The sequence below is a fragment of the Macrotis lagotis genome, chromosome 3, assembly GCF_037893015.1.
Source record: "Macrotis lagotis isolate mMagLag1 chromosome 3, bilby.v1.9.chrom.fasta, whole genome shotgun sequence".
Classification (NCBI taxonomy): Eukaryota; Metazoa; Chordata; class Mammalia; order Peramelemorphia; family Peramelidae; genus Macrotis; species Macrotis lagotis.
In genome coordinates this window covers 286,417,749-286,695,276 of record NC_133660.1, presented here as the reverse complement: position 1 = coordinate 286,695,276, position 277,528 = coordinate 286,417,749, and the positions used below count along the sequence as shown (strand labels likewise).

The following is a 277,528-nucleotide window of genomic DNA, read 5'->3' as shown; positions in this document are numbered from 1 at the left end:
GAAGATATTTGTCTGAGTCAGCCCTTCATAGGTTCTTGGATCTAGAGTTGGGCAAAGTCTCATATGATCTGATGCCCTCCCCCTTTTTTTGTTACAAAAGAAGAAACAGAGACTCAGAGAGGTTCAGACACTTACCTAAGGGTCACTGGTTCCTCCCAACTTGAACTTTCTACTTCGTCATTGCTGCCATGTTTAATGTGTCTATTCCTCTTGCCCCTCCCAAGAATAATAGGTTCTTGAATGGGGCTTATGAGGCATGCCCCCTGTGGACATGTGACAGACGCCCCCCACCCTCCCCACCCCCACCCCCACTCCCAACCACACAAGGAGCCCCATAGCTCGGAAACATCTGCCTGAGGTCAGGAAATTCCATCTCAAGTTGATTCCAGTCTGAGATTTGCCCTGCAGTTCTGGCCTGATTCTCAGATGGAATCTGAACACGATTTTTTTTTTTTAAATATGACGCAGCTTCTGCTGACGGACTCTCCAACTTACTGGAATGAATCCGTGGAATCTGACCACATGACCTATGAATGGAAGTGTTTTTCTTTAAACAAAATTCTTCTAAGAGTCCTTTTGCCCTTCTCTCTTCTGTTTCTTCTTTCTGTCCCCAGCTCATACCAAATTATTGGTACATAGCAGGTACTTAATGCTTGGTGACTTGACTGAATGCGGTGGTTATGGATGAGCCACGTCATCCACTCTTGTTGGTGATCCCATGGGCCAAGGCCGACAGTTTCAACTCAGTAGGGCCAGAAGCTACATGTGTGATCTCTCAGATTGAAGGGGCTCTCTGCAACCACATGGGGGTCGTTCTCTACTACCAATAGAACATATCATTTAATCCATCTCTGTAGGGAAATAAGGCACTGGTTTCTACTAAGTAAAGCACCCAATTCTCCATATCAAAATAACTCAAAAGCCAGATTTCTTGGTGAGGATAGACCTAGAGTCAAAGGAAATGAAAGGTCTCATGAAAATAGTTATTCAGATTATAGGCCAAGCTGATGATGTATTCCTGTTTCCCTACAGAGCACAATGGGGTTTTTTTGTTTGTTTTTTTTAGGTTTTTGCAAGGCAAATGGGGTTAAGTGGCTCGCCCAGGGTCACACAGCTAGGCAATTACTAAGTGTCTGAGACCAGATTTGAACCCAGGTACTCCTGACTCCAAGGCCGGTGCTTTATCCACTATGCCACCTAGCCGCCCCACACAATGGGTTTTGAAGTCTTCCTCAAAGAACAGGGAGCCCCTCAGAGCTCTACTCTCAGGCAAGGGAAGTGGGGACCAGGTTTCCCCAGTATCAGTTTTTTGAAAATCTTTTTGAATCAGGCCACATGGTCCATTGACATTGTCCACATGGAAACAGAGCCACAGAGTGAGAACACACTCTGTTAAGAGATAGCACTCCTTAATAACTCAGCCTTCTTGGTTGCTCTCCCAGCCTCTAGTCTCTGTAGTCTCTCTATAGTCTGTCTCTGTCTCTCTGTCTGTCTCTCTGTCTGTCTCTCTCTCTCTCTCTCTCTCTCTCTCTCTCACACACACACACACACACACACACACACACAAACACATTCTTTCCCCTCTCTCTTCTTTCTATTTCTTTCTTCCCCTACTCCAATCCATCCTCCATTCAGTCAGCAAAGTGATCTTTCTAAAGTATTGCTCTGAACTGTTATCTTCCTATCTGATCAACTCCTGTGACTCCCTATCACCTCTGGGATTGAAGAGGAAACTCTCTATTTGACCTTTAAAGATCCTGCTAGTCTGACCCAACTACCTTTCTCCATCTTCTTCTACCTTCGTCCCATTCACAAAAGAGGGCCCTCCCTCTCCCAAGGCTGGGCAATTCCATTGGCTGTCACCATGCCTAGAAGGCTCCTTCTTCTCTCCTCCTGGCTTCTCTAATTTTCTTCCAGGTCAATGCCCACCTTCTTCCAGGAGGCTTTCCTGGGCCTCTTTGGATTGGTGGTGCCAGCTGGGGTCCCTGTTCTTTGAGGAAGACCTCAGAACCCCCTTGCTCTGTAGGGGGCTTCATTTCTTGGGAGTGGTGATATCTCTTTTCGGTTACCCAGTTTCCATGGAGGATGTTTCTCTTGTTGATGCAGTCATTGGCCCCATTAGACTGTGAACACCATAAGAACATGGACTTTTTTCCTTTTCTTGCTGTCCTCATTGCTTATCACTGTTTATGGTGCATAGTAGGTGATTAATAAATAATTTTAGACCGAAAAATAATTTTGACACCAACAGGAGCTGAATTATGGGAGAAAGGGAAGAAGTGAAGGGATTCTCATACCCCCAGAGGCCTTAGAGTCATTAGTGAGTAACAGAGCCAGAAGGATATTGCAACATGACTGATCTCGATCCAACATGGAGATCTCCAAATGAATTTCCCCATAGGAGGAAGGAGTCAGCAGGGCAGTGATACTGCAGAAGAGAAAGGCAGGAGAACTGAGGCAAGAAGACCCCTGAGCCATGGAGGTGAAGTCTTGAGAGTGAGAGAAATGAGCCTAGAAGTCAGCCTGGGTCCATCTCCCCGAAGCACCCCATAAGGCCAATTAGAGCAACCCAAGACGCTTATTATGACTGGTTATTCATAAAATAAGAGTCAGCTCAGCGTGAGTTCATACCCTGGGGTCAGATATTTCTTAACCGTGTGTCCTTGGCAAATCACATCTACTTGTTTCCTCCTTTTTAAAATAAGAATAATAGTAACATCTATGTCCCAGAGTTGTGAGGAAAAATTAAGAGAATATCTAGAAAGTTCTTTGTAAACCTTAAAGACTTACACAAATGCAAGCCTTTGTTATTGTTTGTATATCCAGGCAGTGGGCTTGGATTTATTAAGAGCCGGCCGCATATCACACACTGTGTTAAAAACCAGAGACACAAGGAAAGACAAAAACAACAGACCCTGTCCTCACTGGGTTTACAATCTAACAGAGGAGATCTTAGGAGTAACTAGCTACACACAAGATTTACTTAGAATGAATGAAGAAAGGCTTTAGCAGTTAGGAGACTGGGAAAGACAGACCTGTGGAAGGTGAGGTTGAAGGGGAGTCTCAAAGGAAATGGGGGAAATTAGCAAGGGACAAGAGATGAGGGAAAGAATTCCAGAGATGGAGATCTGCTGAGACAAAGGGTCAGAGATGGGAGATCAAATGTTGTCTTCTAGAAATGCCAAGTAATGGGATTATTAATTATGTGAAAGGGAATGAAGACTGTAAGCATAGGGAGGGTCCAGGTAATGAATTGCTTTAAATGAAAAGTAGAACCATTCATATTGGGTTCTGGAAATCACAGGGCCCCATTGGAGCTAATTGGAAAGAGGCCTTCAGGGTCAGAATTACACTTTAGGATGGGTTGGAGTCCTTGGGAATGGAGGGTTGACTGACTGGAGAGACTGAAGCAGAGACCAAGGAGAAGGTTGCTGTACTAGTCCAGGTAAGGAGAGATAAAGACCTGAACCAAGAAGGTGAGTTGATTGATGAGGAGAGGTACGAGAGAGATTGTGAAACTAGAAAAGATAAGGTGCCATTGTGGGGCAAGGATGAAGGAAGAATCGACGATGGCATCAAGGTTGTGTAGTAATATACTCAAAAGTTGCAGTAAAGTCCAGAGGAGGGGAGGGTTTAGAGGAAAAGATAATGGACATACTAAGTTAGAGATGTCTGTGGGAATTCAGCTTAAAATGTCTATTGAGCAGGGGGTGAAGTGTTGCTCAAAAGAGAGTGTAGGGTTGGATAGAGAACTACAGATCTCACAATCATCCTTACAGAGATGATACATTTGGAGTTTTTCCATCCATGGGTTCTAAACATTTCAATCCATTTCCTATTACTTTGCAGTCAATACCATGAGATTACAATTGACTAGTTTCAAACATCCACCCATTTCTTGGGGAGAAGGGGATTGATTGTACCTTTACATAGAATATGTTTTTAAGCTGGCACCTTAATCTCATTTGTATCCTAATAGCATTGCACCCATTTATAAGAACCTGCTGTGGCACCTTCATAGGTATGAAGGGTTCAGAACTTGGTGGTGATGGCTGGGCATAATTGTAGTTTAGTTTATATTTATAGAAGGCAGGATGTTAAAGCTAGAAGGGATCTCAGAACAATAAGAGATGCAGAAGAAAGTGTTCAAAAAATCCCAAGTGCAAATTATATATTAATTATCTGACCTTGGATAGATTCAATTACTGGAACTGCCTCAGTTTCCTTATTTGTCAATTTAGATTAATAAGAGAACTAGCCTCCCAGAGTTGCTGTGAGGCTAGAATGAGATGATATTTGTAAAATACTTTACAGACCTTAAAATGCTATAACTGCTAGTTATTATTATAATTACAATAATTATTATTATTTTATTAAGCAACTGTGTTGCTCAGTGGTTATAGTACCTGGAGTCAGGAGGACCTGAATTCAAACATTTCCTCAGACACTTCTTAGTTGTGTGACCTTAGGTACATCACTTACCTTGTATGCTTCATTTTTCCCCATCTGTAAAATGAACTGGAAAAGGAAACCACTTCAATGGCTTTGCTAAGGAAACATCAAATGGGGTCACAAAGAGTCAGACATGAATGAACAAAAGCAATTATTATTACCTTGGGAGCACAGTTCTCAACAAGTGGTCTGCAGACCCCTGGGAGTTCCTCAGACCCTTTCAGGGGACTGCAAGGTCAAAATTATTTTCATCATAATACTATTATTTGCCTCTTAAAATGCTTTTCTCTTTTCAAGCTACATATCTGTCAGAGGTTAAATTTTCTTCATTTCAAGCAACATAACCTATTCCAACAGATTGAATGTTGAAGAGAAAGGAGAATCCAGCTGTCCTCTGTAGGAAGTGCTATATATTAGTTATAATAATGGTAACAATTATTATTATTCTCTTAAACCAGCCATTATATTTGGTTTTTTAAATTTTTATCTTATTTTTTTAGGTTTCTTTTCTGCAAGGCAATGGGGTTAAGTGGCTTACCCAAGGCCACACAGCTGGCTCATTATTAAGTGTCTGAGCCTGGTTTTGAACTCAGGTCCTCCTCACTCCAGGGCCAGTGCTCGATCCACTGTGCCACCTAGCCACCCTGCCAGCCATTATATTTGGAAAAATGTATAAAACATTCTTCTCATAAACTTTTTTGCTTTAGAAAATATAGTCATCTCATAAAATGTTATCATGCAATAGACTTATTATTTCAACTGAGTTACTAAATAAGCATTTTTAAAACTTATTTGCTTTCATTTCTAATGTAGTAAACATCAATAGCTATAATTCTCCATGAATAAAAGCTCCTTAGAGGCCGCAATAATTTTTAAGAGTGAAAAGAGGTCCAGAAACCAAAAGGTTAAAGAACCCCACTATCTTAGGACATAGAATGTCAGCCAGGGATGGGAAAAGCCTTTGCTAGCCCTTGGTGTCTAAGGCTAATCCAGCCAGGTCTGTCCCAGACCTAATTTTCTCACATCTCAGTCTGTGACACCAAGGGTCCCACATATGGAATTGTGACCAGGACAAATCAGGCAAATGGGAGACAGACACCAGAAGATAAGATGTCTGACCTGTTATAAGGATTACTGATTGACCCAAAACTCTTCTTATGCTAAAGGACACACTAAACTACCTGTGGGGGGCAGCATAAGTGAGAAAGAAGCTTTGAGACTCTGGAGTCAGGGATTCAGCCATTTACCTTGAGAAAGTGCTCTCTTTTCTCTTGGGCCTCAGTCTCCTCATCTGTAAAAAGGGGAGAAGGTTGGGCTGGATGGCCTCCAAGGTCCCTTCCAGCTTAGTATCTGACCCATGACTCAGGAAAATGGAGCCACTCATGCACTAGCGTGGAGAAACCTAGTTGCTCTCTTACCCCAGGGATTCCATTTCCAACTCCCAGTCATTCTCCCAGAGTTCTTCCTCACTGAGGTTTGACTTTGCATCATTAAAGATTGGAGGTCTGCCCTCCAAGGGGAACTCTGGAAGCCTGAGTCTGTTTTTGAAGACCTTGAGCATAAGTAAACCCAGGCCCCTCTTATAGAATCCCCCAGGGGTGCCATTGTGAGACTTCTCAGTCTTGACTTACATGCCCCTTCCGGGGCATCACAAGTCCAACCCAACCAGCCCATCTCTGGTCTCTAGGCTTTAGTGTTGGCCGTCTGACCATCACGTAGACTCATTCCCTTCCAAACTCAGCAGAGGCACCACTTCTTCTCTACACACACAGAGGTGGTCATTCTTTTGGTCCAGTCAACACCCATTCACGCACCACTTCCACATTCAAAAATATTGAAATTCCCTGTTCTGATCTCCTGTTACCTCCTTATGTTCTATATTAAGACCCTCAATTCCTTGGACCACTCAATTCTCTCCCAGGCAACCCCCTGCACAAATCACAGATTCTTCCTTTCCCCATCTTGTCCCAATATGACTGTCCTCTCTTGAATCCCTTGCCCTCTTATGACACCACCGGTTGTTCCCTGTTAGCCTCAGTCTGGGATCTCTCCCACATACATCCACACATCCACATATACTGGTGAGTAAAGGTTGAGAAAAAAAACACATTCTGAGTCCACACCAGAGTTATGCTATACAACCCAACTGGACCCTTACTAGGGTCCTTCTGCCTTCTGCCATTATCTTTTCCTTCACCCACTCTCTCACATGAGGTAGTGGCCTTATTCCTTCCAAGGCTAACCCTTCCACCTAGTCAATATTTTCTCTAAGAAATTGCCTCTTCTAACATCTCTGTCCCTCACTTATCTTCAGTTCCCTCCTGTCTACCAGCTGCTTCCCCCCACCTACAAAAATCATCCACATCTCCACTACCCTCAGGCAACCCTCACTTGATCCTTCCATACCCTTGCACCCACTATCTCTCCAGCTTTCTGGAGAAGGCTTCTATATTAGTTGCTAATGCTTCCTCTCCTCTCATTCTTTTCTTAATCTTCTACCATCTGGCTATAACCTTATCATTCAACCAAAACTTCTCCAAAGTTCCCAGTGATCTCTTAACTAGCAAGTTGAATGTCTTTTTCTTCTTCCTCATCCTTCCTGATCCTTCTCCTCCTCTCCTAGCATTCCCTTCTCTCTGTGTTTTGGGGATACTCCTCTCTCTCTCCTGATCTTAGTTTTCTTTGTTAGATCTTAATCTAAATCATGATTGCTCACTATGGATTCTGTCCTGGGACCTCTTCTCTCTCTATTCTACTTCATTTGATCATCTCTAAAGCTCCCATGGATTCAAAGGTCATCTCTATGCTGATCACCCTCAAATCTCCTTGTCTCCACATCTCTGTTGGCCTCCACTCTTGGATTTCCAACTGCCCATTAGACATTTTAAACTGGATATCCTCTAGACATCATAAATTCAATATGTCCCCAGCTGAACTCATCTTTCCCTCCAAATCCTTCCCACTTCCATCCCCTTTATTACTGTTGGAGCACCACCATTCTCCAAGACCTCCAGGCTCATAACTTAGGCATCATTCTTGACTCTCTCTCTCTCTCTCTCTCTCTCTCTCTGTCACACACACACACACACACACACACACACACACACACACACACACACACACACACACACACATCTCTCCCCAAATCCAATCTGTTGCTAAGGCTTATCAATTTTACCTTCAATACAATTTCTCTTTATTCTTATTTCACTACCACCTTGGTGCTGGTCCTCACTTCATGCCGCTAGTGACTCTCCCAGTCTCTAGTCTCTCTCCATTTCAGTCCGTCAAGTACCTTAGTGATCTTCCTAAGGCATAGATCAGACCATGTCACCCCCTTATTCAAGGGGTTCCCTAGTACTGTTTGACCTTCAAATTCTGGCAGAATCTGCACCACTGCCCTCTTTTCCACCTTTCCCCTGACCCTTTCCAAATCATCTTACCTGTTATAACCCTCTGAGTTTTCTGATTCAGTAACTCCTTGCTGTTCCTCTAGTAACAGGTCAGGTTCCCAGAGGTTGGCTATTTCTCCACATTAGGGGAGAAATGTATTATTATTATTATTATTATTATTATGATTATTAGATGTTGTCTTCTGTGACTTAATGTAAGCTTCTTGAGAACAGGGACTATTTCCTCATCACCTAGCCTTGGTTCCAAGGAAAACCCTAAGGGGGTTGAAGGGTCCCCTCACTCACAAACTCCCATCTGGCATATTGTCATCTTTCTCCACCCCACCCTCCATATCAACACCAGTTAATATTTGTATCATCGAACCACTAATTAGCAACCCACTATCATTTTAATGGCTGATATTTTCATGATATCATTGATAACCAGTTGCTATCAATTAACTTTTGCAAAGAGATGAAAAGCCAGAACAAGAAACAAGAAACAAAAATGTTCCCCATCTCCCACCCCAGCCAAAGCATCCTTCCCTGTACCCTCAGGCTATAGGGAGAGTGGGCTCAACCTCAAAGTGCAACTCCATAGCATTCCTCCCACCAAGCTCACCTGGTGGGGTGATGGGGTTGGGTCTCCGTCACTTACAGGATCTAATGCTTTGGTTACCAGATAAATTGAAGGCTGGACTCATGACTCAGGGATGTTCAGGCTTAGTGGGCTCAGCGACTTTGGCCAGGGCAAGCTCTGGGCTCTTGTTACTGGACCTGTGGTGGCTCTTCACCTTTGGAAGCTCCAAAAGTTATTTCATGTTTGATACTCATTCACTTAGGATCAGCTGACAATAAATACAATAGAGATGGAAGTGCAGAGTGTACAAGAATCCTAGGCGGGGCGGGGTGGGCATCACCACCTAGAGGCTTCCATTTTTCTTCTTCCTTACTGGGAAGCTGGGGATAGGAGGAATGGGGTGGGAAATGGAGGAAGAAGAGAAGAGGTAAAGAGGGGGAGAGAGAGACAGACAGACAGACAGACAGAGAGATGATAGAGATAGAGAGAAACAGACATTTAGAAAGAGAAAGATGACAAACAGAAATGAGAGAGGAGAGACATACAGGAAACAGACACAGGGAGAGTCAGAGATAGACAGAGCATAGAGGGAGAGAGAGAAACAGAGAAGAGAAAGGAGATAAGGAGGGGGAAAGGGAAGGAGGAGGGGAAGGAGGGAAGAAAGATTGAGTTCCTTCTAGAATCTATGTGTACACTCTCCTTTCTGACTCAGTAGACAAGTACAATGCTTTCATTGTTATACAGAGAACAATAGCAAAATTTGGAGCATTGAAGTGAGAAGATGGTAAGAAGGTCCTTTCATTTTGTATTTTCTTGCATTTCTGGATTCTAACCCTAAACCTAAACTGTATATGAAAAAGAAACCTTGGGCCTTTTCCAAGGACCAGACCACCCCATTGGACAGTACCCTCCTCCTTATAATAATTCGATGTGTTTTTGTTAACTCCATTTCATATTTGGATAAATTGAACCTGGTGAGGGGGATGGGAATTGCTGATGTGTCTAATCTGATGTAAGAAAACAGTGAGTCTTCTTGGGCAGGAGTCCAGGCCTCCTGACCACAGGGTACGGCTATTGCCTGGGGATGAACAGAAGAAAAGGACCTCCAAGTCAGAGCATTCCTGGATTTAAGAGATGATAGGGACCTTAGAAAACAGCTGGTTCAAAATTTTCATTTTACTAAGGAGGAAACAGACCCAAATAGGGGAGAGAATTGCCCCAAATCATTCAAATGGTCCCCCATCCCAGTCCTGGTCAGTTCTCCTGACCTATATAGTACATGAAGCATTTGAGATTTGAAGGGGACAATGTTTAACAACTTCCCACCCCATTCCTTTGAAGATTGATTCTTTACCTGGGTAAGAGCATATCCTATGACCTTAACCTAAATGAGAAAAGTCTTTGGGATCCTTTCAATGAAATGAAACAAGGAGTGAAGATGGTGCCATCCTTTCATGGGTGAGAACATTGAAAGCACATGAAATGAAGGTCCCATTTATAGTGGTATTGGGACTAAGATCTTTTGGGTAAAATGAGAAGCTTGAGAAGACCCTTTTTAGAAGTCTTAACCCTTTTACTCTTATATTGTGGTTATTTTTAGATAAAACTCTCCCCACCCAGCTCCACTTCACCTAAATCTTCCATTTTTAAAAATAGAATCAGCTCTGAACATCTAAGATGGAAATATTCTACCACCTGGTAAGCAAAGGGAGAGGGCACATTAGGTCAAGGTCAGCCATTAGAATTCTAAGGTGTTGGGTGGTGACTTTCATTTCTATTGTTGAGGTCACTGTATACCCAGGTCTCTTGGCTCTGCTTCCTTCACTCTGCATCAGTCCATACAAGTCCTCTCGGTTTTCTCTTGGAGTCTTCATATTGAGCCATTTTCATGGCTTCATAATAGCTCATTGCATTCCCATGCCACCATTTTGGGAGGCCATTCCCCAGCTGATCAGAATCCATTTGGTTTCTAGATTTTTGCTGCTACAAATGGTGCTGCCAACAACTGGCACTGATTTCCTTGGGGTCCAACCTCCTGTAGGAGATCAAAGGGTCTTTTTGCCTCTGCTTACAAATTGTTTGGAATGAAGTGGACCAATTCACAGCTCTTGTAACAAGACAAAATGGACTCACCTCATGGCTGCTGACCTCCAACACAGTCCCAGTGCCCTTATTATCCAAGGCTTCAAGGTCAGCTACTGCTGATGGCAAATTCTTCAACTTGAAAAGGTTACAAGCCAAGACCAAAGTGTTGGTGCATGATCCTCTGTTTGCAGATGACTGTGCCTTCAATGCAACCTCTGAAGCTAAGATACCACTAAGCAGATTCTCTGCTGCTTGTGCTCATTTTGGTCTAACAATGAACAAGAAAACTCAGGTGCTCCATCAGCCAGCATCACATCATCCATATGTGGAACCATCGATTCCAGCAAATGGAGAAGTTTTGAGCACTGTGGACAAGTTCACTTCCCTTGGCAGTGTCCTTTCCAGGGAGATTCATATTGACAATGAGGCTGACACTCGCATTGCCAGAGTTAGTTCAGTATTTGAGAGACTCCATTAGAAAGTGTGGGAGAAAAGAGGTATTAGAGGTTTAGACTGAAGGTCTACAGAGCTGTTGTGTTGACTTCATTGCTATATACCTGTGAAACCTGGACAGTCTACCAGTGCCAGGTCAGGAAACTGACTCACTTCCAGTTAAATTGTCTCAGAAAGATCCCAAAGATCACCTGGAAGGAGAAGATCCCAGACTCCAAGGTCCTTTCTTGGACTAAACTGTCTAGCATTTCAGTATTGCTACAGAGAGTACAACAATGGTGAGCTGGACGTGTTGTAAGAATGCCAGGTGTACGCTTACCAATAAAAGTATTTAATGGAGAACTCACACAGGGCAAATGCTCACAAAGTCAGAAGTGATTTTGAGACATCCTGAAGTTTTCTTTTAAGAACTTTGGAATTGATTGTACAGCATGGGAGACAGTGACACAGGACCGCCCAGCCTGGTGTGCCCTCATCAGTGAGGGTGCTGCCTTCTATGAGGAAGGCAGAATTGAAGCAGCTCAGAAAGGCAATATGTGCAAGTTTAACATAACTGCCCCTGGTGTTCACATGGACTATTTGTACCCAACTTGTGGTAGAGTATTCTGAACTTGTATTGGGCTGATCAACCACAATTGGACACACTGGTCTTGAACATAGTGATATTATTTTGGTCTTCTGTAATAATGAAGGACAAGAACCAACCAACTAAGTGGCCTTTGCCCCATGGCAAGGCTTCTGGACATGGGTGAGTTCTTTTCTGGAACCTCCATTGTGGAGGTGCCCACCCATGCCAACCAGGCTTACTTTAAGCCTGCTCTATTTTGTGTTTTATCTTCCTTCATTAGGATGGAAGATTTTTGAGGACAAAAATCTGTCTTTTCTCTAGTGCCAACACTTAGAGCAGGGCCTGGCTCAAGTAAGTGATTATTAAAGCCTTATCATTTTAGTATTAATGTGTCAGCTTCATCAGGCCAGGAGGCTTCATTTTTAGGGATGTATGAAATAGCATTGGATTCAGAGACCTTGGAAAGAGCTCCAGTTCTTTCACTGACACTGCAGGAGCCATGGAGAACAGATGGGTGGGTGGGACGGAGGTTCAGAGTCAGGAACTCTACTTGCCCAACTGTTTCATGCAACCCAGACCTGGCTCCCCAGACAAGCCTCTTCGGGAAAACAAATTCCTGTCCTCGGAGCAGAGGGCAAGCCCTTCTAGATTAGCCACCCATTCCTCCCTTGAAAGCCAAGGACTTTGAGATCCCCAAGGAACAAATCAGCAGGTTTCTCTAGACGTGTGAGCCCTGCTCCCCAGAGCATGATTGTGGTACCACCAAAGCTAGCAAATCAGACTGGGAAGGACAGAGGCAAGCAGTGAGTGTAATCAGCTAGAGATAGCCGACTCAGCCTTGAGGGCCAGGAAGGCTTGGCTCTTTATGACCTGGACCATTCCAGCTGTCCGCAACTGCCCCCTACCCCCAACCCTGCCCCAGCCAGAACAGGGGGTTAGCTCAATCTCTTAGATAGAAGCCTTGAGCTAGGTTGTATCTCAAGGGCCCCTCCAGACCTCGGGGCCCTCTGGGATGCTTATCACTGTAAACAGAATAAAGCTGGGGAGACTAGCTCATAAGCTCAAGGTTTTCCTCTGGGCAGGGCCTGAATTCACTTCATTAGGAAAAAAGCAAAGTATCACACCTGGATTAGGGAATCAGCTCCATGAGTTGGGGAAGAGTGAGGCCAGACAGCAGTTTGTCTGAAAAAGATCAGAGGGTTTAGTGGGTAGTAGGCTTAAAATAATCCTTGCTGTAATGTGGAGGCTACCCCAAATGAGACTTTAGGTCAGAACAAGAGAGACATAGCTGCTAGGAATCATGGGATAAGAGTAATTCTGTACTCTGTCCTGATCTATCAAGAAGGGAGGAAGGCAGGATGGGAGGGAGGAAGGAAGGGAGGGAAGGAAGGGAGGGAGGAAGGAGGGAAGGAAGGGAGGAAGGAAGGGAGGGAGGAAGGAGGGAAGGAAGGGAGGAAGGAAGGGAAGGAGGAAGGAAGGAAGGGAGGGAAGGAGGAAGGAAGGAAGGAAAGAAGGGAAGGAGGAGAGGGAAGAAGGGAGAAAGGACAGAAAGAGAAGGAAGGGAAGAAAGGAGGGGGAGGAAATTAGGAAAGAAGGCAGGCAGGAAGGAAAAAATGGAGGGAAGAAGGAGGGCAAGCATTGAAGTATTATTTTGTTTATTGAATGCTTTGATTCTAGCTCATAACCGAACCCTGAACTGATTAACTAGCTCCCAAGTGCTGTGGAATCTCTTGCTACCTGTTGATCAGTCCAAACCTAAGAATCTTGTTTAATCTTGGGTTTCACTTTGAGGGCCCCAGATCTGGGAGGGTCAGGAAAGTCGGGCAGTGTTCACAGGAGGCAACAATGATGGTGAAGAGCCTCAAGATCGGTGTCCTAGAAAGATCTGTTGGCTGAGCCAGGGTTGTGTAGATGGAAGAGAAGCTGGGGAGGGAAGAACTGAGTCTGAGTATCCCAAGGTGAAAGAAGAGTTGGCCACAGAATCAGGGCAGAGGCTACAGCCATTGATGAGGAGGTTTTTACAAAGAGGTCTATCGAGGCTTGATATCAGGAAGTCCAACTACTAAGCACTGCTCCCAAATGAGATGGAGAGTGCCCCCCTGCCCTGGAAGCTCACTTGTTATGGACTTTGGGGGATTGTTGGCCTAGATCTGGGCAGCTGATGTCCCTGCCAACTCTCAAATTCAGAGATTCTGAGCCTGATTCCATGAAGCAGAGCCATGACTAGTCTCCAGATTTCCAGGTTTCTTGTCCAATGGTCTTTGAAAAAAAAGCCATCCATCCATCAACTGATGTGGGGTGTCATTTGTTTTGCTAGGTTATAGGGATGCAAAGACCCAAGTGAAGGTCCTGCCCTCAAAGAACTTATATTCTTCTGGGGGAGACAAGATGCAACTCTGTGTAGCACCCCTCCCCAATAGCCCAACTCCCAACTGGGCCAGAGCCAAGACCCTCCAGATTGAGAGGCCACCCCAACATCTGGCCCCACCTCCAAAGCAAGGAGACAATTTTTGATTTGGTCAGTAAAGGAACTTGTTTGACCTGCCTCTGTTCATTTGTTACAGGACTTGGTTTGGTTTCCCAGTATATTTACTGGAGGGAGCAGGGAGAGAACTAATAAATGCTCGATAATTTCAAAGAAATTAATTTCTAATATGACAAGGAGATAGACGGGGCTAGGAATAAGGGGGAAGATGTGATCAAAGGCGAGGGAGTCTACCAGGAACCAGTAGTAACAGGCAACAGAAGGGACAGGGAAGGGGAGCAGTTGTCTCTCCAGTTCTGGTCTGGACATTTTGATTTACTTCTGGGCTGTACATCTGGGGGCTTGGGCAGGATGGGTTGAAAACCTTCCTCTATTTCTCTAGCCTAGGAACCACTGATTTCTCTACTGGAGTGTGCTCACTCCAAGGAGAAGTCTCCAGGAGCCCAAGATTTCTAGTGCTAGAATGTAGCTGGTGTGCCAAGCTGGTGGTGGTGGTGGCTTTTGTTGTTTGGGGTGGGGGACTGTTTTTATTTATTTGCATCCCATGAAGATCTACAATAAAGTTGGGATATATCTCTGTTATTCTCAGCTAAAATACTCTCTACTTTCCTCCTCCCAGGCCCCTGTCCCTGGCTATCCCCTCTATCCCATAAGGCTCTTTGCCCAAAACAAACCACAACAGTGGAAAGGTTACAGACTTGGGCCTTAGACAAGGACACAAGTTACTATCAGAGCTTTGCTTTGCCAGGCAGTGAGTTGGAAGTGTTACACAATGATGGGATGATTACTTACCATCAGGGATATTGTTGATTCTTCAGGTAGGTATCAGTGGGATTAGTCGACCCCAAAGAGGTCCCAGCTCTGAGATTCTGTTTTTCTGTCCTTGGCCCTGGAACTAAAAACAATGGGTGGAGACTAGAAGTTGGACAGTCTGGTGCAAGAGGGATTGGCTTTGCTTTGTTTGATCCTAAAGAGAGGAATTCAAAGCAATGAAGAAATGAGATTTGCGTCTGAGGGTAGTGAGCTCTCTGTCACCAAGGGGCAACAAAGAGAAGCCATCACTCTCTGTTTGAGAACCTGAGTCCTCTGCCTTCAGGTCTAGGGCTGTCCATTGCAGCTGAAGGCCCAAAGCCCCAATCTCTCTGAGCCGTCACTGCTTCTACTATTAAATAAGGATCCTTCCAGTGAGGACCATTGCCTCTCAGTCATCCTGGACTTTTCCTTCTCCTTTGGGTCATTAATTTCCAGTTAGTGGCTAAGTCTTATTAAGTCTCCCACCACGATATCATCCACTTGCACAGCCCTGAGCGGGATTGTCCCAACAGCTGCCCACTCAGTGGGCTCTCTGGACTGAGTTTCTGCCCTCTCCAATTCATTCTCTGCTCTGCTGCCAAATGGTGCTGATTCCAAAGCACGGGCATGACCTGTCTTCCCTCCCCCCCACTCAGAAGCTCCCCGGGGCCCTGCTGCCTCTAGGATCCAATTCAAAGCCCTCTGGCATATAACACTTCCTTTTCCTCTTTATTTTGTATCACTCCCCTTCATGGGTGTTGGGTGCCCACACACATCCCCAAGCACCAGACTTTTGCACAATCACAGCTGCCCTCTTTTCTCACATCAGGACTCAGCATCCCTTCCTTTCTTCAAAGCTCACTTCATGTACCACCTTCTATAGACTCATTTATTTATAGAATCCATCTTGATCTATACAGCATTTTTTTAAATTCTCCTGCAGCTTTTAAGCACTGTGCTTACAAAGATAACTGCTTTATAAATAGACACTATGATTATCCCCATTTTAAAGGTGAGGAAATTGAGGCAGACAGAAGGGAATGACTAGCTCAGGATCACACAACTAGAATCTGAGGCTGGATTTGAACTTGGCCCTTTCTCCTCCACGTGCAACACTCTCTCCATCAGCATCTTGCTGTTACACCTTTTCCGCTTTGCCCAATCCTGCCCCTCACTAAATGATCTTGTAGGTGGTGCAGTGGATAAAGCACCACGCTCAGGAAGATCTGAGCTCACACCCAGCCTCAGAAATGATGAGTTGTAAATGACTTCATCCTGTTTCCTCCTCTGTAAAATGGACTGGAGAAGGCAATAACAAATCCCTCTAGTATCTTTGCCAAGAAAACCCCAATGGGGTCATGGAGAACCAGACAAGACCAAACAAAATATTTTGCATCTAGTTCAATGGGCATACGTTGTTTTTCCTGACGGAATGTAAGATCCTTGAGGGTAGGGTCATTTTGTTTGTTATCGTAACCCCAAAGTCTGACAGCCAGTACTTAGTGGCTAGTTACCGGATGGATTGATTGTTTTTATACTTGGACTCTGCATCATACAAGTTTACACAGGTCTAACCCTCAATTCTTTAAATACTTTTTATGGTTCAGCAACATTTCATTACTTCACATACCACAATTTGTCCATCTATTTCCTAATAGATGGATATTCATCTAAAAAACTAATCTTCTGCTGTTTTGAAAACTACTATTAGGAATATTTTGGTACATGTGGGACCCAGACATGGTGTCCCTGCTTCTGGGGAGGTTGCCACTCTAGGAGCTCACCATATTGGTGCCAGACCTAATGTGGACACCTAAGATTGGCTTAGTGCCAATACATGAGATCAATATTTAGGAACAGGACAAAAGGAGAGAGAAGTTTAAGAGCAGAGGCAGCCTGGAAGGAAATGGCCCCCAGTACAATAAATGTTAACTGCTTTGGCTAAACAAGAAAAAACAAAGACAGCTGCAACTATTCTTCAATAACCATTTTGATTTGGTTTCGGTGAGGAGAAGGGATGAATATAGATCTCCCTACATTGAAAATTTCATTAAAGAAGTATGGTCAGCCAAAGCAAGAGTGCAGAATGACAGAAAAGAGTGACACTTTGGTCCCAAAGGGAGGCCTTGGAAAGTGCCCCTTGCAGGCTGGGCTGTCTTAGAAAACTTTTCTCCACATTAGAGCTGCATCAGATCAGAATGGGTTGTCTTGAGAAAAAGATGGTGGACTCCTCTCTGGGGGAGAGCAGAAGCTGCGCAGATACTCAGATTGATTCCAAGATCCCTTTCCACTCTGACCTCAAGGGATTCTGAGTCCTGCCCAGTGCCTGGGTCTGGTTCATACCAGAGGGTACTTATGAAGAGAGGAGGGGAAAGATGACTAAAATAGGCAGAGACATGTTTTCATCCCTAAAGATGTCAGCATGGCCGAGAGAGAGATAGCCCTTCTGTGGCTCTACACCAGCCCCTGTGCCCAAGTCAGAGAGACTATGACTAGAGTAGCAGCTTGAATGGAAGCAAGAGTAGGGAATGCCAAGACCTGACGTGACAGAGAGGAGGACCCAACCTGACCTGGCCTGGCAAGGTCTTTACCCTAGAGCACTTGAGTTCAGGGGTTGCTAGCCCCCTGTCTTTTATAATCATTAATCTTTAGAAGGGCATGTTTTCCATTTTGTAATGTATTTGTATGTGGTTCTCAAAAGCTGAATGAGTTCTAAGAGTAGACTGGTGCCCATGATGCCAAATCACAAAGCAGTTTCCAAAAACTGAAAGATCATCAGCTCATGTCTAATTCTCCACTTGGAAGGTTGAACTCTGAGATCAGGGTGTGTGTGTGTGTGTGTGTGTGTGTGTGACTGTGTCTGTGTGTATGTCTATGTGTAGGTATGTGAGTGTCTGTATCTGTATGTATATGTCTCTGTGTGTGTGTGTGTGTGTGTGTGTCTGTGTGCATAATTATTTGTGTTGAAATAGGGGGACAAACACATAAAAATAACTTCCTCTCTCTAGCTCTTGGCTTTTGTGTAGATACAATAAGAAAGCAGAAGGGGCAGCTATGTGGTGCAGTGGATAGAGCACTGGCCCTGCAGTCAGGGAGACCTGAGTTCAAATGCCGCCCCAGACACTTAACAATTACCTAGCTGTGTGACCTTGGACAAGTGACTTGGACAAGTCACTTAACCCCATTGCCTTACCAAAGAAAAGCAAAAAAAAAAAAAAGAAAGTGGAGCCAGGTCATCTTTTTTATTATTATTTTTAATTTTTTTTTAGTTTTTTTGCAAGGCAAATGGGGTTAAGTGCCCAACAGGTTATCTTTTTAAAAAATAATTTATTTTATTTTATTTTCCCCTGATTACATGGAAAAACAAGTTTCAACATTGATTTATGAATTCTCTCCCTTCTTCCCTCCCCAATTCCCCTCATTGAAAAAGCAAGTTATTTAATAAAGGTTAAAAAATGTGTATTCATAGGGGTGGCTAGGTGGTGCAGTAGATAGAGCACCGGCCCTGGAGTCAGGAGTACCTGAGTTCAAATCTGACCCAAGACACTAAATAATGACCTAGCTGTGTGGCCTTGGGCAAGCCACTTAACTCCATTTGCCTTGCAAAAACTGAAAAAAAAATGTGTATTCATGAAAAATATTTCTACAATAATCATGTTGTGAAAGAACTCCCCTCCCAAAAAAAAGAAACCTCAAGAAAAATAAAGTAAAAAAGAATATGTTTTAATCTGTAGTCAGACACTCTTGGCTCTGTCTTTGGGGTGGATAGTTTTCTTAACATCAGACCTTCATTGTTGTCTTTGGGTCATAGCCTTGCAGAGAAAAGGTAGGTCGTTTCCATCTGATCATTCTAAACAATGCTGGTACTTTGTATCTATTACATTTCCCATTGTATCCACTCAGGCAAGTTTTTTTTACGGAGAACATCCTGTTCATCATTTCTTATAACAGAATCTAATTTCATCTCATTCATACCCCATAAATTGTTCAACCACTCCCCAATTTCTGGGCATTTCTTCGGCCTCCACTTCCCTGCCACCAGAAAAGAATTGTTATAAAGATATATATATATATATATATATATATATATACATATATATATATATATATATATATATATATAAATTCTTTTCCTTCCCATATTTCATCTCACCTGGTAGGGCACTGCTAGGTCAAAGAGAAGGCATAGTTTATGAGTCATAACTTTTGGGCATAGTTCTAAATTGCTACAGAATTGTTGAATCCTTTCACAACTCCTTCAACAATGCATTAATGTCTCATTTTTCCCACATCCCCTGCAACATTTGTCATGTTCTCTTTCTGTTCTATTAGTCCAATAAGTATAAGACAGTACCCCAGAACTGTTCCAATCTGAATATCTCCCGTCTATAGTGACTTAGGACATTTTTTTAAAAATGAGCAAAATAGCATTGATGTCTTTTGGGGAATGGCTTTTTGATGTCAATTGGGGAATGGCTTTTATTTTTTATAAATTTAACTCAGAAATGACCTCAGAAATGAGGGTTTTTTTTAGGTTTTTGCCTTACCAAAGAAAAGCAAAAAAAAAAAAAAGAAAGTGGAGCCAGGTCATCTTTTTTATTATTATTTTTAATTTTTTTTTAGTTTTTTTGCAAGGCAAATGGGGTTAAGTGCCCAACAGGTTATCTTTTTAAAAAATAATTTATTTTATTTTATTTTCCCCTGATTACATGGAAAAACAAGTTTCAACATTGATTTATGAATTCTCTCCCTTCTTCCCTCCCCAATTCCCCTCATTGAAAAAGCAAGTTATTTAATAAAGGTTAAAAAATGTGTATTCATAGGGGTGGCTAGGTGGTGCAGTAGATAGAGCACCGGCCCTGGAGTCAGGAGTACCTGAGTTCAAATCTGACCCAAGACACTAAATAATGACCTAGCTGTGTGGCCTTGGGCAAGCCACTTAACTCCATTTGCCTTGCAAAAACTGAAAAAAAAAATGTGTATTCATGAAAAATATTTCTACAATAATCATGTTGTGAAAGAACTCCCCTCCCAAAAAAAAGAAACCTCAAGAAAAATAAAGTAAAAAAGAATATGTTTTAATCTGTAGTCAGACACTCTTGGCTCTGTCTTTGGGGTGGATAGTTTTCTTAACATCAGACCTTCATTGTTGTCTTTGGGTCATAGCCTTGCAGAGAAAAGGTAGGTCGTTTCCATCTGATCATTCTAAACAATGCTGGTACTTTGTATCTATTACATTTCCCATTGTATCCACTCAGGCAAGTTTTTTTTACGGAGAACATCCTGTTCATCATTTCTTATAACAGAATCTAATTTCATCTCATTCATACCCCATAAATTGTTCAACCACTCCCCAATTTCTGGGCATTTCTTCGGCCTCCACTTCCCTGCCACCAGAAAAGAATTGTTATAAAGATATATATATATATATATATATATATATATATATATATATATATATATATATATAATTCTTTTCCTTCCCATATTTCATCTCACCTGGTAGGGCACTGCTAGGTCAAAGAGAAGGCATAGTTTATGAGTCATAACTTTTGGGCATAGTTCTAAATTGCTACAGAATTGTTGAATCCTTTCACAACTCCTTCAACAATGCATTAATGTCTCATTTTTCCCACATCCCCTGCAACATTTGTCATGTTCTCTTTCTGTTCTATTAGTCCAATAAGTATAAGACAGTACCCCAGAACTGTTCCAATCTGAATATCTCCCGTCTATAGTGACTTAGGACATTTTTTTAAAAATGAGCAAAATAGCATTGATGTCTTTTGGGGAATGGCTTTTTGATGTCAATTGGGGAATGGCTTTTATTTTTTATAAATTTAACTCAGAAATGACCTCAGAAATGAGGGTTTTTTTTAGGTTTTTGCCTTACCAAAGAAAAGCAAAAAAAAAAAAAAGAAAGTGGAGCCAGGTCATCTTTTTTATTATTATTTTTAATTTTTTTTTAGTTTTTTTGCAAGGCAAATGGGGTTAAGTGCCCAACAGGTTATCTTTTTAAAAAATAATTTATTTTATTTTATTTTCCCCTGATTACATGGAAAAACAAGTTTCAACATTGATTTATGAATTCTCTCCCTTCTTCCCTCCCCAATTCCCCTCATTGAAAAAGCAAGTTATTTAATAAAGGTTAAAAAATGTGTATTCATAGGGGTGGCTAGGTGGTGCAGTAGATAGAGCACCGGCCCTGGAGTCAGGAGTACCTGAGTTCAAATCTGACCCAAGACACTAAATAATGACCTAGCTGTGTGGCCTTGGGCAAGCCACTTAACTCCATTTGCCTTGCAAAAACTGAAAAAAAAATGTGTATTCATGAAAAATATTTCTACAATAATCATGTTGTGAAAGAACTCCCCTCCCAAAAAAAAGAAACCTCAAGAAAAATAAAGTAAAAAAGAATATGTTTTAATCTGTAGTCAGACACTCTTGGCTCTGTCTTTGGGGTGGATAGTTTTCTTAACATCAGACCTTCATTGTTGTCTTTGGGTCATAGCCTTGCAGAGAAAAGGTAGGTCGTTTCCATCTGATCATTCTAAACAATGCTGGTACTTTGTATCTATTACATTTCCCATTGTATCCACTCAGGCAAGTTTTTTTTACGGAGAACATCCTGTTCATCATTTCTTATAACAGAATCTAATTTCATCTCATTCATACCCCATAAATTGTTCAACCACTCCCCAATTTCTGGGCATTTCTTCGGCCTCCACTTCCCTGCCACCAGAAAAGAATTGTTATAAAGATATATATATATATATATATATATATATATATATATATATATATATATATATATATAAATTCTTTTCCTTCCCATATTTCATCTCACCTGGTAGGGCACTGCTAGGTCAAAGAGAAGGCATAGTTTATGAGTCATAACTTTTGGGCATAGTTCTAAATTGCTACAGAATTGTTGAATCCTTTCACAACTCCTTCAACAATGCATTAATGTCTCATTTTTCCCACATCCCCTGCAACATTTGTCATGTTCTCTTTCTGTTCTATTAGTCCAATAAGTATAAGACAGTACCCCAGAACTGTTCCAATCTGAATATCTCCCGTCTATAGTGACTTAGGACATTTTTTTAAAAATGAGCAAAATAGCATTGATGTCTTTTGGGGAATGGCTTTTTGATGTCAATTGGGGAATGGCTTTTATTTTTTATAAATTTAACTCAGAAATGACCTCAGAAATGAGGGTTTTTTTTAGGTTTTTGCCTTACCAAAGAAAAGCAAAAAAAAAAAAAAAGAAAGTGGAGCCAGGTCATCTTTTTTATTATTATTTTTAATTTTTTTTTAGTTTTTTTGCAAGGCAAATGGGGTTAAGTGCCCAACAGGTTATCTTTTTAAAAAATAATTTATTTTATTTTATTTTCCCCTGATTACATGGAAAAACAAGTTTCAACATTGATTTATGAATTCTCTCCCTTCTTCCCTCCCCAATTCCCCTCATTGAAAAAGCAAGTTATTTAATAAAGGTTAAAAAATGTGTATTCATAGGGGTGGCTAGGTGGTGCAGTAGATAGAGCACCGGCCCTGGAGTCAGGAGTACCTGAGTTCAAATCTGACCCAAGACACTAAATAATGACCTAGCTGTGTGGCCTTGGACAAGCCACTTAACTCCATTTGCCTTGCAAAAACTGAAAAAAAAATGTGTATTCATGAAAAATATTTCTACAATAATCATGTTGTGAAAGAACTCCCCTCCCAAAAAAAAGAAACCTCAAGAAAAATAAAGTAAAAAAGAATATGTTTTAATCTGTAGTCAGACACTCTTGGCTCTGTCTTTGGGGTGGATAGTTTTCTTAACATCAGACCTTCATTGTTGTCTTTGGGTCATAGCCTTGCAGAGAAAAGGTAGGTCGTTTCCATCTGATCATTCTAAACAATGCTGGTACTTTGTATCTATTACATTTCCCATTGTATCCACTCAGGCAAGTTTTTTTTACGGAGAACATCCTGTTCATCATTTCTTATAACAGAATCTAATTTCATCTCATTCATACCCCATAAATTGTTCAACCACTCCCCAATTTCTGGGCATTTCTTCGGCCTCCACTTCCCTGCCACCAGAAAAGAATTGTTATAAAGATATATATATATATATATATATATATATATATATATATATATATATATATATATATATAAATTCTTTTCCTTCCCATATTTCATCTCACCTGGTAGGGCACTGCTAGGTCAAAGAGAAGGCATAGTTTATGAGTCATAACTTTTGGGCATAGTTCTAAATTGCTACAGAATTGTTGAATCCTTTCACAACTCCTTCAACAATGCATTAATGTCTCATTTTTCCCACATCCCCTGCAACATTTGTCATGTTCTCTTTCTGTTCTATTAGTCCAATAAGTATAAGACAGTACCCCAGAACTGTTCCAATCTGAATATCTCCCGTCTATAGTGACTTAGGACATTTTTTTAAAAATGAGCAAAATAGCATTGATGTCTTTTGGGGAATGGCTTTTTGATGTCAATTGGGGAATGGCTTTTATTTTTTATAAATTTAACTCAGAAATGACCTCAGAAATGAGGGTTTTTTTTAGGTTTTTGCAAGGCAAATGGGGTTAAGTGGCTTGCCCAAGGCCACACAGCTAGGTAATTATTAAGTATCTGAGACCGGATTTGAACCCAGGTACTCCTGACTCCAGGGCCGGTGCTCTATCCATTGCATTGCCTAGCTGCCCCCCATCTTTTAAAAAAAAGCTCAATTTCAAATGCCATGAGTATGCACGTATAACCTATATCAGATTATTTGCTATCTTAGGGAGAAGGGAGGGAAGATGGGTGGGGATAATTTTACAAAAATGATTAAAACTGCATATAATTGTATAAATAAAATTAAAATCAATTTTTATTTTATTTTTAGATCTATAGTCTCTCCTCCAATTATCCTTCCTTCTCCTCTACCTCCCCCACCCCTGTCCCCAATGAAAAGCAAGAAAAGCAAAATTCCAGTTACAAACACAGTCATGCAAAAAAAAAAAACATTCCCCATTGACCAAATCCAAAAATCCTCCCTTATCCCCTTACTTAAATCCAACTCACTTGCATGGCACAGCATCACCTTCCTTAGGTTATGCTCTCCTTTGAGAATGAAAGACAAACAGCAACATAGGTGGGCAGCATATTTTCTCCTGAATCTTCTGCAATTGTAATTAGTCATTGTGCTCATGGATATTCTGAAGTCTTTTATACCTGTTAGTCTTCCAAATCCGGTTGTTTCTATATAAGTTGTTTACTCCTGGTTCTGCTCACTTTCCTGGCATCACTTCATATAAGTTCCTAAATTTCCAAACTCTAGAAGGTAAAGACAGCTCAGATTTGTTTTTTAATAGTACTTTATTATATCCAATGACATATATAGATTTCACAATTCATTTCTGTAAGATTTTGAGTTCCAAATTTTTCTCCCTCTCTTTCTTCCCTTCCCCAGACAGCCAGCAATATGATATAGGCTTTACATATACAATCATGTTAAACACATTTCCACCTTAGTTAAGTTGTGAAAGAAGAATCAAAGCAAAGGGGGGAAAACCCATGAGAAAGAAAAAACAAATTTAAAAAAGGGGGAAAAAAAGTCTGCATTCAGACTCCATAGTTCTTTCTCTGGATGTGGATGGTATTTTCCATTATGAGACCAGTTAAGGTTTGTTGTGATTAAGAGAGGTCCCTGAGCAGTGACTCAATCTTGATGTGAGAGAGAGAGAGAGGGAGAGAGAGAGAGAGAGAGAGAGAGAGAGAGAGAGAGAGAGAGACAGACAGACAGACAGACAGACAGACAGACACAGACACAGACACAGAGACACAAAGAGACAAAGACTGAGAGACAGGCAGGGGCTAGGAATTGGGAGTGGGAATAGGATATGAGGGGGTCAGGGTTTGTATCCCATCTAGAATTTTCTCTCTTATCCTGGATACTCCAGGTGAAGATGATTTAACGATATGATGACAGTTCTTTGTACTCCCAATGTTCTCTGGTTCTCTGCCCCTTTCAAATGTCCACTTAATAGACATCAAGCTAGAAAGGAGGGTGCATTCCTTTCTTTCACCACTCCCTTAAGAGCCTTGTTCCAAACTTATTTCTCCAGAGAATTGGGGGGGGGGGGGGGGGCGTTGCTGCTCTTTGGAATTCCCAGCAGCGTGACTTCCTGAGGCTAAGAACAGCCTTTATATTTTGTAGAGGTTGGAATGGCCAGGAAATTTGCAAAGTAAGGGGTGATCAGTTACTACTAAGACTTACCTTGTGCCCCAGACTCTGCCAGATGCTGAAAATGAAGCAGCCTCTGACTTTCAGGTACTTTCATTCTACCTAGAGGAGGAGGGAAAGGAAGGGGCACAGCATGTATACAGATAATTAAACACAAGCCATATTTGTAGAACCATGGTCTGTAGAGCTGTGGCACCTTCTCCCACCATCTGGGCTCAGGTGAACCCAGTCAAGTCCTGAAAGAGCCTGGTCACCAAAGAAAGAGGTGGTGTAAAAAATGATGGAGATGGTTTCAGAGAAACATCAAAAGACTTTTAGGAACTGATGCAGAATGAAGTGTGCAGAGCCAGGAGAACAATTATAGCAACAATGCTAATTTTGATCAGCACAATGATCTACAATAGTTCTGAAGGATTCTTTTTTTTTTAGCTTTTTTTTTTTTTTGCAAGGCAAACTGGGTTAAGTGGCTTGCCCAAGGCCACACGGCTAGGTGTCTGAGACAGGATTTGAACCCAGGTACTCCTGACTCCAGGGCCAGTGCTTTATCCACTATGCCACCTAGCTGCCCTTTTTTTTTAACAAGGAAGGGGGTTAAGTGACTTGCCCAAGGTCACACAGCAAGGTAATTATAATGTGTCTGAGATTACATTTGAACTCAGGTCCTCCTGACTCCAGGATTGGTGCTCTATCAACTATGCCACCTAGCTGCCCCTGTGATGGATTCTTGATGAACCCTTCTATCTACCTCCAGAAAGAGAGCTAATGAACTGTGTGTGTATACACACACACATACACACACACACACACACACACACACACACACACACACACTTATACATACATATATTCAGAAAGAGAAACAGAGACAGAGAATATATATTTTCATATTTGTAATTTGTTTGATTTTTCTTGCCTTCTCAATAGATGGGGGAGGAGTATGGAGGGAGTGAATTTACAACTGAAAACAAAATTGAATTTAAGAAGGGAAAAAAACCTCTTGTAAAGGCCTGGCAGCAGGGGTATCAGGTCTGTCCCAAAGTCAGGCAAGAATTTTTTGTTTGTCTGTTTTTTAGATTTTTTACAAGGCAATGGGGTTAAGTGGCTTGCCCAAGGCCACACATTTAGGAAATTACTAAGTATCCAAGGCCAGATTTGAACTCAGGTACTCCTGACTCTAGTGCCCGTGCTCTATCCACTTCACCACCTAGCTGCCCCAAGACAAGAGTTTTTGAGAGGACTGAAGCTTAGGTGAATGAGAATGGTAGCACCTTTCAGAGAATCACTAATGTCAGTATAAGAAACTGGTTTGGAAGGGAAGAAGAAAATGTCTGTTATTGAATTCAGATTTATGCCCAGGTTAAACTGTTTCTGGCTTTCTTCAGAACCTATGGTCACAAATCCATGATCATTGGAGGCTGGAAAACATATTATTTGGTAACAAGAAGGCTGGAAGTAGTTTGACTTCTTTGAAGAGCCCACATATTAACAACTTTTCCTTAATGCCCATATTTCATCTAAAAAAGATACGGTCAATTTATTGTTTCCTTGTTGAACTTAGAAATATAATTTATCCTAGAAAAAAATGTTTTGAGATTAAAAAAATTTACCTGATATGGTATATATAGACATAAATATAAACATGTGCATATATATGTATAGATATTTACTTATCTATGTAGCTATATCTAGAGTAGGGTGATTGGGGCCAAAGACAGTAACATTTAGAGGAGAGTAGCAGCACTTGTAATCCTTTAGGAGGCCGAAATGATTGATAGGTTGGGTGGTAAGGCAAGCTTCCTCCCCACCATGCCAAAGAAACTGGGCCTTGATCTTCTCTGGTAGCTCACAAACAAAGTTTACCAAGCCTTCAATGTTTTCATTACTTTCTCCAGGACCTCAGGGTCGAGGGGCGGCTAGGTGACACAGCGGATAGAGCACTGGCCTTGGAGTCAGGAGGACCTGAGTTCAAATATAACCTCACACACCTAGCTGTAAGCCCTTAGGCAAGCCACTTAACCCCATTGCCTTGCCAAAAAAGAAAAAAGAAAAAAAGGACCTCAGGGTCCACTTGCTGCTACCTTCTACTGGCATGATCTCCCTGCAACCTAACTTCAAATATAGACATGGGACAGTAGGGGAAAAATGCTTCTCTATATGTCAATTCCAGACTAGGGTCATATAGATAGCCAATTGAATTGAGCAAGGCTTAAAAGATGGGAATATTTTTCATTTAAGAGGACGTGTCATTCTGGGGAAATCAAGTCAAGATAATATTACCTCAGCACATGCCCAGAGACATTCTCCCAGCCTTCTTCATGAGAATGCCCAATGGAATTCATGCATGTCAAGCCCATAAGGTTACTGGAGTCATGAACCATTGGTCTGCTAGGATTTCTTGTTCCCAGTAGATGGTCCCCAGTGGATCCAACTTGAAAGGCAAACTGATTAAAAGCTACGCAAATTGGGAAAGTGGCTCATTTGGCAGGTGCCAGCGGAGTGATGATGTCTGTATTAACCTACTCCTGCTTAATTAAATATATTATCTTTTGTGTGCCATACTGTTCCCCCACCCCCACCCCCTTATGAAACAAAAGATATACCTGGGGAGGAGTGGCTTATCTATCTCAGTCACCCAGCCTTCTTCACCACAAGTTCATACACAGTTCAAAATGATAACATGAAAACATACATCAGTTTACATGTCTCCAAATAATTCCAATTCAAATGTTTCATTTCTCCACTTTGAATTCAAGAGTCCAGAATTCCTTAGAGGGGTCATATTGCAGACTTTTACCATGTCCTGTCAGTGGGGCTCATCCCAAGGAGTCTTACAGAGAGAGATCTTCTAACAGAATTTTACCATGCTTTTCTACCAACTGTAAATCATTTACTATTAGTACATTATTAGAATTTTTATTATTCTTATAATTACTGTTTTCTAGTTTTCTTAAACAAAACATACTCTAATAATCTTTTTTTAATTGAGGTAATTTTTTATTTGAGTTTTACAATTTTTCCACCAATCTTACTCCCCTCCCCCCATGGAAAGCAATCTCAGTCTTTACTTTGTTTCCATGTTGTACATTGATCCAAATTGATACTCTAATAATCTTAACAGACATATTCACAAGGAAGAGTATTTAGGTTGAAAAGAGGAAGGAACTTGCTTTAATAGTTTCTCTTAACCTTCTTATATTCAAAACACCGCAAATTAGATGCCAATAATTTAGTTAAATATCTTTCAAGCATATCTCTTCAAAGAAAATTATTTATCTTATTACCCCTAGCATTTCCATACTAATCATAGTAGTTTATTTAGTGCTTACCACATGCCAGGCCTTTTCTGTGTTTTGAAAGTTGCTTACGTTTGTTTTTAGACATACTTTAAAATGTTTCATCTATAATTTCCCAATAGAATGCTTTTAAAATTGAGAAATTAAAGATGAAACATTTTAAAGTATGTCAAAAAACAAACGCAAGCAGCTTTCAACACACCGAGCACATTGTAAAACATTGTAAACAAACATTGTAAAAATCTGCACTCCCTCTATAATGGGGCAGCTAGGTGGCACAGTGGATAAAACACCAACTCTGGAGTCAGGAGGACCTGAGTTCAAAATGGATAGCATTTTGTTCAGTTATAGTCCTAGAAGGCTGAATATTACAGTACTCAAATTTTATGTAAGCCAGATACTGTGTTAAAGCACTCCACAACTATGTCTATGTTCCTACAACCAGGCCTAAATATTTATTATCCCTTTTGTATATACAAGGACCGATTAGATTCTCCAATTTACTACCATTACAATATTTTCAACCCAATCGATTTCGATTTCTTATGTCTAATGGCAATAACTTAACTTCATTTTGCACAAGGTTCCATTGTTTTCAGTTGGCTTATATTTAAAAAAAAATTCATGGTGATGCTTCCAACTATTCATTGCTATGTCATTGTTTCTTTTAGTTACTCAAAGAACCAACCAATTCTTTTAAATTTTCTAAATTGTCAAGATTTTAGCATAACTAAACCAGAACAAACAATTAATTCTTTCTCTATCAATCAATTAATTAACATGTAATTTATGACTACAGAATATGGCCATACTGTTTGGATAAGGAAGACATGCAGCAACTGTCAAAGGACATTGCTTTTTTAAAAAAAATTCCTAAATCTTTTTTTTATTTCAATGGAATTAAGACCCTCTCTGAAATCTCCTTTTCCAAATTTCGGATCCCTTTACTTTCAAACCCTCAGTGGTTATAAATGCATAGTTCACGCCACTTTGTTTTTTTAAATTTATTTTTATTAAAGATATTATTTGAGATTTACAATTTTCCCCCCAGTCTTACTTCTCTCCCCCCACCCCCCCACGGAAAGCAACCTGTCAGTCTTTACTTTGTTTCCATGTTGTACCTTGATCTTGGGTGTGATGAGAGAGAAATCAGATCCTTAAAGAAGAGACAAGAAGTCTAAGAAGTAACAAGATCAGACAATAAGATATCTGGTTTTTTTCTGAATTAAAGGGAATAGTCCTTGAACTTTGTTCAAACTCCACATCTCCTTATCTGGACACAGATGGCACTCTCCTTTGCAGACAGCCCAAAATTGTTCCTGCTTGTTGCACTGATGGAATGAATGAGTCCTTCAAGGTTGATCACCACTCCCACGCCACTTTCTTTATGGGCTTTTGGGCAATAGACACAAGTTCCCCTTTTTTAGGATGTCCCAGGTTTCAGGAAGCAGGATGACTGGAAAAAAATCATCTAGCTCCTTCTCAAAGTTGACCTTTTGGATACTGAAAAAAAGCATTTCTCCAGTTATTTTGACAATGGTCAAGGGGATCAGAAAAGCCCAACAAAGACATAGAAATGTCAGAGATATTGGTAAGGAATTTGCAAGTTCTGCTATGTTGCTCTCAAAATTTCATTATTTTATACTTTTATAAGCTATTTGCTTATTTTAATTTGATTGTGATCTGAGCATCCTCTATTAGCTGTGGATGCACTTAATTATTAATTATCCCAATATCTATCTTTTAAAAGATATTCCTGGGGGCGGTTAGGTGGCACAGTGGATAGAGCACCGGCCCTGGAGTCAGGAGGACCTGAGTTCAAATCCGACCTCAGACACTTAATAATGACCTAGCTGTGTGGCCTTGGGCAAGCCACTTAACCCCATTTGCCTTGCAAAGAAAACCTAAAAAAAAAAAAGATATTTTTGTTAAATTCTATTTTCAATAATTCCTTCTTAAGTTACCATGGCCTTATTTATACAATTTGAGCTTATTTTCACTAACTAATTGATTTTCAACACATGTTTTAACTGTATTTTAGTTTACCTAAGCAATTGATTTAAACAACAGTAGTATTAGATTTCACTTACCTTCAGTTACTTTCTGGTTTTTTTTTTTTTAGATTTTTGCAAGGCAATGGGTTTAAGTGGCTTGCCCAAGGCCACACAGCTAGGTCATTATTAAGTGTCTGAGGCCGGATTACTTTCTGATTTCAAAACTAAATTTCCTTTTTTTTCTAGGAGCATTTTGGGATTCCTGGTTTAATCAGGACATGTCTGATACCCTCAGATAAACAGCTGAAGGGTAAATGAACTCCAATTCTATTTACTTTTATTGTTTTTCTGAAAATGGACTAAAATATCCTTATTCTAGGGCGGCTAGGTGGCACAGTGGATAGAGCACCGGCCCTGGAGTCAGGAGGACCTGGGTTCAAATTCGACCTCAGACACTTAATAATGACCTAGCTGTGTGGCCTTGGGCAAGCCACTTAACCCCATTTGCCTTGCAAAAACCTGAAGAAAAAATTCAGATTTAGAGACTGGTTAACAGAAACTTCTTTCAGGTTTAGCAAAATTTAAAAAATTTTTAAAATTCTGAGTTGTGAAATTATTTAAGCTCCCAAGATATTTAATCTAATTTCTCCTATACCATTTCCTAGGTTTTTCTCATTTTATTACTTCTCTGAATTCTTATTTCATGGAATCTCTCCTGAACATATCTCATGACTAATAAGATAATTCTTAAAATTCAATCTACTGTTTTAAATAAATCTCTAGTCATTTTAAAGGTCTGATTTGAGAATATTTTGTTTTCATTAATCTCTACAGAGTTTAGTAGAACCCCATAAGCTCATCAAAATACAAATTATATTTAGAAATGGAAGAAACAATTCTTTTTTTTCACAAATTTGGTTTTCAATCATTTTTTCCTGGTTTTCAATTAATTCTTTCCTCTCAGCAATCTCCAACATGGTCAGTGTTGGAAACAGAGGGGAAAAAAAGAGAGATTTATCCTCCTCTAAGGTAGTTCCACTTTTGAAAACTCACTTTTTTCAGCCCTGGTTCTTTTGGTTGATCACCCCAAAAGAAAAGACATAGTTAAAACATCTGTTAGCAATGAGTTAGCACAAAGCAAACAAAATGGACAACTTATTTCTTATTCTCTTAAAGATTTTCTTGATTGTATACCGTCTCTTTCTATCCAAAGTAAGGAACCCACTATTCCTAAATTTATATTCATTGTTTTCAAAATGCGAATAAACACAAATACAGAGAACATATAACAAGATAGAAGATTAAATCAGATCTGAGCTTCTCTTACATTTTTCTCTAGATTTTGAAATCAAGGTCTGGTGTTTATTAAGGATAGGACTTAGACTCATCTTGTTGCTGGGATTCTGCTGTCAGCCTAAAATAATTCTTCTCTTTCCTAATTATGTTAATGCTTTAGAATCAAATCAATAAAATGCAATTTAGTAAAAAAAATGCAAAATTGCTTTAACCTAATTTGCCAATTTGGTTCATTCATTTGAAGCTCACTTTGCATTCAGAACAAGCCCCTGCTTGACAAAAAGGCCGGTTAAAGTTCCATTTCCCTAGACATTTTGCCAAAGTATAATCACAAGGAGAAAAGCTGAGAATAATGAAGAATTTGGCAATGTCAGTAGTCACGTGTTCTAAACTGATTTGGGTAGATTGTTCAATAAAATTGTGTGACTTTCTCATGCCAGGCTTTGATCGGAACAATCTCCTCCAAACTCTGTATTTCCAAGTCAATAGCTCCTCCTTTGGCCATCCTTAGACAGAGAGTCCACTCTTGTCCCAATGGGGATCCTGCATTAACCTCCTATGCCTGACCCCGTCTCTCCTAAGGGTGATCCCAACCAGGGAGGGCACTCCTTAGAGCAATTATTTTTTTTAAGTCAGGCAACGGAGATGAATGATTTGCCCAAGGTCACACAACCTTAGAGGAATTTCTGAGAGAATTGGACTAGATTCGTACATACCCAACTTTCGGTTTATTCCATCTGAGAAGTTTCCCATTGAAGACACTAGAGATGGCTCCCTTCAGTTATGGATCATGGGAGGCAATCTTCTCTCCCTCTGAGTTTTGCCTGTATGGAAGAACTTTTCCTATAGCTAACACTGCAATACTCAGGAATTTGGCAGATTAGTCTCTAATAGTTCCACTTCTTAATTTCAGGACTTAATCTTAACTAGGACCTTTGTAAGTAAATATTCAGTAAAATTTGTACCTACTTTCCTTTAAAACTTTCTAAAATTTAGCTCAGTGATTGACATAATCCTAATAATAATAATAATAATAATAATGTTTGTCCTTCATTTTTGAATAAGACCACAACATCAGGGAGGTGATGCCATGACAAAGCACATGAATTGAATATGAGTGAGGGGGTGCTGTGCTAAGTCATCAGCCTCACTTTATACTCGAGTCATCTCGGTTCAACAGCCAATATGAATGAGAATGACTGGAGATGGCCTGGATGTGGGGCAATCAGTGTTAAGTGACTTGCCCAAGTTCACACAACTACTAAGAGTTAAGTGTCTGAGGACAAATTGGAACTCCGGTCCTCCTGACTTCACTGCCAGTCCTCTATCCACTGTGCCACCTGGCTGCCCAATCCTAAGCAAATATAAGTGAAAATAACCTTTTCCTTCCTCATCTTGGTAAAACTAAAATGAACCTTCTTCTCAGGTTAGAAGAGGGTGGGTTGTAGGTCACATGCCTCAAAGGCTATCATGGTAAGGGGGTAACTTCTCCCCTAAGGCTATCAGAGCTGGCACTCAGTCAAACACTCAAGGTGTTGTGGGAGGGCTCCAGTGAGGAGTCCCTCCCCATCCCAGGACTGGCCACAGGGGCCTCTGATGGGTTCCTCAGAGCCACTGGAAGTTCCCTCTCAACCCTTTGAGAGATTTTTCTACTGATGACAAACATGATTCAATTACTCATTGCTAAAATAATTTAAAGGTTAAAAAATCTATTTTAAACTCTGCCAACAGGAAGTTTTAAAATTAACGAGGTGATTATGGGACATATGAGATCATGTAAAGACTTTGCCAACCTTAGTGTCTCTATAAACCATTAGTCTGTGCCCTTAAGGGTTTTGTAGAATAGTAAAAAGATTAGATATGCCATGGATGCCATTACTATAAGACCATTATACTTATCAAGGGAGATAATGTAGAGCTTGCATCTTATAAATTTTAAAGCCCAGATACTCCCCATTCCAGGTCTTCCATCTGGGTTTCTCTTATTAGACCCTGAGTTCCTTCAGGGGAGAATCTACCTTTTTGACTTTCTCTTAGCACAGTGCCTAATAGAAAGTTAATAAAAACATCTTGACTTGACCATAGACAAGGGAGTTCTTAACCTCCTATCTTTCCATGAGCCCTAATACTTTGGGGTTGAAGATACAATGGCAGGAAACTCAGTAGTAGAAAAGTGAAAGTGATAGGTGCACGGTCATATCTGAAGTCTGAACCCAGGTCTCTACTCCAGTTTTACTATTTCGACATCCTGCTTCTCTGGACCCTCATTCTGCCATGTTCTCTTTTCCACACAGAGAGGAAAATACCTATTTTTTTGTGTCCAGGGTGGAGATGATGGCAGTCCTTCATTCTTGAAGAAGACTAGGATAGCATGGATGCCAGGACAAGCACGTGAAGTGGATTTGAGAGAGGTGGGACTGTTTTACGTCCTCGGCCTCACTTTCTTCTCCGGAGCCATCTGGGTCCAGTGGTCAGATATGAATCAGGATGACTAGAGATGGTCCTGGATGCGAGGTAATCAGGATCAAGTGACTTGCCTAAGATTACACAGCTAGTAACATCAAGTGGCTGAGGCTGGATTCGAACTCCTATCCTCCTGACTCCCAGGCCAGAGTGATCTATCCATTGTTGTACCTGATTCCCTTTGAACAGATGAATAAATGTGGGGCTTTACTGTTTGTTTTGGGGTTTGTAATGTCTTTAGACTTGGGGAAAATATCCCTCTATGCAGATTAAGAACTCCCTGGAAACTTAAAATCTTAGGAAATTTATTAGCTGCCTCCCACGTGTCTTTCCTGACTTCAACCCATGTTTCCATACGCCAGTCTAGATTCTGTATCCAAAGGTCCCTAGCCTCTCCCAGTTCTAGGAATTGACTCTGAATTCACTTTCTTATCTGAGGCATTTCTTTCTTTCTTTCTCAAGGTCACAAGGGAAGAGCTAAACTATGAGGGCCAATGGGTCCCCTTGCCAAATTCTTCCCTGAGCTGAGAAAGGAATGTTCAGATTATGGTCTTACTAATGAATCTGGGAAACAATAAGGGTGATACAGATTTGAAAGAAAAATGCTATTTGGTACAGCACCTTCTGGAAACAAGGAGCAGATTTTGGGGGGAATTGGTTATAGCTTGTTGTCTAGAAGCAGCAAACTCTCCCAAAGGAATCCAACTTTCTATAATTCCTTAGGGTAGAAATATGTAGTTTACCCATAGTCCTTTGAAGTAAGGTCAAACTCTCTAGACATGCCATCAAATAAGATGATCCTATTTGAAACAGATGGGTGACACAGGGGATAGAGCATTGAGCCTGGAGTCAGGAAGACTTGAGTTCAAATCCAGACTCAGACACTTCTCACTTGTGTGGCCCTGAGTACATCACTTAACCCTGCTTGCCTCAGTTTCTTCTTCTGTAAAAAGAGATGAGTTGGAGAAAGAAATGACCAAGCCTATAAAATGGGGTCACAAATACCATTAAACAATAAAACTTATGTTTCCATAGGTTCTTTTCAGCTCTGATGTGTTGGATTTAAAGTCCTATCCTACCCTCCCCAACCCATCCATTTCACATTCTGTTTTCTGAGCTTTCAGCTCTAGAATTATGCAATTTTATCTCATTTGTAACCCCAGCATTCCATTTCTGTTTCCAGCTGCCCTCCAGAAGTGGCCCCACTTTCTGTCCCATTCTTTTTTTTCAGTCCTCAGACTTCCTGTGATCTACTCTGACCTCTGTCTGTCTGTCTCTCTCTGTCTCTGTCTCTGCCTCTCCTGTGTGTCTCTGTCTCTGCTGTCCCTCTCCCTCCCTCCTCCCCTTCCCCTTCCTTCTCTCCTTTTCTCTGTCTCTGCCTCTCTCTTCCCCTCTCCCCCCTCTCCCCCACTTCCTTTTTCTCACTCCCCCTTCCCCCCCTCTATGTCTGTCTGTCTGTCTGTTGGTCTGTCTCTCTCTGTCTCCATCTGTCTCTCTGTCTCTGTCTCTCTGTCTCTGTCTCTGTCTGTCTCTCTCTCCTCGCTAGCTTCTGCCCCAGTTCCAACTTCCTCTTCATATCGAAGCTCCCGGACAAGACCAACAAGACATGGGAGGTGCTTCAGGGACCACTGAGTCCAGAAGTTCTTAACCTTGTCTGCAGTGTGGACCCCCTGAACCACCTGGTCCGCCCTTTCTGGAAACAATGTTTTTAAACGCATAAAATGAAATACTAGATAGAAATACAAAGGAAAGCAAAAGTTAGTGAAAATGAGGATTTCCTCCCCTGAAATGCATCCAGCAGCCTTGGGTGAAGAGCCCCTACTTTATTTTACAGATCGGGCAGTAGAGACTTGGATTTGGATTGCCATGTTGGCTTTCTTTCCACTTTGTACGCCACCTCCTCCAACAAAGCTTCCCACCCATTTGCTATCTGGCCAACACAACCCTCCGGCTCCCAGGGGTGCGTAGGCTTTAATGATGATAGCAGAAGTCTGTCTGTGGCTCTCCCCTGTTAAATGAAGAGTTGACTTGAGGACACAGACCTGAAGTGATCCAGACTTCCCTAATTTTCCCAACCAGAGTCATATGCAAGCCGAGCAAGTGTCCATAGAGAAGCGGCAACACTGGACCCGTTCTGTTGCTGCTCATCTCCCTTCTCCTGATTGTGTGTTTTCCTTCCTGTTCTTGCCACAAGTTGGGGGTAGGAGTGGGGGGAAGAGGAAGATGTGGTAGGAATGGTGGGGAGGTGGTCAGAGTTGGGAAAGTCAGCTCCCCTCCTCAGGGACCTCTCCAAAGCTGGTCATTATGGAGTAGATTGGCATGGGAGTGGTGAGCTGGGGACTGGCATGGGGGGCACCCACTCTGGACCTGAGGACAGACGGGGTTCAAATTGTTTGCTTTTGTGAGTCGCCCATACCTTCTGTGGAGCAGATCTTGAAAAGGGAGCAAGCTCAGCATGCAGTGCCAGTTCTGGTTAATGCCCATTCTAAAGACCCCTCACCTTCCCGCTACTTTCTTGGATGCCCAAGAGAGCCATCCTAGACCAGACTGTTCCCTGGCTGCTACTAGGTCAGAGGCCTGACCTGAGGCTCAGAAGGTCTGGCTTTAATGCTCATTTGTCTCTATAAAACGAGGAGGTTCAATCTTGGAGGCCTATTCTAGTTCACTGGTCTTGGTACCTTAGATTTCTGACATCCCCTGTTCTGAGGCCACCCCCACCCCCCAGCCCTGCCATTCCCTGTTCTAAGACTTCTCCCAGCTCTGACAGACATCCCCTGTTCTGAGATCTCTCCCAGCTCTGAAGTCCCCCCTTCTAAGGTTCTGACATTGTATGAAGGCCCAGTACACACACCTTCAGATCCTAAGCCAGCCCAGAGGTCTTCCTAGTCAATGCATCTCTCTAGGGCTTCTTCACCAAAGAGGAGGAGGCGGCCTCAGCCAGCTCTCTTGTGTTCTGTTGCCTTCTCTTGGACGTGGGGCCCAGCAAGGCCGTGCTCACCATATGTCCATAGGATGGCCTTTGAAATGGAAATGACTTTGACAAACTTCATGAGTCTGGGCCCTAATAAAGAATGAATCTACAAATGCTAACCTCCAGTTAGGAACATCCGGTAGTGAATCAACTTGTGTTAGCTCCCAGAGGTCGGTCTTAAGAAAGAGCAACAAATTTGTTAAGATCCACATTTAATAATTCAAAGCTCTGCAGCCAAATGCATGTGGGATGATTAGGAACTGGTCCCCACCTCCCCCTAGAATGAGATCTTGGGACACATATTCATAGGAAGTAGACAAAGGACCATGGAATGATCAGAAGCAGCCAGTGACAACACAGGATATGTCCCTGATTTCAGGATGTCCACCTTAAGTCACATCATCGGGGTTCCCACCAAAGAGACAGGCCTTATCCTATCCTGTCACCAAGGATCCCTTCGAAGGAGGGAAGCTTCTATCTTAACTCAGGATGTCTGGACCTTAGCAGCCACAGACTTCCATAAAACATGAGATTCTCCTTTCCAGAAGGTCTGAATCCCCCTGTCACAATAGGGGATTTACAGTTGCTTCCAGAAGACTCATCTTCCAAGGGGGGGGGGGGGGGGGGCTGACATCTTTACACTCAGATCTATAATTGTGAAAGAGAGAGAGAAGTAGATAAAAATCTATACTTTTTAGCTTCACATCCCACCTTGGTAGCCCCCGGGAGGCTGTGGGGAAGTCCATTCATTGGAGCAGGTCAAGGGTCCTGTGACTCCTTTCTGGTGGGAAGGACCCCTCCACTTCTCCTCTTACCCTGGGACCCTTCCTTTCTCTCTGAATTCTTGTTTCAGAAGACAGGCCATGAAAGTGTGCCCTGGTCAGCAACCCTTTGGTTCAACCCATACCTGAAAGAAGCACCCCTTAAAGAGGGGAAGGGGAACTGCCCTCCTCCCAATCTCCCATCTCAAGGACTATCCTTGTTGGGAAGTTTTTTTCTCTGACTTAAGAAGTCTAGATGGATGGGCCCATCTGCCATCTCAAGGAACACTTCTAGTTTTGTAGGTCAGCCAATCAATCCTCAACAAGCATCTATTAAGGACCTACTGTGTGCAAATCTGATGTTTCTTCAGTGTGATAGCTCTTCAAATACTTGGATCCACCTGTAGTCCCCCCCTCCCCCCAGTCTTGTCTTCTTTTCCCTATAGATGGTCCCAGTTCCTTCATCCTCTCATTCCTTGTGTTGAATTCAAGGCCCTTGTTCATCCTTCTTCCTCACGCTCCTTAGATGATTGAGATCCTTTGAAAACAATGGTCCTGTTGTCCAGATGAGACCTGACTGAGGCAGAGTTGCATCTCTCTGTGATCTCCTTATTCCAGGAAGCAGCCCACAATTCCAGTCTCTTTATTGGACACATCCCAGGCTGCTGCCTCCTTTTGGGCTGAAAATTTCCCAAATTTCCCCTCCCACCATCCTGTACTTGGGAAGCTAATTTTAATTTGTTCCCACCTTCACAGCTGGCTTTGGATTGACCTCTCTTAATGGATGGGCATCTGGTGGACAGAGGGTTGCAAGGTTGAGGGGAGGGAGGCAGGGACTTACCCCAGGTCTTCAGGAGTATGATTGGGAGAGGTCCAGGAGAGTTGCAGCAATGTCCTTTCTGGGGTGAGTGCAGACCAGAGAGACCTGAGGGTGGGTTGGCATGGGGAAGGTGCTATAGGTGAGATTAAAGACAAAGGAGAGTTGATTTTCTTAAATGAGCCCTGCAGACCAACTCCTGATTCGCAATCTGAAGTCAAGCTGTAGAATCAAGGACCCATGTTGCCCTTGGGTGACTCAGGGAAAATCTTTTTCTGTCTTTAGACCTCAGTTTCCTCATCTGTAAAATGGAGCTCCCTTCCAGTTCTGAATCAGTGGGCTAGGCCACAGAGAGCACCAACTGGAGTAACTTGCTAATAAATATCTGGGTTAGGATTTGACCCCAGATCTTCCTGACTAAATCTAGTGCTGTTTCCACTATCACTCAGCCCCTGGATTGGGTTCCAGGCCTTTCTGATGTCCTGGTCTCCTTGGGGCAGGCTAGAGAAGCCTAGGATTCCCTTGTCAGAATGTTTTTAAAGGCTAAATCTATTATATGAAGACAAAGATGCTATTTTTTCTCATTCAAGCTCCTGGATCCCAGGAAATCTCTCTGTAGACCCCTGGGGGGGGGGGTACATGGAGCCCCACTCTAGAGGCATGAAAGAGAAAAACTGAAGGCCTGGTAGGAGAAGGCTAGCTCCTTCTTTGGCTGCAACTGGAGAGGAACAGAGACCAGGTGTTTTTCCTCTGAGTGATTCTGAAATGAGAGCCTTTGTCCAGAGGCCTACTCAGCCTTTCACCCACTTGGCCCGAGGAAGAAGGAAGGTATGGGGCAGCTAGGCCTGTTTCTTCTGTTTTCCAAAAAAGTCCAAAGACCAAGTCAAGGCCCCTGGTGTGATCCCACAGAGCAAACTGGTTCATGAGCTCTAGGGGTATGGTGGCCTCACTGCTGGCTCTGCCTGCTCTCTGCAGGGGGAGGGGACAAGTGGAGGCTCTTCAGCCTCCCTGGGTCTCTCCATTCATGTTAGCTCCAACAACATGAAGGAATGATCACATTAGAACAAGAAGGTCAGTGGTGGGTTACTCCCTCCTGAGGAAGAAGCAGGGGCATGAGCTGGGGGAAGGGGTGCTGACTTGGGCAGGAGTGGAAGTCACTAGACCACTGAAGACCTCAGCATTAGGCCAGACCAAATGAGGAAGACTTGAAGGAACCGGACACCCTTAGCCTGGATAAGAGAAGGCAGATGACAGAGATCATTGGTATCTGACTTTACATCTTTGGGGGCTGTCCAAAGCCGGATTAAAGGTGGATTAAAGCCTAAGATAAAGAAATATTTCTTCATAATTAGATTTATCCAAAATAGAATGTGCTGCCTCATGAACTCTGCCTCACTCAGAGAGAAGTCTTCAAGGGGAGTCAATAAACCAAGCAATGAGCATTTATTAAGCACCTACTGAATGCTATATTGTGCTAAATCCTGAGGTACAAAGCAAGGCCAAAAATAGCCCCCCCCCCCAAAGAGTTCATAGGAAAATGGAAGCAACAACTTTCCACTCAGAAAATATATAAAGAATCACAGAGGGAAATCATGAACATTAAGAATTCAAGGATTTTTCTGATGTTGCTGACCCCAAAGGATGCCAGGAGACAGAATGCTACAGGTAGGAAGATGCCTGATTTCAGGAAGAGCCAGGAGGACAGTACCTGGGCCTAGGGAGTCTTGGGAAACTCAACCAAAAAGGCAGGAAGAGGTCAAGTGAGGAAGAATGTGTGATCTGAACTTCCTTCCCAAACCATCTGCTTCTGTCCAGTTGGTTTTCCTCTTCCCCTGAGCAGCTAATACTCTTGTTTTTGACTTTTTCCCATTCAATCTTATGCCTTTCTTTTGCAGAAGAAAAAAAACCTGAGGCACCAAGTATCCATCTGAAAGCATTAAGGAATTTGCTTTGGGTTGTGTGTGTGTGTGTGTGTGTGTGTGTGTGTGTGTGTGTGTGTGTGTGTGTGTGTTAATGGCCTAAGATGCAAAGAAAAGCTAAACAAGACTCTGACCTGCCCAAGATCACAATCAGTGTGTCTGGGGTAGAATTCAAACCCAGGTCTTCCATCCCTAAGTCCAGTAGTTTATGGTGCTATTATAGATTTAGAGCCCAAAGGCTTTGATGATCATTGGGTCAGACCATCAAAAAACCCACTAGATATCATTGAGTCAAACCCCTTCATTTTACAGAAGAAAAAACTGAGGCACCAAGTATCCATCTGAAAGTATTAATGAATTACTGGTTTGGTTTTTGTGTGTGTGTGCTAATGACCTGAGATGCAAAGAAAAGCTAAACAAGGCTCTGACTTGCCCAAGATCACAAATGGTGTGTCTGAGGTAGAATTCAAACCCAGGTCTTCCATCCCTAAGTCCAGTAGTTTATTGTGGTATTATAGATTTAGAGCCCAAAGACTTTAATGATCATTGGGTCAAGCCATCAAAAAAACCCACTAGATGTCATTGAGTCAAACCCCTTCATTTTACAGAAGAGAAAACTGAGGCATAGAGAGGGAAAACAATACTTGAAAAATGCTATTAACTTAAATGACTTTTGAATTCTCTAAAGATTCTCTTTGCCCTAAGTCCAGTGTTCTTTTCACTATAATGAAGCTTTCACTATATATTTATATATATATATGTATATATATATATATTTCACTACATATTTATATAAGTACATTTATACTAATGATACAATTATTAATATGTAAATAACATAATATGTAATAATATGTAAATAACAAATATTAATATGTAAAATAGTTTGCAAACTTTACTACGTCAGTCATTAGAATTAAATACTTCAAAATCCCATTTAATTCACTAAACATTTAGGTTAACATCATTTAAAACTTAGAAGCTCATGTGATAATTGACAAGCCAATGAATATGTATTAAGCATCTCAAGTACTGTGCTAAATGCTGGAACACAAATGAGGACACTGAGTCACCAGAAGGTTAGCTGATGTCCTCAAGGTCACACAGCTGGTTAAGTAGCAGAGGAAAAACTCCAACTTTCCATGCTACACAAATTAACTGGGCTAAGCCAATTCAATCTATAATACACCTTTCAACTTTTTATATCTTACAAAAAGCTTTTAATATACAGATTGTTCTCTTTTTGATTCAAACACAAGCTTGTTTGTTTTTTACATGATTTGGCATTGAATCCAGAAGGTTTTGACATTCTAAAAGTTCATCATGAAACCAGACTAATCACATTGGATCTGAATAGTCCAGTTTCCCAAGTTTAACCATAATTTTGCAAGATAGATTTTTTCTTTTTTTAATTTTCATTTTATTTTTGCCAATTACCCATAAAGAGAGTTTTTCACGTTCATTTTCTGTAAGATTTTTGAATTACATACTTTTTGACCTCCCTCATTTCCCTCTCCCCTTCCTATAACTGCAAGTAATCTGATGGAGGTTCTACATATTCAATTATCATAGTAGGTTTTCAATGGAATTTAAACCAGTTGAGCTTCCCCCCCCATTACTTGTAAAGCTAATTTTCAACATTCATTTCTTTTTTTTTTAAAAAGATTTTATTTGAGGGCAGCTAGGTGGCACAGTGAATAGAGCACTGGCCTTGGAGTCAGGAGTACCTGAGTTCAAATTCGACCTCAGACACTTAATAATTACCTAGCTGTGTGGCCTTGGGCAAGCCATTTAACCCCATTTGCTTTGCAAAAACTAAAAAAAAATATTTTATTTGTTTTGAGTTTTACAATTTCCCCCCCAATCTTACTTCTCTCCCCCCACCCCCCACAGAAGGTAATTTGCTAGTCTTTACATTTCAACATTCATTTCTTGTGAGATTTTGAGTTTCACATTTTTTCTATCACCCTCCCTCCCCATGACAGCAAATAATGTGATATAGGTTATGCATTTACAATTAAGTTAAACATATTTCCAGATGAGTCATGTTGTTGAAGAAATCTCAAAACAAAAGGGAAAAAACCCATGAGAAGGACAAAGACATAAAACAAATTAAAAAAAAAATCAAAGTCTGCATTTGTACTCCATAGTTCTTTCTCTGGATGGGGTTGGCATTGTCCATCACAAGTCTCTTAGGATTGTCCTTGGTCACTGAACTGCTGAGAGGAGCCAAGTCTATACTAGTTGAGCATTACACAATGCTGCTGTTAATGTGTACATTGGTCTTCTAATTCTGCCCACTTCTCTCAGCATCAGTTCATACAGCTCTGTTTAGGTTGGATAAGCTATTAACCTTTTGTGACAGGGGCAGCTAGGTGGTATAGACAGGGGCAGCTAGGTGGTATAGACAGGGGCAGCTAGGTGGCATAGTGGATAAAGCACTGGCCTTGGAGTGAGGAGTACCTGGGTTCAAATCCAGTCTCAGACACTTAATAATTACCTAGCTGTGTGGCCTTGGGCAAGCCACTTAACCCCATTGCCTTGCAAAAAAAAAACAACTAAAAAAAAAACCAAACCTTTTGTGACATATAGCATAGGGGCAAGGTGTTTCAATATTGCATCTACATTTGGCAATTTCTATAAATTTTGGTGTATCGATATATTTATAAAGCTTATTCTCTCAGTGCAGATGAGACTTCCAGGCCCACTGAAACATAAAAAAAATCCCCAAATAGTTTTTTAAATTAAGATGCCCTGGACTTACAAGTTTCTGACAATGCTTTTGGCTTCACTCGAAATGGAAAAAATCAATTTCATCTATAAAAATTCTCTTTTTCTACTCTTTATTACTCCAGTCTTTTTATTGTCTCTGCATTTTGTTCTTTGTAGCTACAATCAGCAGCTGCTTTTGGTTTTGTTTTTATTTTATTTTGTTTTTTACTGGTCTTAATCTTCTAATTTCAAGATGGCTATGTCATTCTGGAGAGAAATCAGTAATAGCTTCCATTTGTCGGGTCCCTCTGAAGGTCTTTGCTCATTCTCTGAGGACTGATTTGATTTTTGTTGCAATAGGTTGGTCAATTCTTGGCAATGATTTTCATTTTCAACTGCCCTTTCCATTACCCTTTATTGAATCTGTTTTTATGATGGACTTGAATAAACTTTGAAATTCATGATTTCCCTGCAATCTCTAATGCTGCAATCTGTCACTGAAGTGTATTCTTAAAATCACAGTTCACATATTTGCTCATTTCCTTGGAATAACATTCATTCTTTTTTTATTCGAATAGCACTCAGACTTTTTTTAAATCTCTTTTTTAACTCTTTTTTTTTGTTTTTGGCAAGGCAATGGGGTTAAGTTGAAAAGTCCTTTGACTTTTCCTTTTGGGCATCTGGGTCATACCTTTCCAAGGTCTTCAGGGTGCCACCAGACACGACCAGCATGTTCAATAATGAGAGTTCAAACCTGGAGAGATGAGTAACAGCTTTTATTAACAGGCCACTACATCTCTGCCTTTGCAAGCAGACAGTCCTTTTTTATACATGTAAGACCACTCCTTCAGCCTCTTTTAGGTATGCAAAACAGTATAACTCAAGGATTGTTCCCAGGCTTCCTCTTTCACACTATAGATGTTCTCTTTTCTATCAATTTCAAAGGTGTAAGATAATGGTTAAGTAAAGAAGGACCAGAGCTCCTTCCTGAGTACAGAGCGCACTCAGCTATTTGCTGTTATCAGAGCATTCTGACCTTGTGCAAACATCTGGGTCTCATGTTTTCTCAAGAGAACTTCATGGCCAACATTCTTAACTTTAACCCTTTACATTAAGTGACTTGCCCAAGGTCATGCAGCTAGGTAACTATTAAGTGTTTGAGGCTGGACTTGAACTCAGGTCCTCCTGACTCCAGGACCAGTGCTCTATCTACTGCCTCACCTAGCTGCTCCAATACTCGTCTTGAAAGCCACAGAATTAAATGCACAAAAGGAGAAAGCAACAAAATCCATGGGTACTGCACAAAATCCACTAACTAAAGGTGTTCTAACTAAGTCAGTAAGTAATGGTTAAATCCAGTTTCATCTTGTTAAGGTCATATTTCTGAGTCACTATAAACAAACAAGCATGTCCATCATGGTCACCAAATGAAAATCCAGAGAGGGATTGCATAATCAGAATAAGCTGCTCTCCAATAAAGAACCCCCTCCTGTCAACATAGGTAAGTCAATACCTTCTCTGCAATTTTAGTCTTAGAGATGTTCCTCTGGGTACCAAGAAGTTAACTCATCTGAGCCCAGAATGTGTCAGAAGTGGGATTTGAATCTGGGTCTCCTGGTTTCCAAGCTGACCCTCTAACCTCTTGTGTTGCATTCCACCCCAGAACTGACAAGTCAAAACTAGGGAACTGCTGTCACTTGATTTAAAGAATTAATCAAAGAGAAAGATCTTGCTATGCCTGTTTATAAGCAACTCAATCCCTAAGATGAGAAGGAAAGTGATTAATGTACAAAATATTTTTTATCAGATTTATCTGATAAGGGTTTGGCATCCAAGTGTATATAGACAATTAACAGCAAGAGATAAGACCAAAAGCTACTCCCCAATAGATAGGTGAATAAAGGATATGTATGTATCATCTGTATCTCTTAGTTGTCTAATGAATCAATGAAATTTGATACAAAGAATTTTGCCCCCATTCAACTGTTTTCCTTCTTGTCCTAGGTGCATTATTTTTGTTTGTGGAAAAGCTGTTTCAGTTTCTATAAAGTACTCTCAAGTCCAAGGTTTGAACTGCTTGCCAATCTGGTCATGTGCAGGTGGTTGTCTTTATTTATATGTTGCTTATTTTTAGTGATTTGGAGCATTCTTTCATGTGGTTGTTAGCAGTTAGCAATTCCTTTTTTTTGAGAACTCTTTGTTTTTATCCTCTGATCCCACCTAGCTATTTTGGATGCTTTTCACAACCCCTCACACACATACATACACACACACACACACACACACACACACATACACATACACACGCACACATATGCATACATATGTGTCATTTATATATACACACATTTGTTAATTGCTTATAAATATAAATATATACACATTTATATTATGTAAGATACCAATCCTTTATCAGAGAAATTTGATACAAAGATGTTTTTCCCGTTCAACTCCTTCCCTTCTAACACTTTTGTTTGTATAGACATTTTTTAGTTTCCTGTGATCAATAGTATCTATTCTATCTTTTGTAATTACTTCAGTCTATTGTTGGTTAAGAATCTATGTCCTATTCACAGATGTAAGACAAGGGCTTGGGGATGGTGACAATAAGGGATCGAGTCTTAGGAGTTCTCTGATAAAATTCATCAACTAAGGACTCTAACTAAACTTTCGAGAGACAGAAGCCACAAAGGGACCCAGTGAGGCAGTTCTCCTACTCAAGGTAACCTGGAAAAGAGCAGAAAGGCTCTGCTCCCCGGGGTTGGAGAGGAGGCACACTAGAGGGGTGGCCCACCGGAGCCAAAGAACCTCAGTCTCCCGGAGGCAGCCCCAGGGCTCTGGGAGTCTCAGCTCACAGCAACGGGGGAGTCTCCTGAGTTGCACCCCGATGAGCACCGGGCACAAAATGGGGGAACAGCAGGGGACCTCTGCCAGAGTGAGCACGTGGAGCCCAGCCCTCAGGGAACACAGCCAGCAGCTTGGTCTTTCGGCAGCCCAAATCCAGGAAACAGAAGCAGGTGGAGTGGGTAAGCAGGAGCCCCCAGGGCATGAGCCCATGGAGCTGAGGGAGGAGAGTGAAGAGAGACTGCAGAGCTCTGTCCTCTGCCTCTGGAACAGGACTCTGACCACATTCAGATCCTGATCACAGTCTAGGCCCCCCCATAGAACAGCAGGGCCCCCCCCCCCCCACCTCGGCCCTGTGGCAGAGGGGAGCACTTATGGTCATTCACAGACCAGGAGGGAGGACAGAGCCACACACACTGAGACCCTTGTGGGAGTGTCCCAAAAGCTCAAGAAACACCCCAAACCAGGCCCAGGCTGGGAAAATGAGCAAGCAGAGAAACAAAGACTATTGAGAAATATTTTGCAAATGAGCCCAAGAAGGACCAAAATACTCAGTCTGAAGATGAGGAAGCACAAGCTCCTGTATCTAAAGACTCCAAGAAAAACAGAAATTGGGCTCAGGCTATGACAGAGCTCAAAAAAGACTTTGAAAATCAAATGAGGGAGTTGGAAGAAAAGCTGGGAAAAGAAAGGAGAGAGATGCAGGAAAAACATGAAAATGAAGTCAGCAGCTTAGTCAAGGAAATCCAAAAAAAGGCTGAAGAAAATAGCATGCTAAAAACCAGCTTAGGTCAAATGGATAGAACACTTCAAAAAGTTATTGAGGAGAAGAATGCTTTAAAAAGCAAAATTGGCCAGATGGAAAAAGAGATAAGAAAACTCTCTGAGGAGAACAAATCCTTCAGACAAAGAATAGAATTCAGGGAGATTGATGAATTTAACAGAAATCAGTAATCAATACTTCAAAACCAAAAAAATGAAAAATTAGAAGAAAATGTGAAACATCTCATTGAAAAAACAACTGATATGGAAAACAGACTTAGGAAAGATAATTTAAAAATTATTGGAATACCTGAAAGTCATGATCAGGAAAAGAGCCTTGACATCATTTTCAAAGAATTACTACAGGAAAATTGCCCTGATATTCTAGAAGCAGAGGGCAAAATAGAAATGGAGAGAATCCACTGATCCCCCTGAGAAAGAGATGCCAGAAAACCAACCCCTAGGAATATTATAGCCAAGTTCCAGAACTCCCAAGTCAAAGAGAAAATATTACAAGCAGCCAGAAGGACACAGTTCAAATATCGTGGAGCTGCAGTAAGGATCACACAGGACTTAGCAGCAACTACACTGGAAGCTCGTAGGGCTTGGAATATAATATACCAGAAGGCAAAAGAGCTTAGAATGCAGCCAAGAATGAACTACCCAGCAAGGCTGAATGTCCTCTTCCAGGGAAAAAGATGGACTTTCAATGAACCAGGGGAATTTCAAAGGTTCCTTTTGGAATGGCCAGAGCTGAACAGAAGGTTTGATCTTCAGATACAGGACTCAGGTGAAGCATGGAGAGTGGAGGAGAGGGGGGAAATATGAGGGACTTAATGAGGATGAACTGCATGTATTCCTGCATAGAAAAATGACACTGATAATACTCATATGAACCTTCTCAGTTAATAGAGCAGGTAGAGAGAGCTTTTATAGTTGAAGCACAGGAGAAAGCTGAATTCGAAGATAAAATATGGTGTAAAAATGGAGTCAATAGAAAAAAAGGGAAATGGAATGGGAGAAAGAAAAAGGAGAGGGGGGAATAGTCCAAGATATTTCACATAAGATTTTTTTATTACAATGAGCTATTGCAATGATATGGAAGGGGGAGGCAAGGGGGAATGAGGGAAACTTTGCTCTCATCGGAGATGGCTAGGAGAGGAAACAGCAAATATACTCAATGGGGTATAGACATCTGGAGTAAGAAGGAACGGGGAGCAGGGGGAAGGGGTGGGGATGTGAATAAAGGAGGACAGGATGGACCATGGGGGGAGAGTGGCCAGCTATAACACATTTTCTTTCTTACTTCTTGCAAGGGGCTGGGAATGGAAGGCCTGCCCAGGACCACAGGGCCAGGTGGATTCTGGGCCTAAGGGGTGGTATGGGGGCTCAGGGCTTCTTGGCCCCAGGACCAGGGATCTGTCTGCTGTGCCACTCAGCGACCCTACAGCAGAGTCAGAGTGAAAGGAGAGAGAAAAATAGAGTACATGGTAGTGGAGAAATAAGAAAGGAGGGAGTTGCGATCAGCAATGGCAACGGTGGAAAAATATGGAAATAACTTTTGTGATGGACTTATCATAAAGAATGAGATCCACCCATGACAGAGTTGTTGGTGTTGGAACAAAGACTCAAGCACATTTTTTGTTATGATTATTTGGGTGAGGGTGCAGGGCAAATAGGGCTGGATGGCCAGCCTGGGGCCACATAGCAGGGTGATCTTTGGGTGTCTGGGGCCAGATTTGGACCCAGGTGCTCCTGGCTCAAGGGCCAAAGCTCTGTCTGCCACCCAGCCACCCCTACTATTATTACTATTTTATTTTATTTGGGGTCTTTTTTTTCTTTCTTTCTTTCTTTCTTTTTTTTGCAGGGCAGTGGGGATCGGGTGGCTTGCATGTCACACGGCTGGGTGATTGTTGGGTTTACGAGGCTGGATATGGACTCGGGTGCTTGTGGCTCCAGGGCTGGTGCTTCGTCCATTGCGCCACCTGGCCATACCTACAGTTATTACTGTTGTTTTTTTTATTTTAATTTTTTCTCTCTCCTTTACTGTTTTCGCCCAACCAAGTCTATCTATATTCATGGGGGAGGAGGGGTATTTTGTTTACTTGTAAACAAGAATATTTTATTAATGTAAAAAAACATTTGTACAAAATGAGAATAAAAAAATAAATTTAAAAGACAAGGGCTTGGAATCCGAGATATATAAACTATAATTTTACATAAGATATCACCATTCCCCAAAAGATAAGTGACCAAAACATGAACTTTGCATTCTCTTAAGGACTTCATGAAAGAATGCTTCAAATAAACAATAACAAGAGAAATGTGAATAAAAACAAGTCTGAGATGTCACCTCACGCTCTGCAAATTGGCAAAAATGATAAAATATGGGAATAGTTTGGGCAGTCTGGTGGTATGGTGGATTGAATACCAGATCTGAGTTCAAATGTGAACTCAGACACTTCTTAGCTGTGTGATTCTGGGGTAATTATTTAGGCTGATTTGCCTCAATTCTTTAACTGTAAAATGGGGACACACTAGAGAAGGAAATGGCAATTCACACAAGTATCTGCCAAAAAGCCCCAAGGGCTTTGTCTTTGGGACCATGTAGATTTGAACATGACAACATCTGAACAACAATAGCATTGTTGGGAATGGAGGAAGGTAGACACACTTAATGAACTGTTAGAGCTGTGAATCAGTAGAACCATTTTGGAAAATGACTTGGAATTGCTTTATTTTTGCAAATAAAGAAACCAAGATGTTCACACCCTTTGACCCAGAGATTCCACTACTAGACTTATACTTATACCTCAAGACTTATGCCCTGATAATAAGAAAGCCCGGATACACAATTTTTGTGATAGTAAAGAATTGGAGACAAAGTAGATGGTTATAAATTGGGTAACCATTCAATAAATCATGTCACCTGAATGTAATGGAATATGACTGTAATGGGTAAAATAAAGAATATGATGAATACAGGAGCAGTCTGGGAAGACTTGGGTTAAGTGATGCAGTGAAGTCAGCAGGCCACAGGAAAATTGTATTATAACAAACAATGACAACAGCAATGCAGACCGAAAGAACAACCAAAACAAACAGAAGTGGATGTTCTGAAATTACAAAGACCCAACAAGGTTCCAAATTAGAGATATATGAAGAAATCCCTACCAGCCTCCTTAGCAGTTTTGCTGATTTGCTTTTTTTCTTTAAAAAAATATTATTTATTATATTGGATAGCTCTCTGGGAGGGGCAGGGAGAAGGAAATGGGAAATATTTGATGATTTCAATAAAAACTTATTTGAAAAAATACTAAGAATACAAAAACCAAACACTACTTTTCAGTTTTCTGCTTGATTTACTTGATTTGTCCATCCCTGCTCACTATCTTCCTATACCTTTCCTACCTTTCTTGGAGACATTCTGTTGTCTGAATTACATCCCATCATTCAACTGAACTACCTTCTTCAGTTACCAGGGGTTTCTTAATCATCAACTCTGATGATGTCTTATTAATCCTCATTCTTCTCTCTGAATCCTTTGATCGCCCTCTTCTCTCTAGGTTTTTCTGACCCAGATTTCTTTTCATTCTCCTTCTACCTGGTTCACCCTTCTTTCTCATTTTCCTCTGCTTCTTTTGTCTTCCTCCAGGTCAACCAAGTAACCTTGAGTGTCCCCAAGGTTCTGTACTTCTCTCTCTCTCTAGACCAGTTAGCTAAATGTGGTCTGGGACCTTTTCAAGGTGTCTGCAACTATTTTCAAAATAATAAATTTTTCCTATTTCTAATACGGTACATCTTTATAAGTATAACTCACATAAATAAAAGTTCTTGGAGATGGGATCTCAAACAGTTGGGGAGGGGGCAGGTCAATAGGTTAAGTGACTTGCCCAAGGTCACACAACTAGGTAATTATTAAGCACTGCACCACTTAGCTGTCCCTCAAACAATTTTTCAGAGCATAAAGAGATCCTGAGTCCAAAAAGCTTTGAAAGTTGCTATTATCATATGTAATGGACTCAATTATCCTCTCCATGAAGATAGTTTTCAGATCTATTTAATTCCTGTTTCTAAGCTCCAGTCTTTTATCATCAGCTGCTCATTGGAATGGCAGAATATAGATATCTCAAATCCATCATGTCCAGAGTTTGACTCCTCATCTTCCCCCCATCCCTGGCACATACAAGCTTTACTGTGGAGTATACCATCATCCTTTCAGTCATGTTGCCTCACAATGTAGGTATCATCCTCAATTCTTCACTCATATTCACCTTACATATCCAACCTGCTTCCAAATTGTGGTATTTCTGCTTTCACAGAATCTCCTCTCTCTACTATCTTCTCTCCAGTCTCCACACAGCAAACAGCCGGGTCATGCCTGCACTACTCCAAGTTTCTTCCTATCCCTGTTCATCCTTCACTCCACTGTCAAAGTGTTTTTTCTTGATCTCAAGTCTAACTGTGCCAGCCCCCTACTTAGTGAACTCCAGTGGCTCCCTATTACCTCTAGAACCAAACAGAAAATCCTCTGTTTGGTGTTCAAAACCCTTCAAAGCTTGGCTCCACCCCTCCCTCTGAATATTCTGTGATCCTGTGACCTTGACTTTCTTTTCTCTCCTCTCACACAGTGCTCCATCTTTCCCAATTCCACACTCATGGAACCTTCTTCCTCTTCATCTCCAACTCCTGGCTTCCCTGGCTTCCTTCAAGTTCCAAGATTTCCTTACAGGAAGTCTTTCTCAATCCCTCTGAATTCTAATTATTAAGTGCCTAATGCATCCTGGGCTATATACACTTTATAAATATCTCATTGAATCCTCACAACAACCTGGGGATGGTGGTGCTCTTGTTGAAATGTTGTGTTACAAGCTCTCTTCTTCATAATGGTACTTACCAAATCTTGTGCAATCTTGATTAGGGCTCCTTGGGATTAGAACTCTTTTTTTGGTGGCATCTTGCAATGTTTTTCTTGTACCCAAGAGCTTTGGATTTTTGCTAAAACTGAACATTTCCAGGAATGTTTACTATGTGGGTTCTTTCAGGAAGTGATTGGTGAATTCATTCTATTTTTACCTTTTCCTAAATTCTAATCAGTCCAGGCAGCTTTCATGGCATGATCCCATTTGGGGATTTCTTGTCAAAGATACTGGAGTGGTTTGCCATTTCCTTTCCAAGTTCAATTTACAAATGAGGAAACTGAGTCAGAATTAAGCAATTTGCCCAGGGGTTTCTTAATCATCGACTTTCATGATGTCTTATTAATCCTCATTCTTTTCTCTTAATCCTTTGATCACCTTCTTCTCTTTAGGTTTTTCTGACCCAGATTTCTTTTCATCCTCCTTCTACCTGGTTCACCCTTCTTTCTGGTGATGCCCAGCATCACCAACTAGCAAGTGTATGAGGCCAGATTTGAACTCAGGAAGATAGAGTCCAGGCCCTGCCATCTAAGCATTATGCTACTGGTAGTTGCCATGAAACCAAGTACCCAAACTCTCTTTTTTTGATCATGGTTTTCAGGTAGTCAAATGATTCTTAGATGTTTTTTGTCCTTGAACTGTTTTCCAAATCAATTCTTTTTTGATATGAAATATTTTATGTTTTATTTAAATTTTTCAGTATTTTGACTTTAATATTTCTTGATTTGAGGAGTCATTCACTTCTCTTTAGTCCATTCTAATTATTAGGAAGATGGTAACTTGGTGAAGTTTCATACCTCTTATACTAGGCTGTCCATTCTCTAGCCAAGTTTTTCCCCTAAGATTTCATTTCTTTTCCAGTTCTTTTTTCTAGATATCTCATTTCATTTAAAATATGATTTTTTTAACTCGATTCATTTCTTCCAGCAATTCTATTTTACCTTGTGCCTACATTATGTTATTCTTTGAGCCTTTCTTGTAAATTTTATGAGTATTTTCTTCTGAGTTTATGTCTTGGATATCCCTGCCTTCATAGTAGCTCATTATGGTGAGTATCTTTTCCCCCCTTTATTCTTTCAGTCTTACTTCTAAAATTTGGATATTTTTGTTATGGTTACACTTTGTATAATTCTAAATGGAAGGCTACAGCTTTGTTTGATCTTGACATATATTCTCAGGAGTTCTATTTTATCTAAGTTTTGTGTTCTTTAAGGTTAGCTCAAAGACCCATAAATCTTTAGAGTTTTCTTTCTAAGTAATCTAATCTAGAACAAAGTCTAATAACTGTCTTTCTTGTCTGAACTTGGCAAACTCCTAGCCCTGGTTTGGCTCTGGGACATACTAATGCAGACTTTCCCATGGTTAGAATTCCAGGATACTACACTATTTGTTCCAAATCTCTGGGTAGAAGGCCCTACCAGCTGAAAATGACAGAAATCCAGGCTTGTCCTGGTCTAAAGTCCCTGCCCTGGTTACTTAGCTGTAGGTCTCAGAAATGTCTATGGGCTGAATGTGAGACCTCCTCCAGAGTGACATAGCTACTACTTGTTCCTGTCTGCCCAGTACCCAGCCTTAGGTCTCAACCTCAGTCTAGTCTGTAGCCACTACTGTCACTCCTTGCCCTGTTTCACAGAAAAGACCTCAGATCTGCCCCTTCTGAAGGCTCTGGGAAGGTTTTCTTGGCTGGACTCCCTTCTCATTGGCGACAGACTTCCATCTGTCTCCTTTTGCTGACTTGAGCTGGAAAATTTTCCAACTGTGGTTTCTTCTTGAACTCCTTGGTCTATAGCTCTTTCTTGGGCTTTGCTGAAGTTGATATAGAAGAGAGTTGAGCTGTACTCCCTCCTCCATCTTGATCAGTTAATTATCTATTTTAAAAGAAAAGCAAGTTTCATATAATGAAGACCAACAGTTTCTTGGTGTAACTTTATTAATTATTTATTCAATTTCCAATGGAATTTTAGGTTTAATTTTTTAATTTATTAAGTTCATAGTAAATTTTTTCAAAAGTTCTTGGCAACTTGCAAAACCACAAGCACCATATTATATATTACATTCCTTTTTTCTAGTCTCCTTATAAATTAATCATATGAAGAGAAACTGACTCTATCTCAACGGACAGGAATTAACTCGCTAACCCAACGTTATCCATTGGTCAGATCTGAAACTCTGAGCAAAAAGATGGGGTGGGGGGGAGCTGTGAATTGCATTGCCTCATCACTTAACGAAAAAGGAAAACAGGAGGAAATGAGTTTACAGAAATTTTGGCAAGAGACCTATTTAAGGCAAACCACGCCAAGAGCATTTAAAGATGATTGGCAAACAAAGAAATGACATTCTATCAACACTTCCACAGCAAAATATTTCATTAACAATAATAATAGTTGATGAGCAAATGCCATTTTGAAGTTTACAGCATTATAAAACAGACCATAGAACACCAGAACTAGAAAGGCCCTTAAGATGGCCAGAACTGAGAAGACCAATGAAGCATAGGATGTAAGCCTTAAATATGTTAAATTTGTAACATAGACATCCTTACGTATGCATATGTAAAAATTATTATTGTTATCATTCCCATTTTTCAGATGAGGAAAACAAATACAGAATTGTTAAGTGGCTCATCCATTGGATTCCCCCAAAGTATCTAATCTATGATGGGGGGGTTACCTCATGTGGAGGCTAATGTCTCATTTCTCCATGTGTTACAAGAAGAAGCAGACAGGATACCAAGAAAAGCAAAGCTTGGTAGAGCAGTTGGACCCGATCAAATATGCAGAGGAGACAACATGGACAATAAAAGAAAATTCCTCTTTCTAGGATCCCCTCCACCTCCCATTCTTTTGTCCAGATTCACTTGGTAAACTTCAAAGGGTTCAAAAATGAAAGCTATCATTAAACCCACTGTTTTCCCACAGCACCTTTAGAGTTGAAGGTCAACTATGTAACTCTCACGGGATAGTTCTGGCCCCGTTGTTCTCCCTCCTCTTCTGACCCACAGCTTTGGTGGCTTATGGAAAGAAGCAGGCTATCCAATGAGAAGATACCTGCAATTTATCAATCCTTGAGCACTGATTTAATGTCTACCACAAACCAGGTAAGAGGTAGTCTGCTACACTAACCCGGAACCCTAGACTTGGACTCAGGAAGACTTGAATTCAAGATCCCTATAGGATATATCGTGGCTGTGTGATCGTGGCTAAGTCATTCACCTCTCAGTGGACTCCTTCCCTTCCTTCACCCCCAACTTCCTAACTATGAGAGAGATTAATGGGAGAAGGGATTCGCCATTGGGAATACTCTACGTTGATGAAACCCCAAACTCAGAAACTTTACAGGCCCTGAATTAGTCCTGAGAAGACAAAGAGACACATGAAACATGTTCTTAATAATTTAGTCCAATTCCCTTATTCTGTTACAAATAGTGAAACCAAGGCCAAGCAGGTTCACCCTCAGGATGACAAGTAGTAGGTGGATAAGTAGTAGGTAGGAAAACAAGCATTGCATTCTAATGTGGTTGGCACAAGATGAATTCATCCCTTGGCTCATCTTGGAGCTGACTGCCAGTGGCTGCCTGCCTCAACAGGTTCTGCAGCCTACCCTTTGCCAGGCCCAGGACTACTATTCAGGAGCTCAACTGTGCCAAGACCTGCCAGGGAAAAGCATTTCCAGCTGACTCACCAGGATCTTGGCCCATTTACAAAGACTTCAAGCTTGGAAAGCTCTTCATATGTTTGTTCAGTTGTAGGATTGAATGGATCTGTGAGGGGAGGGGACTCCCTCCCTCTAGTAATTCAAGTAAAAAACCCCTCTCTGGCTTGTCCAAAGTAGCTCCGATCTAGGACACTATTAAATGCTCCACCAGAATGTGTGTGTGTGTGTGTGTGTGTGTGTGTGTGTGTGTGTGTGTGTGTGTGCTGATGGTGGGGGTAGCACAGCAAGAGGGTGGGCAGCCCACCCAGTACACTAGGGATTTTTTTTCTCTATGCCTCTTAAAGTATCCTGAAGGCCTCCCAAGGACCATCCCTTGCTCCCAACTCATGACCAACCCCTTTTCCTGTCAATTCTCTCCATTGAAATCTTTTAGGTTACTTTTGTGCACATTTCAACTTTGATAATAGGACTACCAAACATCTCTGTTAGCATCTCTTTGGTTGAGCACTTACTTTCTCAAGATAGCTGTTTCTTCAGCTGAAAAAATAAGGAGGGTAGACCAGTTACCCTCTGAGGTTCCTTCCCCTCATGGGAGCATGGTCTTGTGAGTCTTTCAAGGTTTTTGGATCCTAGGTCTCCCTGACTCACCCCCCCCCCCACTTTTCTCCCTCTCCCTTCTTCCCTGGCCCTCTCCCTTTCCTAGTTACAGCTAAAGTCTATGGATATCATCTGTTGCAATGTGTCCTTTTCTCTCTTTGGATACTGCACTGCCGAGATATAGGCTCTTAGCTCCTCGCGCCTACTCTTGGCCACATGTCTCTCTTCACTCCAGTCCATCATCCTCCATTCAGCTGCCAGACTGATTGTGCAAAAGCTCAGGTCTGACCACTTCAAACCCCTACTCTGTAAACTTCAGTGACTCTTTAACACCTCAGGATTAAATAAAAGCCCTCTACTAGGTGTTCAAGGCCCTTGCTAGCCTGTCCCCTGCCTTCCTGGTCTTCTTATATCATCCACCCCCTGCAAAGACCAATCTGGCGTTCTTCAACAAGATTGTTCTAATCCCTCTTAATCCTAGGGCCTTGTATCTGTTGATTATTTCCTATTTACCCTGGGTTTGCATATTGTTCCTCTACTTCCCCAGTAGATTATGAATCCCTCTAGGACAAGGACTGTCAAAGGCACAGACTTTCCCTTATCTCTAGTTCCAACAGTGCCAGGCTCTTAATGAATGACAAACAGGTATATGGAGATTCAGGGAGCTCTAGCACCTCTGGTGTGAGGGCCTGCTAAGCCCTTTTCCGGGCTGCTTTTCCACCTTTGGTGTCCATTTTCACCCAACTGTGGTTTCAAGAAGTAAAGCATGTGCTATGGCCACATTTGGCAAGGTCATCGTGGCAGGCTGGCAGGCAGGCAGGCTAAACCAGGTTGGGAGGAATGCCTACCTCAAACTTGTGAAGATTTCCCCTCAGCAGAATGGATGGAGGAGAACAATTGGTTCCAATGGCCAGAGCACAAAGGTGTTGAAGCAGGCATGGTGGAACACTTAAAGCTTGGTTAGATATCAAAGATACAGAAGTCACCCAATGCATGCCAGACATCCTGAAATGTGTCTCACCACTGGAAGTTGATGACTCGAGAACAGGGAGTGAAGCTGAACATTTTGGGCAGCTCTGCTTCGCCTCAATCCCCTTCATTTCATTGGAAAGTCAACACTAATGTCTTCATGTCATTGGTTCTCTTCCAAGACAAAAGATGAACAAAAACAAGAAGACATATGACATCTTCATCCTGATTACCTTCCTCAAGATGCCCTCCAACTTGCCAATGATATTCCTAAGATATGGCAATACAGGAGTTGAGTGAGCCATGGAGTGAAACTGAGAGATTGCAGATGGACCAGATAAGGAGATGAGAATGAATTATAAAATGTTATCTCTTGTTTGATCACTAACTCTTTCCTTAGCCATGGACTTGATAAATAATTTTTTCTCATACCTTTAATGTTTCATATCATCTTTTATGTCCATCAGGTACCCTTTGAAGTTTATTTTTGAATATTGTGTGAGATGTTGTCTATACCTAATTTCTCTTGACTACCTTCCCATTTCCCAATAGTCTTATGAATAGTCATTTTTTTTTTTTACCTCAGTGACTGCAATCTTGGAAATTTATCACCCGCTATTGTGTTTATTTGCTTCTGTATATTATATACCTAATCTTCTTCACTGATTAACCTCTCTATTGCTTTTAACCATTACCAAACTATTTAGATGATACTTCTTTCTGATATAATTTAAGATCCAGTATTTATTCAGTATTTATAGATGATTACTTCTTTCTAATATGTATAAGATTCAGTATTTATATTTTCTTCCCATCAAAGAAAAAAACCCTTGGCATTTGTTATGAATTAAGGTGATTGTTTTTTCCTGGCTTTATGAAATAATCCTTTAGTAATTTGCTTAGTATGGTATCAAATAAATTAATCTAGGTCACATTATCATTTATGTTATATATTTGATATTATAAAATATATTCAACACTATGTATTTGATGATATATTATATTGTTATATATTAAATATTTTATTATATGTCTACCCACAAATAATGATTATGCCTACATTCATTTATATCAGTCTTTATGTAAAAAATATTTTGCAATTATATTCAAGGTTCCCATCTGTATCTTGACAAGCAGAATCACAAACTAGTTTATGCTCTCTGATTTACTTTAAATGAAATTGCCTTTTTTATGTTTTCCTGCTGGATTTTAATAATAATATGATTTAGAAATGCTGATGATATGTGTAGGTTTATTTTATATTCTAATATTTGCTGACTTTTCATTATTTCAATTCATGTTTTAGTTGACTTTCTAGGGTTCTTTAAGTATATCATCAAATCATGTGCAAAAAGGGATCGTGTTGTTTCCTCTTTGCCTATGCTTATTCTCTCAGTTTATCTTTCTGGTCTTATCATGATAGTTAGAATTTTTAGCACTATATTGAATAGCAACAGACAGCCTTGATTTACTTTTAATATTATTGGAAAGACCTCTAGTTTAATCCAAATTAAGAGTCAATACTGGCACTTATTTCTAGATAAGTATTACTTTCCTTATGATGGAAAGATATACTTATTTTTGTGTTTCCTAGTGTTAACAAATCTAGGTGTTGTATCTTATAAAATCATTTTCTGCATATGTTGAAATAATCATATGGTTTTTGTTCTTGTTATTAATATTGTCAATTATGTTTACAATTTTCTTAACATTGAACTGACCCTTCATTTACGATATAAATTCAACCTGGTCAGAGTGTATAAACTTTGTGATATGTGTCTGGAGTCTCGTTACTAAGATTTCATTAATTTTTTGCATCGATATTCATTAGTGATATTGGTGGATAGCAGGAGTGCCCAATCTTTAGCTTTTCTGGGTTTTTTTTTAAATTTATTTATTTAAGGCAATGGCTTAAGTGACTTGCCCAGGCAATTATTAAGTGTTGTATTTGAACTCAGTTTCTCCTGACTGCAGGGCCAGTGCTCTATCTACTATGCCACCTAACTGCCCCCTCTTCTGGGCTTTTAAAAAAATTATTCTATTCTAAACTTAAATACAAAATAAAAAAAGAAAAAAAATGACATTACCATGTACTCAGCAGAACATAGGAGAAAAGTCAATGTATAACAATATATTTCCATTCAAACAAAGCCTGTAGAGTAAATACTAATCGTTGTATTCAAAGCTGTCCAGTTTTTCTTTGCTTCCGTGTAGGTTTTTCTTTTGTTCTCTACTGTGTAATTTTTACTTTATTTGTTCCTCTTCCCCCCAAAAAGGCTAAAACTAAGGGCAGATATGTGTACACACACACACACACACACAAACACATTTAATATATATATATATATATATATATACACACATATATATATATATACAGAGAGAGAGAGAGGTATAATATATATTCACATATACACATGGATACTTATAATCACATAAACATTTATATTCATACATATTTGTAAGTTCATATCTTGCTTATTTCCACCTGTCATCTGTTTCTCTGAAGGTAAACAGCATCCTCCTTCATAAATCCAAGTCTTTTCATACTTTTCTATATCAACCAACTCATCATTTCCTTAAACTTATTTTTAAAAATGTTTGCTAGAATTCCCATGTAAATCCATCTGGTTCTGAGCTGTTTTTTCCTCTGGAAACTCATTTATGACTTCTTCAATTTATCCTTCCTAAGATCATGTTATTTAAACTCTTTGTTTCTTGTTCTATTAATCTGGACATTTTACAATTTTAAAATGCTCAATTTATTCCTGGTAATTTTGTTTTCTTCTTTTTTAAAAATATCAAATTTCATAATAATTTATTTTATTTTAAAAATATTCATAGATTTATTCATTCAGTGGGTTCTTGGGGGCTCTCAATTTTGGGTTAAGTGGAGTTAAGTGGCTTGCCCAAGGCCACACAGCTAGATAATTATTAAGTGTCTGACAGGATTTGAACTCAGGTACTCCTGACTCCAGGACCAGTGCTCTATCCACTGGGCCACCTAGACCCCCAAGGCCTCTCAATTTTGTCAATCTCATCTTTGATTTTAGGTTTTCCAGTTTGCTGTTTAATGAGTTTTTTAAAAAATTGTTAATTTTTCTAAGGTTTTTTTTGTTATTGTTCATTTCACTAATATGTTTGTTTGTTCTCTTTTATTGATGAAAGATTTTTGAGATAGAAAATTTCCCTTAAGGATTGTTTTGCTTGCAGCCTCAAAACCTCTGGATGTTGTCTCATTGTTCTCATTATCTTTAATTAAATTAACGTTTTAAAAAAATGATTTGTTCATTGACCAAATCATTTGGTAGGATTAAATTATTTAATCTCCAATCAATTCTTTTTGTTTTAGGGGGTTTTTTTTGGTAAGGCAATGGGGTTAAGTGACTTGCCCAAGGTCACACAGCTAGATAATTATTAAGTGTCTGACAGGATTTGAACTCAGGTACTCCTGACTCCAGGGCTGGTGCTCTATCCACTATGTCACCTAGCAGCCCCCCTCTAATCAATTCTTAATAATTTCTTCAGTGAATCTTTTTTTTCTTTTTTTAGGTTTTTGCAAGGCAAATGGGGTTAAGCGGCTTGCCCAAGGCCATACAGCTAGGTAATTATTAAGTGTCTAAGACTGGATTTAAACCCAGGTACTCCCGACTCCAAGGCCGGGTGCTTTATCCACTGTGCCACCTAGCCACCCCAAGAATGTGAACCTTTTTTTTATTGCATGGTAGTCTATAAAATATGTGCTTAATATTTCTACTCTTCTACATCTGCATTTATTTATTCATTAGGCTTTTGCGCCTTAATACAGTCATATTTTGTAAAGATAACTTGCATATCTAAAAATTATGTATACTCCTTTCTATTCCCATTTAATAATCTTATAACTAACTTTTCTAAAATTCTATTCAGGTCCTTAGCTTCTTTATTTTTGTTTTTGTTTTGGGGGGATTGATTTGTTTAAATTTAAAGAAAGTAAGTTGAGTTCCCCTCCACTATTATTGTTTTGCTATATATCCTGTAGCTCATTTAACTTTTCCTTGAAATATTTAGATGCTGTGCCATTTGGCACATGTTATGTTTCATGCTTCCAGCAGTTCATTGTCTATGGTTCATTTCAGCAAAATGTAATTTTACTGTTTATATCTTTTAATTAAATCTCCCTTTGCTGTGACTTGTCTGAAACCATAATTACTACCCCTCCTCCTTTTACTTCAACTGAAACACAATAAATTTTACCACAATACCTCATTTCAATTAAGTATTCATCTTTAATTTTCAAGTGTGTTTCCTGTAAGCGACATATTATAGGATTTAGAATTTTAATTAATTTTGTTATCCTGTTCCAGTTTATGGGTAAGTCCATTCCATTCATATTTATGATAATTGTGTATTTTCCTTTGTCCTGTTTTCTTGTTCTTTGTCATCTCCCTCTATTTGTCACTTTCCTCTTAATAAAGAAGAAAAGGTTATTGAAAGAGGATTGTGCTCCTCTTATCCCTTCTTTCTCCTATCAAGAGTTCAATCACATTTCTAATTCTTTCTTTCTATTCTTTGAAACCCCATCTTGAGATTTATACTCTGGGCGGCTAGGTGGGTCAGTGGATAAAACACCCGCCCTGGAGTCAGGAGTACCTGAGTGCAAATCCGGCCTCAAACACTTAATAATTACCTAGCTGTGTGGCCTTGGGCAAGCTGCTTAACTACATTGCCTTGCAAAAACCTAAAAAAAAAAAAAAAGATTCATACTCCTTAGTAAGAATTTCTTTTGCTTAGGACTTCCTTTAAACCACCTTCATATTTTCCCCACTCTGGCTTCTCCCCTTTTCCTTCTATTTCCCTGTTGAATGAAATAGGTTGGGGGGTTTTAACTCAACTCTAGGTGTGTGTATGCTTTTTTCCTTTGCCTGTTCATATGAAAGTGAGGTTCAAATGTCTGCAAAGTCTTCTCTTTAAGAATATTTTTTCTCACTCTTCCTCTCCCTTTCTCTTGCTCTTTCCATTATTCTTTTAAGTTCATCAAAATATAACAAAATTACTCCTAGGTCCTCTGTCTTCTTATTAGATTCATTCTCTGACAGTAGGGTTCTGAGAGGACTCATGTAGCATTTCCCCATATTAGATCATGAATAATGTTTTCCTTGTTTAATGTCTTGTAAGTTTTTGCTCTTTTTTGTCTTTTTTTTATATTTCTCTTCACTCTCATGTTATTATTTCAAAGTTTCTATGTAGCTCTGATATTTTCATCAAGAAATCTTGGAAAATCCTTATTTCATTAAAGTTCCATTTTTTTCTCCTGTAGGATTATGCTCAGTTCTTCTGGACAAATTATTCTCATCTGTAATCCTAGATCCTTTGCCCTCTGGAATATTATATCCCAAGTTCTTAGCTCCTTTATAGTGGTGGTAAACAAGTCTTGTTCCTAACTGCATTTTCCTGATAGTTAGATTCTTTTATTTTCTGGTTGTTAAAAGTGCTTTTGCTTTGACCTGGAAACTTTGGATTTAGTCTATAATGTTCCTGGGAGTTTGTATAGTTAGTTTTTTTTTTTTCCAGAGGGGAAAAGTAGATTCTGGAGGGACCAATAGATTCTATTTTTTTCTTTGCCTTCTGGTTCTTTAATAATTTCTTGAAATATAATGTATAGATTGGCTCTCTGTCTCTTTCTTTTTCTGTTTCTCTGTCTCTGACTCTGGTTCTGTCTTTCCCTCCCCTTCTCCCACTCTCCCCCCCCCCACTCTCTCCCCCACTCTCAGAGCTATTACCTTCTCTTTGGTTCATTCTAATTTTCAGGGAATTTGTGACTTAGGCAAGGTTTTATTCATCTTATGTCAAGTTTCAAATTCTCTTTTCAATTCTTTCTTCCATAGCTCTCATATCTTTTTCCAATTTTTTCTCTAGCATTTTCATTTGATTTTAAAACTCGTTTTAAATACTTAAAATTATCTCTTGCTTTATCTCTTCCAGGAATTCTGATATGATTTGTACCCAAACTTTTTTTGAGGTTTTTGCATGTATTTTGGAGTAATTCTCTTCTTTTGAGTTTGTGTCTTTAACTTCCCTGTCACTAAAACAGTTATTTTTAGAGAGTTTGTTTGCCCAGTCCTCTAAGCTACATCTAGATTTCAGATTTTAGATTAGATCTGGGTTCTGAGTCCTTCTGGGGGGGGGGGGGTGATATCTGAGCTGAGGAAGTGATAGAACTGCAGGCTTACCTTAAATCTGGGATTCTTGACCTGGTTATTCCTCTGAAGGCTTTAGATTGGTCTAAGGGGCTCTAAAGGAAGTTGGAATTAAGTCTCTACTTAATTCTCAGATTCAAAAGCTTCTTACTTCATCAATCAGAACTCATAACTGCTTCTTACTCCTTGCTGTAGGACCCCACTCCATGAATAACAGCACTGACAGATGGCACCCATTCCTGCATCTCTGTGTGGGTCTGGGATCCTGAGGTACAGTGCAGGTCCTCTCTCAGTTCATCCCTTAGAATACTCTGTTATATTTCCTGGCAATTCTCTATCCCTACTGACTGCAAATCTCTCTGTCTTTTTTCATTCTACCAACATGTACTGGACAAATGACTCACTGTGATTTTTTTCTTTTGAATCTCCTAATTAGAACTCATTTGGTCTGATGAATTTCCAATGTGGAGGAGTTGTAAGGAAGAATTCAGCTGGTCTTCTTTCTGCTCTTATGACAGCTTGATCCTATCTCTAACTTTTACTTCAAAGACCTTTTAACTGGTTATAATTTTTATTACAATATGGTCAGTAAAGGATGTGTCCACTTTTATGCGCTTGTGAGGAATATATGCCACAATACATGATCAATTTTGGTAAAGTTCCTCTGAAGTGCTGAGAAATATATAAATTAATTATTCCCATTCAGCAATCACTAGAGACCTATCATCCCTCCTTTTTCTAAAGTTCTATTTATTTCCAAAGTTTCTTTCTTGCACTGATCACTTTGTTGTTTAATTCTGAAAACAGTACTTTGAGATTCCCTCACCATCTCCTTAGAGTTTAATTTACTTTTCCTGTAAGTATTAGATGCTATTATTTTGTGCATGTATATTAAGAATTCATATGGATTTTCTCTAATGTACTTTTTTTTAAGGTTTTTGCAAGGCAAATGGGGTTAAGTGGCTTGCCCAAGGCCACACAGCTAGGTAATTATTAAGTGTCTGAGACCGGATTTGAACCCAGGTACTCCTGACTCCAAGGCCGGTGCTTTATCCACTACGCCACCTAGCCGCCCTTTAATGTACTTTTAATCATGAGATTTCTGTACTTACCTCTTTTTATCATATCTATTTTGACTGTAACCTTGTCTGAAATTATCATTGCTATTCCTGCTTTTTCAGTTCGCCTGAAGCAAAATAGATTCTGCTTCAGCCCCATATGCTAATTCTATGTGAGTCTTCATGTTTAAATATTTCTTCTCTGGGGGCAGCTAGGTGGCACAGAGGATAGAGCACCAGCCCTGGAGTCAGGAGTACCTGGATTCAAATCCGGTCTCAGACATTTAATAATTACCTAGCTGTGTGGCCTTGGGCAAGCCACTTAACCCCATTTGCCTTGCAAAAACATAAAAAAAAAAATGTCCTACAATAAATATTTCTCTCTCAACATGAACTTTTTTTTTTGTAAAAAAAGCAGTGGGGGAAGGATAAGGTGGAAGAAGTTCACAATTAACAATCAAATTTCTGAGCATAACAAAGAATGCAACTGTATAGACTAATTTTATAAAATTGTATAGAGAACAGCTAGGTAATACAATGGATAGAATACTGGGCCTGGAATCAGGAAGTTCTGAATTCTATTGTTGTCAGACACTTGCTGGACAAGTCAATTAACCTCTGTCTGCCTCAGTTTCCTCAGCTATAAACTTGAGATAATAAACAGTTGTGAAGATCAAATGAGATAATAATAATAAAGCATAGTGCCTTGCATATACTAGGCACTTAATAAATGCTTATTTTCTTCCTTCTTTTCTAAAGATGAGGAAATAGGCAAATGGGTGGATAGCTATTAACCCATCAGTCACCTTTTGTGGCTAGTAATGGCCTCTCTAATTTTTTCCTTGCTTTTTGAATTTTCCTCCCTTTGAGATACTTTGAAGATCAGTCTCTGAGTGCCTTTAAAATTGTGTTGGCCTGAAGTATGGATTGCTACTGTATGCAGGTTCAGGAGCTCTCTCTCTCTCTGGCTCCAAATTTTGAAGATCATTCTCCGTTCCCTTATACAACATGGTTGGAACCAACATGAGCTCTGTTATCAGCATTAGTGAAATAAGATCATTATAGAAATAGTGGCAGAAATGTTCCTTTGGCGGGATGGTGGCACGGAGGGAGGAATTCAGAAATTCTCTTCTAATAATATTGCTTTACTTTAAAATTATGACTCTAACCAAATTCTAGAGTGGCAGAACCCAAGAAAGTCAGAGTGAAACAATTTTCCAGCTCACCAGAGTCAGAAGGGACTGCAACACAGCTTGGGCCTCACCACTGGAGTGAATGAGCCAACCCACAGGGAGCCTGGTTCCCTAGGGGCACCAGGGTTCAAGGCAGCAGGAGTGGTTTCCAGACTACCTAACCAAGAAATAATCAAGGACAACTTGAAAAGTTTACCAGAGTGAGTGCTGAGCCCAGGCCACAGTACAGACCCAACCCGGGAGAAAGAATGCCTGTGGAGCCACCCAGCAGGGAGCAACCTAGCAGCTGCTTCCAGAACACTCAACCCACAATGGTAAGGGGGTGGGAAGAGATTTTCAGGGTTTCTCCGCTATCCCTTTGACAGGACTCTGTTGCTTTGTCTATATTCAGAACCTGGTAGCAGTCTGGGGTTCCCTATTACCATGGTGGAGCAGGGACCGTCCTCACAGTTCCAAGGCAGAGGGGAGTGCTTGGGGTCATCCACAGACTAGAGCATAAGCCAGGAGAGCAGTGAAAGCCTCTAAGAAGACTTTGAAGGAATTGAGATCCTTGGGGAGGGGTGTCCCCAAAACAATCAAAAGTTGGGATGTATGTTAAAACCAGGTCATAGGCTAGGGAAATGAGTAAACAGAAACAAAAGAATCTGACTATAGATAATTTCTTTGGTCCCATGGAGGATCAAAATACACACTCAGAAGTTGAACTTCTCCAAGAAAAGTAAGAATTGGTCTCAGGCTATGGAAGAGCTCAAAAAAAGATTTTGAAAATCAAGTAAGGGAGGTAGAGGAAAAATTGGGAAGAGAAATGAGAGTGATGGTGGTTGGTTGGTTCTTGTCCTTCATTATCAAAGAAGACCAAAAGGACATCACAATTTTTGAGACAAATTACAATGTGTCCAACTGTGTTTGATTAGACCAATTCGAGCTCGGAATGTTCTACCACAGATCAGGCGCAAATAGTCCTTGTGAACACCTGGGGTGGGTACTCTAAACTCATGACTGTCATGTTTCCTTTGAGTTGCTTCAATTCTGCCCTCCTTATGAAGCAGAGCACCCTCACTGATGAGAGCACACCAGGCTGGGTGGTCCTGTGCCAGTGTCTCCCAAGATGCACAATCAATTCTAAAGTTCTTCAATGAGACCTTCAGGGTGTCTCAGTATTGCTTCTTCTGATCTCCTTGTGAGCACTTTCTCTGTGTGAGTTCTCAATAAAATAGTCTTTTTGGCAAGCATATGCTTGGCATTCTAACAACACATCCAGCCCATCATAGCTGCACTTTCTTAGTAATGTTGGAATGCTTAGCAGTTTAGCTCAGGAAAGGACCTCAGTGTCTGATATCCTCTCCTGCCAGGTGATCTTCGGAATCTTCCTAAGACATTTTAAATGGAAGTGACTCAGTTTCCTGACATGGGACTGGTAGACTGTCCAGGTTTCACAGGCATATAGCAATGAAGTCAGCACAATGGCTGTGTAGCCCTTCAGTCTGGTGGCCAGTCTAATGCCTCTTCTCTCCCACACTTTCTTTTGGAGCCTCCCAAATACCGAGCTAGCTCTAGCAACCTCATTGTCAATGTGTATACCTCTCTGGAAAGGACACTACCAAGGAAAGTGAACTTGTCCACAGTTTTCAAAATTCTCCATTTGCTGTAATCGATGGTCCCACATATAGCTGGTGTGCTTTGGCTGATGGAGCAGCCAAGTATTTCTTGGTGTTCATTGTTAGACCAAAACTAGCACAAGCATCAGAGAATCGATCCATCCTTTGTTGCCTCTCAGCTTCAGAGGTCGCATGGAGGACACCATCATCTGCAAACACAAGAACCTGCATCAGCACTCCCTCCACTTTAGTCTTGGTTTGTAGTCTTTTCAAGTTGAAGAATTTGCCATCAGTTCAATAGCTAACCTTGAGGCCATGTTCATCCTCAGCAAAGGCTTTTGATACTATGGCTGAAAACACGTAGGAAACATGAAAACCAAGTCAGCAGCTTGATGAAGGAGATACAAAAAAATACCAAAGAAAACATGTTAAAAACCAGTTTAGGTCAAATGGGAAAAAAGCAGTCCAAAAGGCCAATGAGTAGAAGAATACCTTAAAAAGCAGAGTAGGCCAGTTGGAAAAGGAGATATAAAAGCCCTCTGAAGAAAACAACTATTTCAAATGTAGAATGAACCTAAGGGAAATTGATGACTTTGTGAGAAGTCAAGAAATGATAAAAAAAACAAATCCGAAAGAATATAAAACTATTAGAAAATGTGTAATATCTCATTGGAAAAATGACTGACCTGGAAAATAGCTCCAGAAGAGATAATTTAAAAATTATTGGGCTACCTGAAAGTCATGACCAAGGAAAGAGCCTAGACTTCATTTTTAAAGAATTTCTCCAAGAAAATTGCCCTGATATCCTAGAAGAAGAGGGTAAAATAGAAATTGAGGCAATCCACCAATCACCTCCTGAAAGAGATCCCCGCCTCAAAAAATTCCAGGAATAATATAACTAAATTCCAGAACTCTCAAGTCAAAGAGAAAATATTACAAGCATGAATTCAAATATTGTGGCACTGCAGTCAGAATCACATAGGACTTAGCAGCATCTACATTAAGGACTCTTAGGGCTTAGAATATGATATTCCAGAAGGCAAAAGAGCTTGGAATTCAACTGAGAATCAACTACCCAGAAAAACTGAGCATCCTCTTCCAGAGGAAAAGATGGACATTCAATGAAATAGAGGAATTTGAAAATTTCCTGATGAAATGACCAGAACTGAACACAAAGTTTGATCTCCAAGTTCAGGATTCAGGTGAAGCATAGAGAGGGTGGACAAGAAGGGTAAATTATTAGAGACTTAGTGATGTTGAGTTTCTTGTCTTCCTGCATGGGAAGAAGATACTGATAGCTCATTTGAATCTTTTCATTTATTAGAGCAGTTAGAAGGAGCATATTTAGACAAGGCATAGGAGGGGGATGAATATGAAGATATGATATATTATAAAGACAGTCAAAAGGAATGTGCTGGGAGAAAGGGAAAGGAGAGATAGAATGGGATAAGATATGTTATGTAAAAGAGTCAAGAAAATGGCAATGGATTAGAAGGGAGGAAGAAGAGGGGGGATAAGTGAGACTACAGTTCATCAGAAATGACTCAGAGAAAACAACATACACACTCAATAGGGTATAGAAATCTATCTTACCCTAGAGGGAAAAGGAGAGGAAGGGTATGGGAGAAAGGGAACAGGGGAAGAGGAAGGGGCTGTGGGTGATAGAGGAGAGGGAGATCATGGGAGAGGATAGTCAGATACAACACCCTTTTTTCCCCCAAGGCTGCAAGCCCAGGGTCATGTGACTGGATGGTTCTTGGGTGTCTGAGACTGAATTTGTGCTTGGATCCTCCTGGCTCCAGGGCTGGTGCTCTTGTCCCTTGTACCACTTGGCTGCTCCACAACACATTTTTGAGAAAGCACAAAGTCAACGGAGAGAGAATAGAATAAATGGGAGTGGGGAAGAATAGATGTAGGGAAATACAGTTAGCAATAGCAATTGTAGGAAAAATAATGAAGCAACTTTTCTGATGGACTTATGATAAAGAATGTGATGCATCCAGAGACAGCTGATGGTATCTGAACCCAGACTGAAGTACATTTTTTTTTTCTTTTTCTCTCATTTTATTTTTCATGAGGTTTCTCTATCTTTGTCAGGGGAGGTGGGATTATATTTACTTTTACAAGAAGACTATTGTAGAAATGTGTAAATAAAAAAATAAATACATGAAATGATTCCTTTCACATCAACTTCTTGTCCTACTTCCAGTTTCATCTGGAATATATAAGGTAAACACCGGTGTATCTTCAGCATGTAGCATAGTACCTGCCACATGGTAGGTGCTAAATAAATGTGCGTGGAGTAGAGCTGAATGAAATCTAAAAATACTCTTGGAATGATTTGGTTCCATTGGATCTTGCTCCAATCTTCTTTGAAGATTCATTTTTCACTTTCAATGTTTTCCAGTGTTTTGGAAGCAAAATTCCTCAAAATCTATCATCCTCCTCATCTATAAGATTTTGCTTATGAGCATTATTATAAACTAGGGTTGCTCTTGTCTGACTTCCATTTCATTTTGCAAAGAGATAAAATGTTTGCTGATTAAAATAAGTTCTGTCCTATCTAGGTGTCTCTGTTGTTTCATCTGCTTTATATGGAATGGTGGTAACCAGTATCAGTGTATTTACTGGTACCCATGTCCCACATTTCAACTGGTTTGGTTGGAGATATCATAATTGCATTCAATATCTTCTCACCTTTGGCTCCTTTGAACTTGGAATGATTTTGACCCATACTCTAACCATTCGTTGATTAGATTATACCAGATGGCTTATCCAAAAACGATTCTGACATCAAAGACCAGCCAACTCTTATCTGAGTTAATAGCCCATTTTATTGTTTAATGATGTAGTTTGGTGTTTGCCTTGTTTCTAGTTTTCCAACTCTTTTTTTTGAAGGTTTTTGCCAGACAACGGGGGTTAAGTGGCTTGCCCAAGGCCACACAGCTAGGTCATTATTAAGCGTCTGAGGCTGGATTTGAACTCAGGTCCTCCTGACTCCAGGGCCAGTGCTTTATCCACTGCGCCACCTAACCACCCCCAGTTTTCCAACTCTTCTTAAAGAACCTATTCTGATATAAAAATATGTCTAAAAGGAGGGGTAAGCTGGTAAACATTTAACCGCCAACTAACAGGCGGGGGGAAAATATAGTCATGAAATACTTTTAATTTCAGTCTGCAGTATTAATATTTTTCCATCACTTTCTAGACAGCCAACAAAACAATAAGTCACACCTTGGTATTTAATCATTGCCAGTTTCAGAAGTGTAAATGTTCCCACTGGACATTTAACAACCAGCCCTCGAGTCAACTCTAATATGCTTCTGATTATAGAAGCTTTGATCTCCTTCATTTATCTCTGAACCGTCTTTTTCACGACTATTTTCTATGATAACATGTTTTCTAAGACCAAGATTCATGATTATAATTGTATGTTATAACTATATAACCATACAATATGGTTAAATCACTCAACTGCCTTGGGTCTATGGATGTCGTCTGTTGTTTACTCTGCTTTGAGATAATTTCTTCCAAGGTCTGATTCTACTCATGGAGGACTTTGGTCTAGTTCAGGTTTATCAAACAGCTTTTTGACAGTCATAGTGGTGGCAGTGGTGGGGGTTTCCATGAAATAAAAAGTGCTTCTTCCTGTAAGTCAAAAAACATTTAAGTTCTATCATTTGACAAACAATGAACTAACTGGTCACAGTTTTATCACCAGGTGCTCCATCAGCCAGTACCACACCATCCATATATGGGACCATTGATTACAGCAAATGGATTGAAATACTGAATGCTGTGGATAAGGATTGCCTTGGAAATTCATTGTCTAGGGATGTGCATATAGATGATGAGGTTGACACACACATAGCTACAGCTAACTCAGTGTTTGGGAGACTCCAAAGGAAAGTATGGGAGAGATGTTAGACTGTCTATCAAACTGAAGGTCTACAGTCATTGTATCGACCCCATTGCTCTATGTGTGTGCAGCCTAGATAATCTACCAACACCATGCCAAGAAACGAAATCACTTTTATTTGACTTGCCTTAGGGAGATGCTGAAGATCACTGGCAAGATAAGATATTGAACACTAAGATCCTTTCTAAAGTTGAACTGCCACCTTTTCTGTAGAGAGCTCAACTCACATGGACTAGCCACGTTTTTTGAATCTCAAATGTTCATTTGCCTTAAAAAGACTATTTTATAGAGAAAGCATACAAGGTAAGTGTTCATACAAAGGACAGAAGAAGGATCTCTCTGAAGAACTTTGGAACTGATTATGTGACTTGGGAGACACTGGCACAGCAGTGCCCAGCATGGCATGCCTTCATCAGAGAAGGTTCTTTGCTTGATAAGCCAAGCAGAATTATAGTAGCTCATAATAAAGATGAAATGCATAAATTTAGAATCATCTCTACTCCAAATTTTCATATGGACTATTTGTGCCTGACCTGTGGTAGAACCTTCCAAGCTCAGATTAATCTGATCAACCACAATTGGATACACTGGACCTTGACCTCAACATAGTGATGCCATTTTGATTCTCTCTGAACATAAAGGACAATAACCCACAGGCACCTTAGAAATCCTTAATGTTCCAGGATGGATTCAATAGGAACAGTAAGGTTAACAAGACTATTGTTTCCTATTTTACACAGGAGGAAACTGAGGTCAATGGTTATTATGACTAATATGAACGTTCTTAATACTCTGATTTTCAGATCTCTTCTTCATGAAGCCTTCCCAGATGTTCTTAGAAGGATTTGAGCCCTTTATTCTCTAAATAACAATAACAATAGCATGAATTTCTACTGTATTTCATGACTTCAAAATTTTGTATGTGTCTTTCATTTTATACCACACAATTCAGTTCCACAGTATTTGTTTAGTAACTATCATGTGTCTGCCCACGGGTCAACTGCCTTCCCTCAAGGAACTTACATTTTAGTTTCATTTTATCCTTACAACAGCCTGGTGAGGTAGGGAGTTACCCTCAACTTCAGAGACACTGTGTTGAATCATTTTTCAATGGGGTTTTCTTGGCAAAAATACTGGAGTGGTTTGTCATTTCCTTCTCCAGCTCATTTTTATTTATTTATTTGGGGGGGGGGGGTGTTTCAAGGCCACAGGGTTAAATGACTTACCCAAGGTCACACAGCTAGTTAAGTATTATGTGTCTGAGATCAGATTTGAACTCAGGTCCTCCTGACTCCAGGGCTGGAGCTCTAGCCATTGTGCCACCTAGCTGCCCCTCTAGATCATTTTACAGATGAAGAAACTGGGATAAACAGGGTTAAGTAACTTGGCCAGGGTCATCCAACTAGTAAGACCAGATCTGAACTCCAGTTTTCCTGACTTGGGCCGGGTGCTCTATTACTGTATAGCTAATAAATGTTCCAGTCAGAACTAGAACTCAGGGACTCTTGCTTCACCTTATTGTTCTGCCCACTCTGCTACAGGATGACCGTGCCTTTCTCACATAGTCTATTCTATTCATCTCTATCATAGCTAGGAAGGATAGTACCCATGGAAAGAGTGAGAGATCTGACAAGACCAGTATTGGAATACTAGCTCCTCTCCTCCCCTCTCCTCCCCTCCCCTCCTCCTCTCCTCCTCTCCTCTCTTTTTCTACCCCTCCCCCTCTCTCTATGGTCTCTCTGTCTCTGTCTATCTCTGTCTCTTCTTCTCTCTCTCTTTCATCTAAATTTTCTCATCTATCAAACAGGAATAATAATCATAGCAACACAATTATCTAAGAGGATTGTTGTGATGAAAGAAACAGAAAGAATGTGCTATGTATTCAAACAGAGAGCTGTAGGAAGAGTGGGACTTTCCGAACCCCAGCACCATGGCAACGAGAGAGAGCAGATGTGCATAATCAAGATCAGCCTTTGGACAGGTCAGTGGAGAAGGTCGGACCACGCAGATCTCACTGAAAAGGAAGCTGCCGTTGCTTCTCTTGTGTTCTGTGTACGTCTCTGGGACCCATTGGCCTCCCAACAGGGACAATCATTGCATTCCTTCAGCTCATATTGTGGAATGCCCTGATGAACCTCACCATGGGCATGACCCCGCCCCTCTGCTCCATTCTATGGATTAGCCTATGCTATTGGTTTTTTTTTTTAATAAATAAATAAATAAATAAATATTTATGAATACTTTTTTCATATTTCTGTCACTTCCTAATGACTCTCTCACCTCCTACTCACCCAGAAAACTCTTTTCTAAGAGAGTTAAGCAAAACAAACCCATACATTGGCTCTGTCTGATGACATGCTTTATTTTATTTACTCATCCCTCTTATTATAGCTGTGTAGATTTTGTTCTTGCAAAAGATATTTAATTTTGTGCAACTAAAATCATCTACTTTATATTCTCTGAACCTCTATTTCTTACTTTATTGAGAATGTTCCCTTTGCCTTAGTTCTTCCAGATTGGGGGCCGGGTGAAGGGGAGCTCCTGGTGTGAATCCCTTTGCTAAAATAGAAGGAGCCCTTCTCAAAACACTTTTAAATGGGGGTGGCTAGGTGGTGCAGTGGATAAAGCACCAGCCCTGGAGTCCAGAGTACCTGGGTTCAAATCTGGTCTCAAACACTTAATAATTACCTAGCTGTGTGGCCTTGGGCAAGCCACTTAACCCCATTTGCCTTGCAAAAACCTAAAAAAGAAATGTTTTGAAATGCATCAATTTATGCATTGGGATTACAAAAAGAATTATGAGATTACCAAATCAATTTGATTGAAATATAATCAGATAAATATTTTAAATGATAATAGAAAATTCCCCTGAGGATCAAGGGGACCACAGGCCCCTGTCTTGACTAGAGATGGAATGACTCCTCACTCTAATTTCTAGAAAAGTCTCTGTTTCCAGTTAACTTTCAAACCTAGATATTTTATCCATTATTTTGAATGAAATTTTTCCCCATCTCTGTTTGCTGAATATATAATGTAAATATGTCTATATAAATACCTATTTACATATATAGATATGCAGAGAGAGAGAGAGAGAAAGAGAGAGAATCAAGTGGCATAGTACATACAGTACAGGATCAGAAGTCAGAAAAACTTCAGTTCAAATCTGGCCTCAGATATTCACTACTGTGTGATCCCAGGCAAATCACTTAGCAGTGTTTGCCTCAGTTTTCTGCTCTGTAAAACAAATGGGAGAAGGAAATGGCAGAACTTATCCAATATCTTTGCCAAGAAAACCCCCAAATGGGGTCACAAAGAGTCAGATTCGATTGAAAAACAGCTGAAATAAACAGAAAATCTACAAAAAGTCTACTGATTTTTATTAATTTTTAAAAGACAGTTTATTACTTTTAATGATATCTAATTGCTTTAATTTTTTCTTGATTTTCTAGGATTCTCTAAGCCAACCCTCTTTACCTGTGTTTATTCTCCCCACTTCTTTTCATCTTACTCCTTAGCTAGGTTTTCCAGACCTATGTCAAATAATAATGGCCTTTATAATCATTGTCAATCTACCCAGATCTTATTAGGAAAAGCCTTGGGAATAGGAGAGCCCCGCAAACCACCTGCCCTGCTTCCTACTTCCTTCTCCTTCCCTGAACCATCAAACATTTCCTTTGTGGAAATTTGACCTTGTAACTTCCTCTGCAGGTGTGTCAGTCCCTGCCTCTCTAACAGGGGCTGTTACAGCCTCAGAAGGTCCAAGTGCTCTCACCACCAAATGTGGTCCCATTCAATAGATGGGGTTTGGTCAATGGTAGAGAAGTTCCAGGTGACATGGCACAGTCTGCTTGGCTGCTGCACCCTAAGAACCACTAGACCTTCCCATCTGACTTGCAGGGGATAACTCTGTACATGTGGTCTCTCTTGAAGACAAGAGAGTATCTGACTTTTCTAGCACAATAAGAAGAGTCTAATAAATGAATTTTTCATTCATTCATCCTTTCATTCTAGTGGTGTTTTTTTTTGTTACAAAGCTAACTAGCACTTGGTTTTAGGTAACTATTTTTTATTATGTTATAGAAGGATCAATTTATTCCTTTGCTTTTTAGTGTTTTTAACAAGAATAAATGTATTTTTCTTAGTTATTTTCTTTTATTTTAAAAAATGTATTCAGTATTTTTTAACCTTCAAAGAGACCCATGTAATCTCCTTCTGAGCTGTTATTTGATCTCCTTAACCTTCTGTGGAATGAGAGCTCTGGAAGCAGCTGCTGCTGTTGATTCCGTATCTCCCAAGATCTGTTCCTGGTTGGTTGGGGTTGCTTCTGTGTTAGAATTTAGACCTGGGGGCAGCTAGGTGGCGCAGTGGATAAAGCACCGGCCCTGGAGTCAGGAGTACCTGGGTTCAAATCTGATCTCAGACACTTAATAATTACACATCTGTGTGGCCTTGGGCAAGCTACTTAACCCTGTTTGCCTTGCAAAAACCTAAAAAAAAAAAAAAAAGAATTTAGACCTGCACTGGACTTTGCTCCACTCTCATCCAGGTGAGACAGACCTTTTCTGCCAACCTTCTTAGTTATCTTTGGCTGAAAAATTATTTCACCAAATCATTTTGTGAGTTATCCTGCTCCAGGAATTGTTTTATGGTACTATTTAAGGGTGTTCAAAGAGATTTGGGGGAGAGTTGCTGCCTTTTCTGTGACATCTTGGTTCTGCCCCAACTGGTTTATTTTTTCAAAACTTATTTTGTATTCTATCGGGTCAATTCAGATTAGCTGAAGCAGCAAGATGCTCCAAGAAGAGACTGTTAGGCAAGTCTATCACCACCATCATCTTGACCTCTGTGTTCCCTCACACTTTGATAGAGACAACCTAGGATGTTAAGACCCAGAGCATTGGGAATAGCAGGTTTACACCAAACATTATACCAGCTTCCAGCCCCGCACCCATAGCCATCATTAAGGAAAGAAATTACTGCAGAGAGAGATTCCACATCACCACCAACAACAAATTCTGACTGACTGCAGCTAAGTCTAGGGAAGTGGCAGCAAGTCCTGCTTCTAGGCCAAGGACCAATTCCTATGGACAGAGTTTAGCATGGTACTATCCTATAATAAGCTCTATATAATATATATTAATATAGGCTTTATTATTTTTAATATTATTTATTTTTAAATTCAATTTTATTTAATTTTCAGTTCCAGATTCTCTTCTCCCTCCTATGCCCATTGAGAATACAAGAAAAATAAAAACCATCACAAATGTATAAAATGCAAAACAAATTTCTACATCAACTGTGTTCTAAGTGGGGGAAAGCAAGGAAGAGAATGTTTTAGTCTGTACTCTGATCTGTATATCACTTCTTGATTTGGAGATGGATAGCAGGTTTCACCATGCATCCTTTCAAATTATGGTAGATCATTGTATTGATCAAAGTCGCTAAATCTTTCACAAGTGATTATTGTTACAATATTCCTTTAACTGTGTACAATGGTCTCCTTGTTCTACTCCTTTCAGGTCGAATCTGCTCACATAATTCTTCCCATGTTGTTTTTTTTTTTTGCAAGGCAATGGGTTTAAGTGACTTGCCCAAGGTCACACAGCTAGGTTAATTATTAAGTGTCTGAGGCTGGATTTGAACTCAGGTCCTCCTGACTCCAGGGCTGGTGCTCTATCCACTGCCCCACCTAGCTGTCCCTTCCCAGGTTTTTAATCCATGCTTCAAATGCCCTTTATTTAGTGAATTTTTTATTGCTTTATAGTCAGAGAAAGATGAATATTATGCTTTTCTGCATGTGTTTGTGAGATTTTCATGTCCTAATATAGGGTCAGTTTTTATGAAATTCCTCGCATGCTGAGAAATAGGTATATTTCTTTTATTTCCATTCAATATTCCCCAGTCTATTGCATCTAAATTTTCTAAAATTCTATTTATCTCCTTAACTTCTTTCTTCCTTAGATTTTCCTAATTTAGAGTAAATTAAGGTCCCTGAGTGCTATAGTTTTACTATTTCCTTCTGTATCTCATTTAACTTTTTCTTTAAGATTTCAGATGCTATGCCATCTATGCTATCTAATGCATTTATGTTTAATATTGATATTAATTCCTTATCTGTTACCTTTTAATAAAATTAGTTTCCCTATTTATCTCTTTTAATTATGTCTATTTCTGCTTTGATTTCTCTATGATTATGACTTCACACCCATCTTTTTTTTACTTCAGCTGAAACATAATAGAAATAAATCTATACTTACTTTTGAGAGCACATTTAAAATATATCTAAATATGTATATATGTTCAATTTACTTAATATATATATTTCAAATAAGGTCAAACTGTTGACATAATTATATGGGGTAGCAGGTGACGGAGCTGCCCAGATTGTCCCTGTCCTTGCTTCCAGGGTAGTTCAAGGATCTTCTGGGATCTCTTTCTGTTCTGGTGCATCCTGTCCTAGCATTCTCCGTTTCCTTTCTAGTGCAGAGTGCTGTGATGCTCCCACCATCACTGCCTTGAGTTCCTGGCCAGATCCCACCCCAGTATTCTCAGACCTCTCTATCTTCTTAAGCTGTCCTAGGCTGGAAACATGACTCACTTTGACTTTTTCTTAGTTCTCCCGATAAGAATTTAGTCTGGTGTATTTTTCAGGTTCTTGTGAAAGAGAGACAAAAATGTTGAATCCCATTCCCCACTTTGACTCAATCCCCTTAACTTTCATTCATTTGTCCATATATTTAGAGATTATGTTTTCATTATTAACTTGCTTTGTGATATTCATGAGGCATAGCATGGTATCATGGAAAGGCTATGTGGGTTCCCACTTCTGATGCATTCTGGCAAGTGATACCTTCACTCTTGGTATGCTAAACAGGTCTCCAAGACTATAGAAAGTTACAATTCTGATACAGGGAAGTTTCTCACCTGGGAGTCCCTATGTCAGTGAAATCACCACTCCCTAAAACCTTTCCTAAATCCTACATTTTTGTTATAAGTCCAACCCAATATAATAGTTTGAATACAGCTAATCTGCATCAGTGGGAATGATGAATCCTCTGGAGATGCATGTATTCAGATTCTCACTACTCAAAATTGTATCACATATGAGAATTGTCTCCAATACAATGAAAATAGGCAATGAAAATTAGATCAACATAACCACTTCGTGAGAAGAATGATTAGTACTAATAGTAACTGACCCATTTATCATTATAGTTATTTGCTAATATTTTATTCAATATTTTTCCAATAATATTTATCACTGTTATTTCTGTTTTATTTCTCTCTGGTTTGAGAACTGGGAATATATTTGTCTCACAGGAGTTTGATAAGATATTTTTATTGAAGTGTTTGGCAGAAATTTATGTTTTATAGAAATTAGTTTTTCCTTAAATATTTGGACAGGGGGGTGGCTAGGTGGCACAAAGAATAGAGCACCAGCCCTGGAGTCAGGAGTACCTGAGTTCAAATCCGGCCTCAGACACTTAAGAATTACCCAGCTGTGTGGCCTTGACCAAGTCACTTAACCCCATTGCCTTGAAAAAAAAAACCCTAAAAAAAAAAAAACCTAAAAGAAATATTTGGACAGCTAGGTGGCAGTGGATAGAGCTTTGGGTCCATAGTTAGGCAAACACAAAATCTGGCTTCAGACACTTAATACCCATGAGACCCTGAGCAAGTCGCTTCACCTTGTTTGCCTTACCTTTCTCATCTATAAAATGAACTGGACTAAGGAAATGGCCACCTACTCAAGGATCTTTTTTTTTTTTAGGTTTTTTTAAGGCAAATGGGGTTAAGTGGCTTGCCCAAGGCCACACAGCTGGGTAATTCTTAAGTGTCTGAGACCAGATTTGAACCCAGGTACTCCTGACTCCAGGGCTGGTGCTTTATCCACTACACCACCTAGCTGCCCCTCAAGGATCTTTTGCCAAGAAAATCCCAAAATGAGTCACAAAGGGACCTTGAAGACTGAAATATAACAACTACAAATATTTGGTGGAATTCACTTACAAGATTATCCAAGCCTTAGAATTTTTCCCTTTTGGAAGTTTATTTAGCTTTTAAACCTTTTTTTTTTTTTTTTTGAGAATTGGCTTATTTTGTCTTTTGTATTATGTCTTAAATATTCCTAATATTTATAAATCTTAAAAGTATTTTGTAATTTTTTTATATTTTTATACTCATCCATTTCATCTTTCTGTAGGCTACAATTGGATTAATGATTTTTAATAATAAAAAAATCATTTGCTGTGAATTCTTTTTTGTTTTTTAGTAATGAGATTTTCGTCTGAGTGAATGAAACTATTGATTTCTTTTTTGTTCCTTTTTTAAGCTCCTGGTTTTATCAACTCAGTTTGTTTTCAATTTTCTTTCTTTCATTTTCAGAATTCTTAATTTCCTAGTTTTCTCAGTTTTTTTAGTTGCATATTCTCTTCATTGACCCTATCTTTATTCTGTTTTGTTGTTGAAAGTATTTAGAAATAATTTTTCCCTCTAAAGACTCTTTTGACTGCATCATAATTTTATCTTTTTGTAATTATTCTCTTTGATGAGAAAATTTGTTTCTGTGGTTTTAAAAAAACCTCCTTTTTTTAAAGAAAGATTTTGTTTTGAGTTTTACAATTTTCCCCCCCATTCTTGTTTCCCTCCCCTCACCCCCACAGAAGGCATTCTGTTAGTGTTTACATTGGTTCCATGTTATACATTGATCTCAGTTAAATGTGATGACAGAGAAATTATATCCTTAAGGAAGAAAAATAAAGTATGAGATAGTAAAATTACATAATAAGATAACACTTTCCCCCCTAATTTGACGGTAATAGTCTTTGGTCTTTGTTCAAAGCCCATAATTCTTTCTCTGGATACAGATAGTATTCTCCAATGCAGATAGCCCAAAATTGTCCCTGGTTGTTGCACTGAAGGGATGAGCAAGTCCAACAGGGAAACGTCTTTTTTTTTTTAAGGATTATCATATTTAGGATTTATTTGATTCTAATTCCTGTCTTGAAATTCCCTTTATATGTGTTTTAAATTGTGTTTTAATCTCCAATGTGTTTTATATTTCTTTGAGTTCTTTATCTCCCAAAGAAATATATGATCAATTTTTATAAAAGTGCCTTGCAAAGCTGAGGAATACATACATTCCTTATAATTCCCATTAAATCATTATTAAAGATCCATAATGCTAGCATTGATTCCCAAGAAATATTCAATAATCTGAGAGCTATTTGAAAGTTATCTAGCTTGGGGGCAAGGTGGAGCAGTGGATAGAGCATGGCCCTGGAGTCAGGAGTATCTGAGTTCAAATCTAACCTCAGACACTTAATAATTACCTAGATGTGTGCCCTTGGGCAAACCACTTAACTCCACTGCCTTGCAAAAATCTAAAAAACAAAAAGTGATCTAGTCAAAGTCCACTTATCTCTCATAATGTTTTAAAATTGTATAAGTAAATGCAGTTAATAAACTGCATTTGCAAATTAAATTGCTTTAATAAAAAAGGTGACTACAATTGCCACTACCTGGTCTTGGAGAAATCTTGTCCTATCTTTCAGTCTGTTTCCTTATCTGTAACACAGAGATAATGAGGTAGCATGACATCATGTCATACTGAATTCTCAGGCAAAGGGTAAGTCCTGGCAGGTCTTTCCCCAAGGAAGGTGTGAAGTGCCAGCCTAGAAACCGCCTGGAGGGATAGCTGCCGGAGGATCAGGGCTGAGTTGATGTATAATCTCATGAGCTTTACTTGAATTGAGGCAGTTTAAGTCTCTCCCTGCTTAACTGCTTTGGCCTTTGGATGACAAACACATGACCTGTTATTGGCCCTGGACTCTTGGAAGGCCCTGTCTGAGCTTGCTCTTGGATGTCTTGACCCGGCCAACCCAGAGTCATCTCATGACCACAGAGTTCACTGCAGCACCCCAAGAGAGAAGGCGGGGATCAAAGGGAATCTGAGAGTTTGGTCATATTTTTGAACATGACAAGATCTTTCCCCAACCATGGACCACTCTTCTCGATTCTTAGCAATTATGGAAAAGGCAGCCTTTTTAGACTGATTCTGACATTATTGGCAGTCCGATAATATTTGTATTTCTGGTTAGCTTCTATTACATGCCCCAGCGTCATCTTTTGTGCTCAGATCTGGGAGGGAGGAGAGCATTCTCAGACATGGGAACCTGGGCCCCTTGGCAATTAAGGCAGAGGTAAAGGGACTTGCCTAGGCTCACACCATTAAGTATCTGAGATCATATTTGAACTCGTTTTTCCTGATTCCAGGTCCAGTGCTCTAGCCACTCAACCCCCAGTTGCCTCTCACTTGAGGGTCAAAGGTTTAGAGCTGAAAGGGACCGTAGAGGTCATTTCGTTCAGCCCTCTCATTTCACCTATGAAGAAACTGAGGCCCAGAGAGATTAATTGACTTATACAAGGTCACGTGTCAGTTTGGAATCAGACTCTAAATCCAGTATTCATTGATCCCTTATCATTCTCCTTGCAAAAGACAAATAGAAATTTAGTAATTCCACTTTACTAGTTAGTCCTGTCCCATCCCCATCCAGTCAGGAGCGGGGACTTCAATCCCAGGAATTCTCAAAGCCTTTTTTGGTAAGCTAGAACACATGGGCAGCTAGGTGATGCAGTGGATAGAGAAGCAGCCCTGAAATCAGGAGGACTTCAGTTCAAATCTAAAGTCGGACATTTGACACAAGCTAAATGTAGGATCCTGGGCATGGGACTTAAGATTGCCTCACCTCCAGGATCGCCTCCAGTCATCCTGATCCATATCTGGTCACTGGACTCAGATGGCTCTGAAGGAGGAATGAGGCTGGCGACTTAGCACGGCCTCACCTCCCTGAAATCCAATTTACGTGCTTGTCATGGCATCACCTCCCTGATGTTGTGGTCTTCTTGGAAAAGGACGACAAACATTATCATCAGAACACGTTGATTGCAATGTCACTCATGATGGGATGTTAGTCTTCTGGATACTAGATCCGGAGTTCTCAGGTACTTGACTCTTACGGATCCATGCTCCTTTTTCTATATCTCCTGTCCTTAGCCAACAGATTCGTTTGTGTCCGACACCAAACTGGCACTGGATTTGTATTATTCTTTTTTTTTAATTAAAGATTTTATTTATTTTATAATTTTTTTTTTAGGTTTTTGCAAGGCAATGGGGTTAAGTGGCTTGCCCAAGGCCACACAGCTAGGTCATTATTAAGTGTCTGAGACTGGATTTGAACCCAGGTACTCCTGACTCCAGGGCTGGTGATTTATTCACTATGTTTATTTATTTTGAGTTTTACAATTTTCCCCCCAATCTCACTTCCCTCCCCCCACACCCCACAGAACGCAATTTGTCAGCCTTTACATTGTTTCCGAGGTATACAGTGATCCAAACTGAGTGTGAGGAGAGAGAAATCAGCTCCTTAAAGAAGAAACATCAAGTATAAGAGATAACAAGCTCAGACAATGAGATAGCAGGTTTTCTTTTCTAAATTTAAGGCAATAGTCCTTGGGCTTTGTTCAAACTCCACGGTTCTTTCTCTGGCCACAGTTGGTGTTCTCCATTGCAGGCCCCCAACTGTCCCTGATTGCTGCTCTGATGGAATGAGTGAGTCCATCAAGGTTGATCCTCGCCCCCATGTTGCTGTTGGGGTGTATGGTGTGGATTTGTGTGATCATTCAATCCACCACCTATCTTTTTATTGCTTGAGAAATGCAAAACACTCCTTGGCCTCCAAAGTTCCCATTTTTTATCCGAGAGATAACTGGGAGCACAGGAGTGTAACTGAGGACCGGCCAGGTTATAAAGGGCCAAACAGAAGAGTGTCCATTTGATCCTGGACAGATGTGCTGTGAGTAGAAACTGAGGCAGTCAGCTTTAGGAAGGTCACTGTGGCAGATGGATGGAAGCGGGGGGGGGGGGGGGGGGGATGAGGAGGGTGGTCCTTAGAAGGATGCTGTCAAGGTGAGATTGGCAAGAGTGAGGAGCCGGGGATGACCTCTACACAGGGAGCCTTCAGGAGAAAGAGAAGCAGTGCAGTTTGGGAGACACTGAGGGGCAGTCAATTGAAAAATGGCCAATGGAATGTGTAGGGGCAGCTGGGGGACACAGTGGATAGAGCACCGGCCCTGGAGTCAGGAGGACCTGGGTTCAAATCCAGCCTCAGACACTTAATAATTGCCTAGCTGTGTGGCCTTGGGCAAGCCACTTCACATGGAGGTGATGATTAAACTGAGGTGATGACTGATGAGATCACCTTGGGGAATTATAAAGGGAGAAGAGAAGAGGGTCCAGGAGCGAGAAACCGCAGGGAGTGATCCCGTAAAGGAGGCTGAGGAGAGAGAGTATCCGGAGAGGGGGATCCCCGAAGTCAGAGGCCGCAGAAGGCAGGGTGTGATGGGGAGTGTGGAAGGGCCATCAGGGCTGCCTGGGGAAGCTTCACCCGCGATGGGACGGGGCAGTTTTGGGTGATGAGGTCAGACTGCAGAGGTAAGAGGAAAGGAGGTGGGGCCTCCCTAAGGAGCTAGCCCTGGGAAGCGGTAGGACCGGCCGAGGGGCGCTGGCCACAGGTTCTGAAGGCTGGCGAGTGTCTGCGACAGCAGCCGGGCCGGACCAGGAGCCCGGGCTGTGGGACGCTAGTGCCCTATCCGCGGGCACCGTGTCCTCTTCCCGGCAGCCAGCCTAGCCTTGCTTTCCTTCCCTTCGCTCCAGGACCAGCGGGTTGAACTCGCTGTCTGCGAAGCCCTGGGCGGCTGGCACCTTCTCTGCGCCTGGCAGGGTCTCCCCCGGACCTTCTAGGGTCCCAGTCCTTTCAGGTTCTGCCCTTCCGGACCCTTCAGTCGCTGCCCCCGGTCCCGGGAGGGTGTCGGGCCATGCTCCGTGCGGGCGGTCCCGGAGGAGACGGGGGCGTCACGGCAGGACCCCTGCCCGCCCGTCCCCGGGCCTGCGCCCGCCTCGGCCCCTGCACCGGGGCTTCGCCTCCTCCCAGAGGCGTCCCCGCTGCCCTCTGCCCGAGTGTCCTCTGCCTTCGCGGCCCTGGACAAGGGCGACGGGCTCAGGGGCGGAGCCGGGTTCGAGTCCCGCTCTGGGCTGTCTGACCAGGGACAAGGGATTGGCCGGGGGGGGGGGGGCAGGCGGGGCCTGGCAGCGCCGGGGCAGGAGGGACGGGGGCTGGGGCGAGCACAGGGGGCAGTTTCCATTCTGCCGGGGCGGGGGGCGCAGGTGCCAGCTCCTCAGCATCTCTGCTTCCTCGGGCCCGGGCGGGGAGCCCGAGGGGGCGGGGCGGCAGGGGGCAGCGCGCGGCCCCTCCCCCGCGGGGCGGGCCGGGCCGGGGCCGTTTGCCCGCGGGGCCGGGGGTGGGGGTGGGGGGCCCCGAGGCGCCGGCTCGGTCCGGCCTTCGAAAGATCCTCCCGGGCCAATGGCGGGCGGCGCCCCCTCCGACGGCGCGCCCCGATTGGTGCAGAGGCTCTGCTGATCCCGGGGGCGCCGGGGGGCGGGCCGGGGGCGGGCGGACAAAAGCGGCGGCGCGGCGGGCCGGAGCGGGCCGGGGGCCGGGGGCCGGGGCCATGGGCAGAGGCGGCGAGCAGGGCGACGAGGGCGGCGGCGAGCGCGGGCCGCTGCGCAGCCTGGGCTGGGCCGAGGTGCAGAAGCACGGGCGCCGCGGCGACCAGTGGCTCGTCATCGACCGCAAGGTCTACAACGTCAGCCGCTGGGCCGCGCGCCACCCGGGCGGCCGCCGCGTCCTGGGCCACTACGCGGGCGAGGACGCCACGGTGAGGCCGGGGCCGGGGCCGGGGCCGGGGGCGGGGGCGCGGGGCGGGCCGGGGGGCGCGGGGCGGGCCGGGGGGGCGCGGGGCGGGCCGGGGGGCGGGCACCTGCCCCGAGCGCGGGCCGGGGAGCGGCCACCTGCCCCCGACACGCCCCGCGCCCGCGCTGCCGAGGGGCCACCACCGAGGCTGGGGGCCCCCGGGGCCCGGGGCCGCCCTTGGCCTGAAGGACCCCCCAAGGGCCGCCCCGGGTGCCGGGCTGGGCACGCAGCCTTGTCCTCAAAGAGCAGCCGCCGGCCCCAGCCCACTCTGCCCAGCCCGGCACGCTTGCGGGCATGAGCGCCCTGCCCGTGGGGGGCCCCGGAGTCGGGGGGCCGAGGGTCATTGCAGGCAGCTGAGGCGGAGGAAGTGGGGGACAGACAGACAGACAGACGGACGGACAGCCTCGGCACACAACCACCCAGGGCCCCTCCGGACTGAGAAGAAAAAGGTCCCACTGAGGCTTGAGAGCCGGGGCCACGTTGTGCCATGGCAGGGGCAGGGCTGCGGCCTGGGCGACTGGTCTGCCTGGAAAGCCTTTGAGGGGAGTTCACCCAGGCAACGTGGCCGGGCACAGACAAAGTGGGGTTCGGACTGAGGCCCAGTAACGACCCTGCTGTGGCCCCTCCCCCCCCAGGCCCTCAGTTTCCTCATTTATCAAAGGGAGGGTCCTGGGTTAGATGCCAGTCCCCGCCAGCCCCGACTCTTTAGAGGAGATGACCAGCGCTGCCCTGAAGTCGTGTTCAAGTCCAAGAGTGTGGAGGTGGGAGCCCACCCTCCTTCCTTTGGTCAGTCTTCTGACACCTGACTTGATGGGGCACTAGCTGCCCTTCACCTGAGCAGAGAGAGAGAGAGAGACAGGACGTTCCCTAGGCCAGGGAGACATTCCAGATGCTCCCCCAAAGTTATGCGAGTCCCTAGCCTCTCCCCCCACTTCTCTCATGGCCGGGACCCTCCCAGGAGCTGGCCCAGGACCGACAGATCTTCCCTTCTCCAAAGCTTGCCCTTTCAGACAAGGTACCTGACCAAGGTCACACAACTAGTCAGGGATGGAGACAGCATTTAAATCCTGAGCTCTTTGACAAGCCCCCAGCTGACCAGAATGTTCTGGAGGGAGGGTTTCTGGGTGGACACGGAAGCTGGTTAAATGAAATGCACACCCACCCCATTGCAGTGTTTAATAAGTTAATTTATTGAACAAGAATGTAATAATGGTTTCTTGAACTAATCAATGATTCTTACCGGTTGATTGGTAGCAAGTCACTTAATCTCCCTTTTTCTCAGTTTCCTCATCTGTGACTTCTGAGGTCTAGGATCCCACACCCCAGAATTCCAAAGCATCTTCCCTTCCTTTCAGCAGCCCTGTGATGAGAAGGGGGCGTGGGGGGTCTTAGCCCCATTGTCCAGGGGTGGCTGAAGTCCGGAGAGGGCAGACTGAAAAGATTCTAACCCTAGTCCTGCGTCCCAGGCCCAGTGTTCTTGTTCCGTAGAAGTCAGATGGGTAGGGAAGGGAGGGGAGGGGAGGGGAAGGGACACAGCCCCAGTGCAGGAAGAAGGGTGAGCCTTGTTAGCAGAGAACAACGGTTAGTGCTAATAACGGCCTAAATTCTTGAGAACTTGGTCTCCCTGGTGGGAGGAGGTTTCACTTCCCGGATGAGAGGGTGCCAGGTGTTCTTCCTGTGGTCTGCCCTGGCCAGACCACCTCCAAGTCTGGAGTATAGTTCAAGAAGGCTCTTGTTGAGCTGGGAGAGAGTCCTGAGAATGGCAGCCACCAGAGATTACTGGGGAATGGTGGCCACCATAGTTACCAGGAGAAAAGAATGGTTCACTGTGCCATCCTGCCTGCCCCAGAAACTGGAAGGCAGCGGGCCTGTCCCCCCTCTTTTTTTCTATGCTGAGTATCCTCAATTCTATCAACTGTCCTCAGACGAAATTGAAGTTCAAAACTGTCACCATTCTGATCACTCTTTTTGTTTGTCCTTGGTTTTTTTTGTTTGTTTGTTTTAAATAAGGTTACAGTGGTTTGCCCCAGGCCACACAGCTAGGTCATTATTAAGTGTCTGAGCTTGGATTTGAACCCAGGTCCTCCTGACTCCAGGGCCGGTGCTCTATCCATTTTGCCACCTAGCTGCCCCCACTCTGATCACTGTCTCTGGATGTACATCATCCTGTACATACTCTTTCTAAAATGAGAAAGGGCCTGCTCCAGCATCTTTCTTTTCAAAGGACAGCCAGGCTTTCGGGTTAATCCCTAATTAAGCACAATAATTAAGCCCATTAACTATAGGATGAGATTCTAGGAATAAGGATGTGGCAGTTTCTTTGTTTCCTCCCCCTCATTTCTCCCTCTCCCTTTCCTCTCTCTTATTCTCTTCTAATCTCTCTCTTATTCTACCCTCTCCCACATCTCATTCTCTCTTTGCTTCCCTCTCTCCCCTTTCTCTTCCTTTCTTCTCTCTCTCTCTCTCTCTCTCTCTCTCTCTCTCTCCCTCCCTCCCTCCCTCCCTCCCTCTTTTTCTTCCTCCTCTTTCCCTTCCTCACTCTTTCTCCCCCCTCTCCTTTCTTCTTCTTTCCCTCTTTCTTCTCTCTCTCTCTCTCTCTCTCTCTCTCTCTCTCTCTTCCTCCTCTTTCCCTTCCTCACTCTTTCTCCCCCTCTCCTCTCTTCTTTCCCTCTTTCTTCTCTCTCTCTCTCTCTCTTCCTCTTTCTCTTCCTCCTCTTTCCCTTCCTCACTCTTTCTCCCCCCTCCTCTCTTCTTCTTTCCCTCTTTCTTCTCTCTCTCTCTCTCTCTCTCTCTCTTCCTCTTTCTCTTCCTCCTCTTTCCCTTCCTCTTTCTCCCCCCTCCTCTCTTCTTTCCCTCTTTCTTCTCTCTCTCTCTCTCTCTCTCTCTCTCTCTCCTCTTTCTCTTCTTCCTCTTTCTCTTCCTCCTCTTTCCCTTCCTCTTTCTCCCCCCTCCTCTCTTCTTTCCCTCTTTCTTCTCTCTCTCTCTCTCTCTCTCTCTCTCTCTCTCTCTCTCTCTCTCTCTCTCTCTCTCTCTCTCTTTCTCTTCCTCCTCTTTCCCTTCCTCTTTCTCCCCCTCCTCTCTTCTTTCCCTCTTTCTTCTCTCTCTCTCTCTCTCTCTCTCTCTCTCTCTCTTCCTCTTTCTCTTCCTCCTCTTTCCCTTCCTCACTCTTTCTCCCCCTCTCCTCTCTTCTTCTTTCCCTCTTTCTTCTCTCTCTCTCTCTCTATTCCTCTTTCTCTTCCTCCTCTTTCCCTTCCTCTTTCTCCCCCCTCCTCTCTTCTTTCCCTCTTTCTTCTCTCTCTCTCTCTCTCTCTCTCTCTCTCTCTCTCTCTCTTCCTCTTTCTCTTCCTCCTCTTTCCCTTCCTCTTTCTCCCCCTCCTCTCTTCTTTCCCTCTTTCTTCTCTCTCTCTCTCTCTCTCTCTCTCTCTATTCCTCTTTCTCTTCCTCCTCTTTCCCTTCCTCACTCTTTCTCCCCCTCTCCTCTCTTCTTCTTTCCCTCTTTCTTCTCTCTCTCTCTCTCTCTCTATTCCTCTTTCTCTTCCTCCTCTTTCCCTTCCTCTTTCTCCCCCCTCCTCTCTTCTTTCCCTCTTTCTTCTCTCTCTCTCTCTCTCTCTCTCTCTCTTCCTCTTTCTCTTCTTCCTCTTTCCCTTCCTCTTTCTCCCCCTCCTCTCTTCTTTCCCTCTTTCTTCTCTCTCTCTCTCTCTCTCTCTCTCTCTCTCTCTCTCTCTCTCTCTCTTCCTCTTTCTCTTCCTCCTCTTTCCCTTCCTCACTCTTTCTCCCCCTCTCCTCTCTTCTTCTTTCCCTCTTTCTTCTCTCTCTCTCTCTCTCTCTATTCCTCTTTCTCTTCCTCCTCTTTCCCTTCCTCTTTCTCCCCCTCCTCTCTTCTTTCCCTCTTTCTTCTCTCTCTCTCTCTCTCTCTCTCTCTCTATTCCTCTTTCTCTTCCTCCTCTTTCCCTTCCTCACTCTTTCTCCCCCTCTCCTCTCTTCTTCTTTCCCTCTTTCTTCTCTCTCTCTCTCTCTCTCTCTCTCTATTCCTCTTTCTCTTCCTCCTCTTTCCCTTCCTCTTTCTCCCCCCTCCTCTCTTCTTTCCCTCTTTCTTCTCTCTCTCTCTCTCTCTCTCTCTCTCTCTCTCTCTCTCTCTCTCTCTCTCCCTCTCCCTCCCTCCCTCCCCTTTGCTCTCTCTCCTTTCCTCCCTCTCCTGTCTCCCATCCCTCCCTCCCTCCCTCCCCTCAGATGAGCCCACCATGTAACACTTTAGGCTGAGGTGGGTGCTACAATTTGTGAAAGGTGTGTACAAGTCTTTGTAGTGATGTAGAAGGGTACACAGTAAGTGCTAACTAGTTGCTTGTTGCATTGAAATGAAGAGGTTCTATTATAATAATCTTGTTGTGAGAGTAAACATAAGCCTCCCCCCCCCCAAAAAATGATGAGAAACCTCAAGAATAGTGAGAGAGAGAAAACTATACCTCAGACTTGTGCTTAGATTTCATGGACTCCATCTCTGGGGTGAGTTGCCTTCTTTATAAGTCCACCAAAGAAGTTGCTTCACTATTTTTCCCACAGTTGCTATCACTAGCTGTATTTCCCTCCACTCTATTCCTTCCTACTCTCGAAATGAAGAGGTTCTAGATGGGGTCAGGATCACATCGTTCATGGCAGGGTAGAGTCCATAGCAGCTGACCTTGGCACTCTTGCTTGGGGTCTTCCCACTGCCTGGGGACCTGAAGAGGGGGCTTCTGGGGGATGGGTTTCCAGGTGAAGGCTGGCTAGCTGTGGGTCTTTGGACAAGTGACTAGTGCCCTCTGGTCTCCTTTCTGCTTCTGCCAGTCCTTGGCCTCTGAAGGCGGGGTAACTGACAAAGTTTGTCCCCACTCCTAACCCTGAGGCCACTTCTTTGCTTATAGAAATCTCATCCTTTAAGATTCAGCTGAGAAGTCATTGCCCCTATAGGCAAGCCAGGCCAAAAGCATTATGGAGCACCAGGGACACTCTCCAGGAGCTCCGGATCTAATACAGGACATACTATTCAGACTAGGTAGACTCGAGATAGAGACGAGATAAGTAGCAGATAGTCATCTGCTGAGGGAAGGAAGCAGGAAAGTCGGGGAGATTGTGGCTGAGATCTGAAGGCAACTAGAGGCAGAGATGTCAATAAGGAAGAATGGTCTGTGCAGGAGAGACAATCAAGGAAGGAAATGGAATGTCTCATCCAAGACGGCAGCCCAAGTCACTGGCTCAGAAGCCCAATAAATATATGGGGGGTGGAAAAGGCTGGAAGGCGAGGGGGGCTGGCCACAAAGGGCTTTGAACAGCAGAGCATTTTGTATTTGTTCACTTGGCACTGTATCTCCTCTCTCCAAACAGAATAAACAGTAGGATCTCTATTTTTTATAGATTCAAGTTTGCAAAGTTACCCATTTAACCTAAGCTCATTTCATTCATGGAACAACTTTGCCAAGTAGATGCTGTTTTACAGATGAAGAAACTGAGGTCAAGGGGCAGCTGGGTGGATAGAGCACTGGCCCTGAGTTCAGATCTGGCCTCAGACACTTAATAATTGCCCAGCTGTGTGACCTTGGGCAAGACCCCATTGTCTTAAATAAAATTTAAAAAAAAAAGAAATTGAGGCCAAGTGTCAGTGGTTAGCAAAGTGTCTGAGGGAGGTGTTGAGCTTATTTCTTCACGACTCCCTGCCTGATCAGTCAGTAAACATTAAGCACTTATTATGTACATGGGAATAGTTGGGCAAAACAAATGGGCACATTGGCCAGGTTTTGGCCAACCTGGAGGGGATCTTTCCCTCTTCAAATGTCTTGTTGGCACTGATCCCCTTCTTCCTCTTCAGCAGACTGGGCTTGATCTAATGGCCTAGAACGGTGTGGATGCTTGTGGATTGACTGGCAGTCCTCAGATACATGAAAGGTTTGGCCATGTTCAGCCTGGGTTCCCAGAGGGCAGACCCAGGATCCAGGGATGGAAGGGAATTACAAAACTAGCCCATTTAGGCTTGTTGTCAACAAAAAAGGGCAGAGAGGCAATGCCTTCATGAAAGCTCCCTCTGGGCCAAGACAGTAATGGTAATCATTAGCCTTTATTTGGCTAAGGTTTGCTCCTCTAATCCTCCCAAGAAGCCTTGGGGTGGGTGTTGGTATTCTTTTATAGGTGAAGCAAAGAGTGTAAAGTGATTTGCCCAATCTAGTATGTGTCTGAGGTCAGATTTGATCTCAGGTCTTCCATCAGGACAGCAGGGACCACAGTAGGCGGTCCAGAGTCGAAGGCGGGGATGGTCTATCCAAAGGTGAAGTAGAAAATGGTGAGCTCTTCCTTCTCAGATGCATTCAGTTCAAAGCTGGACCGGGACTCCTTGGGGAGGTCACAGAGTAAGTCCTTCTCAGGTATAGGTGTAACCCCTTGCCAGGTGAAAGTCTAGGATTTTCTCCTTGCTGTTTTATATGGGACTGAATGGTTGAAGAAGGACCTTGGACAGTTCTGGGCCCTGGCAATGCCCACTTTGGGTAAAAGAAGAAGGGAAAAGATGTGGAGCGTCCCTCATACCCTCTCCCCCTGCCATGACCCCATTCTTGGCGGTGCATTTCGGGGTGGCCTTGGCTCGCTGAAGGCTGTAACAGCTGTTAGGGAAATTGTGAGGACAGGTCTAGTGATGGATGAGCATCTGCCTTCCAAGGACCAACCTGGTACACTTCAGATTGCGCAGCCAGTCCTTCCCCAGTGGGAGTGGACAGCTGGGGTCATGGAAGGCTTTGAAGGCCGCCTCTTCCTGGTCTGATGAATGGCCTTGTAGGGACAGAGAGCCTTACCCTGATGAAATCCGAGGCTTTGAACTATTCCTTACTCATCCTGATAAAATCTGAAGGCCTTGGAATTTTTTCAAGGAGAATTTCAGTCAGTTCTGTTTGATAGGATTTTGATGAAGCACCACTAGCTTATGAGACATGAGGAAGGATGGCCAGGACTGTGCCTCCCAGGAGTGTGTGATTTACTGGGAGGCCACCACTGTAGCCCCAGACAGGGTGAGAAAGGTGGGTTGGGGAGGGCCAGAGTACAGGGAGGGAAGCCCGAGCTTTCTGCTTGGATCCATCAGTCAAGACTTGGAGGAAGCCTGGGCCAGGAAGGAGGGGAGAGGAGAGAGAGGGGCAACCTGGGGGGGGTAGGGTATTCTCTAGGGGCCAGGACTAGCCCTCCAGGTAGAAGAGGACAGGTGGTGGGGGAGAAGGCCACAGGACTGATGAAGGAAAGTGGACTACAGTTCAAGTTTCTGCCACTTAGTACATATGTCATCCTGGAGAAGCTCGTGCCTTTCACCAGGTCTCATTTTGTTCCTCCATGAGATGAATTATTGTTCATTTGTATCTGATTCTTCATGACTCTATTTGGGATTTAATTGGCAGAGATAATGGAGTTGTTTGCTATTCTCTAGCTTATTTTGCAGTTGAAGAAACTGAGGCAAACAGAACAAAGTGACTTGCCCAGAGGTCACACGGCCCGTAAGAGTCTGAGGTCAGATTTGAACTTAGGTCTTCCTAACTCCAGGTCCAGTGTTCTATTTGCTGTGCCACCCAGCTGTCCTTATAAAATGAATGTGTTAGACTATTCTCTGGCATGCCCTTCCAACTCTTCTGGGCTGTGATATTTCTCTCAGATGACTTTCTATGTTCTCTCTGCTCTAAGGTCTCTCCCAGGTCTGATGTTCTGGGTTCTAAGGTTCCTTCCATCTTTAATCTTCTCCATTCTGACATTACTCCTAGTTGACATCCTATGTTCTCTGTTCTAAGGTCCCTCCCACCTCTGACATCCCCTGTTCTAAGATTGCTCAGCTCTGACAGTTCTTGTTCTAAGGTCCCTCCTAGCCCTGACATTCTGGGTTCTAGGATCCCTTCCATCTTTAATCTTCTATATTCTGACATCACTCTCAGTCGGCATCCCATGTTCTCTGTTCCTCGGACCTCCCCACCACCACCATCCTCCCAGCTCAGACCTGGAGAGCGGGTGACAAGCTTTGAAGCCAGCCCATGCCTTCCTTCCCCGGCTCTGTCTCCCTACCCCTACTTCTGCCATTTGATCTGCCCTCCAGCTGCTCCCCAGTCATGGCGTTGGTCTATCCAGGTGGCTGATCCTGCCTCGGGGACTCAGGCTCCCCTGGGACTGAGCTCTCTGAAATGGAGATGCCAAGTTACATCAGTATGGGTCACTAGAACACGAGGGCCTTGTTTCTGGCATCATCCAGTTATGCTTCTCAGGTTCCTGATCCAATCTGCTTGCTTCCTAGTTGTGGGGAGGGGGTACAGCCTCTCCTGGGGCTGGGCATGTCTTGCCACTGGGCATGTCTTGCATCAGGTTGGAGGGGATTTAGGAAGAAGTGGAGGTGGATAGTCATGCTGGAGCTGAAGAATGGCCCCTGCAGATGGTCAGCAGCCCTTGGCTCTGCTCCAAACCCTCCTCTGGCTCCCTATTACCCTAGCTCCAGAGGGTAGCCTTTGCTGCAGCCAGATTAACTCCTTCTGCCCCCACCTTGGCCAGGCTGGATTGCCCCTGCCTCTGGGGCATTTCCCGAGCTCTCCCACTTTGGGGTCTTTGCCCGAGGAGAGTTCCTCAACCTGAAATGTCTTCCTTCCCTGCCTTTACCTGGAGAAATTCTGTCTGTGGAGCCTCGGCCTCAACCTCAACCCCTGAGATGATAATATCTTTAAACCCCTCTCCCCCCAGGCCCCTTCCTGCTCCTCCTGTGTTCTGCCAGAGGTCTCCCTGCCTCAAGGTCCCAACCCCACTGCCATGCCTTCTCTTCCCCTTTCAATGAAAGAGCTTACTTACGGGCAGAGCTTAGCAATCAGTAGGCACTTAATAAATGCTGGGTGGCTGGTTAGCCCCCTGGAACTTCCCACTGGTTTATATCTCTCTTAAGAACTTAAGGCTTTTTGGGGGGTGGCTAGGTGGTGCAATGGATTAGAGCACTGGCCCTGGAGTCAGGAGGACCTGAGTTCAAAACTGGCCTCAGACACTTAACAGTTGCCTAGCTGTGTGATCTTGGGCAAATCACTTAGCCCCATTGTCTTAAATAAATAAAATTTTTAAAAAATACCTTTTTGGTATTTTAGTTTTATGTTCAACTTCTCTTCTTCCCTGCCCCCCAAAGTGTCTCACCTGAACTCTCACCTTTGCCTGGTCCCGCTGCTCCCTGTGTAATCGATATTTGTTGGCTGTGTCTTTGGTAACATTCTATCCTTCCTGAGTAGTATTAATAATTAAATAGCTAACAGAGCTTTATGAATGGCAGAGCACCTTACCTCATGGGAGCCGCATTCAGCAGCCCTGTGAGGGAGACCTTAGATACTCTCATCCCCATTTTATAGCTATGAAGGCTGAGGCTATGGAGGATTAAGGACACGTCCAAGCTGCCCAGCATTCCCTCCACTTGACCCCTAACATTCTCTAGCCCTCAGCAGTTGTTAGATTAACCTCAAAGGAATGAGGAGAGGCATATGAAGGGGGAGGGCCCAGATGGTATAAACTGAGGGGAGATCTGGGCACCCAGGTTCAGCCCCACTTGTTTGTGATCATGGGCATCTCGCCACCTCCACTGGAAGCTGAGGAGTCACCTCTGATAGAACAGAAGCTAAGCGTGGTAGTACCGGTAGATTTGAACCAAAGATGGAGCCACAAGATTTTTTACAGGTCCTCGCCCTGAGGAATTTTGTAATCTGATTGGAGATAACAAGCAGCTTTGAAAGAGAAGATTAAGTTTTCTCTTTGGCCCCTGCTTTTCTAAACAGGGATCCCCTGATATGGGCTACCTCAGCTAGCCATCGGCCCATCCTGACCCTGGGGGCTGCTCCTGGAGGAATCTACTTCTCCGAAAGAAAGGTCCTCATCTTGTTGAACTCTTATTTTACAGTCCAGGGAGATGGAGTGACTTCAGATCAGAGCCCCAGAACTGGAGGGGCCCCCCAAGGTCATGAGCCCCTTCATTTTGGCACATGTGGAAACTGAGGCCTAGAGGCGAAATTAATGACTAGTTCAAAGACTCCTGGATAGTACCTAGGGGAGCTAGGATAGGAACCTACTTCCTCTCTCTGTATGGGCAAACCACATACCCAATCTGGACCTCAGTTTCTTCAAATGCAAAAATGACTTGGGCCAATGACTTGCAAGGTTCCTTCCATCTAGCTCCACACCTCTGACTCTGTGATTTTGGATAAATATCCTGAGCCTCCTGGAGTCCCATCTTGTCCCAGAATTGTGTGTGGCTATTGGGGAGGGGTGGGGTGGTGTGTGTTATTACCATGTCCCCATTGCTTTTTTGGCAATCTACTGGCTCCCATGACCTGGGATCTGGGAGAGGGGCCCAATTCCGAATATGGCCTGAGCAGCCTAGGCTGGAGGATTAGGCAGAGGAAGAGAGACCCATAGCAAGTGGGAAGCCTCAGGGGACCTGAATCAGAATCCTGGTTCTTCCCTTTGCTCACTGTATGAGCCTAGAAAGCTGATCTTTTCTGTGCCTCAGTTTCCCCATCTACGAAATGGGGACATTTGGATTTGGGTGACTTCAGAGGTCTCTTCCAGTTCTCAAGCTATGATCCCAATCCTGACTGATATTTATGAGCAGTACGGTGCTGGGCAAATCACTCCCCCTCTCTAGGCCTCAATTCATTCATTTATAAAAATGGTGGACTCGATATTTCTAAAGACCTTTCCAGCTCTTAATCTGCTAATCTTCCAAGGATTAGGCAGAAAAGACAATGTGGAAGGTTGCCAGATGCTGCCTGCCAGGCAGGTCTGACTCTGATCCAGCCAGTTATTTTTTTTTCCTTCTCTCCACCCAGGATGCATTCCTTGCCTTCCACCAGGACCTGCATTTTGTGAGGAAGTTCATGAAGCCCCTGCTGATTGGGGAGCTGGCCCCTGGGGAACCCAGCCAAGACCGGGGCAAGAATGTGAGTCTGGGGCACTGTTCAGAGGGCCAGGGACTGGCATCCACCAAGGGCCCTGCCTTTTTGAGGCAGGATTCAAACAGACTTGTGCCTATCCTCTAGGACCTCACATTCTTGAGGTTTTCCATAGGTATCGAGGACAATGAAGAGGATTCCTGTTTCATAGAAATGATTTTGGATGCAGTACCTCACCTTCCTTTTAGAAGCCCTTCTCTTTTTCCTCCTATCACTCATTTATGGACATAGCCATCCTTGCAAGCCTTCCTTAGAAATCTAGTAAAAAAAACCGAATTTGAGTATTTTAAGTAGGGGGAGAGAGAGACAGACAGACAGACAGACAGAGAGGAGAAGAGAAAAGAAAAAAAGAAAAAAGATAGTGATGTGATCCTTGGCTGATCCCTCAACTGCTTCCATGACCAAAGTAACTTTCTAAAATTAAGTTGTACAACACTCCTCGCTAGTTGTTGCCTACACCGGTGAAGCAACAGGTTTTTCTCCATCCCCTTGCTCAGCTCACTCAGTGATCACATTGAGCTTGGAATCCACTAAAATCTCTATATCTTTTTGCATACAAACTCTTGTCTAGTTACACTAGCTTTCTTACCTTCTGTTGTTAATTATCCGTTTTACATGTCTTCCAGGCTTACAAGGATGGTTCACAATAAAGGAAGAAATTGCATTATTACTTATTTTTAAAATAAAAACATCCCAAACCATATGATTATCTCAAGAGATGGAAAATAAAAAGCCTTGGACGAGGCAGAATAATCATTTTGCTAAAACCTTATAAAGCATTGGGATAGAGGAACCTCTTTAATACCATGAACAAGTATTTGTCTAAAGCCGAAAGCTAGCAGCATATACATGGAGAACACTAGAAGCTTTCCCACTAAGCAGAGGAGTAAAACAAGTATGCCCCCTTCTGCTCTTATTAATTGACATGTTCTAGAAATGACAGTGATAGTTAAAAGGAGAAAGAAATTATAGCATAAACTCAGATGAAGAGGAGACAAACACTACCAATCTGCTGATAACTTGGTGGTTTACAAAATTATTTTATTATACCTATATCCCGGACATGGCTTACAGAATGTCTAGTGCTTTTCTCTCCCTGATGAGGCTATCTACTGATGGCCTAGAGATTGACACTCAGATTATCCCTTTCAACATATGAAAGCTTATTCCTTTGATTGGGAGCAGTGAGTTGCTTGGGGTCAGTCAGGTTCCCTTGTCGTGTGGGATTACCAGGTGGCTGATACCCTTCCTTGGCTCTGGCCTCTCAGCCCCAGATTACAGAAGACTTCCGAGCCTTGAGGAAGACTGCAGAGGACATGAAGCTCTTTGAGACCAACCACCTGTTCTTCCTCCTGCTCCTGGCCCACATCATCGTCATGGAGAGCATTGCCTGGTTCACTGTTTTCTACTTTGGCACTGGCTGGATCTCGACCATCTTGACAGCCTTCATCCTAGCAACCTCTCAGGTGAGAAATGGGGGACTCAGAAGATAGAATGTCAGAAGAGGGAAGGACCCAAGAGGAGAGATCTTAGAATTTAGATTGTTGAAGCTGGGGGAGATCCTAGAGGAAAGAACTGGGAATATATAACAGACTGTCTAACCTGGGGGGAGGGGACCCTTGGGGAGGGAATTTCAAACATAGAACATAAAATGTCAGAGCTAGCAGGAACTTTAGAACATGGAATGTCAGCAATAGGAGAGACCCTAGGGGAGAGAGCTTAGAACATAGAAATAGAGTGTCTGGGCTGGGAGGAACCTTCCTTCATTTTACAGATGAGCAGAGAAAGGGGAAGTGTTCACCCCAGGATACATGTTGAGTTTGAGACAAAGTGGAATTCCTGGGCTCTTAATCCTTTGGTCTTTCCTTCTGCATCCTGTCACTGCCAGGGTGTACCCACACCCTTCTTCATTTTGGACTCCCCTTTGGTTCATGTGGGCTGGGTCTCACAGATGTAGTCTGGGGGCTCACTAAGTATCTTTTTCTGACCCACTTAGGCCCAGGCTGGATGGCTCCAACATGACTATGGCCACCTCTCAGTTTACAAGAAATCCTCATGGAACCACTTTGTCCACAAATTCGTGATTGGTCACCTCAAAGTAAGTCATTTCAGCCCAAAACAGGTTCAATGCCACCTCATTTTCCTTTATAGGAGATTTTCTAGCTTCCAAGTATTTGCACAGGCTTTGCCCCCTGCCAAGTATGCAGTCCTTCCTCATCTATTCTCAGAAGCCTTCTCTTCAAGACCCAGCTCAGGTGCTGCTCACCTGGTTTCTCCCAGATGAAAGCATCCTCTGCCTCCTCAGATTTTTCTAGAATGTTCTGGATAGATCTCTCTTCATTCCCATCACCCTCTACTAGGATCATTCTAATTTCTGTTCTTTTGTATCAATCATTCTTGATTTCCTTTGTCATCAAATGGGAAGGTCGGCTTGGGATGCCTCTCAGCTCTTTGGCTATGAGCTAAATTCACTCATCTTGGTAAAGAACGAGTTATAGGAAGACATGCTGATGGGTCATGGGGGGGCATCTAGATTGATTTGAGTTTCATCTTTAAAAGGAGACAGGGTAACCCTGAGACTCCCATAGATGATTGACACTCTAGAATGCCCAGGGGCTCAGTACCTTGGGGTGGAGAGAAGAACTACAGTGGAGGGGGCAGAGCATCTGACTTTGAAAGGCAAGTCTTTCATTGTTGGTTGAATGACCTTAAGTGAGTCACTGCACAGAGCAGCCAGGAGAGGCCTCAGGACCAAGGGTCCCCCAAAGAATCTCTCTGACCACACACCTAGTAGGTAACTGGTTAATCTCTTGAGTCCCTCCATTGTGGAGGATGATATCCACAAGTCCTGAAGCAACTGTCATAATCAGGGCATGGTTTCTTCCATGAGCTGAAATTTGACTCTTTGGATTTTTTTTTGGCAAGGCAAATGGGGTTAAGTGACTTGCCCAAGGTCACACAGCTAAGTAATTATTAAGTGTCTGGGTCTAGATTTGAACTCTGGTCCTCCTGAATCCAGGGCTGGTGCTCTATCCACTGCACCACCTAGCCACCCCAAATCTGACTCTTTGGAAATTCTGTTTGAGGGCAGCAGATGCAGCTAGGTAGAGTACTGGCCTTGGAGTCAAGAGGAACAGAGTTCAAATCCAGCCTCAGTTACTTACTAGTTGGGCAAATCATTTAACCATGGTTGCCATAAAAAAAAATAAGTAAAAAGAGCCACTGACAAGCTGAAAAGTCAAGCCTGGAGTCAGGAAAACTCTTCTCCCTGAGTTCAAATATCTGGCCTTAAACACTTACTGTGTGACCCTGGTCAAGTCACTTCACCTTGTTTGCTTCAGTTTTCTCATCTGTTAAATGAACTGGAGAAGAAACGGCAAAACCATTCCAGTATCCTTGCTAAGAAAACACCAAATGAGTTCACAAAGAGTCAGACATGACCAAAACGCCTGAATGACAACAACAAATTTTGTTCTGTTGTTCCTGGTACTGCCCTCTAGGACCAAGAAGAACAAATCTGATCCCTCTTGCCATACTGTTTCTCCTGAGGCAGGCTCACTATCTCCAATTCCTCTGGGCAATCCTCAGGGCTCTTCCTCATCCAGATCTTCCTCCTCTGGGAGGTTTTCCAGCTTGTCAGTGGCTCTTTTTATTTTTTTGATGGCAATCACTGTTAAATGATTTCCCAACTAGTAAGTATCTGAGGCTGGATTTGAACTCTAGTCCTCTTGACTCCAGGCCCAGTTCTCTACCTAGCTTCCCTGTCAGTGACCCTCTTTACTGGCAGCCCCATAGTTGAACACAAGACTTTGGTCTTCCTCTCTCTAGGCCTCATTTTGCTCATCTCTACAATGGGCAGATTGAGTCTGAGAAGGGAGTTCTTCACTTTGGGAGTCCATGAATGTATTTTAAAAATTCTGATAACTGTATTTTAGTATAATTCGTTTCCTTGGAATTACTCAGTATTTTGTGTATTTAAAAACATTCTTTAAAAATAAAATAAACCAGGGACCCTGAAAAGGGTTCTTGGGTTACTTTACCCAAGGAATCCATGACACAAGATAAATTAAGAATCCTAACTTACCCCCTTGCCTTGTAAAATTAAAAAAAAAAGCATAACAAACAAACAAACAAAAAAATCCCTACTCAGTAGGTGGTACTGAAACTGAAGTCAAGATCTGACTTTAAATCAGCCCTCAACTGGTTACTAGCTAAGTGACTCTGGGCAAGTCACCGAACTTCTTTCAGACTCAGTTTCCTCATCTGTAAAAGGAAGGTAATGACAGTAGCTCCCTCCTAGGGTTGCTAATAAGACCATGGAGGTGACATTGGCAAAGTATATGGCTAACCTTGCTGGCATTATTCACCCCCCAGGGCCTCAGTTTCCTCATCTGCTCAAGCCAAGAGGTTAACCTCTCTCCTTATCTTCCCATGCCTCAGTTTGCCCCCTGACCCAGGCTCCTATGAGCCTGCCCTCTGATGCCATCACTGGCCCAGCTCCCCCCATAGAACTTGCTGCCTCTGACTCGTGGGCCCTGGGTTATTTCCCTTCCCTGGGCCCTCCCCAACAAGTTGACTTGTCTCTCTCTTGGCTTGAACAGAGTTGAGGAACCTTTCCATGGCCAGCTTGGCCTGCAACTGGCCCACTTCTGGCCCAGGCTGTGGGATAGGGCTCCTTGGCCTGCTAGCCCAGGCCCAGGGGAGTTCCAACTTCATAGCCAGAGGCCTCACCGAAGCTCCTATGAGGGTCTGGTTTTTTGCCAGGTTTGGGGGGCCTTGAGTCACACAGGGAGCTCTTTGTGTCCTTTCTAATAAAAACTCTCTTGAATGCTGAAAAGCAACATTCCCCTCCTAACCATCCTTAGCTTGCAGGCCTTACAAGGATGGTCTGTGTGGCCCTGCTTGGCCCCGGTCCAGAGGAAGGGATGCCCCCAGGGCTGCCCAGAGTGGAGGTGGCCCCTGACCCCAGCTCTAGGGGGATGGGGCCAAGATCCAGTAAGACCAGGCCAGAACTTTGCTTCAACTATTCACCTATATCACTTGCTTTTGTAGGCTGAATTGGAGGGAGGAGGAGAAACAGCCACTAAGTTAGGGGCCCCAGTTTCCCTCCTCAGTTGTTTCTCACACTCTCATTGAAATCAGTCATTCATTTTCTCAATAAGCATTTGCTGATCACCACCAGTGTACCAGACATTGCCAGGAGCTGGGAATTCAAAGGCAAAAACAGAATTGCCACTGCCCTCTTGTATCCCTTGGGTTGGAGGTGGGGGGATCTGTGTCGGTAAATAGAAAGTCATCTCAGGGAGCATTAGATGAGCTACAGTAGGAGGGCTTTTTCTTAAAGGAGGCAGCTTTGAATGAAGGAAACTCAGAATTATAAGAGGCGTGAGGAGGAAGGGAGCCAGTTCCGGGGCAATACAAAGTCACCAAGGTAGGAGATGGAACATCATGTTCCCAGAATCAGCTCCCAGGCCAGTTTGGCTGAAACTTCCAGGGTGTGAAGGGGAAACTGGTGTGTTGTAAATGAGGAAGGGAGGCTGGCATGGGATAGGCAAGGGGCTCTTGTTTTTTCCTATTTGTTTTTGAATTCCTTTATTTATCTTAAACTTTTCTAAATTTTGAGTTCCAAATTTCCTCTCTTCCCTGAGAAGGGTAACATATCAGTTAATATATGTGAAATCATCTTTTCATATAGCTATAGATAACTTTGACTTCTTCTGAAATCTTTCTGTTCATAGCTTTTCACCATTCATCAATTGGGGGAATGGTTCTTATTTTTATAAATTTGATTCAGTTCTCTTTGAGAAATGAGACGTTGCTATAAATTTTCAGGTAATAATTCGTAGACTATACTTTTTTTTTTAACAAAATATAGCTTCCCTTATACCATTTAATTAGCCATATTTTTAAAAAGTGAGAAAATTATATTTCATTTTGCACTTAATTCATCAGATCTCTCTCTGGAGGTGGATAGTGGGTTTATCATCACTTTATTATCTTTTGAAATTGCCTTGGATCATTATTGATTGGAGAAGTCAGTATTTTCACAATTGATCATCATTATAATATTGTCATTACTGTACACAATGATATCCGGGTTCTACCCATTTAACTTTGCATCAGTTCATATCAGTCTTGTCACACTTTTCTAAAGGCACCCCTTCATCATTTCTTAGAACCCAGGTAAGTTTTCCATCGAAATGATCTATCAAGGGGTGGCTAGGTGGTGCAGTGGATAGAGCACTGGCCTTGGAGTCAGGAGTACCTGAGTTCAAATCCAGCCTCAGACACTTAATGATTACCTAGTCATGTGGCCTTGGGCAAGCCACTTAACCCCATTGCCTTGAAAAATCTAATTATCCCATTTAATAATAATCCTATTAATTTATTTATCCCCTTTATTATCCCCTTAATTCCAATTATTAATAAGGTCTATTTTTGCTTTTTCTTTGTCTGAGATGATAGTTACCCCTACCTTTTTTGGTTCAGTTGAAGCAGAATAAATTCTGCTCCTTTATTTTAATTCTTTCTTTCTATTTCAAATATATCTCTTTTTTAAAAAAAAAATTTATTTAATAAGGCAATGGGGTTAAGTGAATTGCCCAAGATTACATAGCTAGACAATTTAATAATATCTGAAGCTGAATTTGAACTCAGGTCCTCCTGACTCGAGGATCAATATTCTATCCACTACACCACCCAGCTGCCCCATCACCAAATGTATCTCTTGTAGGGCTGGCTAGGTGGCGCAGTGGATAGAGCTATGGGAATCTGCCTTTCATGGAAACTAATAAGTTGAAATGAGCTCCATACAGAATGAATTGGAAATAATTAAAGGAGAAAGGGACTAGAGTTAGGAGGGTTTGGGGAAGGCTTCTTGTGAGGTAGAGCTGATGAGGAGCAGCATTCCAGGCATGGGAGGGTTAGGCTCACCATAGGGAGCCAAGGGAGGCTCTTGAGCAGAGCAGTGACATAACCTGGGCTTGTGGCTCTTTGGTTGCTTCTACAAGTGGCTCCATGGGCAACCATTTCCTGCGCTCCCCAGAACCTGTCAACATGGACATCTCAATCAAGTCGGGGAGCTTTTGCCAGATTATATCTTAGACAAGAACTGTGGGCCAGCCAATGAAAATGATCATTGGCTGGACCAAGTATTGGGAAACCTTCTTGGCCCAAGCCAGGCCTTTGGCAAATCTGCCATCTGAGACCAAATCTCAGTATCTCAGGGAGAGAAGCCAACTGAAGACTGATTAATTGGGCAAGAAGGAACACTCCACTCCAAAGCTTAAACCCCAAGCTTGTCCTGCATCCCTTGAGAGAGTTGCAGCAAAGAGATCAAAATCCTAGGCAGAGACAATTCCAGAGAAGGCTCCCGGGTATAATAACAACAACAGTGCCACCATTTAAGTTGATCTCAGTTCAGGTAAGAAGCCTTGGGCAACTGGATCAGAAGTAGAACGAGTGGCTGATGGGTGAATTGGGGATCACTGAACATTTTCTCCTAGAGCCTTGGAAGGCTTGGGCTGGAATTTGCCTTGGCTGCTGACCTAGCAGTGTGATCCTAGTCAGTTAATTCACTTTGATTCTCTAGTTTAGTCTCTGTAAAATTAGAGAGTTTGTTTAGACAAACTTGGTGGTCTCTTCTTGGTGTTTTGTGACCTTTCAAAGATTTAGAACTGGAAAGCACTTTATAAATTATCTGATCTAAGGGGTATCTAGGTGGTGCAGTGGATAGAGCACCAGCCCTGGAGTCAGGAGTACCTGGGTTCAAATCCGACCTCAGACACTTAATAATTACCTAGCTGTGTGACCTTGGGCAAGCCACTTAACCCCATTGCCTTATTAAAAAAACCTAAAATAAACCCAAATTATCTGGTCTATAAAATCTAATCCATCTTTTTTTGACAAAAAAAGGAAACTGAGGGCTGGAGGAAACAAATAGCTTTTTTTTTTTTTTTTTTTTTAGTTTTTGCAAGGCAAATGGGGTTAAGTGGCTTGCCCAAGGCCCCACAGCTAGGTAATTATTAAGTGTCTGAGACTGGATTTGAACCCAGGTACTCCTGACTCCAAGGCCGGTGCTTTATCCACTATGCCACCTAGCCACCCACAAAACAAATAGCTTATTGCAGGTCAACACAGTTCCCCTATTTTCTAAATGAGGGACTTCCCTTTCCACTTAATTAAAACTACTTTTTTTTAAGTTGATGTCTTTTGTTTTTTATATATGATTTCTGGAAATACCTCTCTTCCCTCTCAGCCATTTCTCTCCTCAGATTTAACCCTCCCTTGTAGCAAAGAAAAAGTATTTAAGCAAAAACAGGTGATAACAGTAACTGAAGCTGATAGTGTATTCACCATTTAGTCCCAGTAGCCTCCACCTCTCTTACTTCTAACTGGAGAGGTATGCTTCATTATCTGTAACTGGTTTCTTGGTTGCTCAGTTTGACTTTCATAGTGAGTCATCTTTTAAGGAAATTCTTATGGACCTGGTATATAGTGGGTTCTCTTTAGTTCTCTCTGCACCAGGTTGCCCCTACCCCCTTTTTCCACAGATCTTAGCTGTCTTTACCCCTATTTCTTGAGTTCTCCTGTTACCTATGCTCAGGATGGGTGGCCTGTTTCCTGGAATTCCAGCTCCCACCCTCAAGCCCATTAGTTTCTCTTTTCCCCTCCAGGGAGCCTCGGCCAACTGGTGGAATCATCGACACTTCCAGCATCATGCCAAGCCCAATATCTTTCAGAAGGACCCTGATGTGAACATGCTCCATGTCTTTGTCCTGGGCGAGTGGCAGCCAGTAGAGGTAAGAGGAGCAGGAGGGAGAGAGCCCCTCTGAAGGCTGAGGTAGTATAAGAGGATGGCACAGAAATGGGGCCTCCAGGGAAGAACCAACTTCACTCCCAGCCTCACTCCCTCTTCATACCTTGAGACGTCTCTGACCGTGAAAATCAGAAAGACTTGAGTTCAGATCTCACTCTTGACCCCTAGCTCTGTGATCCTTTGCGTGTCTCAGTTTTCTCATCTGTGAAATGTATGGAGTTAGGCTAAATGGTCGCTAATGAACCTTCTCACTCTAAATCTGTGACCTCAGGTCTTTCCTTGGAAGGTTCTGTCCACCATATACAGAGGTGTTCCTCAGTTTCTAGGGAAGCACAGGTCTCCTCTGTAGAAAGACTTCAGAAGTCATCCTGTCTAACCCCTCCCTGAATAAGGTCATCATCTCCAACATGGTGACAAGTGGTCATCCCCATCTGCTTAAAGGCTGCCAGGGAGGGAGAGATACCCTGTTGTGAGGCAGGCCCTTTCTTTTGGGGAGAGATCTCATGGTCAGGAGATGTTTTCCAGCATCCAGCCCAAACGTGCCATTGACTTTCCTCCATGGCCAAGTCAAGTCAGGAGTTTTAGCTGGGACCTGGAGGAATCCCAGAGGCCCAGGGGATGAGGAGGAGAGCATTTCAGGCAGGGAACTGCTCAGAATTGGGAGACAGAGTCTTGTGTGAGGCACAGCCAGGAGATCATTGTCACTGGATCATAGAGTTCTTGGGCTGAGTGGGAAAGAGGTGTAAGAAACTTGGAAAGGGAGGAAGGAGTGGGTTCAGCTCTGGGTCAGACAGAACAAGTATAATCCCTTTGCTACAAAGCAATGGGCCTGCTAGATGGGAATCTGCCTTTCTGCCCCAGTCTAGTTTTCCTACCCCCACCCTCTGTCAATCAGAATTTGGACTTACAGTACGTACATATGTAGGGAGGAGCCCTGCCAGCAGATTAAGTCTGAGTTCCTGCCCTCAGGGCTAGGAGGCTTACCCTGGAAGAAACTGAGCTCCACAGTGTGCAATCTTGGAGAAGGCACTTACTTTCCTGGATCTTGGGTTTCCTCATGTGTAGAAAAGAGAAGATTGGAGCAGATATTTATAAAGGACCTTCCAGCACTCAGTCTGATCTGATGGCTTGGGGTCAAAACCTGCCTCTGCTGTATGGCCTTTCCTGGGCTTCAGTTTCCTCTTCATAAAATGAAAGGAAGGGTTGGCCTTGATGGCCTCTGAGGTCCTCCCAGCACCAGGCCTGTGATCCTAAGAACTGGTATTGTGGGGAAAGAACAAACCCTTCCAGAAGGCAGAGAAGAAAACATGATCACAACTGTCTCTCTCTGTCCCCTTCCTCTTTGTCTCTGTCACTCTGTGTCTATGTCTCTCTGTCTCTCTCTGTTTCTCTGTCTGTCTCTGTCTCTGTCTCTCTCTCCTACCCATCCCCTGTCTTTCCTCTGACTCATATATATGTCTCTCAGTTTCTTTCTACTCTTACATTCTCTCTCTCTCTCTTTCTCTCTCTCTTCCCCAAAGGACATTGGATTTGGAATTATAAAGATTAAGATTGAATCAATTCTTAACCTCCAGTGAATAGACAAGTCACCTGCCTTCTCTGGGCCTCAGTTTCCCCCCTCTGTAAATTGAAGAGACTGGACTCAGTCACCTCAGAGGTCCCCCTAGGAGCTGAATCTGAGGGAGATGGAGGCAGGCAGGCTTCCAGACCCCCTTGTCCTGAACAGGCTTATCTAGAATACCGGGGTTTTGAATTATAATCAGTTGCCATTAGCAACAAGATTATTTCTAGCTTGGCCACCGTGGACAATTTCATGGAAATCCTCTTTTCAGAAACAAAAGCCTTCCTGTTTCAGTCCCAGGGTGGGAGGAGCCTCTGTCTGAGCAGGACTGTGTTGTCCCCCTACCCTCTGTCGATCTATCCCTCACCCACTGCCCACAATGAAGGCAGTGCCTACTATACGCAGGTATTCATTTATTCATCAATTGAATAAATATTTATTAAGCATCTGCTCTCATTCAGTTCCCAGCTGGCAGAGCCAGGGAGTTGAGGCCCCTTCTTTTATGGGGCTCTGCCTAGGCAGAGGGATTATGGTCCCCCAGGGAAAGAGAAAAGTCCCAGTTGGGCTTAAGAGAAGCCATTGAGAGCTAGAAGGGCTGGTAGAGGCCCCTGTCCTTTTGTAGCCACTGGCTACTTGAGTTGTGAGGAATCATCATTCAGACTTGAGAAAGCATGGGTGGAAATAAAGCAAAAATTTATTGAAAAGGTTACAAGACATAGGAAGGGCTAGGGAGGGAGGGAGACAGAGACAGACAGAGAGAGAGAGAGAGAAGAATAGCTAAGCAGTGTTGGCTGGGCCATGGTCAGAGAAGACTGCCAGCCTGAGCTGGACTCAAGCTCAGGTTTTTATATCTTGCCTCTCTCATCCAGATTCATTAAACAATGAATCAATGGTACATTAAGAATGGGGAGGGTCTCCACCCAAGATTATAATTGTTTCTGTTACAATCATAATTCTCTACTTCAAGTCAATTTATATCTCCACCCAAATTCTTTCTGTTACACTCACAATTCTCTTCATCTTTCCCCTGCATGACTTTCACAGGCCCTTAGAGCAGTTCTCCCAGGGTCACACAGCCCCTAAATCTCTGAGGCAGGCATTACCCTAAGGCTTAGTACTGGAGAAATTGGGCAGCATTGGCCTTGGGATGGGTAGGAATTGAGGGAGGAAGGGTGGGTGGACAGGTGGTCCTAGTGTACTCGGCATGAATGGAGGAAGATGAAATTGGAACCAGGTAATGAAAGATCTTGAATGCCAGACTAGAGAATATGCACTTTCCCTAGCCAAGGCAGGGAGAGGGAGGTGGATTGATAAGAGCTATGAGGAATGTTGAATTTCCTCCTCCTGGAAGGGGCCTCTGGGACTATCTAGTCTATAACCTCTTCTTTTTAACAGATAAGACTCAGTTAGTAAAGCATTTGCCCAGGTGATAGTGTGGGGAGTGTCTGCTCAATTGGATCCTTTTGACTTGAAAGTATCACCAGAGAGAGGTAGTGGGGCATGTGGAAAGACTGAGGATTTGATGAACCTCAGTTTCCTCTTCTGTAAAATGAGAATTCTGGCCTTAATCTAAATCTCTGATTCTGGTCCCCCCCCCCCCCCCCCCCCCCCCCGCCAACAGCACTTTCTCCCCTCTCTGGTAGACTATGAAATCCTGATGCCAGTGTTGGAATTTAGGACCAATGTGTCATACTGCCTGGCCTTGGACAGAGTTGGGAGGGGTAAGGGGGCAGTAGAAATCACCCTAGATTTGGAATCAGTAGGGGTCCTAATTCAATTGTTTACTCAGTGTGAGCTTAGCCCCTCTCTGTGACCCAGCTTTCCTCCCTGTAAGATGAGAAGGTTGCCCTCCGAGATTTTTTGACATCTTGTGATTAGGCCCATGCCTAAAGAATGTTAAATTTGGGGATGCTGAAAGACATATAGGGGGGCAGGCATTTATTCCAGTCTGTTTGAGCTGGTCCTGCTGGTGTGGTACCAGGGGAAGGAGACAGACTTGGGGGAAAGTGTGGAGATGGGAGTATGGACAGGGCTTGGAAGGTCAATGTGGAAGGATGACAGAGAGTTATGAGATCATGATTCAGAGCCTGAAGTCTTGAGAAGGCTCCTCAGAGACTATCCCCTAGACTGCCCCCCCCCATTCATTTTGCAGAATTGGAGATTAAATGATTTAGCTTGTATTGTCTCATAGCTGGGAAATAACACCACTCAGCTTCAAGTCCCACTTTCAAGACCTTCCCCCATGGTGTCATCTTTCCTTCTCTGCCTCAGTGACATCTTTTTCCAAAGGTACACCCCACCCCTTCCCATTGGCCTCCTTGGAAGCATGCCACAGGTCAGAGTTGGGCACCTGAGGGTTCTTAGTTACTCACCTAAAATAACTTATCACAGACAACTAAGAGAAGATAAGTTAGGAAGGAATTTTCCCCTAGGGAGAAAAAGATCTTATCTCTTTGGAGAGGAACAAGCTGGCAGAGAATATCATTATGCAGATGAAGGGGAAGCATTTGTGCTGTTAGCTGATAAAGAATTGGGCTGGTATGATCAGCCTTGGCCAGGCTGATCCCTTGACACCTGAGCAAAATGCAATCCTGCCCAGTAAGGGAAGGCTGCCTCAGTTTCCCTTTCTTCCCTTGCTATTTGGAAACCCATCCTTCAAGGCTTCCCTTGAGTCCTAGCCTCCATAAATCTGGGTACTGACCCCCCCCCTCCCCGATTTATTCTCCTCTTTATCAAACTGTCCTGATCATTATGAGATATAAAAGAAATGCTAAAGGTAGTCCTTGCTTCAAGCAGCAACCCCACTCCCATTGGACAGCCAGACAGTTCTGCACATCCAAGATCAATTTTTCAGAACCAATGGCAGCTCGTCTTAAAGGCTTGGGGTTCCTGGAAAGGCCTCTTTCATTAGGTGGAATCTGAACAGCCTTGGAGGAAACCAGGAGGTACAGGCAAGGAAGGAAGAATAAGCATTCCAGGGTTGGAGGGCAGCCAGTGCAGACATGGAGCTGGGAGATGTCCTCTTGGAGTGAAGAGACTTTGCATGAGTCTGAGCTTCCAGGACCACATTCCCTATGACAGCGTCTTGCCCCTCATATTCTCCAGTCTGGGAGGCAGAGGATCCATAGTTAGAGACGCCATTGAGAGTTGGCTGGCCACTGGTCCATCATGTTGCTCGGCCTGCCCAGGACTTTCAGCCCTATCAGTGCTTTCTCATCTCAGAGCTGAATGAGTCCCCAGGAATCCTGGCTAGAGTCAGTGTTTAGCCAAGGCTCCTGTCCCCAATCCCACTTTGACCTTTGCCAGTCCTTGGCAGGGAGGTCTCCTCCTCTTGTGGCTTTTGATTCCAAAGCACCAAGGCCTTTCCACCTGTGCCCTCCTTTGTATCTTTGTCCAGAAAGCCAGCCAGATCAGTTATGCACATCTGAACCAGAGCCATCAAGGTTGGCCCTGGGACTTGACGCAATACAGCCCATCGATAACAAAGGCAGGAAATGGGGTATTCCCACATGGGTGGGTTTGTTCCCCATGGACATCCTTGCCTAAGGGTCTCCTCCCTGCTAGATATATGGAGAGACTCTTAGTCAAATATATCACATGGGCAAGTTGACTGCCATTGTCCATCTGGCTTCCTGCCCTTACTGCAGAGACTGTTTTATCCAGCCACTGTCCTACTAAAGCAAATAAATAACCTTAGGGACTAGCGAGGTTGAATATGGTATCTGTTGCATTAGTAGGGACTTAATAAAGGTTTTTTGACTTACTATCTGCCATACCAGGCTCTCATGAATGAGCTCAGGTGAGTTCTAATCCTCAATCGTGACCTTCTGCAATTGATTGCTTATACCACATGTAGATCTTTACATTTATCTTCATTAAATGTCATCTTGGGAAATTGGGCCCCTCTTTTTTTTTTTTTTTTTTTTTTTTTTTTTTTTAGGTTTTTGCAAGGCAAATGGGGTTAAGTGGCTTGCCCAAGGCCACACAGCTAGGTAATTATTAAGTGTCTGAGACCGGATTTGAACCCAGGTACTCCTGACTCCAAGGCCGGTGCTTTATCCACTACGCCACCTAGCCGCCCCCCTCTTTCTAACCTAGTGGGATCACTTGGGATTCCTTTCACTTGTTGTTTATATCCACCTCTCCTGCTTGGGTTGGTGTCACAGAACAACAAAACAAAACCCCAGAGTCTTCCCAGCCTGTCAGCCCCGGGGTTGGGTTCACCGGGTCAGGGTCAGAAGTCCAGATGGTTCTGAACAATTTTCCTTCTCTCCTCTAGTATGGCAAGAAGAAACTGAAATACCTGCCTTACAATCACCAACATCAGTACTTCTTTCTGAGTGAGTACAGTGATCAGCCCAGGGCTGCCCACCCTAACTCTGCCCCAGGCCCCAGACCCTCCTTAGTACCCCTAACAGAATAGCTTCTGCTCCTCCCCCATTTGTCATCAGTGGGCATCTCATTTCATAGGATTTCAGAGAAGAGCAAGAGTTCATTGAATATTAGAACTGGGTATAATAGTAGTAGTAATAACAACCATAAATCCCATCTAATCATTATTTCATATTATTGTAATGATTATGATTAACAGATTTCATCTAAAAATAAGAATATATACTAATGATTAATATATTTTTATGATAATTATAATTACTTTGATAACTGGAGATCTCTCTAATAATAACAGATTCCTTTAATGATTATTTTATATAATAATGAATATAATTAATACTAAGATATCCATATAATCATATTGATACAATAATAATAAATATTACAATCTAATCATAGGAGCTCCCATCTAATAATAAATATTTAAGATATAATACACTAATCATTATATAATACACTAACCATTCCCACATTGATATTAATCATTGGAATTTCCACCTATAACTTATAACACCTGGCATTTATATGGAGCTTTAAAATCTTAATATGCTGCTCATCATCCCAGCCTATGAACTACCTCATTTTCCAGATGAGAAAACTGAGTCACACAGAGTTCAATGACTTGCCAGTGGCCCCATTTTCAATACACTTCCCACAAAACCATGCTGCCTGCTCACTCCTCTTACAAATGAGGAAACGGAGACCCATGGTGTGGGGCCAAACTGTGGCCAGGCTCCAGTTCTCTCACCTGGACCCCTGCTTGGTCCTCTTCACTATGCTGCCTCTCCAGATCCCCTCTGCATTATAGAAAAATGGCCATGGTCACTGAGTCAACCCCAGTCCTCTCCCTGTAGCCTCTGCATATTCACAGAAGGGGCTGGGGGCTGGAAAGGTGAGCATTGAAGGACCAAGCCTCCTGCCATCCCATCCTCCCTTTCCCTCTATGTCCCAAGACCTCCAGCCCCTTCTAAACTTCTCTCTCTCTCTCCTCTCCTCATAGTTGGGCCACCATTGCTCATCCCGATGTACTTCCAGTTTCAGATTATCATGACCATGATTGTGCGAAAAGATTGGGTGGTGAGTCCCATGTCCCCAGGTCCTGAAGGGTTGGGCTGGGAGGGTGCACCTGATGCCAAGCCTAGCGGAAGCCCTAACATGACGGGCAGAGTCAACTGCTATCCTTTGGGCTTTTAGACTCAGATTTGGAAATGGAAGGTAGTCAGCAAGTTTAAATCCTCTATTCAGGAAACTGATTCCCCAGGGAGAACAAGATTGTTGCCCAAATTCACTTGAATGGTTAGGGTCCGAGTTAGATTTCGAACCTAGGCCTTTGCCTCTGGAACTGTTGTAAATTCCCAAGGGAACCCATTTCTCTTTGGGCCCATTTTTGTTCTGTCCTATAATCAGTCCCCTTTGTGATACTACTTTGTGGGGGCCAGGGTGGGGTCACATAGAGCTGGAGAGCTGACCTTAAGGGTCCCTCTGGGTTCTGTCATTCTGTAATTTTGGGAGAACACCAGACAGGGAAACATAGGATGAATTCTCCCACGGCTGCCCACTCTCTGTATGACTCTGGGCAAGTCCCTTATCTTATCTTTTGGAACCTCAGTGTCCTTATCTGTAAAATGGGGGAGGGGAGACTTGGAGCAGGTGGTCCCTCTAAGAGCCTTTCCAAAATTGAATCTGGAAAAAAATGGACAGATTTGGCATCGGATCTGTGGCATCCTCCTTGGACTTTTATCTGGTTATAGGTTTTCTTATCTATCAAATGGACTATAGTAGAGCTTATGGGCTGAACCTAGGTCCTTCCTGGCTTCTGTGTGTATATGGGGCTGGTACTTAGGGGGCAACCAGGGTTTATTTTCCTTTTGTCTTAGACTATGTAACAATAAAAAGGATAATGATAATAACTAAATTTTAGAGAGCATTTTAAGGTTTGCAAAGCACTTTATTCTCTATCTTGATGCTCACAGCAGGCCTATGAGGTGGTTGTGGGCAATATTCCCATTTTGCAAATGAGGAAGTTGAGGTAGAGAGAGGTGAAATGGCTGGGAAGTAGACCCTGAAGGGCAGGTTGACCTTGGTTTGATCTTGCTGTGTGATCCCGAACAAACTCCTTAACCTCTCTCTACCCCAGATGACGCAAAATGACCGGAAGGAGATGACCTGCTTCGGTAGAGAGTATTCTACACTGGGGAAATCCCAAGTCCAGGCTCTGGGTCCACCCTGCCCCCTTCAAGTCCCAGACCATTCAGACTTGGCTGTGTGGCCACTGTTGAGTATGTTCAGGGCTGTCTGCCCTCACCCTGGTGCAGGGAGTCTCAGTGTCCTTTGGGGAACTGACCCCAGGGACATCCTATAGTTCAGATCAGTGTGGTGATCTTTGGAGCCAGCAGAGGATGCATTTGGTCAGATGCCCAGGGGCCTCTAGATTCGTCCTCCAGGCTCATCCAATGGGCAGCAAACTGTCCTCAGGGTCAGAAGGCCTTCAGTTTGAGCGTGTCCTCCGACATGCCCAGCCACATGACTGTGAGAATCACCTTGCCTATACCCCCCCCTTCTCTGTGGGACATATCCAATGTGTACTTTGGCTCTGGGTCTTAGAGAGACAATATGGGGTCAGAGCCAGTGGGCTGGCTTTGGCAGCTATCCCCTGCTTGGTCTTCAGTGATGTGGGAACTGCTCTTCAGAGGTGGTGGCACCTCGTGGCATTTTCAAGCTACCCCTCTGCATTATTGGAGCAGGTCTCCTCACCTGGGTGTTCCCTTGACCAATGAAATGAAGGGGAGGAGGCCCCAAGGTCAAGACCACATGGCTTAATTGAAGCCATTCCAATGGACGGGAAGCAGGACACCCAAGAAGAAGAGGGAACATGGAGCCCCTCTACACTTCCAGCGTCAATGTTCAGGGAATATGGAGAGGGTAGTTTCCCTATCATGGGAAGAGGAGTGTCCATCAGAGCATTCGGGAACTTGGCTTGTTGTTTTCTCCTTTTTCCTCTGCCTCATGGAATACCTCTATGAAAACCCAATGAGCCTGGTGTACACTGACACTTGGGTCATGTCTGAACACCCATTTTTTTTCACATCCCGCCTTTGTGGAGCTTCCTGAAAAAGGCAGGACAAGAGGAAGGAGCATTGATTTTGAAACAAAGGGCATGGGTTCAAATCCTGTTTTTGCCACTGACTGATTCTTGGCTTTAGTCTCCCTCTGACCCTTTGAGGGTCCTCCTGGCTGCAGACTTTGATTCTCGGGGCAGAGAAAAGTGTTGAGAGATGGGGACAGGCCAGGTCTCTACTCTTGTGGATAGATAGGATAAAGTATATGAAATGTGGCTGGGTTCAGGTCCTTATTTCCGATGCTCAGTTAGTGGTGGGAGATTACGTACATCTCCCTTCCTTGACCTCCTCTCTTCATTGGTAAAAGGGATGCCATGATGGCTGTGGTACCACCTTGTAGGGTTGTTTAGCTAATAAGATGATGTCCCTTAGTGCTTTCTGCTCGACCATCATCTATATATAAAATGGGTGCTATGATGGCCATGGCACCACTTCTAGGTTGTTTAGCCTCTAAAGAGATGATGTCTTCAACTGTAAAATGGGACATCATGCTGGCCATGGTTATGTAGTCTCTAAGGAGATGATGTCTCTTAGTGCTCCAGGTCTGACCTCCATTTCTTCATCTGTAAAATGGGCACCATGCTGGCCATGGTACCACCTCATGGTTGTTTAGCCTCTATTGAGGTGGTGTCTCTTAGCTTCCTGTCCAGTCCATGGATCTGCGTGGTCCAGGTATTGAGCCATGTGAGGCCTGGGGTCTTACCTCTTGTCTCTCTCCCTAGGACTTGGCCTGGGCCATCAGTTATTACACCCGATTCTTCTTCACTTACATTCCTTTCTATGGAGTCCTGGGATCACTCTGCTTCCTCAACTTTATCAGGTAGCCAAACTGTATTGATTCAGTCTTGGGGACAAGGAGCAAAGGTTATCTTGACGTTGAGGTCCCCCGTCCCAAAGGATTACCTCTGTAAAGACCCCAGTGTCTTACAGGGGAACTCAGGAGTCCCCGCTCCTTTGCTTTCTAAGGGAAAGAAGACTCCCTTAGCACCACAGGCCCTTGCCCTAATAGTGTGCAGGGAGTTCAGGCCAATGTCCAGGTAACATGTCCAGATTAAGAAGTCCCAGACCTTGGCCTCTCAGCCTTGCAGATCCTCCTGACAATGTAGACCATGTCCAGATGCCAACTACCTGCTTGTAGACATGCCAACTTTGGACATTGAGTCATGGTGGGGAACGTCTACTGACCTAGACTCCCTCGAGTCCTCTCCCACCTGCAGGTCACCATTGCCCTTCCATAGATCTTCTGGCAGGAGGTGAGTAGCCCCAGGAAGCAGTGAAGGCACTCTCGTTGCCATGACTCAGCTCCCTCATACCCAGATTGTTAGGCCTTTAGACAGCCTAAGGGGACCCTGGGTGTATCTAGCGGGTAACTTAGTCGTCCTGGTCGTGATCTCTCCCCAGGTTCCTGGAGAGCCACTGGTTTGTGTGGGTCACGCAGATGAATCATATTCCTATGGACATCGATCGAGAGAAATACCAAGACTGGCTCAGTGGCCAGGTGAGTGCTGTAGCAGGGGTGAGGTGGGAAGCAGGTCAGGGGTTGTCCTCCCTTTCATCTGTTAGGGGATGCTGAGTACACAAGGAATGAGGGTTTTCTGGGCAAGGGTCAAGTCCTCTGGGCTTGAGGAAATCAATGGAGCCCCACCAGTGGGGGCTCCCATATGACATGTCAGTGAAGCAATAGGATCTGCGATCACGGTCCAGCTTCAGGAGAGAAAGGCCCCCAGGATGATGAGGAAGCTGGATGCAGGGCAGAATGGCTTAGAGGAAAAGAGCTGGGTGGGGCAGGAGGTAGATAATAATATCTGTTTATGAGGTGTATTGATAGATCATTTTTGAGGTGGATGATATTTACTGGGTAGATTATGAGGTAGATAATAATGATAATAATAATAGTAATAATAAATAATAAGGCTCTTGAAGTGCCGTCTTGGGGACAAGGGATTAGCCTTATTCTGCTTGGCCAGAGAAGGTAGGAGTAGATGTAATGATGGCACAAGTGCACACAAACAGATTCAGACTGGCCCAAGAGGAAACTTATTGAGCAGGCGGGCCCCCAAAAGATTTCCTTCCAGAAATAATGAGTTCCCTGTCCCAGGGGGTCTTCAAGCAGTAATTGGATGACAGTTGGAGAGGATCCATTTTGGGTCCCTTCCAGCTTTGCTTTGAGTGATTTGGGGGCTGGGGTTGCGGGGATGGATGGAGGTGGGGGATTCCCCCAGAGGTGCTGGCCACCTTCTCGGCTCTGACCCTTCTTCTTCCTGTCAGCTATCAGCTACTTGCAACGTAGAACAGTCCTTCTTCAATGACTGGTTCAGTGGCCACCTCAACTTCCAGATTGAGCACCAGTGAGTCCAAGGGCAGGTGGGGGAGGGGATGGTACCTGGGGGAGGGACCAGGAGAGGGCTCCTGGAGGGAGTGATGTTTGATCTGAGGCTTAAAGGAAGCCTGATTTTCTAAGAGGAGGAAGAAGATTGTTCCAAGTATGGCGACCCAGTCAGTGCATAGGCTCTTGGTCTGTGGCCTGACCCACAGGGGATGCTTCCCAACTACTGACTGAAGGACATTAAGAACCTCCCCCACTCACACACATGCCACATACATCTGATGTATCAGCCTTGGGCCCTATCATGGACATAAGGCAGCTGGGGCATAGAGGACGGAGAACCAGTCTTGGAGTCAAAAAGGCCTGGGTTTGAATCTTGCCCCTGTGAAATCCTGGGTCAGGATCTTCACTGCTCAAGGGAGGGCAGTCCCCTTGCTGGGACTTCCTTTCCAGCCAGGGGCTCCACTGAGCAGTCAGTGGGGAAGCAGAAGATGCAGTTGAAGGAAGGGGTGGATCCAGATGGTCTCCCTCTAGGCCTTGTTCAAGTCCTCTCTTCCTGCCTCTTCCCCAGTCTTTTCCCCACCATGCCGCGTCACAATTACCACAAGATTGCCCCTCTGGTCAAGTCTCTGTGTGAGAAGCATGGCATCCTTTACCAAGAGAAGACCCTCATGAGAGCCCTCCTGGACATTGTGGAGTAAGGAATGGCGGGTAATTGGGCCTGGGGCTCAGCTCTGGCGGAGGTGGGACTGCCCAGGGAGTGGGTTTGACTGGCACACAGCCTCTCCATCACGGTCTCCTGGGTTCATGTTCAGAACCTAAGGGTCATGAGATGGAGCTTCTATCTATAAATGAAGAAGCAACTATAAAGCCCTGGATTCGAATCCAGATTCTTCACTAGATTATTTCAGTGAAGTCCCAACATTTTCTAGATGGGAATAGTGAGGCCCATCAAGGGGAACGAAAGGATCACACAGCTCATCAGTCACCAGAGCTAGAACTCAAAGCCAGAGCCTGAGATTCCAGTCCAGGGCACACCCCACCCTGGCAAATGCCACATGTATAAAATGAATGGGATGGATGTGGCTGCCGGGATGTAAGCCTAGACTTATTTGACCTGGAATCGAATCCCACATCTGATGTTTATTCATTGGCCATATACACACACACACACACACACACACACACACACACACACACATATATATATTTATATTTATATATATACATATATATATTTATATTTATATGTATAGATAGCCTATATTTTCCCCCCCTCTCCTTGAGCCTCAGTTTCCCCATCTATCACACTAGATCCCTTTTAAAGTTCCTTAGATTGGTGACCCTAAGGGCCTCTTCTTCCTCTCCACAGGTCCTTGAAGAAATCAGGAGACCTCTGGCTGGATGCTTACCTCCACAAATGAAGCCCCCTAGGGATCTTGGGGAAGGGGAGCAGGGCCTGAGCTTCACGGATGGGTTCCGGTAACCCACACTCCTTCTGGAGGGCTTAGGGCCATTTCAGAAAACCCTGCAACAGCCCCTTTGACACCTCCTTCCTGTCTGCCTCCTCTCCTTCCTCCTGTCTCTGTCTCTTTCTCCCTTTCCCCCCTCTTCATTTTCTCCCTTTTTTCTTTCTTCCTCTCTCTGTCTCTGCGTCTCTGTCTCTGTCTCTGCCTCTCTCTCTCTCTCTCTCTCTCTCTCTCTCTCTCTCTCTCTCTCTCTCTCTCTCTCTCTCTCTCTCTCTCCACAGCACAATTCCCTTCTCCAGTTTCCTGGAATCTGGCAGTGGCTGATGTGTCTCGGTTCTCAGGGGGTGGGGGTGTGGTGGTCAGGAGACGCCATGGGCCCTTTTGGCTGGTGGAGTCCCTAGGAGCCGAGCCACGTTGGGTCTCCCCCCTCTTCACATGCCAAGCCTGGCTTTTGTTTCTGGCCTTCCCATGGCAGGCTGCCCTCCTCCTTCACCCTGCCCTGGCTCCCACCTCTCTGAGCCGAGTGGTCTCCGGTCACCAGGCCGCCCTCGAGGCCTCTGCCTCGCCTCTGGGTCTCTGCCGTGTCTCCAGCCCTCCAACCTGCTCTTTGGGGTCTGCCTTGCCAGGCTCATCCCTCTGCCCCATTCACCATTTTACACACCTGAGAAGTTAATTTGTCCTGAAATGTGGTTTGTTCTTGGGACCCAAGCCTTGGAGAGCCTCCCTCAGAGGACCAGCCTGGTGTGGCAGGAAGACCACCCGATGCCATGTCAGGAGACCTGCCTTCAAATCCTAGCTCAGTGACCTTTGTGACCTTGAGAAAGCTCTTTACGTTTCATTTTCTTCTGTCAAATGAAGAGATTGGGCTGGATGGAGCCCCAAGGTTCCCTCTGTGAACCCTCTGAACTTGTGACCAACTCAGCCTGGCCTCCCATTAGAAACGCCTGCTGCCCCTTTCCTCCTGAGAGTATCACTAGCTGTCTCCTCCCGATAGAGCTGGTCCAAAAGTCTAAACTCTCCCGACTTCCCACCCTGTATCCCCCACCCCAGGTCATCAGGCCCTAGGACTTGCCTTTGGAGATTATCCTGGGGGCCAGAGAATGCCCAGAATCTAATGGACAGCTGAGGTAGCTGTTCAGCCGCCCCCTGCCCCCACCTCTGAAGGTCCCTGGAGGCTCTCCTACCTCCACACCAGTGTCCCAACCCTGAAGTGAGGATTCCCCTGCCCCCACTCTCATGCCTGCCTGTAGGAACAGATTTAGAAAGAGAACAAGGGGGGGGAGACCTTACTGAGAGTCCAAGCTCAGCTTTTACAGGTGGGGAAACTGAGGCTCAGAAAGACTTGCCTGAGATCACACAGGTCATGAAGAGTGCAGCAGGGTTATCTGACCCCAAATCCATTGCTATTTCAACTCAACCAAGCTGCCTTTGGAGGAACAACCTTTGGCCTCAAGCTGCTTCTCTCAGTCACGTATCACAGTGGCCTTAAGATTTGGGGAGGAAATTCTCCACGCTCTCCTTTTTTGACCCAGATGCTGGGAGGGGCTACTTTATAGGGGGGGAGTCCAGAGTGCAAACAATCCCTCTGATCCCGTACTGGGGGAGGAGGTAGTGGTTAGAGTCTCCCTTTGCCCATCCTTGGATATCTAGGGTCATGTATAGACTTTGCCCCCATCACAGGCCTCAGTTTCCCCTCTGTTAAATGAAGGGATTGGACTGGATTTCTCATGTCCAGTATCCAGGCTCTCCCTTTTCTACAAGCACCAGCGTGATCTATCAATCGTTGTCCCCCCCAACCTTGGCGTGTCTGTCCTTTCCAGTTCACAACTGAGGAAGAGCCCCGTCACCATCATCTTGGTCCTAGGAGAAATCTTGTTATATTTGGTGTTAAACTGGGTGGCTCAAAGAAGCCTCAGGAAAGGGCACCTTTGATCCTGGGACCAGTAGTGGGTCTCAGAGGGAAGATAAAGGTTTGGGAGGTAGAGATGGATGGTTTCTAGCTGTAGTCTTTGAGGAAGTCCCTCAAAGGGTAAAAAGCGACTATTGAGATGGAGAGAGCACCTCAGGGGAGCAACCAACCCTTACCCTATTAAAAAGCTTCAGGAGAGAAGGGAGATGAGACTGAGGGGTTCCCAGTTCTTCCCCTCCTTGCACTGAACAGGATTTTATCCATCCTGTGGCAGATGTCCCCTCTGCTTTAGAAATGTCCAATTCCATTTGCTACCCCTAGAGCAGGATGTGTGAGACCCACAAACCTATCTACTGGGGTGCTTTGACTTCCCCCTTAGTTATCTGAACAGATGGAGGGAAAGAAGTAGATTTAAGCTGGTCACATCCCTGTGACACCCCCCCCCCAATTCTAGAGGTGTGGTATGATGCTTAGAAGTATTCGCCCTCCGTAGCATTCCCTTTAGAAGTCTTAACTGGATTAGAATGTATGCTGTTGTCAATAGAGGGATCTTTGGGTCTCCCAGAAAAATCCTCCAGGGCTGCCTTATTCCAGGCCCTCTGTCCCCGCCACCCCCTGCCAATGACGCAGCCTGCTGGGGGGTGGGGGCAGGCTGGTTGGACATGGTAACGTGGAAGTGAGGCCTGAGTCTGACTGGTCAGAGGTGGGTCATCTGATTACAGGAGAGACCTCAGTGACCTGGACGTTTAGAAGATGAGGGGACAGACCCAGAGAAGTGATTGGGAAGGAGAAAGTGAGGAAAGGAGTTTGTGTTGGAGGAGGACAGGTCTGAGAAGGGGAGGGAAGGAGAAAGGACAAAGAAACTGATGGTCCAACAGGAGCCCAGGGCGATGGAAGGGAGAAGGGCCTGCCATCTCTGCCCTCCGAGGCTATGACTGTAACCTACTAACAAATTGGTTCTTCCTGTGGAAATGAAGTTTTTAGGTCCATGGGGTCACAGCCTGGGGTCGGGGGTGTCCGGCTGACCTGGGGGGGGCGAAGGGTGGGAGCTCACTCCTGTCTCCTAGCCAGTCTACTGGGGGCCCTTCCTGCCCGGTGGTAGTTGTAAACTGAATGTTCCTTACGTGTAAAGGGACCTTTCCTGCCCCCCATCCTTGGGCCACTTGCCCCCTTTGCCTCCATGGAGGCGAAATTCTTCGGGAACAAGCAGTTTTTATGGCTTTCCACTCCCCTCCTCCATGTTTTGGAACTGAATAAAAGGCCCGTTTTGTTCTAGTGTTCTTGTTACTCAATAAAAATCGACCTTTTGTGTTAAACCCAGGTCTGGTGGTGGTATGTAACCTCTGGGAAGTAGGCCACGCCTGAGCCACGGCCTGGGGGTGCTCCAAGCCCACAAGAGGGAGGGCAGAGTGGCCTGAAATGACCTGGCTCGGGTGGGAGGTGGTGGTCGGCCGGGGGCTCCCTCAGGGATGCCCTGGGCGCCTCGTCCCTGGCTTGGGAAGCAGAGATGGGCCAGGGCCTGCCGACTCTGCCTGCCTAGGACCTTGGACAAGTCACTTGGACGAGCTTGGACTGAGTGATGTCAAGTCTTTGTTTCTGGTGCTCGCCCACCCCTGTTCTGGGAGCCTCTCCTTCCGGGCTGCCCGCACCCTACCACCCCCACCCCACCCCGTCCTCAGGCAGGTGTTACCATTGAAAACTCCCTCCCAGCCCCTTGTAAGGGAGGGGCCCTGCTCTGGCCCCCAGGCCCATGCCTTCACCTTGCTGCCTCCTTGCCTGCTTAGGGCTCTCCTACATGAACTTAGGGCCTCAATCAGCACCCCCAAGAGGGAGGCACCTAAGATTCTTGGCTATTATTGCCAAGGCCCCCAAAGGGTTCTCTTGCCTGTGGGGGGGGGCAGGGCCTCACTTGGTTCTGGGTTTAAAGGTTCAAGTACGGGGCGGCTAGGTGGTGCAGTGGTTAGAGCACCGGCCTTGGAGTCAGGAGGACCTGGGTTCAAATCTGGCCTCAGACACTTAATAATGACCTAGCCGTGTGGCCTTGGGCAAGCCGCTTAACCCCATTGCCTTACAAAATCTAAAAAAAAAAGTTCAAGTACAGGCATGGGAATACTACTCCCAGTTGTCAGACTTGGGGGGTCCACCGCTCCCCAGCTATCTAACAGCCTGGCAGGACATGGGCCCCAGGAATGGCAGCAGACAGTCCACAAAGGGCTCGAACCAGGCCACATTTGCGGTCCCTTCCCCTGCTAGGGGTCCATGAAATACCTATCACTCTGAGCCATGTTCTACATGGGCTAAAAGAAAAAGTTTCTCACCTTTGACTCCAATGTCATGCCAAACTAGAGTGCCAGAACACAGAGGAACCTTAGAACCCAGAACCCAGCTGGATCAGACCTTAGAACAGGGACTGTCAGAGCTGGGATGGACCTTCGAAGATGATTATTAGAACTGGGAGGGGCCTTAGAATAAGGGACTGTCAGAGCTGGGAAGAGCCTGGAGAGAACCTAGAATAGGGAATGTTGGACGTTTCCCATCTAGTCCAACCCCATGGATTTTCCAGATGAGGAAATCAAAAGATGTGGTTTGATTTGGGTGATAGCTAGAGGCAGCATCTGCCCTAGAACCCTCCTCTAGAGGGGCTCACAGGTGGGTAAGGGGGCAAGGCTTCCATGTGCTAGTGACTTCCAAGAGGCACCCCAGTCCTCGGTCCTCAGAGACCTCAGGACCAGGAAAACTGGAGAGAGAAGGGCAGGTAGATCAGAGGACGGCATGTCCTCCAGCCAGGTGTATTCTTGGGCACTCAGCCAGTTCATGGGGGTGGCTGTCAGGTGTGGGGAAGAGGAAGAGGAAGGCTGGGCATAGCTCCCTGGGCTCTGGTGCCAGGGGCCTTGGCCCTCTCTGGGGATGAGTCCAACATGAGGAGCTGTCCACTCCAGCTTCCTGATGGACCCGTCCACCTGACGACTACAACTGCTCCTACTTTGTCTTCTCTTTTTATTCATTTTATACACATGTGTCTAAGTGTGGGGGGTTCTCTCCCAACAGTGTGTGGGCAATCTTTGTGTCACCATTATCCAGCATGGGTTGGGGAGGTGTTTGATAAAAGCTTGGGAAACCAACCATAGTAACTTGACCAATCATCTCTCCCCAAGGAGCTGGTTTCCTCTCCCCCTTTCAGCTTCCAGAAAGTCTTCTTCATCCTTACAAGCTCCCATTCTCTCTCCCATTCTTATTTACTATCAGTTGACTCGATTTTCTGTTCTGCTTGGTTCAGGGCCCTTCCTGTAATTTGTGCCTCTGTCTATTCTCTATTCCTTCCTTCCTTCCTTCCATCAACCCATCCTTCCTTCTTTTCATCTGTCAGTCCATCTGTTATTTCTTCAGTCCTTCCATCCATCCATCCGTCCATCCATTCATTTATTCAGCAGACACCCAAAATACACCAGAAAGGGTCCCAGAAACACAAAGTAAAAATATGAAAACAGGCCCTATCCTCAAGGACCTTCCATTCTAGAATCGGCAGGAACCAGCGCCTGCACAGGTAAAGGAATACAGAGTAATAGGGAGGGGGTCCAAGAAGTGGGGGCAGCAGGTCAGACTTCTTGTAACATGTGGCCCATACATTGAGCCTTGAAGGAAGCGAGGGGTTTGGTGGAGATGGGAGGGCACAGCCTGGGCAAAGGGTCAGAGTGGGGATGTTCAGGGGAGTTGCTTTGTCTCTCTGAGCTGTCTCTTCCTACGTCTCTCTGTCTCCCTCTAGAGACGTCCAGTGTCAGACCCAGTGGCTGGCTGTTATCAGAGCAGTGGCCAGGGTCCAGCAGCCATGATGCTCTAGTCTAGGCCTTGGTCCAAAAAGGTGGTCACCGATCTGCGGGTTCTGATAGCATCAGGTTGGCCTCCACTCAACCCTGCCCGCTCCAGTCCCAGTGCCTGAGAACCCCACATTGGCGATTCACTTTCTATGGACTTTGAGGATCTTTTCAAACTCCCCAAGTGCCTGGGCCTTGGGAGAGGAGGACCCCGAGCCCGGCCAGCTGATAACCTCAGGGGACCCCTAAAACAAATAGGGAAGAAAGGACCAACTTGGACTTCAGAGACCACAGAAGAGGAATCCATGCCCACCCTTGTGCCCAGAGGATGCTGTGCCAGCCTCAGGTCCCACTTTCCAGTCTTCTCTGAATCCAGGAGGATGGGCAAGACCTATCCCAGCCTCTCTGCCCATGCCCAGGTTTTAGAATAGGCCTGGCACAGCAGTCAGAGACCTGAAATCTAATCCTACCTCTTACTCTTACTTCCTGAGTGATTTTGAACAAATTGAACCTCAGTTTCTTCAGTTGTAAAATGAGATTTATGAAATTTCTTCTTCCTCTAAACCTATGATCCTTTAACATGTAGAATAGCAGAGGGAAAGTAGCCAGGGGTGGATGGGGGAAGGGAAACAAGTCTTCACACACACACACATACACACACACTTTCTGACTCTGTAGCCAGAGCTCTCCTACTTTACAGATAGGGAAACTGAGGCCAGAGCAGACTCACTCAAAGCACAAGTGACCAAAGCTGGGTCCTGGTTGTTGGTGTGTTTTTAATCAAGGACCTATAGTGCACACAAACCAGGCAGGAACTGGAGCCCAGAAGGAATCGCAGGTGGAGAACAGGTCCAGGAAGGAAGCCTGGAGTCTCCTCCTCTGCAGCAGGGGCTGGCCCTGAGCCCCCATCCCCCAGGTGAGTCCCCTGGGCTCTCTCCAGGCGGGGCCTGGAGCTTCAGGACCAGCAAGGTGGGCCCAGGTGGGCCCAGGGCTCTGGAGGCCCCAGAGAAGATGTTGTGCTGGCCCAGGGCTGAGCTCTGTAAAGATGCCTGCCATCCTCAAAGGACTCACCTCCTTCTCCAGCTCCCCCCAAAATCAGCCAGAGTGTAAGGCTGAGAGTTGGGGCGACTCAAGGGGTTCAGACTTGGCCCACACTGTGCAGATGGGGCAGAATGCCCACCTTCTAGGGCACAAGATGGTAAAGTTGCCCTGGACTCCCTCCAGCGAGGCACCTTCACTCATGGAGGTAAGCCTCCAGCCAAGCATCTCCAGACTTCTTCAGGGATCTGCGGAAGGGGAAGGGTCATTTTTACCAGCAGAGAGTGATGGCAGGGGGGGCCCATGCCTGGAGACCTCGCCTTCCCCAGAGCCTTTGGGAAAAGCTGGTCAGAAATGGCCAGTAGGGCAGTGGACTGATGATCCTCTGGGCTTCTCTGCATCTTTATGGGGCAGCTCTTGCCATTTCGAGTTGGCTCTGAGTCAGAGAGCCCTCTCAGACCCCCAGCCTATGTCCCAATTCTATTCTGGGGGTTAAAGAACAAGTCTAGAACCCCACCCCTATGACAGCACTTCAGATGCAAATGTCAGGGCACCCCACAAAGCCAGGACTAAGAAGGCCAGTGGAGGACACCTAGACCCTAAGCATCTTGAAGGCAGGTTCCCAGGCTCATGTAAACTCCCCAGCTGCCGAGGGCTCTGCACACAGTAGGCATCTTACCCAACAATGTCCATCAGTGCTTTCAGAAAAGGCTTCACCTCGTAGTTGAGCCCATGTTTGACACAGAGCGACTTCACCAAGGGGGCGATCTTGTGATAATTGTGCCGAGGCATGGTGGGAAAGAGGCTGGGAAAACCAGGAGGGAAGAGGTGGACTTGAGGGAGATCACAGGGCAGGGGTCCCAAGCATCTCGGGCCCAGAAGGTCACTATCTGGGGAACTTCCCTGGGCCTCAGTTTCTTCAGCTGTAAAATGAGGAGGCTGGCCTCGATGGCCACCGGGTGCCTTCCACCACTAAAGCTTGGACCCTGGGACCCCAACCCACCTGCCTTCATTTCCCCTTCAGTCTTGCACCCTACTCCTGGAACACAGCAAGTGGAAAGTAACAGGAATGATTTGAACCCAAGGGTCCAGACTCCAGATCCATCACTTTTTTAAAAAAAATCATTTGCACCAACTCCAGTTCCAGACCACCCCAAACCCTTCCCAAGTCACACCCTGACTCACTGGTGCTCAATCTGGAAGTTGAGATGGCCGCTGAACCAGTCATTAAAGAGGGATTGCTTCACATTACAGGTGGCTTCCAGCTGTGGGGAGTGCCCAGGGTGGCAAGGTCAGACAGGGGCTCTCCTAGCCCCCAGGGCACCGCCCCAATGGGGGCATTGTTGTGCAGGACAAGGCAAGCCCTGGACTGGGAGGCTTGGGGTCTGGGTTCCAGGGGCAGGCCCTGTCCCTTTCTTCCCGTCTAAGTGACCTCCCCTCTCTTGGCCTTAGTTTCCTTATCTGTAAAATTGGGACAGTAATGCTTTCACTACCTTATAGTTGAGAGGAAAGTGGTTTGTGAAGGCCACTAGGTGGCGCAGTGAATGGGGCTCTGGACCTAGAATCAGGGAGGCCAGCCATATAGGGAATAGCCTGGGGGTATCCATTTATATTAGAACTAAATTATTAGCTGGGTGACCCTGGCCAAGTCATAATATAAACATATATATATATATATACATATATTACATATGCATATTATATATGTGTGTTGTGTAGATACATATCTAGCCATCTAGCCATCCTTCCTTCCATTCATCATCTATATCTAGCTGTCTGTCTATCTGCCTGTCTGTGTGTCTGCCTGTCTGTCTGTCTGTCTGTCTATCTATTATCTCTATATCTATAGCCTTATTTCTGTCTCTACCTCTCTTTCTTTCTAGCTCTATCTGTATTCATCTAGCCATTTATCATCCATCTGTATCTACCTACCTAGCTATCCATCTATCAATATCCATCTTTCTATCTATATCTATCTTTCTACCTATTCATCTGTCTTCCTATTTCTTTCTTTTGACTTATCTTTTTTCTATTTCTATCTCTATTCATCTAATAGCTATCATTTATATCTATCTCCCTCTTCCTATCTCTCTAGCTGTCTCCATCTTACTATCCATCTACTATCTAGCTCTATCTTTTTATCTATTTCTATCTCTACATTTCTATCATCTATCTTTATGTCTCTATCTAGCCATCTGTTTTTGTCTGTCCCATCCATCCATCCATCCATCCATCCATCCATCCATCCATCCATCCATCCATCATTTATATCTATATCTACCTACCTCCCTACCTGTCTATCCATCTTTGCAAGGCTTACAATAGTGTTACCTTCAATAAAGAACCAGTTTTAATAAAAATTCTAGATTTAACAAAAGCCTCTTCACATTTGTAAGGGCCCAAGTACCACAGAAATGTGAATGAGAAGGGGCATGCCATGGGAGATCCCCCCCCCAGCCCCTGGGCTCTCAAACCCTTCTATACAGCTTCTAGATGCAGCCAGGGGCCCCATCTTTGAGGGGACTTTCTGTCTTGAAGGTGTCCCCAGGACATAGAGGCCTCCCAGAGTCACTCACACCCTCCTGACTGCTCTCCCACGTCCCAGTCTTCCCTTTGCATCACTCTGATCTCAGCCCCAAGTTCTCACCTGGGCGCTGATCCAATCTCTGTGTTTCTCGCTGCCAATTTCCTTGGGAATGTGATTCATCTGAGTGACCCACACAAACCAGTGACTCTCCAAGACCCTGGAGAAGAAGGGAAATGGGCACTGCTTTGCCAAAATCATTTGCCAGGGAAAGCCCTGGTCGGGGGTGTCCTTGGAGAGTCAGACCAAGTAAGGAAGGTAGGGGGCAGCAGAGAGCAGTGCCCACTGGCAGAAGTTCTGTTGCCAAAGACATTGGGGTCCAAAGGCTTTCAGCTCTAAGGGAAGATAGCCCTAAGGGGCTATGGATGAGGATGCTGCCTGGCAGGACAACATGGAGCAAGAAGCAGGGCATTCAAGTCCTGCCAAGTCCACTAGCATTTATGGAGCTTGGGACCATCCACAGAATGAGGGCATTGGGGTCCCAATGACCACTCAGCTCACTTCTGGCTCTAATTTGGAGGATCACAGATGGTGAGCTGGGAGGAGCCACTGAAGCCGCCAAATCCACTCCCGAAGTTGAGTGACTTGCCCAAGGTCACTCAGAAAGTAGGCTTCAGAAACAAAATTGGAATCCAGGTCCCCAGGCTCCAGGTTTCATGATCTTTGGATTGCAGGAGAAGGAACACTGGTGGATTGGGAGCCCAGAGAAGTAGGTTGCAATCCCAACTCTGTCACTTAGTACTTGCTCCCATTAAACTTCAGTTTCTTCATCTGTAAAATGGGGCCAGGAGTACCTGAACTATCTGCCTCACAGGATGAGTTGGGGATGGGGTGCAGAAGTGGGGGAGAGAAGAGCTTTGTAAACCTTTAGAAATGGCAGCTGTCTTTGCCATTAGGAGAAAACGGAAAGCTGGGGTTTGGGAAGGTGGCATCAAGATAGATCTAGGGGCAGCTGGGCAAGCAAGGCAGGACCAGAGGGGTGTGAAATGTTGGCTTCTGGGGCCCTGGGACCTGCCAAAAGATTTTCCTCACTCACATATGTGATCATGTCCTTCTCCTGCTCAGTAACTTCTTGGGGCTCCCCAGTTCCTCTAGGTTCAAAGTCTTCTGTGGGCAATTAGGACTCTTTCTGCCTTTCCGGTCTTTCTCCCCTTTCTCCTCTCTAAGATCCATCCACCCTGGCTTTTTGTTGTGTCCCTAGACTATGATGCCCCCTCTCTGACTGCGCCTCTGCCCAGCCTGTCCCGTCCTCCCCCCATGTCTGTGCTGCTGCTCCTGCTTGGATCCCACCTTGGGGAGAATCCTAACTGGTCGGCAACCCCCCCCCCCCCAGGCTTTCTGGGATCACTTCCCATGTGTGCTCTAGTTTCCCCACAGGTAACACTTAGGGCACCCTGGCTCCCCAGCAGGTGGGGAGCCCTCTGAGGGCAGGCCCGGCTTTGGAGCTTCGTATCCTGAGGACGTACCTGACTGAAGCAAAGAGGAGCAGGGTGCCTGAGAGGCCGTAGAAGGGGGCGTAGGACGTGAAGAAGCGGACATAAAAGCTCATGGCCCACAGCAGGTCCTAGGGAGAGGGGGAGCCAGCGGGACCTTAGTCCTCCCCATCCTCTCCTGCCTCCCCTCCCCCCTCCTGCCCTTCCCCCTCCTCTGCCCCCATCCTGACACCCCCCTTCCTCCTCTCCTGCTTTCCTCCCACTCAGAGAGACGAGTCTGGAACGGGCACCAGCAACAGAAGGGGTGAGTGGGGAGCAGCTCCCAGGGCTTGCTTGGTCTCACCCGTCTTCTCCCTCATTTCCTGGAGCATCCTCTGCCTGTCTCTTCATCTCTGTCTCTCTCTGTGTCTCTGTCTCTGTCTCTGACTCTCAGTCTCTGTGTCACACTCACACACACACACACATGCACAGACACACACACACACACACACACACACACACACACACACATGCACAGACACACACACACACACACACAGCCCCATCTCTGCCTCCTCCCTCACCATCTTCCCCCAGGACCACCCCTGGCCCATAACTCACCGTCCACCTCATGCACACTAGCATATAGGCCAGGTTCTCCACCTCAAAATTCACCAGCGTGAGGAGGGGTGGCCCAACTGTGAAGGAAGAACAGAGACTGTCAGGGGGAGGGCCCCCAGCCCCACTCCAGAGATACGTTAGCTGAGTTGGGGTGGAGATTCAGAGCTCCAAGGGACCTTCAAAAGCATTCAGTCCAACAGCCACATTTTACAAACAAGGAAACTGAGGCCCAGGGAGAACTGGAAGGGTTATTAGAGGAAAGATAGACTGAGTTCCCCTTTTGGGGAAGGCAGAAAAGGATTCATTAAAGGTAGCCGGAACATAGAACAAAGAACCCCAAGAGATCTCATTGAGCCTTGCCCTTTCTTTCAAATGTCATGTTCTAGACTCAGGTTCCAGAAGGTCTGGATCTGGATCTTACTCTGAAAGCTCCCAAGCTCTGCATCCTTGGGCAAATCACTGCGACACTCAGAGCCTCTTTCGCCCTCTCTAAGATGGGTGGAATGACAAGTCTCGTGAGGCTCTGAGTAGCTATTGAAGTGCAGGCTGCTGTTATTTGCTGGGTGGGGAAACAGAAGTCCAAAAAAGGGAAATGCTTCACCCAAGGCCAACAATAATGGCAGAGCCAGGTCTCTGAATGCAATTTCAGCTTTTGAGAGGACATGGGTTCGAATCTCTGCTCTGCACTACAACAGGAGTGGCCTTGGTTAACTCTATAGCCCTTGTTGGACCTGGTGTCTTCCTTTGAACCATGCTCAGAGACTGAACCACCAGAGAATCCCATCACTGGAGAGTCGGCAGGACTTGGAGCAGCCCCCACACTTCAGGAATCCCTAGGCTCCATGACATCCTGGATGAGCTGGTGTCACCTACTGATGCTGCTCCTAGTTCTGCTTTCTAGGGCCAAGCAGGACAAACCTAATTCTTCTCATGTGACATCCTTTCAGGCCCCTTCCCCCTTCTCTTCAGGCCCCTAGCCTTCTCTTCTCAGTCAACAATTTCTTAAGCCCCTTCTATGTCTTAAACTCCTGTGCTACTTGCTGGGGTTACAAAAAGAGTGTAAAAGTCCAATGGAGGAGACAACATGCAGAAAATGATGGGCTCTAGAGAAAGACTGTTGGCAGCATAGGAAATAATTCAGAGAGGAAAGTATTAGGAGTAAGAGGGATTGAGGAAAGCTTCCTCTAGAAGATGAGGTTTGAGTTGGGTCTTAACAGAAGTCAGGGCAGGGAAGCTAGGTGGTGCAGTGGATAGAGCACTGGCCTTGGAGTCAGGAAGACCTGAGTTCAAATCCGACCTCAGACACTTAATGATTACTTAGCTGTGTGAGCTTGGGCAAGTCCCTTAACCCCATTGCTTTGCAACCCCACCCCCAAAAAAAACCATCAAGAAGTCAGGGAGCTCAGGAGGCAGAGATAAGGAGGGAGAGCCTTCCAGGCATAGGGTGTAAGAGGGAGAAGAAATTTCTAGAAGCCCAGAGTGACTTGTTAGAAGAACAGTCACGGGTGGCTAAGTGGTGCAGTGGATAGAGCACTGGCCCTGGAGTCAGGAGGACCTGAGTTCAAACCCGACCTCAGACACTTCATAATGACCTGGCTGTGTGGCTTTGGGCAAGCCACTTTAGCCCCATTGCCTTGCAAAAACATTAAAAAAAAAAAAAAAAGAACAGCCAGGAGTCTGATGCCACTGGATTGAAAAGTACATGGTAAGGGTAAGGCTTAAGAAGCCTGGCAAGGGAGGAGTGGACTGGGTTATCTAGGGCTTTGAATGCCACACAGAATACTTTTTATTTGATCCTGGAGATGATAGGGAGTCACTGGAGTTTCCTAAGTAAGGGATAATGTGATCAGAACAGCCATGTTCGGTGACTGAGTGGAGTGGGGAGAGACTGGAGGCAGGTAACACCTCTCCTAAGCAGTCTTTGCAATAGTCCAGGGGTGAGGGGTGACATCTGAACCAGGATGGGGCACAGTCAAAGGAGAGAAGGGGAAATATTGGAGAGCTATTGCAAAGATAAAGTCAAAGAGCAAATATAGGGGGGTGAGCTAATGTAAGGAGGCAAGAATGAATCCTAGGTCATGAGCCTGGGGGTGGACTGGGAGGATGGAGCACCCTTATGTTAAGAGGGAGGGTTTGGGGGGAAAGATAATGGCTTCTGTTTTGGACTTGTTGAGTTTAAGATGTCTTCTGGACATTCATTTGCTGTTGGAGAGGTGAGTTTGGAGGTCAGCAGAGAGTTTGGGGCAGAAAACGTAGATTTGAATCATCCCCACAGAAAAGATAAATTCATGGGAGCTGCTAAGATTCCCAAGTGAAGCATAGACAGAGAGAAGAGAGAAGAGTACTGCACTGAACTCTGAGGCAGGGCCCTTCTAGTGTGATTTGGAGGAGGGTTTGGTAAAGGAGACAGAGAAGGCGCATTGGTGGAGGGGTTGGGGGACACAGAGAGAGGAAAACAGAGAGGGGAGGGGAGGAGAGGACAGGAGAGGACAGGAGAGGACAGGAGAGAATGCAGCTCAGATTAGCCCATGAACTTTCTTGGCTGCTCCAACTCACTCTGACTCAGATTGAGCTTGTGACCCACTGAAACCCTCAGATCTTTTTCAGAACGACTGCTGGATAAGCATTCTTCCCTATCTTATACTTGCAAAGCTGTTTTCTTGTGTCCAAGTTGACACAGTGCCCTGTGTTTAGATTGAAGCTTGACTGTATGATGCTCTGGACCTGGAGTCCAGAAAAGCCGAGTTCAAGTCTGGCTTCAGGTACTGACTAGCTATATGACCCTGAGCCAATTGCTTCATCTCTGCCTGCCTCCGTTTTCTCAACTGTAAAATGCAAAATCGTAAAAGAACAATAGCACTTACCTCCCAGAGCTGTTGCAAGGATCCGATGAGATCACTTTTGGAAAGCACACTGTACATGGTAGGTGTGTTTCCTTCCCTCCCCTCCCTCTCCCCCCAGTTTTAGATAGTGACTCTCTCATCCGGAGTCTTAACTCTCCTTTTCAGTCTGGGATCATCAGCAAACCCAGTGAGACTAGGGCACCCATTCCTTTGTTCAAGGCCCCATCTAGCCCCAGGTCCTAAGGTCCCAGGAAGGCAGATAGCCAGGTGGGTGTAGGAGTCCCAGGGAAATGGAGTACTCACTTAGGAAGAAATACTGGTGTTGGTGGTTGTAGGGGAGGTACCGCCGCTTCTTCTTGCCATACTGGAGGAAAGGGAAGAGCTGGGTTAGCAGGGAAGAATGACCTGGAAATGTGGGAAGCTTTTCCTGTGAGTCTTAGATGGTAAAATCCCCCAGTGACAGCTGCTTTGGTCCTATGGTGGCCAGATGCGAGGGGCTGCCTGTCCCCATTCATACACGTCACATTCTTTCTTTACAAGTAGATTAGCAGGACCCACCTCCTGACTTAGTTTTCTCCCAGCAGGGATAGCATTGTTCCCATTGCACCTTCATGTGTCCTCCTGGACAGGGACCTTCTGATCCTGTGTCTCGCCTGTGCTCTGGGTCAGGGGTGCTGAGCATGGTTAGGACTGGAGCCCTGTCCATGACTGGGGTTAGGGAGGCGGGTCTATGACCAAGATGAGGAGGCCTGGGCAGTAGGGCAGGTAGGGGATGGAACAGAATGAAGCCCCTTGGATCCGCTAGAGAATCTCTCTCCCCAACCCTAAACCTGTGTCTCTCCTGAGTTGAGTCTCCAGTTGGTGAACAAAGCAAAGGGGGTCCCCCTCCTCCCTGAACTGGCTTGGAGGAGTCATGAGGACCACAGAGTCTGAGCTCTGGTCACCTCCTCCCTCTCCCTCCAGAGGCTGGAGGGCCTCCCTGATGGCATGGGGTGCTCTGCCAATACCTCCACTGACGACTCTCCCAGGAGAAAAACAGGGGCCACCGTCACGTCTGGGTCCTTGTGGAAGACGTTAGGCTTGGCGTGGTGCTGAAAGTGACGGAAGTTCCACCAGTGGGCTGAGAAACCCTGTGGAATGAGAGGAGGCTGTAGAGCGGGGGTGGAAAGGAAGGAGCTGGGACCCGAGGGCCCCCATCTGATCACAGGCTCCAAAACACCCAGACAGGACCGTCAAGTGAGCTCATGGTTGGACACCCTCCCCAAGCAAGCCGGGGCCATCCTCATGAGACCCAGTCAGGATGTCCAAGGGTCTGGGGCTCTTGTCCTCCTCTTCCTCTTCCATTGCCCAACTAGGAACAGACTCCTTTAGTGGCGATTCTGCCTCCAGCACAGATGAACCCTTGGTGTTTAATTATGGAATTGTCATATGTCAGAGCTAGGAGGGACCATAGGGCAGAATGTTAGAGCTGGGAGGGACCCTAGAACGGAGAGTTAGAAATAGAAGCGTTCTTAGAACATGGGATGCCGGAGTGAGGAAGGACTTGGGAACAAAGAACATAGAATGTAGGATCTGGAAGACCTTAGAACATGGCCAGAGTCAGGAAGGCCCTGAGAACAAAGGACGAGTTGGAGGGACCTTGGAACATTTACTGCTAGATATGGAGAGGAGCTTAGGTCATCCCCTGAATGGTTACATCCAGACCCAATCTCTCCTCCACTTCATTTTTCACCCAAGTTAATAGAATGAATTAGCGGGCACCAAACAAGGCTTCCTAAAGTCGAAGTGGGGCACCTTTACCCTCTGCCTGGTCATCTCCCCAAGCTCCAAAGGATGGGTACTCTGATTTTCCTGGGGGAAAGAGGAATAGGTGACCTCGACTCCCCTCTCCCAGTCCCAGCCCTTACCTTCAGCTGTCCCATCACAAACTGCTGGGCCACATGGTTCCACCTGGACTTCTTGAAGACAGAGACATGTCCGAGGTCATGCTGCAGACACCAGCACTGAGCCTGGGGAGAGATGCAAGAGAGGCAACTGGCAAAGCCTTGTTAAGCTCTTGGGTGTGAGGCCTGTGCAAGTTGAGGCAAACAGACCCAACAGGGAGGAAATGGGAGGTGGCACAGAGACACCTATGTAGGAGACGAGGTAGAGAATGATGAGGATGAAGGGAAGACCCAGACAAAGGGCTCTAGAGAGATCTGAGGAGGGACAGATCACTTTGGCTGGGCAATCAGGGTGGCGGCACCCAAGCTAAGCCTTCAAGGAAGGGATGGAGGTTAACCCAAGGAGAAAAAAAAAAAAAGACCTGCATATTACAGGTAGAGTTGCCTAGTGGATAGAGTCAGAAAGACCTGCATTAAGTTATTTAACCCCATTGACTTGCAAAAAACCCTGCAATGACAGGTCAAATGGCAATGCCCAAGGCTCCAAATGGTCCAGTAAAAGAGGAGATATTAAGGTCTAGTGAAGGAAAAAAAGGAGATAACTAAGGAGACTAAAAGGAGTACAAAGTTTATTTATCAACCAATTCCAATTTTTAAAAGATATTTGCCTCAAATGGAAGCAAAGGGTTTTTTAGTTATGTAGGGGGGTAGGATCACTCCTGGGGATGAACAGAATGGTGAAAATAAATGATGGAGAAAAATGAATATTTCAAATCTTAAAAAGAAAAGAAAGACTGGCATTGCCACACACACTGGCAACTGGGAGATTCTGGGGCTCTTGGCCTCAGTTTCCTCATTTGTAAATTGGGACAATAATAGCCCTGACCTCACAAATTTGTTATGAGGCTCAAGGGAGTTAACAGAAACTGCAAAACTTTATAAATTCCTTTATAATTGTGGGCTATGAAATAACAACTCAGTTACCAGCATGCAGGGAAGGACCACAGAAGTAAGAGGTCATAACTCTCGTCTTCTAGAGGGATAGGGCACCTCAGGGCTCATCTAGGCCAGCATCTTTATTTTACAAAGAAGCCAACTGAGGCCCAGAGAAATGACTTGCCCAGGGTCAGTATTAGAGGTAGGATTTGAATTCAGGTCTTCCTGATTCCCAGGCAAATCCTCTTCCCAGCTGCCCTGGGTCTTCAAACAGGGAAAGGATAAGATAAGTAGGTTGGACAAGTAAGTAACTACCCTTTTGTGATTGCTCAGGGCCTTGAATGCCAGACAAATAGTTTAGGCTTGTTCTTTCACCATCAGGAGCCATTGAAGACATTTCAGGACCAGATTTGTCTTGATCTGATTTTGCCTTGGTAAGAGGTGGGTGAGACCTCTGGGCCCGGGTGGCAATAAAAGGGTTTGCTCACCCTTCTTTTCATTCCCTCCTCTTTTTCCACTTCACAATCTGGAAATCTGATTACACCAGGAAGAGGAAGAAGAGGGAGGAACCCCTGGAGACCATAGTGTGAATTCAAGGTGGGGGGTCTTCAAGGCAACGCCAGACAGAAGAAACCTCACTTAAGGCAAAAGATAAAGACAAGGGAATAAGGGATGCAGAAGGGTCTACTCTGGGATGGCCATCCAGTCATAGCCCCCGTCCCCGTGAACACCATATGGTTATTTCTTTTTTGGATTAACCAACATTCGGCAAAACTGAATATTTTCAGGATCCCCGTCCAATCTGTCATACAAAATGGCGGGCTGCTTTCCTGCAATCATATCTCAATTATCAAGGATGCCTGACAGCCGATTTGAGGTCCAAGCAGATTCCCATGTTCTGTGACCCCTCGGGGTCGCTCACCTGGGAGACAGCCAGCACTACAGCAGCGAGGATGGTAGGTGCCCAGCCAGTGCCCAGAAGGTAGATCACCAGCCAGGCCAGCCCCTCCATAAGCAGGATGTGACCCAAGATTAGGGAGAAGAACTCTGTGTCGGCCTCAAACAGCTTCAGGTCCTCTGCAGTCCTGCGCAGGACTCGGAAATCCTCAATCAACTGCTCCTGATGGGGAGAGGGGAGGGGTGAGTCTGTCCCAAAGCTAAATCAGGGTCCTGAGTCTCCTCCCCAGTCCTTACTTGGGGACCCAACACAACTTCCTGACCAAGAAGGAAGAAGATAACTATAGCACCCTAAAGATATTTGGGGACCTCTGGATGCTCTCTCATCTCCCATGAGCTTTTTTTCTATGGAGTGAAAGGGATCTCTAGAGTGTAACCAGCCACCTTGTGGCCTTCTTGTAAAGGGGACTCCTACTTCAGGGAGAGATTGGATAACCTCAGAGATGCCAGAAATCCCAAGATCATGTCTACACACAAATGTCCCATTTTATGGATGAGAAAACTGAGGCCTCCAGGAGAATCTTCCAAATCCAGTACTGTTTCCACCTCACCATCTGAAGAAGTGCTGAGAATGGTCCAGAGGACGTCAGCAAAGAAGCAATTAAACAAACAGGGGCCATTCATCTATAGAGGACTTCTCATTCATCCGTTAGTCTATTCAATGAACATTCGGTGAGTGTGATTCACCGAGGGCTTTTCTAGAAGCTCTGTCCCATTCAGCATCTCACTCCATCCTTCAGGACTGAGACTGTCTAGGAGACCCTTATTCCCATCTAAGGCAGCCAATGTGGAATGGCAAAAGTAAAGAACATGGACTGGACTGGTCCTTGAAGCCTCTTGGGCGGCTCCCTTCCCATATGGCCCGGGGCCTTAGTTTCCCATCTGTTAAATGAGACAGCCTGACTGGGCAATCTCTCAGGTTTCCCCAAGATCCCACAATGTAATGGGAAGCTATGGAAGCTATCTGGGCCATGGAGGGATAAAGTCAGACTCTGAGATTGGTTAACACTTGATTGTCTGTTGGGGTGCCTCCTGCCCTGTGGGAGGAGATCTTAACTCACATTTTGCTGTCTGTCCTGGCTGGGCTCTCCAGGGGCCAGCTCCCCAATCAGCAGAGGCTTCAAGAACTTCCTCACAAAACTCAGGTCCTGGTGAAAGGCGTGGAAAGCATCCTGGGTGGGGAGAAGAATTGCATGGATGGTCATAGAGAACCAAAGGGAGAGGTCAACAGGACGTCTGCCATTGCTGCCCTAGCCCAACAGGCCTGTCCCAGTCCTGATTCTTCTCCATTTTCTTGGCAGCCAACCTGGGTCACCAGTTCTGAAACCTGAGGCAGGAATAAGGACCAGAGCAGTGCAGGTGAACCCTGCTTTACAACAAACTCAGAATGTGAAGCTTTATCATCATTTAAACTGGTTGCTTTTGCATACCTCCCCGATTAGATTATGATTTCTTAGAGGGCAAGGGAGTGGCTTTTGCCTTTCTTTTCATCCCCAGTCTTTAGAATGTAGTAAGCATTTAATTTAATGATAGATGACCATAAAGCAAAAGTGTAAACATAAATTATTGACATGCTATTGTCAACCCTCCCCATTACTTCCCTTTGAAAATCGAATTAGCTATCATGGACAACTTTTTCAGCAAATCTCTCTGGATTTTTGGAGGCCCTTTTCCTCTGAATGGGACAGTGATAGCTCCACTCCAAATTATCCGGAATCTCCAACCAGGAAAGGACTAGGAAGCTCCTCTGGTCTAAGTTGTCTCTGCATAGGCATCATTTCTCTAGACACACCATCCTGCATGGGAGTCCTGAAGGCCCCTCTATAATAGAGTCATCCTTCCTTCTCCCAACACACTTCCAGAGGCAGCCCATTCTCTTTCCCTACAGTAAATCAGCCAGCACAATTGGTTTGAGACAATTGTTTGTTTTTCATTTTCTTTTAAAATCTTTTTAACTGGGGCGGCTAGGTGGCGCAGTGGATAAAGCACCGGCCCTGGAGTCAGGAGTACCTGGGTTCAAATCCGGTCTCAGACGCTTAATAATGACCTAGCTGTGTGGCTTTGGGCAAGCCACTTAACCCCATTTACCTTGCAAAAATCTAAAAAAAAAATCTTTTTAATAAGGCATAGCTCATTGCAAGAGGAAAGGAGGGTCATATTCGGCAAATGAAGATGAGGTAAAAACAGAAAGATGCTTCAACTGAAATGTTCCTTCCTGCATCTGTCCCTCCTAGAGAACTAATCTAATTGAATCTCCCTTCCCCATCATAGACAGCTCTTCAAATCCTCAAGGAAAGCTCTGCTGCTCTCCAGCCCCTCCAATCTCCATCTTTTCTTCTCTAGGCCAACTACCTGTCGATCCTTCAGACCAGGGCTCCAAGCCCACCACCATCTTGACTACTCTCTTCTGGATAGCTCCTAGCTCATCACTATCCTTCCTAAAATAGGACATCTTCAGCTGAAGTCAATCCTCCCCAAGCTAGAGTTCAGTAAGATTACTGTCTCCCTCCTCATTACTTTTCTTAATGCATTCTGGGAAAGTATGAGTACTTTGGCTCCCCCATCACCCCATTAACTCATATAGAGCTCCCAGATCTTTTTTTTTTTTTTTTAGTTTTTGCAAGGCAATGGGGTTAAGTGGCTTGCCCAAGGCCACACAGCTAGGTCATTATTAAGCGTCTGAGGCCGGATTTGAACCCAGGTACTCCTGACTCCAGGGCCGGTGTGCCACCTACTCACCCCTCTCCCAGATCTTTTTAAGACAAGTTATTGTCTGACACCTTCCCCCCATTTACATTCAGGAAACTGATTTCTACTAATAAAAAACCTTTTTTGTTCAAACAAGTTTAATTCATGTTACCTGTCATTACATCAGCCACTTTTATAAGCACTTCATCTATAATTGTAATGACTAAGCTTGATCTTGGAGAAGAGGTGAGAAAATGCCCCCCTCCTCCGTAGAAGTGGGGGACTCATAAATACTGTTAGTCACTGTGGATGTATTGGTTGGTTTGGGCCAGCTGTTTGTTTTTCCTTTTCTTTTAAAATCTTTTTTAATAAGGCACAGCTCATTGCAAGGGGAGAGGAAGGTCGTATTTGGAGATGAAGGTGATGCAAAAACAAAAGATGCCACAAACATCAGATAAAAATATACATTGGCAGCATATATTTTACAACATTCCTGACCTCTCTCCACCAAGGACGTTGGCCAGACTGAATGGGTTCCATCCTTGCTCTTTCACTGAGTTTTTTTTTTTTTAGATTTTTCAAGGCAATGGGGTTAAGTGGCTTGCCCAAGGCCACACGGCTAGGTCATTATTGAGTGTCTGAGGTCGGATTTGAACCCAGGTCCTCCTGACTCCAAGGCTGGTGCTCTGTCCACTGTGCCACCTAGCCGCCCCTCTTTCACTGAGTTTTCAGGAAGCTGATTTTCTGAATCCACATAAAGGAAAATATGTATGTGTATATATATATATATATATATATATATATATATATATATATATATATATATATATATATATGATTATATTTGACCCTTCATTGTAGCCTATGAATATCTTTACAGTTTTTGACCCTAACCTAGCTGACCTTCTCAGATTTGTGTGATGGACAGATCTGGTCAGAAGGCCATCCAAATCCATGATAAAAGCTATTAAACAGGGGCAGCTAGGTGGCACAGTGGACAGAGCACCAGCCCTGGAGTCAGGAGAACCTGAGTTCAAATCCGACCTCAGACACTCAATAATGACCTAGCCGTGTGGCCTTGGGCAAGCCACTTAACCCCACTGCCTTGTAAAAACCTTAAAAGAAATATTAAACAGCATAGAGTAGATCCCTAGAGCACACCACTGGAGACTTCCCTATAGGCTGCCATTGACCCATTGGTGACTCTTCCTTGGGTCTGGTCATTGAACCAGTTCTGAGGACACCTAACTATCCTATCTCCAGTATCCCCCCCGCCCCCCCGCCAGAAGACTGGCATGGAGACTTTGTCAAATGCTTTCCTGAAATTTTAGCCTACTAGATGTCCCCTGGAGCATTCCCTAGATTGACCTGAAAAAAAAAAGGGAATGAGCTTAGTCTGTGGTGGTCTCTTCTTGATGGAATCATCCTGAATTTTTGTGATCATCATTTCCCCTTTAAATATCCATCGATCATCTGATACTGAATGACTGCATGAATGAATGAATGAAACAGGAAAGGAAGTGGGTAGGGGGAGAATGCTATGAAGTAATGATTCTCATACTTTTTTTGGTCTCAAAATACCTTTTTTTTGGCAAGGCAATGGGGTTAAGTGGCTTGCCCAAGGTCACACAGCTAAGTAATTAAGTGTCTGAGGCCGGATTTGAACTCTGATCCTCCTGACCCCAGGGCTGGTGCTCTATCCACTGTGCCACCTAGCTGCCCCCTCAAGATACCTTTAAACTCTTAGATGTTATTGAGTTCTTTTCCTCAGGAGTCCTTTTCCCCTATTTACCATATTAGACAACACTGAAGCATATACTATATAACATTTTATAGACTATTTTCATAAGACAATAAATGATATGTCACATACAATACCAAATGTTATTCTAATACAGTATTATTATAACTCTTATAAAAAAGGTTTGACTTGAGTATCCCTGAAAGGTCTCCAGATCCCACTTTAGCCTGCTATTCTAGAGAATTCCCTTTTCCTAGAATTTGTGGAGGAAATTGGGCCTCCGAGAGGGGCATGGTGGTCATGGGACCCTGGGAGAGGGGCTGGGTGATGTGATGAGGTAGCAGGTAATTAAGGGCCAAGATATTGGGAGGGAGGGTCTCCAGACTGCCTCCCTCACACACATACCTGGCACCTTAAGGTAAGCACCAGACTGTCCATACTGGCTGCCCATGTCTTTACTGAATGACCTTTAACAAAGTCACTTTTCAGGGCAGCTAGGTGGTGCAATGGTTAGAGCCCTGACCCTGGAATCAGGAGGACCTAGCTGTGTGGCCCTGGACAAGTCACAACTTTGATTATCTCCCAAAAAGACCCCCAAAAAGTCACTTCTCTTTGGGCCTCCATTGGATCAAGGCCCCTTTTAACTTGAAACCCAAAGGGCCTGGCTGAGTGCCAGGGACCAGGCTACTTTCTTACTTCCATGGAAATGAACTCCACCTGAAGGAGGAAGCCTGGGCCCTCAGGTCTTCCTCCTCATCAGGACCAAACTATGGAGAGCCCCTGGCTCTGGAGTCAGAGCATTTGGATTTGTTAGTCCATCACTCAATGAAAGTGTCAGACCCTATGCTAAGCACTGAGTTCGAATCTTGCCTCTATTACTTCCTGCTTGACCATAGGTTACACCCTTCCCTTTTCTGTCTCCTTATTTGTGAGATGGGGGAGGGGACGTGTTTGGGCTAGGTAGTCTCTCGGAGATCCCATCAAGCTCCTGGTATCTGCTCCTAAGATCGGGAAGAACTATGGCTTCAGCCCTGCCTGTCATGGGAGAGGACTGAGGGAAGGCTGGCGGGCATGAAACAAAGCACACAGACCCTGTGAGAGCTTGTGAGATCCAATCTGGCGACCACACACACGCACACACACACACACCACACACATACCATACACAGACACACATATGCACACACCACACACACACTCACACCACCCTACAGATTTCTATTTCTATCCTGTGCTTGGGGGGTGAGGTCACTACCGGCCTCCTCCCCATCTGGCCGCATCCCAACGGGGGATGAATCATGTTTCCTATTCCCTCAGAGGCACTTCCCGTCTCCCTGGATACCTCAGCAAGGTATGGGGAGGGGGCCTGCTGCTATTCACGGTATGAGCAGAGAGGCAGGCATGGGGAGGTGTCATAAGAGGAGAGATGGAGAAAATTCAGGAAGATGCCCCTCTCCCTCTACTGTCCCTCTCTGACAACCCCTGTGACCCTGGACAAATCTCTTGAAGTGTTTCAGCCTCAGGTTCCTCATCTATGAAACGGGCACCTCTGTCTCAGAGGGCCGAGACATCAGATGAGCATTAGATGAGATAATGCTCACAAATGGCTTTGTAAATGTTGATGCATTATAGATGCCAGCCATGATGATGGATTTTTCGGACCAGATCTGTGACATCACTCCCTCCCTTCTTGTCTTTGAGATTTCCTGGACCCACAGAAAGGACCTTGGACCACTTGACCAGTAGATAATTAGCCCCTGGTCTTCCTAACGCTCTAGCTCCCGCCACATAGTTATCCTTACAATGGTTCTTCTAAGAATAGGTAAGAACATTTTAAGATGCTTTCTTTGCTAGTCTGTGAAATAAGGGGGCACAAGCCTTAGCAATCCCCCTTTACAGAGGAAGAACATGGGGTTCAGCAAAGGAATTTGACTGGGATAAATAGGCCAAATGGAGGGAGACCTGGCCTCGGGGTGTGGGGTGTGGGACTGACCCCCTGGCCCTAAGGCTAACTCCCTGGGCAGTTAGCAATCTCAGCTCTCTGAAAAAGAAGAGAATTAAACTTTTATTTCCCTCATGGCACACTTGGGAGAAAAGCACTCAGGAGGGCTTCAAGCATCCTGGGAAGGGCAAGGTGCTTTTGTGAAGGAACGGCCAATGAGATCCCCCAAAAGTCCAATCTAATGTCATCTTGTAGGTAAGGAAATTGAAAAAGATGGTCATCGAAGAGATGCAAAACGAAGAGCACATTTGGGGCTGAGGGGGGGAGCCCAGAATTGGGGTGTAATCAGGAGAACTTCAGGGAGGAGGAAGCATTGGAGTCAAACTTTATAGGATAGGGAAGAATTCAACAGGCAAATAAGGGGAAGGCATTGAGAACAGGATGAGCCAAGTGTGGAGGTGGGAGATGGCTGCATATATCTACAGTAGCCAAGCCAACAAGCATTTATGGAGCACCTGCTGTGTATCAGTCACTGTGACCCGAAGCATTGATAGAGGTAAAAAGTGTTAAAATTGAAGGCTGGGGGTATAGTGTATAGCGCACCAGCCTTGGAGTCAGGAGGACCTGAGTTCAAATGTGACCTTAAACAGTAATTACCTAGCTGTGCGGCCTTGGGCAAGTCACTTAACCCCATTACCTTGCAAAAAAAAAGTGAGGACTGGGTAGCACCATTTTATGGAGGGCCTTGAAGAGTTGAAGGAGAATCTGAATTCTCTTCACTAGCTAATAGGGAGCCAAGGAAGAGTGTTGAGCAGAGCCACGGCGTGACTAGATCTGTGGATGAGAAACATTAGTCCAAACAAAGCATAACGTACTTCCAATTGCTCACCTTCTCAATGAGGTGGGGTAGAGGAGGGAGGAAGGGAGAGAGTTTGGGACTCCAAGTTGAAAAAATGAATGTGAGCAATTGGTTTTGCATGTAACAGGAAAACTAAAATACTAAATGGGGGAGGGGAAGAAATGTTAGGCTAGGAGTCAAGTGATGAGCGGGAGACTGGTGAGGGCTCTGAAGACCTAGGAGGGCAGTGGGATGCAAACTCCCTTGATCATGACATACTCTCTTCCTCTTTGGGCAAACTGGGTGGAGGGAGGGCTCTGTGCGGTGGCTGAAATAGAGAATGAATACTTGCCTTTCATTCTCAAAGAAGACCACCACAACAGGGAAGTGATGCTATGACAAGCACACGAATTGGATTTGAGTGGGAGGGGGCTGTGCTACGCCCCCAGCCTCACTTTCTCCTCCAGATCATCGGGCTCCAGCGGCCAGACGTGGATAAGGATGGCTGGAGATGGCCCTGGATGGGAGGCAGGCAGGGTGAAGTGACTTGTCCAGGTCACACAGCTAGTGAGTGAACTCGCTAAGGCCAGTGCTCGGTACCACCTAGCTGCTACCTGCAGAAGATGGGACGACTCCTGATTGACTAAGAGAACACTGAAGAGGCTGCGGTCAGTCTCAGGGAGAGGTGGAAGACACTCTGAAAGAGGACCACTAGGGGGAGACAAATCGCAAACTTGAATGTCAGACTGGAGCCTGGGGGCCATAGATATGGACGGAGATGCCAGCCTCCATCCTGTCCCCCCATTTCCAGTGCTTGCAACTCCAGGGAGGCCAAGCCTAAATCTGCCCTTGGAAAGCACATTCCCTCTCTCCTGGTTCCAGCTGAATCATTTTACCTCTCTCTCCAGTGACAATGACCTCTTTTCTAAGGAGTTTGCTGTGGTCCATTATCAATCTGAATAGCTTCCCCCACTTCTATTTACTGTCTCACTTGGATAAATGGGTTTGCTTGCTAGCCTTTGTGGTAGGAAGGAGATAAGCAGGAGAGTGTAAGCTAATAGTCATCTTTCCCCTTGAGAGAGTTTAGGGAAGCAACTTTTCAATTCCTTAGGCCCTTCCATATGAAATATTTAAAACAAGGCAGACGGATAGATTCTAGCCCAATATCCTTCTTAGAGACTGGTGGGGAGGCTGTCCAACCTGAGTGTCCTGGCCTACTTAGGCTGTGGGCGGTGCCCAACATGGGTCAGATCAGATCTCAGATCAGATCTCAGGTCATATCTATTTATGACATCTAAGATCTCTATCCACAAATGGCATCTTTCTCCACGAGACAGTCAACCCACCTTTGTATCTTTCCATAAAGGCTAACACCCAATATTAATGTAAGCAAGCCATCAATGCGCATTTCTTTAGTGTAAGGTACTGGGTGCTGGGGCAGTCAGGTGGTGCAGTAGATAAAGAGTCCCAGACTTGGAGACAGGAAGCCCTGAGTACAGATCCAACCTCAGACATTTACTAGCTGTGCGACCCTAAGCAAGTCACTTAACCCTGTTTGCCTCTGTTTCTTCATCTGTAAAAGGAACTGTAGAGGGAAATGGCAAACCACTCTAGTATCTCTTCTGTGAGACATCCAAACAAGGCCACAGAGTTTGAAGCAACTGAACAACAACAATGAAAAACTGAGACAAAGGCACAAGACAAAAGTGAATTCCTGCCCTCAAAGATCTTACACTCTGATGGCTTAGTGATTATAAATAAGATACCTCAATGCCATGGAGCTCTCTGTGTCTCCTTTTTCTGTGCAATATTACCCCTAGTTCTCAGTGTAGTGAGGGCAAGGTGCCTTCAGTAATTCCTAACTGGCATTCAGGCTAAGTGGAAAGATCATAGGAATTGGAAGGAACCTCAGAGACCATCTGGTCCAAACTCTTCATCTTACGAATAGGAAACTTGAGGGCCAGAGGAGTCAGTGACTTGTCCAGGTCAAGGAGCATTGGCCAAGCTGGCAAGCCTCCTCACTCCCCAATCCAGGAGGATTTCCACCACAATTTGATGATCACTTGTATTCTAGCTGGCACCTGAATTATTCCCAAACCCAGTTCGCTCCTTGAGGGTAGGGGCACAGCTTGGTTATCCTTCATCTCTTACTCCCATTTTCCTGAGCAGGGCTTTTGCATGTAATAGGTGGGCACTTTGGAATCAATATTTATTGAACTGGAATGAAAGGATCTCTAAAGTTAAATTCTGGATACATGTGGAAAAACCAGGAATGACCCACAAAAGTTTATTTCCTCTCAGAAGAGAAGTGGGGGATTACCAGGGCAGAATGTTGCATGCACTGTTAGGTGCCATCACTGTGTTGATTGTTTTTGCCTAAATAATTTTCTTTTTGACATAGGAGAGTTCCTTTTGGACAAGTGTTTTTGCTTTGATTTTGAAGTGGGGGCTGGGAATTTATCACAGGGGGGAATTAGGGCAGAAATGAAGGATTGCTCTCAGCCTCGCAGAACTGAACCTGATCTGTAACTTAAGAGTTCAAGAGAGTTGTTTGGGAAATGGAGAAGTAAAGTCACTTGCCCACGGTCACACACACTGGGAGAGTAGGACTTGAACCCATCTTCCTGGTTCCAAGAGTTTTATCTTTCTCCACAGTGTTACCCTGACTCTCCACAGATGATTCTGATGTAAAAACAAAAACAAAAGAAAAAATACAAATATGCCTGATTTTTTAAAAATGTCTATATAAGCTAGTTGCCTAAGAAAAGTTTCTAAAGAACCCAGAACATTCCTAACCCTGCTGGGGCTGAGAAGCCCTTTGGATGGGCTCCAGGCTAGGATGGATCACCAAGGCCTTGTTGGTGAACTGAAGAAACAGGCCAGTAGGAGATGAGCTGATGAAAGAAGGGCAGAGAGGCAGAGGCTGGGGTTATGGAAAAGCAAGAATGAGAGCCAGGTCAGATGCTAGAGGGGAACAGACAACTGGGTGCTACACTCATGGGGGCACCCTGCCCACCCAGCCAGTCCACTTTAGTCCTAAGGTATCTCAGACAGTCAGTCCACCTTCTTTCTACCAGCTCGCCCTCGGCATCAAAATCGTGGGCTCCCATGTACAGAACAGAGGAACCTTTTGAGGAGAGGAGGGTGGGGAGCGAGCTGGGTTTGGCAACATATGGTAAATAACCCAGCCTGCTGTCCTCACGTTTGATCACACTATGGTTAGCTGAGGTGGCATGGAAGGTCAACCCCTCCCAACAACCACCTTGGAGGAGGAACCATCTTCCAGTCTCCCCAAAGGCTTTGTCTCAACTTCCCTCTACAGTTATAGATAGAAGAAACCTGGGTGTGAGCAACACCATGAGTTGGCCTCGGGTTCTCGTGGGTACTACAGATCTCAGAAGCCTATGGAGCTCAGCAGGAGGACCCAACTCTGGCCATGGGGTCAGAGGAGGATTGAGGATGGAATGGGACATTTGAATTCCCAGTCACAGAGGGGGGGAAGACAGGGTGCCAGGGCTTGGACATGTTTTCCAAGGAAGCAACAACACTCTCTACAATGCTCCCTGATTCTATGAAAGCCGTCTGCTTTCTGGGTTGACATCCTCCTACAAGCTGTAGGGTTGGGTGGAGACGTCTAGCCCACTCAGAGCGACTCTAGAACAGAGGCCTCAGTTCTAAGGCTCCTTCTGGCTCCAGTGCTTTATGTTCTAACGTCCTGATTGGTTCAGATAGTCTATATTCTGCCTCCTTCCAGCCCTGACATTCAGGTTCTAAATTCTCTTTTGGTACTAACATGCTACACTCTATGTTTAGCCCTAACACCCCATGTTCTAAGGCCCCCTTCAGAGTCAATGTTCTACATTCTATAGTCTAAGATCCCTTCAAGCTCTACCATTCGGCATTCTGTGGTCCCTTTCAGAACGAATGGTCTCTAGTCAGTGTTCTAGGACCCTCTGACATCCAGGTTCTAAGATTTCTTTCAACACTAATATCCTATATTGTGTGTTCTAAGATTCCTTCAAGCTCTACCATTCTGTTTTCTTTTTTTAGCTGATATTTCATTTTTCCAAATATGTATTATGAAAGTTTTTCAACATTCATCCAGATGCATATGCATATTTTTAAGTTACATGATTTCCTTCTACCCTTCCTTCCTATCCCCCTCCCCTCAGCAGCCAACAGTAAAGTAACATTCTGTTTTCTAAAGTCCCTTATCCAAAGGACCCTCTGACATCCGGGTTCTAAGATCTCTTTCAGCACTAATGTGCTACATTCTATAGTCTAAGATCCCTTCAGGTTTTACCATTCTGCATTTTATGGTCCCTTTCAGAATGAATGATCTATAGTCAATGTTCTAGGGTCCCTCTGAAATCCAGGTTCTAGTCTCTTTCAACACTAATGTTCTACATTCTATGTTCTAAGATCTCTTAAAGTTCTAACATTCTGTATTCTAAGGTCCCTTTCAGAACTAATGTTCTAACACTCTGTGTTCTAAGGTCCCTTCAAACTCTACAGTCCCTTTCAGAGTTTATGTTCTACAGTCTGTGTTCTAAGGACCGTTCTATTTTTGACTTTTAATGTTTGGAGCTTCCTTTCAACCTTTAACATTCTTAGGTGCCTTTGAACACTAATATTTTACATTCTGTGTTCTAAGATCTCTTCACACTCTGACATTCTATATTCCACTGTTCTATGTGTTAAGACTATTCTGTGTTCTAAGGACCTCTATTCTAAGGTCACTGTAAGGTTCTGATCTTTATGCAGACATGGTTTAGGCTTCCTGGGACAGAGGCTCCAGGTTCCTGACTGAGCCCTAAGCTCTCAGGGGCTGCATTGCCCTGTCTTCCCCCATAAATGGCACCAAGGGTGTGCTGATAAATGTTTAACAACCAACTCCTGGCAGGGAAATGTGCCTATGACATACTGAGAACTTTAATCCATAATTACAAATATTTTCTCCATCATTTTCCTAAGTCTAGACAATTCATAAAACAACCAGGGAAGTCCTGATTTGTAGCATCTGCTGACCTCTGGCATGCAAATGCTCACAATGAAAATATAACAATTGGGGGCAGCTAGGTGGTGCAGTGGATAGAGCACTGGAGTCAGGAGGACCTGAGTTCAAATGTGGCTTCAGATACTTGCCACTTACTTGCTGTGTGACCTTGGGCAAGTCCCTTAACCTCGATTGCCTCCAAAGAGAAGAAAATATAACAATCAGCTCTCACCACCGAGTCTCTTCCTCTACCTATCTACTCCTCTACCTCACCTCCACCTCTGAGCTTCCCTGACCTCCTTCAAGCCTGGCCTTCTAGAGGACACTGTCCCAGTGCCCCCCCCCCCTCCACTATTTCTGTGAATAACCTCTGTTTCCTCTGAGCACATTCTTGGACATGTTCCGTGATTCATATATTGTCTCCCCTTTAGATGCTAATCCTTTGGAGGGCAGGAATGACTCTGACCTTCTTTTGTGGTCTACCACCTCCCCACCCCACCCCATTTATAGTCTGACAAATAAAAAGCATTTAATTGGTGCTTTTTTGACCAAATGACCAATGACAGTTGATTTAGGTACAACCAGGGTGGGCTCCCTTCCATGAGGCTGGCCATGAGCAGCTCAGGCCTATCTCCTAGGATGCCCAACCTATGACCTCACTTAAAAGAAACAGAGGAATGTCCTGCCAGGAGGAGTCTGGAGCGGAAAGACTTTGGCCACTGGAATGTGGGAACTCCTACAAGGCTGGGTGAGATGGAGAGAGAGCAGGCTAATAATAATACAACAACCCCCCCTCCCCGGCCCCACTTCCATAGAAAGTACTTTCCTGGGGAGGCAACAGGACCAAAGGCAGCAGCTGAAGGCCCAACTCCCCAGGGAATCCAACTCAGACCAAACAATTCCTCTCTCTCTCCTCCCACCCCAATGCCCTAACAATGCTTCCAGACACACATAGCAACAGGATAAGGAGGGTCTTTCCCTGTAGTGAACCCAGAAACAAAGAGAGTTCTAAGCTACTTATCACCTGTGTGGTCTGGAACAAGTTCCTTCATCTCTATGGGCCTCGGTTTACCCATCTGTAAAATGGCCTCCAAGATCTCTAAAGACCCTTGTAGTTCTTAGCCTCTAATCAGATGAACCACGGGCTCCGCCACTCTCAGGGTGTGACCAGGGTGGGTGGCCTAGAGGGTTTCTTTGGTCCCTCCCAGTTCTCATATGGCACAGTTGAATTGAGTGGTTCAGACAAGAAAATATGGAATTCTGAGAAGTGGGACCACTGTAGGACTGTCAATCGGGGGGGGCTTCCTGGCGAAGCTGCTCTTAAAAGAGAGGATTTGGATGGGGGAGGGGAGGAGGTTGGCATGGCCTCCTTTAGACACACACACATTCATTCCCACTTGGCCCATGGACAACTGTTGCTTCATGTTCCCAGCCCTCGTTTCTCCAGGAGAGCTGGCCAGAGACTGCTTTCCACTGCTAGGCTGGAGTTCAAGCTTCCCACGAACAGCCTCCCAGTTACTGCTCTTTCTGGACTAGGCCCTGGGCTCTCAGGGGACAGAACTTCCCTCAGAAGCCTTAGAGGGCCAGCCAGGCCTGTTTCTAATCTAAGCCTGGAGAAAGGAACGGGGGGAAGTGGGTGAACAGCAAGGCAAGCAGAGAAGGTGGCTATCTACACACGGAGGGGGACTCCAGAGACTGACATCCTAGTGTCTTCCATCATTAGAGATTCATTTCTTTGGCTACCGAAGGACCCTTGAGTTCCAAAATGACCCAGGAGAGGCTGCCCCTCAAGCCTTGTCAATCAATGCTTTTAAGGGGATTCTGACTGACAGCCTGCTGGAGTTCAGGCAGAGCCAGAGAGAGGGCGGGGGGGGGGGGGGGGGGGGGGGGGGGGGGGGGAGAGAGAGACAGAGAGAGAGAGAGAGAGGCAGGAATCACCCAACACCTCACTTTCTTCAGAATGTTAACTGGATTTTCTTGCTTCTCTGGGACGGACAAATAGGTGGCTGAACCTGGAGCCCTAAGATCTGAGTTCAAATCCCAGCTCTGTGACAGAGGACATGAACTTTCTCTGGCCCTGTTTGCTCATTTATGAAATGGAGATAACAATGATCCTTCCCTATTAGAGCTGACTAAAAGCCAGGCTGCTTGGGAGATAGTGAGCTCTCGGTCCCTGGTGGCCTCCAAGAAAGAAGCCTCTGAAGCCTGGCATTCTGGGGCTCCATAGTCCTTGCCCCATGCAATGCCCAGGATGGGGGGGGGTGAAGGATGTTTTCTAACGGACTGTAACGGAACCCTGACATGGCTGTGGGCACGCTTCCCTATTCATTGACGGGGCAGTAGGAGCCCCACTGACTTCCTCACCCCCATCCCCACCCTGTCTATACAGAGGGAGCTGCTCTTCCAAAAACCCCACCCCCTGGCAAAGGGCCTGGCACATGCTGTCCGGCATGGGGAGAACAGTGACTCACTCACACCCGGGGCTGCTGCCCGGCATGACTGTCTGAGCAGTCTCCTGGAGGCCAGACCGTGGGGCCCTGCCCCCTTGCCATCCTGCCCGTGCATGTTCGCCGCCTACTTCTGGAAGCTAAGCTTGACCCCTGCCTCCCTACCCTGGAACAAGGCAGGGGTCCCAGGGAGGGGGACCTGGCCAGAAATGACCCCCGGAGGGCAGCCAGCAGGATTAGCCAAGGCAACTCGGGAAGGCTTGGGTTCCAACGCCACCCTGGACGCGTACTCCCTTGTGCGGCTCTGGGGTGGTGCTCCTGAAGAGCGGCTCTCTCTGCGTAGATGGGGCGAGCCTGGGGGTGAGAAAGTCAGCGGGGCTCCGTTGCCCCCTCTCGGACTCAGTTTACTCATTTGAAAAGGGAGGATTCCAGGAGGCAGACCCTCACGGGGTTGTCCTGTCAGCTCTGCTCCATTGGCCTCACCTGGACCCCTCCTGCCATGCCTGGAAAATCACGGGCCGCTCCCAACATGTGGCCCAGGCAGACCCTGGGACTTGGGGGCCAGGCAGGCCATCTTAGTCCTCCAGGCTCTGCTAATGCGGGGGTCACGGGAGCCCCAGGCCTCCGTCGGGAGGCTTCCCTTGCCGCTGCTCCCTCCCTCCGCCCTCCTCGGGCTTCGGGGTGCCCAGGGCCCCTGCAGAGCACCCGGGCGCCGGCCGCCTCCGGCCCGGGGCATCGCCGCAGGTATCGGGAGGGGCCGCGGGGCCCCCCTGCGGGGCGAGCTCCGGGACGGCCGAGCTGGGCGCCCGGGAGGGGACGGGGTGGGGGTCTGCGTACCGTGGCGTCCTCTCCCGCATGGTGGCTGATGAGGCGGCTGCCCCCGGGGTGCCGATCGGCCCACCGGCTGATGTCATACACCTTCCGCTCTATCACCACCCACTTGTCGGTGGGCAGGCTGTGCTTCCGGATCTCCTGCCAGCCGTAGGTGGGCACGGGGGTCTCGGGCGCGCCGCTGCCCTCCCCGGCCTCCGCCGGCGCCCCCATGGCCCCTCTGGCCGCGCCGCGCCGGCCCCCGCGCTCCGCCGCCCCCTTCCCGGGCGGTCCCGGCTTCTGGCCCGGCTCCGCGGCCCCCTGGCCTGGGCCTGCCCCTTCCCAGAGGCGCTCTCAGCCTCGACCAACTTTTCCCTGCCTTATAAACCCATTGACAGCCGGGCTCAGCCTCGCCCCCTCCCTCTCCTCCACATCCTCCCCTCGTCATCCTCTCCGGCCCTTTCACAGCCACCGGCAGCGGAGCAGCTGGCACCAATCCGAGGCCTGTGTCAACAGGCCCGGGAACCTGCCATTGGCTGGCCTCGGGGCCCCGGAGGGCTTGCCCCGAAGCGGGGCGCCGGGCCCGGCGCCCCCGCTGCCCACCCTCGGGCTGCCCGCGCCCCCGGCGGCGCAGGACTTGAACTCAGCCCCGACTTCCAGTCAGAGCAGAGCAGGAGCAGGGTGGGGATGGGGATGGGAGAGGCAGGCTGCAGAGCCAGGACAAGCGGCTGCGCCTCAGTTTCCCCCTCCGCCCCACGGCTGGGGCAGAGGCGCTAGTGTTCGCCGAGCGGCTTCCAGCCCTTCACACCCGGCCGAGTCGTGGCTCATGAGAAACGAGGGCCGGGGGGGACTTAGGCCAGGCGGCTCGGCAGGGACCGGAGCTGGGAGGAGAGGAGAGGCCGCCGTTCACACAGCGCTTTGGCTACGGCTCCACGGGCCCATTTTACGGAGGAGAAAACTGAGGTTCGGAGAGACCCGGACATCTAGAGGGAAAGGACTTCAGAGGGGCCAGCCAAGCACAGGGATCTTTTCTTCTGAACCGGAAAGCCTCTTTGGAGGCAGGTTAGCTAAAGCCCCTCATTGGGGGGGGGGGGAGTCCCAGAGAAGGGAGGCGATGCCCCAAATGGAAGAAGTCCATGGGAGGGCATAGTGATTGCTGGCTCCGCATTCAGAGCTGGTGGGGCACCTTGGGAGACAGCCAGCTCAGGCCTCCCTTTTTTACCTGTCTCCCAGAGAGGAGGCATTAGAGCCCGAATTAGGACTCAGGACCTTTACCTCTCCTTACTGGTTTCCTTCCATCTCAAGTGACTCCTCCAAGGTCACGCAACAGCCAGCATCAGAGGTGGGATGGAGACCCAAGACAGCTGTCCTCTCTCCGAGGGGACACTGAGCTGTGCCTGAGGGAAGACCCCCTCAGTTTGGAAGGTGTCTGCTGGGGAGATTCCTGGAATCAGAACAGCCCCCGGCCCCAGGATCAAGATCTGGGTGCTAGTCTTTCCTTCTCTTGATGAGCGAGGTGACCTTGGGTAAGTCAGAGCCCCTCTGAGTCTCATTTCTGGGTCTAGCTCTGGGGTCCTCGGCCACCCCCCCCCTTCTGGCCTCATCTCCCTCCCCTTCCCAGACACAGCTGTTGTGGGCAGTGACTCCATCAGGGCTGGATGGAAGCCAGGTTCCCCCAAGGGGGGGGCAGGGGAAGGGGCCCGAAAGGGGAGTCTCCCTCTGGAGCTGGCACCCTCCGAGAGAAGGCCCCTGCCAATCACTTCTGTGTCACCTTTTACTGGAGACGTGACAGCCCTGACAGAAAAACCAGGAGGAGGAAGTGAGAAATAGTCCCTCTCAGTTTCTTGTCTCCAGGCTGGTGGCCAGGAGACGGGCAATGAGGGACACCCCATTTGCCCCAACTGAGATAGTGCTTCTCTATGGACCTAAACCTCTGAGTGAAATGGGCCATTTCCTTCAAATTTTTCTTCAGAAAAAAAAAAATCTGATATGGGGTCCATGGGGTTTCCCAGGCTATCTGAGAAAGGGTTTGTGGGGTTCCCCAGATTGTCTGGGAAGACATCCATGGGACTGGTTGGGAGATCAAAGGAGTCCATAGGCACAAGGTCCCCACACCTCCCAAACGTGCGCATGCGCGTGCTCACACACACACACACACACACACACACTCAATAATTACTCATTAGTGCTTCTTTCTGGAATAGGGATGGCAGAGGGAAGGACAAACTGGTGAGGTGCCTGGCCCTCTTGCTTCTCCCCAGCCAAGCATCAAATTTGGGGAACACCGACCCTGGTTGTCTCCCTCTGCAGTACTGGGGGTCAGAGGCAGGGACAAGAAGGAAGGAGGTGTGTGCCAGTCAAAAGGAGGTTCTTTGTCTGAGCACCTGCCACCCTGGCCCCTTCTTGGAATGCAGTCTAAGGCCAAGACTGGGTGCTGTCAGTCAGCAAGGATTTATAAGGTAATGTCTTAGTATGGCCAGCGCCCTGGGCTAGGGAACTGCTGGGGGTGGGGGTGGGGGCGAAAGACAGAAGGAAGCTTATGGGTTTGTTTATTTTCTCCTCCACAGAGATTAGAGCAGGGGTTGGCAACATCTTTATGGGTCATGCCAAAGTTCCAAGTGTACCCTGATTCTGGAAGACAGGAAGTAAATATGTCAGTGTGTACATGTGTGTTTGTGAGAGTGTGAGGTTGTGTGTTTGTGTGTGTGTGTGTGTGTGTGTGTGTGACTGTGTGTGAGACTGAGTGTGAGAGTGTGTGTATGAGTGTGCTGGCCACTGGAGTGTATACACCACTCTCTGGCTCTCTTTGGCTCTCTCTATCTCCCTAGGAGAGAAGAATGCAAGGCAGGTGGCATCTTACCAAATGCCCCTGGGTGGGGCAGCAGCCATTTGCCTGCAGAGGAATGGAAGGAAGCAGCCTGGCGCCACTGCAGAGCAGACCCTGTATTGGGTTGGAATCCCTGCTTTGCGATTTGCTGCTTATGTAGCCTTGGGCCAGTTACTATCTCTTTCCAGGCCTCAGTTTCCTCACTTGTAAAATGAGAGGTATGGAACAGATGCTCCCTGACATTCCCTCTCACACTACAAAGTCTGTCGTCCTTAAAAGAGGTCCCTCACACCCTAGCTTTGGCTGTAGGATTCTATGAGCTTTCAGGCTCCCCTTTCCCCACTCCCAGTTTAAGATGGCAGCACAGATTGATTGCAAGGTCATGGCTCTAGAGATTACCCAATCTAGCCTTCTTGCTTTACAGGCTAAGAAACCTGAGTCCCCAAGGGGGAAATGACTTGCCCAAAGTCACAGTTAGTAAATCCTTGGGCCCCACGGAGCCTCCAGTCAGGGTGTTGGCAGTGAACCTGAAGAGTCCTATTTTCTTCCTCCCTTATCATCCTGGCCCCAGTGTGGGGGGGTCACTCCCTTGCACTTGGAATTTGAAAGGTCAATATTTAACTTCTCAGGTGCTGAGAGGTGGGGCCTCTGGCAGCCCTTGCTGTCACCTGAGGCCTAAGATTGGCTCATCTTTATGGCCAGCTGGAAAGAGGGGGAGGAGGAGCAGCCAGGCCCAGATTCTTCAGGCACCAATGGTTGGGAGCCTGAGAATGGAGAGTGTTAATTCATCTCACCCCCATCCATTCTGGGGGAGTTCATAGGGTGATACTGGAATAATGCTTCTCCTGTCCTGTCATCTCCTCTTCCAGAGGCCCTGGAATCACAGATGTTTGGATCCCAAAGGCTCTTAAGGAGAGAGCACCTGGAATATCAGTTGAGTGATACCTTAGAACCGAGAATACCAGAGCTCCAAGGGATCCTAGAATAGAGCATGTCAGTACTTGAAGGGACCTTAAATCTTCAATTTACAAAGAGGGAAACAAAGGGTTATAATTCCACCTCTGGGTTATTCCCCTAACTGGTACTTGTAGGTGGCTCCTTGAGAGCAGATGCTGCCTTGAGGTGTGAGGTGAAGCCTATGGGTCTGCACTCCTAGCCCTGTATCTCATGAGCTCCCACCAGTATGTTTTCTTTAACAGTATGCCAGTAGACTAAACTGCTGCAAAGTAAAGGTATTTACTGCAATGATATAGTAAAATGAGGGCTTTTGAACAGCTCCCCTATAAGCCTGAAGAGCATGCTCTCTCACAGACTGTCTGGGAAAAGGATGGGTTTAAATTTAAAACATGATGGAAGTGAGGCCTATATGTGGGATTGCACAGAGAACAAGAGCAGCTCATAACTTCTGTTCCTGGAGGGCCTGGAAGCCTTTTCTATCTTTGTAGAGGGTTCATGAGGCTCTCCTCTAGGCATGAGGTTCCACAGAGTCCCCTCTCTGAAGTCTGACTTTCAAGGGTCTTGGAGCCTTCTCTCTTGATTCCATAGGCAGCCCTCTTCTCCAGGTTCAGTCCTTGAAGCTGTTCCTTCCCTCCAGTGAATGCCTCTCCTAGACTATGTGTTTTCTCCCTCAGTTATGCCTTGAACTCTGGAACTGCTGAATGGTGACTATCTCCCTGACGAATTGGGGGGGGGGGGGGGGAGATGGGGAGAGAGAGATAGAGAGAGACAGAGAGTCATGAGAGATAGACAGATTGGGGAGAGAGAGGGAGAGAGAAAGACAGAAGAGAGAGAGAGAGACGGGAGGGGCAGAGGGAGATAGACAGAGAGAGAGAGAGATCTCTTCAGGAATCTCTTCCACAGAGCACTTTTGAGCTGAGACACCCCCCCCAACTCCCCAGGCCTTAGCTAGTGAACACACCCCAAAATCTGGCTGGTGTTTGCTCAATCAATCCCTTTAGTTCCCTTCTGACTCAATCAGAAATTTGCTGGTCCCGTGCCAAGGGCTCACTGGGGTTGACACATCAACACTTTGACACAACAACCTCGGCTTCACTTCTTCAGTGTTTACATCCACTTGGAAGGGGAGGGTGTGATTTCCATGACATCAAATGTCTACATGTGAATGTAAAATCTGGCTGAGAAGCCAGGTAAATGAGCATTCTTCATGCCAGGAACCCACTTTGTCTGCCTGGCTGTCACTGAGACTTGGGGGGGGGTGCATAGTCAGGAGTACCTGAGTTCAAATCTGGCCTCAGACATTTAATAATTACCTAGCTGTATGGCCTTGGGCAAGCCACTTAACCCCGCTGCCTTACAAGGAAAAAAAAAAGAATGTATATACTCTTTGTAGAGAAAATGCCTTGGCTCACTATCCACGAATCCAGTAGTATGTCTAGGTTCCTCAGGGTTCTAGAGTACTCTGAGGGATTTGGGGGGTGTATCTTCTCCGCCATAATCAGCCAGAGTCTCTACCAGCTGTGTTGGTCCAACTACTTTGGATCTTAGGGTCCCAAGTCTAGCACCCCATATTTATCTATCTGCCAGATTTCACAATGGAATACTTCCTTTGAAGCTATAGCAAGAACAAACTAAACTATTTCCTCCAGGACCTTAGGTGGGCGGGGATACCCTCTGCTATGCCACCTCAGTCTCTGGGGACAGTTGGAGCTCAATTTAGCTCCATTTCTACATAGCATCCACCCTGCCACGTTCACATCCAAAGGCAGTGGAGGAATCCTCATCTCAACTACCCCTGGGGAAGCTGGGTTCCTCAAGGTCATTCCCCACCCCCCACAGGACATCGGTCCTGCACTGACCACATACCTGAACATGCTAAGGCCCCCTTCCAGACCTTCCAAACTCCAAGGTCATAAACCCTCCTCCCTTCAGCTGTAGTTGGGAACAGAAGAGTTTTCTGATTCTCCTTAATGATTATTTCATTCTTCAAAAGATAGAGGAACCCACAAGGGGGAACTTATATCCTGGATCTGTTTCACATCAATAAGGAATGATGTCCTTGAAAGGAAGGGACCACTTTAGACTAGAATTTCAAAGAGGGAAGGACAGAATAGCTGAGTATCTATACCCTGACATGCACATTAGTTTTTAGGGGCAGTGCCAGGGAGCCAGATCTGGTATCAGAAAGACTCATCTTCGTGAGTTCAAATCTGACCTCAGATATTCATTAACTGTGTGATCCTGGACAAGTCACTTCACCCTCAGTATCCATATCTGTAAAAGAAGAAATGGAAAACCATTCCATTTCTTTGGCCAAAAACCAAAGGGGGTCACCGAGAGTCAGACACAACTCCCCAACCACAGCCACCAAAATGAGCTCCAATTAGACAGCCAGCAAAGAAAGCACCCTTCGGAGAAGGATAACTACTCTGCTCCTCCAACCCAGCCACTTATTTACTTAGGGTCAGAAAACCCCTCTCGTCTGTCCTTATGCTCTCGGATCATTTCAAGAACCCCAGGCAGGAAAACCACGGCGGAGAATATCTGGGGCTGAGATAGCAAAGCTCCTCTCAGTCCTTCTTCGTGGTTGACGTGGAAAATAAACCCGAGGACAAGAGCAAAAAGACTAGAGATTAGCCTGTCCTTAGACTGATTCTTAGAACCTTCATCGCCCATTCTTGTCTTTATTGCATGTACCTGCCAACCGCAAAATTTCTGGACCTTGTCCCACTGTCAGTGACAACCTCCCTGCGTATTTCTCTCTCTCAAGTTTCGTCTCCTTAGATTTAGCTGGACTTTCTCTCCTGTTGAGATCTTTGGAGACTGGGATAGTACCAGACTCATGGAAGATGTTCAGGGTAACATCAAAATGGAGATAGTTGGATCCCTCAGATGCTTGGGCCTGGAGTCCTATTCACACCATTAGATCCCTGAAAGGCGAGCCACTCCCATTCACAAGTTTGGCCTAACGATCCACTTGGGAAAAATGAAGTGAGTGAAGAATTCTTACGTTCCGACTGTGACATGTAATTCAATCAACTGAGTCTGTGGACAAGACATTTTCCAAACTTTAAAACATTAATTAAATTATAAATTATAAATTTAATTAAGCTATCATTATCAGCAATAAGACCAGATTTCTATCATATTTGTAAGACCAGTAAATTTCTATAATATCAAATGAAAACTTGTACTTAGAAATACTCTCTTCCCTCCCCCTCCACTTACTGTTACGGGATGGATGCAAGGCAATCAGGGTTAAGTGACCTAGTAAGAGGCAAGTGACTGAGACCAGATTCCAACTCCCATCCTCCTGACTCCAAGGCCAGTATGCTATCCACTGCATCACCTAGCTGCCTTTCCAGGGCTGTCTCCAGTCATGCTGATTCCTATTGGGCCAATGGACTCAGATGACTCTGGAGGAGAAAACGAGGCTGGAGACTTAGCACAGACCCCCTCACCCAAATCCAATTCACCAACAGGTCATGGCATCACCTCCCTGATGATCTTCTTTGAGAATGAAGGACAAACAACATCTTTACTGTTATGAATATCAGTTGGATGGCTAACTCGCGGATTTCATCTCTCAGTACATCTCCCTTAGACAGATACTATGGGTGGTCACTGAGCTGGGCTCGCTGGTCAGCAGGTAGACGATGGGTTGGTTGAGTAATCTTTCTTTAAATGCTCCTGAGTCACTTCTCCCTAAATTCTTAGCAATAACATTTCTTCAGGGATGCTGAGTGGCCACAAGGCATCTCTGAAGAACTGGAGATGAGGTTCACCTGGAGAGTAGCTATTACATAGAAAATTCAGGAAAAGTGACACAAAGTTGCTGTCAGAGATGCCCCACTGGCAAGGAAGCTGATTCCACCCCATGATGAGAGAAAGCCCATTACTCCACTGGTATCTTTGTTATTGTTCAATCTTGTCTGACTCTATGGGATCCCATTTGGGATTTTCTTGGCAAAAATACTTACCATTTTCTTCTCCAGCTTATTTTACAGATGAGGAAACTGAGGCAAATGGAGTAAATGACTTGCCTAAGGTAACACAACTAGTGACTGTCTGAGGTTGGATTTGAACTCAGGTCTTCCTGAGTCCAGGACTAGTGCTCTATCCACTGAGCCAATTAACTAGAGTTTATGCTTTAGCTTTTTCAGCTAAAAAGAATTTGTCTTCTCTGGTAAGGGAAGTCTTTTTTAACCATTAAACCCCAGAGTATGTTAGCAGAATTAGCTCAGAGAACACTTCAGCTAGAGACCAACAGAGATATATTCTAACAAAGCCAACACAATGTAGAAGCTTTTATTAAACGTTTGCTCTGTCTTAGGCACTATACAAAGTATTGTAGATAAAAAGGCAAATATATATAAACATATATGTGTGTGTATGTGTCTGTATATATTTAGATACCTGTGTATGTGTCTTGAGAGCTAAAGAGCTAGAAAGCTAGATGGATGATAGATAGATGATTGATAGATAGATAGATAGATAGATGATAGATAGATAGATGATGGATAGATGATAGATAGATAGATGATAGATGGATGATAAGATAGATAGGTAGATGATGGATAGATAGATGACAGATAGATAGATAGATGATAGATAGATAGATGATAGATAGACAGATAGATAGATGATAGATAGATAGATAGATAGATGATAGATAGATAGATAGATAGATAGATAGATAGATAGATAGATAGATTCACATTTTAATGGAGGAGACAGACACAGACTTAGCTAGAGTCAAACAAGAAACATGAAGAGAAAATGAGAGGAAATCTCAAAGGGAAAGACATTAGCAATTAAGGAGACCAGGAAAGGGCTCTTACCAAAAGTGGGATTTGAATTGAGTCTTTGAAGAAGATAAATTAAGAGGTAAAGGAGAGGAGGGAGAATCTTCCAGGTATGAGAGATAGTCATTGAAAAGGCTCTGTATCCCAAAGAGATCACAAGAAAAGGGAAAAGACCAACATGGATGAAACTATTCAACTCTTTTTGTGGTGGCAAAGAATTGGAAATTGAGGGGAAATCCATCAATTGGGGAATGGCTGAACAAGTTATGGTATATGAATGTCACAGAATACTATTGTGCTATAAGAAATGATGAACAGAAGAATTTCAGAAAAAGCTGGAAAGACTTCCATGGACTAATGCAAAGTGAAATGAGCAGAACCAGGAGGACATTATAATGGTAATAGCCACATTGTAGTGCTGACCAACTATGATCAATTTAACTCCCAGTGATCAAGGACTCTAAAAGGTCTACAATGGAAAATGTCATCCACATGCAGAGACAGAACTATGGAGTCTGAATGCAGATCAAAACATACCATTTTTACTTTTTAAAATTGTTTTTTTTTCTTTCCTATGATTTTTCCCTTTTGTTCTGATTCTTTCACAACCTGATTAAAATGGAAATATGTATAGCATGATTGAGCATGTATAACCTATATCAGATTACTTGCTGTCTTGGGAGGGAGGGGAGGAACGAGTAAGAGGGGAAAAATTTTACAAAAATGAATGCTGAGGGGCGGCTAGGTGGGGCAGTGGATGATAGAGCACCACCCCTGGAGTCAGGAGTCCCTGAGTTCAAATCCGGCCTCAGACACTTAATAATGACCTAGCTGTGTGGCCTTGGACAAGCCACTTAATCCCATTTGCCTTGCAAAATCCTAAAAAAAAAATGTTGAGATTAGCTTTACATATAATTTGAAAAAATAAATTTAAAAAAAGAGAAAAGAAAAGACTGCAGTTAGAATGTCACATGCTAGGAACAGCAAGGAGACTGATGTCTGGATCACTGAGTAGGTAGAGAGGAGTAAAGTGCAAGAAAACCAGAGGTAAGAGGAGGGCAGGTAACAAAGACTTTAAGTGCTAAACAGGGTACTTACTCATTTTTTTTTCATCGATGTTCCTCAGTTGAAAGGGAAGGGGAAAGGAATTCCTTGGGAAACTTGAGGAGAAATGAGGAAGTTTCGAACAAGCACTGTGGATAACAACAGAGAGGGCAGTTTGATGATTGCCTTGCCACAGTGAGGGCCCAGTTGAGATTATAAAACATAAATTTAAAGTGGACCCAATCAATGTGATTTTTGTGATTACAAGTAATGGAGGCAGATGGCAGGACTAATCCAGAGTTGGAGTTTGGCTCCATGTGCTTGTCCCTAGGATGGGGAATCTAGATAGGAGGGTAGAAGGTAGTGTAGGGTTTGACTAATCCACTAAGGGGTCAGGATAGGGATGGAAGAAGAATCTAGTCAGTATATGGAGTGATGATCTGCTAAAGACCTGAGGGTCAAAGGAATTGGAAGTCATAGTGAAGATGAAGAAGAGGGTTAAGGGTCATAAGGCAGAAGGAAAGAGGGAATGAGAAAAGATTATGATCAGATAAAGGAACATCCAAGCAAAGAGCTGATATCCATCAATGACGGAACCTCCACAGTGTGGAGAAGGTGAGTTTCTCTGGTCACAGATATCCCTGCCTGGCCTCATGGATTGCCTGTTTCTTTCTATAGGGCATTTATTCTTCCCAATGGCAATGTGGTTCCTCATTGTAGAACACCAACTTTAGAAGCAACTTATCACTTAACTAGCTGGTGGGTTTGAAGTCTTTTTTTTTTTCCAGACCATGTCCTTTCTGGTTGGTTCAGTAAAAATCTATTTATCTATCAAGACTTAGGAGTTATTAGTTCGAGTGCTTTAAATCTGGGGTAGCTACGAATATAAATTCACACACTTGTCCTCAGTTTCATGAGTATGCAATGGAAGAAGGGAAAATAGGCAATAGTGCATCTGAAAGAAGATGGGAGGGCCATCAGGGATTGTAAGCTCAGTGTGACCTGGTATTGGCAGCTGGAAAAGCTAATGTGAACTGAGGTTACATAAATCATAACATAATTGCTATAGATATAAGATAATGCATTTACAAGCCCTTCAATTATATAAATGTTAAGTATCATTAGTTATTCTGACTAGGATAATTGCACGGTGCCTCAGGGTTTACAATGCACTTTACCTGCATTATTCCATTTTACCCTCACAACCACACTGCTATTAGTATCATCATTTCCATTTAACAGTTGTGGAGACTGAGCCCAGAAAGGTTAAATGACTTAGGGTCACAACAGCCTAATTATCTGAATTAAGATTTGAACTCAGGTCTTCCTGACTCTACATCCAATGCTCTATTCACTGAGAGGATTCATATCCTCAACTAGGGAGGTGATAGGCTCTGTAATCTGTCCTAGTTAGATCAAGAGAAATGGGTTCTGTACGCCCAAAGGGCAACAAAAATGTGCTTCCCCTTTGATCCAGCAGTACCACTACTGGGTCTATACCCTGAAGAGATGAGGAAAAGGGGGGAAAACATCACTTGTACAAAAATATTCCTAGCAGCCCTGTTTGTGGTGGCAAAGAATTGTAAATCAAGTAAATGTCCTTCAATTGGGGGATGGCTTAGCAAACTGTGGTCTATGTATGTCATGGAACACTATTGTTCTATTAGAAACCAGGAGGGATGGGAATTCAGAGAAGCCTGGAGGGATTTGCATGAACTGATGCTGAGTGAGATGAGCAGAACCCCAAAACCACTGTACACCCCAACAGCAACATGGGGCTGATGATCCACCTTGATGGACTCGCTCATTCCATCAGGGCAACAATTGGACAATTTGGGGGCTCTGTGATGGAGAATATCATCCGTATCCAGATAAAGAGCCATGGAGTTTGAACAAAGTCCAAGGACTATTTCCTTTAACTTAGGGGGGGGGAAACCTGCTATCTTATTGTCTGATCTTGTTATCTCTTATACTTTATGTTTCTTCCTGAAGGATCTGATTTTTTCTGTCATCACATTCAATTTGGATCAATGTACACCATGGAAACAATGTAGAGACTGACATTGCCTTCTGGGGGGGGGGATAGGATTGAGGGGAAAATTGTGAAAAAAGAGAGAGAAATGGGTTCTGTTCTCGGTGTTACATTTAAGGAGGACATTGGACAGCATTGAGAGGAAAACAATGAGGATAAGGGAAGGTCTCCTTAATTATTCCATACATAGATCACCAGAAGGAACCTGGAGAAAAGACTTGGGGGAGGGGGGGTAATATTCACATATACTCTGCAGCTCTTTGAAATCCAGATCCTACCAGGCCTCCTGGAGTAGGTTCTATCATCCATCTGAGAACTAACCTAGCTAACTTCTGAGAAGTTCATTGATTGAGGTCTTTGGGAAATTAATGGATAGTGTCCTGGGCTCAGGGCCAGGAAAACTTCTTTGTAAATTCAAATCCAACCTCAGACACTATGTCACTTAACATGGTTTAACCTCAGTTTCCTCATTTGTAAATTGAGCTGGAGAAGGAAATGTCAAACCACTTCAATATCTCTGCCAAGAAAACTCCAAATGGAATGACAAAGAGTTGGACACAGATGATAAACAATTAAACTAAAGGGCATGGGAATTTAGGTGTCATGATAGCTCACAAGAGCCTTGTCTACCCGACCATGAACATGGGTTCCATGGCAGTGGAAGAGGGGGGCCTATCAGCTGAGATTAAAAGTCTTGAAGCATCAGGTGGCTGGCATTCATATCAGGCCTAAGTCCTCAAGAGACTGTCCAATTGACATCCAAACAGCTGTAAGCAGCACATGATTCTGTAGTTCATTGGTTTACAGAGAGCTTTCCTCACAGAGACCCTGGTCAATGGACCATGGAAAGATTATGATGATGGCCATCTTACAAATGAGGGAACTGAAATTCAGGGAGGGAAGTCTGGCTCACCTGCTATCACACAGCCAGCAGGTATCAGAACCAGAATTTGAACTCAGGCCTCCAGAGGATGACATCATAGGACTGTTGGTGAGCTGCACACCTGGGTTTTCTGAGAACCAGCCTAGCTAAATGCTATTGCAGGATAGTAAACTTTTTGGTCACAATTCATGAGGATGATATAAAAAAAATGACAGGGGGGTTGCCATCTGAGTCAGTGGACCTATGGGAAAACCCACAACAAAGAAGTTGCCATTGTGAAAGATGTCATAGTAATTTCCTTACAGTGATCTTTGAGCTAAGCAGAGAATTCTTTCAGAAACTTTAACTGCCTTGCGGAACTGGTTCCCTTGGCATCTGATAAGCTTAAATCCTTTCTTTTCCAGAAGAAGGGGGCAGAATCCCTTAGCAAGACCTGAATTCTTTTTCCTGCATCATCCTTGCCCTACTGCCACAGTGAGGATACCACAATCTCTGATTCATCAGATCAAAACATCCTTCCCTGGCCACCACTCTTCACTATGTGTTATAGCCCTCTAGAGAATGTAAGCTCCTTGAGGACAGGGACTGTATTTGTGTCACCACTTTTTGGCATACTGGAGGCATCTAATAAATGCTTGCTATAAAAATAAACTGACATTTGAATTCAGAAACCCAATTGGATCACTTATCCAAATTCAGAACTCTGAGCCCCCACCGATGTATCTTTTTGTCACACCTTGACAGATGACAGATGAATCTAAAGCAAACATATGGGGTCATAGGATCAGAGAGAAAAAGGACCTCAGAAACTATATAGGTCAAATACTTCATTTTAGAGTCAAAGAAATTGAAGTCAATGGAGGAAAAAAACTACTTGTTGCTTGACTTTAAGTCTGGGGTCTCTTTTTTCCCTAAAGCCCATGTTCGTTCTCTCTCTCTCTCTCTCTCTCTCTCTCTCTCTCTCTCTCTCTCTCTCTCTCTGCAAGGCAATGGGTTTGTGACTTGCTCAAGATCACACAGCTAATCTCATTTTTTCCTTTAGGATATGATTTTGCAAAATTAGGGGAAAAGTTGTAAAACTCAAAAAAAATAAAGATCACACAGCTAAGTAACTGTCTGAGGCCATATTTGAACTCAGGACCCTCTGACTCCAGGGCTGGTGTTCTCTCCACTGGACCACCTAGCTGCCCCAAGCCTATGTTCTCTTATTGGGGACTAGATTCAGGGAGGATGAGGATGATAGCCTTAGCTTTGAAAGCAGGTACATTGGTGGGAGAGCTGGGGTTCCAGAGATTGCTTGGCCACCAAGTCTTCTCAAGGCAGCTGTTTTGGTTCAGTCTAACCTCAATGAGAAAACAGGAAATAATACTAATATTGGGAGACAGGAAAAGGAACTGAACCTATAGTATCATTGATATCGGGAATTTCTGGGTGAGATAACATCCTGCAATTCTAGCTGGAACTTTCCAACTTAGAATCTTCTTAATTACTTCAACCACCAAGAGGGTAAGTTACTTGGCCAGGATCAGGAAACCCCAAGTGGCTCCAAGGCCAGTTGTCTGTCATGTTCTAGATGTTCTATTTCTCATAAAAGAGTAAGCTTACATTTCTGCAGTGCTTTGACTTTGGAAAAACCCTTTATATTAGTTATTGGATCCTCAAAAGCACCTGAAGAAGGGGTAGTGTCATATTTATCATATAAATTAAGAAAATTTAGGTTCAGAGCAGCTCATTGATGAGACCAGGTTCACACAATTCGTCTCAGACACAAGATTTGGACCTAGGTCTTCCCATCTCCATCTGATTCGCTTCAAACCATAGAAATATGTCAGAAATCAGATTTTTGTTGATGACCCTTGTTGGACAAGGTAAAGGATAACAGGTGGGTAAAGGCAGATAAGGGTTTTGCCTTTGATCAGTGCCCGGCTATACAGTGGGTGGTGAATGTTTTTTGAGTTGGCTCTTGGCCCTCTGAGGCCTTCAAATCCAAATCATTTTATTGTTGAGCAAAGAGCCTAGGGAGGGATAGAGATTTATTCAAGGTCACACAGTGTGTCAGTGGGAGATGGGGCCAAAGGAAAGGCATACAAGTGTTACCACCTTGTTAAAGTCTGAAAAGCCACCATCCTTAACAATCTTCCTGCTGCTTCTTGATAGGTTGCCATGTGTGGTGATCGAATTCAGATCAGAGGAAAGGGACTGGAGAGATGGAGCATTAAGACTGCAGGTCGTGGGGGGGGGGGGCGCTAGGTGGCACAGTGGATAGAGCACCAGCCCTGGAGTCAGGAGTCCCTGAGTTCAAATCCGGCCTCAGACACTTAATTACCTAGCTGTGTGCCTTGGGCAAGCCACTTAACTCCATTGCCTTGCAAAAATTAAAAATAAAAATAAAAGAGTTCAGGTCAATCAGAACAGAAGGTGACCCTTGGGGACCATCTGGTCCAATCCTCACCTTTTAAAGATGAGGAATCTGTGGGCCAGATAAGTAACTTAGCCAAGGTCATAGAACTGATAGAGACCCCTGGCTATGAAGTCTAATGTTCCTTCCCTGGATCCTCCATACTGTGGGTCCTAGGCAGACCTCCTGATTCTGCCAGAGAGGTCTGGAAAATGGCCTGGGCTTTGGTCCAGTTCTTAGTCCAATCCTTCATCCAAGGGAGAATGAAGAGGATACAATTTCTTCTTTGGTTCTCAAGATGTCTGCAAGAAACTCCTCAGTCTTTACCAATAAATCCTTCCTTTATTAAATAGAGATTCTGTTACATTTCATTAAAAAAGGAAACTAGAAGTGAGCCAGCAGGCGGTCTGTATCCAGAGCAGCCTTAGATCACGAGGGCCAGGTGGGTAGAGGGAGGCCCCTTAGGGATGAATCCTTCAAAGGACCCCCAGACTATAGTCACTCCCTCCCTCCAGGCACCACCACAAGACTCCCCCCACCAATGCTCCCTGCCTGCCCAGCCCACCCCCCTAAATCTCCCACCCAGTTAGGGGGACAGGCACCTTTGTAAATCCCTAGCCCTTCCAGATCTAAGAAAGCACCCATTATAATGGAGAACAGAGCTCCCCACCCCTGGGACCTAAGGAAGAACAGTCCAGGAGCTGGAAATGGGGGCCTCCCTCCCCCATTCCGTGCATCCTCCTAGGTTGGCAGGGCCCCCTGAATAGACTGAGACAGGTGGGAAACTCAAGCTATATGGGCCCAGCTGCCATGGGGGGGGGGGGGGGCAGGGGATTACAGGAATAGGAGATGGTACTGACGCTGAGAGATTATACAGGAAACCCATTTCTGGTCAGAACAGGTGGCCACCGTGCCTCTCGGCTGGCTGGAGGTGGTAGAAGAGGGGGTGGGAAGGCCCAGGGTGCGATCCCATTACCCAGGTCAAGGGTGTGGGCCTGCCGGGAGCATTCATTTACCAATGGGGCCGTTTAGGGGAAGCAAGTGGTCCTGGCCTCCATAATAAACCTCACTAAACTACCCCCCAAGCCTTCCAGCTGATCTCAACTCTGATGGGTGCCAAGCCCCTTTAAATTTCTCAGAAGTATCCTATTTAAAGGAAAATCATTGGCATCGGCTTATGGGAAAGGTCTCCTTCCCTTCCCCTCCCCCCACAGCTTTGTCCAACAAGCCTGCCCAATGGCGCCTGTAATTCTGAGTTCGGAAGGACCGTGCTTCAGGGAGCAGCAGAGACGGGGGATGGCATTCCAGCTTGGGACGTGCCCCATGGTAGCCGGGAAGGAGCACAGCTCTCTGGGGGGTGCAGGGGTGGTTATTAACCCTTGGCTGCCAAGTCTTTCTGGCTGAGATCTGGGATGCCCCTAAAGCCCTATGGACATATGTGTGTGAGAGAGATGCCAAGGGCCAGCAACACACTCACGGGGGGGGGGGAGGCGACACCCCCCTCGTCCTCACCACTGCTGAGGTGGGGCGGCCACTCGCACCAGGGGCCGGTCATCCTTTGTCCAACATTTCCACGTGATGCCCCTTGCCCAGGTCTGAGCTGGGGAGCAGCCCAGAGCCCAGGGGTGTTGGGGCGGGCAAGGGGATGAAGCGGGGAGGAGGAGGGCCAAACATGAGCCTGGGGAAAGGCCACAGTCCTGCTTCCTTCCCAAGCTGAGCTCCCCAGTCCATGGTGAGTGTTGGAAGTTTCCCAGAGACACCAAGTTGAGTTTGGGGGTTAACAGGGCCAGGAGAGAACAAAGGCTCGCCACAAGGGGGCGCTGCGCCCCACAGGCTAAGGATGCTCCTTGTCGATTCTGGCCCAAAGACATGTCATGGTGATGTGTGTGGAATGGGGGAGGGGAGCGAGGGAATGGGGGGATGGGCAAATAACAGGGGCCTTGATGTCTGTTTTCCTGAGCTCGTACAGAAGACCCCCTCCCTGACTTTTACCTTTGGTGGGGGGGCTGGTTGGTTGTGGAGGAGGGCCAGGGGTCTGGACACGAAAGACTAGAGATGCCCTCCAGCCCCCCACCTCCCCACGGGCCACAAGAGCCTGCAGGCTTTGTTCTTGGTGACAATATTGTTTTTTCTTCTTTTGGACAATTCACTGCATCGGTTGGTGGAGGCAGCCGAGGAGCTCAGGAAGCGGCCCCTCCTGGAGCCTGGGCCTTGGTGCCTGAGATCCAGCCTGAAGGCATGGGCTCCTCTCTGCAGCCCCTCCTCTATGCAGGGTTTTCTCCAGGGTCTCCTTGCCGGTGGCGGCCCTCTGTGGTAAAACTTTCAGAGGACAGAGACCCATCCATCCTGTCCTTCGCCTCAATCAGAGCAGCCCCCAGCCCAGTGGGCCTCTCTCGTAACTTCGTGTCCATCCGTCTCCCTGGAGCTGTGACCTCAGCTTTGGTGCTAAACCTCATTCGGGTAGAAGCCCAACTTGGCCAGAGACATCTCCTTCCGGAGCCTCATGATCTCCCAGAAGATCAATTCCACTGGAAGACAGAAAGAAGAGACTGAGTCAGACCCAAAGCACCTTTCCCAACCCTGTCCTCTCCCCTCCCCCCAAAAAATCTCTCCTCCCAAGACGGTCAGGACAGATGTAACAGCACAAAATGCTAAGGCCTATGACTGAGGCCTATAACTGAAGACATCTTCCATCCAAGACCCATGAGGGGGCGCAATGGTCAGCTCCATGGGATGAGGAAACTGAGCCACCCAGGGTCATTCTTTAGAATTTGAGTCATTTCACCAGTATCTCCAGGAACCTAATTCAGAGCAACAGGGGGCCAGGATTAGGCTTAGAGTATCCCCCACCTCCCTTATAGATGGGAAAACAGTGGCCCAGAGAGATGAAGACCCAGTTCAAGTAGATTCAACACAAGAGGCTCTGGCTCTCGAGTCAGAAGACTTGGGTTCAAATTCTGCTTGTAGGGTTTCTCTTCTGTAAAATGAAGAGGTTGATCTCTGACATCCATTTAGTTTCCAGAGAGTGGATTCCATCAGAAGACTCTCAGATTAGTATTTACTCGACTGTGCTTGGCGCCATGTTCTCTGAATATCCATAGCAAAGTCTGAATAAGAGTCTTTTTCTGATTATATATCACACTTCCCAATGGTCCCCCCCCACACCTGGTGAAATGGCAGCCCTCTGAAGGCAGGGACTCTTTGGGCATCATGGAATCATGGAGGCATGGCATCCCCTAGGACCAAGCCCTGGTAAGAACATGGGTGTCCAGAGTTATGGCTTCATAATTATAAGAAATTCCTGGTGTGGAAAACCCCTTCTATCATGCAGACTGAGAAGTCTTAGAGACTAAGACCCGGATAGCATGAGTCCAAGGGGTGGCTTGAATTTAATTCCTCCCACTATCAAGATTGACCTTTTATTCACTAAACTATTCACTAAATCTTAGAGCATTTGACTTGCCTCTCTCCCTTGCATTTATTAGCCACTTAATGTTTGCTGATTTTATTTGGGCCTGACTTCCCCAATCTGTAAAATGGGAGAGCTGGACCAGATGATTTCTCTGAGGTTCCTTTCAGCTTTATTTGATGCTATGATTTAAAATCATTTTAAATTTGTGTGTCCCCAGAACCTTTCTCATTAACCTGTCTGTCGCAAGCCCTTTCTGAAAGCTGCAGATGAATTCTAACCTTCTTGATTGAGTGCCTGCTATGTGAGGCACTAGGGGAAGGCCTACAGGCCACAGACATGTCCAATTTCCATCTGCTCGGAGAGAGCAGCATCACCAGAGCCACTTGGCTCTTGGGGTTCTGCTTTGGGGTCTAAGACTTCGATCAGAAATTTCCTGGACTTGATAGGGCTTGAGCCCAGAGGTCCTGGAGGATGGAGGAGCCTGGAAGGTCCTGGGTGGGGTGGGGGGGGCAGCATGAGCAAGGGCCAAGAGATGGGAAAGGCCCTCATTGAGTACAGAGGCAAGAGAGGACTCTGGTGTCACTGAAGGGGAGGCTTCATGTGTGAGAGTAGAGTTTGGAGGACCTCGAACACTAGTCTCAGGAGAGTAGACATCCAGGAGACCCTGGAGCTTCTGAGCGGGAATGGGACAAGACGATGCAATCTGTGTGCTAATGATTATATAGTATTATAATTATAATCACAGCTGATATTTCTGGGTCATGTTCACATCCAAAAGCACTACTTTTATCACTCATCTCATTTAATCCTATAGCAAGTATTAAAGTTGACATTTTTGTATGTGTTTTTGGACCATTAAATGACTTACCCAAGGTCACACAGTTAAGCAATCATTAACTATCTGAGATCACATTTGAACTCAGGTCCTCCTGACTCCACTGTGCCACCTGGCTGCCCCAAAGTTGCCATTTTTCTTGTGCTTTCCTTTACTAAGGGAGCACCCCCAAAAAGGCCAAAGCAGGGGGGCACCTTGGCAACTTCTGGTTTTATAGGTGGTTTCCCAGAGGGGACTTCCAGAAAGGAGGAGTTGGAAGCAAGATTCTGAGATCAGTCTCTTGCTGCCTCTCCATCTCCATCTTACTGATGAGAAAGCTGAGGCACAGAGCGGTCAGTGGATGGCCCAGGGTTACAGAGCTGGTGCAGGGCAGAGGTGGGGTCTGAATTCAGGTCCTCCTCACTTCAAGGCCAGAAGTCTTTTCTCTACAGGACACTCCTCAGGGGAGCTGGCATCGCTTTTTTTTGTATAAATCTTGGCCCCCAAACTCTGCCTCTGGGGGGTCAGGGTCTGTACCTCATACCTTTCTGTTTCCTAGACAGTCTGGCACAGAGCTGAGCTGGCAGCCAAGTTGGGAATTCTTGATTCCCTGAGCCTCAGTTTCTTCCCATGTAAAATGAGACTAAATGAGGCACTGTCCAAGGTCTCCCCTTGCCTGGATGATTCTGAGGTGCATAAGGAAGGCTTTGGGTCCTGGCATGTTCCCCATCAAGCCACCCCTACTCCCAAGGCAGGCCTTGGCTTGTGGTCTCCCTCTCCTCCCTAGGACTCTTCATCTTTGCAGCCAGGAATGCTCCTCCCTCTTCTGCATCCCCCCCTCACAGAATCCTGCCGAGCACCCCCACTTTGTAACCCTTGGCTCGCAGTCATGTTTCCACGCCAGGGAAGCCTTTGGTTGACTTGGGTGTTCCCAGCACCAAGGATGGCACCAGTACCAAGGCAGAATGAGTGCCCTCGGACCTGAGCCAGCATTTCTGGGGGTGATGCCCACTTAGGAAATGCCCTCTTCCAGGGCAGATGGGCACCTGCTGGGCAGGTGTAAATAACAGGACTTGAACCCAAGTCATCACGACAGTGTTCTCTTCCTGCCTACAAAGAGTTGGCCCTTTCTGTTGGGTGGATGGAACCAAACCTCCCTGGAGGCATGCAGGGTCACGGCTCCCATTTTATGGGTGGGCCAACTGAGACCCTAAGAAGCTGAATGCAAGTGCCTGGGTGTCACTGGGGGACAGAGAGACCATTGGGAGCCAGGCCTGGTTTGCTGTTTTCCAGATAAGTGACCCAGGTTCAAATCCTGTCTCTTCTACTTGCTACCTGTGTGCCCTCGGTCAAGGCCCTTCTGTGTGGGACTGCATGATGAAGGTGAGGAGGAGATTAGCTAGCAGTTAGGGAGTGGAGGGCCAGATCACAGATGCAATCTCAGCCCATCTGTGCCAGCACTTAAACCAGAAGCCCGCTCTGGGCCTCAGTTTCCTCATCTGTAAAATAAAAGCACTGCTGGGGAAGAGGGGGGCAAAGACAGGAATTGACTGGGACTAATAGTGGGACACAAGCGTTCAGCCTGCCCTGCGCCAGCCACCGGGGGCAACCCCTGACCACCTGCCCCATCCCCCACTCACCATCCTGCCGCACCAAGCCCTGCTGGATGTAGCGAATGTAGGTGAAGAAGTTACACACGGCCGTGATCTGGGGGAGACAGGAGGGGGAGGGGTGGGGGATCCTGGGGGAGCATGCCCTCCCACTCCCACCCTGTGGGCTGTCTCCTGGCCCAAGGGCCTGCCATCTGTCCTTCTGCCCAATGAAGACCCAGGCCTAGGTGGGCTCCTCGCCACTGGGGAGGTCTCCCCACGGCTCCTCCCCGAGGTCCCCACTGATGTGTGTATATAGATACACGTCTAGATTCTCACACACACACACACACACACACACACACACACACACACACAATATATATCCATCCACCCATCTCTATCCATCTCTCTATATCTATTCACCCATCTACCTACCTATCTATAAATCAATCTATGTATACATCTGTCTATATATCTATATACCTGTCTATCCACCTATCCGCCTATCAACACCTCCCTCTCTGCACACACACACACACACCCCTATCTCCCTCAATCTACTCTGTGCATGTGTATGACTAGAACACACACCTACACACATGCACAGATCCATTTTATATGTCACTAGCTGCAGAGGTTCGGAGCCAGGAGCCAGGAAGAGTGGCCTCTGGGCCTGGGCCACGTGACCCTGGACAAGGGTCTCTCTGGGTCTCCATGACGCCCCCCCCCCGAGGAAATCTAGATGGAGCCTCCCCCACCCCCAGGTGAGAGCTTCGGTGCTCCGCTCCCTCCCAGTCTATCCTGGCTCCAGCATCCCAAGCCTGGCCTGTGACAGCAGCCCCACTGGGGGCAGCCCAGGGGCCCGGGAGCCAGAGGACTTACTCTGGCCCTGCAGGATGGAGAGATGTAGTAATAATGCTCAGAATCTCCCAACCTGATGCGGTGTCGGCAAGTCCGAGACAAGCCGCTGAGGGCGCACTTCCTGGGGGGAGAGAAGGCAGAGAGACATCAGGGAGGGCGGCCCAGGGCCGAGAGCAGAACCGGGGCAGGAGAGGGAGAGAAAAAGCTGGCTGAGAGCAGCTTCCACCTGGGAGGCTCTGGTCAGGACGGCGGTCCCATGGAGATGGGGCAGCGGAGGCGCTGCCCCTGCAGATCTGCTACCAAACTGGGGGAAACTTGGGGCAGGGAGGGACAGGCATCAGGAGGAGGGTGTTAGCTTGGATGAGTGGAGAGAGAGAGAGAGAGAGAGAGAGAGAGTGCAGCAGAGCCCTGAGCCCTCCCTCTGGGCCTCTGCACCCGCTTCGGCCTGGAGATGCCCACTCACTCTTACAGGCACATGGACACCCTAGCCTGGGCATCCAGGAAGCCAGTTTGGGAATCCAGACCTCCCCCCTCAGAACATCCCCACTCTCTCCTCAGCCTGAGATCTCCTCAGCCTCTGTCCAGCTATCTATATCTATGTATCTATGTATCTATGTATCTATGTATCTATGTATCTATGTATCTCTATATCTATGTATCTATCTATCTATCTATCTATCTATCTGTCTAGAGAGAGAGAAAGAGAGAGAGAGGAGACAGAGACCCTCTGTCTGAGGGTCCCCTCTAGACCCACCCTCAGAAAGAGATACCCCCCCCACACACACAACCAGAAAAAAGACTGAGTTTCCTCATCTCATGGCTAGACATGCTCATTCTAAGACCTTGGATCTGCTTCCTCACCAGCCTGGTCAGCTCCCTCACCACCACCTCGGGAAACCCGGTGGGCTCCTGCTCCCAGGGGCTCCCCACCATGTTGATGCTGACACCTGATGGGCTAATGATGCCTTCAGCCTCTCCCGTACACAGACAACCACCTCCTCTGCCTCTATCATGGATTGGGGGGAGGGGGCCTGCAGGCACCCCCTTCTTCAAAAATCATTCCCAGAATCCTCCCTCCGCAAAAATCGCATGGGAACTTTCCCTTAGCGCTATGTCATCCTGAGTGCTTTACTTCCCCTATTAGATTTCAGTCTTCTTGAGGACAGCCCACCCGCTTCACTCCCCTAAGTCCGAAGTTATCTTTGTCGTCTAAGACCTGGACAAAAGTGCCTTCGTTTTTTATTTTTATTTTTTGGTAAATCTTCTGCCCATGAAACCAGGCAGCTTCTTGGCAGCCAGCAAGGTGGCCCCATTCCGTTCCGGGCTCCCTCTGATCACAAGTCAAATTTTGCCTCAAATACTAACTGTGTGACCCTGGGCAAGTCCTTTAAACTCTCTGATCTCAGTTTCCTCATCCATACAATGAAGGAGTTGATCTGATGATCCCTGAGGGTCCTTTTTTTTTTTTAAGGTTTTCGGAAGGCAATGGGGTTAAGTGGCTTGCCCAAGGCCACACAGCTGGGTAATTATTAAGTGTCTGAGACTGGGTTTGAACCCAGGTACTTCTGACTCCAAGGCTGGTGCTCTATCCACTGCGCCACCTAGCTGCCCCACTAAGGGTCTTTCGTCCTTCTTGCTCAAATATATGATCCTAGGAAAGCCCCCACACACACACACACCTCTTAGTCCCAAATATAAAATTAGTATAAAAGTGATTATTAACATTTTGTCAAACAACATTCTTAGAACCCCCAAGATTTCATACTGACATGTCAGCAGGGCCTAATAACCAAAGCCTCTGCACTTGGGAGTTTGGAGAAACCGGGTTCAAGTCATCCCTGCAGGTCCCTTCTCACATCTTCCTCCCCCTTCACAACTTAGCACATGGGAACCCCAACACACGGCCCTACAATTATGAAAGCTCCCCCACCCCTACATTATTTTGTTATTTAGAGAGACTGAGCGTATCCATCTCCCACCTCCTTGTCTTTGCATTAGCCGCTCTTCACACCAGTGATGCTCTCCCCTCCTGCTTTTTGAAATCCCCAGGCTCTGAGGGCCACTAGGTGGCGCAGTGGATAAAGCACCGGCCCTAGAGTCAGGAGTACCTGGGTTCAAATCCAGTCTCAGACACTTAATCATTACCTAGCTGTGTGGCCTTGGGCAAGCCACTTAACCCCATTTGCCTTGCAAAAAAAAACCTAAAAAAAAAAGAACTCCCCAGGCTCCTTTAAAGCTTAACTCAAGGCCCATCCCCCACTGCTTGTGGCTCCCCCCAAATCACCCTGTGTCAAGGCCCCCTTCATCTCCCTTGGCTAATCTATAAACTCGCTGAGGGTTGTCTACACATCTCCAGGGCCTGGTCCCCAGGATTCCTCTTTGTGAAAGTCAGATCTCTGCCCCTTGAGGTCAGGGGCTCACTTGCCATTGTAGCACCAATGGCAAGCATGCAGTAGGCATTTAATAAATGCTTGTTGCATAAAGGAATGGATGTTGGACCAGAGGGGAGCCACAAACAGGCCCCGTGTTAGTCAAGTGTTATGGGGATTGTGTTTGGGGCGGCTCCGCATCACTTACGTCATGATCTGGGCCCGGAAGCCACTGTGGGAAAGAGAAAGGGAGAAAAAGGAAACTGAGTCAGGGCTGGGTGAGGGAAGGTCTGGAAGCCAACAGGTGGCCTGACCCTGGGCAGGGAGTTGGGAACCTCAGAGGCTGAGGCAGGGGGACCTGGCGCTCAGGGGCTGCTGGCTGAATGACCTTGGGTAAGTCACTCCCCTCCTCTGGCCCTACTGGGGCCCCAGGCTCTGAACTGAGACCCTGAGACTCCAGGTCCCTTCCTCCTCTGGTCTTCTGTGGCTGCCACAGACCCTGCAACCCCAAGCAGCAGGTGGAGAGAAACAGAAACCCAGGCCGGGCCCAAAGCACCAAGGCTCCACGTCTCAGAAGAGGGGGCTCCGGGAGCAGAAACCTCAACACACACACACACACACACAGACACACAGAGACAGACAGACAGACACACACACACACACACACACACACACACAGAGAGACAGACAGACACACACACACACACACACACACACACACACACACACACACACACACACACACCCCAACCAGGTCCTGAAAGTGCAACTGAGGGAGAATGACAGATTTGAAGTCCAAAGACCTGGATTCAAATCCTGATTTTGTCCAATACTCCCTGGGGCCAACCTGTGTTTCTAAATGAGGGTTGGGGTGGCCAGCCTCGGGGGCTTCTCCCAGCCCTGGCTTCCCAGTTCTCCTCTCTCTCTCTCTCTCTCTCTCTCTGGTTTTTCCCTGCCAACTCGGTGCCCGTAGGAGAAGAGAACATCAACATAGACTGTGGGCCTAAGTCTCCTGGGACCCCAGACTGGGCTAATCCTCAGCCCCCACTGACTTAGGGATCTGGCACAAATGACTGGCCCTGGCCCCCTCTTCTCGAGGACCAGGAAGGAGGAGGAGGGTTCAGCAGGTGGGGGAGGGGGCAGCTGGGGGGCCATCTTACTTGGGCCCACCACACTCGATTGCAGACACCTTCACCACAGGGAGGGCCTGAGAGGCCACGGGCTCGATGGTCAGGGTGTTTTCCTCCACAGCTGCCCGAACCAGCTCTGAAAGCTGCAGCAAAGCCCAGGACCAGCGGTCAGTGGGGGCCACGGGGAGGTGGGGAGAGCACCCCCTCTCCCCCTCACCCCAACCAAGGCCCCCCCCATTCACCTCTTGCTTGGTGAAGTTCAAGCAAGGGACCACATCCTCCCGGTAGATTCTGTCCAGGAACGGGCAACTCTTGTCCAGCGTGGGGGCCTCCTTCCAGGCCTGGAACTCAGCAAACAGGATGGTGTCCACCTGAAGGGGGCCAAGATGGGCTGGCTGAGAGAGACCCGGCAGGTGGGGCCCAGGCATCACTCTGACTTTCTCTGGCCAGGGCTGAGCCGGGGACCCACCTGGAGCAGGAGGAGGCTTAATGGGGCTCAAACAAGACTGGGCGGGGGGCTGCCTCATAGCCCTCCAACAACAAGCTGGCAGCGCCATCCCTGTGAAGAGGGTCCTCCATTCTACCCCCACCTCCCAGGGGACCAGGAAGAGACTGCATCTCCCAGCTTCCACTGCCAGACTATAAACCCACTATAAACTGCGGCTCCAGACCCAAGGGCACCTCGGGCCTCTCCTGGTCATCAGAAATGATCCCAAAGGTCAAAAGAAGAAAAACCATGTTGCACCACTGGGGAGCCTCTCAGCTGTAGGGCAGTGAGCACCCAGGACCCAGAGAGAGAGAGAGAGTCGAGGTCGATGCCAGGGGACACCCCATCCTTTGATCTGCCCAGGAGGCCCACCTGCCCCTCCAGCTGCCCCCGAGGAGGGGAACAGAGAGAATGTCCCCAACATGCTGGGAGTGAGGACATGGGGGAATCCCAACTAGGGTTGGCTGGAAAGAGCTGTCCCCGAGGAGCCCTCCCTCCCTGGGGCTGTTACCTGCCAAGAGGAGGAGAAGGAGGAGGAGGAAGAGGAGGAGGAGGAGGAGGAGAAGGAAGGAGACTCCGAGGCCAGGGTCTGCCAGCCCGGCTCATAAGTGATGTGGATGGCTTTCCCAGGGACGATACAGAGGAGTAAGGAGAGGAGGGTGGGCACCTCAGGCTGACAGAAGCAGAGGGGGGAGCAGGAAAAGGCAGGGACAGAGAGAACAATGGGGGGTCAGTGGCTCGCCGGCCCACAGAGGGGACCCTTCCCTCCTTCAACCTGCTTTTCCTCAGGAACCCATTGCCCACCTCTCCCACATCTGCCCACGGTGGCCTGGAATGTCAGAGCTGGAAGGGAACCCATCAGACCTGAGGGCCTGTCCACCCAGAGGCCCTGCTCAAGCCCCCCAGAGCGAGATCCAACCTAGGGTCTCCACATCATGGAAGGAGCTCTGAGTTTGGGGGTGCACCTAGAGACATTTAACTAGCTAGGTGACCAGACAAAGATCCGGGGTCCAGTATCCTCAGCTGGAGGCTGGGCCTCCCTGGACTTTCGTCTGCTTCCTCGAGCTCTGTCTATCCCCTGGAGCAGAGCAGAAGCCCCTCAAGGGCAGGCATAAGTTTACTTCCATCTTGGTGTCCTTAGGACTTGGCATACAGTAGGAGCTGAATACATGTGTCTTAGGCATTTGTAATAAGTGCATTGGGTTGTGCCACCCGTCCACCTCTCAGTCTGTTTCTGGGACTGTTTTTCTGGGAAGAGGCGCTTGAAGGTAAATGGATCCCCCCATTGGGTGTCAGGTGACGGCTGGAGATGGCCAAGGTGGAGGTCACGGTGGACCAGGATGGGCGGGCCTGTCTGGGGAAGCTGCCCCATGACTGGCCCCTGCCCCTGCTGCCGTGGGCTGCAATGGACTGCAATGGGTGGCTTTTCAGGGATCCCCAGTGGGGAGGGTGCCGAGCCGCCTTAATGGCCACCATGCCAAAGTCCAAGCATCGCTTGTCGCTGCTGAGGGCCGCATGGATGCTCAGGGACCCTGGGGCTCAATCCTATACATCCAATGACTTCTCCTGGGAAGTCATCTTACTTCCCTGTACATGGCACTCTGGAAAGTGGGCTGGATTGGGGATCAGGGGTCTGGGTCCCAGCTCTGCTCCTTTCACCCATGTGAACTAGGCCAGTCCCTCCCCCTCTGGGCTAAGATGTAGGAGTCAGTGCAATCAGACTGGAGGGCTTCCCAGGTCCCCCACACCCCCTAAAGTGATTGGATGGGGAGGCCTAGTGTGGCCTCTGCATTTTTGCCCAAGATCACATGGAAAGCAAATGGTGGAGTCAGGATCCAGACCCACTTCCTCGGACTTTCCCGGCTCCAGGGCAGAGGTGCCCGTGCCATCCACATGGCCCTCACCTCCTGGTCCCTCTACCCACTGGTGTATCCAAAGCCCTGGAAAGGGGCTCGGGGGCAGCATCTACCCAGGCAAGGGTACAATCTGACCTCCACAGCCCACTCCCCGCCTGCCCCCACCTCTTTGCACTCATGACCGACGGGCTCAAAGGAGATGCTGCGTCCGGTGGCCGGGCAGACGGCTGGGCAGAGACTGCTGCCGGAGCTTTTGTTGCGAGCGTGTCCCTTCCGGAAGACGGCCTTGGATGGGCTCAGGAGCTGGGGGTGTAACTCACGGTTGGGCGAGGATGGCGTGGATGTGATCACCAGGGCCTTCAGAGCCGTGACTTCCGCTTGCAGCATGTCGATCTGACCAGGGGAACAAAGGTCAGTGACCAAGCTGGCCTTCCCCGTGCACCCCGTCCCAAGGCAGACAAGACATTCTGCAGAGAAGTGACTTGTCCGGGGTCACACGAGGAGGACAGACCCATAGTGTTTACGTAGTGAGCAGCTGAAGATGGTGGGGGATGGCGACCCACAGAAGGGAAGTCCCGGGAAAGGATCTTAGAACATAGAACGTGGGGGCTCAGGGTCCCTGTTCCCACCCCTGTTCCCACCCCCCACTGGACAAGTAAGGAAACCAAGGCCCGGTGGGGAGTGGCTCTCTCCCCATCACAACCACATGGGGCAGGGGCCTGCCGAATGGATGGAGAATGTCTTGGGGGGTGGGTAAAGGGGCAGGGGAGGGTACCTCACCTTCCCTCGGGCCTCCATCAGCTGCTTTTCTGATGCTGCCTGTTTCGTGTTGGCCTCTCTGACCATCTTGTGGGCTTCCTGAAAAGGGAAGGATGGCCATGGGGGACCCCAGAGGCCCTGCGCCAACTTTCCCTCTGTGGCCCAGGTGGCCCCCCGACTCTGGGCTGCTCAGGAAAAGGCCACCCTACCCAAGACCGCCTGTCTCTGGGCAGGCACGGCCACTGAGGGGAATGGATGAAGTCCAGCCCCTCTGTCCTGGCCCCACATATTACAGAGTAGACTGAGGCTCAGAGAGGAAGGTCAGCCCCCTCATCCAAGGTGGCTTAGCCATTAAGCAGCAGAGCTTGGATTTGAACCCAGGACCTCCAACCGCACATCCAGGTCAGTTGGCTATACCACGGGGCTCCCAGTCTGAGCGCCTGGCGCAACTAGGAATTCCCTCTAGAACGCACCCACCAAGACTCCATTCAGCGTCGACATGAAGCAGGACCACCATGCTTGGGTGGGGGGATTACTGTTTTCCCCATTTGACAGTTGAGAAAACTGAGGCAGAGTTTGACGCTTGCCCGTTTCTGTCTTCAGCCCCTCCTCCCCCACCTTGTGTCCTCCTGCCTTCATCCACTCCTCAGTCCGGTCCACCCGGCTCCCCCTCCCCCTCCTCAGGGATCCTCCCACCTCCAGGCTGCCTCTCTAGCCCAGATTTCCTTTTCCTCTTAGAATCACTAATTTCCTTCCAAGCTCGGGGCTCTTTCCTGGTTCCACCCACCCTGATCTGCTGGGTCCCCCCCCAAACTGTAGGGATGTACAGGCCCAATCCCGGGACCATCTGCATGCTCCAAGGCCGGAGACTGCCCCCAGCCGGGGCGCCTCCGGACTTACCTCAAACAGACTGGCGGTCAGCTCCTCCAATTCCCGCTCCAGTTGCTCCCGGACCTTGGACAACCTCTCACACTCCTCATCCTTCAGCTTCAGCTCCTGAGGAGACCAGAGGCGTGGGGAGCCTGGGGCAGACCACCCCTTCCCATCACAGGGATCCCTGGGCCAGGCCATGATCCTGCTCTCTCCAATGCATCAGGCCCCTTGAACCCCCCCCCCCCCCAGACTAGTCCAAGGCCACGGAACCCACCGGGACAGCAGCACTACTCTAGCCTCTACCTACACCGCCAGGACAAAGCCACCCAAGACTTGAGACGGGGGCTCCTTTGAACGCACCCATTCTCCTATCAGACCCTAGGTCCTCAGGAGAGGGGCCAGCAGGTGGTTCTGCTCGGCCTTGGGCTGGGGCTAGATTTAGGTGGTGGAGGATGGGGGAAGTGAGGATTCTCTCACAGGGAGAGTGGTCCCAAGGGGTTGACCTTGGCAGGTTGTGGGGGGGGGTTCCGCTCCCTGGAGTCCTTGAGCAGAGGATGGACGACTGACCACTGTTTGGGGGAAGGAAGGGGGAACTCTTGTTTGGGGCTGGGGCTGGGATCAGAGCCATTCCATCTGAGTCTGGGCTCCAGGTTATGGTCCCACTAGTGAGAGCCAGCATCAGTGTCAGGAGCTTTGGATGTATGGTATTATCTTCCTGGATTTCCCCCCGCCCCCATCATGAGGCAACCGCTATGGGAATCCCATTTCACATGTGAGGAAACCGAGGCTGACAAAGGTTAAGTGACTTGTCCAGGGTCAGCATCCTCTTAGTCACCTCCATATTCCTTTCTGATGACATTCATACAATTTGTGAAGGTGACGCTTTTTGTCTCTGTGCCCACCCCAAGGACCACCAGATCTTCTATGGGGAGAGCAGCACCTGGCCAGTGAACAGATCATACTCTACATCTGGGGCTGTGACTACCGATAGCTCCATCCCCACATGATAGGCTTCCCTGAACACGCTAAGTATTGCGCATTAAGCATCTCCATGGGAAGGGTCCCAGGGTTTCACTGGACTCTTTGGCCTTCTCCAGTTCATCCTGCGCTCCATCTTGGCTGGTCCAGATGGTGGCGTGTTGTCTCCACCTTGGTCCAGAAGCTCCCTGGGGGCAGGGGCTGGGGCGGGTGGGTCTGGCACATACGTGTTGTCTAACCAGAGGCACCAGGCTAGGCCTGACCCGAGCCCCCCTCCCGGGTGTGTCTGCGCCCCCAGCGGGCCCTGACCTGCACCTAGGACCCCCCACCTTCTGAGCCTTCCGAAGCTCTTCCTTCAGGAACTCGGAGCCTTTCTCCCGGATCTCCACCGAGGAGCTGCGCAGGCGGGAGACGTCCAGCGGGTTGGCTGGGTGGGCCTCCTCGCCTCGGCCGCCCTCCCCGCAGGGAGGCTCCAGCGGCTGGGAGTCCCTCCTTCCTTTGCAGGAGGTTGGGGTTTTCCAGGAGCTTGTCACAGGGGATGGTTGCCCCCCTTCTTCTGGTTGGGGTTGACTGCAGGAGAAACACAGGGATCAGCGAGAAGCCGGGCACCCAGGGAGGGCAGCTGCCTTAGGAAAGTGCAGGCCCTGGGGGCGAATCCTGCCCCCCACTAACTCTGTGGGACCCTGGTCTGCTCCCTTTTTCTTCCCTAGAAGCCAGTTTCCTCCTTGTAAAAGGAGAGAGGAGATGGATGGTTTCAACCAGTCCTTTCCATCTTTGGTATTCTAGGTCTTCTGTTCACTAACTTATCCCACTTCTGACCTTCCCTGTTCTAGGGTCCCTCCCAGCCCTGACCCCCCCATGTTCTAAGATCCCCCTGGTTCTAATATTTCCTGTCCCAAGGTCTCTCCCAGCCTTGAACCCCATGTTCCAAGGTCCCCCTAGTTCTGGCCTTCCCTGTCCTCTTCAGTATTCCTTGAGAGCCAGATACCAGGGAGCCAAGAGTTCTGAGAAGCTTGGGCTGAGGCTCCAGTCTCTTGAAGCAGACAAGGTATATTTGTGCGCATGACCCAGTCAGAGAAGGCCACGTGAGGAAGATGACCACGTGCCAAGTGGATAGTACAGTGGGGGGGGGGGGCTCGGGAAGGGCAGAAGGGTTCACAGAGAAGACCAGACGCGAGGCAGGGGCCCGTCGCATCCCGCTGCGTCAGCCTTCTTGTCATCAGGTGGGGCAGACCTGCCTGACTCTCTGCAACCCCATTCCCCATTGTCTTCCACTGTCTTGTTGGCCATTTCCTTCTCCAATTCATTTTACAGACAGGGACACTGAGGCAAACCCAATGAAGGGACTTGTCCAAGCTCCCACAGCGAATAGGTGTCTGACACCAGATTGGCATTCTTCCTCCAGTCACCCAGATAGCAGAGCTGGGAGGAGCTTTAATGCCCACCTGGTCGAATCCTTTAGACTCTTGGGGTGCAGGGAAGGCAGAGGAGGGGACCAGAACCCCACAGTTCTAAAGCATCGTCATCTCCCCTCCACACCCACCAACCTTGCCAAAGCCTGGTCGCCAGCTTCAAAGTCCCCCTGAGACCCTTGACTCTGGGGAGACCCCGGCCATGGGCCATACTGGGAAATGGTTTGCTCACAAGGATCCGGGGTTTAAACCCACCTGGACCAACCTCCTTCCTGTCACAGATGGGGAAACTGAGGCACAAAGAATTAGAGTGACCTTCCTGAGGTCACGGGGGAGTTCTTGACATTTGAAGCCAGATCTCCTGACTCCCAGTCCACAACACCCCTGTACACAGGCTCCCAGGGGCCTTCCCTGGCCAACAGGCTCCTTTTCCTTCTCTGGGGGCAAAGGGACAGCCTCTGTTCATGCCTCCTGCTGGGCTTGGATGCCCCCTCCTTGGTCCCTCCTGCTCCCCTCCTGCAGGCTGCCTGGGGGAGGAAGTGGGGGGAGGGCAGCCCCAGCGTCTGGGGAAACCTGGCGCTTTGGGGCCTAGGCAGCAGCAGACTTGCTCACTCAGCGAAACTGGAGAAGCTCCCGGCTCCTGAGCCAGCGGCCTTCCGCCCATTCTCCAGCAGGGCTGGACCCCACGGAGAGAAGGCCTAGGGACTGGGGGGGAGGCACCGGGGTCCAGCTCCTGGACCTGCTGATAAGGGGCGGCTGGGGCAGGCTGCCAGGGCTGGGTTATCTGCCCCATCCGAGGTGCGGCATCTGTGGACCTCTGGGGGGAGGGGGGAAGGAGCCTCCCACAGCTTCTGCCCAGCGAGACAGACTGGGGGTTGGGGCGCCCATCATAGAAACCCCTCCTTTGGGCAGGGAGAGGCTGGGGGTGGGTGGACAGAAGTGGAGTCAAGGGAAGATGTGACTATAGACCCACGGACTTGTTGTGTGACCTTGGCCAAGTCCCTGCCTCACTCAAGTTTCCTCTTCTGTAAAGTGAGAAAGTTGAAGGAAATGATGAATAAAACTAAAAAGGGGGGGAGGGGGGAGAGGAAAGGAGAGAGAGAAAAAGAGAGAGACAGAGAGAGACAAAGACAGAGAGACAGACAGAGACAGAGAGACATACAGACAGAGACAGAGAGAGACAGAGACAGAGAAACAGACAGACAGATTGAGACAGAAAGAGAGACAAGAGACACAGAGACATGCAGAGACAGAGACAGACAGAGAGACAGAGACATACAGACAGAGAGAGCGAGATAGATAGAGAGAGAGAGAGAGAGAGAGAGAGAGAAAGTGAGAGGGAAGGAAATAGAGGGGGAGGGGAGGAGAGAGGGGGAGGGGAGGAGAGAGCATGAGCCTGCGTCCCTGGGCCTAAAGGTCTTCTAAGGTCTTTCCAGCCGGGTCATTTCCAAAGGGAGCAATTACCCAGGAATCTGGGTGGATCAACTGGGCTGGCCAGCTCTCAGCTCCCCAAGTGGCCTCGGGGAGAAAGGGCCCATCATCCACGAGATGAGCTCAGTGCAGGGGACACCAGCCTCCCAGAGCTGTTGGGCCAGTGGGGATGGGGGCTGCTTTCACCCCCCACCCAGGAGAGGCGTCCCCCTAGACTCAATGGCAGAGATCACTAAACAGCCGAGCTGTGGCTCAAACCCGGGTCCTGGGAAACTCGACTGGAGACTTTCCTGCCTCTCTGGCCCCCTGGCACAGGGCCCTCTGCAGCCTCATTTACAGATGGAACCCTGGGGCTCCAGGAGAGGAAGAGGCTTGCCCAGGAGTCACATCATGGGCAAGATTTGAACTGAGATCCTCTGACATCAGGGCTAGTATTCTTTTCCCTATACCATCTAGCAGGTTCTATGGGTGACTATTTCCTTGGTGATTAAATTCTAGAAAATATCCCCTGGCACAGATAGGGGCCTAGGAAGAAGGGAAAGAAGCAAAAAATAGAATTGGGCAAAAGACACGTATAGTTGCAGAAAAAGGGGAAGGTGGTTGATGCAACCCTAGGTTTTTAGCTGGAAAGGCACTCTTCTCTTCTCTTTTTTTTTCTGAACAAATTTTCTAGGAAAACTGAAAAGCAATATGGCAGAAATTAGACTCAAGTCTGTGACACAATAGAGACCAAAGGGACGAGTGATCTGAATATTAAGGTTTGTACCATAGCAAATTTAGAAGACCACCAGATGGTGTTTTTCACAGCAGTGGTGAGGGGTTCTTAACCAAAGAAGGGGTCAATTCCAAGAGATAAACAAGATCAATTTGGTTACATGAAAATGAAAAGTTTGGAATGAACAAAATTAATGCAACTAAGGTAGGAAAGGAAGAGATGTCCAGGCTATAAGCAGGACAACCAACAGAAATATATAAAATCAAAAACCATTCTCCAACAGAGAGTTTTCAGTGCAAACTATTAACTATGACTAATAAGGAAAATGCAAATCAAAACAAGCCTGAGGGTTTCACCTCACACCCAACAAATTGACAAAAATGACAAAAAAAAAAAAAGAATTATGCTGAGCACAGCAGTTCATGGTGGGTGGAGTTGTGAATTTATTCTAGACAACGATTCAGAATTATACAAAGAAAGTACGTCTACAGTATGGATTAAAAGATAGACCCACATGCCTAGAATATTCATTCACTTTTTATAGTGGTAAATTAAGCTGATAGCTATTAACTAGGGAATGGTCAAACTGCAGAGACACAAGAAATGTTAGGTTACCATAAAAAACAAGAAATAGTAGGGCACAGAGAAACATGAAAAGAGAAGACTTCCACTGACTGATTCAAAATAAAAGGAAGAAGCATGGAAATGATATACATAAATGACCATAGCAATATAAATGGGGGGAAGGGGCAACAAAATAATCAACACTGAACACTATAAGTTTGTAATGAACTTAGACCCAAAGGAAAGACTGAAAATGTGACCACCCATGATTCTTTGCAGAGGTGGGAGACTCTGAGTATGGAATATCGCATATGACGACTTTTTCAGTACATTGACTAAATTTTCTGAATCATGTCTTCTCTCCTCCCCACCCCCATCCCTTCTTGGTATCCCCAGGGCCTCTGGCCCTTTCCATCTACCCTGCCAGGTCATAGGATGCATGAACATTAAAAAAAATGACATCCAGACACTGGATTTGGGAGCCAGAGGTCCTGGATTTCAGTCTTGCCTCTTTTCTTTCCCACATAAGTGACCATGGACAAATCATTTGATCTCATTGAACTCAGTTTCCTCATCTATAAAATGAGAGGTTTGGCATCTAAGGTCTTTCTAGTTCTATGACTCTAAATCTCTGCCTTCCTCTTTTCCTTCTAGCATCACCCTCGTAGAAGAGGGGGTGACAGGGACCCTGATGACATACACCTACAGCCGATCTCTGCCCATCAGCCTGGGGACCCCGAGGCTTCCCTTCCCACAAGGGAGTGAGGATAGGGAAGGAGGTTTTCCTGCCACAGTCCAGGGCTGCCCCACAACACACCCAAGTTGGGAAAGGGAGAACATACAAAGAGAGAGAGACAGACAGACAGACAGACAGACAGACAGAGACAGAGAGAAAGTAAGAGACAGACAGATAGACAGACAGAGACAGAGTCTGGGTCAAGAAAGCAGGACCCCAGGGCAGCTAGGTGGCACAGTGAATAGAGCACCGACCTTGGAGACAGGAGTACCCAAGTTCAAATCAGACCTCAGACACTTAATAATGACCTAGTTATGTGACCTTGGACAAGCCACTTAACCCCATTGCCTTGCAAAAACCTATAGAAAGCAGGATCCCCCTTCCCCCTGGACTCCTCCAACTCTTCCAAAGGGCCCACTTCTAAAGCCAACTCTCCCCCACCTCTTGCATTCAGCCCCTCTTCCACATTCCAGTGACATCACCCTCACTCAGGCCCTGGATCCCTCCTGCCTGGGCCAGGGTAGCAACAGCCTCCCTGGTTCTCTGGCCTCCAGCCCACCCCCTCCCTCAGCATTTATTCACTTGAGCCACCAGCCTGGGGTCCTGTTTGGGTTTTTATCATAAGATTCATGCTTGAAGTTTACAAAACTCCTTCCTCCCAAATCCTCTGAGCCCACGAAGCTGGGTTCTTGTCCCCACAGAGCTGGGTTCTGGGTTCGGTTCCCCTGAGAGGAGTCTATATGTTGCCTAAGTATATTGGGGGAGGGATGGGGCAGTTTTATCTGGGTTTCCATCTCGAATCCCCATCTCTCCTGAAGCTACATCAGAGATTCTTTCCTTTGTCTTGGCCCAGTCTTACTCCAAGACTTCCCATTGTCTCCAAATTCTTGGTCAGCCCTTTTGGGAGGGGAACTGAGTCCATCTTTCTGGCCAAGGGTGATTCAGCAGGAGAAGCTCCCACCCCCTTAACACTTTCCCTGGGTCCTCTCAGAGTTCATTGTCCCCCAGTATCCCTGAGCTACCCACAGCAGTATTCTTACAAGAAAGGAAACTGAGGCTCATGCGGGAGGCAGAAGCCAGAGGAAGAGCTTGGAGCCAGTCTCCCACATCACCTCCTGAATCAAATGTAAACTCCCCTTGGCATTCTCTACATCTGCCCCCCAGTGCAATCTCATTGCCTGCCACCCTCCTCCTCTCCTTCACCTGCTCTGACCTGTGCTCTCACCATCCCCCCCCCCACCAAGTCTCCTCCAGGTGAAGGCTCTGGTGAGGCCTTCTCAGCTTCCTCTGAATGAAAGGGGTCTACTGGGCCCCAGGAGAGCACAGACCCCTGTAAATCAGGTCCTTCCTCTCTTCTCCCTCCCCCCCCCCCACTGCTCCCCAGGTCGGGAATGTTCTCTCTCCTCATCTCTACTTCCTGGAACCCCTGGATCCTTCTAGAGCCTGCTTAGGAGCCCCAGCTGATCATGCCTAATGAGAGGGTCTTTATGGGTCAGCGGTGCTCTTCCCCATTAGAATGCAAGCTCCCTATGAGCCGGGCTCCTTGCTTTTGTCCCCACACTGGGCCAGTCCAACATCAGGGACTCAGTCACTGACCTCTGTCCCAGAGCCAGACCCTGAACTCCCAGGCTCTTCCTGGGAGCCAGGGGCTTGGCCTCTCCAGCTCCTTATCAATGACCTTGTGCCCACCTGGGCTTTATCTCTATTATCTCACAAGCTATCATCCCTATCTGACAGATGAGGAAACCGAGGGAAAGAGGGGCTCTCTCCACTGAACCATACTGCCACCCAGAAAGGGGGTGACTGAGAAATTGCAGACTGGGACTCCAGAGGAGAGGGAGGGAAGGAAGAGTCCGGAGCAGGCCCAGGAGGAATGAAGCATGTGATTAGGGAGGGAGGAAATGGAAAAGTGGGTGGGGGCCAGCTAGAAGGGGAGTCATCCCACAAGAACATGCCGCGTCAGCAGAGGGTTTCCGGAAGGAGGGAAGGGAGGATGGCTGTTCTCCACAACAGATTCCGAGTGTGCCCGGGAAGGGAAGGGGCCCAGGCTGAGGAGGCCCCCCAGGGTAGAGGGAAAAGGCTTCAACAAAGCAGGGAGACCCTCTCCCAGCTCTTGCTCTAGCTTCTGCCTTTTCCTCCCCCCCAGACCTCAGTTTCTCTTCTTGTTAGAATACCAATGTGGGCAGCTCAAGGATACTGGGGTGGGGGAGAGCTGTGAGACGACTCAGGGAAAGTGTTAAGGGGGTGGGAGCTTGTCCTGCTGAATCACCCTTGGCCAGAAACATGGGTTTGATTCCTCTCCCAAAAGAGCCGACTGAGAATTTAGAGACACTGTGGGTTTAAGATGAGGGTTTCATTCTGGGGCTCTGGGGGCTGTTGTTCAATTGGGGGAGAAGGGTAGATTAAAAAAAAGAAATGAGAGGTTTTAGCAATAGGAGCACCCCAGTAAGGGTCAAAGGCCAACTCCAGACCCAGGGCCCCCTCCCCAAATCACTGGGGTGTCCCTCAAAGATGGGGAAAATGAGGGAAAAGGATCTAAGCTGTTCCCTAGTCACACGATTGGTTAGTGCCAGGGAGAGGAAGGCAGACCTTGGAAAATGGGGAGCAGCCAACAGTCACCATATATACCCATCTTCCTTCTCAGAGACCCCTCTGCTCCTGGGGCACTTCTCTCAAACCATCCCCCCCCCCCCCCCCCCCCCGCAGAAGCCAGGACCTGGTCAGGTCAGAAACTGCTCTGTTCGTTCATTCATTCATTCATTCGTTTGTTTGTTCATTCGTTCACTCATTCTTTCGTTCCTAGAGAGCCTGGGCAGCCTAAGATCACTCGGCCCCCACAACTGATGTGGGTTTTGAAGCCTGAGCTGCTGAGGCCAGACCTGGGACATCAGCCCACTCCAGTGGCCCTCAAAGGTTGGGGGCCCAAGGGGCACTGATCGATGAGAGCAGGAAAAAGTGGTCATGGGTTTGAACTCATGGGGTGGCCCGGGGTTATCTGCTCCACTGACTCCCTCCCCCATCCTTGCTGTCTCCCAAATGTTTGGAGTGGCTGGAGAGCCACCAGACGACCAGCCCGGCCCAAGTCCACCTCCAACTAACAGTCTCAGAAGATGATGCCACCCAGAGGGAGGGATGGCCAAGGCTGGAGCACGCCTAGGAGCTTAATGGAGACCTCACCAAGGTACCACATCCAGATCTAGGGTTGGAAGGGCCTTGGAGATCCTCCCTGAGCCCAGGGAGGGGGCGATGACTTGCCCAGGGTCACACAGGTCCAGTGACTCTACCCTTGGGAAGCCAGTAAAGGAAAAGGGAACAAAAAAGGGGGGACACAACCACCAGGTTTCTTTCTCTGAAATCACCCTCTCCAAAATAAAGCCAAAGACAAGAAGGCCAGGTTGCAATCTCCCCTAACTCACCCTCCCCACCCTGCCCCCATCCCCCAGGTCTGATTTTCCTTCATTTCCTATGAAACGAGTGAGTTGGCCCAGGAACCTTTCAGGTTGGGTTTCAGCTCAAAGGGGAGCTCCCTTCACCCAGGACAGTGGCTGCTCATAATTCATTATTGCCCAAGCCCCTCTTAGTCGGGGAACCCCCAGAGGCAGCAGCTCCATTGCCAGGCAGCTCCACCGGCTAGAGAGCCCTGCCTTATCTGAGGCTCCAATCTGCTGCTCAGACTTCCACCCATTGGTCAGAGCTTCGGCCCGTGGGACCCCACAAATGATGCCACTCTCCATGGTCCATGGCCGTGGCCCGTGGCTCGTGACCCATGGCCTCCTCCTTAAAGGGTTTGTTCTGTCCCTGGGGCTTGGGCAAGGAGCTGGGAAGGGCCCGGGGTGCCAGATGTCCAGGAGGAGAGGGTCAGCATCTCTGGGTCAGAGGGGGGCGGGGAGGCTGACAAGAATCCAAGCCGGGTCTCAAGAGCCCCACAGGCAGTTTATTCAGGAAAAGGCCTTGTTGGTTCACTTCCTCAGGAAATGGGCCTGGGCCAGGGAAAAAAAGTGTGCTCCAGCAGCTTGGCCGCTCTGCCCACCCTACTTGGTGAAGGATGCCAGGCTCTCCTTGTTGGTGTGAAAAATTCAAGAAAGCCAAATGCCAAGGAGAAGGCCCCAGGGTAACAGAGACATTGCAGACCCGCCTCTGGGGTTCCTTCCTAGCCTTGTGTCTGTCCACCTGTCCCACTGGGCCCACCCTGGAAATGTCCACTTCACTGGCCGGGCCTTCACTAAAGCTATGTGACACGTCAACACGGTAACCTCTCATGTCCTGGCGGCACAAATCGGTGACCTTACAGGTCAGGACTGCCGGGAAGTAGCAGACAGGGCACCCGAGGGACCTGCAAGGAGACCTGAGTAGCAGCTTCAAGGGAAGAAGACCTGGGTTCAAATCCTACTTGCTATGTAACTCCGGTCAAGTCACTCCCCACTGCCTTGGGTCTTAGTCTATCTATGGCCCCCAAGGTTCCTTCTAGACTGGTGATCCTAGGTGAATTCTTCAACAGATCAATCTCCTTCCCCTGGGCCTCAGTTTCCCCATATGTAAAATGAGGGCTTCTGAGGAACTTTCCAGTTTCCAAACCCTGGCTCTCTTTCTTCAAGTTCACCCTCCCTGCGCTGAGGCCAGTGCTTTGTCCTCTTGAAGGGCCATCTTTATCATGGGCATCTGTCCAAGGTCGGATTTTGCCCCTATGTCCTGGGGAGGATGGTGGGGTGGGGCTCAGAGTCCACAGAGGACATGCTCCTCCCCCCATTTATAAGTGTAATGAGAGGCGACTAGGTGGCGTAGTGGATAAAGCACCGGCCTTGGAGTCAGGAGGACCTGGGTTCAAATCCGGCTTCCAGACACTTAATAATGACCTAGCTGTGTGGCCTTCAGCAAGCCACTTAACCCCATTGCCTTGCAAAAACTTTTAAAAAAGTGTAATGAGCTGCCCCCACCTCAGGAGACCACAGGCCCAGACTGACCTGGGAGCTGTGACCTCCCCTGCCCCTACAGCCCTGCAGGACAGACAGACACTCAGCTCCCAGAGGCTCCTGAGGAAAAAATGCACACGACCTTGGGGGCACTGAGAATCAGAGCCGGGGGGACCAGCCTCTGATCACAGAACACATGGACTATCGGGGTGGGGGGTAAGGTCCTTAGAACAGGGAGCATCAGGGTTAGGAAAGGCCTTAGAACACCAAACCTGGGGTGGAGTTTAGAGACCATTTAACCCACGGCCCTCTCATTTTACAGAGAAAAAATCTTAGGCTCAGACTCAAGTACTTGTGGTCTCTGAGGTGGGAGGTGGCATTGAGTTCTCCTGGCACCAACCATAACCCTGGTACTCTCCCCACTCCTGGGAGGCACCATCAAGGCCATGGGGAAAGTAGGCTCTCCTTGGACCTTCATATGAACAACTTGGGGGTTAAAGTAGAGACCTGGATCTCACACACACAGCAGGCACTTAATAAATGCTTATTGGCTCAGACTGAAAAGAACATTCTCCATTGACCCAATGGGGACACTGAGGCATGAAGGGGTTTTGCCCACTCCATGTCTTCTGCTCTTCCATTCAGAATCACTTCAACACTAAATTCAGAGTTCAGATCCAACATCCATTCAGAATCAGTTCAACCACTAAGCACCTACTGTATGCTATGCATCATGGATATACAATGAGCCCCATGTTTTGGAGCAAGAGTTTGCCAGACACTTACTTGGTACCAAAAGCTATGGAAGGAGCTCGTTCTACAACAAACATTAAACATCTACGGAATGCAAGACACTATGTGTTAGCTTATAATCGATCTATGGGGGATAAAATCAGGAATCCCAAAGAGCTCTCTCAGAGGCTGGTCTCCAGGATAAGCTGCCTCCAGAATCCCCCTTGCTCGTCTCCATGTGGTCCCCTCTAAGAGACGGTAAGTCCTTGGAGGGAGGAAGGATCTGCTCTCTCTGTGTTGCCTAAGCTTACTCAGTCCGGCATTTTCACACTATTAAGGGCTCATTTACTAAAGACGTTTTTCATTCAGCCAGTCATCCATCTCCCTTGTCTTCCTCCCATTAGGAGAGCAGGCTCACAGATTTAGAGCAGACCTCAGACACAAACTGGTTCGATCTCCTTGTTTTACAGATGAGGAAACTGGGGTCCAGCTTCCCCAGCGTTGGCAGATCTGGGCCCAGAAGGGCCAGCTTTGGGTGTGTATGTATGTATGTATGTATGTGCCAGAATGGTATTCAGCCCAGAGTTTGTAAGGAGAGTCAAAAACAAAGCCCCACCCCACCCCGTCTTCTAGAAGATCCCATTGTAATGAGACCCGACAGGCCCATAAATCGGTATCTCTAAGATATATAGACAGTGTACATGGAAGGTGACGATTGATCGACGGTTTGGTGACCCAAAAACCTAGCAAGAAGAGGGCCTCAAAGGAAGAGGGTGGGAGTTATCCAAGAGATGTCTCTTCATTCATCCAGCATCCACACGCTTAATAATCCAGACTCTTTACTGTTTTTATCTCCCTGGGTGAGTCCCTTACCTCATCTGGGACCACAGTCTCCCCTCTGAAATGGGGGCTTGATTGAGATGATCTGGAGAGACCCCCACTCCAGCTCTGCTGTAGCCCTAGGACATGTCCAGGGTCCAGGATTCCAGAATCCAAGGCTTCCCACTTTCCCTATATCCGACACATCCAAGACCGCCATGGTGAGTTCCTACCATCACACGTGCAGACACGCTCCCATTTCTCCCGCAGCTCCAGAGGCAAGCCCCTGGCTTTCCCTCAGTCAAATGAGGGACTACTCAGAACAGGGGACCCCTCTATAGTTTTTCTTATGCCAAAGAATCCTCTGGCAGTAGGGGCCCATCCTGTCTATCCCCCTGCCACCCAGAAGAATGACTGGCCCCCTGGAGAAAGCCCTCACCCAAACTCAGTTTGGCTTCCAATGCCTCATAACATGCCCCCCCCCATTAGTCTGTGAGGGTCTTAAGGGTTTGGGCTTTGTTTTCTCTCTTCCTTGTATCTTAGCTCTTAGAGCAAGGACTGGCACCTAGCAGAGGATCAACAAAGCCCAGGGCCCCCCAGTTCTTCCTCACACCTCTCCGGTTCTGTTCCAGGAGGTGGTTGGTCCCCCGGCCTTTCCCTTCTCCAGACTTCCAACTGGCCACATTTCTCTTTGGAGCATGCTCCCTGGCCTGAGGGTTGCCCCCCACCTCTAGGACAATGCCCAAATCTCGCCCCTTGGAGGTAGCAGAGTTACCGGCCTCCCCCTCCCTGAGCATTCAGCCCAACTGTCCGCCGCTTGGTCCCTGGGGGAATGGCCTCCTAGCCCCTGCTCAGGATGTCACTCATTCCTGGAAAGTCTCCTTCCTCTGTCCTGTCCCTTGGCAAGCCCCCTCCCACAGGAAGGAAACCCTTCTGAAGGCCTGGCCCCCAACCAAGGCTTCCCTTTCAAATCTCTCCTGTGCCTGTGAAGCTGGAGGGCAGACACTGATCAATCACAGACTCTTCAGGCCCATGATGGGTGCCACAGCACCCTGAGCTCTAGCCCCGGAGGAGGAAGGCTCGAGTTTGACACTCTCTAGCTGGGTGACCCTGGCCAAGTCACTCCACTGTTTGCCACAGTTTCTTCACCTGTCAAACGAGCTGGAGAAGAAGTGGCAAACCATTCTGTCTACCCAGAAAGCCCCCTACGGACTTCTGAAGGACTGAAACAAGACGGCTCCCTTGGCTTCTGAATCTCCTTTTCCCACAGTATCTAGATTCTGAGTCCGACGGGGCCTCACTCGAGACCCAGAGAACCTGAGGGGCTTGCCCTGGTCCCCTGGCTGGCAAGTCACTGGGGGTAGAGTCAAACCCTGTCCCTCCAAGACAGTAAGTCAATACACAACCCACCCATCCCTGGGGCCCCCTTCCCTTCCTCCCCCTCCTCAGCACTGAGGGGTTGCAACACAGTCTGGGGCCAGAAAGGATGGGGAGAAGCCAGGCCCCCACCCAGGGGAATGGCTCCGAGGAGAGCCACCCCTCAAGTCTCCTTTGGCTCAGGAAGTGGGGCTGGCTGGGGGTGTCTGACCTGAAACCAATTTTACTTGGGTAAATGATCTTATTGCCCTTATCTGCCACAAAGTTGGATTTCTGAAGGCCAGCCCCTCCCAGGTCAAAATTAAAAACAGGATGTGCATGTGTATATTGGGGGGCATGGGGTGGGGTTCCCAAAGTCCAGATGAATAAACTGTCTCCTTCTGAAATCTACCCCCCCTCGCTCCTCTGGTGTTCTATCAGGGATGCTCTGAGAACAGATAATGGAGGAAGTGGGGTTCCCAGGGGGGTAGTGAGGAAGAGGCTCCTCCAGACTGCCTGGCTCCACTCTGGAGAGGCCTCTGGAGCCTTGACACAGTCAGCCCATCCCCAACTTTGAATACAGGGGGCACCCGGCCTCAGCGGTCAGGGAGCCTGCCCTGGCCTGGCTTTACGGTCAGCTGGTCCAGGGTCAGAGGGCAGTGTTGAGAGCCTGGACCCGACCTCCACCTGGTCACTCACACATTCTCATTCACACACCACATACTCTCACACTTGCACACACTTACATACACTTGCACTCTGTCACACACACACACATGCACACATCTCACACTCACTCTCATGTTCATACACACACATATTCTCACTTACATGCCACACACTCACACTTCCACACATTGGCACACTTCCACCCACTCACTCTCACACACACTCACATTCTCACATTCATGCACATGCACACACATACACACTCACACATGCACATGCACACTGGCACACTCACTCACACATGCACACATATTCTTATACACACAATCTCACATTCATGCACACACATACCCACTCACACATACATCGACACACACACACACACACACACACACACACACACACACACACACACACACAGAGGCAACCCAGACCAGCCCTAGGACCTGCTGCCAGCTGCCTTGCTCGGCATCGGCTCCCTTCCTCAGAAGGCTGGGCAGGCCCCTCCAGGGAGCTCTACGATCTAAGACCCTTCCTAGTTGTGACGCGCCAGGCTCTCAACTGACTCTCTTGGTCCGACGACCTAGGGTCCCCTGACTTGGACTTCCAGTGTGCTAAATCTCTTCCCAGACCCGTGAGAAAGGAGGTCGAGTGAAGTGAGTAGAAGCAGATATACAATAGTCCGATAACATTATCTAAAACTAATAGCTTTGAATGAGCCACAGTTCCAGAGGCCTGAGGAAGAAGGGTGGACCCCACCAGTGGTCAGAGCTGATTGACCCCAAGACTGAGATGCCATTTTTTTGCCCCATGGCCAAGGATGGGATTAGTTTTGCTCCATTGTAGAATTTTTTTTGTGAGGACCTTGTCTTTTTTTTCCCAGTTTGGGTTGGGTTGGGGGCAGGGGGGCAAACAGAGCCTTTCCTGGTTCTCTCCCACTTCTGTGCCTTGCCTCTGAGGTGACCCCCCAAGTTATCTTGTAGCTTGATGGATAGATAACTGTTTACATGTCAATCCCCCCCCCCACCTTAGGCGGGTGGCTCCGGGGGGCAGGGACTGTTTTTGCCTTTCTTTGAACCCCTGGTTCTTGAAGACACAGTGCCTAATAAACTGTAGGGAGGCCTCAGTTTACTTATCTGTGGAATGGGGACAATAATAGAGGATCGTGGCAGGAATGAAATGCAAACTTTTAAGTGGGAAGGGAAAGGAGGAGAATAAGCAATTATCTAATTCTGACTCTCACACAATGAATCTGCTAGGATGATTCCCTTTTCACAGTTGAGGAAACCGAGTCAAAGCAGTTAAGCAACCCTCCCAGAGTCATACAATTAAGTGACTGAGGTCAAATTTGAACTTAGGTCTTCCTGATCCTGGGTCAACACTCCATCTACAATACCATCCATCAAACTTCTATATACAAAGCTTATTATTATCATTTTTAAATTTTTAAAAAAAAAATTTGTTTAAGGCAATGGGGTTAAGTGATTTGCCCAAGGTCACACAGCTAGGGAATTAAGTGTCTGAGATAGGATTTGAACTCAGGGCCAGTGCTCTATGCACCTAGCTGCCCTATTATCATTTAAAGAAAGGCAGCTGGATTAGGAGTCCCAAAAACCTGGACTGAAATCTCAGCCCTCACCGCTCTTTAATTCTAGTGGCTTCCTCCTTTTCATCATTTCCCATTTGTCCTGCAAATAGCTCTCTTTATGTCCTTTTGGGCCCCAGGGAGACAATCAGCTCCTTGAGGGCAGGGACTGTCTTTGGTGTCAGTTTGGATCATCGAGGCTCAGCAATTATTTAGGGACTTGACTTGGATTGCCAACATGGGTGCTGAGAGTCAGGCACCCTTGGCGGCCCCTGGCCAATGCCAGCCAGCCTGCTGATGGGTGGCTCAGGTGCTCCCCCAGAGCTGAAAGGACAGGTCCTGGCTCTAGCCTGTCTCCTTTTCCCCTTGCCCCCCTCCGCCCCTACTCACACGTGTGGTCGGGTTTGGCCACCACAGAGCTGGGCCCTCTTGGCCAGGACCACCTGGTCCCCCTCCTCTGTCCTCCCTCCCACCTCGTGAGGAGCAAGGCGACCTCTGGCCCTGAGGAAGCCCCAGCCTCACCGCTGGCTCAGCAAGTGGGGCGCTCACAGAGGGGGGTGACTAGTTGGGGGTCACAAAGCCAGAGCCGGGGAGGACCTCTGACCTTCCCGGATATCTCACCCTCGGCTGAAGCTCAGCGGTCCGAATGTGAAAGTTTCTGACTTTCCCTAGCCCCTGGCCTTGGGGGGGGCGGCGGGAGGGGGGCAGGGGTCAGCCAGTGGGGCGCCCCGGGGGCGGGGGCTGACTCCGCCCTGAAGCTTTGCCCTGCCTCTGTTTCCCCGTTTGTCAATCGGCCGGGGGAGCCCTCCAAGTTGCAGCTCGGCCAGTCTGGCTTCTGCCCCTCCTTGCGTCCCCGAAGGGGAAAAGGAAGAGGGGGGCCGGGAGGGCGGCCCACACAAAGCAAACTTGTCCGAGGGGCGCGGACCTACCCTTTCCACATGCTGGCGCCCTCCTGGGCCGCGGCCCCGGTCCGGCTCCTCAGTTTCCCCGGCGGCGCCGCATCCCTGCCCCCCGCGCTCCCCGCCCCTCGGGGCCCGGGATGCGCCGGGGCCCCGCGGCGGACGCGGACGCGGACGCGGACGCTGACACTGACGCGGACACTGACACTGACACTGACACTGACGCTGACACTGACACTGACACTGACTGACAGGCGCTGACACGCTGACGCCCACGCGGGGCCGCCCCGCAGCTCCGCTCCTCTGGGCCCCGCTCGCCCGCAGCGGCGGCCCGGACTGGGGAGGGCCACGTGACCTCGGGCGGGGGAGGGCGGGAGCTCCGCTTGCAGGACACGCGCGCCCCCGCCCCCCGCGTGGAGGCCGGTCTCGGGCTGGAGCCCGGCCCGCATCCTTCTCCCGCCGCCCCCCGGCCGGGCCCGCCGGCCCCCGCAGCCCATCCCCCACCCGCACAGAGATGCCGCATTTCCCACAAGTCTTTCCTCGGAGAGTCCGAGCTGCAGGAGGCCGGGGCGATGGGCAAACGGGGGTCACTGGGCTGGGGCTGGGGGGGCCCTGCGGAGGGCAGTGACTGGTCTACGGCCCCTCCCGGGCTGCTCTGGGCTGCCTCTTGGCCTTGGCCACACTCGCGTCAGGCCGCTGCCCCAAAGCCCCCGGCCTCCCCGGGAATGGTCCACCCCGGGACTCGGGGCTCTCCCTGGGGTCGGCCTCCTCCGCGGCGGCGGCTTAGGGGTGACTCGGGGCGGACGCCCTAGTCCAGACATGGCCGGAGACTCATTTCTAAAAGGCGGGTTGCCCGCGACCACCCCAAACTCCCTAAGAGACATCAGGCGGGTGCGGACTGCCGGCCTGGTCTCACGGAACACACCGACCTGGGCCTCCCTCCCGGCCGGACTGAGCCTCCTAAAGGAAGAATGATTGTCCCTTTGTCCCTCGCCCGAGGCCACAGTGACCCGCACATCGAGTGTCCTCTCTGATCCTGGCCTTCGAGGCTCCCTCCTTAACCGCCGCCCCGGGCCAGCCTGCTCTCCTCCGAGCCCCGGAGTCCTTCGTTCCTTCTCGGCACAAGCTCAAAGTGCACTTCCTATTTGAGAGGAAAGGAAGGGAAAGCATGAAGAATTTCTGGGAGGCCCGCGGAGGATGGTGGAGCTTCCTTCTGGAAGAAGACCCCCACATTGGGCAGGGGATGCCAGCACCGGCGGCGCGTCAATGTCCAAGTCTCCAGCCCGAGTTTCTCCTCTGGGGTCACCCGGGTCCAGCGGCCAGATAGGAAGCAGGACAACTGGAGCTGGCTCCTGACTCCAAGGCCTGTGCTCCATCCACTGTGCCACCTAGCTGCCCGGAGCCCTGCTGTGCCCTAGACTCCAAGCTACATGTTTTACCGATGTTTTCTCATTTGATCCTCACAGCATTATTAGCGATATCCCTTGTGCACTATTCTGTGAGTGATCCTCACAGCATTATTAGCATATCCCTTTTGCACTATTCTGTGAGTGATCCTCACAGCATTATTAGCGATATCCCTTTTGCACTATTCTGTGAGTGATTCTCACAGCATTATCAGCGATATCCCTTTTGCACTATTCTGTGAGTGATCCTCACAGCATTATTAGTGATCAAACATCACAAAGGTGGGTAGGGTGGGATGCCAGGAGTATCTAGTAGGAATGATCTTCTCCAAGATCCCCAGCAGATGTTCCCCCAGCCTCTGCTTGAAGAGCTCAGGGGAGGAGTGGCAGCACCTGAGGAGAGCCACTCCACACTGGGATGACTTGCATTCTTAAGAACCTTTTGTTCCCACGGAGTCTAAATCTGTTTCTCTGCAGTCTTCAAATATTGGAAGACATCTTTGACTTGGCTTGCTTTTTCCTGGCTAAACATCCCAGCTCCTCTGGTGGATTCTCCCCTGGCAGAGTTCCCAACCTCACACTCCCCAAAACAGCTGGGCCATCCCTCCAAACCCCCAACCCTTCATCATAACACCTAGAACATGATGGGACACAAATAAATACAGGCGGCTACAGAACGCTACATAAATGTCATGAAATTAATGATGTGCCATAAAAAAGATGACTATTTAAAGAGGGAAAGGGAATGCGCATTTATATCGTGCCTACTGTATACCAGACTCTAGTTTTCATAGCAATAACTTTCACAACAACCCTGTGAGGTAGGTGCTGCCATTATGCCTATTTTACAGTAGAGGAAACTGAGGCAAATGTTATAAGTGACTCATTGAGAGGCACAGAAACTTGAATGAACTGGTACCAAGTGACACAGGCGAAAAGGGAAGACAAGAGCAACAAAACAATTAAAACTGAATATGGAGAAATTCTAATAACCAAGCCTGGTCCCAAGAGAGATGGAAAAGATAATTCCCCATTCTTTGCAGAGGAGGGGGACCACTGGTGAGGAACACTGCATATCATGTTAGCCCTTTGTGGTTGGGTAATTAAGTTTGGGCAAACTTTTCTTCCTTCCGCTTTTTAATTGTTGACTGTAAAGGCTGACTCTTTTGGAAAGGATAGGAGGAGGGACACAGCAGGAAGCGTAGCTGATGTAAAAAATAGTAGGTATGGCCAACAGCAACATTGTGTGACGGCCTTGCTCATCTCAGTAATGCAATAATCCAAGACAATTCTAAATTGTGATGAAAATACCATCCACATCCAGAGAAGGAGCTATGGGATCTGAAGGCAGGTTAATGCCTATATCTTCAATTTTAAAATTGTTTTATCATTATGGGTTTTTCCCCCTCTCCTGGTTTTTGCTTTTTGATTTTTCTTTCATAACCTAATTAATATGGATAAATGTTTAACCTAGTCATACATGTACAGCCTACATTCGATTGTTTCCTGGGGGAGGGGGGAGGGAAAGGAGGAAAAAGGGGGGGGGGGGAGAAAAATACAAAACTAAAAAGTCTGACCGTCTATTAGACTGGCTAAGGACAATGCTATCCCCATTCAGAGGAAGAGAAACAAAACACAAAACCCTTCAGAATCTAATAAACACTACATTCTCTTTTTAAAAATTTCTTATTTTCTTTCCCTTAATCCTAATTTCTCATACTAAAAATAACCAATCTGTGAACATGTTTAACACAAATCTTTATGTATAATATTTGCCACTGAGGGGAGGGAGTGGGAAGGGTAAGTGAAAGGAAAATATGTAACTTTAAAATATGCATGTGCATATATGGATGAATGGTGGAAAACGTTCATAACATGTATCTGGATAAAGAAAATATTAACAAAAAAGGGGGTAAAAACAATTGTTGAAAACTCTCCTTGCATGTAGTTGGAAAAATAAATAATTCTTTAAAAAAAAGATGTCGGGGGCAGCTAGGTGGCACAGTGGATTACAGCACCAGCCCTGGAGTCAGGAGGACCTGAGTTCAAATCCAGCCTCAGACACTTAATAATGGCCTAGCTGTGTGGCCTTGGGCAAGCCACTTAACCCCATTGCCTTGCAAAAGCCTAAAAATAAATAAATAAACAAATGAAAGTTAAAATTAAAAAAAAGATGTCAATTGCTTTATATGTTTAAAGTATTTCAATTCATGTTATTGATATAAATAAAAAGTATTAAATTTAAATTAAAAAGCATTTAAAGTGGAATCGCTGGGACATTTTTAAAAAATGGGTCCAAATTGTCCATACCATTTAATTCAGAGGTCCCAACTATTAGACTGTCAAAAAGAGAAAGTCCAATATTTAGCAAACTATTTATAGTAACACTTTTTGTAAGCCCCAGAAACAAAGAAAGAAAAAAGGAGATGCCCCATGGCAATGGGCATGAAGGGAAAGGGAAGTGAATGCTGGCATTAATTTGAAAGCACCTACTAGGTGAAGGGCTACTATGCTCAGGGTTTTACACAAGATTTTATCAATAGTAATAATAAATATTTCATGTATATAATGTTTAAAGTATTTATAGAATGTTTAGTATTTACATAATCTATTTATATAATGTTTACTATTCATTTATAATACTTTTATAATATTTAAAGGTTTATTAGCATTTGTTTTTATTTATATGTTTAGTATTTATTTATAATACTTTTATAATATTTAAAGGTTTATTAGTATTTATATAATAAAATAATTTATAAAATAAAAACTAACTACTTTTGCCAATATTAACCACAGTGATCCCTTTTCACATAGCAACTTTCTCCATCAAGATTTCAGTCTATCACGGGTCCAAATAAGAAATTAAATGAGAATCTGGGGATGGGGGTTGCAGGAGCTGCAGGCCAACAGATGACATAGAAAAAGCTTAGAAATTCAGAAATGCATAAAATATATGTATAACATTGTATAATATCAACATAATTTATCTTTTAATACAATAAATGGGCATAATTCCTTTTTTATTTTCTTTTTTTTTTCAAACCAGTGGGGTTAAGTAACTTCCCAAGATCTCACAGCAAGGTAACAAGTTATCTGACATCAAATTTGAACTCAGGTCTTTCTGTCTCCAAGGCTCATGCTCTATCCACTGATCCATTGCTACCCCCCACACAATTTCTTTTTTTTAATTAAAATAAGTAGGGGGTGGCTAGGTGGTGCAGTGGATAGAGCACTGACCCTGGAGTCAGGAATACCTGAGTTCAAACCTGGCCTCAGACACTTAATAATTACCTAGCTGTGTGGCCTTGGGCAAGCCACTTAACCCCATTTGCCTTGCAGAAAAAAATAATAATTAAAAAGTTAAAGTTTCTGGTACAGAGACCAAATATTTTATTCAAATTTTCCAGATGATGGGAACCCCATGCCCCTACCCCCTAACAATGTGGAAGGAATAGCTGTGAGTATATTAAGATAATAGAATTATTATTGTGCCCTGAGAAATGAATATAACACAGAGAAATGTATAAGAAGCATATGACCTTTGCATAAGTAAATAGAATCAGGAAAACAAATGTATGTAATGATGGCAGTGAAGGAAATGGAAAGTAGTATGGAAGTACTATGGAAGCTGAATTTTGGGAAATGATCATGGCCAAGCTTGGCCTCCAAAAGCTAGAGAAGGCAAATACATTTCTTTAGAGAAGTGGGGGACTATGGGGACAATTTTTTTAACTGCTTCTTCCCCCCCCCCCTTCCTTAATTCTCCTAATGTTAGAAGGGCTGGCTTTCTAGGAGGAAAATACTGGGTAATGAAGGGGATGCAAAAACACAACAACTACTCTAGGCTGGGAAAAGATGAAAAATATTTCAGGCGGGGCATCTGTTGAGGATGGAGTGGCTTTGGATGCCAACAAGAGAAAGCTTGCCCATTTCAATTCAGTAAACATTTAATTTTATTGTGTGCCCCAGACTGAAGCTAAGAAGACAAAAATAAAACCATCCTTGACCTCAGGAGTTTGGCAGTGGGAGTGAGAATGGTGACCACTGGTACCCAAGTAAATAAATATAATTTTTAAAAAAATTTATTTAAGGCAATGGAGTTAAGTGACTTGCCCATGTTCACACAGATAGGCAAATATTAAGTGTCTGAGACCAGATTTGAACTGAAGTCTTCCTGACTCTATCTTCTGTGCCACCTAGCTGCCCCATAAATATAAATTTCAAAAGGGAGGATGCATGAATAACAGGAGGAGAAGATAGTCCCTGCTCTGGGCTTTGGATGCTAAGAGATGATGGTAAGAGAAAACTGGCGAGAGATGGAGGGGGTAGATGTAGGGTTGCGGGCAGGAACAGCTATCAAGAATGTTTGACAAGGGGAAGAATATACAATTTTCTTACCAGAAAGGTGTAAAGGGGAGCCAGACAGCAAACATTAGAAATGCCAGATTGGGGTTTGGGTTTTTGTTCCAGAAGTGCCAGGCAGCAGTTGGTGTTTTTAAAGCGCGGGCGACATGGTTTGAGGGGAGAGACAGCATCACCAAGGGGACCGCTCAGACCTTTCTAGTCTTTCACAAAGGAGGAAACAGATCCTGCCAGAAAAATCACAGACCAACTGGCCACAGGGCCTGCTATTCCACTAACCAGCTTCCTTTCCAGCTATGGAGCCAGAGACAAAAGGGAGGAAATAGCATGCCAGTCATCGTCTGCCATCCTCCTCTTCCCTATCCATTAAGTGATGAGAGGACCAGGGCCGGCATCAGGGCTCTGGGTTCAAGCTTACTAGCTGTGTGACATCGGGCAAGTCATGTCACCTCTAAGTCTCAGCTTCCTCATCTGCAAAGTGGAGATAATGACCTTGGGACCACAGAGCTCAGTTGTTGGAAGGAAGCCCTTCGGTGAGTTGGGAAGAGTGATGAAGTAGGAGCTGACATCAGCAATGATCCATCCTGGATCTTGGGGGCGGGGGGCAGCAGGAATGACCTTTGGCCAGAGCACCCAGCCAGGGGGACTTTCTCTCCTGTCCTCTTGGACTCATCTAGTCATTCTACACATGTTTCTGGAAGCACAGATCTCTACTGGGGGCTGGAACACGAATGGGGGCAAGTGACTAGAATGCGGACCTCTTCTTACGAGTCCCTGAGAGGGGGAGGGTCAGAGCTCATCTCCAAAATGAGATCTGAAGGAAAAGATAAATTCCAACCCCGGAGCTATGGGGGAGGGTTCTCTGGATGAGCCGCCTCTGGGTCAGATGGATGGTTGACATTTGACAGGAAAATAGGAGGAAGCATCTTTCTAGCTTTAGGATTTGAAGGGAAGGTTTTCAAGTCCCTCCCCTTCATTTTGATAGTTGAGGAAAGGAAGACTTGGTCTATAAGTCAAAAATTTAGTCTAAATAAGTAAAATTTAGTCTTAAAAAAACCCCAGCGTTCTCCCCATTGCACCCCACTGCCTCGGGACTGGGACACAAGCATGAGAAAGGCCCTGGAGGCTGGAGGGCAGGTTTGGGGCCTGAGAAGGGCCCAGTTTAGCCAGAAGGGGAAGGCATATTTTCAACATAAAAACCAGAGGTCTTCTCTTTATTTTCCTTCCTTCCTCTCCTCACTCGACTCTCTAGCCCTCCCTCTCTACCCAAAGCCACCCTTCCTTCCCGACCTGCTTGCCCTGCTGGGGGAGGGCAAGCCCCCCACAAGCCCCTCTTCATTTAAATGCCTTCCTTCTGCAGGTCTTATTGGTTCTGGACACAGCCTGTTTCAACAATAGGTCTCATGCCATCTCCCCATCAGACTGGGAGCTCCATGGGGGCAGGGATTGACCTTTACCCTTTCTCTGTACCCCCAATACTTACTTGGCACAGCTAATCCAGAACAGGTTTATTGGCAAAGCGACATGTCCACTCCCCCCAAATGTTTACCTGTCCATCTGGTCAGGGTCCTCCAGGGCTGGATCCAGCCTTGGGACAGGGTCCAGGGAGACTCCCAATATCTTCTCTGCTCCCACATCCAGCCTTGGGACATAGTGGACTGTCCCAGTGCTCACAGCAAAGAGCAGTGGGCAGGTTCCCGGGGCAGCAGCCCTGGCTGGGCACCGGTGGCAATCCTCTGGGAACTCCATTGGGAGAAGGTAAACCTTGCTCCCAAGACCCTCTCCCAAAGGTCGGCTTTTTGGTGGTTGCCGGAGGAGTCAGCAGGAGTGTCCCAGAGGCAGACAAAACAGAACTGAACACGTCTATCTGTTTCATCTCCCTTGGGACGAGAGCCTCTAACCTTTGCTATCTCCAAGGAGCAGCTTGTGGAGGGGAGGCGTCTCCTTGAGTTAAGCCTTTTATCTCTATAAACCCCATAATAATTAACTCCCAGGGTCCAGGAGTTCTAGGCAGAATCTCATCTGGAGAAAGAGGTTAGAGAGACAGAGAGAAAGAGAAGGGGATGAGTGCAGGAGCCCCATCAAAAGAGAGATGGGCACTCTGCCAATCACCACTATCAGCCAGATCTCCCCAAGGGCACTGGGAGGCCTCCCTTAGGTAAGGGAATTTCCCTAAGAGGAAGAGTCTAGCCCCAGAAAAGCACAAAGTACACAATATTTGTCTCTGGTACTCTAACACCTAACCCCAATGCAACAAAAATCAATGAGCATTTGTTAGGCACCTACTGTGTGTCATCAACAAAAAGTCTTGGGAATGCAATAGTCCTGCATCACATTCTAGGGCATGGATTCTTTTTTTTTTTTAAGTGACTTGCCCAAAGTCTTACAGCTAGGTGATTATTAAGTATCTGAGATCAAATTTGAACTCGGGTCCTCCTGACTCCAGGATGGGTAGTCCATCCATGGTACCACTTAGCTGCCCTAGGGCGTGGATTCTTATTCAGGATTTTGTGAAGTTTTGGGGTTTTTTTGGTTTTTGTTAAATATATTTCGGTATACAGCATATATTTGTGACATCTTTTTTTTTTTTAGGTTTTTTTTGTTTTTGCAAAGCAATGGGGTTAAGTGGCTTGCCCAAGGCCACACAGCTAGGTACTTATTAAGTGTCTGAGCTCTGATTTGAACACAGGTACTCCAGACTCCAGGGCCCGTGTTCTATCCACTGCACCGCCTAGCTGCCCCGAAATCTTTTTTGTTTTAATAGCGATTTGCTCATTTTAAGTGGAAGAGGCAAAGAGATGACCCCCACAGCATATTAAATTTCTCTCCTGACTTTAGGGAGCTTACCGTAAACAAACAATTATGACTGTCACAATAGCTCTGAGCCCCCAGTTAGGAAAATTCCTAACACATTGACTGAGGTTAGGTTCTCTTGCTGACTGAACAGTTCTATCTTTCTCTGGCTAACCATTGGCTTCTTTGTGGGTGAGGCAACAATCATGGAAACATTCAGGTGAAGAAACCATGCGTTATATAACAGTGACTCTGGATGGAGAGGCACTGTTAGGGAAAGACCTGCCTTTTGCCTGGGATTTCACTCAGCCCCTATTAGGACTCCTCCTTTCTGAGATACATGTAAAACTAATGACTCTCCTGCATATCTTCCTAATCTGGCACAATTTTGACTCAGAATCTCCTTCCTCCAATTCATTTTTCTTTTTCACCTAAATGGTACTTTATTTTTTTTCCCAATACATGCAAAGATATTCTTCTTTTTGTAAATTTTTTGAGTTCCACATTTTTCTACCTCCCTTTCCTCTCCCCCTTCCCATGAGAGTAATCTGATATAGGTTACACATATACGCCCATGTTAAACATATTTCCATATTAGTCCTATTGTGAAAGAAGAATCAGAAGGAGCGAAAAGTAGTATGTCTTTCTCCCCAATTCTGAGATGTCTTCTCTTTTCTACATATTACTTAGGGAGAGTGACTATTGAAGCCTGGTCCCATTCCCAGTCCCAATTGTTTGATTCAATAAAATACTTTTCTCACATAATCAAGGTAGTTTCAAATTCATCCTTACAGATGCATTTTATAAACCTCATTCAGAGAAGGAATCCAAGACACAAATGAGTTTACGAACCTCCTGGACTAGAGAGATATAATCTATTCGCTGAGGAGTAAAAGCAGGATCCATATAAAACCAATCTAGCTAGTGCTGCACCCTAGCAACTAGAAGAATCAGGAAGAAGAATCTGAGCTGAGCCTTGAGGCTTCGCAGCCATGGGGGTCAGCCCTGCACAAAGTCATGAAGGGAAGAGGTTGGCAGAGTTTATAAATTTGTTGATGGATGTGGGGAGGAGGAAGAGACAATAATGAAACCATCAGCAGCCACTCTGAGAAGAGATCAGAGCATTGAGAAAGACCAGTCATGATGCTGACCCCACCTCACCTTGTTCAACCTTTTCTGTCCAATATTTTAGGTCTTAAAGAGTGATGGTGAAATTGAAGAACCATCTAACTTACCCCTCAAAAGTAACTTCTCTCAAAGAGATCTACGTCTGCCACTGATAGCCACCCTTCATTGACATTCCCCTCATTGGACCTACTTTTTACTCCATTAATAATTTTATTAGTTATCATGTCCTTTCTAAATTTTTAAATTTTCTCCCTTCCTCAAGCCCTCCCCACCTAGAAGGTTAAACAATATATTACGCATGTGAAATCACCAAAACCTATTTTCATATTAGCCATTCACCAAAAAAAGAAAAAAGTGAGAAAATTATCAGTTTGTACTCACAATTCATCATGGATAGACTTTTTCATCATAAGTCTCACTAACGTGAGAATTTGTTTTGCTTCACTATGCTGATTGGTTGCAAGGATTTTCTTTTTCCAAGGGGGAAGGAAAGAGAAAATAAATTCTTGCTCATTGGAAAAAAAATTAAAAATAACACCAAGCATTGGTTAAATGCTAGCAAGCCCTCCAGCTCCAGAGCTAGATTCTCTGACCAGACCAGTCCTTATGCATGTATCACCCATCTTGAGCTGCCAGAGATCCCAGGCCAGCTAGTCCAATCCTCTCTTTTTACACACGAGGAAACTGAGGAACAGAGAGAGGAAGTGACTTGCCTGAGGTCATGTAAGTGGCTAAGTGACAGAATCAGGACCCAGGACCCAGGACCTCTGATCCTCAACCTGAGGCACCTGGCTACTACACCAGCTAGATCCTACACCTGAGATGGGACTTGAGCCCAGGTCTTCCTACTTCAGTCAGATAGCCAACAAGTGTTGTGCGCCAAGTACTGGGATTAAAAAGAGAGGGGAAAGGCAATTCCTGCCCTCAAGTTGCTCCCAATCTAATGGGACAAGAGCACAAGAAAACAGTTGTAAACAAAGTATGCGCAGGTGAAGATTGGAAAAGGCTTCCTGTGAAAGGTGGGATTTTAAGCTGGGGTTTGAAGGAGGCCAGGAGGCAAAGTAGGAGGGAGGGCATGCCTGGCAGAGAACAGAGCCAGATCAAATGCCCAGGGTCTGGAGATGAGAAAGGCGTCTGGAAAAGTAGGAGGGAGCAAGTTTGGAATGGTTTTCAGTACTAAACAGAGTATTCTATATCAGATCTTTAGGGTGATAGAGAACCATTGGAATTTATTGAGAAGGGTGGGGTAACATGGTTGGACTTGGACTCTAGGAAGATTTCCCCCCAGCAGTAGAGTAGAGGATGGACTGAAGGAGAGACCTATGTCGGGAAAACCACCCAGGCTAGAGCAATAGAAAACGGCAGCCTGTACCAATCCACACTCTCCCCACTGTGCCATGATATACCTTTTGTAAAGAGGTCGCGAAGACTGACCCTGAAAATGTGTCTGAACGGATAGAGAGGAAAGTGATCCCAACCATGAGAACCGCTGTCCCGGACAGAACAAGACTGTAAAGATGAACAAACAAAACTCTGGGGGATGCAACCCACCACAGTTTCAAAGGCCTCATGATGAAACATGCCATCCAGCCCCAGAGGGGACACTGGTGGCCTCACAAGTAGACTGAATCTTCATTTTTTCTCCCTTTCCTTTCCCCCCACCCCAAACATAGTGAATGTAGAAAGTTGTTTTGCCTGTATGGGTTTTCTTATTCTTGCCCTCTTGATGGGTAAGGGAGAAGATGGAAGAGAGGAAGATAATTTGAAACTAAAAATAAAATAAAACTGAACTTTAAATAATAGTATGCATAAGAGAAGACTGGTCCAGACTTTACCCCTCTCTCTATCCTGGATGCAATTTTATCTCCACGATTAAGCAAAAATGATGGGCAAGGGGGGGAGCTAAGTGACTGCTAAGAGGACCTGAGTTCAAATCTAGCCTCAGACACTTACTAATTGCCTAGCTGTGTAATCTTGGGCAAGTCATTTAACCCCATTGCCTTAAATAAAAATTTTATAAAATGATAAGCATAAATGGTTTCATTTTCTCTTTGCTATTTGGCACAGAGTAGGTTAATAAATGCTTGTGGGAGGGGCAGCTGGGTGGCACAGTGGATAGAGCACCAGCCCTGGAGTAAGGAGGATTGAGTTCAAATCTAGCCTCAGACACTTAATACTTAGTAGCTGTGTGATTCTGGGCAAGCCATTGCCTTGCAAAAAAAAAAAAAAAAGGAAAAAGAAAAGAAATAAAAATAAATGCTTGTTCATTGATTGAGTCTTCAGGAAGAGACATTAGCAGCAGGCTCCATCAGGAAGAAGCCTCCAGGGCTGATTCCCTGGGCTGGGGGGGGGGGGGGGTCGCTCTGTTGCTTTGCTTAAACTTGGGATAAAGGACTGGTTGAGGAGGAGAAGGTGGTGGGAAATGAGGAGGAAGAGGAAGAGGAAGAGGAAGAGGAGGAGGAGGAGGAGCTGGATGCTTTCCTGCAGCTGGGCTAGCCCAATAAATTTCCCAGCAAGCCCTTATCTCTCCCTTCCTGTTTTCTCTTGATAGCTAACCTCATTACTAAACCGCAGGCCTGTCTTCACCTTCCTTGATGGTCAGCATTCAGTCCCACCTGGAAATGGTGAACCAAGAACAGGATGTCCTGCATTGGAAGGGAGAGGGAACTGACAGTGGGTTCCCCCAGAACCGGTCACGTGGGAGATGCAGGGAGAAAAGGGACCTGGGGGTCTGGAGGGCAGCCTGCAGGCTAGAGATTGGATCAAAACCTTTCATTCTTCATGGCCCTTCCCTCACCTCAGGCAGATGAAATAAGACTTTACCGAACGCACTTGTGACCCCTGGGAACTTGATTGGACTTGCTGGACCTTCCCCTCACATGAGCACAACCCAAAACTCAGTCTTGGTTGGACATTTGAATCAAAGAATGTTGGAACTGGACCTTGTCTTAGGAAACAGAGCTGAGAAGGCCTTTGGGATGCTCAGCTTAGAAGTCAGAGACCACAGGAGCTTGTGACGTGTGAGAGCTGTCCAAGCCAGAAGGGACTTAAGAACATAGTAGAATGGCAGAGTTGGGGCTGAAGAATATTGGGGTTACACAGAACCTGGGAACAAAAAATGTTAGGGGCCAGAACGCTGAATGAGCAGCCCAAGTCCAACCCCTTCGTTTTATAGATGGGTAAACTGAGGCCCAGAGGAGCAGTCATTGGCCCAAAGTCACCCCACAGTTTGATGATGGGACTAGGATTACAGGCAGGCCTCTGCCCCCAGCCCAGGGTCCTCACCCCTGTACCCAGCTGCTCCTGGCACTCTCTCTCTCTCTCTCTCTCTCTCTCTCTCTGTCTGTCTCTCTCTCTCATTCTAGACCCGCCTCACCACTTACGCAACAATCTCAGTCACGAGGGGACAGTTCATGGGGCCTCCAGCCTGGCTCGCCTGCAGACACGGCCCCTGATTTGGCATTCTGCCCTCGCTGCAAGTAGAAGGCAGTGGCCGCCTAAACTGGGGCACCTGCCCAGGACCAGAAAGGACTTGGGGCATCTCTGGGACAGTGGAGAGGGAGTGAAGGGCCAAGCTCATCTTGAGCCAGCCAAGCCCTGCCATCCATCCCAAGGGCAGGTCAGAGGCAGGGGGTGGGGATGGGGGGCATTGCAGCCAGGGACCTCCCCACGCCCAGGCCTCTCCTGGGAAATGTATTTCCCTGGAAATGGAAAGAAACCAAAGGCCTCTGAAATTCCAGCCCTGCCACCCCCTCCCTGCAGCCAGCTGTGTGGAATGTTTGAACAACTGCTTGGAATGTTTTTCAGTAAGAATTCTCCCAGGGGTTTCCGGGATCTGTGAGCTCAGATTTCAAAAAGGAGGCCAGTAGAGCCCCACAACAGAGATGGGACTGGAGGGAAAGTGCCCAGGACCCTGGAAGGCCCAAGGGCCAGCACCTTCTGTCCTCCTGCGGGTGGGCAGGACTGAAGATGTGGTCCTAGAGGTGGGGCATGGCCCTGAGAGCCCCACCAGAGGAAGGGGAAGCTTTGTACTGGACCCAGGTCTCAATCCATTGAATACTCTGTCTTCCCTGAATGACTGATGAACTGAGTTTACAGGGGATCTATAGGATCATGGTCATGATCCCTCAGCTTGGGCTAAGCAGGATGACCTATCCCAAGATGCTATGACAAAAGGGATAGGCTGAAAGGGTCAGTGCTGGTGTGCCTTGGCCTGGTTCATCATCTTGGCCCTTCTCAAGGAGTAACCCCTCCCACAGCAATCTGGACCTCCTGTCCCCACTGGGTTTCATGGGTACCTCCCAATAGTTTATTTTATTTCAGAGCTAGAATCATTCTTTACTATAGTAACAGAGCTTGGACTGGATGGGGCTTTGCAACGGGGGGATGACATCTAGGAGGGGTCCTCCAGCTGGGTGATGTCATCAGATAAATGAAGGCCGGATACTAAAACATTCCAGCCCTTGGCCCTAGTGATCTCACCTCCCAGAGGATACTGTGGAGAGGCCAGAGAAAGAAAGCCCACTCCACCCACCCCTCTGGCTCCCATGGACACCTAATTATTCAGAGTAGGACCTTTGAGGGAGCAAAAATCTGAAAATTGAATGAGTGCCCATCGATTGGGAGCTAGCTGAAAAAATTGTAGTCCCTGAAGGACCCTTCGAGGTGACAAATAGGAAGAAAAGAATGTATGAAGTCAGACAAGCCTGGCAGAAGCAAATCCAAGAGAATGACCAACAACATAGCTCCAATAATATAAATGAAAGAACATGGAGAAGGGTATGAACCTGAGCAGGCTGTTTTTAAAGAACGGCTTAGTTCTGGACAAGAGCCAGAAGAAAACAAACTTTGTTCCTTCTTGGTCAAGGAGTAGGGGACTATGGCAGCAGGACGCTATATTTTCTTAGCAGGAAAGGTTGTTTCATCATTAAATTGTTTTGCTGGACGCTTTTCTTTTGTTTGTTTATAAGCATTTTGACCACTGTGAGCTGTTCTAGTTTCAAATCTTAAGATTCCATGGAATTGGAGTTCAAACCATCATTATCATCATCAATACCATCACCATCATCATCATCATCGCTACCATCACCACCACCATCACCACCATCACCACCATCACCACCATCACCACCACCACCACCATCACCACCATCACCATCACCACCATCACCACCACCACCACCACCATCACCATCACCACCATCACCACCATCACCACCATCACCACCATCACCATCACCACCATCACCATCACAATCACCATCATCACCACCACCACCATCACCATTATCACAATAAATCATAGCTAACACTTACTTATAAGTTACTTTCTTTGTGCCATGCAATGTAATATGGCTAAGTATTTTACAAATATTAACTCATTTGATCCTCACAAGAGCTTTGGGAGATAGGTGCTTTGATGATTCCCATTTTATAGATGAAGGAACTGAGGTGAAGTGACTTGCCCATAGTCACAAAACTAACAAGTATCTGAGGCTAGATTTGAACTCAGGTCCTCCTGACTATCTATTGAGCCAGCAGCAGAAACAGTGACCATTTAAGTTCCTGGCTTTGCTATTGACCCTTGGTGTGTCCTCAGTAGTCAAAACCTTTTCCTACTTAGTCCTGACTTTCCTCCTCTGCTGTGGACACGAGGGTCTCTCAAGTCTATTCCTAGATCCCATAGGCTCTCATGGTGATCTGCCCATCTAGGGCTGTGTGCTCAATGCCCTCAGGGTACCCCACTGATGATCCAGACCTGGCTAGGGAAGGGCCCCTGGCTCTCCCAGAGCCAGGTGGAGGAGCCAGCTCCCCAGGACATTTTCCCCTCCCTGGCCTTCGGGGACACCTTATAGTCGGGCATTTATCCAGTTTGGAAGGGGTGGACTGATGTCTGTCTTCGGTTCCTGTGGGAAGACACTGAGCCCTGAACAAGCCCAGGTCATCCCAACCACCTTCAAACAAACAGGTCAGTAACCCACCCAGAATCCACCAAGAGTCAGATGTCCCAACGCCAGAAGGAAGAGGAAAGGAGAAGGGAGCATCCCCACCCCAGCAAGTAAATAATCTTTCTAAAGCAGCCTCCAGGTCCCAAGCCTCCCAAACTCTCCTTTCTGGGTCCTTGGACCCTGACCTTTTGTTAAATTATAGAATTCAGATGCAATCATCTAGCCCAGTGACCTCATATTATAGCTTGAATATTTGGGGTAGAGGGAAGTCTTTATTCCCCCCACAAAAAACTTCAATAATATAAAGGACTAACAGAGTCCCACAAAGGGGTTAATTCTATTCTCTTGATTCTGCTACAGTCCTCCAAGGTTCACTACCCCGGGTTCTAGACTCCTCTCACAAGGGAAACAAGCTAAGGTTATCTGACCCCGTTTAGATGGTTCCTTTCAGTCCAGGAATGTTATCTAGACCTCCAGCCTCATGATGCTCCTCTGAGCTTGGACTCACTGGAAGGTGAGTTGGAATAACCCCTTTCCATTGGGCCTGCACTGCCCCAAACTCATAGGGATAGAGAGGGCAAAGGGAGGACTTCTGAGGACACCTTTTGCCCTTTCCAGTTTCTCTCCCTGAGGCTAGTGCTGCACAAGAGCTTTTCTCCCTTTAAAAGTTTTGATCCCAGAACTCTAGAACTTGGGGTTGTGGGGAGGTGACCCCAAGTCTGGCACTTCCCAGGGATGCTCCTGTGATAGCAGGAAAGAATATGAGAAATCTGCCCCTCCCTATCAGAGAACTAGAGTTCAGAAACTCCTAACAGCTCTTGGAAAACTGGGGTTTAGTGACTTTGGGCAAGTCATTTCAGTTTCTTCATCTAGAAAATGAGGGTGGACTAAAAGATTTCTGGGGTCCCTGTTATGGCTCCCACCCTGTCATTGTGTCTATAACTCCTCCAAATGAGGCTATGCCACTGGCCTCTCTAAGACTGGGACCAGGGGTGGCTAGGTGGCACAGTGGATAGAGCACCGGCCCTGGAGTCAGGAGTACCTGGGTTCAAATCCGGCCTCAGACACTTAATAGTTACCTAGCTGTGTGGCCTTGGGCAAACCAATTAACCCCATTTGCCTTGCAAAAACCTAAAAAAAAAAAAAAACTGGGACCAAAACTTGGGGGTTCAAAAATGTTCTCCAGAAGATCTAGGTTCAAATCCTATCACTGATACTTAAACCTGCACAATTAAGTCAAATAATCTCCCTTGACCTTACTTTCATCTTTCTGGGAAATGAGGGGATTCAAAGTTATGTATATTTATAATAACTCCTTTTTATGGTAGCAAAGAACCTGAAACGTTCAGGGTACTTCTCCCCAATTGTAGAATAGCTAAACAAATTATGGTAAATGATTGTGATTAGAATAGCATGGTGCTGTAAAAAAAATAGTAAAGGAGATGGTTTCAGAGAAACCTGGGAAGATTTCTATGAACTGGTGCAGAGAGAAGTGAGAAGACCCCAGAGAACAATTTATCCAATAGCACCCAGACTTTATTTTTTTATTTTTAATTTATTTGGCAAGGCAATGGGGTTAAGTGACTTGTCCAAGGCCACACAGCTAGGTAACTATTAAGTGTCTGAGGCCGGATTTGAACCCAGGTACTCCTGACTCCAGGGCCGGTGCTCTATCCACTGTGCCACCTAGCCGCCCCAAGCACCCGACTTTATAGACAATCAGTGTTGCAAGATTCAGGATTTATGATTGCACCAAAGACTAACCATAATTCTGGAGGTCACAGGATGAAATAGGCTGCCGGCCTCTCAGAGAGGAGTGATGGACACAGGGAGGCCAGGACAGTGGTCAAGTTGGGAACTTGTTTAGCTGCATATTTCTTACAAGAGGGTTTTTTGTTTGGGGGTTTTATTCATTGGAAGTTGAAGGATGGAAGGGAAATAGTTTAATTGAATCCCAAGCATCTATCTGGGCCCCAGCTAAAGTCTGAGCTCTGATGCTCCTCAGGATCTTTCCAGGAAGTGTTCACATTATCCCTAGTTGGAGAAGCTCAGTGGCACTACAGTGGATTGAGTGCGTTGGGCCTGGAATCAGGAAGCCCCGAGTTCAAATCTGACCTCAGATGCTTCCTGGCAGTGACACTTAACTTCTGTTTGCCTAAATTTCTCCATCTCTAAAATGGGGATAATACTATACTTACCTCCTAGGACTGATGTGAAGATCAAATGAGAATATTTGTAAATCTCTTAGGACAGGGCCCAGCATATACTAATATACTAACACTTATATCCTTCCCTTCCCTCACATTGCTCTTAACCCTTTTCCTCATAGGTCCAGCCAGTCTTTATAGGCACCCCAACAGTCCAAGTCAACCAGTTTTTCACCAGTATCTGACACTGTGCCCTTTGGGAAGGACCAAGCTTCTGTAGCATCAATTCTCCGTTCCACATTTACACAACCATCCCTCAACAAACTCCCAGTGGTTACTGCAGGTCAGACACTGGGAGTAGGGAACAAGAATAAAACAGTCCTGCCCTCAAACAGCTTACATTCAATCACGACCCTGACTGCCTCACATCCAGGGTCATCTCCTGGTGCCATGACCATATCTGGCCACTGGACCCAGATGACTCCAGAGGAGAAACTGAGAAACTTAGCCCAGTCCCCCTCACCCAAATCCAATTCTCTTGCTTATTACGGAATCAGCTCCCTGATGTCAGGGTCCTCTTCAAGATGGAAGGACAACCATTAACTGGGAGAGACAGCAAAGATAACAAAAGGCAAGGCTGTTCTGAGGGAGAGGGTTCTAGCAGAAAAGCAGATCAAAGAAGCGGGAAAGGGATAATAAATAATAATAAAAAGGGCACTGACCTGGGAATTGGAGGACCTGGGGCTAAATTCAGCCTCCCTGCCTTCCACCTGATCAGCCTGGGGGCAAGGCATGTCACCTGTCTACATCTCTGTTCTTTATCTGAGAAATAAGGGGGAGGAACAGATTATATCTAAGATGTCTTCTGACTATAAAGACAGTCTCTGTACTCCCATGATAATAAGATCAAAACCAGATTGTGAGGGGGTTTTTAAAAGTCAAACCAAGTGACTTCTATTTGTTCCTGCAAATAAAAGGGAGCCATGGCTGTTTATTATTGAGGGAGAGCAGCAACATGATGACATGTGTCCTTTAGGATTGTCACTTTAATACCTGCATGGAGATTGGACAGGAGCGGACCGGACCGAGGGTCTGAAGATAGGGAGATCAAAATGAGAAGCTACAAGGAAGTGAAGGGGTTCGATGGGAGGACAAGGAGGTAGAAACAAGATCTGAAATCCCGAGAGTGACAGATTCCATTGAGTTCAGGAGCCTAGGTGACCAGGGGGTGGTGATGTCTTTGACAGAGACGCGAAGTCCAGTGGCAGGCAGGTTGGAGAGCTGGGGCAAACAATGAGCTCTTCGAGATGTGTTGGAGTTAAGATGTCTATGGGTTGGAGTCAAAGGACTTGGATTCTAATTCCACTTCAGACACTTACTGGCTGTATGACTCTGGGCAAGTCACTTAACCTCAATTGCTCAATTTTTTATAAAGGATGTCTGTGGGAGAGCCAGTTTGAAATGTCCAAGCAACAGATAAAACCAAACAAATATTCCCATCCCTGTGAGCTCCCCTGTTCCAGAATTCCAGGATTTGACAGTTGGGAGGGACCCTGGTGAGCATGCGGTCCAATCCACACACAAAAGGAATTCCTGTTATAGCATATCCATCCACTGGCCATCCAGCCTCTACTCGAATCATCCACCACAGCAGCCTTTCTACTTTAAGACAGCTAATTGTTAGAAAGTTTTTCTGGATCTGGAGTCAGGAAGACCTGGGTTCAAATCCAGCCTCCTATACTTCCTGTGTGACCTTGCTTGGCCCTGTCACTTAACCTCAGTTTGCCTCAGTTTTCTCAACTGTAAAACAGAAATGATCCTAGCACCTGCCTCTCAGGAATGTCGTAAGGATCAAAAGAGATAATATTTGTTAAGTATTTAGGTTTTACAATTTACATTAGACTTGGAACAAAATACTATATAAATATTAGCTATTATTTTGTCGTTGTTATTAGCATGAAGTCCAAATATTCTTCTCTGCAATTTTCACTCATTGTTCCTGGCTCTGGGTCTGGGACAAATATTTCAAATATTTGAAGTCAGTTTTCATGACCCGTTCTCTTGCCGAGGCGTGTCTTTTTCAGACTAAACATCCCCAGCTCCTCCAACAGATTCCCATTCAGTTACCCTCCTCTGAACCCCCTCTAGTTAGTCTCCTCCTTAAACTTGGGTTTTGGAATGAAATCAAATAAAAGCAGAGAACCATGGAACTAATCACCTCCCTAGAACCAGAAGATGCGTCTCTCATAAGGCGGCTCCAAATGGCGGGAACATTGCTGACTACTGACTCATCCTCAGCTTGTGGTACACTGAAATCCCCAGATCCTTTTCCAAGCCATTGGCAAACCAGTCTCCCCACCAATCTTACGCTTCTGAAGTTGATTTTTTAGCAATCAATTACAAGATTTTACAATTATCGCTAGTAAAAATCTATCCCTCTTTAGCACCCCAGGGTAGGTCTCCCATAGAACACTACTACACTTCTGTTATAGTTGCATCATCTTACTCGAATCAGTCCAATTCTCTGGCCTGTCTAGTCCTTTTGGAGCCTGACTGTTCATCAGTCCCTTCAACCTTCCCCATTTTGTGTCACTGGCATAGGATGAGCAGGCCATCTAGGTCTTCATTCAAATCTAGCCTGGATAAAAGAGATTTTATGTCCCTGGGGCTAAGAGATCTCCACCACAGCATGGAATCTTGAGTTCAGTCATCCAACCAGTTCTGAAACAATTTGACCTAATCTCCATCTCTCAGTATGCTATATACTTTATCATAAACTTGCTAAAATCCAAATATAAATTATAGCCCTAAGGGGAAGCTAGGTGGTGCAATGGATAGAGCACTGGCCCTGGAGTCAGGAAGTCCTGAGTTCAAATCCGGCCTCAGACACTTAATGACCTAGCTGTGTGGCCTTGGGCAAGCCACTTAACCCCATTGCCTTGCAAAAAGAAAAAAAATAATTATAGCCTCAAGATTCCCCCAGCTATGAGCCTGGTAATCCTGTCCCAAAAGGAAGCTGCCCAATCATGAAATTCCTCTGCCCCCCTCCACTTTCACCTTCCTTAGTATCTAAATTTGTTTCCCAGAAAATTTCCTCATTTGTTCCTTGCTCTGCCCTTGAGGACCAAGCTGACCAGTCTTCCAGGTGACTGCCTTTCAAGAATATGGCTCAAAAGTCACTTCCACCAAGAAGCTCCTTGATCCTCCCAGCTAGTAAAAATCTATCCCTCTATAGCACCCCATGGTAGGTGTCACATGGAACTCTAGTACACTTCTGTTCTAGTTGCATCATTTTGTCATTAACTGGGTGACCTCAGGCAAGTTCCCTCCTCTCTGAGTTCCAGTTTTCTCTTCTATAGATTAAGGGAGTTGGACTAGATTAAGGGTTTTAACCTGGGGACCCCAAGTTACAGGAATCAAGTTCAAGGGGTCTTTGTGAAACACAGACTCTAACTAAAATTTATCATTTCCTTAAATTATTTGAAAACATAACTTTGAGCAAGGGTCCAATGGCATCTTAACCAGGCCACTTGCCAAGGAACCCAGGATATGGAAAGGATGAAGAGCCAATGGATGGGGATGTTTCTAGATTCTATCAAGTGCTACTGGGGATTATAGAGATTATATTGCTGACATAGCCCAGTATTATTTGAAAACTTCCTGAGAAAGAGTTTTTCCCTAAAATTTTTCCCCATTCCCAAGGCTTTGAACACAATAAATGCATAATAAATGCTGATTGAACACAAAACTGTTATTGAAAAGGATCTTTCTACCAAATGAGCGTAATAACCTTTGCCCTGAGAAGCTGCCTGGTAGAGCCAGCCTCTTGAAGTTGGGAAGATCTGGGTTCTAATCTTTGGGCAACTCATTCAAGCTCTTGGGGCCCCGGGCAAGACAGTGAGTTGCAGATGAGTTGCTTAGTTGAACTAGAGAAAAGACATTCTAGAAATGTCCCACTTCAATAAAACAAAAGAAAACCTTGGACTCCCAACCTCCTAGTAGGAGAGTAGTGAGAAAATCATTATTAAAAAATGGACTCTCATCATCACACCTAGTTAGGGGCAGAGCCTCCTGTCCACCAGACAGGCCTTAGAAAAGAAGGGAGGCAAGGTGGTATGGGCCAAAGAAAAGACCTGGGTTCAAATCCTGTCGCTCTCATTTATTCCCATCCTTGGCATAACATTTCCTGTCCTTGATCCTCAGTTTCCTCATCTGTAAAGTAAGGGGGATAGACTCAATAGCCTCTAAGTTCCCTTCCAGTTCTAATCTATGGTCCAGTGAAGAAGGCCTCACTGAGCTGACTGGCTTCTGAGACCCTAGGCTTAGGGGATGGGTGAGGCACTCACCATGCAGGCCTCAACTGAGCAGTATCCATGGGGCCTGAGGAGATGGCAGCACAAGACAGGTCCAGTTTTCTCTAGGAGAGGCCCCTCCCCAGGCTGGCTGCAGGGACGGAGTCTACTTCATGCTGCGCAGATGGAGTCCACCAGGCTGGTTTTAAGAAAGGGTGAAGGAAGAGACTCCAGGGATTTCTCCCGGCTTTCTGCTCAGGGCTCCCTGTGCTCAGTAGGTGATGATGGCCTCAGTTTCTCTCACTGCTTCCCCATGGTAATAGCAGTGGGATGGTGTATTGGGGTGGAAATGGTCTAGCTGCTGACCCTTTAGACCAGGCCTCCAGATATAATGACTCCTTAGAAACTCAGGAGGTCTGAACCCAGGTCCAAGGGTCCCTCATCTCTTCTGAAGCCACTCCTAAATAGGTGTGTCTCTTCCTTTCCAGCAGCTTTCACCCTCAACTGGTGGGTAAGGGGATGGACAACTCCTGAGGTAGGGTAAGCAGAGGGGGCCCTCAGGTCTTCAGGTAGCCAGCCACCCTCTGTGCCTCTCTCTTAGGCCCTGGGGGGGTCTTCTCTGAGTGGAGGCCTTGTCAGCCAACCCCCAGGGCCCCTCCCTCCTCTGCCCACCTCCACCAGGGAGTCCTGCTCTAAGCCTACTGATGAAGGTAGCCCTTGGGTTGGCTGTTCAGGGACCTCTGGGAGCAGTTGGGAGACCTCTGTGATGCACCCCTGTTGCTGTGGTTACCCCAAGTATAGGATGATGTCAGTGTTCCGAGGGCTGCTCAACTGAGCAGTATCCATGGGGCCTGAGGAAATGGCAGCACAAGACAGGTCCAGTTCTCTCTCGTCCGGGCCCCTCCCCTGGGCTGGCTGCAGGGATGGTGTCTACTTCATGGTGCACAGATGGAGTCCACCAGGCTGGTCTGAGGGATAAAGGAGGAGACCCCAAGGGTCTCTCCCATCTTCCTGCATGATTTTATCATCATCTAAATAATAATAATAATAATAATGACATTAACCACCTAATTTTCAGTTCTTCCAAAGATAGTTAGCCTTGGAGTTAGGAAGACCAATCCAAAAGTATGCTGGATCTGGGATCACAGGCTCTGGGTTCTCACCCCCTTATGATCTGTAACCAATGTCTTGCAGAGATAGCCCTATGTGGGCTCATCTTTAGACTGAAGACATTGGTCTACATATCCTTTAAGATTTTTCTAAATCTGTGACCATCTGGTAGTTTGTTGATCTTGGACAAGTCCCTTAGCCTCTATCTGGGTCAGTCTCCCCCTAGGGCCACTCCCTAGGACTATGAATCCCACATGAGTTGTCCTTCTGTGTTGACAAAGAGAATTTTCGCAATGGAAGTTCCCTAGACATGTGATTACAAATATATTGATTTTTATTTATAAAAACTGCGGGGGTCCAGCCTCCATGGGGTCCTTGGAACCTGACAGGAGGGATAGAGTTGGGGAAATGAGTTGAGTCAACACAGGGGTTAAAGGCAGGAGCAGGTTGACTGACTGTCAGCTGCTCAGATTTATTTTTATAGTCTCAGAATCGTGTGTGCATCAAGCAAGCAAGCTAAGATCATTTCCTTGGTTACAAAAGTTTACAATTTTCATTATCAATCATATAGTTCATATGATTGCAAGTTTGATCATGTAGTGGTTACAAGTTTGATCATGTAGTTAATTTTTATCCCTGCTCAGGTCATGATGACCTCAACCTGTCTGCTACCTAGTTTGTTGCTGCATAATAAAACTATTAATTCATTTTAAGTTATTAATTAAGTAATTCATTTAATGGAAAGGTTTTTTTTTTATATTTTCTGTGTAAGTAACGTTCTTTGATACACTCCCTTAACAATTTATAGTGAGAGTCGTTATGCTTGTCCACCCATCCGTTAACTCTTACAATAACCAATTTTCTTTTCAGACCTTGTTGGTAGAAACCACGGTTTCCATGACTTTTTTAATTCTTTCCCACGAAACTAAGGCTGTTAGAGTTCACATATCAGTCACCTATACTAACTAGTCTTTCACCATCTTTTTCATATATTTCTGTGTATGGTAAGGGGGGCAAAACTGTTAATTTCCCTGGAATTCTCTGACCCATCTTGTATCTGTTTTCCCTGTATATATTCTGACATCTCCTTGGAATTCCCAGTGTTGGGTTTTCCAGAGATTTCATAATGTTGAAGCCTTTTGTATGCCTCAGGGGGGAGGCAGTCCTGTTAAATTTGGACAGTTTACAATCTGTTTTATTCAAGGAATTTTTCTGAAATCCTTCCTTTATAGTCATTCCAGTATTAGGGTGAGTAAGTATTGCAATCAATAATAGACCTATAAATATGTGTATACATGGAATCCCTATATATATTGAAGGAGGAAATGTTGTTCCATCAGGCAGTGTGACTGCCTTGAGTCTTCTTGCCACAACTATGTCAAGCAGCTTAGAGACCCTGGCTCCCAACAAAAAACATTTAATATATTAAATGTATATTATTTTTTGTATTTTATATATTTACCAAAACATATATTTAGTTACTTTAATACTATTATACTATTAGTTATTTCTCCTCCAAGGTGGCCAGTGAGATTTTTCAGGTACAACTTACTACCCTCAAAAACTGTCTGCTAAATCAGAAGGGTTAGGGGCAATATAAATGAAGTGAATGCCTAAGCTAATGAGATCATAGATTATTTACAATATACTGTAAAATAAAATATTAGACTCAATGTAACTAATAATATTTACTGTTAAGAACTCACAGGAGTCAAGATGGCAGAGAGAAGCCAGGAACTTTCTTAAGCTCTCCCAGGGTTCCTTCAGAAACAACATTTTAATCAAGTTCCCTAAATGGATTTTATAGCAACAGTACCCACAAAATAGAGGGGATCATTTTCCCACAAGTCTGTCTCAGGTGGAATATAAGTGTACCTAGGGCAAGGAACAGAAAACCAGCATGCAAAGTGGATGGCCCAGTCCAGACAGCAAACCTTTGGCATTCCCAACCTGGAAAGTCCAACCCAGTAAGCAAGCCCCTGGAGTTCCCAATGCGGATGGTCCCAGGTCAATGAGTAGGTCTCTAGGGTTCTCAACACTGAAAGTCTGCAAGCAGGCCCCTCTCCTAACACAAGGACCTTGGGACAGTGCCCATTAACAAAAATCAAAATGAGTAAGATAGGTCAGAGAAAAGTAAGACCTATAAAAAGTTACTTCAACATAAGGACAGGCAAAACACCATCTCCAAAGAGGATGGCAGAAAAAGCACTATGTGTCAAGCTACAGAGGAGTATATGAATAGATCTCAGCCCCAAAAGACTCAAAAAGAATTTTTAAAAGCAAGTAGAAAAATTGGGAAAGGGTGGGGCTGCTAGGTGGCACAGTGGATAGAACTCTGGCCCTGGAGTCAGGAGTACCTAAATTCAAATCCGGCCTCAGACACTTAATAATTACCTAACTGTGTGGCCTTGGGCAAGCCACTTAACCCCATTGCCTAGCAAAAACTAAAAAAAAAAAAAAATTGGGAAAGGATAAATTTAACATCTTGCAAAAGGAAGCAGAAAAATTGACAGAAGAAAACAAATCCTGAAAAACTACAAATGGGTAAATGAAAAAGCAAATGAAAACAAAAATATCAGCTCCTTTAAAAAATAAACTTGATCAAATGGAAAAGGAGATGCAAAAAGTTAAATGAAGAAAATAATTCCTTGAAGAAAAGGTTAGGGTGCATGGAGGCTAATGATTCTTTTTTTTGTTTTTTGTTTTTAGTTTTTGCAAGGCAATCGGGTTAAGTGGCTTGCCCAAGGCCACACAGCTAGGAAATTAGTAAGTGTCTGAGACCGGATTTGAACTCAGGTACTCCTGACTCCAGGGCCAGTGCTCTATCCACTACTCCACCTAGCCTCTCGAGGCTAATGATTCTAAGGGACAAGAATAAGTCAAGCAAAATTTTAAAAAAAAGGAAAAAATAGAAGAAAATGTAAAATATCTCATTGAAAAACAACTGACATGGGAAAGATTTCTTGGAAAGATAATTTAAGAATTATTAGACTACATAAAAAGAGTCTGGACAAAATCTCTCAAGAAATCATCAAGGAAAACTTCTCTGATATATGAGAATCAAGCAAAATAGTCATTGAAAGCACCAAGAAATATTGTAGCAAAATGCCAGAAATATATCAGATAGAAAATCTCAATTTGGAAAGTGTTGGGATTGGGGCCAAAAAAGAGGTAAATCAAATACCAAGGAGCCACAGTCAGGATTACACAGGACCTGGAGCATCAACGTTAAAGGATCAAAAGACCTGCAGTTTGACTTCCCAGAAGGCAAAGAAGATGGATTACGACCAAGAATCAACTACCCAGCAAAAATGGGCATACTTTTTAAGGGGAAAAGATGGATATTTAACAAAATAGGTGACTTCAAAATTTCCTTATGAAAAAAATCAGAGATGAACAGAAAATTTGATCTTCAAAGAGGAGATTCAAGAGGTGCATAAAAAGATAAAAAGGGAGAAAGGAAAGAAACTACTAGATGGGAGGAAGATCTCATAATTCTTGAGAATTGTAACTCTATTAGAGGGAGAATGCAGAGACCAAAGGTGTGGACATAAATTGATTTGATGGAATCATTTTAAAAAATTAATACATTTTAAAAAGGACCTGGGAGGAAGGGAGGGTAGAATGGAGTAAATTACATCACATGAAGAAGCCCAAATGACCTATTACAGTAGAGGGAAAGAAAGGAGGGGATGAGAATTGTTTGAATCTTACTCTTATCAGATTTGACTCAAAGAGAGAACAATATACACTCATTTCGGTTTAGAAACTTATCTTACTCTTCAGGCATTAGAAGAGGAAAGGAAGGATGGAGGGTGAAAGTAAAAGGGGAAAGGGGAAAGAAAGGGGAGGGGAGCTGATAGAAGGGTCAGATAGAGGGAGAAAATATTCAGAAGCAAAATTACTAGCGATGAGAGGGACAGATAAAAAGGAGAAAGAAAAGTACAAATGGAGGGGAAATAGAATGAAGAGTGATTTTAACTGTGAATGTAAAAGGAATGAACTCTCCTATAAAATGGAATCAGAAAGCAGAGTGGATTAAAAAACAGAATCCTACAATATGTTTTTACAAAAACTCATCTGAGGCAGAGAGATACATGCAGGCAAATAAAGGCAAAACACTGGAGCACAATATATTATGCTTTAACTGAAGTGAAAAAAAATCAAGGATCCTAAACTTTAGCTCAGACAAGGCAAAAGCAAAAATAGTTCTTATTACAAGGGATAAGATGGGACAGCTAGGTGGCATAGTAGATAGAGTCAGGAGGACCTGAGTTCAAATCCAACCTCAGATATTTAATAATTACCTACCTGTGTGATCTTGGGCAAATCACTTAATCCCATTGCCTTGCAAAAAAAAGAAACCTAACAAAAATGGGGGGGGGGGGTAATAAGAAAGGAAACCATTTTCTTAAAAGGTCCTCTAGAAAGTGAAATAATTTCAATACTAAACATATATGCACTAAGGGGTATAGCATCTACGTTCTTAGGTGAGAAACTAAGTTATAGGAAGACATAGAAAAACAATACTGGTGGGGGGATCTCAACCTCCCTCTCTTAAAATTAAATAAATCTAACCACAAAATAAACAAGAAGGAAGTTAAGGAGGTGAATCGAATACTAGGAAAATACTAGATATGATAGATCTCTGGAGAAAATTAAATGGGGATTAAAAGGAATATACCTTTTTCTCTGCAGCACGTGGCACCTACATAAAAATTGGCCATATATTAATTAGGACATTACAAACCTCACAAATGTCAAAAGGCAGTAATGTTAAATGAATCATTTTTAGATCATCATGTGTAATAAAGTGCCATGGAGAGATAGAACTAAAATTAATTGGAAACTAACTTAATTTTAAAGAATGAATGAATCAAACAAATCATAGAAATAATTTCATTCAAGAGCAATGGCAGTAGGGAGACAATATACTAAAAACTGTGGGATACAGTCAAAGCAATTATTAGGGGAAACTTTATATCTCTAAAGCTTGCATGAATAAAATGGAGAAAGAAGAGATCAATGAATTGGGTATGCAACTAAAAAGGCCAGAGAAAGAATAAATTAAAATTACTTAATTAAATATCAAACTAGGAATTCTGAAAATCAAAGGAGACATTGATAAAATTGAAAGTAAGAAAACTATTGAACTAATAAAACTAAGAGTTGGTTTCATGAAAAAATAAAATAAACCTTTGGTTAATTTGATTTAAAAATAAAAGATCAGTATCAAAAATGAAAAAAGGTGAATTCACCATCAATGAGGAGGAAATGCTCAAACATTATTGATTAGAGAAATGAAAATTAAAACACCTGATACCACTTCATGCCTATCAGATTGTCCACTATGACTAAAAAAAGGAAAATGATCATTATTGGAAGGAATGAGGAAAAACTGGGACTCTAGTGCATTGTGGGTGGAGTTGTGAACTGATCCAACCTTTCTGGAGAACAATTTGAAATTCTTCCCAAAGGGCAATAAAAATGTGCACACCCTGTGATCCAGCAACATCACTACTAGGTCTATATCCCAAAGACATTAAAAAAAAGGTAAAAAATCCACATGTACAAAAATATTTATAGCAACCCTTTTTGTAGTGATGAAGAATTGGAAATTGAGGGGATTCCCTACCTGTGTGACCTTGGGCAAATCATTTAATCCCATTGCCTTGCAAAAAAGAAACCTAAAAAAAGGGGGGGGGGATAAGAAAGGAAAGGAAAGAAAGAAAAGAAAGGAATAGCTGAACAAATTGTGGTATATTTATGTATTATCATGAGGGATGGGACTTCAGAAAAACCTGGAAAGACTTGCATGAACTGATGCTGAGTGAAGTGAACAGAACCAAAAGAGCATTGTTCATATTAATAGTAATATTGAGCGATGATCAACTATGATGGACTTGCTCATCTCTGTAGTACAATAATCAAAAAATTCTAAAGGACTTGTAAAATATGGAAAATATCCATATCCAGAGAAGGAACGGTGGAGTTTAAATACAAATCAAAGCTTACTATCATCAATTTTTAAAAGTTATTTAAAATTATGTTTTTTTCCTCTAATGTTTTTTCCCTTTTTGATTTAACTCTTCTTTCACAACATGATTAATATGCAAATATGCTTAACATAGTTGTATAGCCTATATTATATTGCTCTCTTTCAGACAAGGGGGGAGGGAAGGGAAAAGGAAATTAAAGCAATAATTCGGAACTATTTTGCCCAACTGTATGCCAATAAATTTGATAATCTAAGTGAAATGGATGAATATTTGCAAAAATAGAAATTACCCAGATTAACAGAAGAGGAAATTAAATATCTAAATAACCCCATTTCAGGGGGGCAGCTAGGTGGTGCAGTGGAATACCTGAGTTCAAATCCGGCCTCAGACACTTAATAATGACCTAGCTGTGTGGCCTTGTGCGAGCCACTTAACCCCATTGCCTTGTAAAAACTAAAAAACTAACTAAATAAATAACCCCATTTCAGAAAAAGAAATTGAATAAGTCATCAATGAACTCCCTAAGAAAAAAATCTTCAGGGTCAAATGGATTCACAAGGGAATACAATCAAACATTTATAGAATAATTAATTCCAATTCTATAGAAACTATTTGGGAAAAAATAGATGAGAAAGGAGTTCTGCCAGATTCCTTCTATGACACACTAATCTAGTGCTGATACCTAAACCAGAGTCGAGACAGAGAAAGAAAATTATAGACCAATTTTCCTCATGAATATTGATGCAAAATTTCTAAATAAAATATTAGCAAAGTGATTATAGCAAGTTATCTCCATTTTACAAACTGGGAAGCCTGAGATGTGTGCCACTGGTGGGGGGGGGGAGGTCCACCCAAAGTTGCATGGAAAATAAGGTTCAGACCCAGAACATAAGCTCCAGTCTCTCTAAGAGAAGTGCTCTTCAACTATCACACCCCAGATAGAATTCTTCCCCAATTTATTGATGGGGAAACTGAAACCCAAAGAAAAGAATTTTTTTAAAAATTGATTTTTTTATACTACCTGGATTTTCTCCCTACATCTCTCCCCTTCCTTCCTTCTCTCAGACAAAGCTATACCTTATACAAAGAATTGTTTCTAAAGGAAAAATTTAGCAAAAACCAATCAATCCATTGAAAAAAATTGATATGCTCTGCCATGATGTGGGTGCCCAACCCCTCCTCAGAAAAAGAGGGATTGGGGAAGGCATAGAAGTAACTTTCTTGACACTCCCTCCTAGTCCCTGATGTTATATCTTGAGTTCTTTCTGCCACCCATCCAAGAGGCTGTAAGAAGAACGACAGTCACTTCCTTTTGCTGACCTATCCTAAAATGTCTAAAGAGTCCAGACCTTTTTCTCAGAAAAAAAAAAAAAGGAAAGGTCAGGGGCCAGCAGGAGAGCCCCCTCCAGTGGTCACTCTGGGAGAGGCAGGAACCTGCAGCCCAGAATCCTCTCCAAGTTCCCCTCCTGTCTTGCAACCCTGAAGGAGAGAATTGGGAGCATAGAGCTCCCAAGCTCCCCAAGCCTCGGGATACTGTGGGAAGGGAGATACTCTACTGAGAGAACTTAGAAACGCTTTAAGATCGGCAGATTTCTTTTGATCCTGCAGGTGTTTTCTGATGCCCTAGGACAAACCCTGTTGCTCTGCCCTGGTTTGACTCTGATTAGTGATTAAAATGGTCCTTTGTTTCAGGGGCAAGTCTTTGGTCTTTGAAGGCAATGTACCATTTCCTAACTGCAGTTCAATCCATTTGTGGAGTCATCAGTTTAGAGTAGGAAGGGCCCCAGAAGTCATCTCAAACTCCCTCATTTATAAAATGAGAAGGTTGAACTTGACCTCAGAGGATCCTTCTAGCTGAGAGAGGTTGGCTTTTGAAAGCAAACACTTTGAGGATAGAGCTGAGTGATCCCAAGGTTCCTTCTGTCTTTCTTCCCTCCTCTCCTCTCCTCCTTCTCTTCTTTTCTCTTCCATCTTCCTTTCTTTCTTTCCTTCCTTGCCTCCTTTTCTCCCTTTGTTCCTCCCTTTTTTCTTTCTTCCTTCCCTTCTTCCTTTCTCTATTCCTCCTTTCTTCTTTTCCATCCTTATTTTCTTGCTTCCTTCCTTTCTTTTTTCTTTTTTGCCAGTATGCACATTTCCTGAAATATGTGTTTCTATTTTGATTTGTTTTATTTTTTGTGTGTTTTTAATATTTGAGGAATATGTTATCGAAAGCTTTCATTTTCACATCACATCCATTTCCCCAACATCCTTCCATTCTCTGAGAGAGTTTAATCTTATCACCAAGAGTAAGAAGGAAAGGAAAAACAGTTTATCAGAATGTAATGACTTATCAGTCAAGTCCAGGGATCTCTACCAATGGTCACCCCCTCCCCCCCAGTCCCGTTGTAGAACACCCCTCATAAAAACAGCCTGGTTCAGTGCTTTATCTCTATATGTTGTTAAAAGAAAAAGAGATTTAGCCTGTGTTGGCCTCTTTCCAATGTCAATGAAGGCCAGGATGAGGAGCCTGGGGGTCACTGAAGGAGTGTGAAAGCCAGCAAAGGGAGGGGTGTGCACATAAACCATATAGAAACCCATCTCAGTCCTCTTCTCTCTAGTAAAGGCTCTATGCCTATGTTCCTTAAGATCTAAGATTCTGTGGTTCTCAGTACAACCTTGGGTTTGCAGTCAATCTCATAGTCTCCCAGTGGTCCACCATTGTCATATAAGATAATAGAATCCTGTGCATTTGGAGGAGACTAAGGTTAAAGATTAAGGAATTTGTGATGTCATTGGTATAAGGAACTCCTAAGTGAGGGAATTCCCTCCACTGATGCAGGTTGGTTCCTCTTCTGCAACTTTTGGAGCACAAGAGAGAGTAGGGGATTTATCCAGAATCACATAGGCATTACTTCTCAGAGTTAGGACTTGAACCCAAGTCTTCCTGGCTTACAGATGACCTTTTATTGACATGCTGCCTCTCATAGTAGATACAAAATCAACTTTTGTAGTGTTGAGCTTTTGTGGAGAGATTTTGTTAACAAGTTTTGTTGTTGCTCGTCCTTCATTTCAGAAGACCAATGACATCTGAGAATGATGTCTTGACTTGCATATAAATTAGATTTAAGAGAAGCAGAGCCAAAGTCATCAGCCACCTTCTCTCTATCTAGAATCATTTAAATCCATTGGCAGAACAAAAGTCAGGACAATTGATGATGATCCAGGATGCAGTGGATGATCTTGGTGTCTTCAATGTCTGACTAAGTTCTAAGATCTCCACAGTGCCTGCTTCAGTTGCCCTTGAGGCCTTTGGAACAAATCCTTCTCATCTGCCCATTCCACTGGGAGCAGTCTTCATATGCTTGGGATAGACACTTCTCTGATTTACCAATGGGTTTGAGATACATTGGTGACTTTTAAACTGGTTTAACCCAACTGCTGAGACAGTTGACTGGGGTGGCCACTATGCATGCTATGGTTTCTTGGAGTCACAGGCAAAACTGGGTGACAGATGGATTCCAAAGTTGCATGAGCAGCCCTCACACCAGAGGTGCTATTCCTCTCTAAACATCCTATATATCTCACATGACCTTGTCTGCAAAGAACATTGGAAATATACTCACCTCAACTTAAACCCACCAAGTGATTTGTTTTTAATTTAAAACTTTAGTGATGCTTTTTATTCCTGCTATCCTTCCCCTGATGCATATGACCCATGTTACCCTGGGCAAGTTATTAAACCTATTAATGCCTCAAACAACTCTCTAGAATGATCATATGTAAAGGGAATGCAAGTTGCATTAGGAGAGTTCTCTTATCTAGAAGGTACACATATGAATGAATTCTTATACCCATCCTCATTCCTATATTTTTGTTTTAATCACCCAAGCAATTCCAGCTGCACCTCCTTCCCAAACCACATACCTATAACCAAATGAGCTTTTCTTTATAACAAAGAAAAACAGTTAACCACATCTGATGATGTATTCAACATTCTACACCCATAGTCTTCCACCTCTTCAATCAAAAGAGAGAAGTGCATTTCTTCGTTTCTTCTCCAGGATCAACAATAGACCCATTACAATGATGTTCATTATGCTTTGTTTCATTAATCTTTTCACTTCCATTATTGAAATTATAATGCTTTGCTTTCCTGATTCTACTCACTTCATTCTTCATTGGTTGCTGAAAGATTCCCATACTACTCAGAATCTCCTAGAGTTAGCTTTTCTTACAGTGATAATATTGCACTCCATTCACACCGCACGTCTTGTTCAACCTGGTTCCCCAAGGTCTCCAAGATCTCCGTTTGTTTACCAGAATACAAGCGCTTAAATATCCTCCTTGGAGAATTAGAACTTTAAGGAGAACCTGTCCTCCTTGTCTCCCACCCCATCCTTGTCTCCCACTTGGGTAAGGCTAAGCTAGCCAGCAGGAATCTAACACTTCCTGAGCAGCCAGTCTAACAGGACTATAACATAGTCCTAGGTTACCAGTCCCTGGTCCACTCCCACGGCACTCTACAATCAACCAAGAAAACAGTGCTCCGGTGTTCAAGGTGATGAAAGTTTACAGTGCTCCCACGCACAGCAGTCCCTTACAGGATTAGGCCCTATGCCTCATTCAGTCTCGTCATCTGTAAAATGGGGATAATTGTAATACATCTCACAGGATTGTTGGCAGAATCGAATGAGATCAATGAGAGTGCCCTTAAAAACCTTAAGATGCTATCAAATATTAGCCCTTATTATAGTTTCTTCTAAATGTGTGGTATTTGAGAATTCATAGCCTAGAGAATACTCAGTAATCAAACCTTTATATCAAGGTGGAACCAGATAGAAAAATTGCATTTAATTTTGAGAATACAAGGTCCGCTTCATGTTTTGATGAGACATCAGAGTAAGACTTTGTAGAGGAACAGGAGCATATTAGCCTTGAAAATTCAGTTCTTTAAAGCAAAGAGCAGCTTAGGACCGTTGAAAATTCTACAGGATTATCAACAGTGATCCAGACTGCTTTTTTTCCCCATCTGATCAGTTCTTTGTCCTATTTATTTATCCTGCCTATAAGTAATTCAAGTCTAAGAAGAATGCATTTAACAGACTTTGAGCTGTTCAATGGGCTACTCATCTAGCAACAGGTATTTTTCATCCTCTTTGGTTTTTTCAGTTTGCATAGTTAAGCTGAACCCTTTTAAATGACCATGGTTTTTAATGAAGAGCGTTCTAAAGTTTAATGCTATCAGCTGAATCTCATCTAACGGGGGATTCATTCATTCATTCATCCATTAAACATAAGGGCCTACTATGTGCTACTGGGTTAAGGATTGGAGATACAAAATGAGGCAAAAGACATTCCCTGCCTTCAAAAAGTTTAAAATTTAATGGAGAAAGCAACACAAATAAATATATGCAAAGATCCAGAAGAAATACTAAAAAACGGGGAAAGTATCACATGTTCCAAAATATTCTTAGCAGCTCTTTTTGTAGTAGCAAAGAATTAGAAAATGAAGGGATGTCCATCAATTGTGGAATATTTGAAAAAACTATGAATATCATGGAATACTATTGTTCTATAAGAAACCATGAATGATCGGATTCTAGAGAAGCATGGAAAGAATTACAGGAACAGATGCCGAGAGAAGGGAGGAAAATCAAGAGAACAATGTAAACATTAACAACAACATTGTGAAATGATCAATCTTGATGGATGCAGCTCCTCTCAGCAGTTCTGAGAGCTAGAACGACCCTAGGTGCCCAGCTATAGACAATGCTATCCCCATCCAAAGGAAGAAAAACCAAACCAAACCAAACAAAACTTACAGAATCTGAATAACACTACGCTCACTTTTTTAAAATTTATCTAATCTAGTTCTTCCCTATCTCGTGGTTTTCTTTCTTTTCCTTTAATCCTAATTCCTCATACCAAAACCAACAATCTGTAAACATGTTAAACACAAAAATTTATGCGCAATATTTTCCACTGAGGGGAGGGGAGGTGGGAAGGGAGGGTGGGAGGAAATTATGTAGCTTACAAATATGTATATGCATGTGGATGAATGATGAAAAACTTTCTTATTGGAAAAATAAGATAAAACATAAACTGAAAAAAGATTGGATTTCATATATATGTATATATATATATATATATATATATATATATATATGCAAGATAGACATATGGAGAATTTTACCATTTTTGAGAAATTCCTCTCTAATGGGTCTCCATGAAGTACACCAGCCATCACCTTTTGCCTTCCTTAGATGGATGATCAGTGGATGATTGACCAGAATTATCTCCCATGGTTATAACCTTCCAATTTAACCTCTGTATGGGAAATCTCCTATTGAAGGAAAACTTTAGAGTTAGCATTTTTTATGCTGTTAAACCAATAAACAATTGGCAGGGAGAAATAGAAACTTGGAGTTTGGGGGAGAGTGGAGAGGTGGAGTTTGAGAGTTTTTTTAAATACTGGGAGAACCTGCCAATAGAAAAAGATGAGACTTTGTTTGGCTTAATAATAAACAATGATCGGCACTTATCAAAGTTCTGTGTAAACACTATCTTACTATAACCTCACAACAACATTAGGAGGTTGGTGTGATCATTCTCATTTTACAGATGAGGAAACTGGTGTTTAAGTGACTTACTCAGGGTCGCACAATTAACAAGTGTCTGAGACTGGATTTGAACTTAGGTCTTTCTGACTCCACTGGACCCTCATTTGGTCCTAAAAAGGGAAACCAGAAATGGTGACAGAAAAATAGATTTAGACACCTACCAGAGCTTGCCAAAAATATGAGAAGCATTGGGCTCCACCTAAGGCCAGGTACTTAGATGATCTCTTGCCTAGGTTGTTTTGGAGAGGATTCCCATCCAGATATAAGACCAGATGAAGATGAAAGGTAATATGGAATAATAAAAAGACTATTGGACTCAGGGTCAGGCAGATCTGATACAAATTGAACCTCAGATACTTTCTAATGACAAGGGGCAAGTTTCTTAATAATCTTCCTGAGTCTCAGTTTTTTCATTTGTTAAACAGAAACCTACTTTACATAGTTATTGTAAACAAATAAAATAATGTGTGTAAATAGGCTTTGTAAACCTATTGATGTGGTCTTTGAGGCCCCTTCCAACTCTGACATTCTGAGACTTTTTCAAATTAATTTTTTTATGACCGAAAATCAACTTTGGTCCCCATATCATACCACCTTACCATTAAAAATGAAAAAAGGAATTCTTGTAATAACTATGAATGGTGAAGCAAAATAAATTCCCCTGCCCCCCAAAAATGTTTCATTTTGAGATCTGAGCGATGCTGTGGAATTTATCCTGAGACTTTTTTTTAGTTAATTTTTTTCTATGAGCAAAAATCAACTTTCTCTCCCCACCTCAAACTATATACCCTCACCATTTAAAAAAAAAGTAAAATTATTGCAATAACTATGACTAGGGAAACAAAATAAATTCCCTTGTCCAAAAAAAAATTCTGTCTCATTTTGAGATTTGAGTGATGCTATGGAATTTATTATGAGATTTTTAAAAATTTTTTTCCATGAGCAAAATTCAATTTTCTCTCCCTCCCCCATGCCATCCCCCTCACCATTAAAAAAAGAAAAACAAAACTTTTATAATAACTGAATAGTGAAGCAAAATATATTCTTGGCCCCATCCAAAAAAACATGTCTCATGTTGAAATTTGAGTGATGCAGTGGAACCTGTGACTATTTTACACCTCTCCATCAATTGTTAGTCCAGGAAGATGAGGCTGCTTTTTCTGAACAGATCTGCCTGCTCTTTTTCATTTCTCATCAAGCCTGGAATAGCAAACAGAGAGAGAGGCCAACTCCCCTGCTTTGTCAAAGATCTTTGAGAACAGACCCACCAGCTGGACCGGATGTAAGCTCAGAGTAGGAGGAAGAGAAACCAGATTTCTAAAGAAATCAGAAGAGGAAGACGTGAACTACTGAAGGTTGACTTTGGGGAACTGAGCAGAGAACTGAGATTCCTGGGTAAAGTTTATCTCCAACCCCTGGCCAAGCCTTGCTCCATCACTCTACTATGGGCCCCCAATATGATTGGTGACTAAAGAGGAAGAGGAAGGGCTCAAAGTCACAATCCAGAAATAAGTCCTTGCCCACAAACTTTGGGCAACACAAGAAAGGCAACATAAATTCCTAAACCCCTTCTGAGTCTAATCATGCTATAAAAACCCAGGTCTAGCTATCTGCGATGGAGAATACCATTCATATCCAGAGAAAGAATTGTGGAGTTTGAACAAAGACCAAAGATTATTATCTTCAATTTAGGGGGAAAAAACCCATGATCTTATGTAATTTTGCGATCTCTTATACTTTATTTTTCTTCCTTAAGGATATGATTTCTCCCTCATCATATTCAACTGGGATCAACACATACTGTAGAAACAATGTGAAGACTGACAAACTGCCTTCTGTGAGAAGGTGGGGGGAGGGAAGCAAGAATGGGGGGGGGGTTGTAAAACCCAAAATAAATAACATTTTTCTTAAAAAAAAAAAACAAACCGGGGTGGCTAGGTGATGCAGTGGACAGAGCACTGGCCCTGGAGTCAGGAGTACCCAAGTTCAAATCCAACCTCAGACACTTAATAATTCCCTAGCTGTGTGGCCTTGGGCAAGCCATTTAACCCCATTTGCCTTGAAAAAAATTAATAAAAATAAAAACCCAGGTCTAGACAGGTGCTGTGCCTCTCTAATTGTGCCTTCTGGAAGGCCCACAACCTCTCAGAGCCTTAGGAGGGAGGAAGAACAAACCCAGAGCAGAGAAGACAATACTGGTATAAGAGGGTTGTTGTTGTGGGAGAATATTCCTTCAGTTTGAGGAGATGGTTTATACCAATTGTTCTCTCTCAAGTAACTTAACAAATACCCTTTTGTTGGTCTTCTAAAATTTTTATGATTTTATTTTTAATTTATGACATAAAACAAGCATTTCCATAACATAGTATGATGATGATAATGATAGTAATAATTAATAATAACAATGAAAGATTGCACAAGAAGCTAATTAAGTTTGGTTGCCTAATTGATATCACTCTGATACAACTGGGAAGGTCATACACTGATGGGGGCTTCACAGCTATAGAAAACCACTTCTCAGGACATCAAGGTCCTCTAGAAATCTGAAGGAAGATATAATGCATGACCTTTTGGGGACCCAACAGGTCAGAATGAATAGGGGCTGGAGGAGCAGGCCCAGGTCCTGTGCCTCACTAGTAATAGACCTCCTACTATTTTATTACTGCAAAAAGGTCAATAGAAATATTGAGTTTCTGAGGAGGAAGGAAGCCCACTTGGATTCAGCAATGGCAACCACGGAGGAATGGTAAGTGGGGATCTGGGCTGTTCCAGAGCATGTCAAAACTAGCTGGTCTTGGGGCATCTCATCCACAGCCAGCAGGTCTGGGGGGCGGGGTCCTCTGAGACTTTCAGGGACTGTTTGGATGAAAGTGGCAGAATCAGAGATTCAAAAAAGATATGGAAGAGGCTCCTCAGAGGCCATCTAGCCATCTCCTCATTTTAAAACTGAGGAACCCGAGTCCTATGGAAGTTCAACAATTTGTCCAATGTCAAAGAGGTAGTAAGTATCAGAGGTGAGATTTGAATCAGTGTCTTCAGAGATGGTGATTTCTGTTGCAACGTATGGTAGCAGCCTGCCCATATCAAGCCAGACCAATGGCAATTATTAGCTTCCCTGCATCCTCTTCCTTCTCCTCTGCTTCCATTTCTTCCTCTTCTTTCTCCTCTTTTCCCTCTTCCTTCTCCCTCTCTTCTTCCTCCTTTTTCTCTTATGCTTAGCTCATAGAAAATGCTTAGTAAATTATCATTCATTCATTCATTCATTCATTCCTCCATCTTGTCCACTTTTCCTGGTTGATATATTCACTGAGAGAATTATTCTTGAGAAAGAACACAACCAAGGCCTGGATTTCAAGTTTTAATGAGTCCTCCTGGTTACACCCACCACCCCCTACACACACACACACACACACACACACACACACACAGACTGCCTTCTTAATTTCCTCCTGTCCCCTTTTCTTCTTCCTCCCCTACACTGGAAGAAAGCAAGGAAAATGAAAGGAGATGACTCCTGGCACTGAGCCATCCTACCCTGATTAAAGTGTGTGGGGCATCACTCTGGCCACGTGGGCAGGAGGTGAACAGGAAAGAATTAGAAGGGTCCCCCCCTTGGTCCTAGGGGAAGGGGTGGTGAGGAAGGAGGAGGGAACCAAGCAGGCTTTCACTGGAAGATTAGACAGAGGGGCAGAGACAACAGGCTCCTTTGTGGAAGGAAAAGGGATTAGGGAATCAAGTGACCAGGGCTGGCTCAGCTTGGGTTTGGTCAAGACTCAGCCCCCTCCCCCAAAAGAGGGGAGTGGGAATGAAGGGTTGGGGGGGGGCAATTGCAGTTGGTTCCTGGGGAGCTGATCAGGACTCTGAGCCACCAAACATTCCTAAGGCGCTGGTACTGCGTGGACATCACACCTGTGAGTATGGGGGGGAAGAAGGTAGGGGTTGTTTCTTGGGAATGAAGGAGTGTCTTGGGAGCTATGAGGACACTGTAGGGTTTAACTAGTCAAGATATGTGGACCCCTAACAAGCTATATGCATATTACATACATGAACACATCGGTGAAGTGACACGTCTAGCCCCCATACCCTTGAACTCATCTGATCTGATAAGCTTTAGAAAGACTGGAACCTATGTCAGGGCAAGAGATACAGAGACAGAGATCAGGAAAAATCCCTACTTTAGGAGTGGAAGGGTCTTCAGATAGAGTAGGAAAATGTTATGGGAAGCCCGGGATCTGCCAGCCTCAGGGCTCCCATCTTAACAAGGCCCAGTCTTCATTCCCCTAGTTTTTAGGGAGCCCCTCCCCCCCAAAAGTCACTCATCTGTTGAGAAACATTGTGATCCATTCCTGGTCATCCTGTCCCCTGTTCCATTTCTCTGACCCCTCCTGCTGCTGCTACCTGTGACCCACCCTTGGCTTCCCCTCATTCCAGGAGCATGACTGTCACCTACACCAATCGGGTGGCCAACGTTCACTTGGGCACCTTCTCCAGACTTCTGCTCCAGTGGCGAGGAAGCATCTACAAACTCCTCTACTGTGAATTCTCCATCTTCATTCTCTGCTACTTCACCATTAGCATGATTTACAGGTGAGTCAAAAGGAGGGGAGACATCAAAGGGAAGGTCAGAGTTGGGAGAGAAATTTTAAGACCAAGGATGGAGAATGCTGCAGCTGGAAGAACCTAGAATTAAACTAGAAGAAATCTTAGGATATAGAACATTTGAACTGGAAGGAATCTTTGATTCTGGAAAGTCAAGGCAAGTAAGGAACTGAAAATAAAGAATCTCAGAACTGGAAAGGATTTTAGATCACAATATAGAATGTCAGAGCATGAGAACGCATAGAACCTAGAACCTAGACTGTCAACTAGAAGAAATCTTAGAACATTGAACATCAGAACTGGAAGGAACCTTTGATTATAGGTCATGGCTAGAAGGGATCTGAAGATAAAGAATCTCGGAACCGGAAAGGATTTTAGAACACAGAATGTCAAGTCATGGAGAAGTCTCAGAATCTAGGATCTGGAATGCCAGAGCTGGAAGGAGTCTTCTAGGCCAACCCTGGGGGAGCTGGCTGAGAAGGAGCCTTGGAACTTCAGAGCTGGGAGGGATCTGCCAACTTCTCTAGCTCAGGGAAGAGGAAGGAAGTTGACTTGCTTTTGTGGCCATTTTTGGTGGACGTTATCTGTGAGTCAGCATTGTTCGAGTCACATGAAGCCTGGTCTGATCCCCTCTCTGTAGATCATCTCCAGTTCGATGTTTACAATTTGCTTGCATGTTGTTTTCTCCGTTCGACTGTAAGCACCCTGAGAACAGGGACTCCCTTCAATGCTCAGCACCGGGTGGCACCAGTCAATCCTTAAGAAATGCTAGTTGATTAACCAACTTGGCCAGGGTTAGACAGCTAGGACCTGAGGCAGGATTCAAACCCATATCCTCCTGATTTTCTAGTACCCTGTCTGCTCTAGCAACCTTAGAAAAGCCAACTCGGCTCATTCCCATTGTTGTGTTCCTTGCGACCTCCTCCCATCTTGATTTTTCTCAGATTGATCCTCAGTGAGAACCAGAGGCTGCTATTTGAGAAGCTGGCCCTGTACTGTGACAAGTATGCTCAGCTCATCCCTGTGTCCTTTGTGCTGGGTAAGTCCTGAAGGCTTCTCCCACCCTGCCCCCAGACAGGGGCCACTAATGGGCCACATGCGTGGAACCTTGATGCTGGCAGGGCAGGTCTTGGGGCTTATGAGCCACACTCAGGAGAAATGCCCATAGGAGGGGGTGTCTGTGTGTCTGTCTGTCTGTGTGATGTGTCTGTCCATCCATTTGTCTGTGTGATGTGTCTGTCTGTCTGTCCATGTGTTCTATTTGTGTAATATGTCTGTGTGTCTGCTCATCTGTCTGTTCATCCCTCTGTCTGTGTTTGTCTGTTCATCCGTCCATCCGTTTGTGTGATGTGTCTGTATCTGTTTTTCCATCCATGTGTCCATGTGTCCATCTGTCTCTATCCACCTGTCCATCCCACCTGTCTGCTGCTTGTCTTGTTGGTGCCTGTCTGTCCTGTCTATCAGGAGAAGAAATGAGGGGAAAGGAGCATGGCAGAAAGCAAGCAAGTCAGGGGGAGAAGAGAGTGTGCTCCAAATTCATTCAGATCGTGATAAACAACTATTTCTGGTTTCTACACAATACTAATAATCTGCGTAGGATCCTACAGGTAAAGTTAGATGGGTCTCAGAGGACAACTATGAGGAAACTGAGACCAGTGCCACCAATAGGACATGAATCTAGCACCTCTGACTCCAGAGTTGTGTTCAGTCCTAAGTCATCTCTCTTCCTGCTCTCTCATACCCACCCTATTCTCCTCTATTTGGCTCCTTCTGCCCTTGACCTCCTGGAGCATGCCCCTTCATCACTTTGTCCCTCAACCAATCTTCCATTCTTCCTCATCCAGTGCCTCCTTTCCATTTATCTACCAGCAGGCCCAGGTCCTGCTCCATTCTCCTATGGTCCCTCTGGAGGGTCAGGCAGAGCCATTGAACTCTACAAGCTCTATGGTTCCTTTTGGGAGTCATAGGGATGCTCTCTCTACAGCTGTCCATTCTAGGAGCCCCCATTTTTGGAGGCCTGTAACTAGCTAGGTTCTCTTTAACCTCCTAATATCAGAAGCTTTGACAGAGGGTCAGTTTCTCCCAAGATTCATTCAGAACAAACATACTAATATTTCCTCAACACCTCTCCCGAAAATCATCCCTCTCTCTGGAGGACAAGACTCCAAATGTAATTCCAACATGGTGTTGGTTTTACCTAGTTCACGTTTAAATGTGATACAACTGTTAGATGAACCCAAGCCTCATCTAGTGCAGGCTGTGGTCTCAATGGCCATCCCAAAGTTTACCTTTTGCAGTGATTCACCAACTGCAAAACCCAGCCTGGCTTTCCATAGTCCATCCTCCCTACCTTTCAGAACTTCCAAGGTTGGCATGGTCTGTCACCAGACCAGAGCTAAGGAGACCCCAGTGAGGTCAAAAGAGGAAGAAAAAAACAAAGAAACAGCTGGAGGTGACAGACCTTTTTAAATGCTTCTGCAGGCTATACATGCTTAGCCAACCAGAACCAGTCTACACAAGCTCCAAGATCTCTCCAAAAAACTTGCTAGCTTCTTCTATTGGAGAGAGCCCAGCCCAGGTGCTTTGTACATTAGCTTCAGAAAACCCTTCTCTGCCCTCCAACTAGCATCCTCTAGATTACAGCCAAACTCCTAGAAGGAATTATCTCACACTTGTCTCTACTTCCTCATCGTCCATTCACTTCTCAACCCTTTGGAATCTGATTTCCAAACCCTGAACCTGATTGGAGTTGTTCTTTCTGCACCTCCTCACATAGTCTACCCCCCCCTTCCTCCTGTACCTTCTCTCCTCCCAACCTGAATTGAAAGTGCTCCTGCTTGGATCTCCTCCCTTTCCACCAGCTCCTCCTCTGTAGCCACACCACACCCACTCACTTGGGAGTGTTCCCCAAGTTTCCATTCCAAACCCTGTCCTCTTCTCATTACTACCAGAGGTTCTGGCACTTTGTTAGACTGGTTAAGCCTATGAATCCATTCACGGGGGAATAGTATTTTTAATTTTTTAATTGAAAGAAATATCAGATTTCAGTTAAAATTAGTGAAAATAAAGGATTCTCACCTATGCTCAGGAACCCCTTGAAATCTATTCACAGGTCTCTTGTGGAGGTCTGCAGACTCCAACTTAAAAACCCTTCTTTTGGGGCAGTGGATAGAGCACCTACCCTGGAGTCAAGAGGACCTGAGCTCAAATCTGACCTCAGAAACTTAATGTCTAGCTGTGTGACCTTGGACAAGTCACTCAAATCCCATTGCCTTAAATAAAGAGGAAAAAAACCCTTGTTTTATATACTTTTTATTGGTGATTTCAACTTCCATGGGTTTAATTATTCTTTTTTTCTACATAGCACTCCCAAAATCATTCCTCCTTTCTTGTATTCCAATTTCACCTCAGTTGCATGTCAAACAACTCCACTTGGCTGTCCCATCAGCACCTCAAATTCCACATACTGAAAAACAGAATGAATTCTCTTCTTTCCCTCCCATCTTGAACACTCTCCTTTCTCTGAACTTCCATATAATCTAGAAAGGGTCCTTGAAGCCATTCTCAACTTTCCTCTCTCTCTCACACCTCTGCTTGGTCCCTACTCATCTGCCAAGGCTTGTCCAATCTCCCTTGTGATATCATTGTTCCTCTTTGAAAAGGAGAATGAAGGACAAGAAGAACGTTTCTGTTGCTCTGTCTTCTTCTTCCTGCTCACATGGGTTCAGGCTCTCAATGCCTCTCTTCTGAACCCCTAGAATAGCATCCAAACTGGTTTTCTGTAAGGGACTGTTGTGTGTGGGAATACTGAAAACTTTCATTACCTGGTGTCCTTGAGCACTGGAACACTATTTTACTGGTTGATTGAAGAGTGCCAAAGGAGTGGGAGTGGACCAGGGACTGGGGAGGATATTTAAGCACTTTATTCTGGTAAATAAATGGAGATCTAGGAGATCTTGGAGAACTTGGAGAACTTTCCATCCTTGTCTCCCACCCTTCAACATTCGCCTGGGGAAGGATAGGCTAGCAGGCAGGAACCGAACACATCCTGAGCAGCTAGTCTAACAAAAAACTTAAGTTTTCTACTTCTAGACATCCCTATCTTCAATCTATTCCCCACATAGCCACCAAAAAATTTCCTAAAACACAGTTCTGATCATGTCACACCCTTCTCTGAAATCATCAGGGGTTCCCTATTGTCCCAGGACAAAATATAGCTCTTCATCTTCTGGGCATTTAAAGCTCATTCCAAAATGACGCCCACCTAACCTCTCCAGACATTCTTCGTGTTAGTCTCTTACATCCATTCTACATTCCAACCAAACTGGCTTGATAACTTACCTTCTCCATGCTTTTGCAAAACCTGGGCCCTGGAATCCACTGAACCTGTAGCTCTCACCTCAGTCTTATGTGATATTAAAGGAAGGGAATAAACATTATATAGTGTCTACAATGGACCAGGTGCTTTTTACAAATATTGTCTCGAGATTCCCCAACAGTCCTGAAAGATGCTATTAGTCCTTTTTTATAGTTGAGGAAACTGAGGCAAACAGGTTTGAGTGACCATTCCACAGCTATTAAGTGTCAGATTTTCCTAACTCCAAGCCCAGAGTTTTCTCTACTTCACCACCCAGATTTTCCTGATTCTTCACCTTCAAATAAAGTTATATTTACTTATCTATATCTTCTTGTTCTCCCAGTAAATTATAAGTTCCCTGAAGGCAGGAGCAATTTTGCCTTTTTTTCCCCCTATCTCCAGGTCCATATATCATTGTTGAATTATATTGAATTCTACAATGACTTTTTGTTTTTCCCCTATTAGACTATTATTCCTTGAAAGCAAATAGAGACAGTTTCATTTTGACTAGCACACTATGTGACACATAAAAGAAGTTCAATAGATCCTTGTTGAGTGATTGAAATAGGGAATAGGCTAAAAGTGTAGCTAGGAGGACTATGGTTAGTCAGGTTGTAGGGGTAGGGGGCGAAATCTCTTTTTCTGAGCAGTTTAAAGAAAAGGATCTTTTGGAGGTACTAGAACCTATAGGACTGAGCAGCAAAATGAACCTTCCAGGATCCCCTTAGCCCTGGGGGGGATATGTTATTATTCACACTCCCCTAATCCTTTGGGTATTGATATAAGACTGATTTTTCTCATTATAAAGGAGGAATCTGAGACAGAGTACTGGCTCCATTTCTCTTAAGATTATAGGGTACGTGAAGATGACAGCAAAAGAATCTTGAGATATAACCTGGCATTTAATCCCTATTCCCACCTCTAGGGTCAAAATCCAAAGAGATTGATAGTCACTAATTCCTGGCCTTGAGTGAAAAGAGCATGATTTTGGAGTCAGAACACATGTGTTTGAATCCTGGCTCTACCTTCAACTCACCTTGGGCAAGTGATTTCTCCTTTGTGAACCTTAGTTTCCTTATCTGTTCAAAGTCATGATCTGAAAAACATCCCTCTAGCTCTGAATGCTAGAGATTTATAATACTCTGGGTCCTAGAGGATTGACCCCAGGGTCCCCTGCCCCTTCCCATCCCTGGCTCCTTCCCTCCTTCCATTCCACAGGGTATTCCAGTCTCAGGTTCCCAACCCTAGGGATATCCCCGGGCTGACCTCCTGCTGAAGCCACAGTCATTCTTCCAGGCTCTTAGGTTCTTCATCGCAATATTATCCTGAATTACTCCAATCTTTCACCAACATTGTCCTTCCTGGCTCTATAACTCTCACATCTACCTCCCTCATTGACTTCATGTGGCTGCCATTGTGGTTCAGGTTCTCATTACTTCTCACTGTGAATAGAGTCTCCTAATCAGATTCTTTGCCTCCAGCCTCACCCCACTCCAATCTACCCTTCCCAGAGTTGCCAAAGTGATTTCCCTTAAGGATCCATCTAATTATGCCTGCCCCCATCATGCCCCCCCCCCCCACATCAGTAGTTTCCTATTGTCTCTGTGAACAGGTACAAATAAATACTTCCATTTGATTTCACTTTTTTGTTTGGTTGGTTGGTTGGGTTTTTTGCAAGGCAAATGGAGTTAAGTGACTTGCCCAAGGCCACACAGCTAGGTCATTATGAAGTGTCTGAGGCCCATTTGATTTTACTTTAAACTTATAATTTGACTCCAACCTAGTTTTCCAACCTCACAGGAAACTTTTCCCCTCCAACAATATTTGATATTGGCACCCTGGCTTCCTCTCCGTTCCTTATACAGCACTCCCTCTGTCATCTCTATAGCTTTGTTTTGGTAGGCCCTCAAACTTCATTCTGTCTCTCTCTCCCTACCTTTAGACAGAATTCAGGCACTCCTTCTGCCTAAAGCCTTTTCCAAAACCCCATTGTCATTAACTAACTGGGATTGATTCTCTAAATTGATCACGATTCTATTTATGTGTGTTGAGGGTCTCCCAATGGACTGTGAACTCCTTGACTCATTCTTCACCTTCCTAGGTCTAAAGCCCAGAACAATGTTTTGCCCTTCTTTCCTAAAGAAGGCCACAATATCAGGGATATGATGTCATGACAAGCATATGAATTGGTTCGGGGGGGGGGGGGGGCTGTGCTAAGTCACCAGCCTCACTTTCTCCTCCAGAGCCATCTGGATCCGGTGGCCGGATGGGAATCAGGATGACTGGAGATGGCCCTGGATGCGAGGCTCTCAGGGTGAAGTGACTTGCCCAAGGTCACACTGCTAGTTTATCCTCCATTCTTGAAGAAGACCATGATATCAGGGAAAATAACAATGTTTGTCCTTCATTTTGAAGAAGACCATGAGATCAGGGAGGTGATGTCATAATAAGCACATGCATTGGAGTTGAGTGAGGGGAAACAGTGCTAAGTCACCAGCTTCAGTTTTTCCTCCAGAGCCATCTGAGACCAGTGATCAGATATGAATCAGGATGATTAGAGATGGCCCTGGAAGCAAAGCAATCAGGGTTAAGGGACTTGCCCAAGGTCACACAGCAAGTAAGTGTCTGAGGCTGAATTTGAACTCCTGTTTTCCTGACTCCAAGGCCAGTGTTCTATCTTCTGTTCATCTAGCTGCCCAGAATACTATCTCATTCACAGTAAAGACTAAATAAATCTTTGTTGGACTGAATGACAGAGGGAGTTCAATTTCTTCTCCTTTATCTGTTCCCTGGCCCAGGTTTCTATGTGACCCTGGTTGTGTCCCGCTGGTGGAGCCAGTACCAGAGCATCCCCTGGCCCGATCGACTCATGAACCTGGTCTCAGCCAATGTGGAAGGCGAAGAGGAGCAAGGCCGGCTGCTTCGTCGCACCCTGATGCGTTATGCCCATCTGTGCAGTGTCCTGATCCTCCGCTCAGTCAGCACTGCTGTCTATAAGCGCTTCCCCAGCACCCAACATTTGGTGCAGGCTGGTAGGTGGGCAGGGCTAACAGGAAGGGAGAATTGGGATACACCAGCTCCTTGAGGGATTGGACAACCACCTCTGGTCCTCACAGCCCAGGCCTGGGCCTTGCCCCATCTCTATAATAATCATAATAACATTTAATAACAAGTATTTTATAAATATCTCATTTCATTCTCACAATAACCCTAGGAAGCAGAACATTAGCTTTATTTTACAGATGAGGAAGCTGAGGCAGAAAGAGGGTAAAGAACTTGCCAGGATGATAGCTAATAAGTGTCTGAGGCTAGATTTGAACTCAGCTCTTCCTGACTCCAGGCACATTGATCTATCCATTACACCATCTTGTTGTTCAATCAGACTTCCTGACTGGACACAGAAGAAGTCAACAAGTCCCAAGGGGCACCCAGCTCTCCATAAGAGAGACCCAGAGACTTACCCAAAGTCTCCAAGCCAGTTGGTGGTGGCGCCTTGACTGTAGATTCCGTGGGATTTTGACTCAGCAGGGAAGACCTCAGAGATCTAGCACTCTGTTCAACCCTCTTCACAGAAAGGAAGCATGACTTGCCCAAAGTCACTTTACTGCAAAGACAGGATGAGAAGCAAAGTTTCCTCATTCAACATCCAGGCCGTATTCTTTGTAGGAACCCTACCACCACCACAGCTATGCTGGCAGCCTCCCTGAGTCCAATCTCTGGGTCTGGGGATGGGCAAAAAGTCAAACAAAACAAAAAGTGAACTCAGATAAATGTCATCTAGCATTAGGCTTCCTCCTCAGGGTCTGAGAGTCATTGAGGGAGCAGCAGCTTCACCCCAACTCTGGGAAGTCCAACTAGTACAATGTGGCTACATTTAGGCCAGGAATAGCCTGTGCTTGTAACACTGGTTAGGCAACATCCATCCCCAAGACATGGCTCCCTGCTTTGTAATTTATCATTTTAGAGAACTGCCCAAGGTACTGAGAGGTTCAGGGACTTGAACTTTGGTCTTTCTGATTTTAAAGTGGAAACTCTACCTACTCTACAAACCACACTGCCTCACAATAACAATCACAATAAAAACGCTTCCTGTTTGGGGGACTCTTGAAGTTGTACAAAAGACTTTCCTCCTAACCGCCCAGTAGGAAGTATAACCATAACTAGTACCATTGAGATTTAGAGATTTAGTATAACAACCTCAGCAGCTATCTAGCTAGCCCCTTCATTTTATAGATGAGGCCCAAGGTCACTTAGGTAAGAAAATGATAGGACAAGGATTTGAACCCTGGTCTCCTGACTCAAGGCAGCCTGAAGTGAGGAAGACTCATCTTTCTAAGTTCAAATCCAGCTTATTAAAATCCTTACTAGCTATGTGACCCTAAGAAAGTCATTTGATTCTATTTGTCTCAGTTTCCTCATATGTAAAATGAACTAGAGAAAGGAATGTTCTAGAGGACGTAATTTCAAATTCAGCCTCAGACACTTAATAATTACCTAGCTGTATGAACTTAGGCAAGTCACTTAACCCATTGCCTTGCAAAAACTGAAAGAAAGAAAGAAAGAAAGAAAGAAAGAAAGAAAGAAAGAAAGAAGAAAGAAAGAAAGAAAGAAAGAAGGAAGGAAGGAAGGAAGGAAAGGAAGGAAGGAAGGAAGGAAGGAAGGAAGGAAGGAAGGAAGGGAAGGAAGGAAGGAAGAAAGAAAGGAAGGAAGAAAAGAGAAAAGAAAAGAATGAAAAGAGAGGGGAGGGGAGGGGAGGGGAGGGGAGGGGAGGCGAGGCGAGGCGAGGCGAGGCGAGGCGAGGCGAGGCGAGGCGAGGAGAGGAGAGGAGAGGAGAGGAGAGGAGAGGAGAGGAGAGGAGAGGAGAGGAGAGGAGAGGAGAGGAGAGGAGAGGAGAGGAGAGGAGAGGAGAGGAGAAGGAGGGAAGGAAGGAGGGAAGGAGGGAAGAGTAAACCACTCCAGTAAATCCCAAGAAAATCCCAAAATGGAGTCACAAAGAACCAGGTATACCTGAAATGACTGAACCACAACTTCTGGCTCCAAATCTGGAACTCTTCTCCAAGTCAACTCAGAGAGGAACTATGAAGACGAAGAGTTGATCCTAGTTGACCTATTCAGCTAGTCCTGGGTGGAGCTGGATTATTTTACCATCATTTCTGTATCTCTGTTCCTTCTGTGGGTCCCTCTTTCTATCCCTTCCTACCTGCCCATCCCTGATACTCTCTTTCCTGTTGTTCTTAGGCCTCATGACCCCTGAGGAGCACAAACGATTTGAGAGCCTCAATTCTCCCCACAACAAATTCTGGGTTCCGTGTGTGTGGTTTGCCAACCTGGCTGCCCAAGCCAGAAGGGAAGGCCAGATCAGGGACAGCGTGGTTCTCCAGGGTATCCTAAATGTGAGCTTGCGTGTCCTTGGGGCTTGGGGATGAGGGGAAGGGGAGAGAATAGAAGAGGATCGGGGGTCATCCTGTGAGTGGCCAATGGGTATAAGAAGCAGAATAATATTTATGGGGTTCAGCACCATGAAGAACACCTTGGGCTGGACTTTTTCCCTATATACTGGTGACTCCTTAAGCCTTCTCGTAGCACCACCAAGGCACCCTGGGACAGTGGCCCAGCATGGCACACCCATCTCAGGGGCCAGTCTGTGGCAACAGATAACAGCTCTCATTTTCTTTTTCCTTGACTGTTTGCCAACACTTTACTCACAAGTCTATGAAATGGGTGGTCCAATGATCTTATCTTGACTTTACCATTCTGAGAAACTGAGGCTTAAAGACTTTGAAATAACTTGTCTAGAGGCACAAGGAAGAGGAAAGAAACTATACAAAAAAAAATCTCAAAATACAAGTGTTACAATTTCTCTGACCTTGGACAAGTCACTTCCTCCCATGGACTCAGTTTCCCTGACTATAAAATGAGAAAGGTTAGATTAGGCTCTGATGTTCTATGTTCTAGGATCATTTTTAACTCTGAGATCTTGCAAGCATCAAGACTCACCCCTTCTCACTCTCCACTTATCATCTCTCTCTTTGCCACAAGAGATAGCCCATTCCCAAGCAAGAGCACTGAGTTGTAGTAAGGGTTGAAGAAGGTTCACAGATGACTGTCCCCTCCCTGTTCCCCTTGGCTTTTCTCTAGGAACTGAACACCTTACGTTCTCAGTGTGGAGCGCTCTATGGCTATGACTGGATCAGTGTGCCTCTAGTCTACACACAGGTAAGCAAATCAGATCCGGAGGAGGGATAGGATGATACAGGATTCTGAAGGGACTGAGAGGGGCAGAGAAGCTCTGCCCTCCACTCTAGCAGAGATGTCACCACTGAAGGATTCAGACTTCCTCTTGTCCAGGGACTTTAAGTTGTACTAGCCAGTTTGGCCAGGTGGTCTGGTGAAACCAACAGACTCCTGTTTTTGAGGGCATAAAAATAAAATAAACAGGATCACAATGGAAAGCAATTATATTGCAGTACAGTGTAAAAATATTGAAGTTCATGGCCCATGGCGGAGTCTCTGGGAAAAAAGATACCCTTCTAGACCAAGAGTTCTGTGATCTGAGACATTAGCTGCATCTGTCATATGTGTCCTAAACATTCCCTACTTGGGAAGGTACACGGAGACAGGTTCATATGAGGAGAGAAACTTCCTAATGATGAGAAGTACCTAAAAGTGAACTTGGCTTCATGAGCTCCCCATGCCTGGTCTTCAGGTGGATGCTGGATAACCCCAAGCCAGGCATGCTGAGGTATTGGGAGTCATTGCTTCTGGAGCTTATGAACATATTGTTTCATGTGAGCCTCACAACAAACCTGGGAGGCTGTTTTAGGGACCATTTTGCAGGCATATACCCAAGGCCACCCCACTATCAAACATCCGAAACAGAATTTGAACTTGGGCCTCCCTAACTTGGGTCTACTTGTCTATCTAATGTCTATAGGTACATTCTTGTCCAGGCAGGATCTGGACCAGGTGAGGATCCTCAGAGTTCTGTCTTGTGGCTACATTAGGATTCTATTTCCTCTGAAAGAATCTGGTCTCTGGCCTGGAAGGGATCAAACTTGGCCAGATTCTACCACATCTTAGGTTCTGAGGTTCCTTCCAGATCTGACATTCTATGTTCTAGCTCGCTCAGAAGGAGAGAATCCCAGAACCCAACTGAAATGGGGAAACTGAGAAGGGAGCTGAGGAGAGCCAGGGTCTCTGCTCAGGGAGGAGCTCTGATCTAGTCAGCTTCGAAGGTTCCTTTCAATTTTAAGGTCTAGAGCCCCACGATCTCAAGATGTTGAGATTTCATGGCTCTTTGGTCTAGTTCCATTGCAGGTTTGGCTGGTGGAGAAGCTGCCACAATGGGGTGATACAGCCATCCTCCGATGTCTCTACCTGTCTCCTCCGATGTCTCTACCTGTCTTAGAAGCGGGCAGGGGAGGGAAGGAGCTGGGTTATCTGCTCCACTCTGTCTCTTGCCCCCTATCCAGGGTGGGATGTCACTCATGGCCTCTCCACTTACAACCCAGGTGGTCACCGTCGCCGTCTATAGCTTCTTTCTGGCCTGTCTGATAGGGCGGCAGTTTCTGGATCCAGCCAAATCCTACCCCGGCCACGAGCTAGACCTGTTCGTGCCTGTCTTCACTCTTCTCCAATTCTTCTTCTATGCTGGCTGGTTAAAGGTGAGCCTCGGGGCAGTCCTGTGCCAAAGGATGTCGTCCAGCTGTGCCAGTGGCCAGGAGCTAAGGGAGCAGACAGTGGGGGAGGGTGATCTAAGGAGAGTGAAGAGATGGGATGAACTGAGGTCAAATGACACCCACCACAGAACATTCCAGTCTTATATGCTTTCCTAAAAAGTGATTGGATTAGACTTGGAAGTGTCTAAGCCATTTCAGTCATTCTATGTTCTATGTTCTAAGCTCCCTCCCAGCCCTGATATTCAGTGAGATATGCTCTAGACTCTGACATTCCTTTTTTTGGGGGGGGGGATGGGGAGGTAATCAGGGTTAAGTGACTTGCCCAGGATCACACAGTCCTCCTGATTCCAGTTCTGGTTGTTCTGGCCAGTGAGCCACCCAACTGCTCCTTGATAATCTCTATTTTTAAAGCCAGGATCCTCTCAGATCTGAAATTCTCTGTTCCAAGGTCCTTCCCAGTGATGAAGCTCTCTGTTCTAAGACTCCTCTCAGATATAATGCTCTCGGTTCCAAGTTCTAAGATTTCTTCTAACTCTAAAGTTCCACATTCTAAAGTTCTGACATTTTTCCTTTTTTAAAACTTTATTTTCTTAATTCATGCATTCCTTTATTTTTCCCACTTCAAGCATGGTTTTCAAAACCATTTCTATTAGGTTTTGAGTTTCATATTTTTTCCTTCCTCCCTTCCCTCCTCCTACCCTAACAGAGAACAGCCAAATATGGGTTATACACATATAACTATGTTAAACATAATTCCATATTAATTGTGAAAGAAGAATCAAATCAAAAAGGAAAAACCACAAGAGGGAAATTACCATAAGCATAAACATAAAATAAATTTTTAAAATTGAAAATAGTAAGCTTTGGTCTGAATTCAGTCATAGTTTCTTCTCCAGATCTGGATGGTAGTTTCCATCACAAGGCCTTTAGAATTGTCTTTGATGATTGTACTGCTGAGATGAGCAAGGCCATCACAACGGATCATCACTGAACATTTTTTGTTCTGAGGCCCCTCTTATCGTTGAGGTTTTCTATTCTAAGATGTTCAACTTGGCCTGGGGCTCAGAAGGGGATAAGGAGGCAGAAAGGATCTGGGCTGATGTGTGATCCTGGACTGGGGGTGCTGGGGGATAAGCACCAAAATCAGACCTTTGGAGGAGGTTGGACAGAGGAAGGAGACAATGAACAGCCCATCCAACTGTGTCCTCTGGATTGGCTGCAGCCAGGCAGGGTCTGTGTGACCGTCTGACATTGGGGACATGGCGGCAGCTTTCCTGGAGATCTGAGTGTGTCACCAATCAATAGTGATTCTCAAGGTTAAGGTAATGATTTTTCCAAAGGCAGTTGGAGCTAGCTTTCCCCTCTATCTGTATCAGGTGGCTGAACAGCTCATTAACCCTTTTGGAGAAGATGATGATGACTTTGAGACCAACTGGCTGCTTGATCGGAATTTACAGGTACAGGAAGATCAAAGTCAGTTGGTCCTGAATGGGGTGGTGGGCCCTGCCCTATTTTAGGCAGGAAAAAAAACCCAGGAAAAAACTTTTATTAAATACCTGCAATGGGTAAAACTTGTGCTGGTTGGTGGGCTTAGCTAGGACATTGTCCTTGCCCCTCAGAAACTTACAGACACCAATGCAGATTACAAAAATTCCCCCCCAGTCACTAACTTCTATTTTCTAAAAATGTTCTCAGATGCATTCACTTATCTGCTCTCCATAACAAGTTCATGTAACCAGTCAGCTAAAAATAGCTAGCTAGCATTTTTTTTTTAGGTTTTTGGCAAAGCAAATGGGGTTAAGTGGCTTGCCCAAGGCCACACAGCTAGGTAATTATTAAGTGTCTGAGACCAGATTTGAACCCAGGTACTCCTGATTCCAAGGCTGGTGCTTTATCCACTACGCCACCTAGCCGCCCCCCAATAAGAATAACTTCTTTTTTTCTTAGATTTTTTTTTCAAGGCAATGGGGTTAAGTGGCTTGCCCAAGGCCACACAGCTAGGGAATTATTAAGTGTCTGAGGCCACATTTGAACCCAGGTACTCCTGACTCCAAGGCCAGTGCTCTATTCACTGTGCCACCTAGCCGCCCCTAGCTAGCATTTCTTTTCTTTTCTTTCTTTTTTTTTTTTTTTGGCAAGGCAATGGGGTTAAGTGGCTGCCCAAGGTCACCTAGCTAGGTAATTATTAAGTGTCTGAGATAGGATTTGGACTCAGGTCCTCCTGACTCCAAGTAAAGAGCTCTAAGATTCTACCTAGCTCCTTTTAAAAACACATATTAAGCATTTACTAGGGAGCCAGTGGATTCTATTGAGTAAGATGTCAAGGGCAGAAGTCAAGGGTGGACCCAAGCAAGTCAACTAACAGTTGGTCACTCACTCTCCTGTCACTGTGCTAAGAATCAGGCAGGTTTGAATTATTAAAAAATACATATTTGGATTAAAAAAACAAAACCAAAAACTTGAAGCTCATCTATAGCCAATATTTGCATAACTGAACTCCTATCGATCCTTCCAGGAAGAAGAGGTAGTCCTCTTCTCCCTTGGACATCCTTGTTCATCAACAGGCCACTCATTCATTTACTACTCAGTAAATATAAACAAGCTGCGGTGAACCAAGCCCTGGGCTTCCAACAGAGAGTGCTACATGTTCTTCTAGGGGCTGGTGGCCTGCCCCCAGGAAGCTTATAATCTAGCAAGCTCAGAAGAGATGGTTGTAACATAGTCCATAATAGAGGTTTTAATGAAGGAGAAGAGACCCATGTGAGAAATTTGAGAGTATGTCTGATGGGCCAATGAGGAAAGCCCTGCTGGAGGGGCTAACAATTTGAGTTGGGTGCTTAAAGGATGGCAAAGGCGGGTGCAGAGAAGACAAGATGGGGGTTGAGGGGCAGGAGAGAGTAGCCCAACCTGCCTAAAGCATTTGATGAAGTTGACTTTCCCCATCACAGCCTGCCTTTCCTGCATCAACTTCATTCACTGTCATAGAATTTCAGATTGTGGGGAAGAAAAGGAGGGTGGGATCTAACCCGAGAACCACATTTCCTGAGGACAATCTGGGGTCCCAGTTCAATCCCTTTCCTCTTTCTTTCTACTTCTCCCCCTCCCCACCCATAGGTATCTCTTCTGGCTGTGGATGAGATGCACCAAGATCTGCCAGTCCTGGAAAAGGACATGTACTGGAACGACCCAGATCCGCACCCACCATATACAGCCGCAGCGGCCGAGTCCAAGCGGGCCCCCTTCCTGGGCTCTACCTTCAACATCAGGTGAGCCCCCTACCCTGGGATAGCCCTCCACCCTTCCCCATCTCCCCCCTCTCAGTGGTGAGAAGCTGGAGAGGAGAGTGGGTGGGCTCCAAGGCCTCCTTCATCTGCAGTAAAATCTCATGAGGCTTGGAGAGAAATGATTTCTAAGCAGGTAGATTGATCTGATGAAACTTCTTGGAGCAGAGAACACAAGCCATCACTCTAGCATCAGAGAGAATGAGCCCGGGCAGGTCATGGCTGACCCTTCCTCTCTATAAGATGCTTCTCTCTCTCTCTCTCTCTCTCTCTCTCTCTCTCTCTCTCTCTCTCTCTCTCTCTCTCACACACACACACACACACACACACACACATACATAAACATCAATATGACCTTTACGATGTGGCACATCTGGTCTTTTGGACATCCCCACAAGTACCCAGAATAATACTAAACACCAAACCTAACCATTGAAAATGACTGCAGTCTTGACCCACAGTCACATGGAACAATATGGCGCTGCAGTAACAGCATTATGAGAAGAAATTCAGAGCAGAAAATAAAGAGTTGAACTAAACATTCTCTAAGACTCTGTCCAGTCTGATACCCGGGATCTGACTCCCCCCACCCTGGCAGGCTCTGGAAATGAAGCCCTTCTCCATCTTAATCTGGTTTCCTGTTACAATCACAGATGACTGCATCATAGATAGAGACCTGGGAGAGACTTTAGGGTTATCTGGTCCAGTTGAAGGAAGGGCCCTGAGGCCCAGAGAAGAAAGATGACTGGTCTGCGGTCCCATCATGGGAAGGAAGTCATAGAATTGGAATTTCAGCCCAAATCCTCTGATTTCTAAACCTGGGGCTCTTACCTCTACCAGTCCCCATTTCCTTGAATCATTGCTTTGGGGAAGGCTTGAGTCACCCCATCTCTTGTTGCATCCATCACATACAGAAGGGTGGAATTTTCGAGGCAGAACATTGGCCAATGTCCGCCATTGTGGATGGAGGATGGATGCCTGGGGGTCGGGGGCCCCCTAGTGGTATGATTTCAGAAGCACCAGAAAGGAGGGTAGGTGAGTTCCCCCTTCTGATACCCCAATATCTGAAATGCCTTTTGCAAATTCAGAAAATAATGAGATTTAGAGCTGCAAGTGCCTTAAAGTCGTAGAATTGAGAGCTAGAAGGGGATGCAGATACCTTATCAAAGGAGAAAGCCACTATAATGCCTATTGGTGTTTATCTCCCCCCCATCTGTCTTACACACACACACACACACACACACACACACACACACACACACACACACGTCAATATGACCTTTATGATGTGGCACATCGGGTCTTTTGGACAGGCAGAGGTGAAGCGACTTGCCCAAGGCCACACAAATTGTATTGGCCAAAGCAGCCAAAGCAACTGAGGTAGACTCCAGGAGGCCCTGGGACCATCTGGTGCTCTCCCATTAGACCACCATGCTTCAAGCCCCCAAGGCCCCAACCTCTTCCACTTCCTAGTTAGATTTCCATTGGTCCCAGGTTCCTCATCCATCAACTGTATGAATGGGATGGTTAAGGATCAACAGAGATAATGAATATGGAAGTGCTTTGTAAATTCTGCCACGATGGAGTTATTGTAAATTATAAATGATCATAAAAGTCTAAGAAGCATGTATCACTCTTCTGGGGAGACAGACAAGTTCTGACTTTGAGGAGTGGGTTCTGACTCAGGCTAAGGAGCGGGGTATGTTCCCTCTTCCCAGCATGCAGAAAGAAGAGATGGAATTTCAGCCCCTGGAACAAATTAGAGAGAATGAGGAAGCCAACCATTCCAGTGCGTTCATGGGTCCCTTCAGTCGCCTGCTGGGGGTGCAGCCCCCCAGCTTCAGTAGGTCATCCTCCAGAATGAACCTGCTCCGGAGAAGGGATTACCTGTACCAAGACGTAGGCAAGCCCGGGAGCTCCCATAATGCCTGGGCCTTGAGGGGCGATGCTTCTTCTCAGGTTGGTGCCAACTTGAAGGACCAGTGGGAGAGTGAAGACTCTAAGCTATGGGAGCTGGACGCCTTCATTTCCAGCCCCCTCTATGAGAGGCCGGGCTTCTACAGTGCCCCCCAGACGCCCATCACTTCCTTCCCTCTGGTTTTCCCACTGAGGCGCCCACCTGGAAGAAGAGGGGTTGCTCCCTCCACCGTCCAGAACAGCTCCTCCTTCTCCAAGGATAACTGTGCCCATTTCTGCCTGTCGCAGGCCAGTGACATGGGCACGAGTCAAAACTCTGTGACTTCCAGCATGAGGGAAAGTTTCATCTGGCCCACAGAGAAAGGCAAAGCCCCTGACTCCTCCTTGGTGGCTCCCCTGGAGGACCATCTGCCCCGGAAAAAGGAGGAACCTGGTGCTCTGGGGACCCCTGAGGCCCAAGCCCTGGCTCTAGAGAGCCCCAACTTCCTATTACAGGATGCAGCCCCTGATGGGGAGAAGCTAGATGGCTTTAGGACACCCAGAAGCCCCTGGCAGCCCTGGCTGACTCTGGAGAACCCAGCTGCTCTCCGTCCAGATTCGCTCCCTGCCGCAGCGGACAGCCCCAGTGGGCAGCCAAGGAGAGACGACACTCCTCTGCCCACCACAACCCCTCTGGCCCCTCCACTGCTCTCTCAAGACAGGTACAGCAAAGTTGCTATGCCAGGCTCAGAGGAGGACGGATCCAGCACCCCTGGCCAGATCTCCATGGAATCAGCAGGGTCTCCAAAGGATCTGGGGAGCGTAAGTGATTGCAGCCCAGAGACAAGGATAGCTGCTGAGAATCCTTCCCCCAAAGACTCAGGCAACTCCCTGGCAGAGGGAGACTTGATGGGGCGAATGGAAACCATCCTGGAAAGAAGGGCCTTTTCTGATTCAAGACAGGGGGGCAGGTTCAAATAGCCAGCAGCCCACCCCCCTCTTAATTCCATCCTTAGGCAGCCCTTTCCATTCCCTTAGAGATCCATCCATGCCCAGGTAGAACTAGGCTGCAGAAGCTGGTCATCCAGCAGAGGGCTTTCCTCAGTGCCAGCCAGAGGATAAAGAAAGGAAGAAATAAAAAAGAAATGAAGGAAAAAGAGAGAGGAGGAAGAATAGGGAAAGAAAAAAAGAAAGAGAGGGAGGGAGAAAGTAAAAGACAGAAGAAAGAGAAAATGGAAAAAAAAAGAACAAAGAGAAAGGAAGAGAAAAAGAGGAAGAAAAAAGAAAAAGGACAAAAGAAAGAAAAGGAAGGAAAAGGACATCATGACTAAAGAAATGGAAAGAAAGGTAAGGGAGTGAGAAAAGGAAAAAAGAGAAAGGGAGGAGGGAAGGAAGGAAGGAAGGAAGAAGGAAGGAAGGAAGGAAGGAAGGAAGGAAGGAAGGAAGGAAGGAAGGAAGGAAGGAAGAAAGAGACAGGGAGGAAGAAAAGCTGCCATCCTGCCTGAAGTCTTGGTTCGGTTCGCTGTGCTCACTATAAAGGGGCAGCCCAGGACCAGCTGGGGTAGGGGGCACGCGGCCTGCTTCTTTCTCATTCTTTCTCTCCAACAGCTGGAGCATTGTCCAGGACAGTCACCTGCCACCCCCAGGCAGCCTGGTCCCCCTCCCAGCAGTCAGCTGCTTCCTTCAGACACCGCAGACTCCCAATGTCTTGAACCCTCCAGCTCTGCAACCCAGATAAAAGGAGAAACCAAAGGGCTATGTAGAGTCGGGAGCTAGGCCTTCCCACTTCCAGATTCACTTTGCAGTCTACTTTGGGTGGGCTTTGAGGGAGTTGGGGGTAGAAAACTGGTCCCAAAGATGCAGCCTTAGCTCTGTACTCGAACTAGTGCCATCAGCAGCTTTAGATCACTTATGGCATTTGGGGGTGCTCAGGACACACCACACTCCTGGGCTGCGTATAGGGTTTGTCCAAAATTCTTAGCCTATAGGGCAGTTATGAACCCCAGTACCAGAAGGCAGCGGCAGAGGCCCCCAGTCCGGACCCCGGAGCAGCAAGGAGACTGGGTGGAACAAGCTGGAAGCCTGTTTCCTCTGCTCCCCTGAGGTCATGTCTGCAAGTCCACCCAACTCTGGCCTCTTCCCTGCCCAGAAGCCCTCCCAGTGGTACGCTTCCTCCATTCAGGGTGGCTATATTCAAGCTTGGAGACGGCTGGGGCAGAGGAACACCGCTCCATGAGACCCTGGTCCCAATACTCCTAGTTCTGCTTGTTTTCGTTCTTTAAAACAAAAAGGGGGGTCCTACTAGGGTGTTTACGAAGGGCCCATGGCCTGGAGCAGAGTGGGGAGGCCCCACTAAACTGGCCTGGTCCCCGGGAGTCTAGACTTGAATCTAAGGCTACTGCAGCCCTTGCTCGGGCTGGCTTTATGTGGGGGCTTTTCCTTCCGCCCCACCAGGCGATCACCCCTGTGGTTCCAAAGGAGCCCCCTTGCATCCCGTGGGCTCATCTCCCCCCTCCACCCCAGCCTACCGCAAGGCTTGCTCACAAATAAAGCGGCGCACACAGGCCTCTCATCAGTACCAAGTCACTTTATTGGGATGTAAATGGTGGTCGTTTTTTGGTACAGATTATGAAAAGGTCAGATAACCAAAATATGCATGCACTGAAAGACAGCAGGAGTCTGGCCCTCGGTTCCCGGGTGTGGGGGGAGCCGGGGTGGCTTAGCTCTCGTGGTCGCTGTCTCCAAGGGTGTGCTTGTGAAAAAGATATTCCGCCATGCCAGAATCGAGGGCCCCCATCTTGGGCAGGCTGGTTACGTGATCACCCAGCTGCTTGATGGACTTGACCTGTTCGTCCAGGTAGTGGGTCTCGATGAAATCACATAGCTGCGGGAGAGAGGCGGGGGTCAGGCGGCGGGGCGGGGCGGGGCGGGGCCGGGGCCGGGGCGCGGCGGGGCGGGGCCGGGCGCGGCTACTCACGTGGGGGTCGCTCTTGTCAGCTGCCAGCTTGTGCAGTTCCAGTAGAGACTGATTGACGCTTTTTTCCAAGTGCAGCGCGCACTCCATGGCGTTCAGCCCGCTCTCCCAGTCGTCGCGGTCCGGTTTCTGGGGGGGCGGCAGGGGTCAGCGCGCGGCGCGGCGCGGGGGTCACGCCCCCCCCCCCGCCCGGCCCCGCCCCCACCTTGATGTCCTGCAGGAAGATGCGGCCGCCGCGCTGGTTCTGCAGCTTCAGCGGCTTCTCGGCGAGCTCGCGCTCCTCCGGGACTGGCGCAGGAAGCACTTGGCCGAGTTCCTCAGAGCCACGTCGTCGCGGTCGAAGTAGTAGGACTGGGGGGACAGGGGGGCTCAGCGGCGCCACTGCGCCGGCGCGGCCGGGGGGAGGGGAGGCGCCCGCCCGCCGCCCGCCCGCCCGGCCCCGCCCGCGCTCACCATGCTCAGGTACACGTAGGAGGCGTAGAGCTCCAGGATCTGGCGGTTGGTGGCGGCCTCCGAGTCTCGGTGCTACGTAGCTCTGGCGCACCTGAGAGGGAGACGCGGCGGTCATGGCGGCGGCGGCGGCGGCGGGGGCGGCTGAGCGGGCGGCGGCTGCTCGGGCGGGAGGACGGCAGAAGTGTCGGGGAGTGGAGGTGAAGGTGGGCAGGTGGCTAAGGGCGGCTCCGGCCGGTCCGTTCAAGCACTGTTGAAGCAGGAAACCTCAGCGACTCCCCTCCCTGCGCTTCTGGCGCCGCCGGGCCGCCCGCGCCCGCCTCTTATAGCCGCCCGGGCCCCGCCCCGCGCCGCCGGCCCCGCCCCGAGCCCGCCGGGCCGCCAATGGCCGCGCGGAGCCCGCCGGGGGGGGCGGGCCGCCCGTCACGGGACCCGCCCGCCCCCGCCGCCGCGCCTGCGCGCTGGGCGCCCGGGGGGGGGGCCGCGGGCTCCCGCCGCTCCCGGCCCCGCCCCCCGCCCACACCCAGGCCGCCATTAGGCCCGGGGGGGGGGGGGCGGCGCCCCTTTTGTCCAAGATGGCTTTCTCTCCCCCGTTTTGGGGGCGCGGCGGGGAGCGAGAAAGGGGGAGGGGGGTTCGGCACCCCCCCCGGGCCCCACTTTACAGACAGGGAAACTGAGGCCCGAGAAGGACGCCCCAGACGGGCCTTTCCCTCCCCTTGGGCCCCCCCCCCGGAAATGAGGTTCCCGATGGGGGGTCGGGGAGAAGCCGGCACCCCGTTTCTGTCCCCGGGGGCACTAACGGCACCCACGACACGAGACAAAGGGAGAGGGGAGGCGGCTCTGTCTGGGGGCTGCCGCGGCCCCCGCGCGGGGGGCGCCCGGTGTCGCCCCCAGTCCGGGGGGGGAGGGGAGGGGTCCCCGGCTCAGCCGCTCCCGGGAAGATCCCCTCCCCATAGGAAAGGCCAAAGTCACCCCCCGCCCCCGCCCCCGCCCCGGGGAAAAGAAACAAACACAGTGAAGGAAAGGGCGGGGCGAGAAGCCCCCAGCCCCGGGGGGCCGGCCGGGCCAGGGTCCTCTCCGAGGACCGGGCGCCAGGGTTCCGTGCGGGCCCTCAGCTGCGAAGCCCGGGCCTGCGGCCTGGGGGGCCCCAAGCCGCCCCCCAGGGTCCTATGGGCACGCCAGCCCAGGAGGGCACAGGCCCGGCTGGTCCCGTCACCCCCCACCGTGCCTGGCAGACCCTCACACATGCCCTGATGCCCAGAGGCCCTGCCAATGGGCACATTTTTAAGAACAGAAGACCGCTGCAGCCCGGGGGAGGTCGTTGAACTGTTTGCCAAAGCAGAAACTTGGGACCCCACGTTGTTTGGGGTCTTTCTAATAGGGTTGGCAAACAAGAGTCACCTCCCTGCAGCCCCTCCTGCTTCTCTATCCACATCAGCTCCCTCTCCAGACGATGGGGAACTGGCCGGTCCCCAAGTTCATGGCAGAACCAGGATGGCACCCTGGGGTCCTGAGCTTCCCCCCCTTTCCCACGCTTCCCACACCAAGGCACCATTATAGTCCCCTATCTCTTAGAAGCAAGAAGCCAGAGGGGTTGAGAGACAGTTGGACGGAGAGATAACCCCAAAGAGCCAGCATGGTATGGCCTCGGATCCCCCCTGGGGCCCGGGGACCCTCCCTAGGCTGCTGCAAGCAGATATGGCGCCCTTCTTCTCTCTTCCAGGCCGGAGGGCGGGCTCCACAGCCCCAGGTGGGTCTTGCTGATGTCACTGGCTCCTGCAGGACCTGAATTACCTTCTCCCATTTCATCCCAGAAACTTTTTTTTTTGGTGGGAGGGAGGTCAAGCCAAGCCACCTGATTTCCTAAGAAAATCTTTTGTGTAATGAGTTAGGCAACCAAGAAAATGGAGGAAATCTGGTCTTTCACCAGGCTCTCCCTGGAAGAAAGAGTCTTTGCTCAGATTCAGTCACGTGAGCTGTAGGGGCAGCTGCAGCTAGAAAACAAGGAACATGATCCCTTCCTAAGACCAAGGATCCAGGTCCCAAGGCCAAATGAAATGCTCCAATATCCCCAGAAACCTCCGGACTCTCTAGAAGGGGGACTTCTTCACCTGGGGACTACAGGTGCCCACCCAGAGACACCAGGGAGACACGAGGGATGGGGGCTGTCTAGAGGCTTGAATAGGGAAAAAAATTAAATCTACAGTTCAGTAAAATTGGGGCTGGGGTGGGGCATGTGTTGGAATCCTAATTAATGAATTTTAAAATGTCCGAGATCACTCAGACCATCAGCATTAAGCGCCTCCTGTATACTGGACATTGGGTTAGCGTGCACCAGACACTGGATCAGATCAGCTCACGGGCAAAGCCTTGATTCATTTGTCCCGGGCCATGGTGGCTACTCTGTCAGGGATCACTGAGATAGCTAGGACCTTCTCTGAGGGCTGCAGTCAGTCAGTAGAGGCAAGAAAATAGGTCTTGGAGTCAGACTTTGGTTCATATCTGCCCCTGATGTTTTGTGGCCTGGGCCCAGTGGTTTAACTCCTTGGAACCTGTTTTCTCATCTGTAAAAGGAGGGGTTGGATTGCATCCCACGCGTGATGTCTGTAGAGAAGGCCGGTGAACAAGATGAGACTAGGAAGGTGGCGTCTTGGCCAGGAGAAGCGCTCGTGGATGATGGGACTCCAGATTGTATGGTCCTGACCCAAGGGGGGGAAGGGGCTGGACGTGGTAGAGAACCTCCAGGGACTGAGGCATGGGACTGTACAGGAGGGTAGAACGGGAGAGGAGCCTTGGGGAGGCAGAGGGGGAGATCGGACGTGTTCTACACCCTCTGACCTATCTAGACCACCAGTTGTCAAGGACAGGGGTCATCCAGCCATGAGCGGTGTGGCAAGCAGAAAGAGCACTGGGCATGACGGCCGGAGGCTCAGGTCCAGAGGCTGCCTCCCACACTTGTCCCATGGCCACGGCGAGTGTCTTGAGTTTCCGTTCCCTGGTCTGTGAAATAGAGGATCTTGTCACGGGCCTCAGCTCGGCCTTGTTGGGGGCGATTTGTGAATTCTCAGATGGGAGGGGGGATGTGGAGGGGAGTCATTCCTGTTCAGACAGTGGGGGAGAGGGGGTCTGCCTAGTGACCTGGGAGGCTCTTCTCAGAGTTTAACTAAAATGTCTGAGCGGAGACTTTAGAACCTAGACTGACTGAAGTACAAGCAGTGTTGGAACCTAGAATGTGACCTGTCTGAGCTGGAAGAGACCTTAGAACCCAGACTGGGGTGAAAGCAGAGTTAGAACCTAGAGTGTGACCTGTCTGAGCTGGAAGGGACAGTAGAACCTGCCACCCGAGGTCTCTGGGCTCTAAGGGAACTTAGAACGGAATTGGAAGACACTAGAACTTGACATGTCAGAACCCAGAGGCTCCTGAGCCCCAAAGGACTATCCACGCTGATTGCTGGCTTGTGTGGCTTGACTGGGGACTGGGCACCCTGAAGAAGCAATGTGTGTGCAAGTGTGTGCGTGTGAGAGTGTGTGAGGTGTGGTATGTGCATGTGTGTGTGTGTGAGGTGTGGTGTGTGCATGTGTGTGTATTGTGTGTGTGAGTGTGAGGTGTGTGTGAGAGGTGTGGTGTGTGCCTGTGTGTGAGTGTGTGCATGTGTGTGCAGTGCTGTGGTGGCGTGGCGGGTGTGCAGCATGTAAGGGAGCGTGTGTGGTGTGTGTGGGAACCTGCCGGCCTGCAGGGTGGCAGTGGTGGTGCGGTGGCAGTGGTGGTGCGGCGGCAGCTGCTGGAAGGGCCTCTCGGCCCCTGGCTCCCTGGCACTGTTTTCTCGGTTACCAGGGAGGGAGGGAGGGAGCCAGGAGGGGGTTCCCTGGCCCAGAGGCCCCGGGTGGGGGGCTGGGGCCGGTTTCCGGGCAAGCGGTGGGGGGGGGGGGGCTGTCCTGCTGTCCCACCGTGACTCTGCACATTTCCTGGACTCCGGCTCATCTGAAAACTTGCTTTGTCATGGTGGGGGGAGGGGAGTGAAGGACTCTAGTCATGAAAGGACAATAGAAGGAATGGTGGGGGAGGCTCAGGGAGCACCCCGAGGGGCTGCCCGCCCAGGGGGCTTGGGGGGCAGAGCCCCTCCCCCACCGATTTTGGCTGGGGGACCCCTCCCCAGCCTGCTTCCACCACCATTCAGAGGCTCTCAGGGCTGCAAAGACCCAGAATATGGAAGGGCAGAGCTGAGAGGGACCCTGGGACTAGAATGGCCCAGTTGGGGGCCTCCGAGGGGCTCAGGGGCTTTCGAAGAAATCTCTTAATAATGATTGCAGTAGAGCTGTTTCCATGGTAACCCTCTGTAGTTTATGTTAGGCTTGGACAAACATTATTCTGAGAGGGGGTCTACCATGCAACCGAGGTTAAGGGAACCCCCCCCCAGCATCCTATAGGGGCAGGGCCCAGAACCTGGAAGGACCGAGCTGGGCCAGGCCTGAACTGTAGGAGCTGGGAGGCCCCTTGGAACGCCCGGGGCCGACTGTGGGAGCTGGCGAGGCGCTTCGAGGGAGGGTGCCAGAGCTGGAAGCTGGCAGAGCCCGAGGGCTTGAGACCTCCTCTCAGGGCCCCCAAGGGTGGCCAAGCCCTCTCTGAGGGTCAGTCGTTCCCAGAGCAAGTCCTCTTGGGGTTCAGCAAAGAGGAGGGAGAAGACGCTCCAGGACTCCCTAAATTGAATTCAGTCCTTATTTCTTCAGTCTTTATTAATTAATCCTGGAGCCAAGGGTGGGGGAGGGGAGAAGCATCCAGGTTACATCAGATGACATCAGCCTGGTCCCTTGCCTTGGGGGAGCGCTTCGGCTGCCAACAAGAGCCTGCTAGAGGCAACCTTGCTCTGCTCCCCGCCTCAGCCTCTGTCCCCAGCTTGCCAAATTTGGGAAATTCCAGGTCCCTCTGAGATGCCTTGGGGCCACCTCTCCTACCCCAAGGCTCAGTAGGGGTATCAGAGACCATGCTGGGGTGCAGCCGATGGCCTGGGGGGTGGTAGAGGAAGCTGCTCGGAAGAGTATGCAGGGGCCCAGGGGATCCTTTGGGGCTGGAGGGGGAGGATAGGCCTGGGGGGAGGGGCCTCAAGGTCTGCTTCCAGGGGACCACAGCCTCAAGATGTACTCTCCCCGGTCCCAAAGGGAGGAGGGCAGATTGGTCCAAGGTCACTCAGAACAGCCTTGAGCTGCCTGGGGAAAATGTCAACTGGAAACCAAAGGCAGCCTCCCCCAGATCCTGCCCCAGCTGGGCCTCTGTTCTCCCCTGTAAAGTGAGAGCATTGCACCAGAAGGTCTCCAAGGACTCACTCTGGAGCTCAGGAAGCCCGTTTGGATGACTAGGAAATCACTGTGATGGGGCTGATTGGAGGTTGGATGGAGGAGGGGGAGACTTGAGGCAGGCAAGGCCCTCCTGCACCAGGTGTGAGGCCATGGGGACCCCATCAGAGGGGGCAGCTTAAGAAGAGAGGCGGGAGAGAAAAGCAGAGAGAGAGGAAGGGAAGAAGGAAGAAAAAGGAAGGAAAGGAGAGAGGAAAAGAAGGGAGGGAGGGAGGAAGAAAAGGAGGAAGGAAGGAAGGGAAGAAGGGGGAAAGGAAGAAAGGGAAGGAGGAAAGAGAGGGATTTCTGGCTTTTAAGATTCCTTTCTCCCAGCAGATAAAGAAGGAAGTTCTGTGGAGGAAGGGACCTTTTCCTTTCAGTCCTTGAGTTTGGCACAAAACTCAGTCACATAGCTGACCCAGAACTGAGGGATTCTTCCCCGGAGACAGAGCATGTTGGTGAGGGACAGTCTGTGCGGTCCTAGAGAAAGATGGAAGGGGACCACAGTGTTTCCACAGAGAAGGAAACTGAGGCACGTACAGGTGAGATGACCTGCCAGGACCTCAACTCAGGTCTTCTCAACTCTGGCTCTGATAGCACCCCCATCCCAGGACCCCAAGGAGGACCAGGCTTTCCACATCTTTAGCCCTTTCCTGGTCCCACTCTACAGAAGTGTGGGTTCTAGACCCACTCATTTGGAACTGGAAGTAGAAAAAGCTCTGGAGTTTAAAAAAGGAAGATTAACTCAAGCTAAAGGAGTCCGTAAATGAGGTTTCAACAAGGATATCCACCTACCCAGGAGCCCCAGATTCCAGTCAGTAGCAGCAATGATAAAGAGGTCCTTATTACCTCATTTAAGCAGACCAACTGTGTGTGTATGTATGTGTATGAGTATGTGAATATGTGAGTGTGTGTGTGTAAGCGTCTGTATGAGTGTGCATGTATGATTGGGTATGGGTGGGTGTGTCAGTGTGTGAATGAGTTGGTTGGTAATCTGGAGGCCTGTAGGGGTGAGGTGACTGGTCCAGGATCATATAGGTAGTCAGTAAACATTAAGGGCCTATGATGTTCCTGGCAGGGTAGGTGGGCAATCTGAACCCCTGCCTTCAAGGAGCTTACAGTCTAAGACAACTCTGTAGAAACAAGCTATATTCAGTCTAAATGGGAAATAATTAAGAGAGGGAAGGTGCAAGATTGATGAGGGAAAGGCTGGGGGCATTGCAGCTGCAGCCTGAAGGAAGCCAGGAGTGGGAAATGGGGAAATTGAGTCTTGGAACTCAGAGAGGCAGAGCTGGAGGGTCTTGGAGGACCAGCCAGAAGGTCAAAGCACTGCACTGAGGAGTTCAAGGGGGTGACCTCTGGTGGAGGGAGATCCAGGATTTGAACCTGGGCCCTCTGACTCCCAGTCCAGTCTCTTTCCCCTGGGCCTTGCTGTCCCTTCCTTTGACCACCCCCAAGGCCTGTGTGATCTTCTGGTCAAGTGTTCAGCTCCAGTAGCTCCCAAGACATCACACAGGTTGGATCTAGAACACAGGCTTTGTTATTAGCTGAGATATCAGCTTCTTCCTCAGTAAAATGAGATGAGAAAAAAACAAAACAAAGGAGGAAATTATATAATTAGAACTAATCTGTTCCTGAGAACTAAGAGAATGCACTTCCCCCTTGGGGAAGTGGAGGGCTACAGGGATGGAATGTTGCATACCCCATCCAATACCATCACTATGCAGGTCGGTTTGCTTAACTGTAGTCTTGTTAACTAGGGAAGGCTGGGGATAGATGAGTAGGTATATCTGCAAGTGACTGACAAAAAAAAAACCCATCAATTAAACTTAGAAAAACAAATCTCTAAGTTCCTTCAAACTCATACTTCTTAATCTTCATGGTAACCACCTCCCCCACTCCCCTTTCTGGACCACTCTTAGGTGTGCCAGACTGGGAAGGCCTTTTCCAGAAAATTCCAGGAGAAGCAGCCAGTCCTGTACAAGAGCTGGCCCCTGCCCTATTCTCTGCTGCCTCCCCAACTCTCAGCTGGTCCTTGGGGGAGCCCTTCCCCATCTGTTCCCCAAAGAGCTCACAGGGTGAGGTTGTTCTTCCTCCTCGAAGAGAACCCCACTCCCCAGAGGATAGACAACCACTTGCGCTGATGCCTTCCAGGAAAGATTTTGAGATGCCACCCAGATAAGATTCTCAAGGAAGAAGAAAAGGGCAGACAGATTTCTCAAGTACTTTTTCTGATGCAAAGAAAGACATCAATGAAGGCAATTCTGGTGGCTCCTTTACATTTTCTGGAGGAGACCACAGGCTGCCTGCAAAATCCTGTGGTCAGTGAGTGACCTTGGGGAATGTATATAATGGTGGATGCAACAAGAAATCTTCCTTTGGTAGCAGGATGGTCCCTCTGGGATGGGGAGTGAAGCATGGGATAACATGGGGCCATAAGATACAGGAAATATCAATTAAAATTTATAAAAATTGTAAAAACAAAAAACTGGCTTTGCATACAAATGTAATTTGGGACAGTGCAAAGGACAGGGTGGTAAGAAGGCTGTTCCAATGGCTCTGATATTAGAAAGCAAAGAAGAATTCATCAGATAGCACCTGAATTGCAAATTCAGTCCATTTGAATGGAATGGCAAGAGCATAGAGAAGGAAAATTGTTGGAGAGAAAAAGATTGTGGCAGTTCATAACAAAGACATGAAAGATGACCATTTCACCTTCCTCAGGAAGGTGACTGGGGGCGCTGGAGATGCTGTTTTGAGTCAGAAGGACAATGTCATGTTTACACTACAAGGTGAGGATCTTTCCATGGGTGAAGGATGTCTTGTAAGTTGAAGTGATGTATGGTCTTGGAAGCTAAGATCAACTCTTGACAATAGAACTCTAGGCCTTATGTCTCTCCTGGTCAGATCACCAAACAAGGAGATATCAAATGTGTGGAGAAAGCGTGCCAATTTATCACCAAAATACAAAAAAGAATCACCTACTCATTGAATTTAGGTAGACTTCCCAGGGATTGACCTTCTTTCTTCCACTAAGCTCTGTTGAAAAAGCTTCTGCCTGGAAGAAAGGAAGTAAAGACTGAAAGAAGTAAAGGAAGCTGAAGGAAATAAGTAAAGGAGAGAGGCTGAAGGAAGTAAAGGAGAGAGACTGAGGAAGTAAAGGAGAGAGACTGAGGAAGTAAAGGAGAGAGGCTGAAGGAAGTAAAGGAGAGGCTGAAGGAAGTAAAGGAGAGAGGCTGAAGGAAGTAAAGGAGAGGCTGAAGGAAGTAAAGGAGAGGCTGAAGAAAGTAAAGGAAGCTGAAGGAAGTAAAGGAGAGAGACTGAGGAAATAAAGGAGAGGCTGAAGGAAGTAAAGGAGAGAGATTGAGAAAGTAAAGGAGAGAGGCTGAAGGAAGTAAAAAAGACTGAAGGAAGTAAAGGAGACTGAGGGAAATAAGTAAAGGAGAGACACTGAAGGAAGTAAAAGAGACTAGGTAGAGCTGGTGGACTTTGGCTGATTTCAAGAAAGAAGCCACCATTACAATGGAGAAGCTTATGAGGATTCCATGCCAGCCCAGATGGTGGATCAGCCAAGCCTCCCAATGAGACCCGATTGATGATGTTTGTTATTCAGTTTTGAAGAAGACCACGACATCCAGGAGGTGATGCCATGACAAGCACATGAACTGGCTTTGAGTGAGGTTGTGTTGTGGCTTGCCTGTGTTCCCACAAGGTTGGGGGAGGGGCTGTGCTAAGCCACTAGCCTCACTTTCTCCTCCAGAATCATCTGGGTCCAGTGACCAGATATGAATCAGGACCACTAGCGATGGCCCTGAATGGAAGGCAATTGAGGTTAAGTGACTTGCCAAAGGTCACTCAGCTAGTAAGTGTCTGAAGTCCAATTTGAACTCAGGACCTCCTGGCTTCAGGACCAACACTTTGACAGTGAAGGCTTTTCAATGCCATGCCAGCTTCCACATGTGATAGAGAATGTATAAAGGACCACTCTCCTGTATAAAGGACCACTCTCCTCTTAATACACTCCACATCCTATTGTTTTTGTTGCAATGTTCAACTATTGTTGGGATTTAAGAGTTAAAAAATGACGCCAGCAACATAAAACAGTCAGCTTTACAGTTTATGATGTTCAGGGTGCAAGATAATTTAACACACTTATGGTTTGCTTCTAATAAAGAACCCTTGGGCATTTTTTTAAAATGTCTCAACTTCCTGCTTCTTTGAGATTATACAGTGGCTTAGACCAAGGTCTCATTTATGTATGAGTAAATATATACATGCTTTATTATTTTCAAGCTCTGAAATTAAAATGTCCTACTTCATCTGAAAACTTGAAAAAATATAGACTCAGGAAGAGGGGGTGAGGGGGAATACTTCCCAGAGAAAGAAGCAAATAAACAAAAGAAGGAAGTTACTGAAACATTTTATTTTTAAATACAAAGAGAACAGAAGGAGACTCAAACAAGTTGGATAGTTTTGAAAGTTACATGTTGCATTTATTAGAGGCAGGCTGTACCTAGCAGACACTCAGGTCTGATCCCCTTTTCCTGTTTGTATATGAAGATACTTGTCTATTTGGTATTAGTTAAGGTCAGAATAAAACAAAAAATTAAAAAGCTGTACAAATGTTTGGGAATGTCAGTAAAATTCTTCTTTCCATCTTACAGATTAGGAAACAGAGATTCAGCAACAAGTAGGTTGACCATAGAGCTCAGGAAGACCTGATTTCAAATTTTGCCTGTGTAGCCCTGAGCAAGTCACCTAACCACCTCCCTGCCTCAGTTTCTTCAACTGGAAAATGGGTATGATAAAGAACACCTACATTCCAGGATTGTAGTAAGGATCAAACAAGATAATATTGTAAAAAGTACTTGCCGTAGGGCTGCCACATAGTAGGGGCTTTAATAAATCCCTGTTCCCTTCTCTTTCCCTTCAGAAAGACTAGAGATTGGCCCAAAGTCACAAAGCCTAATAAGTGTCAGAACCAGAATTTTCTCCATGGTATCTAGAAGGCACTTAATAAATGCTTTCTGAAGAACATTGTACACATTAACAGAAATGTTGCATGATGGTCAGCTATGTGTGGGATAAGAATCCACTAAAAAAAAATAGACAGGCTCCTCTGAGCAAAAAGGAAAGTTTATTTTGGCTTTTCTCAAGAAAGGGCTCACTCCAAGTCTCACAAAGGTAGTGAAGTTCAAGGAGCTGCCCCCGAGGTGACAGTCAAGCAAGATTATATGGCCTAGAGTGATTTCCCCCCCAACCCCCTCTCTCCCAACCTGATTAGTTAAGGTTTTCAGAGTTACAATCTTTATGTGAAAAATCTACCCAGTAACAAAGAGAAGGAAAAAAAGATTTTCATAAGGTATTACCTCACCATCCAGATGGCAAGGGCATCAGAAGAAGATTTCTAATGACCTTCTGGTAAATGAATTTATGTCTGAGTATACAAGGTCTTCTAAGGAACTCTACTAGCTTGAGCTTAGCAAACAAAAGAAGCCAGGCTACTGTTCTCCCAGTCCATTATCAAACAGGAGGCTAACTAAGTCTGTAAGGTCTCTTCTCTGGAAGTATTCCACTATTTGCCTCCCTAACAAAATCAATGCAAGGTCTTTCTGGATATAGTCCACTGTTTCACTCCCTAGCAGAAGTGGGAGGGTGTCTGACTGAGAATGCACGGCCTCTCTCCCTCTCCTAAGAATCGTCTAAGGGTAATAGTCCATCTTTGTTTTAATGATTTTTAACCCTGAGAGAACTTCACTGGGAATATTAATTCTTTTTTTTTTTTTTGCTTGCTTGCCCAAGGCCACACAGCTAGGGAATTATTACATGTCTGAGGCCGGACTTGAACTCAGGTACTACTGACTCCAAGACCAGTGCTTTATCCACTGTGCCACCTAGCCGCCCCTGGAATATTAACTCTTAAGAGGGAATATTCCACTCAGCTATGATGGACTTGTTCATTTCAGCAGTTCAGTGATCAAAGACAATTCTACAAGACGTGATGGAACACCCCATCCACATCCAGAGGAAAAACCAGAGTCTAAATGCAGACCAGACCTTACTGTCTTCAATTTTTAAAAGTTGGCTTGAGTATTATTTTTCTTTCTCTAATTTTTTCCCATTTCAATTTGATTCTTCTTTCAAGACATGATTAATATGGGGACTACATAATTATATAATGCATATAATTATGTACTATATTATATAATTATACATGTTATCTATATTAGATTGTTTTCTAGGGGGAAGGGAAAGAAGGAGAAAAATATGAAACTCCAAACCTTGCAAAAAGTTAATTGTTGGAAACTATCACTGCATGTAATAAGAAAAATAAAATATTTAAAATAATAAATTGATGCTTGCTGAGTGTTCTGCAGTTCACACAATGGGTATATAAAGGAGATCATTTCTTTCTTTCTCTTACACAGATGGCCAGATCTGCACTATCCTGTGAAGGCTCCCCTTGGCCAAGCCTCCCCCTGTAGGTTAGGAGTGATTTGGACTCCTTGGCGTCATCTCATGTGAAACCTATTCAGAGTGAGGTTTTGCTTTTAATTCATAATTGAAGAAAATGCTACATTTCAATAAGAGACTTGTGAAAATAAAAGATGTGATTCTCTTTCCCATTCAAATCTACAGTTTCTCTGAAATCCAAGGGGTCCATGGACCCAAGGTTAATAATTCTGCATTCTTCCCAATCATTGATCACCTTCCAGAAAGGGTCATCCACATCTGTTACCTAACTGCCTCATGGGTCATGGGCCACTCCTTCCTTATCCCCTTTCTTTCTTTTTCTTTCTTTCTTTCTTTCTTTCTTTCTTTCTTTCTTTCTTTCTTTCTTTCTTTCTTTCTTTCTTTCTTCCTTTTTTTTGGTTTTAGCAAGGCAATGGGGTTAAGTGACTTGCCCAAGGTCACACAGCTAGGCCATTATTAAGTGTCTAAGTTCAGATTTGAACTCAGATCCTCCTGACTCCAGGGTCAGTACTGTATCCACTACACCACCTAACTGCCCCCCTCATCCCCTTTCTCCTGGTATCTGACCTTGAGCCAAATCTCTCCTCCAGTAGGTCTCCAGCAACTTCCAATGGGCCTGTCTGCCATTGTTGCCCAGCCTCCACATCTAGAAGTATTCTTCCCTTTTGATTTCCATTTTCCTATTCTTTCTTGGTTCTTCTCCAACCTGTTTAACCACATGGTCCTTCATTGTCCCCATTCTCCTAAACCTTCTCTCTCTTTCCCCTTTCCAGGACCACCCTGCTTTAGCTGTTTCACTAGAAATTAAGACTGGCTTCTCTCGAGTCCTATTGGAAGAAAAAGTTTCAAGAACTGGGTCAAGAAGACCTCTCTTCTGGAGGTGAGCTAGGAAAGAGTGTGAAGAAGTGGAATGAGTGCCAATTTGGAGACTAGAGGCCCTGGCCTCTTCTGTCAAGATGTATGTGACAATGGACAGATCCCTTAGTCTCTCTGGTCTCAGTGTTCTCATCTGTAAAATGAAGGGGTTGGACTCAATGGCCCCCCCATGATCCTTTCCAGTTCTAACTGGTACCTCTGACCCCAAGAAAGAGACTTGTCAGGAATTTGTCTGGTGACAGAAGTCCCCACTGTGGGAAGCTGAGGCTTTTAGGCTAACTGAGGCTAAGCCAAGGCACTCCCTCTGGGGGCAAGCCTGAGACTTTCTGGGAATGCCTGGGGGCTTTACCATTCCCCTGAAGGTGGGGAAAGGAGTTGGAACAGGGCAGGTTAGACCTGAATCAAGACCCAGCTGGGATTGACACTCTGGACTCCAGTCTCTTCATCTTTTACAAAAAAAAAAAAAAATGATGAGGGAGGAAGTCCTGAAAGGCCATTGGATTCCTGAGTATTTTGTAGGACTGCAGTAGAATCCAAACTTCTTCAGGGTGTTTGGCACATCAATCAATCATCTTTCATCAAGTACCTACTGTGTGGCAGTCCAGGGTGCTTAGTAGGTGATTAGTAAATGTTCACTTACTTGAGCTGCAATCTGGGACAGATCCAGGTCATAGGTTTGAGAACCAGCCCTACATAGAGGTGTGATGAAAGGCTGGAGCTGTATCCCTCCCGTTGTGTGTGAGGAGTCACGAGGTGGCCTTGTTTGACAGCTTGGGTCAGAGGCACTAGGGAGAGCAGAGGGTGAGATGAGGGTGAGGAAGTGTGGGAGGAGCATGGCAGGGCCACCCCCCAATCCTGGTTGCATCAGCCCTACTTTCTAAGCCTCCTGATGAGCAGCCAGAGGTTTGGACCCCATCCAGGGCAACCCCATTTTACAAAGAGGAGACTGATGTCTAAAGAGAGAAAGAATTTGCTCCAGGTAATAAGTAGCCAAGGTGGGGATTCGAACCCACTACATCTTGCATGGGTTTCATCACACCCCACTGCCCCTCTCATTGTGTCTTATAAACAATGAACAACACACTAACAGAAAAGGGAGCCTGGAAGACTTGATTTAGAATCATCAAAACTGATTCGGATCCTAACTCTGACATTCTCTATTTGTGTGGCTTTGGATAAGTCACATACCACTAGACTTCTGGGTCTTCTTCATGAGTAAAAGGAGGGGCTTGGCCCAGATGTGTGCATCCATTCATTCACTAAGTTTTTAATAACTAGCTACCCTGTGCCAGACACTAGAGTCCCAAAGATGAAAACAAAGCAATTCCTGCCTGCAGAGAGCTTACATTCTACTGAAGATGGAGAAAGGGACTGAACAACAAGAAAAACATAGAGCAAACGAAGTCAAAACCAATCCGTTTAAGATACATGGGGTACTAGGAACAGAGGGCATCTATTTTCTGAGGTGAAGTATTCCAAGGGAGTATTCCAAGCATGGCAGGGAAGATGGAATGCTTTCTATCATGGGATACTGGTCTTATAGTTAGAAGGGACCACAGAGGTCATCTAGTCCAAACTAACCATTTGACAGATGTGGAAACTGAAGCCCAGGGAGGCTGACTTACTCAAGGTCACACAGATAACAAGTATCAGAGGTATGATTTGAACCGAGATCCTCTAACTCTAGAACCATGACAACAAGTTGACCAGGAGCATCATGGAAAGGTAGTCTGGAGTCAGATGGTCATGAGGTTCAAATGACAAGCAAAGGGGTTCATATTTTATCCTGGAGGTAAGAGGGAGCCTTTGGAACTTCTTGAGCAGAGGAATGATATAGTTAGACCTTAGGCTTTTTTATTTGCACTAAATGTACCTTCTGGTTGACTTGAATAAATAAAAATCCTGGTGGGGGCTCATGAATTTGAGTGGATACATTTATAAAGTACCTCAAAGCCAAGGTTATTTTCATATGGGCCCACTTGGGAAACGAGATTCCCCAGCTTACCTTAATTAATGTGCCTTCTCTCCAGCTATTGGATATATTGGTTTTTGGGGGGGGGGTATTTGTTTTTTTCCTAAGAGTACAGGTCTTTTCTTTAAATCTGGTGACCCAAGTATGTTCTCAAATTTTCCAGAACTTCATTGAGCTCATACCTGGCTCCTGGGAGGTATAAAAAAGGAAGATATGGATCCCAGGAAGGATACAGAGAAAGTTGGTGTCCATGGTGAATGGAGCTTACAGAGAGAGAGCTAGATGACCTTCTGAGACTTAGATTCAAGAGCAGAAAGGCTGGCACCTGTGGGCTTCAGAATGAGCAGGTTTTTGAAATGGCCCCATGACCCCTCTTATTATGGCACTTCGTAGTCAAATAATAACAGATAATTTCTACCAGTGCTAAGATAATAGGTGTTGAACTAGTTATTAACTGGAGTATGTCTGAGAGATGAAATTTCTTGACTTTTCAGATTTTCAATGGAAACAAACACTCCCTCTTTCCCAGTGGATTTTGGGGAAAACACCCCCCTTCATGTTCCTCATCAGGAAAAATGACTGATAAAATTTAAGGTAGACAAAGTCCACTAGACAGTCACATCTCAGAGCTTCACAGACTCATTTATCCCAGGATTCCAGATTTGGAGGAGGGGGAGGAGAGGATAGCAGACAGGGATTACAGATTCAGTGCCGGAAGCAAGCTTAGAAGTCATCTTGCCCAACACCTTCATATTAAAGATGAGGAAACAAACCAGAGAATGGAAGTGACTTGGCCGGTCAGTCAATAAAACAAGCACCATCTATGTGTCATAAAGAAATGAGGAAATATTGTTGATATTGATGTTGTTTGGTCTTTGTTTTAGAAGAGGACCCAGGACGTCACAGGGTGATGTCTGAACTTACATACAGATTGGATTTAAGTGGCACAAAGATGTCAGCCTCACTTTTTCTTCCAGGATCATTGAAGTCCAGGAGCAAGACAAAAGTCAAGATGACTGGTGATGGGGAGGGGCAGCTAGGTGATAGGGGGTGGCTAGGTGGCATAGTGGATAGAGCACTGAGTTTAAATCTGCTCTCAGACACTTAATAATTACCTAGCTGTGTGGTCTTGGGCAAGCCACTTAACCCCATTTGCCTTGCAAAAAAAAAAATTTTAAAAAAATTAAAAAAAAGATGCATGGTGATGTCTTGGGATGCATGGGGTCTTCAATGTTTGACCAAGCTTTAAGCACTCCAGAGTCTGCTTCAGTTCCTTCCATGGCCTTTGAAACAAATTGTTCCCATCCTCCCATTCTCCTTGGGATTGATACTGACCCCACTCCAACTCACTAAAGGGTCTGAGATCCTTTGATTACCTTCAACCTGGGGTAGCCCATCTGGCAAGTCAGGTTTACTAGGGTGTAGCTGCTGCACATGCTACAACTGGTCCAGTGAATAGAACACTGGTTCTAGAGTTAGGAAGACTTGAGTTGAAACCAGACCCCAGATATTTATTAGCTGTTTGATATTGGGCAAGTGATTTCACCCCGTTTGCCTCAGTTTCCTCATCTCTAAAATGAGCTGAAGATGGAAATAGCAAACCATTCTAGTAATTCTAGCATCTTTGCCAAAGAAACCACCCCCCCCACTCCCATGTGGGATAAAAATCCACTTAAAAAAATATAGAGACTCCTCTGAGCAAAAAAAAAAAGTTTATTTTGACTTTTCTCAAGAAAAGGGCCCACTCCAAGTCTCACAAAGGTAGTGAAGATCAAAGAGCTGCCCTGTATTGACAGTCAAGTAAGATTATAGGGCCTAATGCGATCCCCTCCTCCCTTTCATCATTCTCTGTCGACTCATTGGTTAATCTTCAGAGTTACATTCTACTTGTGAAAATCTACCCCAGCAACAAAGAAAAGAATGAAAGGCTTTCATAAAATATGACCTCCCCATCCAGATGGTGAGAATAACCTTCAGGATTATCACTATCTTACTGAAGTAACAGTCTACTTATCATCAAACAAGAGGAGTCTTACGAGCTTCGTTGGTTTGCAAGGTTTTTCTCATGGGAACAGTCTCCTGTTCTCCCAGTTAAGATAGTTTTATCATCAAATAGTTAACTAAAATGCAAGGTCTCTTTAGAAATAGTCCACTATTCCCCCACTAACAGAATCGGGAGGGTGTCTGGCTTGGAATGCAAGGTCTCTCTCTCTCTCTCTCTCTCTTTCTTCTAAGAATAGTCTGAGTCATAGTTTGTCATTGTTTTAATAATGTTTAACCCCAAAAGGACTTCACTAAGAATATTAACTCTTAAGAGGGAATATGCCACCAAGATAGGTCAGGAAGAGTAGGACATGATGAAACAATTCAACAACAAAATGTAAATGAAAAATAATTAACAGAGAAAAGGCACTGGACTTGAGAGGCTTCCTATAAGAGGTGGGGTTTTAGTTGGGATTTAAAGGAAACCAGACAGACGGGTCAGTGGTCAGAGTGAAGGAGAGAGAGCCTTCTAGGCCTGGGGAAGGATAGTCTAAGAGAAAGCTGAGAGAAGGAGGGTTTTATTGGCGGAATAGGTCGAAACCAGTGTCATTGAATCTTAGAGGACATGTTGGGGAATAGGGTGCAAGAAAATTGGGAAGATAGGAGAGTCAAGTTATCAAGGGCTTTGGACTCCAGGGAATACAAGAACTTAAATGGGGGAAAAAAATCAGATCCCTTTAATTCTCTGAAATCACTCTTCTGAGACCGGGTAGTTTTCCCAGGGACAAGAGTTAAGAACTGTTAACTACAAGAATCTAATTTGTGCTGAAGGTTGGTTGGCTAATAGGAGGGATCTACAGGCCACCACCTGGAAACAACTGCCCAAAAGAAAACTCCCAGTAAGATTACAGCCCAAATCTAGAGCTGAAGAAGTCAAATAGAATTCAACTAATGAGAAGCTGCCATCAAACTGTAAAATATAATGAAGGGAAGCAGTTTTAGAAAGTCTGGGAAGATTTGTTTGAACTGATAAAGAAGGAAACAAACAGAATAAGAATGATTCATATGATGATAACAATAGTAAAGATACACAGTTCTGAAAGAATTAGGGGCTGTTATCAGCATCAAGACCAGTGGCAGTTCCAGAACACCAGGAATGTGACATGCTTCCCAATTTCTGATAGAGAAGCAAACCACTCAGAGGACAGAATGAGACAAATACATGTTTGGACAAAGTCACTATAGAACTGAATAATTATGTTTTTAACAGGGATTTTGTTTTACTTTGGTTTTCAGTGGGGCTGGGGGATTCTGAAGACTAAGTTGGTAAACTTTTACAACTTGAAAAATATATATAATTTTTTTAAAATACAAGATTACTTGAGAGGTGGCTAGGTGGCATAGTGGATAAAGCGCCAGCCCTGGGGTCAGGAGGACCTGAGTTCAAATCCAGCCTCAGACACTTAATAATGATCTAGCCGTATGGCCTTGGGCAAGTCACTTAACCCTATTGCCTTACAAAAACCTAAAAAATAAAAGATTATTTGACTAGAAAAAAATATTGTTGCCCCAAAGACTTTACTTTTACTAGGTATCACACACACACATATTGTTAAAATGTTATACTTCTTTTCAATCATCCACTACTAGGCTTGACCTTAGGAAGACTCAAGTTTAGAGAATATTGGTCTTTATCTACCTTTTTTTGTTCTTTTATTGTCCTTTATTCATCATTAAAATCTGGAAAGTTCTGTATTGATCTTTGCCTTAATTATAATAGTTATGATGCACCTTATTATAAAGATCTAAGATTTGCAAAGCCTTTATATGATTTGTTCTATATATCCTATATCATATACTAGTTGCTTCATTAGAATGCAAGTCCCTTACTTGTGTTTTTCATCATGTCTCTATGTGTTTACAATGCCTGTTAATCCCTGTTTACTAATCCCTTTCATCTGATCCACACAATTGCCCTGTGATATATAATTACTATACTTTTAATACTCCCCTTTTAAAGTTGAGGAAACTGAGTTTAAGAGAGGTGAAATGACTAGTCCAGGGACACATAGTGGATCTAAATTGTTGCAGGGCAGATGCCCTCTCTGGGACCCCCAACATTTAGCTGTATCTCAGTCTGACTGGGGTTGGGCTATTTTAATTGCAAAATTTTGGTCTCAAGGAGTAAATATCTTTAAAAACTCCTTACTGGGGATGGGGAGAAGGCTGGACTTCTAGAAAGCGCTTACTAGAAGGAGGTTCTGTTTGAAAGGAATGGGAGGAATCTAGCCTGTAAGGAGGAGGAGGAGGAGGGAGGATGCTGCAGAGGAAAGTCAGAGGAAAGTCCAAAGAGGAAAAGTTGAAATCAGTTCATAAACAATTATTAAGCTCTTCTTGTTTGCCAGTGGCTAAATGCTTGGGATACAAAAGTACTGGGGAGCCAACCAGTGAAGGTCCAGTTCTTAGAGCATGGACACTATGCCCTACCTAGGAGTTTATAAGACCAGGTGCATCTGGTGGGGGGGGTGGGGGAAGCAGGGAGGAAGCCTTGTGAAATGGAGAGTTTCTCCCCCATACCTAAGAACACAAATAGTCATCCTCTTGCTGCTGGCTAAAAAGCTTCAGGGGTTCAGGAGAATATGAATGAATTTAAAGACTCACTCTTGATCCAGAAAAGAAGTTTCTTTTTTGCATTACTATGGATATTAAAATAACAAGGAAACTGAGCAGTAATACAGGCCAGATTTCTTAAGGAAATTTTGCAAAAGCTTAGAGGCCGATAGAATAATTAAAGATGATTGCAAGGTCATTACAATAGGACTGATCCATAGTGTGGAAAATTAAGGACAGTTGCAAGGTAATTACAACTGGGCTGATCCTAGAGTATAAGTAGCAGCCAACAGGGGAGAAAAGGCTTGGGGTCATAAAGGTAAGGGAGGAGTCAGCGGGATGCCAGGGAAGGATTAAGGAGCAGATAACACATAGACTGCACATGTCCTGAGGTGTCAATTCAGTGATTTCAAAAGGTTTCTATAAGATGTCTCATGAGCAGGTTTCAAATAGTTTCTGTAAAATAGCTTGGAAC

The 277,528-nt window shown here is 45.9% G+C and overlaps 5 protein-coding genes and 3 long non-coding RNA genes across 18 annotated transcripts; 4 read left to right on the top strand and 4 right to left on the bottom strand.

Annotated features, from left to right (window-relative positions):
• Positions 1 to 23,771: 23,771 nt before the first annotated feature.
• Positions 23,772 to 27,527, bottom strand: LOC141516644 (uncharacterized). The gene is made up of 3 exons (XR_012476771.1): positions 27,328 to 27,527; positions 25,084 to 25,152; positions 23,772 to 24,140 (listed from the first exon to the last, which is right to left on the bottom strand). It is a non-coding gene; the product is annotated as an uncharacterized LOC141516644 (long non-coding RNA).
• Positions 27,528 to 84,510: 56,983 nt separating this feature from the next.
• FADS2 (fatty acid desaturase 2) lies at positions 84,511 to 120,647 on the top strand. Its single transcript, XM_074231320.1, has 12 exons — positions 84,511 to 84,744; positions 95,615 to 95,725; positions 97,006 to 97,203; positions 97,734 to 97,835; positions 104,413 to 104,538; positions 110,396 to 110,456; positions 111,509 to 111,585; positions 114,350 to 114,447; positions 115,029 to 115,125; positions 115,896 to 115,975; positions 116,525 to 116,650; positions 117,326 to 120,647. Exons 1-12 carry the CDS (start codon positions 84,538 to 84,540, stop codon positions 117,375 to 117,377), a joined length of 1,335 nt encoding a protein of 444 aa, XP_074087421.1. The 5' UTR covers positions 84,511 to 84,537; the 3' UTR covers positions 117,378 to 120,647.
• An 899-nt stretch (positions 120,648 to 121,546) lies between these two features.
• Positions 121,547 to 151,113, bottom strand: FADS3 (fatty acid desaturase 3). The gene is made up of 12 exons (XM_074231659.1): positions 150,907 to 151,113; positions 136,479 to 136,589; positions 135,383 to 135,580; positions 133,549 to 133,650; positions 132,649 to 132,771; positions 131,945 to 132,005; positions 128,799 to 128,875; positions 128,232 to 128,329; positions 126,829 to 126,925; positions 125,367 to 125,446; positions 124,861 to 124,986; positions 121,547 to 124,429 (listed from the first exon to the last, which is right to left on the bottom strand). Exons 1-12 carry the CDS (start codon positions 151,111 to 151,113, stop codon positions 124,378 to 124,380), a joined length of 1,332 nt encoding a protein of 443 aa, XP_074087760.1. The 3' UTR covers positions 121,547 to 124,377.
• A 601-nt stretch (positions 151,114 to 151,714) lies between these two features.
• On the top strand, positions 151,715 to 155,436 carry LOC141518920 (uncharacterized). 2 transcript variants are annotated; one of them, XR_012477312.1, is made up of 4 exons: positions 151,715 to 151,941; positions 152,185 to 152,405; positions 153,084 to 153,338; positions 153,447 to 155,433. It is a non-coding gene; the product is annotated as an uncharacterized LOC141518920 (long non-coding RNA). The 2 variants fall into 2 exon arrangements; XR_012477311.1 differs by having other exon boundaries at positions 152,185 to 153,338; positions 153,447 to 155,436.
• A 10,711-nt stretch (positions 155,437 to 166,147) lies between these two features.
• On the bottom strand, positions 166,148 to 219,619 carry RAB3IL1 (RAB3A interacting protein like 1). 6 transcript variants are annotated; one of them, XM_074231314.1, is made up of 13 exons: positions 218,918 to 219,619; positions 204,105 to 204,577; positions 181,286 to 181,526; positions 180,006 to 180,101; positions 179,127 to 179,204; positions 178,512 to 178,739; positions 177,002 to 177,163; positions 176,246 to 176,374; positions 176,034 to 176,146; positions 175,082 to 175,105; positions 172,526 to 172,625; positions 171,692 to 171,758; positions 166,148 to 168,353 (listed from the first exon to the last, which is right to left on the bottom strand). In XM_074231314.1, exons 2-13 carry the CDS (start codon positions 204,302 to 204,304, stop codon positions 168,271 to 168,273), a joined length of 1,521 nt encoding a protein of 506 aa, XP_074087415.1. In that variant the 5' UTR covers positions 204,305 to 204,577; positions 218,918 to 219,619; the 3' UTR covers positions 166,148 to 168,270. The 6 variants fall into 6 exon arrangements, with proteins under 6 accessions (XP_074087415.1, XP_074087420.1, XP_074087416.1 ...); XM_074231319.1 differs by lacking the exon at positions 204,105 to 204,577 and adding an exon at positions 192,330 to 192,467 and having other exon boundaries at positions 218,918 to 219,618; XM_074231315.1 differs by lacking the exon at positions 175,082 to 175,105.
• Positions 219,620 to 237,006: 17,387 nt separating this feature from the next.
• BEST1 (bestrophin 1) lies at positions 237,007 to 255,557 on the top strand. The gene is made up of 9 exons (XM_074231312.1): positions 237,007 to 237,158; positions 238,115 to 238,209; positions 244,326 to 244,559; positions 246,766 to 246,920; positions 247,666 to 247,743; positions 249,039 to 249,191; positions 250,583 to 250,663; positions 252,321 to 252,472; positions 254,206 to 255,557. The coding sequence occupies exons 1-9, from the start codon at positions 237,007 to 237,009 to the stop codon at positions 255,362 to 255,364; spliced, it is 2,259 nt and encodes a 752-aa protein (XP_074087413.1). The 3' UTR covers positions 255,365 to 255,557.
• Positions 255,558 to 256,950: 1,393 nt separating this feature from the next.
• FTH1 (ferritin heavy chain 1) lies at positions 256,951 to 258,040 on the bottom strand. Its single transcript, XM_074231313.1, is given in 6 exon segments — positions 256,951 to 257,267; positions 257,361 to 257,486; positions 257,563 to 257,642; positions 257,645 to 257,708; positions 257,811 to 257,885; positions 257,887 to 258,040. Coding segments are annotated over 6 exon segments (549 nt in total). The 5' UTR covers positions 257,926 to 258,040; the 3' UTR covers positions 256,951 to 257,102.
• A 4,886-nt stretch (positions 258,041 to 262,926) lies between these two features.
• Positions 262,927 to 276,039, top strand: LOC141518915 (uncharacterized). Of its 5 annotated transcripts, none has more exons than XR_012477310.1 (4): positions 262,927 to 263,680; positions 267,803 to 267,937; positions 268,941 to 270,492; positions 272,624 to 276,039. It is a non-coding gene; the product is annotated as an uncharacterized LOC141518915 (long non-coding RNA). The 5 variants fall into 5 exon arrangements; XR_012477307.1 differs by having other exon boundaries at positions 267,803 to 269,218; positions 269,567 to 270,492; XR_012477308.1 differs by having other exon boundaries at positions 267,803 to 269,675; positions 270,386 to 270,492.
• The last annotated feature ends 1,489 nt before the right edge of the window (positions 276,040 to 277,528 follow it).

What these genes read in the sequence shown, in the direction of transcription:
- BEST1 (XM_074231312.1), top strand. Translation starts at nt 237,007, where the DNA reads ATGACTGTCACCTACACCAATCGGGTGGCCAACGTTCACTTGGGCACC. An exon ending in TGCTTGATCGGAATTTACAG is followed by an intron (nt 250,664 to 252,320) that starts GTACAGGAAGAT and finishes CCCCACCCATAG; the next exon opens with GTATCTCTTCTGGCTGTGGA. An exon ending in GGCTCTACCTTCAACATCAG is followed by an intron (nt 252,473 to 254,205) that starts GTGAGCCCCCTA and finishes CCCTCTTCCCAG; the next exon opens with CATGCAGAAAGAAGAGATGG.
- FADS2 (XM_074231320.1), top strand. Translation starts at nt 84,538, where the DNA reads ATGGGCAGAGGCGGCGAGCAGGGCGACGAGGGCGGCGGCGAGCGCGGG. An exon ending in ACGCGGGCGAGGACGCCACG is followed by an intron (nt 84,745 to 95,614) that starts GTGAGGCCGGGG and finishes CTCTCCACCCAG; the next exon opens with GATGCATTCCTTGCCTTCCA. An exon ending in TCGTGATTGGTCACCTCAAA is followed by an intron (nt 97,836 to 104,412) that starts GTAAGTCATTTC and finishes TTTCCCCTCCAG; the next exon opens with GGAGCCTCGGCCAACTGGTG.
- FADS3 (XM_074231659.1), bottom strand. Translation starts at nt 151,113, where the DNA reads ATGGGGGCGCCGGCGGAGGCCGGGGAGGGCAGCGGCGCGCCCGAGACC. An exon ending in TAGTGCTGGCTGTCTCCCAG is followed by an intron (nt 133,651 to 135,382) that starts GTGAGCGACCCC and finishes ATCTCTCCCCAG; the next exon opens with GCTCAGTGCTGGTGTCTGCA. An exon ending in TAGTGTGCATGAGGTGGACG is followed by an intron (nt 128,330 to 128,798) that starts GTGAGTTATGGG and finishes CCCTCTCCCTAG; the next exon opens with GACCTGCTGTGGGCCATGAG.
- RAB3IL1 (XM_074231314.1), bottom strand. Translation starts at nt 204,304, where the DNA reads ATGGAGTTCCCAGAGGATTGCCACCGGTGCCCAGCCAGGGCTGCTGCC. An exon ending in CCTTCTCCTCCTCTTGGCAG is followed by an intron (nt 176,375 to 177,001) that starts GTAACAGCCCCA and finishes GGCCCCCTTCAG; the next exon opens with GTGGACACCATCCTGTTTGC. An exon ending in TTCCGGGCCCAGATCATGAC is followed by an intron (nt 172,626 to 175,081) that starts GTAAGTGATGCG and finishes CTCTCCCCCCAG; the next exon opens with GAAGTGCGCCCTCAGCGGCT.